Genomic DNA, 226,389 nt, shown 5'->3' with positions numbered 1-226,389 from the left:
GTGTAACTGGGGACCTAGGAGGTAGCAGAAAACCTGGCACCTTTTGTAATTTTCTATCCTTTTCCCTCTGTTATAAGATATTATATACTAATGTTTTCTGGTGATTAATTTTAGATTTTATAATGTTAGAAACTACTTTGATTTTATAAACGATTAGTATAGTACATTTTTAAATAAACATAACTTCTGTATGTTTTCAAGTTCAAAACAGCAGATTGTTTGGAGATAAGAAAAGTAGGCTTTAGAACAGTAGAGGCAGTGCATGCATATCTATCTAATGGATATTCATGCTGGATATCCTGATAATGACTAGCTACATAACTCTAGAGAACTCAGTTGAAAACCACTGCTTTAGAGTTCTGTACAACCCCTCAGATTCTGTATAGAGCGCCTAGAGATCTGCGCCAAAATCAGCGTGAATTCTATAACAATGCACACAACTCAATTGGCTTAATAAGCGTTAAGAACAGCACTTAATGAACACTAATTGGCACTGATTAGAATTTAGGCACACAACTCGCTAAGTATATTCTGTAACGATGTGCACTGAACTTCTAATGTGCGCAGGCAAAAAGGGGAGTGGTTATGAGCCAGGATATGGGCATTTCATGGGTGTTCTGAAATTTACATGCCTACTTATAGTATACTAGTGCAACCAAGCCCATTTTGTCAAAAATGAAACGGGCCCTAGGAAGGCTCTCATCTAAGCGATTTCTCCTCTCTCCCCTGCCCTCCCCTCCATGTCCCACAATTCTTCCCTCCCCTCCCATCCCCTCCGTGTCCCGCGATTCTGACCTCCCCTCCATGTGCAGCAATTCTCCTCTGCCCTGCCGTCCCCTCCATGTGCCACGATTCTCCCCTCGCCTCCCATCCCCTCCATGTCCAGCGATTCTCCTCTGCTCTGCCCTCCCCTCATATCCCAGGATTCTGGCCTCCCCTCCATGTCCAGCAATTGTCCTCTGCCCTGGCCTCCCCTCCATGTCCTGCAATTCTGGCCTCCCCTCCATGTCCAGCGATTCTGACCTCCCCTCCATGTTCAGCGATTCTCCTCTGCCCTGCCATCCCCTCCGTGTCCAGCGATTCTCCTCTGCCCTGCCCTCCCATCCGTGTTCTGCGATTCTCTCCTCCCATCCATATCCATCGATTCTCCTCTGCCCTGCCCTCCCCTCCCCTCTATGTCCCGCAATTCTGTCCTCCCCTCCATGTCCAGCAACTGTCCTGTGCCCTGCCCTCCCCTCCCATCTATTCGTAACATCCTGACATCAGCTCACCTCCAACATTCCCTTCCCTCTCACTGTTCCGCCCTCCTCTGACATCATTTCGTCTTTATGCGAGGGCGGGACAGTGAGAGGGAATGGAACGCTAAAGGCTTGCTGATGTCAGGATATTACGAACCCAGACAGACAGCCAGCCATAGAACATTGACTGTACAAATTATTATATTAGATGGCCCAGTGCACCTAAATCTAGGCACACTGGGCCATATTCTATGCCATGTTTTCATTGGTGTAAATGGATGTGCGTAAATGTAGGTGCTGAAATATCAACTAAGCATATTCTATAATTGGTACCTAAATCTAGGTGCCGATTATAGAATATGCTTAGTCAGTACCAATTTCAGCGCTGATATTTTAGGCACCATATATAGACTCTCCCCCAATATCTGTACCTGAGTATTACAAATAAAAAGATTCTAGGAAACCCTAATAAAGTCGTTCATCTGTTGTGATGTGATTCCTGATTTGAATCTATAAATTGGCCACTGGAACAGGTCCATGGCCATGGTCTAAAGCAACTATTAGTATACTTCACTGTATACAGTAAGGACTAGATTCTATACATGGATGTGAACAAAAACTACACAGCATCAAACATATAAAGGGCAAGTGACCGACTCACCTGCAAATGCGCAGTAGAGTCGGAACGCTGAGAGTGTAGAAGTCCAAGCCCCGCCTCCACCAGCAGTACAGCCCAATAGGGAGGAGGGCTTGGACATGGGCGTGGAAATCAGAGTAGGAGGGATCAGGGAGGTAAGGAAGGGGCGGAACTGAGGGAAACACGCTGGGGGGGTGGGCAGGGGAGAGAGCAGGGCTGGTGGACAGGGGGGGGAGGCCATAGGAAAACAAAAAACTAGCTCGTTGGTACGGGCTTAATGGCTAGTTATTATATAAACCTCATCTAAAGTTAGGTGCAGTTTATAGAATATGCATATTGCCCATTGCTGTCACCAAATTTAGTCGCAGCCATTTATGCCTACTAAAGCCTGATGTAAAAGTGCATGACTAATTTAGGCACAGATCAGGCATATTCTATAACACTACATGTAAATTTTAGGAATGTCAATGACCCACCCATGCCCCTCCCATGACCACGCCCCTTTTGAGATCCACACAGTCTGATTTACATGCATTGCTTTATAGAATACACAGGGCCACGTTTACTAAGCCACGCTACAGGCACGTTATTGCTTTTAGTGCATGCTAACCATTAGCACACCCTAACTGTGTAGGCACCCACAATATTCCTATGGGCGCCTATGCGCTAATTTTGTGCACACGCTAAAAATGCTAGTGCACCTTAGTAAACAGGGCCCTAAGCGAGCTATGCATGTAAATCCTAATTCGTGCCAATTAGTACCAATAGTTGTTAGCATTAAATTATTAGCACTGATTGGCTTGTTACCCAATTCAGTTCTGTGCACAAATCGGTTACACATGATGATTTCCATGTGGAACTCTAGTCGCCATATATAGAATCCAGGGGAAAGAGTCTAAATAATCAAAATTAGAGGTATTGAGAAACAACCACTTCCCTACAGACACAGGGCTTCTCTCAACCCAGCATTCCTCAAAGAAGTTCCAACCCAAGGCACAGGGAAGACCCTTTTGAGCCTAATTCATGAAACCTTTTCTCCAGTTCCATATCTATATGGGAATAATGTTTCAGAAATGATATCCAGTGTTTCTACATATATTCAAGAACTGCAATAGAATCCCCCCAAAAATCTATAAATCGATTATAGTTCCATTAGTTTCTATTTGACGATTCCTCTTTGGCAAAATGTAAATCTGTATCCAGAGTAAAGCCCCTTTGAGAATTTATGCCTTAATATCTAGACAATAATGTAAAAAGAAAATCTGGTTACATTTGTTGGGAAGATAGTTTACAAGCTGTCTACCTACTCTTAAAATCTGAGTTTGGGACTAAGCTTGGACAGGCAACATTCTTTAGCAGGCAGAACTATAGATAGAGGTTCCTTCTAATCCAGTGGACAAGGGGTCATCAGAAGAAGCTAAAGGGGAACAGATCAAAACATATTTCTTCATGGAAAGAGTGATAGACTTCTAGAATAGTTTCCAAGTAAAAACTATTTCAAGAAACTCTGGCGTAGCCATAGAGGATCCTTGGTTATGGATGAGCATAGGTAAACATTAAGTTGCAGCAGGCTCTGCATTGCCAGCTGAGGAGTACAGTACATTATCACCATTCGCAACAGTATGTTTCATAAAAAAATACAGAGAACTGCAAATTCACAAATATCAAAACAATGTCCCTATGGGAAAATAGGGGTTAGGTTCTAGCTATACCTAAGTTTCCAGAAAACTACAGAACAGTGGCGTAGCCAAGGATGAGCTTGGGTGGGCCCAGGCCCACCCACTTTGGGTTCAGGCCCACCCAGTAGCAGCATACCTATGATGTGGCTGGCAGGGATCCCCAAGCCCCACCAGCCGAAAACTCCCAACAAGTGTCCCTCCTGCATACCTTGTAAGTAGCAGATCTTCGCCTGCAGTGAGCAGTGACATACATACTGCTCGCACCGGCCCCACAGGCGGAAACAGGAAGCTGCATCAGAGGGAAGTGTGTGGGGCCAACATGAGCAGTGTGTATTAGTTGCTGCTCGCTGCTGGTGAAAATCTGCTATTTAAAAGGTATACGGGAGAGGGGGGATGTTTGAGAGACCATATGGCATGCAGGCGAGAGAAGGAGAGACCAAATCACCTGTGGGACGGGGCGAGGTTCTTCTGCCCACCCATCTTGGGCCCAGGCCCACCCAAAAAAATTGGGTATCTGGCTACGCCCCTGCTACAGAAAGCAAATAATTATTCCTATGGGAAATTCAGAGTTAGGTTCCTGCATGGGACTCAACTTAACAAAAACATGTTGTTTTTTTTCTCTTAGGATTGGTAGCTTGCAACTCACTGCCTGGAAGCCTGGTGGCCATTCCCAGAAGCAAGCACCAAAAACATGAAAGCAAAAAAAGGCTGTTTTGAAATGAACATGTTCATGAAAATGCAAGCAAAGCAGTGTGAATGGTGAATTGTAGCCTCTACTCACGCGTGAATAACGAGAACACAGACTAGATTTGGCTTGCGGTCTTTACCTGCTGAATATCATGAGAAATAGATCCCTAACATTTACAAGGCTTCTTTCCCAGGATTTCAGATAGACACAGAATTAGATAAAGCCATAAGGATTTCCTATTTTCTCACAGCCCTCTCCTTCAGAAGCATTTAAAGCAGCGGTTCCCACACCTGGTTCTAGAGACACCCCAGCTAGTCAGGTTTTCAAGATATCCACAATGAATATTCATGAGAGAGATTTGCATACAGTGGAGGTAGTGCATACAAATCTCTCTCACGAATATTCGTTGTGGATATCCTGAAAACCTGACTGGCTGGGGTGACTCCAGGACCAGGGTTGGGAACCACTAGTTTAAACTCAACTAGAGTCCTCAAAATATCTTGCCTGTTTGATTGCTCTATTGTTTTCAATATACGTTTTAAGCTAAGGTTATATTTTGCCCAATATATTTTACTTCCCAGACTTTGCACTGAACTCCTTTTCTTACGAATTCTAGGAAGATATATAGCAAGAAGCCATAAGGGAGATGAGTCCTTCATTATTATTACTTAAATAGGCTACCAGGTGTAGGCCGGCTTCACCTCATCTGTCTGTGGTCTGTATAGGGTTAAATGATGGGTAGACAGGAGCTTATTCTTTGGTGTGCTGTAAGAGCCTGGTGTGCTATTTACCACTGCTCAAGTTTACACCGGTAGATTTGGTAACTCCAGAGGTGCAATAATATCAGTCTCATAATTGTGTATTCCTCCTCCCCCTCCTTCTATAATTTAATATCAGTCTGGCACAATTAAGTTCTAACTGTTCTCCACTTCTAATTACAAGTTTGTGGTTAGTAGAGGAGTGTGGTAGCCGTGTTAGCCCACTCTTAAGGTTATCAATAGAAATCAAACAAAATAAAACATGGAAAAGAAATAAGATGATACCTTTTTTATTGGACATAACTTAATACAAGTTTGTGGTTAAAAGCAAGAGCTCCCCAGCAGTGAACCAGTGGGTTAGCAATGGGGGGAGGGGCCTGGGAGGTTTAGGACCCCCATTGTGGGTTTAGGCCCCACCAAAATTGCAGAAAGTGCTGCTATGTCTGATGAGGATCCCCAAGTCCCAGCAGGGGACTAGGTCCTGGCATTTGGCAGCACTTTGACACTGTCTATGGGCCATGATGGCACTGCCTTCCCTCCCCTCATGTATGCTCAGGTTTTACACCTGTGCAAAAACCGAACATGTGTGTGGTTGGGGAAGGCAGCACAGCAGCAGCCCACGGAAAGTATTGCCAACTTCCATGCCACCACTGGAGGACATGTTCTGCTGGCAAGGCTTGGGGATCTGGCCAGCTCAGATATTTGGAGATGGCAAGGGAAGGCATGGAGAACAGGGGGGTGGGGCAAAATTTTTCGCCCCCCCCCCCCCCAAAAAAATGTTTTAAAGTTCTGGCTACCCAACTGCCATGTACTGTTTCAATTCTTAGTATAGACAATAAGATGTAAATTCCTTTTCAATGGAAAATGCACAAGTAAAAAGATCTAAATGGTATAATGAGATTACAATTTATAAAAGATTTATAAAATATAACCAAAAGAGCACAACATTTGGAGCTTTCCTAAGGAAGGTCAGCAACTGTGCCATTTTTTAAATCAATATAGCAAATGGACTAAATAGTCCCTACAAATTGGCAAATTGCTTTACCCATGTGGCTACCTGTCAAATGTGTTTTGGTTAGAGCATGAAAAATTTAGCTCAGCTCCAAAATGTACTGCTGCCGTAAATCAGGGGCCAATCAAATCCAACTGTGTTTTAAAAAGAATTCCTCAGTTTTGAAAGCTTTTATTTCAAAGTTCCCTTTACAAAACCAGCATATCTTCCTCTCTGATGGGGACCATCTATTTTTCCCCCTGTGTTCCTTGCATTTCTTAAAGCTGAACTCTGAGCATTACATAGAAATGCTCATTGTTGCACAGAGTCTTATGTCATGGTCCGATATCTAGGGCTAAAATATTGAGCCGGCCCCAGCAGAATGTTACAAAGTGATATCACTGGATTGCCTTATACCACCCCGAAAAGAGGCACAGGAAGCTTCCCCCCCCCCCCTCCAAAAAAAAAGGATTTGTTGCATAGAAAAATGGAAGAAGGGAACCCATATACTGCAAACTTTCTAGAGCTGGAAATATCTTCTTCCTCGCACCTTTGTACTGAAGTACATTTTAGTTGTATTACACTGTTTACCTTCTTTCTCCCAACATAAACACCAAATCACCAGCATCTATACCATACAGTAGTTGCTAAGTTTAATGCGTCAGCCCACAGACCCACTTAAACTCTTTACTAAACAGTGAGCTTGTTTTATTTTATTTAGTTCTATGTAATAAAATTCCAAGAAGTGAAATTGTTTCAGAGAATTGTCAATAACATTTATTTACCAAGTAAAGGTCAATGGCAGTCAGTTCTGAATTGTATTTTGATTGGTCTGGATATATAAAAATATACATCTATACATCTAAAGGATTCTTCATTTTCTGGGGGTATGTTCAAATCTTTTGAAGATTTGAAAACTGAAATCCAAAGTTCCATTGTGGTTATTTCCCCCTTCATCCAAAAAAAATCAAATATTTCCCTTACAGAGACCGTATTTAATCATATATCTCCACATTATTTTATTTCTAAATGGTTGTATAAGCAAAAGAAACATTTTTTGATTATAAATAATGGCATAAATTCTAATTCATAATAAATAGGAACAGCCAGAAAACTTTTTTAAAATGTATCTATAAGGCTGTACATGCTCTAGAAATGATATAAGGCTAATATTATGGATTAAAAAAAAAGATAAGTAAGGTTTATCTTCAGAAGACATTTTATTTCACAAATTTAGCATCAGAAATGTATTTTTTTATTTTTTTTTGTTGTTTTATAACAACCAACAAATATGTACAACTATAAAATGTGGTATGGAACCACTGGGTGTTTATTATATACACAGTATATCAGTAGGATTGCATGGAATAAGAGCCACACACAATATACTATCCCCACTAACAGATTACTCTTCCATCCAAAAGGATTGTCATATTTGTTTGTAAAAATACTTAAGAGTACTATACCTAGTAAACTAGGCAAAGCCAGTGTGATTAATTCCCTTTTGATACAGCGCATCATACAGTACACATCTGTAACTTTCTCCAAGTTATCCTAACATTACCATCAAAATACATGCTGTAGCTTCTTCAAAAGGTACATATAATACATAAAACTCAAGAGGGAAAGTTTCTAATAAAAAGGAAATCTCAAATACCTAACAGGTGTAGATCAAGGCAAAATCTAAATACAAACTTGAAAAAGACCATTTAAACAATTTAATCCCCAGGATTCTGTATATGCTGCCTTAAATTTCACATGAAAATTGAAGTGTATTCTATAACAATGCACATAACGTAATTGGTTAACTAGCTAATCAGCACTGTTAATTGGATGATGTCAAGCAATTATCAGCACTAATTGGCATTATAGATTTACACGCACAACTCGCTAACCGTATTCTGTAATGTGGTGCACCTAAATTCTAAGTTGCATAGTTAAAAAGGGGGCATGGCCAAGGGCAGGGTGTGGGCATTTCTAAAATCTATGTATGCTGTTATAGAATACACCTGCTTTAGGCATCAGGATTTACGCCAAGTAAAACATGGTGTAAAGGGAGAGGTGCTTGGCATTATTATATATACCGCTGGAAATTTAAGTCTATTCTCTAAAATTTAGGCATACTTTACAGAATACATCTAGGCATATTTTTTTCTGCACGGAATTTTCAGAAGCCATATATAGAATCTAGCCCATAATACATAATAAAAAGGAATTCTCAATACCCAACAGGTGCAGATCAAGGCAAAATCTAAATACATACTTGAAAAGGTCCATTTAAAAGACAATATGACAAAACTTTTGGAACAAAAGAATGCACTTGCTAAGGTGGGCAGTTTAATATAAATTCAATTGAGCAAATTTGTAAATATACAAATATACTACAATCATGAAGTACAATATAAAACCAGAACTTCTGCAAAATAAACATGTGACCATTGGTTGACAAATTATACTACATGTGAGACTAGTTTCTCAGAAGGCTTTGGGCGCCTTTAAAAATGTAGCAGTCTTTTAAGTCTATCTCCAGTTAAAGTGCAAACTCATTATCTGGTGCTGAGCCATCAGGAAGTAGAATTATAATAGCCTTTGTCACCTTCAATGTCCACTTCTTGATCAGAATCAGAGATTTCTGACTCCAGGTCTTCTTGGGATCCTGGAGACGGGGAACATTGGGACCCATCTAGAGAAAGGTTTTTATTCCTTTCACTGGCCATGCAGCTCTCCTGCCTTTGATCGCACCGACCATCTAAATTTTCAAGGTCTTCCTTTTTATTGCTCTGGGGATTTTCCTGGACAAAGAACAAATTTTCCTTAAAACTCGATGCACACATAATCAAAACAATTGAGCATACAAAAAGGCCAAAATCTAGAAAAGTAATGTTTAGGTTTTGCAGTTTTCTTGTTCATGCTCTGTAAATCAGCACCTGAGGTACAGCTTCTAGTTTGTTTGATAAACATAATAATGGCAAATAGGGCTACATCTAACTAGACACTCAAAACTGTCAGAATCATTATCTCACATCAGTCTCACTTATTTTCTTCATCCTCACTGAAAACATGCCAGAATTTAGCTTTCCTTTTATTTAAAAATCTTACACACACAAGACCTAGGATAAGAAAGTTACTACTACTACTTAACATTTCTAGAGCGCTACTAGGGTTACGCAGCGCTGTACAAATTAACAAGGAAGGACGGTCCCTGCTCGAAGGAGCTTACAATCTAAAGGACGAAATGTCAAGTTGGGGCAGTCTAGATTTCCTGAGTAGAGGTGTAGTGGTTAGGTGCCGAAGGCAACATTGAAGAGGTGGGTTTTGAGCAATGATTTGAAGATGGGCAGGGAAGGGGCCTGGCGTATGGGCTCAGGGAGTTTGTTGACCTAACTATATCACTACCTTGAACTCTACAGATTCCTGATCTGCCAAATATTTTGAATTGTCTTTTATGGTTGCTATGTATTTAGGGCGATCACCCATTGCTAGTTCAATTAGCCACTGATGCAAATTGCAATATTTGACCTTGCACTGTCACCAAGCACACTTTTATACTATGGATTAACGAGACCTTAAGCCTATCTTGCTAAGAACTAGCTCCCACGCTAACCTCACCCCTATTTTCCCATTTCTTCCAATATAAAAACTAGTGCAAACCCTCACTGTATTATTTATTTATTAGGATTTATTTACCGCCTTTTTGAAGGAATTCACTCAAGGCGGTATACAGTAAGAATAACTCAAACATGAGCAATAGGCAATTACAACAGTAAAAATATTCAAAGAACAATACAAAGTGTGGCATGGTATATACTACTTACAATGTCAACACAATAGTAATAGAACATTTCAATTGACAGTGTAGGGTATAAGCAAAGATGAAACATATAGATAGGTAAGAGGAGTTTGAAAATAAGCTGACTAATTTAAAGTTGCACATGAGGTCAGAGAGATGGTTAACATAGGTAAGAGTAAGAGGATCTAGAGAAGAGAATAGAATTGTTCGGTGAGAAATGTTGATGTTTTCAATTTTAGAAATGAGGAAAGGTAATCTTCAGATTGTTTAGTATTTGCAACTTCATGAAAGACACAAAAATACAAAATTCTCAATCTCTTTACATATCAGACCAAAGTTTCAGCGTGCTTGTCTGACATTGCTGTCTGGATGTCTCAACGCCACCTGAAATTAAACATGACCAAAACCGAGCTTCTCATTTTTCCCCCCAAACCACCTCCCCACTCCCCCCATTTTCTATTTCTGTTGATGGCTCTCTCATTCTCCCTGTCTCCTCAGCTCGAAACCTTGGGGTCATCTTTGACTCTTCTCTCTCCTTCTCTGCTCATATCCAGCAGATCGCCAAGACCTGTCGTTTCTTTCTTTACAACATCGGTAAAATCCGCCCCTTTCTTTCTGAGCACTCTACCAAAACCCTCGTCCACATGCTTGTCACCTCTCGTTTAGACTACTGCAATCTGCTTCTTGCTGGCCTCCCACTTAGTCACCTCTCCCCTCTCCAATTGGTTCAAAACTCTGCTGCCCGTCTCGTCTTCCACCAGGGTCGCTTTACTCATACTACCCCTCTCCTCAAGTCGCTTCACTGGCTCCCTATCCATTTTTGCATCCTGTTCAAACTTCTTCTACTAACCTATAAATGTACTCACTCTGCTGCTCCCCAGTATCTCTCCACACTCGTCCATCCCTACACCCCTTCCCGTGCACTCCACTCCATGGATAAATCCTTCTTATCTGTTCCCTTCTCCACTACTGCCAACTCCAGACTTCACGCCTTCTGTCTCACTGCACCCTACCCCTGGAATAAACTTCCTGAGCCCCTACGTCTTGCTCCATCCTTGGCCACCTTTAAATCTAGACTGAAAGCCCACCTCTTTAACATTGCTTTTGACTTGTAACCACTTGTAACTACTGCCTCCACCTACCCTCCTCTCCTTCTTCCTGTACACATTAATTGATTTGATTACTTTATTTTTTTTTGTCTATTAGATTGTAAGCTCTTTGAGCAGGGACTGTCTTTCTTCTATGTTTGTGCAGCGTTGTGTACGCCTTGTAGCGCTATAGAAATGCTAAATAGTAGTAGTAGTAGTAATGGCCAACCTGTATTTGTCAGAATATCAACTCCCTCACTGTACAAGAAAGTCGCCCTGAAAACAGCCACAAGAAGTTAATTCCTGCCTCTGGTTAAAGTTTTCAGATTTGGGGACGCTGCCACCATTACAAAACCGAAAAATCTGCTTAAAACTAAAGCTTACGTTTCAGCCTTCTAATGAGCTGTGGAGCCTAATACAATTTGGGTTGATTGACTGTCTGCCCTTCCATTGCTTCACTGGACCTACGCGATACCACACAGAACCAACCCTACGTTTAACCACCACCCACCCTGCGGTCTAGTATACTATTTATTTTATGAAACTCTGGGCTATTTTCCAAAGACTTACTTCCATTTTTTAAATACTGATATCTGTGAAACTGTACAAGATCTAACTGAAAGTGAGGAACTTGGGAGGGGTCGCGGTCCTGGGATGTCATTCGGCGTATTTGGTAGAGCCTGGACTCAGGGAAATCAAATACATTCAAAGCAGTGTATATTTTACCAGCAGAACAGAAATAAAAATCTGCTTAATACAATTAGATCTAATGAAAGCTTTAAAGAGAATTGATCTTGCTTTTTTTTTTTGTTCCAAGTGAACAAAACTACCGTCATTTACAAAATAACTATTTTTTTTCTCTCTATAAAACGCCCTCGTATTTTAAAAGATTAGTGCCGAAGTAAAGAAAGAATAGCCTCTAATATTAAACACGTTTCTATTTCTTGGAAATATTATCAAATCAGCTTATCCTGCCTCTTAGGTGATTTTTTTCTTCCTGTTAGGAATAGGCGTTTTCTCCCCATCAAGAGCGATCCACAGATGTTGGCAGCAAAACAAACAGCGTTTGTTTAACCTGTACTTTTATACTGCCATTGAACCCTCCCCCCCCCAAAAAAAAAAAAAAAAATCTAGCCTGTGTTAAAAGACAGTTTTAATTTCCTCCATGGGGAAGAAAACATAAATTCTGTTTACTTTCCAGCGGCGACAGCGGACCCTGCCAGCTTTATCATAATCGTGCAATTAAAAGAATCAATAAATATTCCTCTAAACACAACTGCCCGAGTTATTTGCAAACAATTACTTTATCTTTGCCGTGTTAATTGAATAAACATCATATGGATTTACAAAACAATTAGGGGTAAAGTTGGAATAGCCAGTGTGTGTGAAAACCCAGGCATAATTGATAGAGGAACCGCATTAGAAGCTTTTAACATTAGTTCTGCCTGAGAGGTTCATCCTGAATTCTTGCAAGACTATTTGACTTTTTAATCAAGGTGAAGAGGTTAAACAGCCTTTCAAAATGCCTTTAGCATGCAGCCAGCAATGGGCCATTACATAAGATAAGTTGATTAAAATACTTATTTCTATAGAAACAGAAATATCTCAGTACCTGCTTCAGACGCCTCCATTTTGCTCTGCGATTCTGAAACCAGGTTTTTACCTGAATACGACAAAAGAGAAATAAAAGGGTGAGACCCGAAGCTGCATTAATGGCTCCTATACTTGTTGCGACTAGAAACTATCCATTTAGATGTGCTTATGAAAAAAACAAATTGAAGAAAATAAATACAGTGTGTTCCTGATATTTAAGATTATTTTTATTTATTTTATTGCATTTGTATCCCACATTTTCCCGCCTATTTGCAGGCTCAATGTGGCTTACAAAAAAACCTGTTATGGCATCGCCATTCCAGGAGACAATACAGTTGGTGTTACAACAAGATCATGGATGATGATAAAACGATCAAAACAAAGTTATAGAAGATGACACCCCCCCCCCCCACCAAAAAACATTTCTATTCGGGTAGACTGGGCACTGATTTATGTCCATGTATTGCAAGCTTTGTTTTGTACCTGTCTTTCGCTCAGCTGCAGCATCTTCGCAAGCCGTTTCCTTTCTGGCGGGGAAAGGTATTTCTGCGTCTCAAATTTCTTTTCTAGTTCAATAGTCTGATCATTTGAGAATCGAACTTGGCCTCCTTTCCTTTTATGCAGTGGTCTCTGGATGAAAGGGCTCCATAACAGTGACTTACCTGCAATGTAAATCGGAATTATATCTAGGTAAATGTCCAAAACATTATACAAAATTAATAGATAAGTGGACTTTTTTTTTTTTTATTTCAAATGGACCTGAATTCTAACACCTGACAGCTATACAGGATAGCTCGAAGAATCTTAATTATTGTACAGTTTCAAACCTTAACAAGAGGAAAAGGTACTATATTATGGATTAAAGTTTTCAGTGCAACAAACCTAAAATAGGTAAACCAAATAGGTGCGATGTTCATAGACTGCGGATAACGCAAAACTACAACAAAATAGTTCGCATATTGGTTTTCTCACTCCTGCGCTAGATCAGAAACTTTTTTTTTTCCTCAAAATGAGCTTCCAGACCATTGTGTTACAGAAAAGACTTTAAATCTTTGCCCGTCCGGTTCCTCACTTCCACTGATTTTTGCATCAGCCCTAATACAGAAGGCCGGTTAAAAGCCACCCGAAGAGATATGGCAACATTTCCGTCAATGTGTTTCCTGTTGGTCTATCTCGAAAAAGAAAAAAAAAAAGCATAGCTTCCTTCTGCTGTTCTACAGAAATAACAGCAGCAAACTGCTTTGCATTCTGAGCAAATGTTTGCTTAAATTATAACTATATCAATAGTTTGCTGATTAGCACCCAGCAGTTCTTGCCGTGGTACCTTGATTTATTTATATATATTTAAATGTTCTGCTAACCTACAGGAGATAATCAAAGGTGATGCGCACACCCAGAGATATTTTGTTTAAAAAGCGTACTAACATTTGATTGAAAGGTCTATTATTGATTATTTTGAATACATTTGATCTTTTATAACCCGATTTAATTTCCCAGCACATGCTTAAATTGAATTACAGCTTCTTTCCCAGTACATAGTTATGGATGTAGGTGTAGGGTTGGATGGGCTTTTTTTTTTTTCAATCTCCTCTAGTGGATGCTTTAGAGAGTTTTCAATAAGAAAATTAAAAACAGGGTTCTCCAAAGGGCCATAACACTTGACATCTCATACAATCACACACTGAACAGGTTTCAGTGCTCCAGTATAAATATTTGTCCGCTTTTTAAAAACAGTCGTTGAGTCAGTGTTTTTCATTGCTGTTCTGTCTGAACCCTTTGAAAGACATCATTGTTTTTCAAGATTTTGCTTGCGTCAGTCTTTCAAAACTGCTGTGAAAAAAAAAAACTGTCTAAAAAATAGGAAGCAAATGTTTTTTTTAAAGCAGCTATAAAGTCACATCCCACACACAGGAAATGAACAATATCAGAAAAACGGATCCCGGCTATCAGAAGCCGAGTGTTTCCTGAATTTGTCTGTATTGAGGATGTCGATAAAATAATCAGCAATGTGCACGACTCCCGGAGACGAGGCAGCCAGGAAAACACTTAACAGCTTCTGAAACCAGATTTACTCCTATCGAGAGCTCAAGATTTCCTGTATGAACGGAAAGGGGTCGGCCTCTCTTTCTCTTGTGCAGCTCTTCACCCAAGGCCGGCCCTACAAGCATGAAGAGCAAAAAGCCTCCGGATCTGCAGGGCATTGACACTGAAAATGAGGCGACCAGGACTACTTGAACCCTCTTAAATAAAAGATCAAGGAGAATGACTCTCAAGGTTTCCCATAAAACCACATGGAGCATGTCCTAGACTGTCACAACAGGTTACCGCCTACTGCTTAAAAAGGGGGTGAGCAAAAGCCAAATAGATAAACGCATAAATAAATAGATCCATAAATGGTTATTTTAAAAGGCCACTAAAGCCAAATGTGACAGGAGCTTGGCGATTGTAACAGCCACTAAAGAGCTGATACAGACATCAAACACATGTCTTTGCTTGGGTGAGCAACCACAATATTAAAGGCAATCTCTATTGCTAGGAAATCATTTTGCAACACCAGTTCGAGACTAACATTTTCAGCCGTGAATAATGTTAGAGTTATTTGGCAGATCATCAAGATAAAAAGTTTTTTTTGAGTCAAATGTACAGCCGCTTGCGGTTACAACCCAGATTATAAAAACTACAGTACTAAATTTACTGTAAATCAGACCAAGAACAGATGGCGGTGAATTAGTTTCCTATTGTCACTCCCTTGCAATACAGCAAAAATAGTAATATCCTGAAGTTAACTCTAGCATAGTTCTTAACCGCACGCACAATAGGACATGCAAGTGCAGAAGTCTAATTCCAGTCTCCCCCTCCCCCTCTCGAGCGGGGGAGTTTCAAGAGAAGAGAATCGTGCCTTTGCCATGCTTACCCAGTGGATCGTGCCTGAGCAGGGCGTGAGTATAGTCGCTCCCTGGCCGGGGGTAGGAGTAGAGGGGACCGTGGAAAGAGCTCACCCCGTAGGTGGCAGCCAGGGCTGCAGGGTGTGTGAATGCGGGATGGATCGGTGTGGGCTCGTAGATCGGAGTCCTGTACGCAGACACCAGGCTGGTGAAGGAGGAATTGGGGGAGGGCAGAGTCGGGGCTGGTAGTGGCGGGGTGCTCCCGCTGGGCGCCGCACCCCTGCCTAGGATGTCCTCGATGTAGAAGGGAGTGGGGTGCGCGGGCTGCAGCGGGGTAGGCGCGTAAACCTGTACACTGACGCCCAGCGCTGCCGACGAGCTCGGGTGCTGATACTGCATGGCTCGGCCCGCTTCCTCGCCCCGCTCTTCCTCGATCGCCGACACCCTGCCAGAGGAGGGCTAAGTCCATAAAAGCTGGAACTGGAACCTGAAAGTGCCCGGGAAAGTTAAAAAGCCCACCGCGCAGCACGCTGACATTTATCTGCACTCCGATTACCCTTCAATGGGTTTCTACTGCCAGGGGGAGGAGCTGGCACGGCCTCGGGACAGCTGAGCAGTTCCAGTCCCGACTGATTAGTGCTCTGATAGGTCCACAGGGGCTGGTTTACACCTCCCCAGCAAACACTCTCCGGCCAACTGCCCAGGGCTCCAATCAACAATCTGTAAGCTATGCAGTGATCTCTTCAAAGGGGGAGGGGGGGGGGGTACTGCAATCAACAATCGGTTCCCTAGGAAGTGCCAAAACTACTGGCTGTAATATTAGATCAGGGCATGACGTGCTCTCTAGCCACCACCAAACTCTGATCTCCTTTCTGCAGGCACTGGACGTGTCCTTCTCTATGATAACATAGTAAATGATGGCAGATAAAGACCCGAACGGTCCATCCAGTCTGCCCAACAAGATAAACTCATTTTACGTGGTACGTATATGTATACCCGAGTTTGATTTGTCCCTGCCTTTCTCAGGGCAGGCAGAGCCCGTAAAATCTGCCCAGCACTGTTCCTGTACTAAAAGTTCAGAAGCTAACGTCGAAACCACTTAAAATTTACGCTCCAGCCCATCCATATCTATTCAACCACGATCAGGCCGCAGACCGTATAAGTCCGCCCAGCGCTGCTTTTACTCTCCACGTGGCCGTCCAATCTCCGCTAAGATTCCATAGATCCGAGCTGCAGGTATAAGAGCGCCCTTATTTTATCTGTGCAGTACGTCTAATTATTTGCTCTGGCTTAAGTGTAGTCTACCGGAGTAGCAGCTCGTCACAGCAAGCAGACAATGCCTGAATTGTGAAGGAAACTGGAGTCGTTAGTACTGCCTTAGTTATTGTGGTCAAAGGTATAGTTTATGCTCTGCAAACAGTCTCTGTAATAAAGCTGTAAAGGAGAATCATTGTTGGAAGACACACATACTTTTCAAGCAAAGTGCAGACTGTCAGTGGCTCCCTTTCAAGTTCAACGGTAAATAGTAGGTTTCCCTCGGGTGAGTTAGTCGTAAAATGCATTTATTACAATAAGAGGCTGTTTATAAGGACAATAACAATGCTGAGTAAAATACAAATTATCATAAGATACCAACGTCATTAGCATTGCTAATCGAGATAATTTCTCTCTCCTTTCCGCTGATTTTTATTGCTAGTTTCTCAAATTAAAGCCGATCTGTCATTTATCCTTAGCTTGTTTTTCTTTCTTTGAATTTGCCTCACGTCTTTTTTCAGTTGTAGCTGAAGACAGTTATATTCTGGTATGGTAGGGCTGTTTTTTTTCATCACATTGGTAAGCTCTGCACATTTTATTTTGGGAATCTTTTTAATATACCAGCAATTTTTTTTATTCACAAAAATCAAATTAGAACGCAAATACGTTATCTGTCTTAGAATTTCGTGTTTGGGGGCTGAGTATGATAAGAATTGTAAGACATGGTAGTTGTTAATTGAATTCAGATTTAGAAGAATTTACCAGTTCCTTCTCCCGGTAAACTAGAGGTGTCCACAGATTTAAATGTTCATTGAATTATTCACAATTACATTGCATTTAAACAAAATTCCCTATGTGACATGTAGAGGATAATAAAGCCCTCCAAAGCTAGTCATAGATATATTAGTCCAAATCACCCACACTTCGTATGTTACCCGTTGTTGTTTTTTTCTAGTAAATACTATTCCAGCAGAACTGGTGTTTATTGAGAGGATGATAAAGGGTTACAAGGCTTATTTTCATTACTGAATAGCAGAAAAAGAACAGCGTTTATCTTTTCTGCAAATTATTTCTTTTATGTAAGTCTCAGAAATAATTAAAACAATTTTAAGAAAGAAATAATATGCATAGGACCTATATCTGTTTCATGTACAGGACAGTTGCAGGGCAAAATGGTGCTTAGGGCAAAGCTTACACAAAGACTGACTCAAAAAGGCAGCATGGTGTCCCCTTACTGGAGCTTAGTACCCAGGGCAGTTGCCTGTCTTGCCTAGGGCTGACAACCATTAGGCACACTATCTGTGGCTATACATATAATTTATATGATTTGCAGCCTCACTCTCAAAATGCTCCAACCCTTCTCTCCCTGCTCTACTATAGGGTATATCTGAAAATATCTAGTTACTACTAACCCAGGTTAACAGTAGCCTATATTTTATTTATTTATTTATTTATTGGGATTTATTAACCTAATTTATGAAATGATTCAGCAGGTACAGTTTAACATAAAGATTACAATTATTTAACTGCATAATAATACAATGAAGTAAACTTTGAAATGGCAAATTGAAACCTAAAGTAATAAAACTAACATGGTACAGTGTCAAAAGTATACTCATTTAACAGCACTGTAGAACCATCATGTAACAGAAATATCATAAAAGTCAGTACAATATAAATTATACCATAATAGACAGCATGGAAGAACATTCATATAATATACAGTGGGGGAAATAAGTATTTGATCCCTTGCTGATTTTGTAAGTTTGCCCACTGACAAAGACATGAGCAGCCCATAATTGAAGGGTAGGTTATTGGTAACAGTGAGAGATAGCACATCACAAATTAAATCCGGAAAATCACATTGTGGAAAGTATATGAATTTATTTGCATTCTGCAGAGGGAAATAAGTATTTGATCCCCCACCAACCAGTAAGAGATCTGGCCCCTACAGACCAGGTAGATGCTCCAAATCAACTCGTTACCTGCATGACAGACAGCTGTCGGCAATGGTCACCTGTATGAAAGACACCTGTCCACAGACTCAGTGAATCAGTCAGACTCTAACCTCTACAAAATGGCCAAGAGCAAGGAGCTGTCTAAGGATGTCAGGGACAAGATCATACACCTGCACAAGGCTGGAATGGGCTACAAAACCATCAGTAAGACGCTGGGCGAGAAGGAGACAACTGTTGGTGCCATAGTAAGAAAATGGAAGAAGTACAAAATGACTGTCAATCGACAAAGATCTGGGGCTCCACGCAAAATCTCACCTCGTGGGGTATCCTTGATCATGAGGAAGGTTAGAAATCAGCCTACAACTACAAGGGGGGAACTTGTCAATGATCTCAAGGCAGCTGGGACCACTGTCACCACGAAAACCATTGGTAACACATTACGACATAACGGATTGCAATCCTGCAGTGCCCGCAAGGTCCCCCTGCTCCGGAAGGCACATGTGACGGCCCGTCTGAAGTTTGCCAGTGAACACCTGGATGATGCCGAGAGTGATTGGGAGAAGGTGCTGTGGTCAGATGAGACAAAAATTGAGCTCTTTGGCATGAACTCAACTCGCCGTGTTTGGAGGAAGAGAAATGCTGCCTATGACCCAAAGAACACCGTCCCCACTGTCAAGCATGGAGGTGGAAATGTTATGTTTTGGGGGTGTTTCTCTGCTAAGGGCACAGGACTACTTCACCGCATCAATGGGAGAATGGATGGGGCCATGTACCGTACAATTCTGAGTGACAACCTCCTTCCCTCCGCCAGGGCCTTAAAAATGGGTCGTGGCTGGGTCTTCCAGCACGACAATGACCCAAAACATACAGCCAAGGCAACAAAGGAGTGGCTCAGGAAGAAGCACATTAGGGTCATGGAGTGGCCTAGCCAGTCACCAGACTTTAATCCCATTGAAAACTTATGGAGGGAGCTGAAGCTGCGAGTTGCCAAGCGACAGCCCAGAACTCTTAATGATTTAGAGATGATCTGCAAAGAGGAGTGGACCAAAATTCCTCCTGACATGTGTGCAAACCTCATCATCAACTACAGAAGACGTCTGACCGCTGTGCTTGCCAACAAGGGTTTTGCCACCAAGTATTAGGTCTTGTTTGCCAGAGGGATCAAATACTTATTTCCCTCTGCAGAATGCAAATAAATTCATATACTTTCCACAATGTGATTTTCCGGATTTAATTTGTGATGTGCTATCTCTCACTGTTACCAATAACCTACCCTTCAATTATGGGCTGCTCATGTCTTTGTCAGTGGGCAAACTTACAAAATCAGCAAGGGATCAAATACTTATTTCCCCCACTGTAGATACCATGCACCACCAACCAACGCACGCAAATGCAAGGAATTCCTCCATTTATGGGACCTTAAATGGCCACACACTCAAGCAACCCATGTCAAAGGACATACGCTGGACCTCATGTCACACAAACTGGCCACAGACCAGAACTTAATATTATCAGACTTCAACTGGACAAGCATACCATGGTCGGATCACTACAAACTAAACCTATCCCTACTCTGGCGGAAAAAGGGCTCATATTGTATACAAGATCACACAACCTACAGCACAAGAGGCCAAATAGACTCGGAAACATTCTGGCAACAAATATACAATAATGAATGTACTGCACAAATGGACTCCACACACTATCTCACGGACTGGGATAAAAGATGTAAAAACATTTTAGACGAAATAGCACCCTTACAAACACAAACCTCACGTAGGCACAACGCGATACCATGGTACAAAGAAGAACTGAAAAAAACTGAAAACACAATCCAGGAGACTCGAACGAGCATTGAAAAAAATGAAAGATGCACAAACACTCACTGTATGGAAACACAATCAAAGAAAATACAAATACGCAATAAGACAAGCCAAAAGGCAATACTACAGAACCAAAATAGGGCCTGACTACAAAGACACGAAAACATTATACCAACTAGTGAGCAAACTACTAGACACCACAGTGGTCACCACAACCAACACAGATATCCCACCTGCAGATAAACTTGCCAAATACTTCAAAGAAAAAATTGTAAACCTACGCAACACGTTACCTCAGAACAGCACCAACATTGGAAAGTTCATCGACTGTATGAACCCAGTCCACGGCGAATATCCAGCGGACAGATTCTGGACAAGCTTCCTTCCACTCACCGCTGAAGCAGTCAACCAAGCGATTAATAAGTTACTACTACTACTACTTAACATTTCTAAAGCGCTACTAGGGTTACGCAGCGCTGTACAATTTAACATGGAAGGACAGTCCCTGCTCAAGGAGCTTACAATCTAAAAGACAGGTGTACAATCTAAAGACAAGTGTACAATCTAAAAGACAGGTGTACAATCTAGAGACAAGTGTACAATCTAAAAGACAAGTGTAGAGTCAATCTGATAGGGCATACTATATTTCTCGAAAGGTTAGGTGCCGAAGGCAGCATTGAAGAGGTGAGTTTTAAGCAGAGATTTGAAGATGGGTGGGGAGGGGGCTTGGCGTAGGGGTTGAGGAAGATTGTTCCAGGCATAGGGTGAGGCAAGGCAGAATGAGCGGAGCCTGGAGTTGGCAGTGGTGGAGAAGGGTACTGAAAGGAGGGATTTGTCCTGTGAGCGGAGGTTACGGGCGGGAACATAGGGGGAGATGAGAGTAGAGAGGTAGTGAGGAGCCGCAGACCGGGTGCATTTGTAGGTAAGGAGTAGAAGCTTGAATTGTATGCGGTATCTGATTGGAAGCCAGTGAAGTGACTTAAGGAGAGGGGTGATATGAGTATATCGGTTCTGGCAAGTTTTCCAAGACTCATTGTAAATTGGACATCTGTCCTAGTCACCTATTAAAATCCACTCCCCACCGCTTCACAACAGACCTCACATCCCACTTAAACTACATGCTTCAACATGGTCTCTTCCCTAAGGAAAACGGCAACATCCTACTCACCCCAATACCAAAAGATACCAAGAAAAAAAACAAATGATATCACCAACTACCGCTCAATAGCATCAATCCCACTAGTAGTCAAACTGACGGAAAGCATGGCAACTAAACAACTAACTGACTACATAAACAAATTCACAATACTCCACGAATCACAATCAGGATTCTGCTCCAACCACAGCACCGAAACAGTTCTAATTACTCTCTTAGCCAAATTCAAACAAGAGATTGCAACAGGCAAAAGCGTACTTCTCCTACAATTCGACATGTCTAGTGCATTTGACGTGGTAAATCACAACATACTACTAAGCATCCTAGAATATTTTGGGATTGGTGGAAGTGTACTTAGCTGGATCAAGGGTTTCCTAACCAATAGAACATATCAAGTGAAATCAAATTTGAACATATCACCACCATGGAAAGCAGACTGTGGAGTACGTCAAGGATCACCACTATCACCACTCCTTTTCAACCTAATGATGACCCCTACTAGCCAAGTCCTTATCCAATCAAGGCCTCAACCCTTTCATATACGCAGACGATGTCACAATTTACATCCCATACAAACATGACCTTACAGAAATCACCAAAGAAATCAATCTCAGCCTAAACATCATGAACTCATGGGCAAATGCATTTCAACTAAAACTTAATGCAGAAAAAACACACAGTCTCATCCTCTCATCCCAATATAATACGAACAAACCCACCAACATAACCACCTCAGACTACACCCTCCCCATCTCAGACAACCTGAAAATTCTCGGAGTCATAATCAACCGAAACCTCACACTAGAGAGTCAAGTGAAAACTACAACGAAGAAAATGTTCCACTCAATGTGGAAGCTCAAACGAGTGAAACCTTTTTTCCCGAGAGTAATATTTCGCAACTTGGTACAATCTATGGTACTAAGCCATCTAGACTACTGTAACGGTATCTATGCAGGATGCAAAGAACAAATCATAAAGAAACTCCAAACTGCTCAAAACACAGCAGCCAGACTTATATTTGGAAAAACGAAATTCGAAAGCGCCAAACCCCTATGAGAAAAACTGCACTGGCTCCTAATCAAAGAACACATTGCGTTCAAAATCTGCACCCTGGTTCACAAAATCATTTATGGAGAAGCCCTAGGATACATGACAGACCTCATAGACCTACCAACCAGAAACACATCAAAATCAACACGAACATACCTAAATCTCCATCACCCAAGCAGCAAAGGACTCAAATACAAATCAACCTATACATCCAGCTTTTCCTATATAAGCACACAACTATGGAACTCATTACCAAAAGCCGTGAAAACAACATATAACCACCTGAAATTCCGTAAAGTACTAAAAACTAACTTGTTCAAAAAGGCATACCCTAAATGCCTTAACCCAGCAACACAACAAAACCAAAGCTCATACTGGACATTACCTAACTCTTCTTCTTACGATTCCCCAATGCGTCTGTCACACATGAACTTTACTTTACCACAACCTCACTTTGTATTTGTTATAACCGGTATTGGTGATCGCCTCTATGGTACTATGTAAGCCACACTGAGCCTGCAAATAGGTGGGAAAATGTGGGATAAAAATGTAACAAATAAATAAACAAATAAATGAATATGATGTCAACATAATATCAATGAACCACCTAATACACACACATTAAAATATTCAAATAACATAGATATGCTATTGCTATTTGTACAGTACAATGAAACAGCTTCTTATATAGCTAAGGGGGCAAGTGCAGCTGAGAGATATAGACAGGGAGAAGATGAATAGTACAAAGTCAATTGGGATAAACAGATGGGTAGTTAAACTGAAGGCAAAATATATGTTGATAACTTTTCCCCTAACATGGGTTAACATGTCAATATTAACATGTATTAGTACCTACTATAATGGCCCATATACTAAAGGATTGTACTGGACATTAACCATGTGGTTTACTGTGGCTAGCAACATATGTGTATTAATGATGGCAATAACCAGCTCTGATGAGCACTACAGCACCAATGAAAACAATGAATGGCCCCCTATACATTTTGTATTGCCCCCAAGTGACAATAGAATGATCTCTATGGCTAACATACACACTTTCACTCACCCCAAGTGGCAATAAAGGATCCTCCATGACCCAAAGATCCCTCTCCTCATCCCACATCCCCATACAATTGTAATACATGGCCCTCTATGGTCTTAAGATCTGCCAGTCCTTCCCTCCTATGTCTGGTGATCCCAGAGCTTCTAAAATGGCTTGAAGTCCAAATTATTAACTTATCTAAGGTTCCATAATGGTAGGTAAGGGCAGGTATAAGCCTATGTAATTTTTGTGAACAGTTGTTGAGGTTGTGGCTAATACTGTTTGTTCTCCTGTCAGTTCCCATCCCTTTGATTGCTTCACCTCTATAGCAATTTTTTGTTGACCTTGATGTTTCCATCCTTTGCTCCTTATGTTACCTTGTCATGTCCCATTTTTGTTTTCTCCTATGTTTTTGGTTTTACATTTTGATTATATATTTTACTTTAGTATGTACACCACTTTAGTGCTTTGTATTGAAAGACAGCATATTAATAAATCTTTTAATAAACTGAACTAAACTTTGCTTTGAAAACCTTTCTGGGCAGGGTCAGAACTCAAGTCCAGATTGGCTGGACTATTGGGAAGGGTCTAGAGAGTCAAGGTGACCATGGGGCTCATTTTTGCAACAGAAAAACGTTTTAAAAGTGTCATAAAACATCATTTGGACGAAAATCTTCACCCAACGCATAATTAAACTGGAATTCGTTGCCAGAGAATGTGGTGAAGGCGGTTAGCTTGGCAGAGTTTAAAAAGGGGTTAGACGGTTTCCTAAAGGACAAGTCCATAAACCACTACTAAATGGACTTGGGAAAAATCCACAATTCCAGGAATAATATGTATAGAATGTTTGTACGTTTGGGAAGCTTGCCAGGTGCCCTTGGCTTCGATTGACCGCTGTCGTGGACAGGATGCTGGGCTTGATGGACCCTTGGTCTTTTCCCAGTGTGGCATTACTTATGTACTTATGTAAAACGTCCAAATCGGTATTTTCAAAACCTGTTTTGCAAATGTCTATCTATGCAATTAATTTGCAGTGCATCCAAATCACAAGGGGGTATGTTGGGGACATTTAAAAGGTGGGATTAGGTGGGCTTAAGGCATGTCTAACACTTGGATGTTTTACAGCCATAATGGAACAAACAAAAATGTCCAAGGCAAAAACCTAAGCGCTTTGGTCTAGACCTGTTTTTAGAATGAATAAGGCATATAAAGATGCCCTAAATGACTAGTTGACCACTGAAGGGAATCAGGGATGACCCCTTTTACTCCTACAGTGGTCATTGACAGCCTCACACACCCCCAAAATATGAATGATAGCCTCAGATGTTATAGCCAGGTCTATTAGAGCAGCATACAGGTCCCTGGAGTAGTGTAGTGGTGGGTGCAGTTCACTATAAACAGGTGGACCCAGACCCCTACCTCCCCCTACCTGTTACACTTGTAATGGAAACTGTGAGCCCTCCAAAACTGACCAGAAACACACTTTCTCCATATATGGGTGCCCCATTCACCCTCAGGATTATTGTAGTGGTGTACAGTTGGGGGTGATGGGTTTTGGAGGGCTCAGCAGACAAGATAAGGAATCAATGGTGAGATATGCACCTGGGAGCATTTATATGAAGTCCACAACAGTGCCCCTAGGGTGCCCCATTGCTCTCCTAGTATGTCTGGGGGACCAGTCTACTAAAAATGTTGGTCTCTCCTACATCCCAGTGGTTTGATTTTCTGCATTTTTCATTTGTGAATTTTTTTTCAGAAATGGCCTGAACAGATAAATGCACAGAGCACAAAAACTTGTTACAAATAATATTTTTGAAAAAAATAGACATTTTGCGGTTTCAAAAATGGTCATATTTTCTATTCGGATTTTGGACATTTAGTTCCAAACATCCAAAGTTCAACTAGGACATCATATCGAAAATGCCTCTTCACGAGACTAAAGAGTAGAAGTTGAGATTTCTGAACATTGTTTTTTGGGGGATATTATCCCACTGTCCCAGGTGGTTCCATGAGAAATGATTCACACGGAGGGGCATAATTGAACGAAAACGCCTATCTCCATGGGCGTTTATCTCCAAGAACGGGTCCGTGAAGGGGCGGACCGAACCGTATTTTGGGAAAAAATAGACGCCCATGTTTTATTCAACAATGTGTGAGCTGGGCGTTTTTGTTTTTCAGCGATAATGGAAAATGAAAGCGCCCAGCTCAAAAACGAATAAATCCAAGGCATTTGTTCGTGGGAGGGGCCAAGATTCGTAGTGCACTGGTCCCCCTCACATGCCAGGACACCAACCGGGCACCCTAGGGGGCACTTTTACAAAAACAAAAAAAACAGGTAAAAGAGCTCCCAGGTGCATAGCACCCTTCCCTTGTGTGTTGAGCCCCCCAAATCCCCCTCAAAACCCACTGCCCACAAGTCTACACCATTACTATAGCCCTAAGGGGTGAAGGGGGGCACCTACATGTGGGTACAGTGGGTTTGGGGGGGTTGGATGACTAATAAGCATTAAGCAGCACAATTGTAACAGGTAGGGGGGATGGGCCTGGGTCCACCTGCCTGAAGTCCACTGCACCCCCTAACAACTGCTCCAGGGACCTGCATACTGCTGCCAGGGAGGTGGGTATGACATTTGAGGGTGAAAATAAAAAGTTGAGAAACTTCATTTTTTGTGCTGGGAGGGGGTTAGTGACCACTGGGGGAGTCAGGGGAGGTCATCCCCGATTCCCTCCAGTGGTCATCTGGTCATTTAGGGCACTTTTTGGGGCCTTATTCGTGAAAAAACAGGGTCCAGGAAAAGTGTCCTAAATTCTAGCTAAAAACGCATACTTTTTTCCCATTATCGGTGAAATGCGCCCATCTCTGTTCGGCAGATAACCACGCCCCAGTTCCGCCTTCGCCACACCTCTGACATGCCCCCATCAACTTTGTCCGCATCCGCGACGGATTGCAGTTGAAAACGTCCAAAAATCGGCTTTCAATTATACCGCTTTATTCGTTTTTGTGAGATAAACGTCCATCTCCCGATTTAGGTCGGAACTTGGGCATTTTTCTCATTCGATTATAAGCAGGACAGTCATCCAAAGAAGATTCGTAATCTGAATAGGAAATATAACTATTTTCAAAACAGCAAAACATCTATTATTTATTTTTCAAAAATGGCCACGTTAGATGGTTTTGTGCTCTGTGCATTTATCTTTTCGGTTCATTTTCAGAAAAATTGTCCAAGTGCAAAACATACAGAGGTCCTTTTACTAAGGTGCGCTGAAAAATGGCTTGCGGTAGCGTAGGCGCGGGTTCTGGGTGTGCACCAATCCATTTTTCAGTGCTCCTGTAAAAAAGGCCTTTTTTTGCCGAAAATGGACGAGTGGCAAAATCAAAATTGTGGCATGCCCATTTTGGGTCTGAGACCTTACTGCCAGCCATTGACCTAGCGGTAAAGACTCACGTGGTAACCAGGCGATAATGACCTATGTGCACCAAATGCCACTTGGTGCGTGCCCGAAAATAAAACATATTTTCCAGACGTGCGTATCGGATGCGTGCCAAAAATGAAATTACTATAAGAGCCACGCGGTACTCGAGCGGTAACTCCATTTTGACGCATGTTGGGCATGCGTAGACGCTTACGCGGCTTAGTAAAAGGGCCCCACAAAATCAAGCCATTGGGATGTAGGAGGAGCCAGCAATCTTAGTAGACTGGCCACACAGACATCCTTCGAAAGCAATGGGGTACCCTAGGGGGAACTGATGTGGACTTCATATAAAAGCTCCCAGGTACACATCTCACAGTTACTCCCTTATCTTGTCTGTTGAGCCCTCCAAAACCCACTGTCCCCAACTGTACACCACTACAATAGCCCTTATAGTTGAAGGGGTCACCCATATGTGGGTACAGTAGGTTTTTGGTCAGTTTTGGAGGGCTCATACTTTCCACCACAAGTATGACATGGGCCTGGGTCCCCTTTTCTACCATTCACTGCACTGACCGCTATACTACTCCAGAGACCTGCTTGCTGCTCTAATGGAACTGGCTATAATATCTTAAGCTGTCATAAAGGCTATTAAGTACTATTTTTATTCACATCTTTGGGGGGGTAGGAGGGGGTCAGTGACCACTGGGGGAGTAAGAGGGGTCATCCTTGATTGTGGTCATCTGGTCATTTAGGGCACCCTTTTCTACCTTATTCAGTCTAAAGACAGGTCTAAATCAAACACTGAAGTTTTAGCCCTAGAGGTTTTCGTTTTGTTCCATTATGGCTATAAAACATCCAATTGCTAGGAATGCCCTAACCCCGCCCTAATCCCTCCCCTGAAACGTCCCCAGCATGCCCCCTTGTGATTTGAATGCACTGCAGACAAATTGCATAGATAAATGTCTGCAAAATAGGTTTCAAAAAAATTGGATGTTTTGAGAAAAAATATGTCAAATGCTGCTTTATGACACTTTTTGGACATTTTTCTCTTACAAAAATGAGCCCCATAGTAACCTATGTTACTTTGTAAGTCTATATGCTTTGAAAATGAGTTTCATAATCTTCTCTATGCAACACAGAGGAAAACTGCCCTGTCACTCCACAGAAGTGAAGCCTCCATAACAGTGGCGTAGCCAAGGATGGGCCCGGGTGGGCCCAGGCCCACCCACTTTGGGCTCAGGCCCACCCAGTAGCAGCACACCTGTGATGTGGCTGGCAGGGATCCCTAAGCCCCACCAGCTGAAAACTCTCAACAACTGTACCTCCTGCATACCTTGTAAATAGCAGATCTTCACCTACAGGGAGCAGCAACTGATGCATACTGTTCGCACCGGCCCCACAGTCTTCCCTCTGATGTATTTCTGCCTATGCGGAAACAAGAAGTTGCATCAGAAGGAAGGCTGTGGGGCCAATATGAGCAGTGTTTATTAGTTGCTGCATGCTGCCAGTGAAAATCGGCTATTTAAAAGGTATGTGGGGGAGGGGGTTGTTAGAGAGTCCATATGGCATGCAGGCGAGAGAGGGAGAGATCAAATCACTTGTGGGACAGGGTAGAATTCTTCTGCCCACCCATCTTGGGCCCAGGCACACCCAAAATTGGGTGTCTGGCTACGCCCCATAAGGTGTTGCCTCTAACTTGTGAAGATTGAGTTTCATTATGTTTATCTCCACTGCAACTCCTTGTGACTCTGGGCAAGTCACTTAACCCTCCATTGCCCTAGGTATAAAATAAGTACCTGTATATAGTATGTAAACTGCTTTGATTGTAACCACAGAAGGGCAGTATATCAAGTCCCATTCCCTTCCCTCCCCCCTTTTCGAATGAGAAAACTCTCAATTCATGCTACCTGTTTCATTCGACTGAAGATTTTATAGACCTCTATCATATCCCCTCTCAGCCATCTCTTCTTCAAACAGAAAAGCCCTAATCTTTCTAACCTTTCTTCATACGAGAGTCAATAGGCCCCTTAATCATTTTGTTCACCCTTCTTTGTACCTTTTCCAGTTCCACTACATCTTTTTTTAGATGTAGCGACCAGAATTGTATACAGTGTTCAAGGTGATACAGAGTGATACAGAGGCATTATAATATTATTTGTTTTATTTTCTATTCCTTTCCTAATAATCCCATTCTGTTTGCTTTTTTCTCATCACTGCACATTGAGCAGAAGATTTCAATGTATTGTCCATGAAGACACATAGATCTTTTTACTGGCTGGTGACTCTTAATGTGGAACCTAGCATCATGTAGTTATAATTTGAGTTATTCTTCCCAGTGTGCATCACTTTGCACTTGAGCACATTAAACTTCATCTGCCATTTGGACGCCTAGCTAGTCTTTCAGTTTCACAAGGTCCTCCTGCAATTTCTCACAGTCTGCATGTAATTTAACAACTTTTTTGAATAGTTTTGTATCATCCACATTTGATCACCTCACTCATTCATCCCATTTCTAGATAAATATGTTAAGTAGAGAGGTGTGGTAGCCGTGTTAGTCCACTCTTAAAGGTTATCAATATAAATTAAACAAAATAAAACATGGAAAAGAAAATAAGATGATACCTTTTTTATTGGACATAACTTAATACATTTTTTGATTAGCTTTCGAAGGTTGCCCTTCTTCATCAGATCGGAAATAAGCAAATGTGGTAGCAGATAGTATATATAAGAGAAACATCAAAGCATTACTTTGACAGTCTGACAGAGTGGGAGGGTGGGGGTATGCATGGGGACATCAAAGCATTTCATTGATATTCTAACAGGATGGATGTTGGTAGATAAATATGTTGGTAGATAAATATGTTAAAAAGCACCAGTCTCAATACAGATCCATGTGGTGACCCACTATTCACCTGGCCATTTAACTGTACTCTCTATCTTTTAATCAGTCCCTAATCCACAAGAGAACATTGCGTCTTATCCCACGGCTTGTTAATTTGATTAGAAGTCTCTCATGAGGGACTTTGCCAAACTTTATGATAATTGAGATATACTACATCAGCTAGTTCACCTTTATCCACATATTTATTCACACCTTCCAAAAATGTAGCAAATTGGTGAAGCAAGACTTCTCTTGGCTAAATGCATATTGCCTTTGCTTCATTAAATCACGTTTGTCTAGGTGTTCAGTAATTTTGTTCTTTATAATAGTTTCTACTGTTTTGCCTTCCACTGATGCCAGCAGTGGCGTAGCTACTATGGGGCCATGGGAGCCTGGGCCCCCATAGATTTGGCCATGGACCCCCCTGCCGACAACCCTCTCAACCTCCCCTCCCGCCGCCAACATCTGCTACCTTTGCTGGCGGGGGACCCCAACCCCCGCCAGCCAAAGTCTTCTTCCTGCGTTTTGTTTCTGAGTCTGACATCCTGCACGTTGTACGTGCAGGACATCAGACTCAGAAACAAAACAAAGGAAGAAGACTTCGGCTGGCGGGGGTTGGGGTTCCCCACCAGCAAAGGTGGCAGACGGCGACGGTGGGTTGACGGCGGGTTGGCGGCAGGAGGGGGGTTGAGAGGGTCATTGGCAGGGGGGGTCAAAGTTGTTGGTGGTGCTGGCAGCAGCGGGGGGTGTCGGCAATGGCGGGGAGGTGTGTTGGCAATGGCGGTGGGGGGGTCAGCGGCGCCGGGGGGGTCTAAAATGTGCCCCCTCACCTCGGGCTCTAGACCCCCCTCCCGCCGAAGTCTGGCTACGCCCCTGGATGCCAGGCTTACCAGTCTCTGTATAAAATTTGGCATTACATTGATACTTTCCAATCTTCAGGTGGATGATTTTAATAACAGGTTACTGATTACTAACAGCAGATCTGCAATGCTTTTAGCACTCTGGGATGTATAACAGATCTGGTCCAGGTAGGTCAGTGTAGAAAGTCCTGAATAAACATAAACATTAACCCGCAAGACACTCTTCAAACATCAAACTCCAAGTTCCTTCACTTCTTACATAAGTACATAGGTATTGCCATACTGGGACAGATCGAAGGTCCATCAAGCCCAGTATCCTGTTTCCAACAGTGGCCAATCCAGGTCAAAGGTACCTGGAAAGATCTCAAAAAAGTACAATACATTTTATGCTACTTATCCTAGAAATAAGCAGTGGATTTTCCCCAAGTCCATTTTAATAATGGTCTATGGACTTTTCCTTTAGGAAGTCAGCCAAACCTTTTTTAAACCACACTAAGCTAACTGCTTTTACTACATTCTCTGGCATCTTCTCCTTCTTTGGGATCTTAGAACCCCATTGCGATTGTGTGGACAATCCCCCCAAATCTGCTTTATACTTAGGCTCACAGAGATGCAAGGGGTAATGGGTCAACTGTTCTCCGCCTCACAAAATATCTCAAAACTTCTAGTATGCTATAGAAATGACCTACTCAGGAAGGTTTTCAGAGCAAAATATACTATTTTTAAGCTCCTTGGACTTCTTTTTCAAGCCATAGCTCCTGGGCACAGGACCTCATACCAGTAAGTCTGATTGCAACTGTGAACTCCAACCCTCACCACCAGGATGAGAAAGAAAGAAAGAAAGAAAACTCATTTCCTCTTTTAATTTGTCTCTTGACTGAGCTGATACTTCACAGAGTCCAGACATTGTTTTTCTTCAGACAGGACTGACAGAAAAATGGGCAAAATAATTTGTCCCACTCATAGGATTATATACTCTTACATGATTATATATATACTAGTAAAACATGCCGTTTCTGGAGCAAATGAAACGGGCGCTAGCAAGGTTTTCCTCCCGAACCCCCCTCCCTACCCACCCCTTCGGTGTTGTGAAGCCACTGACCGCCATTGCTCCACACCTCGTCAACGCACGCCACCTTCATCTACTGATGCCATTGCTCCGCCCTTGATCTTTGACGCCTTTGCTCCGCCCTCAACGTCATCACGTTTGATGCGAGGGCGGGGCCCAGACACAGTGATTTCGGTGGCTTCACCACCATGAACCCTTCGAACCCGAAGGAAGTGCCCGCAGGAAGTGACACTGACGTCAGTGTCCTCAGAACGTTGAGGGTGAGTTTTATTATATAGGATGTATATATATATATATATATAGAGAGAGAGAAAGTACCCCTTTTTTCCAAGGCCAGTAGGAAGAATGAAACCCCACAGCTATCACCATCAGATACTGTTTTAATGTCTGAGGCTGAACACAGTCAAAAGATTAAGAGGCTTCTCTTATTCACCCTTACAATAGTATTATTGTGTCGCAGATCTCAAGGAAACCAAATTGTCAATTACTGCATTGAGGAAAAGCATCTTAAATAGCAAAGATTATAATACCATATTTAGCAAACTATGAGCATAGCACATTTGCTCTAATCCAATATATTAGAAAACCCATCTCCAGCCTCAAGAACTCCTTTATTTCTTTTACTGTGTAAAACAGGTAGAACAATCATAGCATTCAGCTGGGTAAAGGGGAATTTGCAAAACCTGAACATGACAGCATATGACAGATTTAGCACTACAGTTACAATGATGAGTAACATAGGAGTGAGACATCCCATTCAATGAAAAACATGTAATCCAGAGTTTATCCTCCGCCAGCTCAATTTTATCAACTTTGACCTGCTTTACAGCAAATTTTGCTGAAGCCCAAAACTTCTGTACAAGTGTAACATGAACTCAGAGTTCAATTCAGGGTCCAGGGTGCTTTCACTTCCCTTTGGTAGCTACTTGCCATCTTCTCAGGGAACAGCCAGAAAGAGAGTCAGTTTCTTTGACAAAAAAAATATAAGTAGCACTTATAAAGTGTTTTCATTAATAATAATGTAAGTGACATTAATTTTATTTATGTATTAGGATTTATTTACTGCCTTTTTGAAAGAATTCACTCAAGGCAGTGTACAGCAAATTAATGCAATGATCATTTTTCTGCAATTAGATTTCTGACTATGTAACAGAAAAGAACAGAGTTTCACAATTTTCTAGTTCCTTTCTTCTGCGTTCTCTGTGTTCTGAACTTTTGATACTTGTGATTTTCTTCCATGGTAGGGATCCACTTATTTGAAGTAACTTTCTTTCTTATGAAAAAGGAATATTCTTCTGATTCAATCATTTTAGGAGTTCGTTATTCCATCTAAAAAAGAAAATTTCCATAACTTGCCTCCCACAACCCACATATGTTCTCACTGGCTTCTGGTCTATAGTTAAGAATATAAGAACAAAAGCGTTGCTATTCTGTGACAGACCAAAGGTCTATCAAGCCAGTATCTTGTTTCAAACAGTAGCCAATCCAGATTACAAGCATCTGGCAAGATCCCAGAATAGTAAACCAGATTTTATGCTGCTTATCCTAGAAATAAGCAGTGGATTTTCCCATGTCTATCTTAATAATGGCTTATGGATTTTTCTTTTAGGAAACTATCCAAACCTTTTTTAAACCCTGCTAAGCTAACTACTTTTATCGCATTCTCTGACAACGAATCCCCGGGTTTAATTACATGTTGAGTAAATAAATATTTTCTCTGGTTAGTTTTAAATTTACTATTTAGTAGCTTCATTTCATGCCCCCTAGTCCTAGTATTTTTGGAAAGACTAAACAAGTGATTCACATCTACCCTTCCACTCCACTCAGTATTTTATGGACATCTCTTCTCCAAGCTGAAGAGCCCTAGCTGCTTTAGCCTTTCCTCATAGGAAGCTGTCCCATCCCCTGTATCATTTTTGTCACCTTTCTCTGAACCTTTTCTAATTCCTCTATATCTTTTTTGAGATGCAATGACCAGAACTGCACACAGTATTCAAGGTACAGTCTCATTAAGGAGCAATACAAGGGCATTATAACATTCTTATTTTTGTTTTCCATTCCTTTCCTAATAATTCCTAACATTCTATTTGCTTTCTTAGCCACCACTGCACACTGAGCAGAGGGTTTAACACAATGGTTCCCAAACTTGGTCCTGGAGGTACCCAAGCCAGTCAGGTTTTCCAGATATCCACAATGAATATTCATGAGAGAGATTTGCATGCACTGCCTCCACTTCATGCAAATCTCTCTCATGAATATTCAATGTGGATATTCTGAAGTCCTGACTGGCTAGACTGCCTCCAGGACCAGGTTTGGGAACCACTGGTTTAACGTATCATCAACGATGACACCTAGATCCTTTTCCTGGGCAGTGAATCCTAATGTGGAACCTTGCATCATGTAGCTATAGTTTGGATTCCTCTTTCCCACATGCATCACTTTGCACTTGCTCACATTAAACATCATCTGCCATTTGTATGCCCAGACTCCCAGTTCCGTACGGTCCTCTTGCAATTTTTCACAATCCTCTTTCAATTTAACAACTTTGTATAACTTTGTGGCATCAGCAAATTTAATTACCTGACTAGTTATCCCCATCTCTAAATCATTTATAAATATGTTAAAAGCAATGGTCCCAGCACAGACCCTGGGGAACCCCACTATATACCCTTCTCCATTGAGAATTCTGACCATTTAACCCTACTCTGTTTTCTATCTTTTAACCAGTTTTTAACTTCAGAATAGGACATTACCTCCTATCCCACGACTTTCTAATTTCCTCAGGAGTCTTTCATGAGGTACTTTGTCAAACATCTTTTGAAAATCCAGATACACAATATCGACCGGCTCACCTTTATCCACATGTTTATTCACTCCTTCAAAGAAATGTACTAGATTGGTGAGGCAAGATTTCCATTGACTAAATCCATGTTGGCTTTCTCTCATTAATCCACGCTTATGCATATGGTCTGTAATTTTGCCTTTATAATAGTCTCTACCATTTTGCCCAGCACCAATGTGAGGCTCACTAATCTATAATTTCCTGGATCACCTCTGGAACACTTTTTAAATATTGACGTTACATTGGCCACCCACCAATCTTCTGGTACTATGCTTAAATTTAAAGTTAAATTGCATATTACTAACAATAGCTCTACTAGTTCATTTTTTAATTCTATCAGTACTCTGGAATGTATTCCATCTGGTCCAGGTGATTTGCTACTCTTCAATTTGTCAAATTGCTCCATTATATCTTCCAGGTTTACAGAGATTTGTTTCAGTTTCTCTGATTCATCAGCATTGAATACCATTTCTGACACTAGTATCTCACCCATGTCTTCCTCAGTGAAACCCAAAGCAAGGAATTCATTTAATCTCTCCGCTATGGCCTTGTCTTCCCTGAGTGCCCCTTTTACCCCTCAGTCATCTTATGGTCCAACTGATTCCTTTACCAGCATCTTTCTTCTAATATACCGAAAAAAAAGTTTTTAATATGTGTTTTTGACTCCAACACAATCTTCTTTTCAAAGTCTCTCTTTGCCTTCCATCAGACAATACAGGTCTGCCGCCTTCTTCCAGAATCCATGAGAAAAGCCCATCCTCTTGCTGGCTGTATGCAGCAATTGCGTGTGTAATTTCTTCAACTACTGGGCATACATATTGATCTTAAATATAGAGTCTGTAAAACAGCAGCATGCTACTCAGTGTACACTTAACCCTTCTTGTTTAAGCCTTCTTAAAGAGAGCATACACTGTGGAAATACAAAAGCAGGGGTGACCCATGAGGGATGCAAAGGAATGTGGGGCCATGTGTGGAGAATCATTGTGGGGCTTTGTTTGCATAAGTCAGTAGAGTCTGAAAATGGGGCCATGTGTGAAAAACACAGTCACTCAATGGCCCTGTACATAAGTATATGAAAGAGTAACAGTCAAAGCATCTCCAATCCAATTTTATCTGCATCATTAAAAAAAAAATCAACTGTTGGGGGTCATATGATGTGCTTTGCTGACTGGCTGTGTGGAAGAGCTGGTGCTGCCACTATTCAGATTATGTTCGTAATTCATTACATTTCACAATGTATAAACTTTAAATCAACATGCTTAAGGAGATGGTAATGTGATCTCTTTCAACATTATGGGCAGACCATGGGGTAGTACTCCAGCCATTACAAAAGTGACTGACTGGGTGAGGAATTGGTGGAGCGGAAGGTGACAGAGGGTAATAGTCAATGAAGCTCCGTCTGAGGAAAGGGATGTTACCAGTGATTGTTCTTTTACAGTCTCCTGCCCTACCACTTCATCTGAAGCTATTCCTCTCCACTGTGGCATTCCTCAGTGTTCAGCCCTGTCACCACTCTTTTTAAACATTTTTCTTAACCCTTTGGCAATGCTGACCCAGAATTCAAATCTAAACATTTTCATTTACACAGATGATATCCTACTAATTTTTCCTACTTCTCCATTCTCTCCAGATATTGGACCTCTTCAGTCTTGTCTTTTTGTGTTATCTAAACGGTTAGGTAATCACAACCTGGTTTGAACTAGAGGTCTACACGGGAACAGGGTTTGCGGGGATCCCGCGGAGTCCACGGGAATCCCCTCTGGGTCAGTGGGAGTGCCGCGGGGATGGAAATAAACATGCGGGATTCCCGTGGGGATGGAGGATGTTCTGGCGGGATTCCCGTGGGGACGCGTGCACATACCTTTGTTTGAGAGCCCGCTGCTTTTCTGTTGATCTGTGCCCCTATCGCATCAATCATGCTGTTGGTTCGCCAATCCCCCTTCTTCTTTTAGTGGGCGGAGACACCAAACTCTCCTCCAGCGGGAAAAGGACACCCTCAACTTCCCCGTCGCGCCAGGGACGGCCAAATTTAAGGGGGTGTTGGGCAGAGCAAAGGCGTGGATGTGCTCCGAGAAACGTCCATTTTGGGCATCCTTAACTGCTCCATCGCGCCAGGGACGGCCAAATTTCAAGGGGGGTGTTGAAGGCATAGCGAAGGTGGGACTTGAGCTCCTAACACTTAGACGTCCTTAAAAAAAAGGACATCCCTGACGAGCACTTGCACGTTTTCACCCGGGTCTCTCTGTCTCAACTCAAGTTCAACACGTGCAGGAGATTTGCTCAAGTTGTATGTAATGAGTCTTCCAGGCACTGCCAGACCTCGGTATCCACAGAACAGAACTGCACAGAGGTGAGCTCAGCTGACTACTTTTATTTTTTATATGTGTATAGGCAGTTAATTTCTTTCATGGTGGGAACTGGCTGTTTTACTGCAGCTAAAGCATTAGCATACCCACTTGTTTCTTTTGTTGAGGACATTGTGCTGTTTGGGTGACCAATAATTCTCTCTATTTTAGTGTGGAAAAAACTTCAGTTTGTTTTATGTATTTATTGCTCTTTTTCTAAGATTCAGTATATTAATGAGTGAAGAAATATTTTCTCTGATTCGTTTGAAATGTATTACTCTGCATTGTGTGCCCCCTGTCCACTCCACTCAGTACTTTATACTTCCTTTTTTTATGGGGATGGGCGGGGATGGAGGAGATCACTCACAGGGACGGGCAGGGACAGAGGATATTACTCACGGGGACGGGCGGGGATGGGTTAGATTCTGGCGGGGATGAGCGGGGACGGGTTTGATTCCGGCGGGGACGGGCGGGGATGGGTCGCATTTTTGTCCCCGTGCAACTCTCTAGTTTGAACCCATCAGAACAAACGCCTGCTGTTTCACTGGTGCCCTCCCTAAACCTTCTTTCACTCCCCTTCTTTTGAATTTGCATATTCCTACAGTTGATTCGTTTTGGTACCTTGTTGTGATGATTGATAGAAGACTCACTTTTGATAAGCAGATTTCCCAAGTTCTTTAACTGGGCTTTCTTTCTCTTTGACACTTGCAGGCAATCTCTATATACTTAGGCCTCCTTTTATCAAGCTGTGCTAGCAGCTGCCTGTGCGGTAATGCTGACAAAGCCCATTTATTTTGAATGGGCTCCATCGGCATTGCTGTGCGGCAGCCACTAGTGTAGCTTGATAAAAGGGGGCCTTAGATTTCTCTTTGCTTCACACATTGATACACACATTTGTTATTTCACAGTTGGATTGCTGCAATATTGTTTATGCATGTATTACTTCCCATCAGACATTGCATAATGCTGCTGCTCACTTTCTGTGTACAGCTCGAAAGCATGACAGTCTCTCCCATGTTGATCAACTTAAATTGGCTTCCTTTTAGCTATTGTATCTGGTTCAAAACCCTTTGTATTGTTCATAAAACTCTCCATATGGGTTCACCTTCTTATCTCCTTTAATTATTCCTTATACTACTAGTCGTTCACTTCACTTCCTTGATGCCCATCATTAGTGCTCCCTTCCCCCCAAAAAGGCTTGTTATGAGTCTAATGGACTCTCGGCCTTCTTTTTTTCTTGCCCCAAAGCTCTGGAACGATTTACCCCCTTCTGTAAGATCCGAATTGTCATTCCCAAAATTTAAGGGCCAGCTTAATACACATTTGTTAAAGCTGGATTTTGGGGTCACGTTCTGGAAAGATACCTTTGGTGGATTTGGCACTGTGCATAGTTATATGTGATGTGAGCTAGGTCTGTCTGTTTGTTCTTATTGCCCTGTATGAGTGAGTTATTTCCTTCGGAAGTAATACGCTGCCGAAGGGAGCTGTGCGGGTGTTCCATTCGCAGCCTGAGACCCTGAAGAAGCAGCAAAACGCTGGCCATCATCAGCTCAGGGCAGCATATGAAGGACCGCACAGCGGGGAGCAGCATCTGATGAATAATACTGGATAAAGATAAGTGGACCAGTATAAATTGGATAGCTTGTTAGGCTTTAGTAATTCCTAGCAGTGATTGATGCACCTAAAATCAGTCATTTTTTGTTATCACTTTAAAAGAAAAATGTATTAAAAAAATAGTGTTTTTGACCACAGTGAACAGATATTTTTTAGAACTGTGGCACCAGGGTTTTTTGCCTGTGATGAAGAGAGGACTATTGTGTCCGCTTTAGCTCTGTGAGATCTAGTGTTGGTCTCTGAGCTCTTTGAGGCTTTTTCCCTGTGAGTCATTTCGCATTGGGTGGATTTTTTGGTTTTTGTTTGAATTCTAATACACAAAGCAATGTCTTTGTTGGTTTCCAGGTCTTACTCAGATCCTGAGAGGCAGTTGATCATTTTAAACTGTTCTCTCTACTCAGAAGACTTTGTATTAGTCAATGTTTTTGGCCCCAGTACTGGCCAACTTGGAATTTTGTCTGGATTTAATATTTCTAAGCTGGTGATGGGAGGAAACTGGAATGTCAGGTTTTTTTTTTGTAGTGCAATTTTAAACATACAGTTCCCATAAGAGAACAAGAAAAAGAAATTCAAAATATATCCTCTAAGTTACATCAATGAGAGGAGAAGGCACAAAAGAAAAAGGAGTAAAACGAAAACAAAACAGTCAAACATCCACCACATCAATATCTCCCATACATTCACAAGCTAGGTCATATAATAAAGAAAACAAATAAATGCAGTTTTACTGAAAAGAAATGCACCCAGGTTCGATGAAGGTGTACCTATGACCCTGATACCCAACTATGAACTTGCAAGGGACTCTTAAACAAAAAGTTGTCTCGACTTCAGCTTGAGTGGCTTTCACTACATTAAGAAATATGTTCACCTTCTGACCACAAAAGGAAACATTCTTAACCTCAAAATAATTCTTCAACAAACAAGATTTATCCTTTTCCAAACAGAGAGCTGCATAAAAATGGGGATTGTGGGAATCCTGCAGAAACCATGGGATTCCTGCAGGTATGGAAGAAGTTTCCATGGAATTCCCATGGAGATGGAAGAAGTTCCCATGGGACTCCCACAGAAGTGTAATCAAAATCTCTGGTGACTCTAGAATAAAGCTCGGAATGCCCAGAGATGCAGCCAGAACACCAGGCTGAGGTTTGGAACACTCATTGGTTGAATAGTGAATACCATCCACAAAACCACGGGAGGCTGTTGGGGTTGGAAGGAAACAGATGGCTGCAAGCAAGTACATAATATCGTCAACTCCTGTGGGTACAGGTGGGGATGGAGGAGATTAATTGTGGGGATAAGTGGGATGGAATGGATCTTAGCGGATACAGGTGGTTATGGGTTGTATTCCATTGGGGATGGGTGAAATTTCTTCCCTGTGTAACTCTCTATTTCTAAAGTCAAAGACTCCAGTATAGATATTATCATAAGATAATTTCAAAAAGTCTATCTGCGCCAAACTATCCACAGCATGCCTTATCAATGCTTCCATCTGTAGAAAATATCTGTTACAGGTGTGTAACTTTGCTTTTTGTGTTTCAACTTACTTCGCTTCCAAAATTGATGGGATTGATGAAATCTAAAGTCCACCGTAGGCAAGTAAAATTCTCTGCTGAAAACTATTGTTGATTTTGAGGAAAAGACTTCAGACACTCAGTTCCAGCTCGTTCTAATCTCATTAGTACAGCCGACCGTCTTGCTTAGCGTATGCTTTGAAGGTCATACAGTACATATGCTAGCGAGTATCGTCATCAGTCTGAAAAACCTCAAATTCTGTTAACAGACTGATGATGATACCCGCTAGCGTATGTACTGTATGACCGAGTTCAAAGCAATCAACGAAATCTCTGAAGACATACTTCTTTAACAAAGCCTACAGTGAGAACCGATAACAGATAACCTCACCAATATACCTCACCAATCCAATCAGTTATGAAAACCCACCTTCTATAACTACCCTAATCTCTCCCTTCCTTCTTCTATCTTCCCTTTCTTAAACTATGCACAATACTACTGTATTTAAGATCCTGGAATGACAATGTTAACATCACCATGTGAGCCACATTGAGCCTGCAAATAGGTGGGAAAATGTGGGATACAAATGCAATAAATAAATAAAAATAAGTGCCTACCTAGCTGATGCACTGCTCAACGCAGAGTCCATTTCATGAATCCTCCCTCTTTCTGCAAAACAGCTAGAAGTTATAACACTTATTTTCCTTTAAAAACTTTACACTTTTGTAAGTATTCGTATTTTGCCTTGTTTGCCTAGCAATTCAATTTTTAATAATAAAATAATGGGGTGTATAAGATGTGAAATATCTATGGCACTGCTTCACTGGGTTCTAGCTTTTCATATCTGGGTATTGTGCCTAACTTTTTAAAAGTCAATTGTTTTCCTTTTGTTCTATGTCCTGGAAAAATTATTGGCCAAACAACACACTTTTAAGCCGACATTCAAAAGGTTTAACCAAGGAGGAGAGGCTCTTGCATGGATGGTCAGACTAGATCAGCCATATGGTCTTTATCTGCATTCTTTTTTTCTATGTTTCTATATTTTCTATTTAAACCATGCTGAGCTGATTGGGGGGGGGGGGGGGGAGATATTCAACAGCACTTAACTGGGCAGGGCCGCTAAATATCTCCTCAGAATGCTGGGCCAATAGAACCGCTTACATAGCGATCCTATCTTTGCCTGGTTTAGCTATTCGGGTACAGCACTGAATATTCGTCATACTTGCATAACTTACAGGTATCAATGGTCCCCCCCAGATATTCAATTCTGGTGCCCAGACATGTCCCAGCAGTGACTGGGTCTAATTTGACCTGTAGTGGTGAGCATTTTAAATATCAGCCAGTCTCTCTTTTAGTGGAACAACTGTTCTAGATATATATACCTGACAGGGTTTATCACCTCTTTTTGTTTGACAGTCAGTAGGGAGTAATTCTATAAATAATGCACTAACATTTAAGCACCAGATATACATATAAATGATTACTATACTGCCCACTAGGGACAGAAAAAATACCTGCATATAATAAATGTAAACCACTTTGGTTGCACCACGGAATGTATATCAAATCCATGACCCCTCTACATATACATGTATGTTACATATTTGTGTAAATGCCTTTTAAGTACTATTCTATAACTACACACATCTTATATAGCACATATTTTACAGATAAGTGGGTGGAGTCTGGGCAGTTCATGGGCAGCAATACACACTTACGCACGTAACTTATAGAATACTTTAACTTATGTGCATATCTCCAGAGTTTAAGGAAAAGAACACTTAAACCAGCTCTATGGCTGATATAAGTGCTTGTGCCTAAATGCTAGGCATGTATTTCACCTGTTATGCGTGTATTCTATAAAGGAAAGTAGGCATCTACTTTCTTTTATAGAACAGGTGTAATATAAAAGTGAACTTATAGAATTACCTTCCTGGAAGGTTCATTAACTAAATATGACTCCAATTTGAAGACTGAAGAACTGCAAGGAATTTTTGCACAGGTTGGAATTGTCCAGGGTTTTTTTTTTTCATGGATTAGTCTTCATAGGAGAGGACAGAGAAAGTATTTATAGCTGGAGTGAAAGGATCCTCAGAACCTCCTATCCCTTTAACCCCAAGTGATGTCGGATTTAGACAAATTCTTTCACCTTGGCTGGGTGGCGCCATTCATTTCAAGCTTGTTGACTTTATTCTTTAATTGTTGTTTTATCAGCCTCTTCACTATAGGTCTCTCAACCTTACAGGAACCAACCCTCTTGAAAAAGATTACTGGCTGGAGTGATCAAAGATGGGCCACTCTGTCCAGTCTCTAACCTGAAGTGGACTTGCAACCTTAAAGTGGAATCTCAGCAGCAAAGTTATGCATCCCTCACCAGATATATTCTGTTTTAGTATGTTTTTCAGATGTGGATTTTAAAGTACAGTGCATTTGAACACATGTAATTAAAGATATATTATGGAGAACCATACCATTATAGCTGCTGGTTAAAGATGAATTGTATTCTATTAACTGCAATCAGCTCCATAATTAATTGTCAGAGATTTGATTATCATTTCAAGTTGTTTGCACATACCCAAAATGTTTCCTTTCTCACCATGTAAAATATAACATCATTATCAATCCCTGTAACTGACAGATTCTAAGTAGATGCAGTTTGCTCTTGATCATTCTTATTAAAAGCACTAAAATCTACCCAATTCACCTTCTTAAAGGCTGAAAAAGAAAAATAACGACGATAGGGAAGCCACATTCGGCTTAAAAGTCTCTCCTTGCCATCATCTTTCAAGTAATGTCAGATCGCTTCAATTCTTTGTGTGACATATATACACTGATTATATTTCATATCTTGGAGGACCTGGGGGAGGGGGGTGGAGGCAGATAGACAGGGATAGGTGAAGGCCAGACTTTGGCTGTGAGAATGTGGAACTTAGAGCTGTACCTCAGAATCTCAGGGCACAGTCAGATAAAACCGATGGTTGTGTCTCTGGCCTGGCATCTCAGCTTCTACCTAGTTTCAGTTCCGTAGTTATAAGTTGTCACCTTTTGTCTGGCTATTTGGGAATCTTATCTAGGCCTTTGATAGGGGAGTTAATGAAACATTGACTTTTTTCAATATGTTAGATGATCTGATATCTAAAAGAAAAGTGTAAAAAACTAATGGGAATATGTTAACCTGAGACTGGAAGAGTATGACTGTAATATTTACAGATAACATTATTCAGTTAAATGATATGTTTATTTGTAATCGCCTACACAGTCTGTTGCTGCTGTTTAATAATGTAATGTAGTGTTAATGTAATAAAGAATTGATCAGACTCCAGATAGCCTAGGTGGCAGAGCTGGGATCATTTATAAATGAAGCTAATATCGACAGTGCTTCCACCCAGATGACTGCCTAGTATGTCAACTATTCCTAGGCACCACAAATGTGTACAGTAAGGTTTATAAAAGTCTAGTCAGTTTAATTATCTTTATCTCATGACCTTATTAAAACAATTTGATTGTGCCAGAATGAAAATCAATTGTCAACATAAACTGTGGATGGCATCTAATAAAAGTGTCCTCAGCAAATCCATGATTAATAAGATTGGTTTCAGCATTAACTTGCAGGCCTCATAAAACCTCCTTTCTGGCATTCAATCTATATTTTCATGGTTCAAAGCCTTGAATCAGTCTCCTAAAATAAACCTTCACACTGGTTTGGTCCCATGTTATGTCATGGATTTGGTCATTCAACTATGTGTCTGTTTCTAAATGATTGGTTTTGAAATAAAGGCAGTGTGTATGGTTTTTATAATAACATACAAGACACTTTTCTTGATTCTTTAACAATTTTGACATGTGAACTTACACCCATCATACCACGGTTTAAGTGTGACTTGCCAACTTTATCTTTCATATACAAAACATCATGAGATAAGGCTGCAGAAGAATGATCTCATTCTCAAATGTTAGATAAAAACTCACTTTCCTTCTCTCATTTAGACTTCTCTACAAACAGATCATGTGAGACATGATTACTGGGTGCCACCAGAAATTCAATGGGAAAAATGTTCTTTTTTACTCAGAGGAAAAGCATAAAAATATGAGGAATACCACAGATGCTTAAAATGCATTATTAATATTATAATATCAGGGAAATTCTAAAATTATAATGCCCAGAAGATGCCTGCTAGGGCCTATTCTATAAAGGAATGTGGGCACCTACTTTCCTTATAGAATAGTGGGCTATCCAAGTATATAGGCACTTACACCAATCATAGAACTGTTGTAAATTATAGTGTGATATGTAAAGTATAGGATTCTATAATTTACACATGAAAGTTGGCCCTGCCCTTTGCCTAGGTAGGTTAAGGATGTATTTGCAGAATTGCATTTAGGAAAATTGTTAGCATTTGCACGTATGCACATATGCAAATAAATGCCATTATTTTAAACATTCATGCATGTAATCCCCAGATTCTCATATATCGTGCCTAGCATTCCATGCCAAAATCCAAGCATATTCTAAAACAACATACATAACTTAATTGGCTTAACAAGCCAATCAGCGTTTTTAACAGCACTTAACAAGCAATAATGAGCAGTAATTAGCAATAATTAGAATAACTCATGAAGTGTATTCTGCAACGCAGAGCCCCTAAATTCTAATGTGCAGAGCCATAAAGGGGCATGGTTATCGGCGGGGAAGTGAGCGTTTCATGGACATTCCAAAATTTACATGTACTGTTATAGAATATGTCCCTCTGCTCCTAAATCTATGCCACATTTCCATTGGTATAAATGGATATACATACAGTGGTGGAAATAAGTATTTGATCCCTTGCTGATTTTGTAAGTTTGCCCACTGACAAAGACATGAGCAGCCCATAATTGAAGGGTAGGTTATTGGTAACAGTGAGAGATAGCACATCACAAATTAAATCCGGAAAATCACATTGTGGAAAGTATATGAATTTATTTGCATTCTGCAGAGGGAAATAAGTATTTAATCCCTCTGGCAAACAAGACCTAATACTTGGTGGCAAAACCCTTGTTGGCAAGCACAGCGGTCAGACGTCTTCTGTAGTTGATGATAAGGTTTGCACACATGTCAGGAGGAATTTTGGTCCACTCCTCTTTGCAGATCATCTCTAAATCATTAAGAGTTCTGGGCTGTCGCATGGCAACTCGCAGCTTCAGCTCCCTCCATAAGTTTTCAATGGGATTAAGGTCTGGTGACTGGCTAGGCCACTCCATGACCCTAATGTGCTTCTTCCTGAGCCACTCCTTTGTTGCCTTGGCTGTATGTTTTGGGTCATTGTCGTGCTGGAAGACCCAGCCACGACCCATTTTTAAGGCCCTGGCGGAGGGAAGGAGGTTGTCACTCAGAATTGTACGGTACATGGCCCCATCCATTCTCCCATTGATGCGGTGAAGTAGTCCTGTGCCCTTAGCAGAGAAACACCCCCAAAACATAACATTTCCACCTCCATGCTTGACAGTGGGGACGGTGTTCTTTGGGTCATAGGCAGCATTTCTCTTCCTCCAAACACGGCGAGTTGAGTTCATGCCAAAGAGCTCAATTTTTGTCTCATCTGACCACAGCACCTTCTCCCAATCACTCTCGGCATCATCCAGGTGTTCACTGGCAAACTTCAGACGGGCCGTCACATGTGCCTTCCGGAGCAGGGGGACCTTGCGGGCACTGCAGGATTGCAATCCGTTATGTCGTAATGTGTTACCAATGGTTTTCGTGGTGACAGTGGTCCCAGCTGCCTTGAGATCATTGACAAGTTCCCCCCTTGTAGTTGTAGGCTGATTTCTAACCTTCCTCATGATCAAGGATACCCCACGAGGTGAGATTTTGCGTGGAGCCCCAGATCTTTGTCGATTGACAGTCATTTTGTACTTCTTCCATTTTCTTACTATGGCACCAACAGTTGTCTCCTTCTCGCCCAGCGTCTTACTGATGGTTTTGTAGCCCATTCCAGCCTTGTGCAGGTGTATGATCTTGTCCCTGACATCCTTAGACAGCTCCTTGCTCTTGGCCATTTTGTAGAGGTTAGAGTCTGACTGATTCACTGAGTCTGTGGACAGGTGTCTTTCATACAGGTGACCATTGCCGACAGCTGTCTGTCATGCAGGTAACGAGTTGATTTGGAGCATCTACCTGGTCTGTAGGGGCCAGATCTCTTACTGGTTGGTGGGGGATCAAATACTTATTTCCCTCTGCAGAATGCAAATAAATTCATATACTTTCCACAATGTGATTTTCCGGATTTAATTTGTGATGTGCTATCTCTCACTGTTACCAATAACCTACCCTTCAATTATGGGCTGCTCATGTCTTTGTCAGTGGGCAAACTTACAAAATCAGCAAGGGATCAAATACTTATTTCCACCACTGTAGATCTAGGCATTGGGATAACAACCAATCATATTCTATGTACCACGCCTAAATCTACCAGTTATAGAATACACTTAGGCAGAAATGTATTCCGCACCGATTTTTCAGGTGCCAGATATAGAATCTAGCCCCATGTATGTGTAAATGTGTAATGTGTTAAATAGCAGGGCTAGCTGGATCCCTCCCTCGATCAATCTGGATATTTCTTGGTTTCTGGAGAGGAGAGAGGCTGGTGGTTTTGCACATATCGAGGAGTCTCTCTTCACTTTTAGCCTACTTTACTAAGGGAGGGAAGCTAATAAAATTATCCTGTCTATGTGTGCACCTGCCCCACTAATAACTTTTCCATTTAGGGGAGTAGTTTTAAGGTGAATTATATCAATAATATACATCACTTGTCCCTTAACTTGCATTAAAAGGAAATAATGTGCATTAACATAACTTACTACTGAATACATAATAATGAGATGCAAAGTGTACAAGTACATGCAAAACACCTCATTCTTATGAAAATTAATTACCACAACTTTCTTTATTCCTGGAAAAGTAACACCAGCTCATTTTGAACCTGGCATCAGAAGAAGCAGGAGCAATTGGAGATTTCTCCAGCCCTGGACACTTCTAGACACCAGGGATTTCGAGAAGTAGATTGGGGGGGGGGGGGGGAGACTTTGGGAGGGTGGGGGTCTTTGAAGTGTTCTTTGGGGGAAAGAGTTCTTTTAGGGATGGAGGTTGTCTTCAAGAGGTGCTCTTCAAGAGGATAGGTTGTGCTCAGGGAGTGCCTTCGGTGGGGGACGGGGGTGAAGATATGTGCCAGCCCCTTTAAAGTGTTACTCGGGATGGGAGCCTTGGGCTTTGGATTACATGTGCATAGTTACAACATCTAATAAAGTTTGTGTTTTGCAACCAGTCCACAGTGCATTGTTCTGCTCAGTGTGCTGTGGCAGCTAAGAAAGCAAATAGAATGTTAAGGTATTATTAGGAAAGGAATGGAAAACAAAAATGAGGATGTTATAATGCCCTTGTATCACTCCATGGTGGGACCGCACCTCAAACATTGTGTTCAATTCTGGTCACCGCATCTCAAAAAAGATATAGTGGAATTAGAAAAGGTACAGAGAGGGCAACAAAAATGATAAAGGGGATAGGACAACTTCCCCATGAGGAAAGGCTGAAGCAGCTAGGGCTCTTCAGCTTGGAGTAAAGATGGCTAAGGGGAGATATGATAGAGGTCTATAAAATAATGAGTGGAGTGGAATGGATAGATGTGAATCATTTGTTTACTCTTTCAAAAAAATACTAGGACTAGGGGGCATGCGATTAAGCTACAAAGTAGTAAATTTAATACGAATCGGAGAAAATGTTTCTTCACTCAATGTGTACTTAAACTCTGGAATTCGTTGCCAGAGAATGTGGTAAAGGCGGTTAGCTTAGCAGGGTTTTAAAAAGGTCTGGACAGCTTTCTTTCTTTCTTTTTTAATTTCTGTTTATTGTTGTCAGCAAAAGATCTTCATATAGAAATTACGACGGCTTTCTAAAGGAAAAGTCCATAGACCATTATTAAAATGACTTGGGGAAAATCCACTGCTTATTTCTGGGATAAGCATCATAAAATGTATTCAGCTTTTTTGGGACCTTGCCAGGTATTTATGACCTGGATTGGCCACTGTAGGAAACAGGATGCTGGGCTTGATGGACCTTTGGTCTGTCCTAGTGTGGCAGTACTTATGTACAATAATGATTAAGGAGCACTATTTGAGGAATATGCTGATCACATAAATACACATGCAATTACACCACTGAATAACTTTCTGCAAATATGCAACTTGATACTCCAGACTGACATAACATGGTAAGCATGGTAGAGGAGCACCAACATTTAAGGAGCTCCAAAAGCTGCCATGAGAACCACTCTGTTACCTCTGTTGTTCAATCCCTGTTACCAACATGTTCCTTGTTTCCTTTAAGCCACGCAGTGGATGAAAGAACTTCAGTGCAGTCTCGTGAATCTACAGACTACAAGCCTTGCACCAGAGATCCTTCCTGCATTGCGTGAGAGCAGCCTTGGGGGGGGGGGGGGGGGGGGGCAAAGGTGGCACTGATTTTTGGCATGCAGCAGAGCCTTATATACCCTGGCTTTGTCCCTACTAAGAACTTTGAGTTTTTCATCCAATAACCATATTGGTTTTAGATTATCAATGAATATGTATGCACAATTATGTCACCTAACTTTTCATATTTTATTTTATCCACACTAAATCCACCCCCTCTTCTGTGGGAGTAATTTTATAAAGGTTTTTCTGCTTGCAAAGCCTGCTTTGCACATTGTAAAGGCCTTTTATACAATTGCACAATTGCATAAGAATGTAAGAATAAGCGCATGGAAAGAATATGTCTATTTTTAAGTGATATGCGCATGGGTATTCCCAGGGGCATAGTTTGGGAGGAGCTGCAATGTACATATAGTACCAGATTCAGTAAATCATGCCCGAATTTGTGTGTCAAAAAAAAAGAGCGCCAAGTACTGTTCTATAAGAGGCCCTTTTACAAAGTAGAGTAAGCCCACCATGGGGCTTAACATGCGCCACTCTAGAGCTACCGCCAGCCCAATCTATGGCGTTTCTAGTACAAGCAGAAATACTTGAAAAATATTTCTGCAGGCGCTAACCCACCGGTAATCAGGCAGCGCTACATACTATCTAGTTATTGCCAAGTTAGTGCAGGAGCCTTTATTGCCAATTCAATAGGTGGCAGTAAGTGCTCACCCCTCCCCTCCCACTCCGCAAGGTCACATGGTAAGTGAAATCTTACTGCACAACCATTTTGTTTGGTCTTTCTACCCACTGCTGTAAAAAGGGCCAAAACACGCAGCAAAAATGGCCCCTGCTGCTAGTGCAGGGCCCCTTTTACCACAACTGAAATCTGATGTAAATCCTCATGCATAAATTAGGCACCGATTCCCCCAAATTCTATAATACTGCACTCATCTGACCCACCTATGTTCCTCCAATGGCCATTCCCCCTTTTCAGTGATGCACTGGAAGATTTATGCATACATCTTTATAGAACAGCTGTTAGCAAGATACACATGCAAATCCAAATTGTTGCCATTTAGCATCAAAAATTGATTGTTCATATCCAATTATTGGTGCTAATGGACTCATTATTCAATTAAATTACATATGCAAATTGGGCATATGTCCAAATTTGCACATGCAATTTTGAGTGTCATTTATAGAGTCCAGGGAATAGTACCTATTTTATAAAATACACATGAACACTCAGAGTATATGCAGATATTTACACCTGCCTTAGAGTAATGTAAATATATGTGTTGTCATTTGCATGCTACTGAGTCTAAATCTAGTCCATTTTATAAAGGCACATAAATGCCTGTGTTGCCTTTATAAAATACCAAAAATCAAACTCCACAACGTTTAAAGAATTCAATCTGTTGATCTCGGCGGTGACACTTGTGGTGGTTAGAAAAATATAGCACAAGCAAGAATTACACACCCACCTCCTCATTAGCCATAGAGATAATATCCTTTTATAATACCTAAATCCATGTTTAATCTAAATCTACATACTAATAGTGCTTGCAAACATTCACTTATCATTATAATAAAATACTCATCTCAATGATACTTTTAGAATAATGTCAGAATTGTTGGTGTTTTGATAAAACCAGAGTGAGAGGTTTGCTGACTGGGATTGGTTTAGATAGCCTTTATAAAATACACACCTTTTGGGACCTTTCACATAGGTGCCTTGTTATAAAGTCAGGTCCTCAGGGGGTCATTTACTAAAAATTAGCTTGTGTTACCTGCAGCATAGCCTATAGGAATAAAATGGGACCTGTTGCAGATAACTCGAGCTAACCTTTAGTAAAAGACCCTCTTAGTGACCTGGGTTACACACATACTACATAAATGCAAGCACATGGAGTGAGAAGCATCCTACGAGTTGGGGTAGCAAGCTAAGAACCAGGGAGGGTTCAAATCTTGCTTCTCCGATTGAAATTCCTTGTGACCTTGGGCAAATCAGTTTACGCTCCATTGTTTCAGGCAGTCTACTTACGTAGCTACTTGTAACTTGCCTTAAAAAAATCTAAAACTCAAACCAATTCACCTAAAAAGTCTGCCAGTTTTCATCCACACCAAATTGTCAGCAAATATGAGAGGCCGAAGGTTATTATGAAAGTTGTGTTATCCATGCAGTCCATGAAGATGATGCACAACTATGCTAAGGAAAACTTTTTGGTTTTGCATTCTAGCTACATCAAAATTTCAAGATATATTGTAAACTTTACAAAGATCCTAACAGGGGTATTTTTTTTTTTTTAAGAAATCCTTGTTTTTCACAAATGCATGCAATTTTATGCCACCAATAGTGTTTTGGTTTGTATCCCATCCACATTACATTTTCAAGAGATTTCAGGGAGACCAAGAGCAATTGGATAGAGGTATTCTTTTCCCACATGCACGTATTTTGGAAAGTAGGCTCCATTACATGAATACAATGATTTATAAGGATTTTTAAAAAGCATAATGGTTATTAATTCCCTTAATGATGTTGACATCAACATTCTAGCATATAAAATAACAGATTGCTCTTTAATAAGCAATCTTATTTCCGAGCACTCTACCAAAACCCTCATCCACACCCTTGTCACCTCTTGTTTAGACTACTGCAATCTGCTTTTTGCTGGCCTCCCACTTAGTCACCTCTCCCCTCTCCAGTCGGTTCAAAACTCTGCTGCCCGTCTCATCTTCCGCCAGGGTCGCTTTACTCATACTACCCCTCTCCTCAAGACCCTTCACTGGCTCCCTATCCGTTTTCGCATCCTGTTCAAACTTCTTCTACTAACCTATAAATGTACTCACTCTGCTGCTCCCCAGTATCTCTCCACACTCGTCCATCCCTACACCCCTTCCCGTGCACTCCGCTCCATGGATAAATCCTTCTTATCTGTTCCCTTCTCCACTACTGCCAACTCCAGACTTTGCGCCTTCTGTCTTGCTGCACCCTACGCCTGGAATAAACTTCCTGAGCCCCTACGTCTTGTCCCATCCTTGGCCACCTTTAAATCTAGACTGAAAGCCCACCTCTTTGACGTTGCTTTTGACTCGTAACCACTTGTAACCACTCACCTCCACCTACCCTCCTCTCTTCCTTCCCGTTCACATTAATTGATTTGATTTGCTTACTTTATTTATTTTTTGTCTATTAGATTGTAAGCTCTTTGAGCAGGGACTGTCTTTCTTCTATGTTTGTGCAGCACTGCGTATGCCTTGTAGCGCTATAGAAATGCTAAATAGTAGTAGTAATCTGGGCTGTATTTTAGTCTACCGCCCTCCTGCAAGTGGAGTGATATTCAGGAATTATCATATGAATTTATTACAGAATTTGTGTTGTATTTTATTAGGTGATATGAATTTTATTTAGAGAACTTGGCATATCCTAATGTCTTAGATTTCCATTCCTTTTTGAATGCATTAGGTTTTATGTTTCCTGCTTCCCAAAGTACTCATATAAAAGGTCATCAATATGATATGAAAACGTATTTAAGTCTTTCTTCTACTGCTAGTGGTTGAAAATGTCTTTTTGGTCAGACCACTATTGGTAGAGTTTACACTCAGAGAGGTTTTGTACCTCAAATAAGGCTGCCTCAATGTAGCCATCTCTCCACAGGTAAAATAGACATTAGTGGCTTTTGGTCTCTGATTACTTAAAGTTTAGAGTTAACATTATAAATATTGATACATCCATTAGTTATTAGCAACCTCGATTATTGCAATTCCTTGTTATTAGGAGGAGTGGCCTAGTGGTTAGGGTGGTGGACTTTGGTCCTGAGGAACTGAGTTCAATTCCCGACACAGGCAGCTCCTTGTGACTCTGGGCAAGTCACTTAACCCTCCATTGCCTGCCATGAGTGGGAAAGCGCGGGGTACAAATGTAATAAAAATAAATTCAACAAGTAGACATTAGCCATCTGCAAATAGTACAAAACACAGTACTATATGGAGCAAAAAAGGAAGAAAATTATTCACTGCTGCTAAATAAAGAACCTTGGCTTAATTACATTTAAAATTCTTACATTAGGTCATAAGTAAGTCATTCAGGATTCCCATTTTGGGTTTTATTTTTTTTTGGGGGGGTGCTCATATCAGAATATCTATACAACAAAATCTCTCTATGGTTCACTCATTTAGAATAATTCATTCGGAATCAATTTTGTGATTCTCATTTCAGTGTTGTAGGTCTTTCACTTTGCAACCAACTCCCAAATTTTTCACATACAGACATGCCATATTATCATGCAGTTAGGGAAAGTCTTAAAACATACCTTTGTACAGATGCATTTGGTTTGAGCAGAAGTTAAATGATAATACCCTCTATAGAACAGCATATGCAGATGGAGCAATTTGCACAGACCTCGGCATGGGACACATGTTTTAACTATTCTGTATGATTATGTATTTTTTTCAAGCTTTTATTAAGATTGTTTATATACCATTATGACAGTTTGCTATATAGCAGTATATCAAATTTTAAATAAACTGTAAAGTGTCCTGGAGAAAACATTGACATCCTGAAACAAAATGATTGTGGCTATCAAAAATTAAAACACTTAAAAATCAACTCTCTCTCTCAAGGAAAATTTATTACTCAAAGCTAATTGGGAAAAAGTCTCATGAAAATCAAAATGTGCAGTAAATACTAGTGTATAAATGTGGTAAATCTATACTAGTACTCAAAAACACTAGTTGCTGACAAGCTTGTCTAAAAACTAGAGCTTGATTAATTGTTTAAAAAGGAGAAAGATCCCTCAGAAACCACTCAGATTAAAAATCTTAGGTTGAATAGATGAGTAAAGGATCATGTGCTTGAAATAAGTTGATATAATAACAATTTCTGTTAGAATTTATTATGACAAATAGTCATCTTTTCATTTCAAGATTTGTACTTGAAGTTAAAATGTAAATGCAATAAAAATTAAAAAGAAATCCTAGGTTGTAACTGGCATTGATTTAAGCCATTAACTCATTTCTATCAAAGGTATCAAAACTCCTTATTTTATGTATTTTTCTAATGTGCAGTCGTTTACTGTGCATCAAAAATCTCTGTATACAAGCAAACTATAATCATCAAATACACCAACCTAATAAAACAACAGCACTTAGCTTAGTGTTTTTGAGTACTAGTATAAAAATTCTCATGACTCAAAAGACGTTTTTCAAGGTAGTGAATAGCCTTTGTCAGACAAAATATATGACCTCTTCAAATCTATCTTCTTCTTTACCTACTGCCATGAAAGTGTCTACACAACTATTGTCATCCTTGGAGGAGAGGCTTACAACTATCTGGAAATGATAGTATTCCTGCTGATAGGGAAATACAGACCACAGGCTATATTCAACACACAGATGTGCAGCATTTATTGAAAAGATTTGTTACCTCTCACTGTGATTTGGACATAGGCCCCTGCTCTAACAGTTAAGCAAAATAAGCACATGCTTAGGGCATGAAGGGAAGGGGGCACCACAATGTTTTTTGCCCTAGCTATCATGCCCTTAACTCTATCACTGCTGACTGCCACACCCATTATCCAACATACATTTATTTATTTATTTTGACATTTATACCTCACATTATCCCAAACATTCTCAAGTTCAACGTGGCTTACAATAAATAAAAACAACTTGCAAGGTTTACAATACCATAAACAAAATATCAAGTAAGAGTAGCACAAATAAAATACAAATAACAGATCATGTGATGCGTTGAGGGAGATGGCTGTGTCTGTGTCCCTCTCCAAGGTCCCTTGCCTCTTTCGCCTTCAAAATAGCGCACCTTGTCCACTGTGATGGTTGATTTTTGGGGAGATGTACTTACCAGCATAAGGACAAATTTCTCTGCAAGTTGGAGTCCACGATGTCTGGTAAACCCAGCAAAAAAGAACAAATATGCCTGCGGAATGCTGATGACAAAATGGCTGCCAGTGGGCAAGAAGACGTCATGGTCTTTACTGACCAACAACTCGGGCAAATTACTTCAGCAGTATCTGTTGCTTTAGAACCACGGCTTGGAAAGCTTTCTGAACAAATCACTCACCTTGAGCTCTTACTGGCAGACACAAACAAGCGGACACCTGAATTAGAACAGCTGGTGTCAACTCTCCAGGAAGTAGCTTATACTCGGGTGTCTTCACTGAAGGACATGGAACGTCATGTGCGGAAACATGTGGAGCACCTTAAAGACATGGAGAACTGTTCTCGCAGGAGCAATGTCAGAATTGTGGGCCTCCCAGAGTTGGTGCCTGAATGCAATTTGGGCACACTACTAGAAACCTGGCTCAGCAAGGAGTTTGTGATCTTAGTTGGTACCCTTTGTTTGGAGCAAGCTCATAGGTTAGACTGCCTGCAACCAGATTGCCATAAGCCACGTGTGGTCATAGTGAAAGTGCACAACCATGTGTATAAAGGTAAAATTATGTATAATCATACCTGATAATTTTCTTTCCATTAATCATAGCTGATCAATCCATAGACTGGTGGGTTGTGTCCATCTACCAGCAGGTGGAGATAGAGAGCAAACTTTTGCCTCCCTATATGTGGTCATGTGCTGCCGGAAACTCCTCAGTATGTCGATATCAAAGCTCCATCCGCAGGACTCAGCACTTAGAGAATTACACCCACGAAGGGACACTCTGCCCAGCTCACCACCGCCGAAACGGGGGAGGGGAATTAACCCAGCTCATCCCCACACAAGTGGGGGAGGGGAATCCGTCCAGCTCATCCCCGCGGAGCGGGGGAGGGACACCACACCCGCCGATGCGGGGGGATCTGGCTTATCCTGCAACCGCAGCCGCAGGAGGAGCTGACTGACCCTAACACCGCCGAAGCGGGAGGGGTACAAAGCTGCCCTACAGCCGCACGAAGCGGGAGGGAGTGCCGGCAGAATTTATGTCTCAATCCAGCCCCGTAAAACGGAGGGGAGAGGAATGCAGCAGCTCACTGTAACACAAACTCGTCTCAACTCTTGAAGAATCCAAGTGAAAGAACTTGAACACGAAGTCTTTCTGAAATAACTGAAGACTAAACTTGAACCTGAAATGCAACCAGAATAAAAACAGAACAGATATCTGGGAGGGGCTATGGATTGATCAGCTATGATTAATGGAAAGAAAATTATCAGGTATGATTATACATAATTTTACCTTCCATATCATCAAGCTGATCAATCCATAGACTGGTGGGATGTACCGAAGCAGTACTCACCCAGGGCGGGACATTGAAATCCCTGACCTCAACACTGAAGCTCCAAACCGGGCCTCCGCCCGTGCAGCCACAGTCAAACGGTAATGCTTGGAGAATGTATGAGCCGAAGCCCAAGTTGCCGCCTTGCATATCTCTTCCAAGGAGACGGATCCGGCCTCTGCCATCGAGGCCGCCTGAGCTCTCGTGGAGTGAGCCTTCAGCTGGATAGGCGGCACCTTCCCCGCGGCCACATAAGCCGCTGCAATGGCTTCCTTGACCCATCTTGCCACTGTAGGCTTAGCAGCCTGCAGACCCTTACGAGGACCTGCAAACAGGACAAACAGATGATCCGATTTCCGGAAATCATTGGTCACTTCCAAGTATCTGAAGATGACTCGTCTCACATCCAGATATTTAAGAGCAGAGTACTCCTCTGGGTAGTCCTCCCTACGAAAGGAAGGGAGACAGAGCTGCTGATTCACATGGAAGCGAGAAACAATCTTGGGCAGGAAGGAAGGCACTGTGCGAATAGTCACTCCTGCCTCAGTGAACTGCAGAAAAGACTCTCGACATGAGAGCACCTGGAGCTCGGAAACTCTTCTGGCTGAAGTGATAGCCACCAAAAAGACTGCTTTCAACGTCAGGTCTTTCAGAGATGCCCTCGACAAGGGTTCAAAAGGCGGCTTCTGCAATGCTCTTAGCACCAGGTTGAGATTCCACGCAGGCACCACTGAGTGCAGAGGAGGGCGCAGGTGATTAACTCCCTTGAGAAAGCGCACCACATCTGGCTGCGAAGCCAGGGAAGCACCCTTCAGGCGGCCCCTGAAGCAAGCCAGAGCCGCTACCTGGACTTTAAGGGAACTGAGCGACAGGCCTTTCTCCAGACCTTCTTGCAGGAACGCCAACACTGAAGAAATTGGAGCAGTGAAGGGAGAAAGTGAGCCTGCTTCACACCATGCTGCAAAGATACGCCAAACCCTGGCGTAAGCAGTAGAAGTAGAGCGCTTCCTCGCTCTCAGCATAGTGGCGATGACCTTGTCTGAGAAGCCCTTCTTCCTCAGACGCTGCCGCTCAATAGCCAGGCCGTAAGACCAAAGGGAGAGGGATCCTCCATCACCACGGGACCCTGATGTAACAGGCCCTGCTCCACTGACAGCCGCAGAGGATCGTCGACTGAGAGCCTGATCAAGTCCGCATACCAGGGACGTCTGGGCCAATCCGGACCCACCAGGATTACCCTGCCGGGATGCTTTGCCACCCGGTCTAGCACCCTGCCCAACATGGGCCAGGGCGGGAACACATAGAAGAGCTCTTGTGTCGGCCACTGTTGGAGAAGAGCATCTACTCCCAGGGATCGAGGGTCCCGTCCTCTGCTGAAAAAGCGCGGCACTTGGCAATTGGCCGATGACGCCATCAGATCTAGGCTCGGCTGGCCCCAGCGCTTCGTGATGTCCAAGAACGCCTGAGCAGATAGTTGCCACTCTCCGGGCTCCAAGGTATGGCGACTGAGAAAGTCCGCCTTGACATTCATGACTCCGGCAATGTGGGCCGCTGAAAGCTGCTCCAGGTTCGCTTCCGCCCACTGGCAAAGACTCATAGCCTCCTTGGCTAGAGGGGTGCTCTTGGTACCTCCCTGGCGGTTGATATAGGCCACAGCCGTGGCATTGTCCGACAGGACCCGTACAGGCTACAACACCAGTACCGGGATGAACTCCAATAACACCAACCGAATGGCTCTGAGTTCCAGGAGGTTGATAGACCACTTGCCTCTGCAGGAGACTAGAGCCCCTGCGCTGTTCTTCCCAAGCAGTGGGCTCCCCAGCCCATCAAAGAGGCGTCTGTCGTGACGACAATCCACTCCGGGGTCACCAGAGGCAATCCTGCAGACAACTTGTCTGTCTGCGACCACCAGCTCAGCGCCTTGCGCACTGCTGGGTCCACGGGAAGGCGCACAGCATAATCCTCCGACATCGGAGTCCAGCGCAGCAGCAGAGATAGCTGTAGTGGTCTCATATGAGCCCTGGCCCAGGGCACCACTTCCATCGTGGCCGTCATAGAGCCCAACAGCTGCACGTAGTCCCAAGCCCGAATAGGAGAGGCTACTAGGAACTAGTCCACCTGAGCCTGAAGCTTGACAATCCGATTGTCTGGCAGGAACACTCTGCCCACTTGGGTGTCGAATCGAACTCCCAGATACTCCAGGGACTGAGTCGGGCGCAGCTGGCTCTTCTTCCAGTTGATGATCCATCCCAGGGAGCTCACAAGAGCAACTACCCGGTCCATAGCTTTGCCGCACTCTGCATAAGAGGGGGCTCGGATCAACCAGTCGTCCAGATAAGGATGGACTTGTACTCCTTCCTTTAGCAGGAAGGCCGCTATGACCCCCATTACTTTGGAAAAGGTCCGCGGAGCAGTAGCCAACCCGAAAGGGAGGGCTCTGAACTGGAAGTGTCGTCTCAGGACTGTAAAACGCAGAAAGCGTTGGAGAGGAGGCCAGATGGGAATATGCAGGTACGCTTCCTTGATGTCCAAGGAAGCCAAGAACTCTCCTGCCTTCACTGCCGCTATAACAGAGCAGAGAGTCTCCATGCGAAAGTGCCTCACTTTCCAGGCCCGATTGACCCCTTTGAGGTCGAGGATAGGCCGGACAGAACCTCCTTTCTTTGGAACCACAAAGTAAATGGAGTAACGTCCCTTGCCAATCTGATTTTTTGGCACCGGAACGACCGCACCCAGGCGGATCAGGTTGTCCAAGGTCTGCTGCACTGCCACAGCTTGACCGGAGACTTGCAGGGAGAGAGTACAAACCCGTCTCTTAAGGGTTGGCAGAACTCTAGCTTGTAGCCGTCTCTGATGACTTCCAGCACCCACGCGTCTGAAGTTATAGTGGTCCACTCGCCCAGAAACGAGGACAGCCGTCCTCCAATCTGCACTGGGGCGTGGACCAAGGCCCCGTCATTGGGTACGAGACCCTGGGGGAGGACCGGAGGGAGCACCTCCGGGACGGCGGTCTCTGCGAAAGGAATGCTGCTTGGGGGAGAAATTCCTCTTGAAGGAAGAGGGGGCAGAGGAACCCGACTTGCCCGGGCGGTACCGACGGGCTTCCAGCAACCGTCCTCTGGAGGTACCGGGACGAGTACTAGCCCGAGCCCTGACCTCTGGTAATTTCTTGCCCTTAGACGTGCTGAGATCGGTCACGATTTTGTCCAGCTCGACCCCAAAGAGCAGCTTGCCTTTAAAAGGCAATCTAGCCAGGCGGGATTTAGAGGCGTGGTCAGCAGACCAATGTTTCAGCCAAAGCCACCGCCGCGCAGAGACTGTCTGAGCCATGCCTTTAGCTGAGGCTCTCAAGACATCATACAGCAAGTCTGCCAAATAGGCTAAGCCCGATTCCAGGGCCGGCCAATCAGCCCTCAAGGAAAGATCCGAGGGGGAAGCCCGCTGCACCATAGTCAGGCACGCCCTGGCCACATAGGAGCCGCAAACTGAGGCCTGCAAACTTAAAGCAGCTGCCTCAAAGGACGACCTTAAGGCCGCCTCCAATCTTCTGTCTTGGGCGTCCTTTAGGGCCGTGCCACCTTCCACCGGCAACGCCGTTTTCTTAGTCACCGCAGTGATTAAAGAATCCACGGTAGGCCACAGATAGGCCTCACGTTCACTCACAGCCAAAGGATAGAGGCGGGACATAGCCCTAGCCACTTTAAGGCTCGTTTCCGGGACATCCCATTGAGCCGCAATTAAGGTGTGCATGGCATCATGCACGTGGAAGGATCTAGGCGGGCGCTTCGTCCCCAGCATAATGGCAGAGCCAACAGGGGCTGAGGGAGAGACGTCCTCCGGAGAGGAAATCTTCAAAGTGTCCATGGCCTGTAAAAACAGGTTGGGCAAATCCTCTGGGCTAAAAAGCCGCGCTGCAGAGGGGTCATCCGCTCCATCCGAGCGGGGATCTATCTCCTCCAAGGAATCCGCAAAGGACCGTTGGGAGACCTCAGACACGCTGCCCTCATCTACATCGGAGGAGACAAAGTCCTCCAAGGCCTGGAAATCAACCCGAGGGCGTTTACCTCTGGGAACCTCAACCTCTTTATCAGAAGAGGGAGCAGGGGCAGCGTTTTGCATGAGGAAAGCCTGATGCAGCAGCAAAACAAACTCGGGGGAGAAACCCCCCAGACTGTGCACTTCCGCAGCCTGGGCAACAGCCCTAGACGCACTCTCAACCGGCGCTCGCAATAGCGGGGGAGAGACATGCTGCGCATCCAAAATGGTGTCCGGCGCGAAACTCCGCGAAGGAGCCGCGCGGGAAGAACGGCGCTTAACTTTAGCCGCTTGTGCCGTCGCCCAAATTAAGGGCGTTCATGGCATTAATGTCTCCAACCTCAAGGGCGGCCCACGAAGAAGCCGTCCGAGCCGCGTGGCCGGCCAAGATGGCGGAGGCGAGGAGCGGGGGATGGGCGTTTATGGCGGGAAAAAACCGCCACGCCAGAGGAACGACCGGGACATTCATCGGTCACTAAACTGTCACCCATCAAGGGCGAATCAGGTTGTAAAACCCCCGCATCCCCTCTAGAAGCGCTCCAGCGATCCGGGGAGCGACCCTTTGCGCCCTCGCCCTCCGACGCCATATGCCACGAGGAGAAGAATCGGGGAACCCCCTGCCCGCTATAAAAAGGTAAAATTACCTGCTTGCCGCTCCGAGCTGTAACGAACTGGTGTCCCAGTGAGTAGCTGCAATGAACGTTTAAAGAAACGTCGAATTAAACGCCTTTAAAGACGTTTAAAATTTTTTTTTTTTTTTTTTTTTTTTAAACGGAGCCAGCGGGAGGGGGGAGAAAAGGAGGGACCTGGCACCACCAGGTTTGCACTTGCTCAAAAGAGCCCTCAACCCCAGGCCTCAACAAAACCTAAGGATTAGGCTTGGAGGCCTAGCCAGAGCTGCTGCTGTGTGTGACCACCACCTGCTGAGATAGAGAACATACTGGGGAGTTTCCGGCAGCACATGACCACATATAGGGAGGCAAAAGTTTGCTCTCTATCTCCACCTGCTGGTAGATGGACACAACCCACCAGTCTATGGATTGATCAGCTTGATGATATGGAAGGAGAAATTCTATGTGGCTTTCAACAAAAACGGAGCTCATTAAACTTTGAAGAAGCTCAGATTCTTATTTTCCAGGACTACTCCTTAGCACTACAGGAAGGACGGAGAAAATTTACACCTATTTGTGCCCTGTTCAAGGATAAAGGTTTGAGGTTTATGTTGTTATACCCGGAGCTCCTTAAAATTCACATCCAAGAACAATGGAGAGCCTTTGACTTGCCTTTAACAGCACAAGAGTATTAATGATGTCTGAACTTAGGTGCTTTGATATCTAATATCCAAGTGTTAAGTGCTGGTTATAGCATAAATGGTGCTCCTGTATTATTGCCTGTTTTTGTTGTATGTACATGCAGAGTCAGAGTGGAGGGAATATTGATCTTGTTATAATATCGGGGGCGGGAAGGTGAGGGACCCCTTGCATCTATTTTATGGTTTCTCTCTGTCTTGATGTTAGGTGAGACAGATGAAGAGGGTTCAAATGGGGGGTGTGGGGGGGGGGTTGAATGGGGAAATGTTATGGTTTGGGGTTGGTATGGTTATTGGTGGGATTTGTTATTTGTTGGGGAGGGAGAAGGGTCAAATGGGAAAAGAGGAAAATGAAGACTGTTTTATATCAATGAGCCTTCCTGTACACATTAATTGATTTGATTACTTTATTTTTTGTCTATTAGATTGTAAGCTCTTTGAGCAGGGACCGTCTTTCTTCTATGTTTGTGCAGCGCTGCGTACACCTTGTAGCGCTATAGAAATGCTAAATAGTAGTAGTAGTAGTTATGTATTTTACAGTTGCTGTGGACGTTGAGCTAGAGCACATGGAGTCAAACATATATTTCACTCATGCTGTTCCAGTGTTGTTGTTGATTAGCATCTCCTTGCTGTCAGGATACACTTTCATGTGGCTGTTTGATCATTATCATTCTGGTGGGCTGAAGGAAAGATCAAGGCTGGGTACCTGCGTCTGGGCATAACATGGGGACACTTTTACTTTGGCAAATTTTCATGGGCAGGCAAGAGTATTCAATCAGCTAGAATTCTCATATGCAATGTGTGTGTGTAGGAGGGGGATTACATCTCCTCTAAAGCATACAAAAATTTGGGCAGCTTTAAAATGCCATAAAGAAGACAATGCATGTATACAGGAAACATGACTTTCTGATCAGGAACACCTTAAATTGTGCCGCATCTGGGTGGATGAGGTTTTTTTTCATCTTCTTCCCAAGGACGGTGGGGTGGAGTGGTTATATTACTTAGAAAAGGTTTAGCATACAAAGCAGAATTACTTTTATGGTTACATGGTACTGAGTTTCTCCTTTTGGCAGTATATGGCCCCAACAATTATGATCCTGCATTTTTCCCATCACTAACGAGGCTGTGCCATCCCTACCAGTCCCTTAAAATAATAATACTGGGAGATTTTAATTTGGTGGCAGATCCAAATTTGGATTGCTCTAATCCTCAGTTATTCCACCATGGTGGGGCCAGAGCCCATGCCCTCTTCTTTTATGGGTTCACTGAACCTTATTCATACATGGCATTCCTTGCATCCAGGAGACCATGATTTTACACACCTCTCTCGAGCTCATGGGATGTGTTCCTGTTTAGATTATATCCTGGTGGAATCCAGGGTTTTCCCCTTGGTGTGCTCGGTGGTCATTGGCCCCGAGGAGGTATCTGATCACAGTATGATATGGATAGCTGTGGAAGCTTCTGCCTACCACCAGTCCTCTTCAAGCCGGTGCTTTCCCTCATACCTGTACCAGGATCAACATTTCCGTGACTGACTACATGTAAAATGGGCGGTGTGTGTTTATCATAATAAGACACACTTAGAACAACCTTCATTATTCTGGTCTGCTGCTAAAGCCATGCTTAGAGGGGATATAATAGCCTATATCCATCTTTGTAACAATCACATGGCGACAGGAATCCTACACTTAGAATCCCAACTAAAGAAGGCTAAAAGAGCATACATACATCAACCTTGCCAGGCCACACAACATAGCTTACAAGCGGTAAAGGTTTCCTTGAATTCCGTTTTACATGAGCAAGTGTCCCATTCTTGAGTATTTCGTAAATTTATTTCCACTACTTTGGGAATAAGGCAGGGTGATTGCTTGCCAGGATTGTTAAAGCCTGGGGTAGGGCTAGGACTGTTACTTCCCTACAGAATTCCCAAGAGAAGTTGTATAATAAGAGTGAAGAAATAGCGGGTATCTTTACTCAGTGCTTTTCTCAACTTTATAAGGCAGATATCTCCCCAAATATTGCTTCATTGTCTGCCTATCTTGACAAAGTTGGACTTCCTTGTTTAACATCTCATGCGCTCCAATCACTCAATGTACCTATTTCAGCCCAAGAAATACAGGCTGTCATCAAGGGTCTTAAATTTAATTCAGTTCCAGGCCCTGACAGATTTTCAGGGGAATTTTAGACTCTTGCCACATCAAGTCATGGGTCCCTTTGAGGTCTACTTTGAAGATGTTATAGAACGGGGTCATTTTTTCCACTATATGCAAATTCAGCTTTGGTGACCTTGTTCCCCAAACCAGGCAGTCCTGGCAAGCTCTTTTGCAGTTGAGGTGCTTCAGTCGATTCTAGTATGGTTTGGGTTTTCAATAGGCATACACAAGTTCAAATATTTTTTTCGTATTTATCTGTTCATGGTTCACATATGCACTGTAGTATTCCGCTTTCGCCTTCTTTATTTTGTTGTTGTATTTTCTTATGCCTCTCCTCCATATGGTTTTATTTGTTTCTGTTTTGTTTTTGGTTCATTTTCTTTCTAGTTTCATACATAGTTTTTTCATTTGTAATAACTCCGTTAAACTAGGATGGTGGTTGTTTTTCGTTTTCATTTTGACTGGTGATATTTTGTTCAATGTGTTTTTGCTTACTGTGTCCCAATCTCTCATGAAGTGGATGTTGTTGGGTGGTATATTTGTGTTCGTCTAATACTGTTGTCCAGAAGGTTTGATTGTTCACCTTTCCTCTGGTTGTGAAGGTTTGTGGTAAACTAGGTTTTCTTTTTGTTGTTCTTTGCCCATTGTTGTGTAAATGTGAGTTTACTGTGGTCTGACCATATTACTTTTTCCCATTTTTGATTTTCTAGTATGTGGTTATTGTTGCCTGAGAACCTGTGGGCTAGTATGTCTAGTAGGTGCCCTTTGGTGTGTGATGACGTAGCTTGTGTTGTTTTACATTTCCATTGGTTTAGGAAATCCATTAGACTTCTGGTGTTGGTGTTGTGCTGTTTTTCTATGTGTAGATTGATATCTTCTAGTAGTAGGATCTCTGACTGGTTTGCGCAAATGTTTGATATAGGGGCATAGCCAGACCTCGAGGGGAGGGGAGCAGTTTGGCCCACCTCCCTGTTGCCGCCGCCGCCGCCGCTCCCCCCTCCCCGCCACCGCTCGTCGCAGCCGCCACAGGAAGTTGGCTTGATACCCAGGACGACTTCCTGGATTTTATATCAAACCAGTGGCATAGCTACAGGGGGCCACAGGGGCCTGGGCCCCCTCAAAGTGGCTCCGGGGCCCCCAGTTTGGCTGGCAGGGGTCCCCAATTCCCACCAGCTAAACCGTTTGTCCTGCGCTAGTCTTACATTGCTGGCACCCTTTCCTGCTTTCAGCACCATGCACACTTGTTTTAATGAAACTGTGTGCATGGTGCTGAAAAACAGGTCAGGGCACCAGCAATGTAAGACCAGCATGGGACAGATGCCTTAGCTGGCAGAGGTTGGGGACCCCCACCAGCCAAACTGGGGGCCCCAAAGTCACTTTGAGGGGGCCCAGGCCCCCATGGCCTCCCATAGCTATACCACTGGTGGTTTGATATGAAATCCAGGAAGTCCTCCTGGACATCAAGCCAACTTCCTGGGGGGGGGGGGGGGTAGTAGAACAGTATAACGAATAGTTGGCCATTTAGTGGTATCTGCAATTTTGCATGCCAGGATTTCGATTACTGAGGATGTGTGTTTTGCGATGAGTTCAGCTGTGAAGGAGGCTTTGTATATTAGTGTGATTTCTCCTCATTTCTTTTTATTTCTGTAGATGTGTATTATTTTGTATCCTGGTGGCCATATGTCAAGCAGTGCTGGGTTGTCTCTGAGACATAGCCATGTTTCCATTATGAGCGGTAGTCTTAGTTGTTCTGTTTCTTAGCAATTAGCACACACTAAGCTTTAGCAAAAGAGCCTCTTAGTTACTCCTGGTCGTAATAACAAAAACGGTTTCTCCTCTTCTGTTTCTCTCAAGCAACATATGGAAAAACTAAAATTTTCACTCCCAGAAATGTTTTATCCTTGATATTATAATAACATTTCAAAATGAAATCTGTATCACGACTAGTTACAAATGTTACTATCAATGTTCCTCGAGTAATTCCAGAACCTTCTCCAAGTGTATCATGACTTTCCAGAGTCCACAGTATAATCAAAACAATTGTTTGCAGCACGCTTCCATTCTAGTACATACTAAACTCTTAACTATAGATGGAATATCTTCTTGTCAAAGATGACAATGAAGCAACACACAGTCCCTTTGGGATTAGAGTGTTTGATTGGAGCCTGACAAGGGATTTTGAAAACGAGAATGCATGTAGCACTCATGCCAACATTTATTGCGCTACAACATTTTTGGTGTACATTATTATCAGTAGCACTGGACTCCTGATGCAGGCAGAGTGGCCGAACCACAGGCCCGTGTCGAGTCGTGCCTTGTTTTGAATTAAAGTTTTATCAACATCATCACTGACTTTGTTGCTTCATTGTTATCATCGCTGTGTTTGTTTGCATTTATGCTGTTTGTGAAGACCGTTTCTTCTGTTTTGCTGTATATCTTCTTGTGGCACACGTAGTCCCTCCACACAATATTGTTTAAGCATATCACCAGAAGAAATAGTTTGCTCCTGTGAAAAATTCAGACATCATAAATTAACACTCTTCAGTGAATTTTCTATAGACTGTCTATTTATGCTACGGGGTTGGCACCACCACTGAGAAAGCTCTCATCCTAGTAAAACTTTAACCATACTTTCCTGATTGAAGAAAATGCAAACAAAGGCCCCCTGAGATGACTGAAGACTCAAATTCGGTGAATATTGAATTAACTGATAATCCAAATAGAGGATTTGTCCAGTGCTGCTTTAAACACATTAATAGCTTAAACCAGTGGTTCCCAAACCTGGTCTTGGAGGCCCCCCAGCCAGTCAGCTTTTCAGGATATCCACAATGAATATGCATGAGATATATTTACATGCACTGCCTCCATTGTACGCAAATAGATATCATGCATATCCTGTCAACCTGACTGGCTGGGGTGCCTCCAGAACCAGGTCTGGGAACCACTGCCTTAAACCGTGGGTGTTCAATGTCAGCCCTTGAGGTCCATAACCTAGTCAGGTTTTCAGGATTTTCCCCAACAACTACGTATGAGATCTATTTGCACGCACTGCCTCCATTGTAAGCAAATAGATATCATGCATATTTATTGTGGAAATCCTGAAAACCCAATTCTGTGGCAGACCTTGAGGACCAACATTGAGCACCCCTGCCTTAAATCATCCCTTATATTCAGTGGGTATCTACTGTAACTACCAGAGAATGAGAGCAATTGAATCACTTACTAAGGATAGCTTATGAGTTTGGAAACAGCATCTCTTTTAAAGAAAATCAGACTGTTTTGTATATTTAATGGGATCAGAGATGCTGAGGGGGGCAAAATTCCCCTGGCCTGGCCTCCAAGGGGGCTCAACCCTGGGCCCCGTCTCTCTCCTGCTCCTATTGGGAACCGTTCTCGGCCCAGTGAAGCAGGTGAGAGATAGACCATGGTGCTGGGCCCTCCTTAGAGACTGGGGAGGAGCAGACACACTGATGTAGGGGGCAGGGGCATTCACATCAGTGCGTCTACTCCTCCCTGGCCTCCAAAGGGGGGCCCAGCACCAGGGTCTGGTGGCAGTTCAAGAGTGAATGAGGGGCAGTAGCAGTGGTTGTGTTCTGGGTTGGGCCCGGTGACTGAATCCTGAAGGGGGGGGGGGGAGGGGGGGGCTAGTGGCAGCAGCCCTGCCCTGGGCCCAGCTCTGTCTCTTGGCGGCCCTGAATGGGATAAGTCCAGAATGGATCTGTGCTTTGAGCAGCTCCATACCGAGTACTGTGACAGTGGTTCTGCTGCACAGGACACAGATGTGGTGGGCTGCAAAAATTGCTCACAGCCCATAATCTCTTCTTATTGGCAGTGAAGGAAGCAGGGGGAGGGGTACAGTGGGCATGTCACATAAAGCACAAGTATAGTTGAGTACAATCATGGCTTTTGATGTAATTCGATGTATGAAATGCTAGCAGGGACATCACTGAAACTCAATTGACAGTGATGTCAAAGTCAAGTTTCCAAATAATGTACTACTTGAATCAATTACAAGCATCAAATTTATTAAAAAAACAAAACCAAGGAGTATATATGTAAAATCAACCATAGGTACAATATCCTTAAAAAAAAAAAGCCTATGGCGGAATTAATTTCTATAGATTATACTAATAAGACAAATATTTTGACATAAGTAAATATGAATCAGGACGACTATTTTTTTTCCTAATAGAAGCTCTTTCTGAAATAAACTTGTATGGTGAATTATTACAATTTTCATTTAAAGTAACATTCTCTAAAAGAAATTGTATGGAAGCCGTCACCCGAGATTTCAGTCATCCAAAATGGACTTTGTGAAACGGCAGCGTTTTTAATTTGCTGCTCACAAGCCCTGGAAGAGTTTGGGGTAATTGGACTCATCCTATGGACAGCAGTGGAGTGGGCTGACTGCTGGGAAAGGTCATATCTCCTCCTACAGCACTTCATACCAACATCAAAAGAGTCCATCGTTTAGTATAAGCTCCATGGAAAAGTATGGGCTGAGTCCTGGTGGATAGGGTTGCATCAAAGCAGCACTTTGTAAGATAGTGTCCTATGTAAATGTGTTGTCCAACAAACAGCGCTTCGGAGTGGTTAAACATTGAATAAAAAAAAACCCCAGCACATGATCTAAATTGAAATCTGTAGCCTAGAAAGTATGCACAGAGGAAGCTGCACATGGAGTGGCACCACCCGATAACTGCTTAGAAATCGCAAAGCTGAAATTTGATGACTTATTAAGGAACAATGTTGTCTGTTGGGCCCGATTAAATGCTAATTTCCTTTTGTGAAGTGTATCCATATTTTATGTTTGGTACTACAAAACTGAAAATTAGTTCTGTTCTGCAATTTTAACTCAAGAGAATAGCCCAGAGCACACACTCTAGCAGGCAGGTTACTACCAAGTGTGAATGAGTGACGTGATATGATCTGTAGCGGCACCTAGTGGTCAGCTTCTAAACATACAGGGTTTTACTTGTAGCCTGTGCTATTGCGAAAGCCTTCCTAAATCCTGTGCTATTCCTAAAGCCTTCCTAATGTCCTTTAGCCTGAAGTTACATTGTTCCAAAGGCTTAAGTTACAGTATTTCATAATTAACAAATGCCAAGATTTTAAAATAAAAGTTTACATCATTTTTACTTTAAATGGGTACTTTATGCTAGAAGTGTGCTTCTGGAGTCACAAGCTCAGCCACTATACATCTAACCTTGAGAAAGCAGTTCATTATTCCTAACTTTTAGTTTTCAGAAACATTTGGAGATGTACAAACAATTAGCCACACCACAGGAGATAATCTTCACAGAAACATGTTCAATCTTTTTCTGTCCAAAAACCATTTCACAGGTGAACTCTCTCTATTTGGTCATTTATGCACATCAAACACTGCCAAAAACTAAAGCCTAGGGCCAAAATAAAAAGCATGACTTTGGAGTATATTGAAATCTTTTCATTTTATTGTATCTTTAGCACACTGACTTGCAAACATAAAGGGCTCTGTCTGATATCTTGAATCTGAGCAGTGTGTTGTGCAACCACACTTTGCCTTGTCTGTTTCTTCACTGTACACCTTAAAACCACTTACTTTTTTTTTTTGTTACATTTGTACCCCGCGCTTTCCCACTCATGGCAGGCTCAATGCGGCTTACATGGGGCAATGGAGGGTTAAGTGACTTGCCCAGAGTCACAAGGAGCTGCCTGTGCCTGAAGTGGGAATTGTACTCAGTTCCTCAAGACCAAAATCCACCACCCCTAACCACTAGGCCATCAACATAGTTCTGTATCTTAAGGCGTATCACCTTCTTAAAATGTCTTGAATTGAAATTTTTATGGAACAGCTGTAGAGGGCTGTGTGCCTCTAGATAAGTAGTAGTAGCAGCACTTTAATCACAAGTAGTTATCAGTGACAGTAATGTAACACTACTGCTTATTATTCTATAGTGCTACTAGATGTACACACCTAACACACAGTTACATTCTCTGTGCGTAGTGGGATCACAATCTGTTTTGTACCTAGGGCAATGGAGAGTCAGGTGACTTGCCCAAGATCACAAGGCGCTACAGTGGAAAATTAATCTGGGTCTCAGCCCACTACATTACCCATTAGGCTGCTCCTTTATTCTGCTAGGCACTGTGTTATGGGCTAAACATGAGCATGATTTCTTTTGGCCCATGGGGATGCACTGTTATATATTGAAGAGGTTTCAGACTCATCTGTATATACACACACATATTATCTTTTCCCTTTAAACAAAATTGTACATACAAAAAATGTTAGAATGGCAGCAGCAGTAAACAAGGAGTTTATAGAGACAAAGGAAATTATTTTGTACTACAAGAGTATATTGACCCTGGGTGATTAATAAACTGTATGTGAGATAAAGACAAATCATCAAATTAAGAAGGTAATTTTCAAACTATCCACACTGGGACAAAGTTCACATGTCATTTTTGCCCTCATATTTTGCACCAGTTTTTAAAGAGAAAATCCAGCGACACATAAAAATAGTAGAAAATTATTTTTATGAAGTAAAATATGATTTTAAAATATGTAAATATAAATAATGCAAAACTCCCTCCTTCAGCCCCCCAAATTATGCCAAAAAGCATTCATGTTGTTCTATAATGTGTCGTACTTTTAACCATATTTAGAGGATGGTTCTTCAGGGCTTATTTAGGTCCAGGGCCAGTCTTAAGCAGGGGCAGCAACATAAGACCTCACGCTTCCAGGGGCCGCACCTGGAGTCAACATGACAACATGTCTCACCAACCCCCCCCCCCCCTTCCCTCAGTCTGCTTTAGCTTTACCTCTTGCCTGCGCAGCAATCAACCAGTTCTCCCCTGTCTGGCAGCTAAAAGAGGGCTCCTGATTGGCTGAATGCACTTCTGGGGAAGGGGGAGCCTATTCCAAAAGGATGGGCTCCACCTTAGCCAGGGTGGAACCAGGCTGCGGGCCCCAGCGTTAAAAAAAGGAGTTAGAGCAGCTTTTAAATGAAACTGGGGGAAGGACGAGTCGCTCAAAAGTGCATGGTTTGGGATAAGGTATCTTTCAAAGATATCACCAAAACATGAAAGATAGGGTATCCCGATAGTGAGGTTGAAAAAAAAAGACCATAGTAGATCAGGTGTCCTTAAAAATAAAAATCAGACAAAAGATTGCAAATTAATACTGTCAAGTACTGAGCATAATGTAAATAGGAACAACAGTTTGAAATGTCTATATGCAAATGCCAGGCGCCTAAGAAATAAGATGGGATAGTTAGAATATATTGCACTAAATGAAAAATTAGATACAATAGGCATCTCTGAGACCTGGTGGAAGGAGGATAACCAGTGGGACACTGTCATAGTAGGGTAGTGATAGGGTGGATTGAATTGGAGGAGGGGTAGCATTGTATATTAAGGAGAGCCTTGAATCAAATAGATTGAAAATTCTGCAGGAAAACACTTCTTGGAATTACTGTGGATCGAAATCCATGTGTAAAGGGGAAAAGGATAATGATAGGAGTGTACTACCGTCCGCCTTGCCAGGATGAACAGATGGATGCAGAAATGTTAAAGGAAATTAGGGACGCAAACAAACTAGGCAACAAAATAATAATGGGTGATTTCAATTACCCCGATACTGACTGGGTAAATTTAACATCAGGGCATGCTAGGAAGGTAAAATTCCGTGACAAAATCAAGGACTGCTTTATGGAGCAGCTGGTACAGGAGCCGATGAGAGAAGGAAAAATTCTAGACCTAGTCCTTAGTGGAGCGCATGATCTGGTGCGGGAGGTAATGGTGCTGGGGCCGCTTGATAACAGTGATCATAATATGATCGGATTTGATATTACCTTTGAAGTATACAGAGCAAATCAAATACGTTAGCGTTTAACTTTAAAAAGAAGAACGGTGAAAAAAACCTGTGAGGGTCAAAAATTTACATTAGGTGTGGATGCTGTTCAAAAACACCATCCTGGAAGCCCAGGCCAAATGTATTCCACATATTAAAAAAGGAGGACTGAAGACCAAACTACAACCGGCATGGTTAAAAAGTGAGATGAAGGAAGCTATTAGAGCTAGAAGAAAATCCTTCAGAAAATGGAAGAAGGAACTGACTACAAATAATAAGAAACAGCATAAAGAATGTCAATTCAAATGCAAAGCGCTGATAAGGAAGGCAAAGAGGAGCTTTAAAAAAATTGCGTTGAGGCAAAAACACATAGTAAAAATTTTTTTTTAGGTATATTAAAAGCAGGAAGCCGGCAAAAGAATAGGTTGGACCACAAGATGAACGAGGAGTAAAAGAGGCGATCAGGGAAGACAAAGCCATAGCGGAGAGATTAAATGAATTCTTTGCTTCGGTCTTCCACTATTTCTGGGATAAGCAGTATAAAATGTATTGTACTTTTTCGGGATCTTGCCAGGTATTTGTGACTTGGATTGGCCACTGTTGGAAACAGGATGCTGGGCTCGATGGACCTTTGGCCTTTCCCAGTATGGCAATACTTATGTACTTATATGTACTTTATCTTAGATTGCAAACCTCATTAGCTAAATTTAAAAAGGTTCTTAAAATGCTTCTTTTTGAAGATGCTTTTGTATTTGTATAAAATTGCCCCTGGGGTCAGCCTAGGGACTAGTACATCAGTACAGATGTATTGCCCTTCCCTCTGTCACCACCTGTACCCCTCTTTTGTATTATTTTTTTATTATTGTAGTTCCCTTTCTCCTTGCCATTTTCTTCTTTCCACCTCTCTCTCTAGCTAATGTTTTTGAATTGTAAGCTGCATAGATATATTATGACTTACAGGACAACAAGACTGAAATAAACTTGGAATGCGAGCATTGGTCACCCAACTGCTCTCGGGAATCTCGGAGCCAGGCCACTGGCCTGCTGCAGTGGTGAACGTGAATGGGATCGGTATGGCACTGAATGCGAGCTAGTTGGCCCAAGTTGGCTTTTAGGCCAGCTGCTCCATGTTGGGCCATTTGACCTACCCTTCTTCCCCCAAAGGAGTCAGGGAAACAGGAACTAAACTCCTAGAAAACTGGATGGTATGAACTGGTAATTCCTAAGTAAGCAGACAGAGACAGATCCTTTAAGTCTTGGCTCATGTCTTTCATTGCACAGGTTTATTTAAGAACCCAAGAAAACCAGATGCTTTTGTGTAGTAGGGGGCTTTTGAATTCAATGGGGGATATCCTGAAAACCAAACTGGCTAGGTGAGCCACAAAGACTGAACTGAAAACCCAATTCCCAGCTCCTAGACCTAGCCAACCTCGGTCATGATGTGTGTGCTGTATCCTGTATTATATGTGTATTGTATTGGGTTCTTAAATAAACCTGGGGAATGAATGACTTGAGCCAGGGTTATTTTAACATGTTTTATGGAAGGAAGACTACCAGAGATCATAAATAAAATTTAAACAAAAAAAAAAATCTTCTTGTCATCAGGTAACAGGGCTAGGCAAGGGGCAAGGGGGGCTCCACAGAACTGGTCTGCCAAGGACTCCGCAGTTGCTAACTGTCCCTGTTTAGGGCAGCATAGGAAAATGATACACGTAGATTGCATTTTCAACTCTACACATTTTCTGTGGAAAAATACCCACACAAAAAGCAGGTGCAAGGTACACCCAGCCCTTATCTACCTTCCTCTGAATCTTATTCTTTCACCTCTCTAGATTTACCTGTTGCTCAGTGCCTCCTAGTATCCAGCCCATTATCTTTAACTTACCCCTTACCCTGCTTCCCACTCCCCCTCTTTCACTTTCTCCCTTATTCCATTTCCATGCTCTTTCACCCCCTTTCTCACACCTTTCCCTTTCTTTCACTTCTTGTCAAGTCTTTTTACACTGCTTCACAACCCTTTTCCAATCTCTCTCTCTACTAACACACTTTTCTCCCCTTCTCACCCCTACTTCCAAACACTACCTCCCTCTTTCTTCACACAGCTGGGTGAAATGTCCTCACTGCCATGGTTGTCATAAGGAAAGGGGATGGGATTTGATATACTGCCTCTTAAAAATCACAGCCATGGAGAGTTAAAGTAAGGAGCTACAGTGGGAATTGAACCCAGGGCCCCTGTTTCTCAGGCCATCGCACTAGCTATTAGGCTGACCATTCAAAGATAGCTGCATCTGCTGTAGGAATAGATCTTGTTAGGGAGATAGGTATCTCCAAGAATAAGAGGCTTGAGAAGAAACGCAGTGAAGGAGACATACATGGAGAGGGATAGAGAATCACAACAGAAGGGTTCCAACGAAGCATAAGATCATCATTGACAAACACAATTTTGGGATACCAAACTTATCGTATCTTTTGTTTATTAAAATCCAGAGCTCTGATAATAAGGGTAAAAATAAACCCTTACATTGTAAGCATGGCTCTGTTTTGGAAAGGGATACTGTTCAAGGGGACCATAGAGTGAGTTAGATTTTGGAAAATAATTTTGAAGTTAAAGATTATAAAACAAACATTTAAATCAGAATTTAAGGAAACAATTATAAAGTTCAAAAGTAGGTGAGTTTATAGTCTCTACCAAGAGTATTTTTTGAGCTACTTCAAATAGATCAGAACAGGTAAAAATAGCACCGTACATTCCTAATTCTGATTGCTAACATTTAGTAGGTTTTGTCTTGTTGACTAGATAAACTTGCATTTATTTTGTTTTTCTACACAGACTCTTGTCCTACTACATCGTAACCACTTAGCATTAGAGACTATACTCATTACCTGCTGAAGGGGATGGGATTGTGGAAAAGAGTAGGCTTTTTCCCTTTGTGGTTTGTACACACCAGGCGAGGAGGACATCTTTTCTGAAAGCCACCCTGGACATGACGACAGAAGAGATGCTCTGGCTTGCCTGATGGGAATATGTGAATACATTTCTCCAGAATCTTGTTAAAGTGGGTATGAGCAACAACAGAGGGAGTCCAAAGCACACAGCAAAAGACAAATAGCAGAAAGAAGCACCAAGGGCCTCCAAGAGTGGGATTGTAAACCAGTTCATTATTGAAAGATTCAACATAGTCTATGTTTCAGCGTATCTACCTGCGTCAGGGGTCTACATACAAAAAAAAAAAAACTTGCCATGTCACATTTCACAACATTCAAAGAAATACAATAACTAAAATAAAGACCACTGAAATATGAACATGCATGTATATGCAAAATAGTAATCATAGTAAAAGATCCATATTGTGTAGGTGAATATTACATTTATGATGAAGTGCCTAAAGTAAACAGCAATGGTGAACATTTGCTAATTTTTAATTCAGTGTAAGGTGTTCTAAAAGTGGATATGACCTCACACAGTGGATAATGAAGCCAGTTAAACCATAACAACTAATAACAATTTGCAGTTGAAATCACTTTTGTTTTACACATCCAATTAAGGGCCATATAGAGCCTATGCAAAAATTAGAACTGGATTTCTGTCATCTCACAGGCTCCCTTGAAGATCAACAAAAAGCAAGTTCAATATCAAGATCACATTCCCATTTCTGAATTGTTCTCTGAAGTGGATTAGATTTTAGCTCACAACACTCTGATAGAGATACAAGACTATCCTTTCCTCAGATGCTTTGTGCCAAAATATCTGGTCAGATTTCAAAATATGAAACACTATCGATATATGGTGAACATGTAGGTACGCACAGAAGTATTGGGTATACCTTGGATTCTGACAATGCCTTTTTTGCTCTTCCTCTTGTTACTAACATACCTAAAAAAGATTCTCACCCCCCATTTTGCTATACTGGCTATTTTTTTTTTCTTCCATTTGCATCTTTGTTTTCCTGACTACTTTCCCAGCTTTTCTTTGCTTTTCCAGTAGTGTTGTTCATCTTCATCTTTCTGCAACTGCTTGTAGATTATGAATGCTAACCTCTTTTTCCTTAGTCAGCTACGTTCAAAATTCATGCTGGCCAATTTTTCCTCTTATTTACTTTGCAAAAAAAAAAAAAAAAATGGTTTGCTGCCCTTAAAGAATCACTTTTCAGTTTTGCCCACTGCTTTTCTAATTTCCCTCAAGGGCCTTTCTAGATCAGTTACAGCTCATTAAATTTGCTATACCGCTTAGCCCTTTTACAAAAAAAAAAAAAAAAGATCACAGCAGTGTACAATATTAAAATCACATAGAACACCAACAAAGAACTACAATAATCAGACAGGAAAGAAAAAAAATCCCACAATCCACTCAAACAAATAAAAAATACATCAAATCAGTTACCCAGAGCTTAAACTCCATCAACCCCCAGGGAGAGATACACCAAAAGCAAAAATAAAATAATGAGCTTTCAGCAATTGCTTGAAGCATCTTAATGATTGTTCCATGTGGACCTCCAAAGGAAAGGCATTCATAGGAATGGTGCCAAATAAAAATAGGCACTCTTTCTAGTTATCATAAGATGGGTCCAAGTCACCAGGAGAATCACCACCTGGAACGCAAAGACTTAGCTGGAATATAGGATTGAACCAAAGTAGCAAGTGGAAGAGATTTTTCATAGTAGGCCCTATGGGTAAGTACCATCAACTTAAATATACTACTACTACTACTACTATTTAGCATTTCTATAGCGCTACAAGGCATACGCAGCGCTGCACAAACATAGAAGAAAGACAGTCCCTGCTCAAAGAGCTTACAATCTAATAGATATAAAATATACCAGCAGCCAATGATAATGAATATACAAAGGAGTAAGGTGATCAAACTTCTGAGCCCTGCCCAACAAATGTACTACAGTATTCTGCTGGGTCTGCAACTTTCATAAGTTTGATTGTGCAGTTTCAGCCAATACCGCATTTGCATAATCGAACTGAAACAATCAAGGCATGTAATAATATCACAAAAGCCTGTTCATCTATATAATTCCTTATTGCTCTGAATTTGCACAATGTTGTATACCCCCAATGAACTAAAGACCTTACCTCATATATCAAAACAAAAATCAAATTAAAAAAAAACCAAACTGTCCACTACTGGGATCATTTCATCCAATAAAGCTACTGAGAAACAGGAACAATCTCACTTTCCAGTTACCCAATACACCTGTTTTTCCTTTTATTTAAAAGCAGCTGATGATCTCGCAATCATAGAGCCACCACATTTACACAATCCTGTATCCGTACTAAGGCTTTGTCAACATCGGAAACTTATACAGCCAAAAGCAGATCAGCAGCATAAACATAAGGACGATGCAAAATGATTGTACTACAGTAAAGGACTCAAAAGCACATTAAACAAAATCAGCGTTAAAAGCTAAACCTTAAGGAACACCACTTGTAATCCATCTAGCCGCAGATATTTCCTGCCCTTTGTACACTGAAAAAGAACAGCCTGTCAAAAAAACAAAAATCTTAAAACCAAGAAAGTACCGTACCTTGAATTCCAAATCAGTTCTGGAGTACTCCTGTGCCAGTCAGGTTTTTAGGATATCCAGAATGAACAAGCATGAGTTTGAAATTGCATGCACATTTTTTTATGCATTTTCAATGTGGATATCCTGAAAACCTGACTGGCAAGGAGGTACTCTAGGACTGACTTTGGAAACACTGCTGTAGATTATGGAGGGTCTCTGAAAGTACATAGATGCCAAGTTACCCAGATCCAGGTTGGAGACTTGTAGGCTAGTACTGGTTTTGAACATACATCCCAAAGCAGTGTGGGATTTGTAGTGCTTGATCCTGCCCATTAAAATCAGTGCTACAAGTCCCATAAAGCACCAGGACAGGGTGGTAAGAAATCCAGGTCTGGCCCAAAATCTTCAGCCTAGAACCGAGTAACTTGGCAGCTCAAAGTATGTAGTAGAACCTTACCTGCCACAATAAAAAGGAGAAAAATTCTGACTGCTTGTGACTGGTGACTGTATAGTTGGAGAATGAGTACTATATTCCAGATCATCAAATTAAAAGTTACAGTAAAGAATTTTATTGGAACACTAGTAAAAAAGCCCCGTTTCTGATGCAAATGAAACGGGGGCTAGCAAGGTTTTCTTCTGTATGCATGTGGGAGTGTGTGTGTCCCTGTCCTCTGCCCTCTCTCCCTTCCCCTCTGCTCTCTGTCCCCTCCCCCCTGGGAGTCGAGTCCTTCAGTGTTAAGTTTCCTGCTGTGCTTTGTTTGTGTTACAGAGATAGTGAGGGCTTTGCCCTCTCTCCCCTCTGAGTCCTTCACTGTTACAGAGAGAGCGATTTGATTTCATGCTTTGCTGTGTTTTCCTTCACTGTTTGTGTTACAGAGAGAGCGAGGGAGGGGCAGACACTCATGGGGAAACAGGATATCTCTCCCCCTTCACACTTCCGGCTGGAGGCTTCATTTAGAACGTTGGTGGTGCCTTTTATATAGAGAGATCAGCTGGAATAATATTATTTCTTAGTGAGGCCTAGCAGTACATCTATCCTCCCTGCTTGAGATGCACCCACCCTCCCCCCTTCACAGTTAGGGCACAGATTGGAGAGGAGGGTAACACTGCTTGGACAGCTGCTGCTGATGGCTGGGATTTACAGATATACAGCAACAGTAAATGATGGCAGATAAAGACCCGCAGAGTCCATCTAGTCTGCCTAACAAGTAGGCCAAAACTGCACCCACCACTCTGTGCAGATTATAATCATTCATGATTTAACAGTGGCTGTCAGTTTGCTAACATGCCAACTACATATATATAGGTAGTTAAATATGATGTAGTCTTGGAACAACATATGTTTAGCCAAAAGAATTTATAATGGTATTTAACTTGCTAATTTAAACAGTAAGATGTCTTTCCCTTTGCCCTTGAGATGCACAGCACCCTTACTAATAGCACAAATTAATGTGATATACAATAAGTAAACTTAATCTTCATGTCTTTAGCCATTTGTGGGACAGAGAACACAGAAATCTGTCTGGCACAGATCTTAGTTACCAATAGCGTTGCCAAATCTGCATCTTTCTTACGGTATTTGCAAGACAGACCATAGAAGTCTTTCCAGCACTGGCCTTATAGATATTGAAGAACGAATCCAAGTAATCGAAGCAGCACACAAAAATGTATAAACCAAACTTGAAATACAAACCCTGAATGAGATGGGGCTCATCATATCCTGCAGAGTATTGTGACAGTTGAACAAATACAGACAGCCACAAATTTGAGTAATCTGAGGTTAGTAGACATTGGAAAACAGGTGCAACATGCTTGAAAAAGAAACTGCAGCTTCAGGAACAATTAGAGGAAGCGAAAGTAGCAAAAACAGGGCATCAGTTATAAAGTTAACATAAATTATATAAGATCTCATTTTCAAAGCACATAGACTTACAAAGTTACATAGAGGGGCATTTTCGATCTGACATCTAAGTCAACTTTGGACACTTTGCTCAAAATGTCCAAAATACGATTAGCACATATAGCTATTTTCAAAACAGCAAAATGCCATTTTTTTTTTTTTTTACAGTGGCTAGATGTTTTTATGCTCTCTGCATTTATCTTGTAGACTGGCCACACAGCAGAGCAGTGGGACACCCTAGGGGGTATTCCAATGGTATTCACATAAAACATCCCAGGTACACATCTCACCATTGCGCCCTTATATTGTATAGTGAGCCCTCCAAAAACCTACTGAACACCACTACAATAGCCCTTATGGCTGCAGGTGTCACCTATACTTGGGTATAGTAGGTTTTTGGTGGGTTTGAAGGGAGCTGACTTTCCACAAGTGTAACAGAGTGGATTATGGGCCTGGGTCCTTTTCTCCACAGTGCACTGCACCGACCACTAGGCTACTCCAGGCACCTGCTTGCTGCTCTGATAAGACTGACTAACATCTGAGGCTGTCATAGAAGCTCTGGTATGCACAATTTCTTTTACATCTTGGGTGGGGGGTGGAGATCATTCCTTTTTTTTCTTCCAGTAGTCATCTGGTCATTTAGGACATTTTTTTGTCTTAGTTCAGGTCTATAGCTCAAAACATCTGAGTTTTAGTCCTGGATGTTTTTCAGACATAATGGAACAAACCAAAATGTCCAGGTCTTAGGAACGAATCCTGCCCTTAACATGCCCCTTTGACATTTGGACACACTGCAGATGAACTGCATAGAAAAAAAAAAAGTCTGTAAAATGGCTTTTGAAAACATCAGTTTAGACCTTTTGGCAAGAAAAATATCCAAATGCTGCTTTATCCTTTTAGAAATTCTTCTCTGTCGAAAATGAGCTCTATAGTAATCTATCAGGCTTATTTTCGAAAGAGAAGGGCGCCCATCTTTCAACACAAATCGGGAGATGGGCATCCTTCTCCTAGGGTCGCCCAAATCGGCATAATCAAGTCGATTTTGGGCGTCAACTGCTTTCCATCGCGGGGACGACCAAAGTTGACGGGGGCGTGTCGGAAGCATAGCGAAGGCAGGACTGGGGCGTGCTGAACACATGGGCATCCTTGGCCGGTAATGGAAAAAACGAAGGGCATCCCTGATGAACACTTGGCCGACTTTACTTGGTCCTTTTTTTTTTTTTTACAACCAAGCCACAAAAAATGTGCCCTAAACGACCAGATGACCACCAGAGGGAATCGGGGATGACCTCCCCTTACTCCCTCAGTGATCAATAACCCCCCTCCCACCCTCAAAAATAAAACTTAAGGTTGACCTAAACGTTGAGATTTGGCCATCCCCGACTGTATTATCAAAACGAAAGATGGCCGCCCATCTTGTTTCAATAACACAGGTTTCCTCGCCCCTTCGCGAGGACGTCCTCAGGAAAACTTGGGCACCCCGTTCGATTATGCCCCTCCACGTAACTTTAGAGGCTCATTTTCAAAGCACATAGACTTACAAATATACCACAAATAAAAAAAAATTATCTAAGTGGTTTACATAAAGCAACTAATAATAATGAGGGAGCGGAGGGCCACATAAAGAAACTTGGGTTACATCAGGAGATATATAGATAAAAGAGGAGGAAGGAAGGGTACAATTACTTTAAAGCATATAAAATGAGGAGGTTGCATTGGAACAGGACATGGGCACAAATGGATATGCTGCAAGGTGAATTACAACGAACCAAACCAGGGACTTCACATTTTCATTAGCTAAGAGAAATGCTTTAATAAAAAAAGCAAAATTTTGACAACAGCTTTAACTTCTTCAACAACATTTCAGATTGGAGATGACGTTTAATGTGAGCAAGTGCAAAGTGATGCATGTGGGAAAGAGGAACCTGAATTATAGCTACGTCATGCAAGGTTCCACGCTGGGAGTCACAGACCAAGAAAGGGATCTAGGTGTCGTCGTTGATGATACGTTGAAACCTTCTGCTCAGTGTGCTGCTGCGGCTAAGAAAGCAAATAGAATGTTAGGTATTATTAGGAAAGGAATGGAAAACAAAAATGAGGATGTTATAATGCCTTTGTTTCGACTGCACCTCAAATATTGTGTTCAATTCTGGTTGCCGCATCTCAAAAAAAGATATAGTGGAATTAGAAAAAGTGCAGAGAAGGGCGATGAAAATGATACAGGAGATGGAACAACTTCCCTATGAGGAAAGGCTAAAGCGGCTAGGGCTCTTCAGCTTGGAGAAAAGGCGGTGAGGGGAGATATGATAGAGGTCTATAAAATAATGGAGTTGAATGGGTAGATGTGAAGCGTCTGTTTACGCTTTCCAAAAATACTAGGACTAGGGGACATGCGATGAAGTTACAATGTAGTAAATTTTTTATGTAGTAAATTTAAAATGAATCGGAGAAAATGTTTCTTCACTCAACGTGTAATTAAAATCTGGAATTCGTTACCAGAGAATGTGGTAAAGGCGGTTAGCTTAGCAGAGTTTAAAAAAGGTTTGGACAGCTTCCTAAAGGAAAAGTCCAGAGATCATTATTAAATGCACTTGGGGGAAATCCACTATTTCTGGGATAAGCAGTATAAAATGTTTTGTACTTTTTTTGGGATCTTGCCAGGTATTTGTGACCTGGATTGGCCACGGTTGGAAACAGGATGCTGGGCTTGATGGACCTTTGGTCTTTCCCAGTATGGCAATACTTATGAGTTCAAAAGGGAACAGAATTACAAAGAGTGAGATCAACTACAAACATGAGGCCCTAGCTAAAATGTAACTAGATTTGAAGACAAGTAGCAAAAGTTAGGAAAAGCTATTGAAATAGGTGGAGTATGGGGGGGGGGGGGGGGGGGGAAGTATGGAATAAGACCTATACAGAAACAGAGGAAGTTCTGTGTGAGAAATCCAATGAACAAGTCAATATTTCAAAGCTAAAAGCTGTTGGTAGATAGGGAGCCAGTGTTTGCCATATTTTGGACTATTTGAAGTCACCATAGCAGATACAAAGGCAAGCCATTACAATAGACATTACTGGATAGTCAAGGCAGAAATTCAGCTTCATGTAAAATCAAAGCAAAAGAAATGAGTGAAACAAAAATCTCAAGAAAGAGGCAGTCAAATTTACTAATAACAGCCTCCCTTCCCAATGGGACAGTGGAGGTAGGAGATGAGAGATTAGTACAATGTGAGAGGGCATAGAGCCAGTATTACACGGGCTATTCTGAATACACATTAGGAGGTGGAAAACAGAGAACAGCCATAATACAGGTCCACTGTCCAACTGGGAAGTTGGGTGTTTGGGCTGGCACAACTTGTGCAAGAAAGACAGTTTTACTTTATTCAGATTTGCAATACTGCTTTATCCAATAAGCTGCAATTTCCATCTGTGCAATAGGTGACTGATAGGGTTATCATTTTCCCTTTAGAATAATAGGGATGCTCTGCCCTAAGAGATGGCCCAAAAATAGTGGAAGAGATGGCCCAAAAATAGTGGTGGGGGCGGGGGGAAATGGAGTTGATCCACTATTCAGGCAATCAGGGGAGGGAGCAGGAAGGAAGGCACAAAAGCTGAAGCACTGTTGGACACAGGAACGTCAAATAACATTTGGACCTGATGCAGAAAACTTCCTATATGGTTACCATGTGTTTTACCATAGGATAACAATGCAGAAAGGGTTTCAGTGTGAGTGTAAACTCACAAGGAAACCCTGACCACACATTACATTGAAATGAATGCAGATGTGATGTATTTGCTATCCCAAGGTACACCAAAAAAAAAAAAAAAAAAAAAGACCAACCTTTGGCTGCATGACAACTATGAGAAAATTTATGATAGGGTACGGGGCAGCATAGAAGGGTCAGTTGAGAGTAGATACCTACTAGCACCCCTCTCTTGCCCCAACCACCCTACACCTGCTACCTGCATCAGCCCCCTGGTGATCTAGCAGTCCCCTTTCCTGACAACCCAACCTGGACTAATCCACCCACATTAAAGGATTTCCCTGGTAGTCAAGTGGCCCACCCCTCCCCCTCCTCAAATACAAACAAAATGAAATCCTTGGTGTCTAGTGACACCCTCCCACTGAACCTAGCAAGAGAGGCAGGAGCAATGGTCACTTGCTCCTGGCCTCTGGCACTACCATCTTGAAAAATGGTGGCTCCTGGGGATGCATCATGCAGGGCCTTCTGCAATCTAAAGGAAATTACCCTTATGTGGCAGATTGACTCTCCCAGTGCATCTACAGAGCAAGGCACTGCCATTTTTCAAGATGGTGATGCTGGAAGGAGCGAATAGACATTGCTCCTGCCTCTCTTGTTAGGTACAGCAGGTGGACTGGGGGGGGGGGGGGGGGAGAGGGGGTACATGCCACTAGACACCAGGCATTTCTTGTCTTTTGAAATCTTAATTGTGGGTAAGAGGTATGGTCAAGTTGGGGAGGGAGGGGGAACCTTTACGCAAGAGTGTACGTTCAGTTAGGAGGGAAGGCGACAGTGGTATATGTTTTGTTTTTGTATCTGCCTTATTGTCAGTACAGAATGTATTCTTGTGACATTGGAGCCTGGGGGCCACATAAAATTGGAAGGATAGTGGTTGACCTAACAACCAGTCAAGAGAAAATAGAAATAATTCTTGGACGTATGTGTTTTACCAAGCCTTCTTAAAAGATAAGTTTAGGGACTCTTTTCAAGAGTCCTCTGGTTAACACTGAATTTGATAAGTGCTTTGTAGTGGCAAAATAGAAATGACAACTTTCCTGAATAGGCAGCGGTTGTGCACCAAACATGGTGCGTTGAAAGTTTTAGAACCTGCCCAGGAAATGGTCTATCAGTGGGTCTGGGATTATTTTCTGCTTGCAAAAAGCATGCGTCGAGTATGTATGTAAAAATATAGATATTCAAGCCCAGAAATACAAGTATCCAGTGCAAGCAGAAGAAAATACTTGATAGTAATGCAGCAGAGTGGCAGACTTCAAAAAGAATGTTAACAGTGCCCCAAAAAGAATGTTAACAGTGCCCCCTTGTGGCCAGTATTAAAAGCAGTGGACTTCAAAGCTCTGAACAACTTCGCCCTCAAAACTGTACAAAGTTGCAAAATACTAGGAAATAGCAGCAGTTTCAAGGGGGAACAATGTTTTCTGTTGTAGATTGAACAAACAAACTTTTAGCCTACCGTCTGAAAGGAGTAAGGATTACAGTGGCTGTATGTATGCTGTCCTCCTAATATATATTTTTAAATAAACAAAAACAAGGAAATGTCAGTGTACAATTCAATACTTTTGCACAACCTTAACTCACATTAAGTAAAAGCAAAACTGAAATATGAAGGAGAGACTTCAGAGGTGTCAGTCTAAAAAAAACTGTTGAATGCTGTTGATTCACAAGAGGTTTTCTTGTCAATCATAGCTATAAAAAAAAAGCCTTCATAAAGTGGACTCTTGAAAAATTGTCAAAATTTTCTATTTATAAACAATGCCACAAAATGTCAAAAATATAAATGTTTCAAAATGAGACTTAGGATGCTGTCAGGCAGTAGCAAAAATATTAATTCCCATTTAGTCAATCCAGGTTCAATGGTACCAGCATTTCACCTGCACTGTTTTCAGGTACAAACACTCATTTACTAAACTTGCACGCTTGCAAAGCACATTGTTCTGCTACTGCAAGTTTTGTCCCTGGAAGTAGTAAATATGAAAGTTTGTATTTGGAGTTCATACAGTAATTTGCTGAGAGGAGTACAGAGGTTCTCTCCAGAAGCATGTAACTGGTTTCTGTGGCTTATTATATTGGTATTTTCTTTCAGCCACAGAATATGGTGGCACCTTCATTTCACTTCCTCATTCTGTTTTCACATTTTGGATATGCCTCACCTCAGATTACATTTAAGCAAGTTTCAAATGCAGATGGAGGTACAGTACTGACTGGACTATCATGTTTCTCATGTAGCAGCTCTGTCAATGGAAAAGGGCATTTTTCATATTTTTTTAATTTACTTTTTTAGTGGGATTAACCACCTTTATGAAGACATCCACACAAAGCAGGTACAGTTTAAGATAAAGCTTATAATTTTGTTAACAGCAAAAAGGTAAAATTATGTATCATACCTGATAATTTTCTTTCCATTAATCATAGCTGATCAATCCATAGACTGGTGGGTTGTGTCCATCTACCAGCAGGTGGAGATAGAGAGCAAACTTTTGCCTCCCTATATGTGGTCATGTGCTGCCGGAAACTCCTCAGTATGTCGATATCAAAGCTCCATCCGCAGGACTCAGCACTTAGAGAATTACACCCACAAAGGGACACTCTGCCCAGCTCACCACCGCCGAAACGGGGGAGGGGAATTAACCCAGCTCATCCCCACACAAGTGGGGGAGGGGAATCCGTCCAGCTCATCCCCGCGGAGCGGGGGAGGGACACCACCCCGCCGACGCGGGGGGATCTGGCTTATCCTGCAACCGCAAGAAGAGCTGACTGACCCTAACACCGCCGAAGCGGGAGGGGTACAACGCTGCCCTACAGCCGCACGAAGCGGGAGGGAGTGCCGGCAGAATTTAAGTCTTAATCCAGCCCCGTAAAACGGAGGGGAGAGGAATGCAGCAGCTCACTGTAACACAAACTCGTCTCAACTCTTGAAGAATCCAAGTGAAAAAACTTGAACACGAAGTCCTCCTGAACTAACTGAAGACTAAACTTGAACCTAAAATTCAACCAGAATAAAACAGTACAGATATCTGGGAGGGGCTATGGATTGATCAGCTATGATTAATGGAAAGAAAATTATCAGGTATGATACATAATTTTACCTTCCATATCATCAAGCTGATCAATCCATAGACTGGTGGGATGTACCGAAGCAGTACTCACCCAGGGCGGGACATAGAAATCCCTGACCGCAACACTGAAGCTCCAAACCGGGCCTCCGCCCGAGCAGCCACAGTCAAGCGGTAATGCTTGGAGAATGTATGGGCCGATGCCCAAGTTGCCGCCTTGCATATCTCTGCCAAGGAGACGGACCCGGCCTCTGCCATCGAGGCCGCCTGAGCTCTAGTGGAATGAGCCTTCAGCTGGATAGGCGGCACCTTCCCCGCGGCCACATAAGCCGCTGCAATGGCTTCCTTGACCCATCTTGCCACTGTAGGCTTAGCAGCCTGCAGACCCTTACGAGGACCTGCAAACAGGACAAACAGATGATCCGATTTCCGGAAATCATTGGTCACTTCCAAGTATCTGATGATAACTCGTCTCACATCCAGATATTTGAGAGCAGAGTATTCCTCTGGGTAGTCCTCCCTACGAAAGGAAGGGAGACAGAGCTGCTGATTCATATGGAAGCGAGAAACAATCTTGGGCAGGAAGGAAGGCACTGTGCGAATAGTCACTCCTGCCTCAGTGAACTGCAGAAAAGGCTCTCGACATGAGAGTACCTGGAGCTCGGAAACTCTTCTGACTGAAGTGATAGCCACCAAAAAGACTGCTTTCAACGTCAGGTCTTTCAGAGATGCCCTCGACAAGGGTTCAAAAGGCGGCTTCTGCAAGGCTCTTAGCACCAGGTTGAGATTCCACGCAGGCACCACTGAGTGCAGAGGAGGGCGCAGGTGATTAACTCCCTTGAGAAAACGCACCACATCTGGCTGCGAAGCCAGGGAAGCACCCTTCAGGCGGCCCCTGAAGCAAGCCAGAGCCGCTACCTGGACTTTAAGGGAACTGAGCGACAGGCCTTTCTCCAGACCTTCTTGCAGGAACGCCAACACTGAAGAAATTGGAGCAGTGAAGGGAGAAAGTGAGCCTGCTTCACACCACGCTGCAAAGGTACGCCAAACCCTGGCGTAAGCCGTAGAAGTAGAGCGCTTCCTCGCTCTCAGCATAGTGGCGATGACCTTGTCTGAGAAGCCTTTCTTTCTCAGACGCTGCCGCTCAATAGCCAGGCCGTAAGACCAAAGGGGGAGGGATCCTCCATCACCACGGGACCCTGATGTAACAGGCCCTGCTCCACTGGCAGCCGCAGAGGATCGTCGACTGAGAGCCTGATCAAGTCCGCATACCAGGGACGTCTGGGCCAATCCGGACCCACCAGGATTATCCGGCCCGGATGCTTTGCCACCCGGTCTAGCACCCTGCCCAACATGGGCCAGGGCGGGAACATATAGAGAAGCTCTTGTGTCGGCCACTGTTGGAGAAGAGCATCTACTCCCAGGGATCGAGGGTCCCGTCCTCTGCTGAAAAAGCGCGGCACTTGGCAATTGGCCGATGACGCCATCAGATCTAGGCTCGGCTGGCCCCAGCGCTTCGTGATGTCCAAGAACGCCTGAGCAGATAGCTGCCACTCTCCGGGCTCCAAAGTATGGCGACTGAGAAAGTCCACCTTGACATTCATGACTCCGGCAATGTGGGCCGCTGACAGCTGTTCCAGGTTCGCTTCTGCCCACTGGCATAGATTCATGGCCTCCTTGGCTAGAGGGGCGCTCTTGGTACCTCCATGGCGGTTGACATAGGCCACAGCCGTGGCATTGTCAGACAGGACCCGTACAGGCTTCATCGCCAGTACCGGGATGAACTCCAAAAGCGCCAACCGAATGGCTCTGAGTTCCAGGAGGTTGATAGACCACTTTGCCTCTGCAGGAGACCAGAGCCCCTGCGCTGTCCTTCCCAAGCAGTGGGCTCCCCAGCCCGACAAAGAGGCGTCCGTCGTGACGACAATCCACTCCGGGGTCACCAGAGGCATTCCTGCAGACAACTTGTCTGTCTGCGTCCACCAGCTCAGCGCCTTGCGCACTGCTGGGTCCAAGGGAAGGCGCACAGCATAATCCTCCGACATCGGAGTCCAGCGCTGCAGCAGAGAGTGTTGTAGTGGTCTCATATGAGCCCTGGCCCAGGGCACTACTTCCATCGTGGCCGTCATAGAGCCCAACAGCTGCACATAGTCCCAAGCCCGAAGAGGAGAGGCTACTAGGAACTGGTCCACCTGAGCCTGAAGCTTGACAATCCGATTGTCTGGCAGGAAAACTCTGCCCACTTGGGTGTCGAATCGAACTCCCAGATACTCCAGGGACTGAGTTGGGCGCAGCTGGCTTTTCTCCCAGTTGATGATCCACCCCAGGGAGCTCAAAAGAGCAACCACCCGGTTCACAGCTTTGCCGCACTCTGCATAAGAGGGGGCTCGGATCAACCAGTCGTCCAGATAAGGATGGACTTGTACTCCTTCCTTCCTCAGGAAGGCCGCGATGACCACCATTACTTTGGAGAAGGTCCGCGGAGCAGTAGCCAACCCGAACGGGAGGGCTCTGAACTGGAAGTGTCGGCCCAGGACTGCAAAACGCAGAAAGCGTTGATGAGGAGGCCAGATGGGAATATGCAAGTACGCTTCCTTGATGTCCAAGGATGCCAGGTACTCCCCTGCCTTCACTGCCGCTATAACAGAGCGGAGAGTCTCCATACGAAAGTGCCGAACTTTCAAGGCCCGATTGACCCCTTTGAGGTCGAGGATAGGCCGCACAGAACCTCCTTTCTTTGGTACCACAAAGTAAATGGAGTAACGCCCCTTGCCAAGCTGATTTTCTGGCACCGGAACGACCGCACCCAGGCGGATCAGGTTGTCCAAGGTCTGCTGCACTGCCACAGCTTTGACCGGAGACTTGCAGGGAGAGAGTACAAACCCGTCTCTTAAGGGTCGGCAGAACTCTAGCTTGTAGCCGTCTCTGATGACTTCCAGCACCCAAGCGCCTGAAGTTATTGTGGTCCACTCGCCCAGAAACGAGGACAGCCATCCTCCAATCTGCACTGGGGCGTGGACCAAGGCCCCGTCATTGGGTACGAGACCCTGGGGGAGGACCGGAGGGAGCACCTCCGGGACGGCGGTCTCTGCGAAAGGAATGCTGTTTGGGGGAGAAGTTCCTCTTGAAGGAAGAGGGGGCAGAAGAGCCCGACCTGCCCGGGCGGTACCGACGGGCTTCCTGAAACCGTCCTCTGGAGGTACCGGGGCGAGTACTAGCCCGAGCCCTGACCTCTGGTAACTTCTTGCCCTTAGACGTGCCGAGATCGGTCACGATTTTGTCCAGCTCGACCCCAAAGAGCAGCTTGCCTTTAAAAGGCAATCTAGCCAGGCGGGATTTAGAGGCGTGGTCAGCAGACCAATGCTTCAGTCAAAGCCACCGCCGCGCAGAGATTGTCTGAGCCATGCCCTTAGCTGAGGCCCTCAAGACATCATACAGCAAGTCTGCCAAATAGGCTAAGCCCGATTCCAGGGCCGGCCAATCAGCCCTCAAGGAATGATCCGAGGGGGAAGCCCGCTGCACCATAGTCAGGCACGCCCTGGCCACATAGGAGCCGCAAACTTAAAGCAGCCGCCTCAAAGGACGACCTTAAGGCCGCCTCCAATCTTCTGTCTTGGGCGTCCTTTAGGGCCGTGCCACCTTCCACCGGCAATGCCGTTTTCTTAGTCACCGCAGTGATTAAAGAATCCACTGTAGGCCACAGATAGGCCTCACGTTCACTTTCAGGCAAAGGATAGAGGCGGGACATAGCCCTAGCCACTTTAAGGCTCGCTTCCGGGACATCCCATTGAGCCGAAATTAAGGTGTGCATGGCGTCATGCACGTGGAAGGTTCTAGGCGGGCGCTTCGTCCCCAGCATAATGGCAAAGCCAACAGGGGCTGAGGGAGAGACGTCCTCCGGAGAGGAAATCTTCAAAATGCCCATGGCCTGCACTAACAGGTTGGGCAAATCCTCTGAGCTAAAGAGCCGCGCTGCAGAGGGGTCATCCGCTCCATCCGAGCGGGGATCCGTCTCCTCCAAGGAATCCGCAAAGGACCGTTGGGAGAACTCAGATACGCTGCCCTCATCTACATCGGAGGAGACAAAGTCCTCCAAGGCCTGGGAATCAACCCGAGGGCGTTTACCTCCGGGGGCCTCAACCTCTTTACCAGACGAGGGAGCAGGGGCAGCGTTTTGCATAAGGAAGGCCAGATGCAGCAGCAAAACAAACTCGGGGGACAAACCCCCCAGACTGTGCACTTCCGCAGCCTGGGCTACAGCCCTAGACGCACCCTCAACCGGCGCTCGCAAGAGTGGGGGAGATACATGCTGCGCATCCAAGATGGCGTCCGGCGCGACACTCCGCGAAGGAGCCGCGCGGGAAGAACGGCGCTTAACTTTAGCCGCTTTTGTGCCGTCGCCCAAATTAAGGGCGTTCATGGCATTAATGTCTCCTACCTCAAGGGCGGCCCAAGAAGAAGCCGTCCGAGCCGCGTGGCCGGCCAAGATGGCGGAGGCGAGCAGCGGGGGATGGGCGTTTATGGCGGGAAAAACCGCCACACCTGAGGAAGGACCGGGACACTCATCGGTCACGAAACTGTCACCCAACAAGGGCGAATCAGACTTCAAGACCCCCGCATCCCCTCTAGAAGCGCTCAAGCGATCCGGGGAGCGACTCTTTGCGCCCTCGCCCTCCGACGCCATAGGCCACGTGGAGATCAATCGGGGAACCCCCTGCCCGCTATAAAAAGGTAAAAATTACCTGCTTTCCGCTCCGAGCTGTAACGACCTAGTGTCCCAGTGAGTAGCTGCAATAAACGTTTAAATAAACGTCGAAATAAACGCCTTTAAGGACGTTCAAAATTTTTTTTTTTTTTTCCCCAAACGGAGCCAGCGGGAGGGGGGAGAAAAGGAGGGACCTGGCGCCACCAGGTTTGCACTTGCTCAAGAAGAGCCCTCAACCCCAGGCACTCAACAAAACCTAAAAATTAGGCTTGGAGGCCTAGCCAGAGCTGCTGCTGTGTGTGACCACCACCTGCTGAGATAGAGAACATACAGAGGAGTTTCCGGCAGCACATGACCATATAGGGAGGCAAAAGTTTGCTCTCTATCTCCACCTGCTGGTAGATGGACACAACCCACCAGTCTATGGATTGATCAGCTTGATGATATGGAATGGCCAAATATAAACATGAATACAATAAATGAGGTAAACGTGAAAATAGCAAATGAAAACCTAATTGTGACTTACCCTCGCAGGAAACCCCCTCAATGCCCTTGATTTGTGTCTAATAGAGGTGACAGAGAAAAATCTAAGGCAGGGACTTAAAAGAGGAAACGTAAGGTCTCCTTGTTCAACTCCCGAGTCCAATTTTCTGCTCACTGATGGGCCCATTGCCTAAGCTGTGGGGAAGGGCCCTGCGGCAGCAGTAGGGTCTATTTTCCCCCACCACCAGGGCCCTTTTTACTGCAGTGGGTACCCCCCCCCCCCCAAAAAAAAAAAAAACCCAGCCATGTGGCTGGGAGCATTTACTGCCATCCATTGAGGTGGTGGTAAGGGCTCCCGTGGTAAACCAGGCAGCACGCAGCAATGCCTGATTACCACCGGGTTAGCTCCACGCTATACATTTTTTTCCCCAGCATGCCAGAAATGGCACATACTCAAGCCAGGGCTGCTGCAGGCAGTAGGGCTGAGTTAGCGTGGGCTTACTGAAGCCCGCATTGGGCTTACTGAAGCTTTGTAAGAGGGCCCCCTCCATTAGAAGGAATTGAGGTGCTGCAAAGGCAATGTTGAAAAGCCTACTCCATTATCTAGGGAGACAAGAGATGGTGATTGCTTAAGACTGTGTAATCTAGGGTCAAGTAAAGGGGTGAGCAAACTTAGTGCTTGGGGACCGCCATTCTATGCAAATAGATTTCATACATATTCAGTGCCCACCCCTCTAAATGCTACAAAATAGACCTGTAGAGTAGTGCTTCTTGGCCTAGTCCCTGAGACACACCTACTCCCCCCATCAGGTATTCAGGACATCCACAATGAATATGCACGAGATAGATTTACATACCACAGAGGCAGTCATGCAAATCTCTCATGCATATTATAGTTATTTAAAAACCTGACTGGATTAGATGTGACTCAAGAACTGGGTTGAGAAGCACCCAAAACTCAAAAATGGAAAAATATAGACATTGGAAAATACCCAATTTTTCAGTTAGAAAAAAACCCAATAAAATTATGTATCTTTCACATGACATCTCCAATCAGAACTTCTGTATTTTGATGTAAGAAAGGACATGCTCTGATAGAGACACCGGTAGTATAAATTTAATATCTCACAACAGCCAAAGCAAGCATGTGCAAGGAAATTCTATAACTATACTTACATGCTGGTCCAGTGGTTCCCAAACCTGGTCCTGGAAGTATCCCAATCAGGTTTTTAGAATATCCACAATGAATACTTGTGAGAGAGATTTACATGCACTGCCTTAACTGCATGCAAATCTCACATGAATATTCATTGTAGATATCCTGAAAACCTGACTGGCTGAGGTGCCTCCAGGATCAGATTTGGGAACCACTGCACTATTCTACAAAATAGTGCACAAGGGAGTGCACACATGGGCGTGAATCCAAATCTATGTCAGATTATATGCTACATGCAGATTATGAAACACTTAGGCACAGATATCTGGGAGGGACTATGGATTGATCTGCTATGATTAATGGAAAGAAAATGATCAAGTATGATACATAATTTTACCTTCCATATCATCAAGCAGATCAATCCATAGACTGGTGGGATGTACCCAAGCAGTACTCACCCAGGGCGGGTCATGGAAATCCCAGAATGCAACACTGAAGCTCCAAACTGGGCCTCGGCCAAGTCCAAGCGATAATGCCATAAGAAGGTATGAGCCAACGCCCAAGTCGCTGATCTGCAAATCTCCTCTAAGGAAACTCTGCCATCAAAGCCACCTGTGCTCTAGTAGAATGAGCCTTCAGCTGGATAGGCGGCACCTTCCCTGCGGCCACATAAGCCGCCGCAATCGTTTCCTTGACCCAACGTGCCACGGTAGGTTTAGATGCCTGCAGACCCCTACGGGGGCCCGCGAACAGCACGAACAGGTGATCCGAATTCTGGAAATAGTTGGTCACTTCCAAGTGTCTGATAACTCATCTAACATCCAGGCATCTGAGAGCACGATACTCCTCTGGATAATCCTCCCTACGGAAGGAAAGTAGACAAAGCTGCTGATTTACATGGAAGTGAGAAAATCTTGGACAGGAAGGAAGGCACTGGGCGAATAGACACTCCTGCCTCCGTGAACCGCAGGAACGGCTCTCTACACGAGAGCACCTGGGGCTCGGAAACCCTCCTAGCTGAAGCGATTGCCACCAAAAAGACCGCTTTCAACGTCAGGTCCTTCAGAGACAGCCGCGATAATGGCTCAAAGGGTGGCTTCTGCAAGGCCCGCAGCACCAGATTGAGATTCCACGTAGGCACTATCGGAGTGCAGAGGAGGGCGTAGGTGATTAACCCCTTTGAGAAAACGCACCACATCTGGCTGAGAAGCCAGGGAAGCACGCTTCAGGCGACTCCTGAAGCAAGCTAGAGCCGCTACCTGGACCTTAAGAGAGCTGAGCGACAGGCCTTTCTCCAGACCTTCTTGCAGGAACGCCAACACTGAAGCAATTGGCGCCGTGAAGGGCGGCAGGGATCCTGCCTTGCACCATGATACAAAGGTACACCATACCCTGGCGCACGTACTACTACTACTTAACATTTCTAGTGCGCTACTAGAGTTACGCAGCGCTGTACAAACTAAACAAAGAAGGACGGCCCCTGCTCAAAGGAGCTTACAATCTAAAGAACGAAATGTCAAGTTGAGCAGACTAGATTTCCTGGGTAGAGGTGTAGAGGTTAGGTGCCGAAGGCGACGTTGAAGAGGTGGGTTTTAAGCAGAGATTTGAAGATGGGCAGGGAGGGGGCCTGGCGTATGGGCTCGGGGAGTTTGTTCCACGCGTGGGGTGAGGCGAGGCAGAAAGGGTGGAGCCTGGAGTTAGCGGTGGTGGAGAAGGGTACTGAAAGGAGGGAAGTAGAAGTAGAGCGCTTCCTTGCTCTCAGCATAGTGGCGATGACCTTGTCTGAGAAGCCCTTCTTCTTCAGCCGCTTCTGCTCAAGAGCCAGGCCGTAAGACCAAAGGGGGAGGGATCCTCCATCACCACGGGACCCTGATGTAAGAGGCCCCGCTCCGCTGGAAGCCACAGAGGACTGTCTATGGAAAGCCAGATCAGGTCCACATACCAAGGGCGTCTGAGCTAGTCTGGACCCACCAGGACCACCCAGCCGAGAATTCTACCCAGCATAGGCCAAGGCAGGAACACGTAGAGAAGCTCCTGTACCGGCCACTGCTGGAGAACAGCATCGACCCCCAGAGATCGAGGGTCCTGTCCTCTGCTGAAGAACTGCGGCACTTGGCCGAGGTCGCCATGCCCCATCGCTTCGTGATCTCCAAGAACACCCGAGCAGACAGTTGCCACTCTCCGGGATCCAAGGTATGGCGACTGAGAAAGTCCGCCTCGACATTCAGGACTCCCGCAATGTGAGCCGCCGACAGCTGGTCCAGATTTGCCTCTGCCCACTGGCATAACTTCATGGCCTCCCTGGCTAGGGGGCGCTCCTGGTACCTCCCTGGCGATTGACATAGGCCATGGCATTGTCTGACAGGATTCGAACTGGCCTCAGTATCAGTACATGAAGAAACGCTTGAAGCGCCAACCGAATGGCCCGAAGTTCCAAGAGGTTGATGGACCACTTCGCCTCCGCCGGCGACCATATCCCCTGCGCTGTCCTTCCCAGGCAGTGGGCTCCCCAGCCCGTCAAGCAGGCGTCCGTCGTAACGGCAATCCACTCCGGGGACGTGAGAGGCATACCGGCTGACAACTTGTCTGACATCAGCCACCAACTTAGCGCCCTTCTCACCGCCGGGTCCAAGGGAAGGCGAACTGCATAATCCTCCGAAACCGGAGTCCAGCGCAGCAGAAGAGCGTGCTGTAGTGGCCTCATATGGGCCCTGGCCCATGGCAGTACCTCCATCGTGGCCGTCATGGAGCCCAACAGTTGCACATAATCCCAAGCCCGAGGAGCTGAGGAGGCTAGGAACCGGCCCACCTGGGCCTGAAGCTTGAGGCTCCGGTTGGCCGGCAGGAACACTCTGCCCACTTGGGTGTCGAACCGAACACCCAGATACTCCAGGGACTGAGTCGGGCGCAGCTGACTTCTGCCGGTTGATGATCCATCCCAGGGAGCTCAGAAGAGCAATGACCCTGTCTGTCGCTCTCCCACACTCCGCAAAGGAGGGAGCTCGAATCAGCCAGTCGTCCAGGTAGGGATGGACTTGCACTCCTTCCTTGCGGAGATAAGCCGCAATGACCACCATCACTTTGGAGAAGGTCCGCGGAGCTGTAGCCAACCCGAATGGGAGGGCTCTGAACTGGAAGTGCCGGCCCAGCACTGCAAAGCACAGGAAGCACTGATGAGGCGGCCAGATGGGAATGTGCAGATAAGCTTCCTTGATGTCCAAGGTTGCCAGGAATTCTCCTTCTTGTACAGCAGCAATCACAGAGCGGAGAGTCTCCATACGGAAATGCCGTATTCGCAAGGCCCGATTGACTCCCTTGAGGTCGAGAATAGGCCGAGAAGAGCCTCCTTTCTTTGGCACCACAAAGTAAATGGAGTAACGTCCTGTGCCACGCTGCTCTACGGGCACTGGGACCACCGCCCCAAGGCGGAGCAAGTTGTCCAGAGTCTGCTGAACTGCTGCCAGTTTGAGGGGAGACTTGCAGGGAGAGTTCACGAACCCATCTCTCAGGGGCCGGCAGAACTCCAACTTGTAGCAGTCTCTGATGACTTCTAGAACCCAAGCGTTTGAAGTTACCCTGGTCCACTCGCCCAGAAAAGAGGACAGCCTTCCTCCTATCTGCTCTGGGCCATGGACCAGGGCCCCATCATTGGGTACAAGACCCTGGGGGAGGACCGGAGGATGAACCTCCTGAGTGGCAGTCTCTGCGAAAGGAATGCTGCTTCGGGGAGAACCTGTGCTTGAAGGAGGAGGAGGAGCCCGACTTGCCCGGGCGATACCGACGGGCTTCTTTAAAACAGTCCTTAGAGGAACCAGGGCGAGCACTGCTGGCCCTTGCCTTGGACCTCCGGAAACCTCTTGCCTTTAGAGCTGCCGAGATCCGTCACGATCTTGTCCAGCTCATCCCCGAAGAGCAGCTTGCCCTTAAAAGGCAACTTGGCTAAGCGGGATTTGGAGGCATGACCAGCTGACCAATACTTAAGCCATAGCCATTGACGGGCAGAGACTGAGACATACCTTTAGCCGAGGCTCTCAAAACATCATACAGCAAGTCTGCCAAGTAAGCCAAGCCCGACTCCAGGACCGGCCAATCCGCCCTCAAGGAAGGATCCGAGGGGGAGGCCCTCCCAGTGAGCAGCTACAAGTAAAAGCTTTTTTTTTTTTTACGGCGCCAGCGGGAGGGGGGGAGAAAAGGAGGGACCTGGCACCACCAGGTTTGCACTTGCTCACGAAGAGCCCTCAACCCCAGGTACTCAACAAAGCCTAAGTAAATAGGCGTAGAGACCAAGCCAGAGCTGCTACGTGTGACCACACACCTGCTAGATAGACAGAATACGGAGGATTTCCTGGTAGCACATGACCACATATAGAGAGGCAAAAGATTGCTCTCTACCTCCACCTGCTGGTAGATGGACACAACCCACCAGTCTATGGATTGATCTGCTTTATGATATGGAATAAGGCATTACAGTTCCTTATTTATACATACTATATCCCTTTTCCAAATGAGGTATAATTATAAGAACAATTTAGAGATATTTACCTCGCTTAAAAAAAAAAAAAAAAAGGTCTCCTTAAGTGTAATATAATTTCACATTTAAAGAAAAACATGAGAATGACCATACCAAGACCGAAAAGTATATCAAGCCCAGTATCCTGTTTCCAGAAGTGGCCAATCTAGATTACAAGTAACTGGCTATATCCCCAAAGTATCAAGGACCCATGCTGCTTACCACCAGAGAAAATAGTGGCTTTCCGTGTATGGACTTTTCCTCCATAGACTCAAACATTTATTAAACCAAACCATGCTAACTGCTTTTACCTCACCCTCTAGCAACAAACTCCAAAGCTCAAATATGTATGTACTTAAGATATTGCTTTATTGAAGTAGCAGTTTTCATCCTCACCATTTGTGTGACTATATTCCGATGCAATAGTTCTTATGAATGAGAAGAGTGTGTTCTTCATAAAGTGATTTTATGTTGTATCTTTCCTCAATGAAATAATGATTTTTGGAATAAGGTTATCCTTAAACTGTAATTAATAGGATATGTAAATTTGCCCTTTATCCCACCAGGGAATGGCTGAATTCTATAGGCTCAAATAATATTGGCACTGTATGTGTGCTTATACTAAGAACATTCTTGCTATCAAACAATTAAAAAGCACTGCCACATTTTAGGAATGCACTTCATTTTCTAACACCACAGTATGTACCGCAGAGGACAGATCCTGAAAGTAATTTACCAAAATCTTATTTCATTTTTCAGAATATTACAGCAAGGGGTCACAGAAAATGTAGCCATTGTGCTTACTGTGATCATGTGTGGGAGTCTATCATCCCAGACTGGGTAAATATCATGTTTATTACAGTAGTCATCACTGATTTTAAACCCGATATAGGACGGATAGCTCCTCCCAAAATTAGTATGTCAAGCTACCAAAACAGCCCATTACAGTGCCGAGCTCCTGCAAGGTGGCCAGAGTGGAAAGATCTGCCAAGCACTTGGAAGGCTCCTTGCATAGGGGATTCCAAGAAAAAAAAAAAAATCACGGACAGGAGCAGAGAACTCTAATTTGTACCCCCTCTCTGGTAATGTCAAGAACCCACTGATCCAACTTAATTCTGGCCCACTGTTCGAAAAACAGTGTCAACTGACCCCCCACTATTTGCTGCACAGAGTAACAGGTCAACCAGGGCTGGTCTTAGGGTGAGGCAACCACATAGGGGCTTGCGCAGCGCGCCTGAACTCCGCCCCAACCGCCCGAGTTCCAGTCCCCATCCCTCTGAATTTTAAAAGTCGTCAGGGTTACGGCGGCAGCAGTAAAAAGCGTGCGAGCTGCTCGGCGCTTCAGGAGCCTTCCCTTCCCTCTCTCAGCTCTGGTCCCGCCCTTGCGGAAACAGGAAATGAGGGCGGGAGTCAGGACTAGAGCTGAGAAAGGAAGGCTCCTGAAACGCCGAGCTCGCACGCTTTTCACTGCTGCTGCCTGCAGCTGTAATCCAACGAGGTAAGATGATTCTTAAAATTCGGTGGGAGGGCGGGAGGCACCTGGAGCTCAGAGGGAGGGGGCCCTGGAGCTCGGAGGGGTGGAGCCTCATCAAATTGGTCTGCACAGGGCCCCGCACTTGCTAAGACCGGCCCCGAGGTCAACACCCTATCATTGGGGACTTCTCCTAGGGGGCAGAGGCAGGATATGGTCCCCAGGTATCACTTGTCACTTCGAAAGAAAGACCACTGCTGAAAACAGACTACCACGGTGGAACTTTGCCCTGGACGATACTTCTGTGCCTCCTTAAAACGGGGAAGCATGCGCCTAAGCTGAATGGAAGATTCCTCTGATCCTCAGGCAAACACTGTCTTGGAATCTCCCGTCCATGACTAAACTTCTCCAGGTTCTCCACGAACAGCAGTCATCTCTGGAAGGGGAGCTTGGCAAGGCACTGCTTAGAGGCAGCGTCCACTGTCCAATGGCAAAGTCACAAGAGCCGCCGAGCCATCACAGCCAATGCCATCTGCTTTCGAGATGCCTGCATGAGGTCATACAACGCATCCGCTAAATAAGCCAAGCTAGATTCCAGTGAGGCAAAATCTGTCACTGGCTGATCCTCCCCTGCAGCTGTTCCATATGGCACCACGACTTAATTTACAATTTGTCCATTCATTCCAATTTTTAGAGGACCTCAGCAGTGACTAGTTTCATATCAGCATATAACTTGCAGATCACCAACCTCTTCACCGGGACAAATTTTTTTTTAATAGAAAATAATTTTATATAAATGGCTCAGAATAAAAATTCTATGATTCAACACTTTTAAAGTGTTTGGATTTAATGTGTCCCCGCTATTAAATTCAGACGGTTTAATTGATTTATCAACTGTCACAAAAACAAATCATTTAAGTCATCTGAGCACTAGGAAAAGCTTTCAAAAAAATAAAAAATATGCATCTTCAAAAGCTTTTTAAACTGTAAAAACTCACACACAAGATATAAATACCCAGGTTACTTGTCCCACAAAAGAGTGGACCAGCCACTGAAAAAAGTAGCTTAGTCTCTACATAATGCACACTGCTCAACACCAAAATAATCGCTTTACACTTTCTCATCTTCACTGACACACTGCATTCATTCTGGCATGTCACCGATACAATTGTAGCACCTGAGAAATATCAGGGAACAGGTGCATATATATTACCTTGTGAATAAGTGTAAATACCTCATATTGAGCTCTACATTCCACTGGCAACCAGTGCAGCCTGAATTCTGTGGGAGGTGATATGGCAAATATACACAGAGCAGGCTGAGATCCAGTTAATCCAGCAATCAGATCACATCCATCCTCTCACTCTTCCTTGTGACCGTTGACAAGTTGCATCTAACATGGTTTTAGGTAGAAGCTTAGATAAGCCTCCTGGGGCACAAACTAACTGGTATACCAGCTTGTACATGCCTTGGAGTTTAGGTCTGGAAAGACGAGCAATTGGATTTTAGATTTAAACATTGCTAAAGAAACTAAAACCAACCACAATCTTTGTATTAAGCCTTATATCAGGATAGAATTTGTATTGCTCAGTACAATCCAAATGTGAAACAGGTGGGTGGTAGGCCATGTTTACACACAAAAGATCAGTGATGATCATGGAAAGGACAAAAAAAAAAAAAACCCAACCCAAAATCCACTGTGGTTGCCAAGCTATATTCTGGCGTCCAGAAGGAAAAAATCACATTAACCCAACATGGTTGAGCTTTGGTGTTATATGCCTGCGTCAAGGGTCTAAAGTGGTTTAACATACATATGATTATGTATACATGAAAAAACAAAAAAAAGTACATATAGACAATGAAAACAAAAATACAAAATCATATATAAAAGCATTCAAAATTTTTATTGTGTACGGAACAAGGGACAACTTCTCCTCCCCCCCCCCCTTTTTTTTTTTTTTTACAAAGCCACACTAGCGGCCTCCGGTGCGGTAATGCCAACATAGCCCATTCAAAAGTGAATGGACGGTGTCAGCATTTGCTCCATGGCTTTGTAAACAGGGGGGGGGGGGGGGGGGGGGGGGAGATTCTTAATCAGACCTTGTTTGCCAAATTCTTTGATGTCTCTCCTTATAAACATCTGGAAATGATCAATAGATTAGAAACTTACTATGCTCTCTTCTTCATCTTCACCATTCCTTTGTATGTGCATTAAAAGAGGACTGGTTCCCGCAGATAAATCAGGCTACATGGCTCAACACAAATCCGACATGAAGGAAGGCTCTGCTGAAGTTTACTGCTTTTAGCCACCAGACATTTTGTTCACCAAGAATCCAATCTCTTGTGTAGTTCAGTTTCCCAATTCCAACTTATCTATAGATATTGAACCAGCAGCCTGGAAGCCTGAACTTTAATACAAATTTTTAATTATGTTTTAAATACATTGCTACCAAAACCTACTTTTTATGTGAAATACATTGAAAAGACAAATTGTTCCTTATATACATTTGTTTCTTATATACAAAGATATAAAACACAGCTTGTGATATACAAATCTAATATTCTAACAGGCAAGCTAATTAGAATCTACAGTAAAAATGAAATGAGAGAATCAACATTTTAGAATAAAAATACAACTATAGATGTCCAGCCATCACGTTAAAAACACCATCCTTGCATGAAATTTGTCTTAGTTTTGTGATCGCAGAGGCAACTTAGATCGAGGAAATAGTATCTCTGAACTGTCTTCCATTACTTTGAACTTCTCCAAAAGGACTGTGTTAGTCCTGTTTTCTTTCTCCTTCTTCTGGCTCTTTTTGTGCTGAGGATATAAAGCACAAAATTAAATGGACCTTTGTGATGAACATTAAAAACAAAAGGGAGGGTCCAAGAAAGCACAAAGGCGGACGGTCTGCAAACTCCAAGATGGAAAATGTACGAAGCAGATCGTTAAAAGACAAAAAAGATAGTTTATTGATAAAAACCAATTAAATTATATACACACAAACAGCCCGACACGTGTTTCGCCCAGGGCTGCTTCAGGGGCTACAAAAGAGATATGGTAAAAATATATATATTGTGTTGATCACATACATATAAAATGATATCTAAAATCACATAAGTATGTGTGCATATCATATAATAAAATCTACATTACTATAGAATATAAAATATGAAATAAAAAATATGAAATTTAGCATAAAGAAATAGATAAAACATATATATATGAAATATATGACACCAATATCCCATACTAAGAAAAATCACATAGATTAAATCAAATGCACAATCAAATAAAGAGCTACATGTTCTATGCATATTAACTATGAATTAACATAGTATAAATAATACAATAATATTAAAATAGAAATTCTATATGGAAAAGCGTAACGGATTTGTTAACAATAAAAACTGTTGGCATACCAAAGTTGGGAAATAAGGGGTGGGAGGGAGGGAGTAGAATAGGTGGGGGGAAGTAAATGGAAAATGTTGATGATATGTTTCTTGGTTGTATTGCTCTAGTGTTCTCAAGAGTCCGATTTTTTGAAATGAGTATTTAAGTATAGAGTTAAAAAAACTTGTATAAAAGAAAAATATAATTAAAAAAATGTGGCATCATGGTGAGCCAATGAAGAGTTGTGTGCAAGTTCTATTGCCATAAAGTTGAGTTGGCAATATGCACAGCTGAGGTTCCTAAGCTACTATAAGAAAACCCTAATGATTGGATGAATGTATGCGGTTGATAGATGAACAGAGGAGAGGGAATCATTGACAATATAGAAGGATACAATTTCCGGACTCCCAAGAGTGGTTAAATTAATAATTAGCCGAGGAGTCTGAATATAACTCTCTCATATATCAGTGAAAATATATTTATATTTAGGTCAGTATTTTTTGGCATCTCTGGGCTGCTTTTCAACATAAAATCAAGGTGATCTTCTGTACATGTGAGTTCTCATACCTATATATTTTTTTATATACAAGAATTATTTTTTGTCTTACTTCCCTATTTTTTTTATTTCTTCTGATATTTTTCTATTTTTTCTGTTTTGTAGCATATTTCAGCACATATCCAATATATATCCATTATACTTGATAGTAAAGAATTGTTGTGTAGGTGGGTGTCTTGATTTATATTTGATTATGCTAATGGTTTTTTAGTAATGGATATTAATTAATATGCTCTGATAGCAGTCCAGGATAGATGTTTTTTTTAGTAACTGACTATTTTAATATTATTTTATTATTTATACTATATTAATTCATAGTTAATATGCATAGAACATGTAGCTCTTTATTTGATTGCGCATTTGATTTAATCTATGTGATTTTTCTTAGCATGGGATATTGGTGTCATAGATAAAACATATATATGAAATATATTATTTCTTTATGCTAAATTTCATATTTTTATGTCATATTTCATATTCTATAGTAATGTAAGATATATGATATGCACACATATTTATATGTGATTTTAGATAATATAATTTTATATGTATGTGATCAACACAATATATATGTTTTTCATCATATTTTTTGTAGCCCCTGAAGCAGCCCTGTTGGGCGAAACACGGCCTGTGTCGGGCCATTAAAGACAAAAGGACAGGACTTGTACTTCACTGCAATCCAAGGCTTAAAATTATTCTGAACAGCAACTCCTTCTACAGCTTGCATGCAAACATTTTGAATGTTAGTTTTAACTCAACCTATTCCCTGGGATAGGAAGGACTGTTCAACAGATGTGAAAAACTGCTTAGTGGACAGCTGAGTAGCATCAACTCAAAAGGACCAGTAACGCTTACTTCATTTGGGAAAGAGGGATTCAGGACAACTATGGTGTTGGGGGCTCAGGAACTCAAAAATGCCTGACTGCTCCAAAGATTTTGCCTGGCACTTTGGTGACTTTCCTCATGATAAGAAAACAGAAAGGAAAAACCAGGGCTCTTACCTCCTCTAGCCCTGGTAATCTTTCCTTGCGCCAAGCAACTCTGGAGAGATTTGAAGTTGAAACGCTGGAAGAGCCAGCATCCGCTTCAGTTGGATCTGCGATTTTCTCGTAGGATCGCAGCATCGAGGGAGTGTCACTTAGTCCTCCCTCTAGCACACCCCCTCTGAAACCCAGAAGTAGTTCGGCACCAGATATGATGCTTGGTAGTGAGACACCCAAAGTAGAGTGCTTCTTCCCGGCTGCAAGGGGACGTTCTGTCACTGCCTCTTCCCCGTGTGTTGAAACATCTGAGGGAGTGGCAAGCTGCTTTGCCTGCTCTCCCTCTGAATCTGGGAGCTGCTTTCACTGCAACTGGAGGTTTAATAAGACCGGCTGTGGTGACCATGAAGTGGGATGCCATTCAAGGTTTGAATTCTTCCCTTCTTCAAATTACTAGCTCTGACAGGGGCGAAGTTTCTGACTTACAACATTCTTATCAGACTATCTGGAAACTCAGAGCTTCAATCTATTCAAATTGAGTCATTAGATGTTGAAGTTAAACAGTTGCAGGGCTTTGCATCAGTGACTACCAGTGAGAGAGATTCTGGTTCAGAAACTTGAATATTTAGATCATCATGTAAGAAGGAGTAATTTGAGATTCCTAAATTTTCCTAAAATCACCATTAATTCCAGCATTAGATATGCTGAAGAAATATTTTCTCACAGCCCAATATTTATTGGTATATCGAGAACCTCTTCTGTGAATCCTCAACCAGTTAAATCTCACTGAACTTTTGAAGAGCTCTTTGGAGGTTATAAAAAAGAACTGCTCTCCTAGCGACTTCTGCTCTGGAACCAGATAGAAATGATATATTTCTTTTGTATTTTCATTACATGAATGCATCTTTTTTGGGGTTTAAAGTGCAAGTTTTTCCAGATTTAGCTAGAGACGCACAGAAAAGACGATAAGAATTCCTGGTTTTAAAACCTAGAGTTCTGCCTTTGGGTGGGTCTTTTGTATTAAAATTTGCCTGTAGATGTTTGGTGTCTCTAAATTATGTTTTCGTTGACCCAAAGAAATTGCAGGAATTTATATGGAGGGTGAAAGAAATGCTTCCCTGAAAGAGTCCACTTGTTAATAATTTGTTGTTTAAACTGGCTGAGAATGCTTGGCTTTTTCCTGCTGTGGATTTAGATTAATCAAAGTATTTTTGTTATCTCCTTGTATCTTGGTTTAGTTTTCTGTGGACTAAGTTTGAAAGAATTATTTCCTTAATTTTTGAGTTCAATGAATATTGTTCTTGCTGATTTTGCTAATGCATTTATAAGTTTGTTCTTTGAATGTAATATTATCAAACCTATAAAAAAGTAAAGGAAAGAAGCAGTCATAGAAGAAAGTGATGTCATGCCAGCATAAAGAAAAAGAAGCAGCTCCGTCGGGGCTGTGCTGTTAATGTAGATACCCTCACCTGTAAGAAGCTATGTCCATATGCAAAATGCTTGAAAAATTCTAGTTTGCAGTGGAGTGTGGAGATTGCCAGGGAGCTGACTTGAAGAGCCAGGGCAATAAAGTGAACATGGCAGCCGAGCTGTCAGTCAGATGAGCACATACAGCAAGGAGCAGAATCCCAGGACCATCAAAACAGAAGGTAGTGAGCTGGTTAAGGACTGAAAGACTGAGATGGCTGGTGTGCACTAAGATGTAAAGGCAGCTCTAGCAGACATGAAATCAGAGGGGGATGAACTCAGTACAAGCACAGATAAGACCAAAAAAAATCAGGTGAGCTCATTATCAGCTGAGTTTCAGACCATTCAAGCAGGTGTACTTCAGGATTTGCGGGACCATGTTGAAGACCCTGAAAATAGGTTCCGTAGATATAATTTAAGATTTAAGAGTATTCCTGAATCAGATGTCTACAGAGACCACAGGACAGTAGTCAAAAGACATCTGCACTACTCTTCAGGATGACCTCGCGTTTGCACACCGTGACTAACATTTTACGAGCTTATCGAGGCCTGGGTCCACCATGAGAGGGAACCCCTCATAATATCATGGCCTGTTTTGTGGATTATATTGCAAAAGAAAGTGCTGGATGAAGCACAAAAGTTAAAGGAAATTATATGGAAAGATTTAAAGGCGACCCCAGAGGCAGCGGCTGCGTCCACCGACAGCCAGCGAGGTTAAAAAGTGAGGTAAAGGAAGCTATTAGAGCTAAAAGAGAATCCTTCAGAAAATGGAAGAAGGAACCGACTGCAAATAATAAGAAACAGCATAAAAAATGTCAAGTCAAATGCAAAGCGCTGATAAGGAAGGCTAAGAGGGACTACGAAAAAAAAAAAAAAAAAAAAGATTGCGTTGGAGGCAAAAAACACATAGTAAAAACTTTTGGGGGGGTATATTAAAAGCAGGAAGCCAGCAAAAGAATCGGTTGGACCGCTAGATGACTGAGGAGTAAAAGGGGCTATCAGGGAAGACAAAGCTGTAGCAGAGATAAAATGAATTCTTTGCTTCGGTCTTCACCGAGGAACATTTGGGTGAGATACCGGTGCCAGAAATGGTATTCAAAGCTGACGAGTCAGAGAAACTTAATGAATTCTCTGTAAACCTGGAGGATGTAATGGGGCAGTTCTACAAACTGAAGAGTAGCAAATCTCCTGGACTGGATGGTAGTCATCCCAGAGTACTGATAGAACTGAAAAATGAGCTTGCGGAGTTATTCTTAGTAATATGTAATCGATCCTTAAAATCAAGAGTGGTACAGGAAGATTGGAGGGTGGCCAATGTAACGCCGATTTTTAAAAAAAGTTCCAGAGGAGATCAGGAAAATTATAGACCGGTGAGTCTGACGTTCTTTGCCGGGCAAAATGGTAGAGTATTATTAAGAACAAAATTACAGAGCACATTCAAAAGCATGGATTAATGAGACAAAGTCAACATGGATTTAGTGAAGGGAAATCTTGCCTCATCAATCTACATTTCTTGGAAGGGGTGAACAAATATGTGGATATAGGTGAGCCGGTTGATATTCTGTATCTGGATTTTCAGAAGGCGCTTGATAAAGTACCTCATGAAAGACTCCAGAGGAAATTGGAGAGTCATGGGATAGGAGGTAGTGTTCTATTGTGGATTAAAAACTGGTTAAAAGATAGAAAACAGACAGTAGGGTTAAATGGTCAGTATTCTCAATGGAGAAGGGTAGTTAGTGGGGTTCCTCAGAGGTCCGTGCTGGGACCGCTGCTTTTTAACATATTTATAAATGACCTAGAAGTGAGGTAATTAAATTTGCTGATGACACAAAGTTATTCAAAGTTATTAAATTGCGGGAGGATTGTGAAAAATTACAAGAGGACCTTACGAGACTGGCAGAAGACGTTTAATGTGAGCAAGTGCAAAGTGATGCACGTGGAAAAGAGGAACCCGAATTATAGCTACGTCATGCAAGGTTCCATGTTAGGAGTCACGGACCAAGAAAGGGATCTAGGTGTCGTCGTTGATGATACGTTGAAACCTTCTGCTCAGTGTGCTGCTGCGGCTAAGAAAGCAAATAGAATGTTAGGTATTAGGAAAGGAATGGAAAACAAAAATGAGGATGTTGTAATGCCTTTGTATCGTTCCATTGTGTGACTGCACCTTGAAAATTGTGTTCAATTCTGGTCACTGCATCTCAAAAAAGATACAGTGGAATTAGAAAAGGTGCAGAGAAGGGTGATGAAAATGATAAAGGGGATGGGACGACTTCCCTATGAGGAAAAGCTAAAGCAGCTAGGGCTCTTCCGCTTGGAGAAAAGGTGGCTAAGGGGAGATACGATAGAGGTCTATAAAATTGATTGATTGCACATTTTTTGTCCTTTAGATTGTAAGCTCCTTTGAGCAGGGACTGTCCTTTGTGAAATTGTACAGCGCTGCATAACCCTAGTAGCGCTTTAGAAATGTTAAGTAGTAGTAGAATGGGTAGATGTGAAGCGTTTGTTCACGCTTTCCAAAAATACTAGGACTAGGGGGCATGTGATGAAGCTACAATGTAGTAAATTTAAAATGAATCTGAGAAACTTTTTCTTCACTCAATGTGTAATTAAACTCTGAAATTCATTGCCAGAGAATGTGGTAAAGGCGGTTAGCTTAGCGGAGTTGCTGGGCTTGATGGACCTTTGGTCTTTCCCAGTATGGCAATACTTATGTACTTATATATGTAAAAAGAGTATGGTTAAATGGTCAGTATTCTTAATGGAAAAGGGTTCATAGTGGGCTTCCTCTGTGCTGGGACTGCTGCTTTTTAACATATTTATAAATAATCTACATATGGGAATAACCAGTGAGGTAATTAAATTTGCTGATGGCACAAAAGTTATTCAAATTTGTTAAAACGCAAGAAGATTGTGACCTTAAGAGGAATTGCAAGAGAACCTTAAGAGACTGGAAAACTAGGCATCCAAATGGCAGATGACGTTTAATGTTAGCAAGTGCAAAGTGATGCATGTGGGAAAGAGGAACCTGAACAATAGCTATGTAAAGTGAATGATACATACCTGTAAGCAGGTGTTCTCCGAGGACAGCAGGCTGATTGTTCTCACGACTGGGTTGACGTCCACGGCAGCCCCCACCAACTGGAACAAAACTTCGCGGGCGGTCCCGCACGCAGGGCACGCCCACCGCGCATGCGCGGCCGTCTTCCCGCCCGTGCGTGACCGTTCCCGCTCAGTTGGATGACAAGCAAAAATGATCAAAAACGCAACTCCAAAGGGGAGGAGGGAGGGTAGGTGAGAACAATCAGCCTGCTGTCCTCGGAGAACACCTGCTACAGGTATGTATCATTCACTTTCTCCGAGGACAAGCAGGCTGCTTGTTCTCACGACTGGGGTATCCCTAGCTCTCAGGCTCACTCAAAACAAGAACCCAGGTCAATTGAACCTCGCAACGGCGAGGGTACAACAGAAAATTGACCTACGAAGAACAACTAACTGAGAGTGCAGCCTGACCAGAATAAATTCGGGTGCTGGAGGGTGGAGTTGGATTTACACCCCAAACAGATTCTGCAGCACCGACTGCCCGAACCGACTGTCGCGTCGGGTATCCTGCTGGAGGCAGTAATGTGATGTGAATGTGTGGACAGATGACCACGTCGCAGCCTTGCAAATCTCTTCAATAGTGGCTGACTTCAAGTGAGCCACCGACGCTGCCATGGCTCTGACACTATGAGCCGTGACATGGCCCTCTAGAGTCAGCCCAGCCTGGGCATAAGTGAAGGAAATGCAATCTGCTAGCCAATTGGAGATGGTGCGTTTCCCGACAGCGACCCCTATCCTGTTAGGGTCGAAAGAAACAAACAATTGGGCGGACTGTCTGTGGGGCTGTGTCCGCTCCAAATAGAAGGCCAATGCTCTCTTGCAGTCCAATGTGTGCAACTGACGTTCAGCAGGGCGGGTATGCGGTCTGGGAAAGAATGTTGGCAGGACAATGGACTGGTTAAGATGGAACTCCGACACCACCTTCGGCAGGAACTTAGGGTGAGTGCGGAGCACTACTCTGTTATGATGAAACTTAGTATACGGAGCATGAGCTACCAGGGCTTGAAGCTCGCTGACCCTACGAGCTGAAGTAACTGCCACCAAGAAAATGACCTTCCAGGTCAAGTACTTCAGATGGCAGGAATTCAGTGGCTCAAAAGGAGGTTTCATCAGCTGGGTGAGGACGACGTTGAGATCCCATGACACTGTAGGAGGCTTGACAGGGGGCTTTGACAAAAGCAAGCCTCTCATGAATCGAACGACTAAAGGCTCTCCAGAGATGGCTTTACCCTCTACACGATAATGGTAAGCACTAATCGCACTAAGGTGATTCCTTACTGAGTTGGTCTTGAGGCCAGACTCCGATAAGTGCAGAAGGTATTCAAGCAGGTTCTGTGCAGGACAAGAACGAGGTTCTAGGGCCTTGCTCTCACACCAAACGACAAACCTCCTCCACTTGAAAAAGTAACTCTTTTTAGTGGAATCCTTCCTAGAGGCAAGCAAGACACGGGAGACACCCTCAGACAAACCCAACGAAGCGAAATCTACGCCCTCAACATCCAGGCCGTGAGAGCCAGAGACTGGAGGTTGGGGTGCAGAAGCGCTCCGTCGTTCTGTGAAATGAGGGTCGGAAAACACTCCAATCTCCACGGTTCTTCGGAGGACAACTCCAGAAGTAGAGGGAACCAGATCTGACGGGGCCAAAAGGGCGCTATCAGAATCATGGTGCCGTGGTCTTGCTTGAGCTTCAGTAAGGTCTTCCCCACCAAAGGTATGGGAGGATAAGCATACAGGAGGCCGGTCCCCCAATGGAGGAGAAAGGCATCCGACGCTAGTCTGCCGTGTGCCTGTAGTCTGGAACAGAACAGAGGCAGCTTGTGGTTGGCCTGAGAGGCGAAAAGGTCCACCGAGGGAGTGCCCCACTCTCGGAAGATCTTGCGTACCACTCTGGAATGGAGCGACCACTCGTGCGGTTGCATGACTCTGCTCAGTCTGTCGGCCAGACTGTTGTTTACGCCTGCCAGGTATGTGGCTTGGAGAAGCATGCCGAACTGGCAGGTCCAACGCCACATCCCGACGGCGAGATCCGGTGCCCCCCTGCTTGTTGATGTAATACATTGCAACCTGATTGTCTGTCCGAATTTGGATAATTTGACAGGACAGCTGATCTCTGAAAGCCTTCAGTGCGTTCCAGACCGCTCGGAGCTCCAGGAGGTTGATCTGAAGATCCTTTTCCTGGAGGGACCACAGTCCTTGGGTGTGGAGCCCATCGACATGAGCCCCCCAGCCCAGGAGAGACGCATCCGTTGTTAGCACTTTCGTGGGCTGTGGAATTTGGAATGGGCGCTCCAAGGTCAAATTAGTCCGAATGGTCCACCAGTGCAGTGAATTGCGGCAGCTGGTGGAGAGGCGGATGACATCTTCTAGATTCCCGGTGGCTTGAAACCACTGGGAAGCTAGGGTCCATTGAGCAGATCTCATGTGAAGACGAGCCATGGGAGTCACATGAACTGTGGAGGCCATATGACCCAGAAGTCTCAACATCTGCCGAGCTGTGATCTGCTGAGACGCTCTGGTCTGGTAAGCCAGGGACAGGAGGTTGTTGGCCCTCGCTTCTGGAAGGAAGGCCTGAGCCGTCTGAGTATTCAGCAGAGCTCCTATGAATTCCAGAGATTGGGCAGGTTGGAGATGGGACTTTGGGTAGTTTACCACAAACCCCAGCAGCTCCAGGAGGTGAATAGTGCACTGCATGGACCGGAGAGCTCCCGCCTCCGAGGTGTTCTTGACCAGCCAATCGTCGAGATATGGGAACACATGCATTCCCAGCTTGCGTAGATACGCCGCTACCACCACTAGGCACTTTGTAAACACCCGTGGGGCAGAGGCGAGCCCAAAGGGCAGCACACAATACTGAAAGTGCCGTGCGCCCAGGCGGAATCTGAGATACTGTCTGTGAGCTGGCAGTATCGGGATGTGAGTGTATGCGTCCTTTAAATCCAGGGAACATATCCAATCGTTTTTCTGAATCATTGGCAGAAGGGTGCCCAAGGAAAGCATCCTGAACTTTTCTTTGACCAGGAATTTGTTCAGGCCTCTCAGGTATAGGATGGGGCGCATCCCCCCTGTTTTCTTTTCCACAAGGAAGTACCTGGAATAGAATCCCTGCCCTTCCTGCCCGGGTGGTACGGGCTCGACCGCATTGGCACTGAGAAGGGCGGAGAGTTCCTCTGCAAGTACCTGCTTGTGATGGGAGCTGAAGGATTGAGCTCCCGGAGGACAATTTGGTGGAAGGGAGGCCAAATTTAGGGCGTATCCGCACCGCACTATTTGGAGAACCCACTGGTCGGAGGTTATGAGAGGCCACCTTTGGTGAAAAAATTTTAACCTCCCCCCGACTGGCAGATCGTCCGGTGCGGACACTTTGAGGGCGGCTATGTTCCCATGGATCCAGTCAAAAGCCCGTCCCCGGCTTTTGCTGTGGAGGTGCAGGGGGCTGCTTAGGTGCACGCTGTTGATGGGAACGAGCGCGCTGGGACTGTCCCTGTGCCTGACGAGGCCTTCGGGCCGGCTGGGTGTACCTACGCTTGCTATAGGCGTAGGGCGCAGCCTGCCTGGCCCGGGAAAAACGTCCACCTGCTGAGGTGGATGCTGAAGGCGCCTGGTGGGAGAGCTTGTCGAGGGCGGTTTCCCGCTGATGCAGTTGGTCCACCAGCTGCTCGACCTTCTCACCAAAATTATTATCCCCCCGACAAGGGACTTCAGCCAGTCTCTGCTGGGTGCGGTTGTCCAGGTCAGAGGCACGCAGCCATGAGAGCCTGCGCATCACTATCCCTTGGGCCGCAGCACGAGATGCCACGTCACAGGTGTCATATATACCCCTGGACAGGAACTTTCTGCACGCCTTCAGCTGCCTGACCACCTCCTGAAAAGGCCTGGACTGCTCCGGCGGGAGCTTATCGACCAGGTCCGCAAGTTGCTTCACATTGTTCTGCATGTGGATGCTCGTATAGAGCTGGTAAGACTGGATGCGGGTCACGAGCATGAAAGATTGGTAGGCCTTCTTCCCAAACGAGTCCAAACGAGTGCGAGACTCCCGCCCCGGGGGCGCCGAAGCGGTATCCCTCGAACTCCGTGCTCTCTTGAGAGCAGAGTCCACGACCGCCGAGTCATGAGGCAGTTGGGGCCGCATTAACTCTGGGTCCGAGTGGATTCTGTATTGGGACTCTGCTTTCTTGGGGATGGTGGGATTAGATAATGGTCTCAACCAGTTCCGAAGCAGTGTCTCTTTGAGGACATTATGCAACGGCACCGTGGAGGACTCTCTAGGTGGTGATGGATAATCGAGGACCTCGAGCATCTCAGCCCTCGGCTCATCCACAGAGACCACGGGGAAGGGAATGCATATAGACATATCCCTGACGAAGGAGGCAAAGGAGAGGCTCTCAGGTGGCGAGAGCTCTCTCTGGTGAAGGCGTGGGGTCGGAGGGAAGGCCCACAGACTCCTCTGAGGAGAAATATCTGGGGTCCTCCTCCTCCCTCCACGAGGCCTCTTCCTCGGTGTCAGACATGATATCTTGCAGCTCAGTCCTCAACCGGGCCCGGCTCAACGTCGAGGCACCGAGGCCTCGGTGGCGTCGTCGAGCGGTGGACTCCCGCGCCGGCGGGGATGAAGCTCTCTCCATCGACGTCGACTCCACCTGCGTGGCGGTCGAGACGGGCGCCGCAAGCGGCGTCAAAGGCCTCGGCACCGGGCTACAGCGCGCCGGCGCGCCGGCACAGTCTGGCGCATCAGCCCTTCCAGGATCCCCGGAAGGATGGCTCGGAGGCACTCGTCCAGGCCCGCTGTCGGTAAAGGCGAGGGGGCCGGTAGAGGTGTCGGTGCCGGAAGCTGGTCGGGTCCATAAGACTGCACCGAAGTGCCGGCACCCTGCCGTGGCAGTACCTCTACTACAGAGGGGGACCTCTCCTCTCGACGCTTCCTCGGCGTCGACTCCTCTCTGGCGCCGGGAGCGTCGTAGGCGACCGATGACGGTGCTTCTTTTCCTTTTTGCGGTGCCCGTCATCGGCGCTCGGTGGGACTGACGAGGAAGAAGTAGATCCCCCTCTGCCTCGAGGAATCGGGTCCGACAGGGTTCGGTCCCGAGGGCCCTGGGTAGAGGGAGTGACCGGGGCCGATTGCCCGCGCGGCCTCTCACCCCTCCCGTCTCCGGAGGACCGGCGGGCCGACGGGAGCTGTTCTCCTGGGGTCGATGCTGTCGGTGCCGATTTCGCGGACATCGGTCCCGGTACCGAAGATCCGGCCGTCGATACCGATGCCGTCGAAGTTGACGTCGAGGGGCCGGCGCAAGTTCCAAAAAGACGGTCCCGAAGAACTTGCCTGGCTACTTGTGTCTGTTTCCGGAGACAGAGACACAAGGTACACGACTTGGTATCGTGCTCCGGCCCGAGGCACTGGAGGCACCAAGCGTGAGTGTTGGTCTGCGAGATATGCCGGCTGTACCGACCACACTTTTTAAATCCACTCGGGACCTTCGAGGACATCGACGGAAAATCGCGTCGGCGAAGTCAAAGTCGTCGATGGTGGCGGTAAAAATCTCACCTCGAAAATAAATCGACCGCGCGGCCACAAGGCCGCAACGCGACACCCCCGCTAAAAGACGAGGGAAACAAAGTTCAGCGCGTTTTTATTTTTAAAGAAAAGAGAAAAACGCGAACCAAGAACGAAAAGAAGAAAAAATTTGCGCGAAAACGCGATCCGGTTTCCGGGGCTGACAGTGAGAGAGACGAACGCGGCTCTCTCCAGCGCGGAAAAGGTCACGCACGGGCGGGAAGACGGCCGCGCATGCGCGGTGGACGTGCCCTGCGTGCGGGACCGCCCGCGAAGTTTTGTTCCGGTTGGTGGGGGCTGCCGTGGACGTCAACCCAGTCGTGAGAACAAGCAGCCTGCTTGTCCTCGGAGAATGCAAGGATCCACATTAGGAGTCACCGACCAGCAAAAGGATCTAGGTGTTATTGTTGACGATACACTGAAACCCTCTGCTCAGTGTGTTGCAGAAGCAGTGAAGAAAGCAAACAGAATGTTAATAGAATTATTAGGAAAGGAATGGAAAACAAGAATGAGGACATTATAATGCCTTTGTATCACTCCATGGTGTGACAGCACTTCAAATACTGTGTGCAATTCTGGTTAGCGCATCTGAAAAAAGATATAATGGAGTTAGAAAGGGTATAGAGAAGGGTGACAAAAGTGATAAATGGGATGGGATGACTTCCCTATGAGGAAAGGCTGAAGCGGCTAGTGCTCTTCAGCTTGGAGAAAAGATGGCTGAGAGGAGATATGATAGAGGCTCGAACCTGCTAGACGTTAGGTTAAAATGGGGATTGAATCTACTCCGAGGGAATGGAACATTATTTTTTTTAGAAGTTTGAAATGTACCTTTTCATGTATTACTTCAAGAGAGTGCTTATAAGGTTATTACACTTCTGTACATTTAAAGGCTAGGTTTCTATCAGTTTCAGACCAATGTTGTTGATATGGGAAGGAAGGGGAGACATTTTTCATGTATGGTGGTCATGTAGGAGTCTACAGAACTATTGGAAGGGAATATGCATGAAGCTATGAAAAGTCTCCTCAAAGCTACTTGTTAGGCTTGAACAGTGTTTTTTTTTTTCACTGCCATCCAGGTATAGCAGCAGCGAGGTGCATCATTACATCCCAGTGTAGCAGCAGCGAGGTGCATCATTACATCCCAGTGGAATCAACATATGGAGCTTTCTATACATTATAAAATGTGAGTGAAGTTATTAGCAGAAATGGAATGGCTTACAAGCTCAAGAAAATGTTAATATACAAAAATTCCAATGGACTGGGAAAAGGATTATGAAGTGGGCAGACTGGGGGGGGGGGGGGGGGGGGGGGAGGGATGAAGGCGAGAATGATATCATTTGCTGAAGAAACCACTGGGCAAGACATGACAGTGGTTGAGTATATGAGTGGGACAGGAGCGTTTGGAGGATTCTGGAGTAGAATTGTAAAGTGGAGAGCACATTGGGCACTGTTTTGAATTTTGCAAAGTTGTCCCATTTTGTTTTGGCATTGAAGGAAATTATATACAGTCAGTCATTGTTACATTTGATTACTCAATCAAGAAATTTAAAGTGAAACAAAAAATAAAAAAAGAAAAGAGGGATTCAAAGAACAGACCAAAAGGCTAAGCGTGATCAGAATGGTGTTGGGATTCACTACCACATGATAAAGCATTATTAGGCTTTACAGAAAAAGGTAGTGCAATATGGCACTTGAGATTGGGGTGATTCTAGAGTAAATTAATTCTGAGAGGAAACACACACAAAACTGTACACATCTAACTTGTCTCAATATAAAACTGAGAACTTTGCTTTATCAATAGTTTCAAAACAATCACCTCCATATCCATTATCCCAGGGTTTCTCTGCCTGTCCTGGTGATGAAATTAACAGTTTATTTTCCAGGATATTCAAACAAATTTGTATATGTCGGATGCCAAACAGATGCAGCTCTAAGGCATATTCATTATACACGGTGTCCGGAAAAAACAGGACCTCAACATAGTTTCAAAATACTTTGCAATTTTTTAAACAATATAACCTTTGAAAATACATTAGTCCAACCTTTATTAGGAAACTCCCTTAAGGCATATGGCGGGAAGCGTTTGCTATATTACATCTTCATTAAATGCCATTTTGCTAAAATAGATCTTAATGGTCACTTCCTGAATGAAGTCATTTTGAAAACAGGGACCATCCAAGTTTTTACAGCATCTTGAAGTAATATCTGCCAATAGCAGCAATTTTATTTTTAATAAACTAATAGCACATTTGTTTTTGGTTCATTTGGAAAAATGTTGGGGGGGGGGGGGGGGGGGGTTCTGTCCCCCCCCCCCCCCACAGACACCATGCAAAATGTCCTAAATCCAACTGGTAACTGCATCACAAGGATAACGACCATTAGCACGCACTGTCATATAGCCCATAAGTATAAAATGGGATATGCAGCATTTAGCAAACACTAAACTTCAGTAAAAGGGCCACTAACTAACAAGTAGTTAAAGCCTTCAATATGAACACCTATACAGCCACTAAAAATCAACTACAGAGCATTACCTGGAAGAAAGGAACACCTCCATTTTCTTGGCAAGTGATATCTAAATCTACACAGACTTTTTCATCCAAGGGATTGTCTTCATACAATTCAGGCTCAACTTCTGGGGAGTCCTAGCGGATAATTTTGCAGACAAAAAAAAAATGGAGTTTCTCAGTACATCCTTAAATACAGAAGCTTTACCTCTTATTAATGATATATCCAACTTTGTATTAACAGACATTAAACCAGGGGTGTAGCTACGGGTGGGCCTGGGTGGGTCCAACCCTCCAATCGGTGCTGGTCAGGCTGCAGATGCCTCTAGTCCAGTAACAGTAAACAACTGCCACTCATGAGAGCTCTCCTAGGAACCGACCCGGTGTCTGCTTCTTTCTCCCTCCCTCTCCTTTAATCTACCCGCCGTGCAGCATGATCCCTCCTGTTGTACCTTGCTGGGTCCATGCTAATAAACAACCAAAGTAGAGGTGCGGGACCGCGGCTCTCTGCCTGCTGCTACTGTTTCCTGTGCCAGTTCTGGCTATTCTGTTCTGAGGTAAACTTCCGCGCCTCTGCCTTGGTTGTTTTAGTGCGGACCCGGCAAGGTGCAACGGGAGGGATATCATGCTGCAAGGTGGGTGAATGAAAGGGGCGAGAGAAACAGGGCAGTGGGTCCAGGGAAGGATGCTATTGGGACTGGGGAGGCTTTTATTCGGGGCCGGACTCTTGATGGACTCAGCTAATCTGGGAATGGGCCCTGCCTCACCACTGATCAGCCTTCAGCTCAAAGCCTCTCAGCAGGTAAAACAAATGTGTCATTGTGGTCATTTGGGTCAGGGTAGGCTCCTGGGCAGGGATGGGCTCAGTGCGCAGATTAAAATAGTAATTTTTTTAAAAAAAGGTGTTTTATGTTGGTTTTTGGGTGGGGGTCGTCTCTGCAGTGCTCAAGTATGAAAAATTAAAAATGTTTTATATTTAATGCTGATTGCTGATGTGCTTAAGGATGGAGGGAGGGGGAGATTGGGAAGAGTAGGGGAGATGCCAGACTATGGGGCGGAAGGTAGACGGGTAGGACAGGGCTGATGCTAGGTTACAGGGAGGGGTGGGGGGAGCTAGAGTAGAGCTGATGCCTAGCTGCAGGATAGATGATGGGGAAGGGATGGACAAGGGAAAAAAAAAAAAAAAGAAGGGTAGGGCAGGGAAGGGCTGATGTCGGCTACAGGACAATTTGTAATTTTTGTTCCTCATTTCTGTAATTCATGAGGGTTGGTATGTGTTCTGCATGTGACCAAGGTGAGAGATTCAGCTGGCATGTGGTTTGTGTGGTGGTATGAGTGACTTCTCTTAATTTTCCAATGGAATGCGTATTCCTGCTATGTATATTCACCGTTGTCTTTATAAAAGTACTGGTGTTGGTATTTGTGTTCAGAATTAGTGTTAAGAAGCTTCTTTGCAGGCTTTAGTGTCAGTGCCATAGCGAGGGCTAATGACACCCAGGGCGGGTCGCCGCTGCGCACCCCCCCAGGTGCAGCACGGCGCGACCCCCCCCCCCCTAGCGCATTCTTACCTGCGGGAGGGCCGATCCGCCCCGAGTGCACGTCGCTCGGAGCTGCGTCGGCCCCGCTGGTTCCCTGCTCTCTCTGCCCCTGCTCTCTCTGTTCCGGGGTCGAGGGAGCAGGGAACCAGCGGGGCCGGCACCCCCGAGCGGACCGCCCCTCCCTTCCTACGCCACTGTTTAGTGTTACTTTACAAAGCACCTGGCAGTGAAGGAATTTTGTATTGCTATTATTGAGGTGCCACCAGAATTTGAATATATTTTTCCTATGTAATTATATTGCAGGATCCTGCCATGTGTGTTGAGAGGTTTGCTGTTGTAGTAGACATAAGTATGGTCAATTTTAAGATATGGGATAATGCAATTATATTTAAAAATATCAATTTTTCCATTAAGTATATATTCCATTAAGTATGTATGTGGTTATATTGATGCAGGGCAGCTGTTAGGCAGACTACTTAGAAATCCATCATCAAGTGCATTCTAAGGCATTATTTTGTAGGATCCCAAGAGACACTACTTATACCTATATACACAGTGCCCACCCATAATCTCAGGTCTGGCTACGCCACTGCATTAAACACACACATTAGTCAATATCTATTAGACTTGTATGCGGCCTTTGTGGAAGGGACTCGAAGTCAGAAAACATGGCGAGAAAAAAAAAAGGCAATCTACCCCATACTAAGTTTGATCTGACAACACGAACAATTATTAGTACATGCCAAGGGTATTGATCATGCCATGTCTGACTACAGAAGAACAGCAAAACCCTGAGGGAACGGTACATTTTAGGGAGTGAAGAACTTTTCTGCATGAAAGGAGTGGGACTAGGTTGTGATCTTCTTAAAGTGGCCAAACAGGTAAAAAAGGTGACAGTGAAAACTATAAGGATACTTTGATGCATAGCGAGAGGAACGACCACTAGGAAAAAGGAGGTGGTGTAGCCTCTGTATAAAAGACTCTGGCAAAACCTCATTTACATTATTGTGTACATTTCTGGAGACTGCACCTTCAAAGTAGCAGCCCTATGGACCGAATCTATCCTACTTTATTGTTTTGATCAGTGGTCGAGTATGGGGACAAAAATCTAATGAAGAAAGGCAGAAGAGGAGAGGTATGATAGACATTAAATACCTCTGTGGCATAAATGCACAGGAGGAATCTCTCTCAATTGAAAGGAAGCTCTGGAATGAAGAGGGGGAGGCCATAAGATGAAGATTACAGGGGACAGATTCAGAAGCAACCTGAGGAAATACTTCACAGAAAGGGTGGTGAATTTGTGCAATGACCTCCTGTGGAAACAAACTATCTGAATTCAACAAAACTTAGGGCAACTACATAGGATCTCTAATGGAGAGGAAGGGTTAGTAGATGATATGAATGGGCAGAACCAGGGGCACAGTAGTGAGTGGCAATTCATACCCACTGCTCACACAAACACCAAAGCCTTCCCTCTGACCTGGTACCGACTATACAGAATCAAGAAGTTAGTCATTGGGAAAGCTTTGGGCTGGCACAAGCAGTGGGTACGAGTTGCTGTTTGGTGAAAGCAAAGAAATAAAAGCTTTAAAAGATCGGGGGGGGGGGGGGGGGGGGCAGAGTTCAGAAGTGCCTGAACATCTGCGGGGAAGGAAAGATGCAGCTGGCGGGGTTTGGGAAGCCCTGCCAGCCCCATCAGAGATGTCCTACTGGGCAGACTGAGATGAAAACGGTAACGGAATTCAAACATGCGTGGGATAAACATAAAGGAATCCTGTTCAGAAGGAATGGATCCTCAGGAGCTTAACCGAGATTGGCTAGCAGAGCCGGTAGTGGGAGGCGGGGCTGGAGGTTGGGAGGCGGGGATAGTGCTGGGCAGACTTGTACGGTCTGCGCCAGAGCTGGTGAATAGGCCATATGGTCTTTATCTCCATTTTTCTGTTTTCCATGCTACTGTACCCTATCCATAAAATGTCAGATACTGTTCCAGAGTATACTTTCTGTAAAACAAACATGCTCTTTTTCTGCAGCCTCAAGAGCCAAAAAAGGGGGAGAGAAAAAAAAAATGACTTTTCCTACAAAGTAACAGATTTTCTGGGAATCCACAGAATTCCCCAGTCATGGCCATATGGGGTGGGGGTGGAGGCGGAGGCTCCCTCAGTCTTATATAAAAACTTTTAATAGTTCAACTCTGAAAAAAGTGTGTTAAGCCTGTAAAATGTATTGGACATTTTCCTGCCTAAATTAATTCTGAAGAGTTATTCTCTAATTTGGCCAGCAGATGGTGCATGTTTATGTTTAAAGCTGTTACAGAGGACCAACTTCTCTCTTTTATTTGGCACACAGATAATAGAAAGTGCCTGTAGTGATGTAACCAGTTTTTATTTGAAACTGACTGTTCTGGGCTCTGATTGGCCTGGAGTTTGAAATTACCCAGCAGATGCTGGCTGTTGCTTCAGTCTCAGCCCGGAAGGAAAAAAGATAGACAGATCTTTTCTGAGGCTCTGTGAAAAGTTATACATCCTGACCTTCTCAGGTACTGTTTAGACAGTATATACATGTTTAGTTAGTTTTCCAATCCCGGAACCTCCCCTGTCAAGGATTTATTAAAGAAATCTTTAAAAGGACCCACCAGAACCTCTCTCAACTCCTTCAATATCCTTGTTTTCCCTGTGTTGTTAAGTCCAGCATTTTTGTGGAGTGTCTGTTACGGCCTTGATCAGCCTCTCCATTTTTGGTATTTTTGGCTCATTTTTCACACATGATTGAGAGCCAGCAGCTTCAAAAGAGCCATCTGGTTCCATGGCTTTGTTCACCTTTCAATTTTCATTCATAAAAACTCTCCCCCATCAACGATGCTATATCCACTCCATTCGCATATGTACTTCCGCCAGTCAATCGTGGTCCTTCTCCAGGATTTTCTTCCGTGAAAACAGAACTATTTGTTAAGCACATATGCTTTTTCTTCATCATTTTCCACAAGGCGATTCGCAGCATCTTTCAGTCTCACAATGACTCTCCAATTTCCTCTGGAGTCTTCATGAAGTACTTTGTCAAATGCCTTTTGAAAATCCAGATGCACAATATCAACCGGCTCACCTTTAGCCACGTTTGTTCAACCCTTCAAAGAAATGTACTAGATTGGTGAGGCAAGATTTCCCTTCACTAAATCCATATTGGCTTTGTCTCATTAATCCATGCTTTTGAATATGCTCTGTAATTTTGTTCTTTATAATTGTCTCTACCATTTTGACCAACACCGACGTCAGGCTCACTGGTCTATAATTTCCCGGATCACCTCTGGAACCTTTTTTTTTTTTTTTTTTTTTTAATTGGATTTACATTGGCCACCCTCCAATCTTCTGGTACCATACTTGATTTTAAAGATAAATTACATATTACTAACAATAGTTCCGCCAGTTCATTTTTCAATTCTATCAGTACTCTGGGGTGACTACCATCCAGTCTAGGGGATTTGCTGCTCTTCAATTTGTCAAATTGCCCCATTACATCCTCTAGGTTTACAGAGATTTCATTCAGTTTCTCCGACTCGTCAGTTGAAAGGAAGTTCTGTAACAAGGGGACAGACTCAGGAGTCAACTAAAGGGGACAGTCTTAGAGTTCAAGAAAGCATGGGACAAGTATAAAGTATCTCCAAAGGAGAGGAAGGAATTTAGTTTTATAGTTGGTATGGATGAGCAGACTGAATAGGCCAAACGGTCTTTATTTGTTCTCATCTATGTTCTCGTTACTTTGATGAAAATACACATCACCTGCCCTGTGATAGAAATGGAGATTTAACAGACCAGAACTGTCAAACCTGTTCCAACACTTCCTGGAGATGCAGCATCTTGGCACACCAACACCACTGCTCTCAGTGCTGGGTCCATGAAGATCTGGTAGATGCAATCTTCAGCAGCATAATGGCCCTAAGCAACATCCTTGAGTTAATCTAAGACAACATGTTTAACGGCAAAGCACAGGTAATCAACCTGATCATCTAAGGTGAAATTAGATCTTACCTGCTAATTTTCTTTCCTCTAGACCCTCCAGACCGGTCAAGACGCATGGGTTATGTCCTCCTACCAGCAGAGGGAGACTGAGAAACACTGAGCTTTTGAATACTGTATATATAACCTGTGCAGTACATCCACTAGCCAGTATAACCCTGACAAAGCAGAGAAAACCAAAACACCAACTAGAACTAACAACCCCGTACGCGGTCACTGTCAACTGGACACTTTCTTCATATCTTTCATTGTGCCCTTTGAATTGTGTGTGCTTCCACAGGTGGACTAACAAACACGGTCACACCTGACCAGACTTATACAAACAAAGTCTGAAACCATAGAAACCACACTCAACAGCTGCCAAGATAGAACAACAGACAAACCGACCTCCTGGCCTACAGTACAGACAGGGCGGGCCTTGACCGGTCTGGAGGGTCTAGAGGAAAGAAAATTAGCAGGTAAGATCTAATTTCACCTTCCTCCACGACCCTCCAGACCGGTCAAGACGCATGGGACGTACCCAAGCAGTAAGATCCTAAGGGCGGGATCCGCGTAGGCCAGAGGTCAACACTGCAGCTCCAAAACCTGCCTCATCCTTGGCATGCACATCAATCCTGTAATGTTTAACAAAGGAATGCAATGACGACCAAACCGCCGCTCGACAAATATCTAACGGAGGAATCATACTACTCTCCGCCCAGGAGGTTGCCATTCCCCTGGTAGAATGAGCCGAAAATTCCTTAGGGACCACGCGGCCCTTCAGCAAATACGCCGAAGCAATGGACTCCTTCAACCATCTAGCTATCGTAGCTTTGGAAGCTGCCGCGCCCTTTCTTGCACCACCATGGAGAACGAACAAACGATCAGAAAGCCTATAGTGTTGAGTTCTGGAGACGTAACAGCGCAAGACTCTACGCACATCCAACTTGGCCAGTCGACGCTGCTCCGCATCCCCCGCCAAGTCACCCAACACTGGCAAAGAAATCACTTGATTCACATGAAACTCTGAAACCACCTTGGGCACAAAGGACGGCACCGGGCGCAACGAAACCTTCTCCTTCGAAAAAACCAAAAAGGGCTCTCTACACGACAAAGCCTGAAGTTCTGACACTCGACGAGCTGAAGTAATAGCCACCAAGAACACCGTCTTTAGGGACAGATCCTTATCTGAAACAGAAACCAAGGGCTCAAACGGTGGCCTCACCAAAGCCTCCAAAACGAGATTCAAATCCCACGGAGGCACCATCCGCCGCCGGGGCGGGCGCAGTAACTTAACACCCTTCAAAAATCGAACCACATCAGGACTAGAAGCTAACGACTTTCCCTGGAGCTTCCCACGGAAACACGACAAAGCCGCTACCTGCACCTTCAAAGAAGACAAGGCCAAACCCCTGTCCATACCATCCTGTAAAAACTCCAAGACATCTGTCACCGACGCCCGAAAGGGAAGAACCTGCCTACCTGTACACCAATGCTCAAAGACTCTCCAGACCCGGATATACGCCAGTGAAGTGGACTGCCTACGCGAACTCAACATTGTATCAATCACTCTGTACGAAAAACCTTTCTTCCTTAACCTGTGCCTCTCAAGAGCCAGGCCGTAAGCGAGAACCGATCCGGATCTGGCATAACTATCGGTCCCTGACACAACACCCCTGAATCTGACAACGGCAGAGGATCCGCTATCGCCAACCGCACCAGATCTCCGTACCACGGCCGACGTGGCCAATTCGGGGCTAACAAGATCACTTGTCCGGGGTGCCGAGCGATGCGCTGAATCACCCGACCGACCAACGGCCACGGGGGAAACACATACAGTAACTCCTGCGGCCACGGAATTAGAAGCGCATCTATGCCTTCCGCTCGAGGATCCCTCCGACGACTGAAAAACCTCTGAACCTGAGTATTGCGGGCCGTTGCCATCAGATCCATCACGGGAAGTCCCCAGACCGCTACAATGCGACTGAACACCGACCGATGAAGCGACCACTCTCCGGGGTCTAGAGCATGCCTGCTTAGGTAATCTGCCTCCACGTTGTCTACTCCAGCCACATGCGCCGCGGAGAGCGCCAGCAGATGGACCTCCGCCCATTGACACAACAGCGCCGCCTCCTCCGCGACCGCCTGACTCTTTGTGCCCCCCTGACGGTTGACATAAGCCACGGCGGTGGCGTTGTCGCAAAACACCCTGACTGCTTTCTGCATCAGCACACTCTGAAACGCCTGAAGCGCTAGTCGAATGGCCCGGGTTTCCAGACGATTGATGGACCACTGAGCTTCTACCTGAGACCAGCGTCCTTGAGCTACCTGACCGAGACAATGAGCTCCCCAGCCCTGAAGACTGGCGTCTGTGACAAGAACCAACCACTGCGGAGCCTCCAACGGCATTCCCTTTTCCAGATTGCCTGGATCTAGCCACCACTTGAGACTGAGGCGTGGGGCTACCGGCAGCTGAAGGCGGACATCCAACTCCTGCGACAGGGGCGCCCATCGACGAAGAAGAGCTGACTGCAACTGCCGCATATGCGCCCGAGCCCACGGAACTACCTCTATGGTGGCCGCCATCAACCCCAGGACTTGCAGATACTCCCGGGCCGTCGGAGCCGCCTCCGACAGAAATAGACGAATCTGACCCTGCAACTTGCGAATCCGGGGGCCTGGCAGGAAGACCCGACCGTTCCTGGTATCGAATAGAACCCCCAGGTACTCCAGCGATTGCGACGGCACCAGGTGACTCTTGCCAAAGTTCACTACCCAGCCCAGAGACTGAAGAAACTGCACCACTCGAGCCGTAGACACCTCGCTCTCCGACTGGGACTTGGCCCGAATCAACCAATCGTCCAGGTACGGGTGCACCAGAATCCCCTGCTTCCGCAAGGCTGCCGCCACTACCACCATGATCTTGGAAAAGGTTCGAGGAGCCGTTGCTAACCCGAAAGGCAGAGCACAAAACTGAAAATGCTTTCCCAACACCGCAAAGCGCAGAAATCGCTGATGAGCGGCCCGAATGGGGATGTGTAGATAAGCCTCCGTCAGATCCAAGGACGTGAGAAACTCCCCCTCCTGCACCGCGACAATGACCGACCTCAATGTCTCCATGCGAAAAGAGGGGACTCTGAGAGCCGCATTGACTGCCTTCAGATCTAAGATAGGCCGAAAGGCGTCCTCCTTCTTTGGGACTACAAAATAAATTGAATAGCAGCCCAAGCGGCGTTGAGCGGCGGGAACAGGTACCACCGCCCCCAGACTGATCAGACGAGCCAGAGTGTCTCGCACTGCTGCCCGCTTGAGCCTTGAATGACAAGGGGACTCCAGAAACCTTTCGGGAGGCGAGCCGTCGAACTCCAGAGCGTACCCGTCTCGCACCACTTCGAGGACCCACTGATCCGATGTGATTTGGGCCCAGTCCTGGTAAAACAGACTCAGCCGAGCCCCTACCCGAACCAGAGCCTGGGCCCGCACACCTTCATTGCGAATTACGCCCCGAAACCTGTCCTCCCGCGGAAAAATCGCGCCCTCCGCGCCGATTCCCCCGAAAGGACTGAGTTCGCTGGAAGAACCGACCTCTAAAGGGCCCACTAGTCCTCCCGGGCCTATACCGGCGAGCCTCCTTAAACCTGCCTCGGGAGGAAGTACCCCTGGACGCCCCTTTTGGACGAAAATCCGGAAGCCGAGGGGCCTTGGCATCGCTGAGTCCACGCACCAACTTATCCAAATCCTCCCCAAAAAGCATGGACCCCTTAAAAGGAAGCGAACAAAGCTTAGCTTTGGAGGCCGCGTCAGCGACCCAACCTCGCAACCACAGTGCCCTACGTGCCCCCACCAGCATAGCCATATTCTTGGCCGAAGCACGGAGCAAATCATAAAGCGCATCAGACAAAAAGGACGATCCCATTTCCAATTTGGCTAATTCCTGTACCCCGGAGGTCCCAACCTCCACCGAATCATCCAGCAGTTTCTCGGCCCATCGGAAACACGCCCGCGCAACTAGCCCCCCACAAATCGAGGCTTGCAGGGCCAGGGCCGACAGATCAAAACTCCGCTTGAGGAAGGACTCAAGCCTCCTATCCTGGGGATCCCGGAGAGCAGTCCCCCCGTCCACCGGAATAGCCGTGGCTTTTGTAACTGCTGTCACCACTGCATCCACTGTGGGAGCCTTAAAGGCATCTCTATCTTCCTGTGGGAGCGGGTACAGTCTCGACATAGCTTTAGACACTTTACAGGGAGAATCCGGCGAATGCCACTCTTGAAACACCATATCCCGGATGTCCTTATTCATGGGAAAGGACCTAGCCTGCCGCTGAATCCCCTTAACCAAGGGATCCACCTGTTTAGCCTCCCCCAAAACCGCCTCTGGCTGATCAAACTTGAGGGTGGAAGAAATCTGCTCAATGAGCTCCGCAAGCTCCTCCCTGTGAAAAATCCGCACTACAGAGGGATCCTCCCCCGGGACCACCAATTCCGGATCCTGAGGCCCCTCAAGCCCCTCAGGGTCCCCAATATCACTGAAAACACCTTCGGATCCTACAGGGGAGAACCCCTCCTCGTCATCCCACTCAAACCGAGGCCTCTTCGCCAGCGCCGCACTAGCCCCCTCCCCTAAAGATGGGGGACCAGCCTTCCAGGCTTGAAAAAGGGTCCAAACAAAATCCGGAGGAAAACCAACGCCTCCTGTACCCTCAGGCACCCCCTTCGGCGCCGACCCGGGAGCAGCAGGGCCAAAAACAGCTGATTCCGCGGGACGCGCGGAATCCAAAATGGCGGCCGTTCCCGCCAAAACTAAATTTGTTGAAACCGTCCCTGCCGGTGCTCCTGCTGTCCCCGATGCCCCCGAACTAGCTGGGGCCTCCGCCACCAACACCGGGGGTGCCGCCATCGGCGAGGCCTGCTTTGGTTCGCCGCACAAACGGCACTGGCCTCCCGGCGCTTCTATGCCTCGGCGCGAGCACGCGCGACAGCGGAGAAGTTTGCCTGCCATGCCCTCGAAGCACACCACCCGCTGTGCTGAGCGGCGCACACGCTGTCTCTCACAGCTTCCCCCCAACAAAGAATCGCTCTGCTCTCTTTCGCTAGCGATAGGAAACGAACCTGCCGTCCGTTCCTATCTACATAAAGCCTCAGACGGCTCTTAAAGAGATATCACCCAATTTCTTTTTCTTTCTTTCTTTCTGTCTGGCAGCTGAAAAGTGGGGGGCTCTCAAGGCTACAATCATAGAAAGCAGCCGAGGCACAACGCTGCCAGCATCTCCAAGGAGAGCAGCACAGGGGGAGGGACCTGAACACAGGTGTAACACCCCAGGGGGAAAAACTGGGCCCCACCGGACCCAGGGCCCCGAAGCACTTTTTTTTTTTTTTTTTTTTTTAACCACGTACAGGGAGTAGTCCAAACTAATAACTTAGGCAATAAGAGAGGAAACTCCTCAACTGAATAATCAAACTACCTCACCAGACTATTGAAGACTGCACAGGCTGTCCATCTACCTCTGCTGAGACTGAGAAAATACTGGCTAGTGGATGTACTGCACAGGTTATATATACAGTATTCAAAAGCTCAGTGTTTCTCAGTCTCCCTCTGCTGGTAGGAGGACATAACCCATGCGTCTTGACCGGTCTGGAGGGTCGTGGAGGAAGTGGACATTTTACAACTGATCATCTCTTGAAGCTGCTGGCTCTCAATCATGTGTGAAAAATGAGCCAAAAATGGAGAGGCTGATCAAGGCCGTAATAGACACTCCACAAAAAAGCTGGGCTTAACAACACAGGGAAAACACGGCCCAACAGACCCTCCCCTTAAGTACCAATCAAGACTGAACATCTATTAAAGAAGGAAAAAAAAAGTGTGACCAAAGTGTGTCATCTAGACCACAAAAAAAAAAACAAACAAAAAAAACCCCCACCACCCTCCAATATATAGGGGAATCTGTGCATAGTAGTAGTTGCATGGGATTTCCCACTCATGCCTAGAAAAACTTTTAAGCTTTCACAACTTTCTAGGAACTCTACAGTTTGTGCTTTCAAGATATTTATTACAACATGGTAGGCTGTTTTATTCTACTTGTAATAGCCTAGGACAATCTGATTGTGTATGGCTGACCGTTCCAGTGTTTCTCCAAAGATAAAATTCAATGACAACTTTAAATTTTTAGGGAATAAAGTTCCACACTTGCGATCTCCAAACATTTAGGATTCTGTACGAACACTAGTTTACCTGATCAGACTCTTCTGTTGCCACCATTGTGCTGCTTAATATCTGTAGGTCTAGCTGCTGCCTTTGGAACTCCTCAAGTAGTTGATTGCGTGGCTTTGTTTTTACAAGCATATCTGGATATGAATACTGCTTCCTCTGTGGAGTCACACCTTTAAACATGATTTAAAAAATTAAATCCAAGTTTTACTAAAAGGCACAGAAGAGGCTAAGTTTCTGAACACAGGAAACAAATGCTCACTCAAACTGTTTGTAAAGCTAGCTAACAGCATTATTCAGACTTTTTTTTTTTTTTTTACACTGAATGCTCCTAAAAGGTTCTATAATACAGAAGAAGTTTTATAGAAGTACTGAGGTCCAAAGCAGTATTCCTTGGCATCAATATCACCCACACAAACTCTTCAGCTTATAAGGTCTACTTGAGAAAGTTAAACAGAACCTTTTGAATCTGTTATAAAACATACCGCGTACTATTTAGCTAACACACAACTCTGTTAAAATTTACTTTTCCTCTAACATACCAGTTTGAATGTCTGTTATAAGCTCATCTTGCAGAAATAAAAGCACTTTATTCCTTCCTAGTTGCGCTTGTGCATAGAGGTCCTGTCTCTGCTCTGCCACCACGTTCTTGTCTATCATCATCTGGTCTTTGAGGGTCGTCACGGCAGTATGTCCAGCATCTCGCTGCTTGTGTATATGCTCTGTGAGTTCTGCAACCGATGAGCTACATTTTTCATATACGTCCTGATCACACAGAAAAAAAAAAAAAAAAAAAAAAAAACATCAATTCTAGCTGCCCTTTTGACAAAGAATCAGTTATCCGTGATACAATAGTTCAATGATCCTTTTCTGTACCTGTTGCAAACATTGGAGCTGCAACTTTCTAGCATCTAAATAGGATTTCTGCTGTTCTGTAAGACAGGCCACTTTGGTGTCTGCAACTTCCCACCACTGTTCTGTCTCCTGATATTCTCTTGTTATACTGCTGCTGAGCTCCCCACATTGCTTGTTGGATTCCTCCAGCGTGTGGGAGTTTAGACTTGTTAGCTGCCTCATTTCTTGCTGCAAATTATCAGACACAGTGACAAACTTCTCTTGCTGGGAAGCAGTACTGCTAATTGCATCTGTAGATAGACTGTATGAAAAAAAACAAAACATTAGCAAAAACAGAGTTCATGCCAAACTCAAAGGGTAAACATGTATACAACATTTGCAGATTTGTTCTGAAAACACACACACATTCTATACAACAAATTTCCTATTTGTTTTATATGTACCCCTTCATGATAAAAAAAAAATCCCTAAAGCTAGAACATAAATACCCCTAAATAATCCCAAAAGTGTAAAATGTCAAAACTTATTTCCTTATCTGTCTTCTAAAGCCTTTTCCTTATTCTATTTCACTTTTCCTTATTACTTTAACTATCAACTTCTTGTCAATATTTTTTTTTATTGAACTCTATTTTGCTACGAGTTACCTCCATTTGCTTCTCTCTCTCCATCTTATTCTCAGACTAATTTCACCTCTCCCTCCACATGTTCTCTTGCCACCTTCCTCAGTCTCACCTCCCCTACCAGGATGTGGCTGATATTCATAGCTACTGTTCATGTGGTAGTCCTGCTACATCATCTACTTATAAAACCTGTGCACATTTTTAAGAGGCTAGTGCTGCAAGTAGAGGGAGTAGGTTTAAATTGCTGTGGGTGCAATAAGTGCACCTGCTCTTCCAGCCTTTCTATACTAATAGATATAAGATATACCCTTCATTGGGGAGCATTACAAACTGGGCACAGAGTAGTATTACTACTGTTGCCATTGTAGTGGGCAGTGGGACCTGGACCATCTATTATGAAAAAGGGTGTGGCTATACTAGTTTTGGGAAAGGGAAGGGAAGCTAGATGGCCAACTTGTATGTACCCTATAGATCTTTTCCATTACCCCAATAAATACATGCTTGTTCAGTTCGGGGGAGGGAGAAAAAAAATCAACCACACAAACCCAGAGATTTACCCAGTTTGGGGTTAAGAAAAACATTGGCAGCTATAGTTTGTTCTAAATATATATATATTTTTTTAACACCCAACAGAAAGGACTTAACAAGGATCTGGGGTTCCTAGCCCATTATAAACCATAAAACTGTATGTCTCTGTTGATCACCCCAACCCTCACCTATCCTGTTAGAATATCAATGATATGCTTTGATGTCCCCATGCATACCTCCGACCCACCCCCATCTTCCCACCCTGTCAGACTGTCATAGTAATGCTTGAATGTTTTCACTTATATACACTGTCAGCTAGCACATTTGCTTATTTCCAATCTGACGAAGAAGGGCAACCTTTGAAAGCTAATCAAGAAATGTATTAAGTTATGTCCAATAAAAAAGGTATTTTATTTTGTTTGATTTCTATTGATTCTAAATATATAGAAATTCTTACATTTGAACTTCTTCCTGTAAAGCTCTAAACGATTCTTGCAGCTTCTCGCCCTTCATCAGGATGCTACTGAAGTTTTCTTCAGTCTTCGAAGTCAACTTGTTCAATTGATTTTGTAGAGAAGCGATGACTTTTGCCACATCCTAAAAAGGATTAAAAAAACAAAACATGTCACTCTACCTAAATGGACTCCATAAACCAAACTTGAAATATTTGCTGAAAGTTTGGGTTGCCATAGCATTGGCAATAAAGCACAGTTCAAATCACACAAAACTCTAAATTTTTAGTTCAATGTTTAAAAGGTACTTCTCATTTGCACTTAAAAAGGCAATAGGTAAAAAGTTCTGAGATTATATAGCGGAAGTACAGAAACACTTTGAATCTAAGCTCTACAGAATTAGAGAAGTACTTGTCTTTGTTTCAAACATCCTATCATCCTCTAATTCCAATTAAGTTGCTGGTATCATATCTGAATAAAAGCAGAGCTGCTTACCTGTAATGGAAGTTCTCCATAGGCACACTATGTGGTATTGTCATTCCAATAGCTACTTGTGTGAAAGATCTCCTGTAGCTCAGTTAAACGTTTGCAAGCTTGCTGAACAAGTGTGGGCATTCCTACACTGAAGCTGGTCCTCCCTTCTCAGCTGGCTTCTCCCCATGAGGAAGGGGGGGGGGGGGGGGGAGTGTGGCTGTATTGCCCTGTTCGAGAACCCCTATTACAGGTAAGCAACTCTGCCTTATCCACAGACAAGCAAAGTAATACAAGCATAGCGTATGGTGATTTGCAAAATTGAGGGTTGCTCCATGGTAAGCCTATGGCAGGCAACCTAGGGAAGTTACACAGGTGGATGGTGAAGAGACTAGCTGTACCGAATAGCATATTTTATTATTTGGCCAAATACGAATAACGGGCATTGAGCTTTAAGATAACAAAAAAAAGAAGCAACGTGAAATCAGAAATCAAATGCTTATTTCAGTAGGATTTAGCACAGTAAAGCAACAGATTATTTGTATTCAAATTTAATTAACTATTTGGCCGAATACAAATAATGTATTTGGGGCACTATTCAGGGCCGAATCAAATATAAATATTTGGTACAGCCCTACAAGAACCACCTAATGGGCCTACAAGTTACACAGAATGCTATCCAGAACACTCACACTGAGAACAAGTCCAAGCAGTAATGCTTTGCTAAGGTTGTGGAAGGATAAATTGCTGCTTTGCAAAGGTCTAGAAAGGAAGTTGAATATAGGTGAGCAAGAGGACACTTTTGTGCTCAGAGGGGGAGAATATACTACACCCAGCAGTAGAGAGCTGGCTTTATCATAACAGAAGTTGCTACAACTTGAGATTCACTTGGAGGAGAAGATGTATCTGGTTACCCTGACACCTGGGTAGTTAGCGACAAATAACTGAGGTTTTACAGATACCCTTCATTCCCTGAATATAGAAAAAAGCTTGCCTGCAGTCAAAACTGTGAAGTACCTGCTATGCATTGTCCAAGTGCAACTCTATAAAGAAAATGGGGAGAAATATAGCTCAATTGAGATGAAAGTTGGAGACTACCTTCAGGAAGTTGTGGAGCACTATTCTGTTGGGGGAACTGTGTCTAGGGCAAGTACTGTACTAGATCCTGAAACCTGATACTCTGCACTGAAGCAATAGTGTCCAGGGCAAGTACTGTACTAGATCCTGAAACCTGATACTCTGCACTGAAGCAATAGTGTCCAGGAAAGTGGTTTTCCAAATGAGGTTTCTGAATCTTTAGGTCAAGTAACTCTAAACGGAAGGTCCATGAGTTTGAGGCGCCATGCCTAGGTTGATTCTTAGAGGCAGCTTAATATTCATTAATCTGTACATGAAGCTGGACATAAGGGAGTGCACCGACAAAAGTCATTGATAAGGTTGCGATATGCTGCTATGTCCGAAAGATGTGGTAGTAAAAGGGGGTGGGGGAGATAATGGCAGCATCTGCTTATCTTGGTGTGGCCTCTCTTGAGACTTTAGTCACCTGCAAGGGAAACTAAGTTAGTTTTGTGTCTTGCTCCTATCTATTGCTTGTCAGCAGAGAAGTTGCAGTGTTGGTGCAGTACTCTATCCTAGCTGAGTGAGCATTAATTTTTGGAGGCTTGCTTCTGTAGTAGCTTTTGCTGAAGTACCATGGTCTGCTTGGGACTCGGCAGAATGACATACTTGCTAAGGAGAGTTGCCTTTCCCTGGAGGGGGCAGGGCCTCTGACTTGGAGTTGTTCCTTGCTTATCTACAGCCTTGTCACAGCATAATTTCTTTTCCATAATTCCTACAGAGGGGTGAAAGGCACAGTTTCTGTATTGCACAAGGTAGGGCTGGAAGAGCACTCCCAAGACAGTGGGCATATGCTCTGAAAGCTTCAGATCCCACAGGTATAGAGTTAGCAAACCGCTGGAACTGGCTCTTTTCTGTGTAGTAAACTCTCCCATGGGTGCCTGTTCTGGGCCTATAAAGAGGGATGTGGTGCAGAAGGCTCCTGTGGGCAATTGTGATCCTAGGTGGAGGGCGTGGGAGGATTGTGAAACTGTGACTATTCTTCAGTTCTTTCCTATTCCACTGCTCATTTTCTTCTCTGGTGTTGCTGCTAGTTTATCATTGAGGAGGAAGTGAGCTGAAAAACAAAATGTGTGCCGTTGCGTAATTTATAATAAACTGCACCTTGGGTGTTGGGGGGGAAGTCTCAATGTCACGATGCCTGTGTCCTGTATTCCCACTCATCAACCGGGCATGTTTTTCATTGGTGTGCGTGACTAATATAATCACCGACAACCCCCCCCCTCCTATTTTAACATACAGGTGCAGTATTCAAATCGTGTACTTAATGCATCAAAAAATTTTTTTAACTATTTTTGTTTTTACATTTTTACTTCATGTTACTTCAAACAACTGTAATGTTGCATAAAAAGCTGTGCTCTGATATGGCGTCCATAAAAAGACAATCACTTATCTGCTTTGCTCAAACATTCTCTGGACCCTGACAAGTTCCTGTTTTACCTGTATGTGCATGCTTGTGGATGATGGCTGATGTAGTTTTGTATTTAACCAGATCTGCAACAATCTAGATCCCTCAATAAAGCCCAGGCGAAACAGGAACCTGTCGGGGTCCAGAGAATGTTTGAACAAAGCAGATAAGTGATTGTCCTTTCATGAATGCCGTATCAGAGCACAGCTTTTTATGCAACATTAGTTGTTTGAATTATTGTGAAGTAAAAAAGTAAAAACAAAAATAGTTAATTTTTCGATGCATTAAGTACACGATTTGAATACTGCACCTGTATGTTAAAATAGGAGGTCGGGGATTTTTGTCAGTGATTATACTAGTCACGCACGCCAATGAAAAACATGCCCGGTTGATGAGTGGGAATACAGGACACAGGCATCGTGACATTATGAGGACTCCCCCCCCCCCCCCCCCCCAACACCCAAAGTGCAGTTTATTATAAATTACGCAACAGCACACATATTTGTTTTGTGAAGTTGATCACTTATTTGAAAATTTAAGCCATCTTTTCTTTTGAAGTAATAAACATTGTCCAGTTCAGAACACTATTAGCCACCAAATCCACACAAAGTTAATTATGTTAAAATTAAAAATAAATCTGTGGCTCAGGCTGCTTGCTATGTGAATATTCCAATCACCGTTTTATTATTGATACCAAGCATTCCTTGTCACAAACAGCAGATGAATTCAGGAACTGGTGGGTTATGTCCATCTACCAGCAGGTGGAGGTAGAGATAACAGAACTCTTGGGAGTAAAGCAGACGGCCAGCCCCTCTATCAGTATATCTTCATCTCCAGCTCCTGGATTCAAGGCCACAGAGAGTGCTCCTGGGCCGCTGGCCAGTTGAGCTGGGAAGGGGTGTCTGAGGATGTCAGCTTTGGAGGCATACCTTACTGCAAGGTCCCTGCCTCATCCTGTATTCTCTGCTGACAGGCTTCCATTCTCTCTTGTTTTACTCTCTCTTTCCCTCCTCACTAAAAAAAAAAAAAAAAGCTGAGGAGAATTGCTTCTGTCTGCCTGACTTCTGCTGCGGTTAGAGCCAGAGCGGTTTCTCTTGGCTCCTGCTGCCCGATTCAACGCTGCGGGGGGGAGGGAAATCAGCTGGTAAGTACCGGCTTCGGGATGTTTTCCTCGTGGCGGGGCAGCATGAGGGCGGAAAAGGTAAAACGCTGTTCCCGCTGCGGGAAGCGGCGTTCAGCGGCGGGAATTTGCAGCGCCGAGTGCGCTGAGGTACCTGGGGCAGAGGGCTCTTCCTCCATCAAGGAGACAGCGTTTTCTCGTGCTGAGGTGCATGGTTTGCGCACCATTTTGCCTAGTGCTACTGAAGCAGTTCCAGTAGCGCTTCCTGCTCTCCCACCTTCTCCTTCAATTGGGGCATTATCGGGGGGAGGGGGGGGGGGGGGTTTGGAATGCAGACAGGTTCCAGGCCTGCGGCTCCCGTTGCCCCGGGAGAATTTTTTTCTCCAGAATTTGTTTTATTGATGCATCAGGCATTTGTGATGAAGTGGGCCCTTCCCCTTTCTTCCTCAGGTCTCTCCTCTGAACCCTTGCCAGTTCTTGGAACCCAGAACAATATCTTGGGGCCCCTGACGGATGATGGGGCGGCTCTTAAGAGGAGAAGGATCTTTCATGGTACTCAGGAGGGGTCCTTGGCCCTAGGATCGGCGGCTCCCTCTGAGGGTTCCTGGAGACAGGTGGTGGGGGAGGACATTGAGGAGCTTGACCTTCCTCAGGATCAGGCGGATGATTCATCTTTGGTGCATCTTTTCCACCAAGATGAATTATCATCCTTAATTTCGCAAGCTTTAGAAGCTTTAATTATTGAAGACCCAGATGTTGCGGCTGCACAGTCTGTGAATCCTAAGAAGGCCAGCACTAGGCGTCGAGCTAGGGCTTTTCCAGTGCATGAGGCCATTGATGAGTTGATTTCTGCTCAGTGGGCGGATCCAGATAGCGCTCTGAGGGTTTCCAAGGCCATGTCTCGTCTTTATCCGGTCGCGTCGGAGCAGTTTGCCCTACCGAAAGTGGATGCCCTTGTGACTGCGGTCACTAAAAAGACTACTCTGCCAGTTGAGGGTGGAGTAGAGCTCAAGGACATGCAAGATAGACGTCTGGAAGCATCTTTGAAGCGTTCTTTTGAGGTAGCTTTGTTGACGCTGCAGGCTTCCATTTGTAGTTCCTATGCGGCTAGAGCTTGTCTGAGTTGGCTCCACTCCGGACAGGAGTCTCTTCAGGAACCAGAGAGTTCTGGGGCTCCGGCCTTTGCTCAAATGGAGGTAGGGCTGACTTATTTAGCGGACAACCTTTATGACTTGGTTCGCTCTTCGGCCAAGCTTATGGCTTTGGATGTCTCCTCTTGGAGGATGTTATGGCTCCGTCATTGGTCGGCTGACATGGCTTCCAAACAATGACTTATTTGTCTGCCTTTTCGAGGTAAACTGTTGTTTGGAGAAGGAGAAAATTAAGGATTTTTTTTTTTTTTTGGGGGGGGGGGGGGGGGGGGGGGGTCCAAATCCCAGCGTCTCCCTGAAGATAAGCCTAGGCCGGCTTCCAGACAGGGACCTGCTACATCCCGTTTTCGGGATGCGCGCTATCATCACCCAGGTCGAACTTCTGGCTCCTTTCAGCATCCCCATTTCCGCAAAGATCTTCCTTTCGCAATGAAAAGTGAGCTGCAGGAGCCCCCGGTCGACAGGGAGCCGCTCCTCGCACCTCACAATGATGGGGCGCTGGCCCAGTCTGGGGCACAGCAGATAGGGGGGGCGCCTTTCTCTGTTTCTCCCAGAGTGGGTCAAGATGACTTCAGACCAATGGGTACTAGACGTGGTGAATGATGGATACAAACTGGAATTCAGTGCACCCGTCACAGAATTTTTTCTGGAGTCTCGATGCGGACCTCAGTCAAAACGGGCAGCAGTTCTAGCCATATTGCGAGAACTTCTAAGGCTGGGAGCCATAGTACCCGTCTCTCCTCCCGAATTGCGCAAAGGCCGCTATTCCATTTACTTTGTAGTTCCAAAGAAAGGCGAAACCTTTCACCCGGTTCTCGATTTAAGGGTCGTGAACAAATTTTTGCGAATTCGTCATTTTCGCATGGAGACATTACGAGCCATTACTGCGGCGGTTCAGCCGGGGAAGTTCTTGACAGCGCTAGACCTCAAAGAAGCTTACCTGCACATTCCAATTTGGCAACCGCATCAGAGGTTCCTCAGGTTTGCGATTTTAGATCGTCACTTCCAGTTTCGCGCTCTTCCCTTTGGCCTGGCCACGGCACCACGCACCTTTTCAAGGGTCATGGTGGTGGTGGCGGTCTTCTTGCGGAAGGAGGGAATTTGGGTTCATCCTTATCTCGACAACTAGTTGATTCGGGCCTCCTCTCCACAGGAGAGTCGGACTGCCACCTCCAGGGTGATCTCTCTTCTTCAGTCGTTGGAATGGGTTATCAAAGTGGATAAGAGTCAATTGTGTCCAACTCGGAATACCTGGGGTACGTTTTGACACAAAGGTAGGGAAGGTCTTCCTGCCCAATGGCCGGAGAGTAAAACTGGTGGCACAGGTGCACACCTTGCTACAGATGCCTCACCCTCGGGTTTGGGACTATGTCCAAGTCCTGGGGTCTATGGCGGCTACTCTAGAAGTGGTGCCATGCGCGAGGGCTCACATGCGGCCTCTGCAGTTGTTTCTTCTGAGCAGATGGTCTCCAACGTCTCTGGACTATCAACGCCATCTGACTTGGACGGATGCAGCATGTCTTGGTGGATCTGCCCGACCACGTTGCGGAAGGGCATGCCATTAGCCTCCCTGAATTGGGTGGTGGTTGTGACGGATGCCAGTCTGGCCGGTTGGGGAGCTCATTGTCTACACAGAATGACTCGGGGGGACTTGGACCCCTCTCGAGGCGACGTGGTCCATAAATTGTTTGGAGTTGAGAGTGGTGGTGAATGCCTTGGCCGATTTTCAGGATCTCCTGCAAGGGAGATCTGTTCGGGTGTTGTCGGAAAACTCGACGGTAGCTTACATCAATCGGCAAGGAGGGACTCGCAGCGTGTCTCTAGCGGTGGAGGCATCTCATCTCATGGAGTGGGCAGAGACTCATGTTCTTTGCCTATCAGCAGCTCACATTGCGGGGCCAGTCCAATTATCAAGGCGAATTTCCTCAGTCGAACTCTGTTGGATGCAGCGGAGTGGACGCTTTCGGCAGCGGCATTCAGATTTCTCATCATTGGGGAACTCCGGTGATGGACCTCAAGGCCACGGTTCAGAATGCCAAGGTGCCCAGATTCTTTTCCCGGAAAAAGCAGCCCGAGTCTGCAGGATTTGATGCCCTACTGCAGCCGTGGAAAAAAAAAAGGGACTACTCTGTGCGTTTCCTCCTTGGCCTCTGATAGAAAGAGTTCTTCACTGCATCAGTCATCATCGTGGGCTCGTGGTCCTGGTGGCTCCAGACTGGGCCCGAAGACCGTGGTACGCAGACCTTGTTCGATTACTGCATGACACTCCCCTGCGACTTCCAGTAACTCCGGATCTCCTGTGCCAGGGCCCTGCTCAGATGGAAAATCCCTCCCACTTTGGTCTTACGGCCTGGCTGTTGAAAGGAACCGATTGAGAAATAAAGGGTTTTCGGAACCTGTGATTACCACGCTTCTACAAGCATGGAAACGGTCCATTTCGTTCGCTTATGCCCAGGTATGGAAAATCTTTTCTTTGTGGTGTGAGCTCAAGATGGGTTCTCCCTTTCTGGCTTCGATTTCAGTCACATTGGATTTCCTCCAGGAAGGCCTTTCTAAGGGTCTCGCATATAACTCTCTGCGAGTGCAAATAGCAGCTCTAGCTTGCTTTCGAGGTCAAGTAGCCGGATTCTCCTTAGCAGCTCATCCGGTTGTGGCTCGTTTTTTACATCCGCCTCTTCGGCAGCCTTGTCCTTCTTGGCGGCTAAACCTGGTGCTCAGTGCATTGCAGGCGCCTCCCTTTGAGCCTTCACAAAGGGGAACGGATAAGGACCTTACGCGTAAGGCTGTCTTTTTGGTGGCAATTTCCTCAGCTCGGTGCATTTCCGAACTGCAGGCCTTGTCTTGTAGAGATCCCTTTTTGCAGTTTTCATATTCGGGGGTCTCTATTCGGATGGTTCCTTCCTATCTTTCAAAGGTAGTTTCAAAATTCCATCTCAATCAGACTCTCTTTCTCCCATCGTTTAGGAAAGAGGATTTTCCAGGGGAGTTTGCATCCCTTTGGCTATTGGATGTCCGAAGGGTGCTTTTGCGTTACCTTCAGGTCACCAATGAATTTCGGATCACCTCTTAATACTTTCGGGGCCGTGGAAAGGTGAGGCGGCCTTCAAAACCTCTATAAAGCGCATTGGATTAAGGAGGCCATTTCGTCAGCGTATCTGTCACAAGGTGAGAGCCACCTTTGGCTCTACGAGCTCATTCTACTCGAGTACAGGCGACGTCCTGGGCGGAGACCTCTACTCTTCATGTGGATGAAATTTGTCGAGCAGCTACTTGGGCGTCTCGGCATACTCTGTTAAACACTATTGCTTGGATGTCGCCTCCACGGAAGATGCGCGTTTCGGGGCTCAGGTCTTGGCGCGGGGGATGTCAGTTTCCCGCCCTTCTTAGGGTAGGCTTTGGTACATCCCACCAGTTCCTGGATTTAACTGCTGTTTGTGACAAGGAAGGTAAAATTAGGTCTTACCTGATAAATTTTCTTTCCTTTAGGAACAGCAGATAAATCCAGGATCCCTCCCATTAGCCGACTATTTTTTCCGCTGCTCTATTCTTTTTTTCTCTAATGCAGATTCAGATAGATATTTATTACATTTGTACCACACATTTTCCCACCTATTTGCAAGCTCAATGACATTGTTGCAGCTTCGGTTCCATAGTTAGTTTTCTAGTTGGTTCTCTTTTATTATAGTGAGGATGGGTTTTACGTTCAAGTTATTGAGTTGATTGGCCTAATTCTACTGCTTTCGAAAGACATATACTAACTGATAGAGGGGCTGGCCGTCTGCTTTACTCCGAAGAGTTCTGTTATCTCTATCTCCACCTGCAGGTAGATGGACACAACCCACCAGTTCATGGATTCATCTGCTGTTGCTAAAGGAAAGAAAATGATCACGTAAGACCTAATTTTAACTTACATATTAAGGGATTTGTGTTAACTTTGTTTTAACTAGTTTATCCAGTCCTTACATGCACATAGTTTTGCTTTTTAAACTAAAGGTGAATCCTAAGGGTGTTTGAACAATTAGGTATAAACTGTGTTGTTTGTTTTACTTTACTTATTTTGGACTGCTTTGGGTCCTGCTGATCTGTACATCTGCTACCTGTAATTTTGGAAGATGGAAATGAGAAAATAAAATTTAAATTTTGGATGTACTTTGTAGAAGTTGTTGTTTACTTTTGCAATGCCTCCATTCAGGGGCGTAGCCAGACTTCGGCGGGAGGGGGGCCAGAGCCCGAGGTGAGGGGGCACGTTAGCTCCCCTGCCATTACCGACCCTCCCCGCTACTGACGACTCCTGCCGACGACCCGCTTGACCCCCCCACCACCAACCCTCCCCCGCCGTGGGCTACCTTTGCTGGCGGGGGACCCTAATCCCCGCCAGCCGAGGTCCTCTTCTTCCTCCGAAGGCTTCGTTCTGTTTCTGACGTCCTGCATGCTGTATGTGCAAGCCGTCAGACTCACAGAAACAGAACGAAGTCTGGTGGGGGCGGGGGAAGGGAGGTCGAGCGGGTCGTCGGTAGGGGGGTCCAGGGCCAAATCTACAGGGGCCCAGGCCCCCCTGGCCCCACGTAGCTACGCCACTGCCTCTATTATATGCAAATCTTTCATGCATATTCACTGTGGAAACACTGTCCTAAGAAAGTCAATATGAGATCTTAGATGTTCGCTTTTACCATCTCAGCTGAAAGATGGGAGTACTATTAATTGATTAAAATTGCTCTTTTCACTACTTTGGGTGGTTATATAGGGGACTTAAGATGTAAGTATAACATACGTAAGGGTAGTAATGTTTATCTTATAGTACTTAAGTGTTCATATTATTTCCCAGTTATGGACTCTTGCAGAATTGCATAAAGCTAATACTTATTTTCCAAATTTATCTTTATTTCTTCTAAATTTGCTTCTGTAGTAATCCTTGTAAACAAAAATTTAAAAAAAAAGAGAAAAAAGATAGCATTCATGTTTGAATAATGGGTTGTCCATTAATATATCTGTGTACCTCAGAATGAGTTCTCTCAGCTTCCTTCAGCTCCTCCCTTATACCATCATACTCTGACTGAAGTGCAGACAGTTGACAGGCAGACGTTTTCCATAGCCGATTCAGATGTACAGAATGATTTGTGAAAAATGCACTCATTTCCTTCTTATGATCTTCTATCTTTGGAAGAAACAGGTACACAATAGCTTATGTTAGTAATAAATATATACATGTTCTATTATATGGAGATGAAAAAAAGATTGCTGTTCATATTACCTTATCTGCCAAGGCAAAAAAGCTCTGCATATTCTGCTTCAGGTGCACATTCAAGTCTAGAATACTTGCCACAATAGGCAGGAACCTGCTTCTGAATGCTTTCTCCAGCCCAGATCTATGCTGCTCCTAAGCAGGACAAAGTGAAAAATGTCCATGATTAACATGACTCCAGCCCACAAAGTGCCCGTGTCAAACAAGGGCAGTTGCTGAAAGATATGACAAACTCCTCTAAAACCAAACTCTTGCTACACAATAGACTGAGCAACTGCATAGCCAATGTGTATTTGATACCGGCCTTTATACATTCAAATTAAGACCGCTTTCAGATGTTTTGTCGAATAATCATAACTTTTGAGAATGGAGATTAAAAAATTGGAAGATATTTGGACACATGCTGTGAAGAAAGGGTCTTTATGCCTGTTGACTCCTTTGCTTATTCTAGGACCGCTGTTTCCTAGCAAGAATTTCCTCCCCTGAAACAATTGTATAAGTGATATCAGAAGCATTCTGTCTTGGAAGCTATGAAGCTTAAACTGGATTTTAACTCAAAATGAAAGCATTTCCTATATTTCCTTTTGCAATAACATGCTGCTGTTTAAGTGTAGTAAGGTTGCTAATGTACTGGACAGCAGTCAGCATACCAGGTTACAAATGGTTCTGTAACAGCAGCTCCAGAAAGAGCTAAGCAGAGTTTACCAAAAATCTTAGGTCTTGATTAAGGAGTACAAGCAAACCAGATGTGTGTGAAGATCCTGTCTCACTTCTGAGAAACATCCTGTGATTAGTCAACGTTTCCCTGGAGACTAACTAAAGTAAATCTTAGTGTATTGCATAATCCCCATTTTTTTCCCTACAAAAAATACAGTGCACAAAATGTTAACTCATGTCTGTCTGATCAGTGATTCCAGCAATTTTAGTATTTTTACCTGTAGGTGCATTTCTGGGAAACATACAACTCCTGGGTTTGTGGGCTCGCAGTCTCTCTAGAAACCAAGGGCTAGTTGTAGAATAGGGTCCCTTGCCCACAGGTAAGAAGGAACCCAATTTGCCGGAAGGATGTGAAATGTGCACAGCTGCAGGTAAAACCCTCCAGGTATCCAAGAGTTAACCATGAGTGCATATTAGGGATGGCACTAAGTTGTTGTTATGTGACAGATAAGCATTAAAGTATTCTTTATAAATAAGGAGCCATTCTAAGTTGTAAAATAATTTAACAAACCATCAATTTCTGCAGGTTCTGCCTAGTCTCAGTAGAAAAAGATTCCTGTTTTTGAATTTCATCCAGGCCCTGGGATACTTCAGAGCATACTGTTCCTTTAATGGAGGCAAAAAGTGCAACAGCAGCTGAAGCAGTGACAGCACTTGCTGAAGAATTAGCAGAAAGAAGGTCACCTGCAAAGCAAGCAGTAAACAGGATTTCAGACCTTACTTACCAAGTTGCGTGACATGTCAAAGATTCATCACTAAGCATTATATGCATAAGTTAACATTTATGGAGGTCCTTCTCCCTTGGAGTTCATCACCTGCTGTGTAGGCCAATTCTGCAGTCCATATTCAATGTTTTCAAAACTTCAAGGCCCTGACAGGAAATGGCCCAGAGTATCTGGAAGAATAGGATGATCCTCCACACACTGCCAAGGACACTAAGGTCCTCCCAAGGACTTTCACTAACTATACCCTCTCCAAGGGACATTACACAATGTGATACCCACAAGCGAGCCTTCTCTGGAGCAGCCCCCACACTCTGGAATGCAGTGCTTGAAAGGCTCCGCTTAACATAAGACTATCTTTACTTCAGGAAGCAGGTGAAAGCTTGGCTCTTCAATCAAGCTTTTAATGGAAGACGTAACTAACTTGTTAGTCTCACCCACACAAACAAGGACTGACTCGGGCTGCACATACTGCAGCGGGTCATGTTTATCCACTCCTAGCCTAACTGAGATATTTAACCATCTCTCTGTCCTCATGTGCAACTTTCTTCAAATCGTCATCTTACTTTCAAATTCTTCCTACTTTCTTACTCATCTATATGTTACAACTTTGCCTTACCATTCACTACCAATTATAATGTTCTATTACGTATTGTGTTGTCATTGCAAGTAGTATACCGTGTCATATTTTGTATTATTACTTGAATATTTTTACTGCTCTAATTGCCTATTGCTCATGTTTGATCTATTCTTACTGTACACCGCCATGAGTGAATTCCTTCAAAAAGGCGGTAAATAAATCCTAATAAAAAATATTTAAAAGCATGCTTGCCAAATCAGATTAAGTACTTATAAACTCATTCCATCCTAAAATCCCATCTTTGTTTTACCATCTACAGTGACATTATTCACTGGTGAATTTTCATACAGTAACAGCAAGTCCTTACCAACTGAAGCAGTGTAGTAATCTAGCATTCCTTGCTGTTTCGTATAATACTCATCAATCGTGTCTTGTATTTTGCTGAACATTTTTTCCATCTGTTCTGCAAACACTCCCTGAGCATCAGCATTGTGTTTCTCAACTGCATTTTTTCTGTCCAGTTTGGCATGAAGACCAGACACATCTCTAGTAGTTTCTACCACTGTTCCAAGCAGCTGAAATGAGAATTGGATTTACATGAAGCAGAAAAGCCTATGAAAACAATATCTGATTTTTGACAGCTCTGAATGGGTATTCTGTTTATATTGTTTTAAGAGCTAACCTGTAAAAGTGTGGGACTTGATCAAAAATCTTTGCAAAATGTGATGTTATTAAAACTTTACACAATAGTTTTAAAACTCATGCATTGCCTAAAGTTTTAAAGTTGACCACTTTTTGCAAATTACAAAAATGGTTTATCCACAATGTATGAACTGTACAAAACCATATAATTTTCAAGTACATTCTTTAACTCCCCCTCACCTCCAAAAAAACAAAAAAAAAAACTAAGAGGTTGAGGGCTTCTTTTACAAAGTTGGGCTAGCAATTCTGGTGCGGCAAATGTGACAAAACCCATTCAATTCCTATGGGCTTCCTATGGGCTTTGTTGCATTTGCCGCACCAGAATCACTACAGCAGCTTTATAAAAGGAGCCCTTAGTGTTGTGTTTGCTTCTCACAAAAGCATTGGTTATTTGAAAGTACCTTGAGGCATGGGCATTAAGGGGTAAAGTGGAGATTTTGTAGTTATATTTTATGGGAGAAATTTGAGACAATTAAGGTGAAAATTGTTCAGCAGAACGTTCTTGGCTTAAATCCCATACCCTTGCCGACTTCATTCATTTCAAATTCATGCTGAACTCCTTCCAGTCTGCCCTTTCACTTGCCAAACAGGATTACTTCACCCATTTGACTAATTCCCTCGGTTCTAACCCTCGACTTCTCTTCGCCACACTGAACTCTCTTCTCAAAATACCATCGTCTCCTATTCCCCCTTCTCTTTCTCCACAGACTCTAGCTGATTACTTCCATGATAAAATCCGTAAGATTAACCTTGAATTTTCATTCAAACCCTCCCCACCTCTCTCTCCCTGTCTACATCCCCCACTCTCCTTCTTTCTCCTCCTTCTCAGAAGTTTCTACTGAAGAAACTGCTCCTTTCCTCCTCTAAATGTACTACTTGTTCCTCTGATCCCATCCCCACTTACCTACTTAACACTCTCTCCTACTATCATCCCTGTCATCTGTCACATCCTTAATCTTTCTCTCTCCACTTCAACTGTTTCTATGTCCTTCAAACATGCTATTGTCACTCCACTCCTTAAAAAAAAACCCTCACTTGACCCTGCCTCGACTTTCTCTCTTCTCAACCTATTCTTGACCCACTTCAATCCGGATTTCGCCCTCTTCACTCTATTAAAACTGCACTTTACTAAAGTCTCTAATGATCTGCTTCTGGCTAAATCCAAAGGTCTCTATACCATCCTCATCCTTCTTGACCTATCTGCTGCTTTCGACACTGTTGACCACACCCTACTCCTTGATACGCTGTCCTCGCTTGGATTCCAGGGCCCTGTTCTTTCCTGGTTTTCTTCCTTTCATTACTATATCTATATATAGATATAGTAATGAGCAACTTTTGATCCCCTGGGGACCCCAAACACTAGTCCATTTAATGAGTAACATACTATGTTTTTATCTTTAACAAAACCTTTGGAGGGGGATTCATACTAATCTAAAATTGCCCTAACATGTGCTGCTCTAATACTTCAAAGTTAGGGTCTCCCATTCCACCCTGGGCCTTCTGCAAAATATTCCTAGATAGCCAAGTCAGCTTTCCCCCTCCCAGATATAGGAAAAGACTTTCTGTAGCTTATATAAATTCGCCTTTGGAACTATAATAGGAAGAGTTTGACATAAAGTACAAAAAACGGTAATGTTTTACAGATTGCAGTACAACCCAACCAATTAAGTTGAAGTCTAGGCCAGTAGTCCATCATTTGAGACTGGCAAACTTACCAAACCTAAATTCAGTTTATAGAAGAACCTTACATTTGCTGAAATCTTCACTCCTAAGTAATGAATGGCCTTTAGCCCACCCAAAAGAAAATTCGCTCTGAAGGTCCTCAACCATTGTTTGGGGTAGGCTAATATTAAGGCGTTCAAATTTGATGCATTCATCTTAAATCCTGAAAAAAAGTCTACCATAATCCCACAATTCTTCAAATATATGCAGTAGGGATTTGCAGGGGTCCCTAACAGCATGCTTTTTGATGAGATCATAGTGTTTCTCCACCTTGTCAGCAAAAAAATGGTTATCACCCTTGGCCTCCTTTTATTCCTTTATAATCACTGTCAATTGCTTATTATTATTTATGGTACATCTAATAAAGCTGCAGATATTTCACATTTCCTTCTCCTCTCCCATAGTACCTGAAATGAGCAACAAGTCACTATATAAAATATAAACAACAAGGATTAAGGGAGGAAGCGACATCTGCACCCAAGATGGAAGGAGCTGGACAAAAAAGCAATTCCTCCACTTTCTGGACCGCTAGACAATACTTTGGCCAACAAGATACCTTGGAAAGGGATGGCTTCCAGGAAACAGGTGGACACAGGCAATGGTCTCCCACTCATGACCGCTCATCTGTAGCAGATTATCCTACACAGGCTGAAGGAGTAAGTGTGGTACAAGTACAAAGGCAAAATAACTGCTTGATGGACTGGGAGAGTATGGGGAGAAGAGAACAGGGGAACAGAAAGGTTCCTTACTAGCCATAAAACATTTGCAAACTTATGATTTAATGAGCCATTTTTGAATCTTCCCATTAGACTACTCAACTCTAAACAAAAGAGTCCAGTAGCCAAAACAAGGCCGGAAGATGTGCGATTTATAGAGCTACTCTTAACATGAAGACAATGTTTCAGCAGGATCACTGCGACCTAACTATTGGGATTACCTTGTTAGCTGTAGTATGTAGTTTCTTCTCATTTGTTTCTAAGGCGGATACCATGTATTCTTCCTGTGCAAGCTGGAGCCTGGAGTCCTGCAAATCTACCTGAGTCCTCTCAAGCTCCCTCTCACTATTCTGCAGCATCACAGAGCAGTCATCAAGCTCCTTTTTACTTTCTGTGAACAACTCTGTGACCTTTAGAGAGAAAATAAAAATTAGCTCTTATGACAGAATACTGCCCCAAAGAGTACAGTTTCTCAACAGACATTTGTCTGGATAATAGTAACCCTAGTAAATCCCCGTGGCTGAAGACTGCCCTCCCAATGAGCACATGTGCCACTAGCTTTCACAAGGGAGACAGATTTACAGAAAGGGGAGATGATGAGGAAGAGAAAGTACAAACAGAGCACTTTGAGTGAGAACTTCACAACACACAATTTATACATTTGTACTCATGGTCCTTGGCAGCCCAAGATTTAAAAAAGCCCTCCATGGAGGTCTACAAACTACTTGCAAGGATTAAAAAAAAAAAAAAAAAAAAAAAGTGCTCCCTACAAAGGGCATATGGTCTACTTTTAAAAGTAAAGTCTAGCTATACAAATCAATTTTAAAGGTAGTTTGATATTCAACTCAACACTCAAACCCAGCAGTGTCAGGCTCTGCCTTTCCACATATTGGAGACAGAAAAAATATATATATATTTTAGTGAGTCATTATCACCACTAGCTTCATGTCTGCTTCTGGGAGACTGCCTTTGCCAAGCACATATTTGGATCTGATTCATTGACTGGGCATCAGATGACCACAGCAGAAACTTAAGTTTCAATGAAAAGGACTATTGCTTGAGCTAGTGATAGGACTCCAATATTGAAAGTGATGCAGATAAGATAACCATGCCACATATACAGAAACTAAATTTAGGGGCAAGAAGATGGATGACAGATCCTACTCTTAACAATTAAATACTTGTCAAATTCTTGATCCTCAAAGTGTAAATCAATGATATATTTAAAAAAATAAATATATATATATTTTTTTATATCATTGATTTCCACTTTGAGGATCAAGAATTTGAGATATATCTATATAGATATAGATCTATATATAAATCTATATAGATCTATATCTATAAAATTCAGTGTACCACTGGGTACACAGCTTTATTCTGTATCCCAACTTACTCTTTTTAGCTCTTCCTCCATGGCAGCAATCCTCTCTGTATACTCTGCGATTTGTTCCTCCTGAGCAGCCAGTTGTCCATGCATTGCTCTAAACAAAACCCCAGATGAACAGTAAAGTACAGAACTCTGTTCAAGAATATGAATACATCAGATATCCAAGATCAGTTTCTCTGATGCAGATATTAACTAGATTCTACAGTAATGAACATTTGTGCAATAAAGTTGCAATTATAACATTTTATTTTTCTGTAGAAACCCCTACTCATACTATGCAAGGCAGGTTCATGAACTGCCCGGAACATGTACTAAGATGTAAAAATCAATTTCAAAATTAGTCAAAGTATTAATACATTTAAAACATTTGGAAGTAGACAAAGAAAATATTAAAATCAGCATCACTTGTACTTATCCGTGAATCTAACACCAAATTTAAAGTGCACAAACTAAAGAACTAATATCTGAACAGTGGAGGCTTATTAAAGTTGTCAAAGTATTTAAACCTTGGAGTTGTATCTCCTGCCACTGTTGGACTTACAAATTGTCATTCATCTGAAATATTTTTTAAAGCGTAAGGATGTATAACACAAAAGATTCTGCTAGACCCCAGACCTGGAGTACAATTGCTCCTGGGAGTAATGCCAAAGACAGGTGGTCCAGCCATCTCCCCTAGCATGGCTACTGAAGTTTATTTTAACTCAGAAAGTGAATAATGATCAATTTTAAATTGTCAATCCTGAATATAGATAGGTTGTATTCTCTCTCTAGTAAAAATAGATAAAAGTGCTTAAATATTTGGAGAGAGTAAGGGCAGATACTGCTTTTCTTCACGAAAACTTAGATAAGTACATAAGTACTGCCATACTGGGATAGACCGGAGCTCCAGCAACTCCAGCATCCTGTTTCCAACAGTGGCCAATCCAGGTCACAAGTACCTGGCAAAATCCCAAAATAGAAATACATTTTATGCTGCTTATTCTAGAAATAAGCAGTGGACTTTTCCTTTAGGAAGCCATCCAAACCTTTTTAAAATCCTGCTTACTGCTTTTACTACATTCTCTGGCAACAAATTCCAGAGTTTAATTACATGTTGAGTGAAGAAATATTTTCTCAGATTCGTTTCAAATTTACTACTTTATAGCTTCATCGCATGCCCCCTAGTCCTAGAATTTTTGGAAAGCGTAAACAAGCAATTCACGTCTACCTGTTCCACTCCACACATTATTTTATATATCGTATCTCCCCTCAGTCGTCTTTTCTCCAAGTTGAAGAGCCCTAGATGTTTTACACTTTCCTCATAGGGAAGTCATCCCATCCCCTTTATCATTTTCATTGCCTTTCTCTGTACCTTTTCTAATTCCACTATATCTTTTTTGAGATGCGGTGACCATAATTGAACGCAATATTCAAGGTGCAGTCACACCATGGAGCGCTACAAAGGAAGTTTGTAGGGTTCTCTTGCATTGATTGTGACAACCACCTAAAGGAAATACAATGTCTGTTTTATTTTTATGGGCTGCACAAAGGGGAGCCGCCTCCAAGTCTTCCTTGACACACTGGATTAAAGAAAAATACAAGCAAGCTATATTTTTAACCAAGTTGTACTCTAATACCTCCCAGTTTATTTGACCAGGTCTCAAAGCAACCTCCTGGACTTTGGCCTGGGCAGAGACCTGGTCATCACTGTTTCTTTGTGAGACTACAAAATTGATGTTTGGGCTAAGGGCGATAGTGTCTTCAGGTTGGAGAATGGCAAGGTTCTCTTCCTGATGCTGCTCTGCAGACTGATCTAGCAAAATTAGAAAAAAAAAAAACAAAACCCAAGTGGTATTTGGTCCTACCTGAAAATTCCCTCTCCGATTCTTGCTAGACCAGTCCAAGTCCCACCCAAGACGACAATGGGGTTTGGGAATTGGTTTGCCCAACAGTTGCCTGCGTTTGTACTGGTGTATTCAGTGCCTATTTAACATACTTTGCAAAGGATTCATTTAAGGGATCTTGTTCAGCAGTTATACATAGTTTAAAGTTTTTGCTTTGTCAGTATACCAATGCCAAACTCTAGGCTGCACCATTATTTATACCAGTGATATCACTGGAAGAGTTCAGCTTCTCTGCCTACCATTTGAAGGTAAGGGGATAAAACCTTTGCTTCGGTCTTCACCGAGGAAGATTTGGGTGGGATACCGGTGTCGGAAATGGTATTTCAAGCGGACGAGTCAGAGAAACTTACTGACTTCACGGTAAATCTGGAGGATGTAATGGGGCAGTTCAGCAAACTGAAGAGTAGCAAATCTCCTGGACCATATGGTATTCATCCTAGAGTACTAATAGAACTGAAAAATGAGCTTGCAGAGCTACTGTTAGTAATATGCAATTTATCCTTAAAATCGAGCGTGGTACCAGAAGATTGGACGATGGCCAATGTTAACGCCGATTTTTAAAAAAGGTTCCAGGGGAGATCTGGGAAATTATAGACCGATGAGTCTGACGTCGGTGCCGGGGAAAATGGTAAAGACTATTATAAAAAACAAAATTACAGAGCACATCCAAGGACGTGGATTACTGAGACCAAGTCAGCACGGCTTTTGTGTGGGGAAATCTTGCCTGACCAATTTACTTCAATTCTTTGAAGGACTAAAGAAACATGTGGACAAAGGGGAGCCGGTTGATATTGTATATCTGGATTTTCAAAAGGCGTTTGACAAGGTACCTCATGAAAGGCTACAGAGGAAATTGGAAGGTCATGGGATAGGAGGATTAAAAACTGGTTGAAGGATAGGAAACAGAGAGTAGGGTTAAATGGGCAGTATTCACAATGGAGAAGGGTAGTTAGTGGGGTTCCTCAGGGGTCTGTGCTAGGACCGCTGCTTTTTAATATATTTATAAATGATTTAGAGATGGGAGTAACTAGCGAGGTAATTAAATTTGCTGATATGACAAAGTTATTCAAAGTCATTAACTCGTGACAGGATTGCGAAAAATTACAGAAGGACCTTACGAGACTGGGAGGCTAAATGGCCGATGACATTTAATGTGAACAAGTGCAAGGTGATGCATGTGGGAAAAAAGAACCCGAATTATAGCTACGTCATGCAAGGTTCCACGTTAGGAGTTACGGACCAAGAAAGGGATCTGGGTGTCGTCGTCGATAATACACCGAAACCTTCTGCTCAGTGTGCTGCTGCGGCAAGGAAAGCAAACAATGTTGGGTATTATTAGGAAAGGTATGGAAAACAGGTGTGAGGATGTTATAATGCCGTTGTATCGCTCCATGGTGCGACTGCAGCTTGAGTATTGTGTTCAATTCTGGTCGCCGCATCTCAAGAAAGATATAGTAGGATTGGAAAAGGTGCAGCGAAGGGCAACTAAAATGATAGCGGGGATGGGACGACTTCCCTATGAAGAAAGACTAAGGAGGCTAGGGCTTTTCAGCTTGGAGAAGACACGGCTGAGGGGAGACATGATAGAGGTATATAAAATGAGTGGAGTGGAACAGGTGGATGTGAAGCGTCTGTACACGTTTTCCAAAAATACTAGGACCAGGGGGCATGCGATGAAACTACAGTTTAGTAAATTTAAAACAAATCCGAGAAAAGTTTTCTTCACCCAACACCTAATTAAACTCTGGAATTCGTTGCCGGAGAACGTGGTGAAGGCGGTTAGTTTAGCAGAGTTTAAAAAGGGGTTAGACGGTTTCCTAAAGGACAAGTCCATAAACCACTACTAAATGGACTTGGGAAAAATCCACAACATGTATAGAATGTTTGTACGTATTGGGAAGCTTGCAAGGTGCCCTTGGCCTGGATTGGCCGCTGTCGTGGACAGGATGCTGGGCTCGATGGACCCTTGGTCTTTTCCCAGTGTGGCATTACTTATGTACCTATTGGTCTGGACTGGTCTAGGGGGAAATTGGAAAGGAAATTAACAGCAAGACCAAAATTTCACCATGAGGAATGTGAAATGAGTCATTCATTCAATTTAAGTTCAGGACTGGGCAAAACCATACCAATTTTTTTTGGACATCATGAGGTAGACCAAATATCTTTCCCTAACCCCACAATGGAAGAAAAGGCAAAATTTGCACAAAGTGCCCCATTAGTATGCAAATGTACGTTCATTGAGGATATCAAAAAAACCTGAGACAAGAAATGCCTGAGAAAATATTTAGGAGTCTGTACATTAAAAGCACTCTATGGTTCTGATGAAGAGAGATCTAGGGGCATCTAACTGACCCATGAGTACAAATATATGTCTACAGAATTCTTGATTGAACACATGAGTACTGAGACCAGGTGAAACTAGATACTTTCAGCAAATGAGTAGTTCATATATGCCAAATGTTATGTTAAAAGCAAGAACTGTCAAGTTTTCTAAGTAACCAAAATATATATTACTAGATCAAGAAGCAACCAAATACGCCAGGCATGTTTGTGAATATCTTAAAACTAGACTTGATTAGGCAATGCTGAGCGAGACATGCAAAACCTTGGATCATCAGCAGTTTGTGAAGCACAAAAAGGTCAAGACTGCCTTTGTTTAATGGATGGTAAATCACACACACGCATCCCAACTGAACTTCAAATTCTGGATTTATTGCCCTATTTCAAGGGAGGTGGGGAAAAATAGCAGGGGGTGTGTGTAGGAAAGCAAACATACATACAACACTGAGGAAGGGAAAGAAGCCAAACTAGTTCCATGTCCCGGAGTACGGGTTTTCAACCCAGACTAGTTTTAAAAATATCCACAATCAATATACCCAAGAGGTTTGCATGCATTGCCTCCATTGTTTGCAAATCTCTCTTAAAACATATTTAATGTGGGTATTCTGACTTGCAAAATAGAGGAAGTGCGTACAAAATTTCTCAGGTATATTTGTTGTGGATATCCTAAATACCCGACTGGCTGAGTGTGTCCCAAGGACTGAGTTGAGAACCTTGTCTTAGAAACTGAAGTATGAAAGTAGAATTTGCATAGCACTTCCAAAATTCACACTTAAAACCTAAACACACACTAGAAAGAACCATCTCTTGGTTTCAAGCCCTCTGCTGCATGCAGAACCCTGTTCCTGCTGCCACACCATTAAGTAGAAGATGCACTTTTCAAATTCAAATCCTGTGGAAAAAAAACTCACTCATAGTTATCAGGAGAAATAAATACGCCATTTTTTTCTCTGGAAGCAGCAAGGTCACGCTTTAGACGTTCAATCTCTTCAGTATATTCCTATAAAATGAAAAAATAAACAAACAGACCGCTGAAATAGCTTGCTCCTCATTTCAATGAAACAGTTTCTAATGGTAACTTAAATGTAAACATATACAAAAGTGTGTGTACTTAACACTACTAGTTTGCAATAAAAGCAGATTGTGATCAACCCTGTCCTGGAAACCTACAGCTTGGCTCTGCTTTGCATAGGAAGTGTGCGCGCGAAAGTTACACTGTCTGAAAAAGGCTCTCTAGCATCTCAAAATAAACCTGTGGCAGCAACTTGAGAAGCATCTGAGCGAGGTATGCAGGAATTTCTAAAGAATGCCACAGTAAAGTTAGATATACTGACTACAAGAATGCTATCTTTAGAACTAGACCAATCGCAGATCAAGATGTTAACATAATTGACAGGTCACCACTGCTGAGGCAGAGGATAAATGAGGCGATTGGGAGAGAAAGAGACTGGAAGTCGGAGAAATCACAGAAATCACTCAGGGATTATGAACAACTGCTAACCTGAACACCAAGAACATCGCTACTTTCCAAGGACCACATAATTACTTTGTTAAAAGACTGAGAACCACAGGGTTGCAGGAAATTTGTTTTATAGGGAATGTGTGATCCAACAGAGATTATGTTTACTGTCATCTATTGTGTATAGCAGAAAAGAAACTTTCCATTCATAATCTTTTCTTGTTATATGTCGTTATATATTTGCCTTTGTAAATAAACCCTTCTCTTTTTTCATTATGATGTGAATAGTGTTTATCAGTATAGCAGGAGGTTGAGCTCAGATCAGCTAGAGAAGGCACATTATTAACATCCAGAACATACCGTATATACTCATCTATAAAAAAGTCAAGGGTAGTTTTAGAACTAAAAAAATGGCCAAAAATGCTGTGACCTTTGTACAAGTTGAGGTGGAGTCCCACATTGCTCTCTCTCCTTCACCTCGGGGTCCAACATTACTTCTTCTCTCTCACCCAACCCCCCCCCCCCCCCCCCCCAAGCACTGTAGTAGATATACTACTGGCCTCACTGTCAAAGAGTCTCCTTATTTATGGCAATCAAAAAATACTTTGCTTGCAAGACTTTTGAGTGTAAGCTGCACAGAAAAAGGTTTTGCGCCAATAAGTTCAGCTCTACATAAATGGCAAACTCAGTTTTCACTACTGTACCCTGCTTGACTGAGGGTACATCATGCAGGCAAAACCCATTACTTGGACAACATGGCCTCGGCACAATAGTTTTTTCATCAAATCATATTAACAGCTTCAGATGCTTGAAGGATGCCTGACACTAGGTATTCCTGAATCTTACAGCTTTGGCCCAGACGCGAGGAAATGTGTCAACTTATTGGCACTGGAGGAATGCTTTTGTTATCTTGACATTGGAGGCTAGCGATACATGTCAAGTGGAAAAATGTCTTTTGGACTATATGGAAGAGGTTTATCCAATTTTTACCCGATAAGGTGAGAAGTAGGGTTTTTAATGAGTTTCACCTTTAATCCCAAGCTTATAGCCACCTGGCCCCCTGTAAGCTGGGGAGGGTAGAGTAGAGAGATGTTAGTATAGTAGGAGGTTATAAGAACAAAAGACCTCACTGACTGTTTAATACATCTGGAGAGTAGGGTGAGCACCCTTGGGACCCTTGTCAGCTGGCCTCACAAGCTAAGTCCATGGCCTGAAACTTGGGGCCCCATAGGCACAAACACCTCCAAGCTTAACCAGAGGAAGGTTCTTGGATCAGTCCTTGGGAATGACACCTAAGTCAAGGTTCAACCTCAAGGGCTGCAGGACATGGACTACATTCTGGGGAGACAAGCCTAGGCTGAAGAAATATCCTGCTGCACCAATCCAACCTGAACCATCAGATGGAGGCAGAGAAATATTGAGATGTCCTAGTCTACATCATTCCCTTTAAACAATGTTGCTGAACAGTTCGGATTCTCTGCCTCCCATTTGCTGGTAGGTTTATAGACCAGTCCAAACTGGCAGGTTATAACAGGATAAGAAATGGGAGTTTATTTAATTGGTTATAAACCTAGGCAATTGCCACATGATAATCAACAGCCCCTACACATCAATTTCCATGCTTTAACTATGCTTTCCTCAAAGAATATGGGTAGGACTAATTTAATTAGAAACATGCGTTAAAAAGAACAATGTTGCCAACCCTTTGCTAAGCTGGCATAGCTGGGGGCACACGACATTCAAGAGGGCTGAGAAATGCATTATGTGCTTCCCTCTCCATCTCAAGAATCTGCTCTCAGAAGCATTGAGGAAGAGAATGTAAACAAAACCCAAAAGGAATCTCTACAACTCCTGCGCTTCCAAAACACCATGACCAAATATTGCAGTAACAGCATTGGAGTAATGATTTGGAGGCAGGGAATGTTCTTGAGTTCATAATCCCTCATGTGTGTGTGGGTGGTGGGTGGTGGGGGGGGGGGGGGGGAGAGAGAACACTGTAAAATTGTTTTCATACACAGATTACACACACACAAAAAGTACCTTGATAAGAGCCCTTTTGGTAAGTTTCTGGTTAACCTCAGGCTTATTCATTATATTCTTTGCTCTATGAGCATACTCCAGAGTACTGAGAGTTTCCTGTAATTAAAAAAAAAAAAGTTATGTTACATCACCACTGGCATAAGTGCCCATGTAGTCAAATTTACAAAATCAAGATAAGTTATTTGCTAAAAGAGCGGAGAACACTCCATTTTCTAGAGAATGAAAAGAAAAAAAAAATCAAAATCACAACCTAACTTTACCTCCATGTTTATAGATGCAGGGGAAACAGTGGCTATTATAGAGGTCTTTGTACGACCTCCAAGAGAGTCCTGAAGGATTCGAGTGAGTTTGGACTCTCTGTATGGAATGTGAGGGGCTCTTTCCACAAGTGCTGTGATGACTCTTCCCAAAGTCAACAGAGACTGGTTTATATTTCCAGCTTCACGAGCTCTTTTATCAACTGCTCCAGAACGACCTATGTTCTCACTTCCTGCTAGATCAACCTGGAAAAGAAAAGAAAAAAAAAGTCATCCTTGAGCATTAGATGACAGATGATTTCAACATTGGCCTCATTTTATAGGAATCTGTGCCCATTATAACAATTTCTAAACATAGTACTGCAGTACATACAAATCACTGTGGGCTTGTCTTCTGGTTTTGTCAAAGTGTGCAAAAACAGTAATCATAGGAACTAGTAGCAAGTAAGATTTAACTATGTCAATTCAATAGAGGAAAAAAACCCCATGGCAAGCTTACCAAATTGAGTTTTCCAATCTTAACGAGTTCCTCTCCATCAATCGTAGTTTCTTTCATGTGGATAGTAACAGAAAACACAGAATGGGAACGACTGAAAAAGTAAAATGTGTGTCTCATAAGCAGACTATAAAACTGAACATAAATGCAAAAAAAAAAAAAAAAATAGATGCATAACCACATATTGGCATATATTAAACTGCAATGCAATGAAGGTTTCTCCTCAAATTGGAACAGAACTTAGATTCCAGATAACAGAAGGTAGGGAAAAACTGTTGGCTGAGAAATTTCATTCAGTGCTTTTAATTCAAACCAGAACCAACATTTGGGTTGCAGTAGTCTTCCATCTACCCAAGCCTCTGTCATTTTTAAACCGCATCTCTGTCTAGTCCAGGGGTAGGCAACTCCGGTCCTCGAGAGCCACAGGCAGGTCAGGTTTTCAGGATATCCACAATGAATATGCAGGAGAGAGATTTGCAAGCACTGCCTCCATGGTATGCAAATCTCTCTCCTGCATATTCATTGTGGATATCCTGAAAACCTGACCTGCGGCTCTCGAGGACCGGAGTTGCCTACCCATGGTCTAGTCTAACGGACTCAGCTGGTGACGAGGAAGAATGAAGAACACAAACTAGGCTGGTCCCAGTTTAAACTTTAGAAAGCTAGAAATTAAAACGTTTTTTTTTTTTTTTTTTAAGTATGTGCTTAATTGTCAGGTTTTAGCTTAGAGTAACTTTTCAAATCTATTACAAACTGATTTATGTAATTAGGCTCTTTTAAACTGGGTCTTAGCATTTTCTTTAAGTCCTACCAAACATATTGTTTGTGTCCCCCTGAGCTACACATGCAGAGAGATCCTTCTAGAGTCTGCCATGAAAGCCAACCCGAGAGAGAGAGATTTTTTTTATTTTTTTTTTAGGAAAGATCTAATTTCTCTTTTCTTAGTGTTTTCTGCAGACCATTCCCAACGAGTGGGAAGTACCAGAGGAGTACCTAACGAGGGCGGGAAACATAGTAACATAGTAAATGACGGCAGAAAAAGACCTGCATGGTCCATCCAGTCTGACCAACAAGACAAACTCATATGTGCTACTTTTTGTGTATACCCTACTTTGATTTGTACCTGTCCTCTTCAGGGCACAGACCGTATAAGTCTGCCCAGCACTATCCCCGCCTCCCAACCACCAGCCCCGCCTCCCACCACTGGCTCTGGCACAGACCGTATAAGTCTGCCCAGCACTATCTTCGCCTCTCACCACCGGCTGGCTCTGCCACCCAATCTCGGTTAAGCTCCTTAGGATCCATTCCTTCTGAACAGGATTCCTTTATGTTTATCCCACGCTTGTTTGAATTCTGTTACCGTTTTCATTTCCACCACCTCCCGCGGGAGGGCATTCCAAGCATCCACTACTCTCTCTGTGAAAAAATACTTCCTGACATTTTTCTTGAGTCTGTCCCCCCTCAGTCTCATTTCATGTCCTCTCATTCTACCGCCTTTGCACCTCCGGAAAAGGATCGTTTGCGGATTAATACTTTTCAAATATTTGAACGTCTGTATCATATCGCCCCTGTTTCTCCTTTCTTCCAGAGTGTGCATATGTTCAGGTCATCAAGTCTCTCCTCATACGTCTTGTAACGCAAATCCCTTACCATTCTCGTAGCTTGGTAAGAGAACCTCAAGCCAACAAAAGCCCCAGTCTCTCTCTCTTCTTGCCTGCACATCCAAACAGTAATGCTTCACAAAAGAAAGTGTGAACAACCACATGGCCACCCGACAAATATCCAGAATCAGAAACAAGGAGTGTTCCGCCCAAGAAGCAAACTTGTGTCAGAGGCGGGGCACAGCAGAGGAAAGGATCCAGCGTCAGCTCAGGCAGCCTATCATCACTGCACAGGTCACTAATGATGGACTGAGAGGAGGGGGAGGGAGAAGAGAAAGCAGTGCTAGACTCGGGGGGGTGGGGGGTGGAGAAGAGTCAATCATACCGCAAAGTACCACAAAATTTGCTTGAGCCTCTGCGCTCTGGTAGGACTCAAGAAAATTTGACTGGTCTCATAAGGAAAAATGAGAATAAAAACATAAGCATTGCCATACTGGGACAGGCCAAAGGTCCATTAAGTTCAGCATCCTGTTTCCAACAGTGGCCAATCCAGGTTACAAGTACCTGGCAAAATCCCAAAACAGTACAATACATTTTATGCTGCTTATCCTAGAAATAAACAGTGAATTTCCCCCAGTTCATCTTAACGTAAATTAGTTCTTACCTGATAGTTCCAACAGATCAATCCAAAGACTTGTGGGTTATGTCCCTCTGCCAAGCAGGTGGAGATAGAACGAACTTCTGAGGTTCCAAAGCAGTGTGAACAAGCAAACCATTAACATACCAAAAACTCTCCTGCCTCCAAACAAGTCAAGTCCTTCAACCGCTACCGCGGGAGGAAATACATGCAGCTCATTGCAAAAAAAAAAAAATGAGATCCTTCCATGTGGCTCTGGCAATGTAACAGTAACTGAAAGCTGCAAACGCATAAACTGCAATAGATAAAAAAAAAAAAAAAAAAAAAAAACACGCTGAGAAATAAATACACAGGGGGGCCTCTGGATTGATCTGTTGGGACTAATGTATCAGGAAAAAATTTTATCTTCCATAGCATCCCACAGATCAATCCAGAGACTTGTGGGATGTACTCAAGCAGTCCTCAAGTAGGGTGGGATACTGACACCCCAGCTGCCAGGACAGTAGCTCCAAATGAGGTCTCCTCCCGTGCCGCCACATCCAGTCGATAATGCTTCGAAAAGTATGTACTGACAACCAAGTCGCCAACCGACAAATCTCCTTGTTAAGGAGACCAAGCGGGACTTGGCTGCCAAAGTTGGTGGAATGCACCCGCACTTTCCACGGTGGAGCTTTCCCCAATGAGATGTATGCCGAAGAAATGGACTTCCGCAGCCAGCGGGCCACCGTGGCCTTGGAGGCCAGATACCCTCTCTTGGGTCCAGCGAAGAGGACAAAAAGATGATCTGAATGGTGAAAGTAGTTAGTGACCTCCAGGTAGCAGAGAACACGCCGCACATCTAGACACCACAATGCTTGATATTCAGCCAGATAATCCTCCCTACAAAATGCCAGGAGGAATAGTTACCGATTCAGACGAAAACGCCAAGACCACCTTAGGCAAGAAGGAGGGGACCATTTGAATAGAAACCCCCGCTTCGGTGAAGCGGAGAAAGAGATCTCTGCAGGACAGGCTTGCAGCTCAGAGACCCTCTTCGCCGATGCGATAGCCACCAAAAACACTGCCTTCAGTGTAAGATCTTTCAAGGACAAATGATCCAAAGGCTCAGAAGGGAGGACGCTGGAACGTGCGCAGGACAAGATTAAGATTCCACGCAGGGAGCACTGGAAGGCACGGTGGATACAGGTAGTTCACTCTCTGTAAAAAGCAAACAGATGGGATGCCAGCGAGGATCTTTAAAGGTGCCCTCTAAAACAGGCCAAAGCCGCTACCTGAACCTTCAAAGAGCTCAAACGACTATCCAGCCCATCCTGCAAAAAAAAAAAGCGAGAATGGCTTACACCGATGCCAACAAAGCTGATAGGTCTGTTGCCTCTCACCGGACCGCCATACATGCGCATAGGCTACTGAAACAGAACGCTTCCACGCCTGCAGCATAGTGGTAATCACTCTGTCTGGGTAACCTTTCTTCCTTAACCATACCCTTTCAAGAGCCAAGCCACAAGACCAAAGGGGGAGGGATCCTCCATGACGATCAGACCCTGCCACAGTAATCTGTTGTGGGCTGGAAGCGGATCATGTCCATGTACCAGGGGTGCCAGGGCCACCAGAAATCGCCCATCCCGGATGCAGTGCAATGAGTCCCACTACTCTGCCCACTATGGGTCACAGCAGGAACACGTAGAAAAGCAGAGACTGAGGCCAGGCCTGCGGAAGCACATCGATACCCTATGACCTGGGATTCTTGCCCTGCTGATCCCCCAAGTCATGAGATTGATCGCTCTGGTTCACCAGCGCTCCGTGATCTGAGCAAACGCCAGACTTGACAGCTCCCACTCTCCCAGATCCAATGAATGGCAACTGAGAAAATCTGCCTTGACGTTCAAGGATCTCGCAATGTGTGCCGCTGAGAGGAGGGGTAGACACTGCTGTGTCCAAAGGCAAAGCAGAGACGCATCCTTGGCAAGTGGAGCATTCTTGGTACCACCTGTCTGTTGACACATGCAACCATCATAGCATTGTCTGAAAGAATTCGTACTGGCCGTCCCAAATAGACAAAATTTCCGAAGCGCCAGTTGCATAGCTCTTAGCTCCAACTAGTTGATTGACCAAGAGGCCTCCACCTGTGACCAAGTCCCCTGTGCCATATGGCCCAGGCAATGTGCCCCCCCAGCCCAGCAGGCTGGCATCCATAGAAACTACCACCCAGTCCTGGATAGCCAGGGGCATTCCCAAGCAAAGATTTTTCCAGGTGCTGCCACCAACACATTGCCAACTGAGTGTACAGCAACCAGGAGCATAGCGAGTAGTCCTAGGTCAGGGACAACCACCAGCTGAAAAACGACTGCCGGAGAGGCCACACATGATTCCTGGCCATGGATCCCAAGATCTGCACATAGTTCCATGCTCTGGGGGCAGGTATTTGCAGCAGGCTCTGCACTTGGGCCTGATCTTCAGCAGTTGAGCCTCTGGGAGGGACACTTTTCCCCACTCGTGTATCGATGAGCACCCCCAGGTATTCCAGAGACTGAGAGGGACATGTGGCTCTTGGGCAGATCGACTATCCACCCCAAAGATTGTAGGAGCCCAACCACCTGCTCAATCACCCACACCCTCTCCTTGTAAGACACTGCCTGAATCAAACATGCAGGTAGGGGTGCACCTGCACTCCCTCCTTCCGGAAATTGACTATCCACCCCAAAGATTGCAGGAGCCCAACCACCTGCTTCATCGCCCACACCCTCTGCTCGTAAGACGCCACCGTCTCCAGGCAGAGGAGCATGACCCAAAACTGAAAATGCTCACCCAGCACCACGATGCAGAGAAAGCGCTGGTGAGGAGGCCAAATAGGAATATGCAAATAGACCTCCTTGAAGTCAAGAGGTCAGGAACTCCCCCGGTTGCACTGCTGCAATGACCAACCTCAGAGTCTCCATCTGAAAACGTTGCAGTGCCTGTTTACACCCTTTAAATAGGAGTACATGGCGAGAGGATCCGCCCTTTTTGGGTATCATGAAATAAATGGAGTAGCGGCTGGAACGGGTGAGACTGCACAGAGGTCGATCAAGGTCACGAGTCTCTCAGACTGCTGAAATTTTGGCTTGCAAGGTGATTCTATGAAAAACTCCACTAGCAGTCTGAAGAATGTGTTTGTATCCATCTCAGATAAACTCCAAGACCCATTCCACCAGAAAGTGGGACAGCTGCCCCTTATCACCAGCAGCAGATGGACCAGGGCCCCATCAATGGGATCATGTGGCCGCAGCTGGTCGAGTGGAAGCGCTGCCAGAGTGACACCTTTCTCCCCCCCCCCCCCAAAAGGGCTGTTTTGGCAGGAAAAGAGGCTTAGAAAAAGTGGCAGCACGTCCAGGGAGATAACGCCTTGCTTCCCTGGACCCTGCGCGAAAGCGGGAACTTAGGCTTATCCTCGGTCAAATGCCAACAATAACACCCCCCAGGACTTTCACGATCTTCTCCAAGTTGTCCCCAAAACACAGCTCACCACTAAATGGTAAACGCACCAGGTAAGACTTGGACGCCGTGTCAGCCACCCAATGACACAGCCAAAGGTGAGCCGTAACCGCCAGCAAAATCTCCTTAGCCGAAGCCTGAAGGAGGTCATACAGAAGATCCGCAAAATACGCAAGCCCAGCCTCTAAAGAGGGTAAAGAGCTGACCAGATCCTCTGCTGAGGCTGCCTTCTGAACCCAAGAAAGGTACGCCCGAGATGTATACGACCTGCATTATGGATGCCTGCAGGCACAGAGTCACCACCTCAAAGGACATTTTAAGGGCAGTCTCTAGTTTCTGGTCCTGGGGGATCCTTCAGGGCCGTGCCGCCCTCCACCGGCAAGGTGGTCTTCTTAGTAACCCTAAGGACTCCAATTCCCCCGCTGGTAGTGGATAAAGGCGAGAGATAGCCCTCACCACACATAACCCAGAATCCGGTGTATCCCATTGCGCCACAATTAAGTGGGTGGTTGCTTGGTCCCCAACATAATAGACGAAGCTGCAGAGGCCACAGCCGAAGAATCCGGAGGGGAGATGTCCAAGACTTCCAGCGCCCAAATGAGAGCAGGGGAGCTACTCCTTGCGAAACAGCCATGTGGCTGCGGGATCACCACCCCCATCCGGCGGCAACTCTCCCTCTTCTAGAGTATGACAAGGCCAGTCAGGACCCACAAGAAAACTGGTCCTCATCCACATCAGAGACCACGCAAGCCTCCTCCAGGTGCTGTGGAACTTCCACCCATGGCAGTTGGGCAACAGTTGTGGTGGGAGGGCCAGGGCTCTCTGATGATCCAGAGCCGTAGTAGGAGTTTGGAGCCTTCCCAGCAGCTTCAACAAAAATGCTTTATGCATTAACAAACAAAAAAAAAAAACAAACAAAAAAAACTTACATGAGAAGGGAGTAACCCCCATGCCCTAATCCCTGTCAGCATCCTGGAGAGAACGGAGGTCAAACAGATCTGCAAGCGGGAACTGTCCCAGCCTGTGTGCCCTCTGCCTGTGCTGTTGCAAGCACCGCCGTGCGTTGGGGGGGGGGGGGGGGGGAGGGGGGAGACATGGCACCCGACAAAGGGCGTGAAACAGTAAGGCCAGTGGCTGCCACCAGAACCAGCTGAGTAAGATTCCCCTCCCTCGGTGCTTCAGTTCCCACTGACAAATGCGGGGAATCTAAAAAAAAAAAAAGGCGCCCGCTGAAGGGCATGAAGATAAAAGGCTACAGGCGCCCGTTGATACCAGCTCCGATGATAGCGCACACTCTCCCGCTTCCTGACCGACAGCAGAAAGGTCTTTATGGGAGCATATGCAGCACAAGACCCAGATGCTGCTCTCTGGCACCCATACTGGAAGCAGCACTTCAGTTTCTGAAGGTGCCGCCATGACATGACATGTGACACCCAGGTCACACTGAAGTCCCCCCTCACCCGAGCTTGCAGCCACTCCCCACACTTCAAAATGGAGGGATTTATTTTTAAAATCATTGGTTGTAGGCAGGAAACAACAGCAGAGCCCTCAGCAATACCTCAGGCAAGCAACGAGGGGGAATGGGTGGGGGGATGGATAGCCTGGTACCACCCAGGTGTACCCTTATCATGCATGGAGACCTCAACCCCAATAAATGCTCAACTTAGACTCCTGGCCTGTTCCCTGGTCCATCAATGCAAAGTTGCAGGATATGACCCTCCACCTGCTAGATAGAAAGAATACTGAGATTGAGGTGGCTGCACATGACCACCTATAGGGAACCTCAGTTCTCTATCCCCACCTGCTGGCAGAGGGACATAATCCACAAGTCTCTGGATTGATCTGTGGCATGCTATGGAATAAATGGCTTATGGACTTTTCTTTTAAGAAGTTATCAAAACCTTTTTTAAACCCTGCTAAGATAACTGCTTTTACCCCATTCTCTGGCAACAAATTCCAGAGCAGATAAGATACAAGTAATATGTACCCAAGCTAATTATTCAACCAGATGAGATCAAGAGCATCTCATCTGGAAGGGGCATGCTGGGAAGGTTCAAGTGTCTGAGGGGTTTAGTAGGTTAATCCATTATACTGAACTGGTCTGGTCATGACTAGCAGGAGGTTGAAGGGTGGGGGTTGGGAGACAGCATTATTGGTACAATAGAAACATCCAGAGGCCATTCTTGTAGTTGAAATGTTCTGATATGGTTTAAAACATCTGAATGATAAATGTCATCCTAATATAACATCACGTTGAATGTATTTTTCAGGATCACACTGATGTTAGAATGAACATTTTTATGAGTCTTTTCCTTCTAAGCAGCCTTATGTGGGGAAAACAAACTATGTCAGAGTTGTCTGTGGATGAACAGCCCCTTTTTTGAGCTGGCAGCATGATGATGAACAATATATATTCAGTACAATATGTAGTAAAGATGTGTACAAATTACAAGGGACTGAGGTTTTCATGTATACAGTGAACCTTTATGGGACAGAAGAGCATTCAGACCCAATTTGTTCTCCTTTGTATATGAGCACACCTTTTTTCTTTCTGGATGAGCTCAAAATGAGCAATTAGTCTTATAATAACGTCTTATGATTTTGAATCATCATTTATGCTAGCAGCTTCTTGATTTCAGTCTGTTATTTTCGATATAAGTAAATGCCAATTTTACTGGTCAAGTCAGACATGTGTTTATCTTGTTGGGCAGACTAGATGGACCGTACAGGTCTCTCTCTGTCGTCATCTACTATGTTACTATGTAAATGGAAAAAAGGAAAAAAAAAAAGAATCTGAGAAAATATTATATACCTGGAATAAGCATTCATCAACGTGGATGCAGTTGTTCTCTTTGCTGCACCCCTCTCTAGAATATGATAAACTTCGTCCTTGTTGTGCACTGCGATCTCTTCTAACCCTTTGATAATCACACCCCTCTGCCATCCAAGGGGGGGGGGGGAAGGGAGGAAGAACATACACCAAATAATAGGTTAGAAGAACGTTATTTTCATACTGATCTCATAAAAACGGATATCAACTAAACCTTTCAAAAGATGGAAGCTGACCTTGTTACGAGGATCATCAAACATCTGGAGTCTCTCATTGACATCAGGAGAGGGACTCAGAAGGTCAAAAAGCTCCTCATTGTAGATTTCCAACAAAGAAACTTTAACTGAAAATTCAGTTCCATTTTCTGAAAGCTTTTCAAATATTTGATGCAATGTCCGTGGAATTATGCCAGCCAAAGGATCCTGAAAACAAACCACAAAATATTTGAACTTAAGCAAATGAAGTTTAAAAGTTGTCCTACCAGACGACAGAAGTGTGCTAAAGATATTCTGGAAAAAAAAAAAAAACATCAGAACTGGCATACTGTGAACTACAGATGTTTGGCAGGAAGAGGGAAGGGAAGATGTTGCTTCTTGAACCAGAAATTTCCCCAATGCCTCTGTACTTAATTGGGTTTTTAAGTTTCTTCACATCAGACTCACTAACTATGCCTCCTCATTTTCCTTTTCTCAAAGATCCCTTGGGAGAACCCAGAAGGGGAGCACTTCTGATCAGAACAATCCTGCCCTGACCAACCAGATCAGAGGGATTAAGGGGGGAGGGGCAGGGAAGGGGAAACCTCAGAAGAGATGATTGCATCCCTTCCACACAAAAGTTTACCAACCTCAAAAATGTGCTGCTCAAGCTTCCATTGTATGTTACTGTTTAAAGGTTTACCGGAACAAAATGTGTTCTTATAGAGACATAGGAAAATGTAGGCACATAAAAGACCATATGGCCTACCCAGTCTACCCATCCATGCCATATACTCTCCCTATCACTCCCTTAGAGATCCTATGTACTTGTTCAAGCTCTCTTAATGTTTTCGTCTCCACCAGTTCCACGAATTTCCTCGTTACTTCCGAGTCTATCCCCTTTCACCTTCATCCTATGCCCTCTCATTCCAGAGGTTCCTTGCAACAGACTCACCTAAGGTAAAATTATGTATAATCATACCTGATAATTTTCTTTCCATTAATCATAGCTGATCAATCCATAGACTGGTGGGTTGTGTCCATCTACCAGCAGGTGGAGATAGAGAGCAAACTTTTGCCTCCCTATATGTGGTCATGTGCTGCCGGAAACTCCTCAGTATGTCGATATCAAAGCTCCATCCGCAGGACTCAGCACTTAGAGAATTACACCCACGAAGGGACACTCTGCCCAGCTCACCACCGCCGAAACGGGGGAGGGGAATTAACCCAGCTCATCCCCACACAAGTGGGGGAGGGGAATCCGTCCAGCTCATCCCCGCGGAGCGGGGGAGGGACACCACACCCGCCGATGCGGGGGGGATCTGGCTTATCCTGCAACCGCAACCGCGGGAGGAGCTGACTGACCCTAACACCGCCGAAGCGGGAGGGGTACAAAGCTGCCCTACAGCCGCACGAAGCGGGAGGGAGTGCCGGCAGAATTTATGTCTCAATCCAGCCCCGTAAAACGGAGGGGAGAGGAATGCAGCAGCTCACTGTAACACAAAGTCGTCTCAACTCTTGAAGAATCCAAGTGAAAGAAGAACTTGAACACGAAGTCCTCCTGAAGTAACTGAAGGCTAAACTTGAACCTAAAATTCAACCAGAATATAAACAGTACAGATATCTGGGAGGGGCTATGGATTGATCAGCTATGATTAATGGAAAGAAAATTATCAGGTATGATTATACATAATTTTACCTTCCATATCATCAAGCTGATCAATCCATAGACTGGTGGGATGTACCGAAGCAGTACTCACCCAGGGCGGGACATAGAAATCCCTGACCTCAACACTGAAGCTCCAAACCGGGCCTCCGCCCGTGCAGCCACAGTCAAACGGTAATGCTTGGAGAATGTATGAGCCGAAGCCCACGTTGCCGCCTTGCATATCTCTTCCAAGGAGACGGATCCGGCCTCTGCCATCGAGGCCGCCTGAGCTCTCGTGGAGTGAGCCTTCAGCTGGATAGGCGGCACCTTCCCCGCGGCCACATAAGCCGCTGCAATGGCTTCCTGGACCCATCTTGCCACTGTAGGCTTAGCAGCCTGCAGACCCTTACGAGGACCTGCAAACAGGACAAACAGATGATCCGATTTCCGGAAATCATTGGTCACTTCCAAGTATCTGATGATGACTCGTCTCACATCCAGATATTCAAGAGCGGAGTACTCCTCTGGGTAGTCCTCCCTACGAAAGGAAGGGAGACAGAGCTGCTGATTCACATGGAAGCGAGAACCAATCTTGGGCAGGAAGGAAGGCACTGTGCGAATAGTCACTCCTGCCTCAGTGCACTGCAGAAAAGGCTCTCGACATGAGAGCGCCTGGAGCTCGGAAACTCTTCTGTCTGAAGTGATAGCCACCAAAAAGACTGCTTTCAACGTCAGGTCTTTCAGAGATGCCCTCGACAAGGGTTCCAAAGGCGGCTTCTGCAATGCTCTTAGCACCAGGTTGAGATTCCACGCAGGCACCACTGAGTGCAGAGGAGGGCGCAGGTGATTAACTCCCTTGAGAAAGTGCACCACATCTGGCTGCGAAGCCAGGGAAGCACCCTTCAGGCGGCCCCTGAAGCAAGCCAGAGCCGCTACCTGGACTTTAAGGGAACTGAGCGACAGGCCTTTCTCCAGACCTTCTTGCAGGAACGCCAACACTGAAGAAATTGGAGCAGTGAAGGGAGAAAGTGAGCCTGCTTCACACCATGCTGCAAAGATACGCCAAACCCTGGCGTAAGCAGTAGAAGTAGAGCGCTTCCTCGCTCTCAGCATAGTGGCGATGACCTTGTCTGAGAAGCCCTTCTTCCTCAGACGCTGCCGCTCAATAGCCAGGCCGTAAGACCAAAGGGGGAGGGATCCTCCATCACCACGGGACCCTGATGTAACAGGCCCTGCTCCACTGACAGCCGCAGAGGATCGTCGACTGAGAGCCTGAACAAGTCCGCATACCAGGGACGTCTGGGCCAATCCGGACCCACCAGGATTACCCTGCCGGGATGCTTTGCCACCCGGTCTAGCACCCTGCCCAACATGGGCCAGGGCGGGAACACATAGAGGAGCTCTTGTGTCGGCCACTGTTGGAGAAGAGCATCTACTCCCAGGGATCGAGGGTCCCGTCCTCTGCTGAAAAAGCGCGGCACTTGGCCATTGGCCGATGACGCCATCAGATCTAGGCTCGGCTGGCCCCAGCGCTTCGTGATGTCCAAGAACGCCTGAGCAGATAGTTGCCACTCTCCGGGCTCCAAGGTATGGCGACTGAGAAAGTCCGCCTTGACATTCATGACTCCGGCAATGTGGGCCGCTGAAAGCTGCTCCAGGTTCGCTTCCGCCCACTGGCAAAGACTCATAGCCTCCTTGGCTAGAGGGGCGCTCTGGTACCTCCCTGGCGGTTGATATAGGCCACAGCCGTGGCATTGTCCGACAGGACCCGTACAGGCTTCAACACGAGTACCGGGATGAACTCCAGTAACACCAAGCGAATGGCTCTGAGTTCCAGGAGGTTGATAGACCACTTGCCTCTGCAGGAGACTAGAGCCCCTGCGCTGTCCTTCCCAAGCAGTGGGCTCCCCAGCCCATCAAAGAGGCGTCTGTCGTGACGACAATCCACTCCGGGGTCACCAGAGGCAATCCTGCAGACAACTTGTCTGTCTGCGTCCACCAGCTCAGCGCCTTGCGCACTTCTGGGTCCACGGGAAGGCGCACAGCATAATCCTCCGACATCGGAGTCCAGCGCAGCAGCAGAGATAGCTGTAGTGGTCTCATATGAGCCCTGGCCCAGGGCACTACTTCCATCGTGGCCGTCATAGAGCCCAACCGCTGCACGTAGTCCCAAGCCCGAATAGGAGAGGCTACTAGGAACTAGTCCACCTGAGCCTGAAGCTTGACAATCCGATTGTCTGGCAGGAACACTCTGCCCACTTGGGTGTCGAATCGAACTCCCAGATACACCAGGGACTGAGTCGGGCGCAGCTGGCTCTTCTTCCAGTTGATGATCCATCCCAGGGAGCTCAAAAGAGCAACTACCCGGTCCATAGCTTTGCCGCACTCTGCATAAGAGGGGGCTCGGATCAACCAGTCGTCCAGATAAGGATGGACTTGTACTCCTTCCTTTAGCAGGAAGGCCGCTATGACCCCCATTACTTTGGAAAAGGTCCGCGGAGCAGTAGCCAACCCGAAAGGGAGGGCTCTGAACTGGAAGTGTCGTCTCAGGACTGTAAAACGCAGAAAGCGTTGGAGAGGAGGCCAGATGGGAATATGCAGGTACGCTTCCTTGATGTCCAAGGAAGCCAAGAACTCTCCTGCCTTCACTGCCGCTATAACAGAGCGGAGAGTCTCCATGCGAAAGTGCCTCACTTTCCAGGCCCGATTGACCCCTTTGAGGTCGAGGATAGGCCGGACAGAACCTCCTTTCTTTGGAACCACAAAGTAAATGGAGTAACGTCCCTTGCCAATCTGATTTTTTGGCACCGGAACGACCGCACCCAGGCGGATCAGGTTGTCCAAGGTCTGCTGCACTACCACAGCTTGACCGGAGACTTGCAGGGAGAGAGTACAACCCCGTCTCTTAAGGGTTGGCAGAACTCTAGCTTGTAGCCGTCTCTGATGACTTCCAGCACCCACGCGTCTGAAGTTATAGTGGTCCACTCGCCCAGAAACGAGGACAGCCGTCCTCCAATCTGCACTGGGGCATGGACCAAGGCCCCGTCATTGGGTACGAGACCCTGGGGGAGGACCGGAGGGAGCACCTCCGGGACGGCGGTCTCTGCGAAAGGAATGCTGCTTGGGGGAGAAATTCCTCTTGAAGGAAGAGGGGGCAGAGGAACCCGACTTGCCCGGGCGGTATGGAGGTATCGGGACGAGTACTAACCCGAGCCCTGACCTCTGGTAATTTCTTGCCCTTAGACGTGCCGAGATCGGTCACGATTTTGTCCAGCTCGACCCCAAAGAGCAGCTTGCCTTTAAAAGGCAATCTAGCCAGGCGGGATTTAGAGGCGTGGTCAGCAGACCAATGTTTCAGCCAAAGCCACCGCCGCGCAGAGACTGTCTGAGCCATGCCTTTAGCTGAGGCTCTCCAGACATCATACAGCAAGTCTGCCAAATAGGCTAAGCCCGATTCCAGGGCCGGCCAATCAGCCCTCAAGGAATGATCCGAGGGGGAAGCCCGCTGCACCATAGTCCGGCACGCCCTGGCCACATAGGAGCCGCAAACTGAGGCCTGCAAACTTAAAGCAGCTGCCTCCAAGGACGACCTTAAGGCCGCCTCCAATCTTCTGTCTCGGGCGTCCTTTAGGGCCGTGCCACCTTCCACCGGCAACGCCGTTTTCTTAGTCACCGCAGTGATTAAAGAATCCACGGTAGGCCACAGATAGGCCTCACGTTCACTCACAGCCAAAGGATAGAGGCGGGACATAGCCCTAGCCACTTTAAGGCTCGTTTCCGGGACATCCCATTGAGCCGCAATTAAGGTGTGCATGGCATCATGCACGTGGAAGGTTCTAGGCGGGCGCTTCGTCCCCAGCATAATGGCAGAGCCAACAGGGGCTGAGGGAGAGACGTCCTCCGGAGAGGAAATCTTCAAAGTGTCCATGGCCTGTAACAACAGGTTGGGCAAATCCTCTGGGCTAAAAAGCCGCGCTGCAGAGGGGTCATCCGCTCCATCCGAGCAGGGATCTATCTCCTCCAAGGAATCCGCAAAGGATCGTTGGGAGACCTCAGACACGCTGCCCTCATCTACATCGGAGGAGACAAAAGTCCTCCAAGGCCTGGAAATCAACCCGAGGGCGTTTACCTCTGGGAACCTCAACCTCTTTATCAGAAGAGGGAGCAGGGGCAGCGTTTTGCATGAGGAAAGCCTGATGCAGCAGCAAAACAAACTCGGGGGAGAAACCCCCCAGACTGTGCACTTCCGCAGCCTGGGCAACAGCCCTAGACGCACTCTCAACCGGCGCTCGCAATAGCGGGGGAGAGACATGCTGCGCATCCAAAATGGCGTCCGGCGCGAAACTCCGCGAAGGAGCCGCGCGGGAAGAACGGCGCTTAACTTTAGCCGCTTTTGTGCCGTCGTCCAAATTAAGGGCGTTCATGGCATTAATGTCTCCAACCTCAAGGGCGGCCCCGAAGAAGCCATCCGAGCCGCGTGGCCGGCCAAGATGGCGGAGGCGAGGAGCGGGGGATGGGCGTTTATGGCGGGAAAAAACCGCCACGCCGGAGGAACGACCGGGACATTCATCGGTCACTAAACTATCACCCATCAAGGGCGAATCAGGTTGTAAAACCCCCGCATCCCCTCTAGAAGCGCTCCAGCGATCCGGGGAGCGACCCTTTGCGCCCTCGCCCTCCGACGCCATTGCCACGAGGAGAAGAATCGGGGAACCCCCTGCCCGCTATAAAAAGGTAAAATTACCTGCTTGCCGCTCCGAGCTGTAACGAACTGGTGTCCCAGTGAGTAGCTGCAATGAACGTTTAAAGAAACATCGAATTAAACGCCTTTAAAGACGTTTAAAAAATTTTTTTTTTTTTTTTTTTTTTAAACGGAGCCAGCGGGAGGGGGGAGAAAAGGAGGGACCTGGCACCACCAGGTTTGCACTTGCTCAAAAGAGCCCTCAACCAAACCTAAAAATTAGGCTTGGAGGCCTAGCCAGAGCTGCTGCTGTGTGTGACCACCACCTGCTGAGATAGAGAACATACTGAGGAGTTTCCGGCAGCACATGACCACATATAGGGAGGCAAAAGTTTGCTCTCTATCTCCACCTGCTGGTAGATGGACACAACCCACCAGTCTATGGATTGATCAGCTTGATGATATGGAATGTGCATTTAAAAACCTCTATAATATCTCCCCTGTCCCGCATTTCTTACGAAGTATACATACCGAGATCTTTAAGTCTGTCCACAAAGGCTTTATGATGAAGACCATTAACCATTTTAGTAGCAGCCTTCTGAACATATTCCATCATGTTTATATAATTTTGAAGGTGCAGACTCCAGAATTGTACATAATATTCTAAATGAGGTCTCACCGCAGTCTTATACAGGAGCATCATTACCTCCTTTTTCCTACCTGCCATTCCTCTCCCTAAAGCACCCAAGCATCCTTCTAGCTTTCTACTTTGTCTTATCTATCTGTTTGGTCAACTTAAGGTCAGCACATACGATCACACCCCAAGTCCTGCTCCTCTTTCGTGCGTAAAAGTTCTTCACCCCATAAACTGTACAGTTGCCTTAGGTTTTTGCAGCCCATGCATGACCATGCATTTTTAGCATTAAATCACAGATGTGAAATTCTGGACCATTATTCAAGCTTTGCTAGGTCATTCCTCATATTGTCCTCACCATGAGGGCTGTCTACGCCACTGTAGATTTTGGCATCATCCGCAGTTTATTTAGATGTCGTCTATATGGAATCATGTCAATGGCTTTGCTAAAATCTAAATACACCACATCTAGTACTCTTCCTCAATCCAACTCTGGTCACCCAAAGAAATCAGATTTGTCTGATTAGACCTGCCTCTAATGAAACCATGTTTCCTCAGTTCCTATAATCCATGGGATTCCAAGAACTTTACAGTTCCCATCTGTGTTTGTCTTCTGCAGTCCTGCTCATGGCCCTTCAGCTGTGAACACAGAACAGAAATATTTGTTAAGCAATTCCGGCTTATCTTTACGAGCTTCTAAATATTCTTCCCCTTCAAGTCTTACAATGCCAATTTTAATTTCCTATCAGTAACATATCTTATAATAATATTTTTTGTCTTGTCCCCCCCCCCCCCCCCCATTTTACTGTATTGGCTATTTCTTCCGTTGCATCTTTGCTTTCCTGACTACTCTACCAGCTTCTCTTAGCTTTTCCAGATATTAATTGTCACCTGTCTTCCTCTTTCTGTGATCTCATGTAATTTCTAAAGGCTAACCTCTTTTTATGCACCTTTTCAAATACTATTTTTGAGAACCAGGTGGCCTCCTTTTCCTCTTATTTCTATTTACTTTCCTTACAAAAAGGTTTGTTGCCCTTACAATAGCCCTTTTTAAGCTTTACACACTGCTTTCCTATTTCTTCCAGATGTTTCCCTCCAGACAATTCTTTGAGGTAATCCCCCATCTGAATAAAGTTAGTTTTATTGAAGACTGAAACCTTCACTTTTGAATGAACCCTGTCCACACCTAATATTAAACCACACCATCCGGTGATCACTGGATGCCAGATGGATTACCTAGAACATCAGAAACACTCTTCATTAGTAAGCACCAAATCCAGTATAACCCCATCCCACGTGGGTTCCATTACCAACTGTTGGAATACCTCCTCCTATAGAGAATCCATGATCTACCTGCTTCTAGAAGAGCCAGCAATAGGAATTCCTCAATAAACATCTGGCATATTAAAAACCACCTATTAGTACTTCCCCTTTCACAGCTATATTTTGAATGTTTTCAAGTAAATATCTGTCCATTTCTTCAGTCTGTGAATGCCTGTATATCACACCAGTGTAAATACATTTGCCATTCCCTCTTTCCAGATTGATAAACAGTGCCTCTTCCTTACCTTGTAGGTCCCGCAATTGTGTAGCTTTAATATTTAACATATAATGCCACCCCTCCCTTTCTTCCTACCTTGTCTTTCCTGAAGAAATTATAGCCCAGTATAACTATATCCCAGTTACGGTTCTCTATGAACTGTGCCTTGGGTTAGTGGTGATGAGAATCAGCCTCTTCCATCACAGCATATAAAAAATTTATTTCCCATAATTTGGGAATTAGAATATACTGCTTTCCAGATGCTGCCCCTTTTCCACCTCCCCATTTGTGTAGAAGTATTTAATGCTTCACTTACCCGAATGACTGATCACCCTACCCCAACAACTGTATTTTAAAGCCCTCTTCTGTAGGTTAGCCAGGCTGCTACTGAAAGCACTTCTTCCTTCCATCTCTGCTCAGCAGCCCTTGGAAAAGCATCCCATGATCCAGGAAGCCAAAATGTTCTTGACACTATCTGTACAACCATACAATTAATCTCCAGGATGTAAGCTTCTCTGCCTTGGCCTTTACCCTCAACAAGGAGGATCAACGAGACCATCATCTATGCACCCATCTGCTTCACCCTCTCCAGAACCATGAAGTCACTCTTGATGTGGTCAGAGGGATATCTAGAGTATCATGTGCGCCAACATGAATAAGCAGCATTGGTTAATAGTCATTAGGCTTGATAAGTCTCAGCAAGCTTTGAGCACCTGGCAAGACTGCAGATGGATGCTTCTGTACCCCTCAGAAAAGACTCCAGTCACCACTACCTTTCACCTCTTGGTGGTGACTGATCAGCAACTTTGGGGATTTTGAGCTCTGATTCCTGCTCTCTCTGGGACACTCGCATCTCCTCCACTTCCAGGGTTGTATATTGGTTCTTCAATTCAAACGAAGCTGGAGTCGGGTATCAATCCTGCAGCGTCTTGTGATCAGACTCCAGTTTTCCTTTCAGCACAGCTTCTTCCCCACTGCTGGAATCTTGAAATGCTTCATGAAACATCAATGTATTTCTCATTTTTGCAGAGGCTTCTCAACCTTGCCACCTCCTCTCTCAGTTTTCACTTCTGTCATTAGGGATTCAAGCTGAATCCACCTTGACAATGGAACCAGTCCCTCTCCTGGGATCACATTCACATTTTCTGCCTGCACAGAGGCAAACGCTGTAACTGGAGAAACAACTTTGATGACACAATGTTTCCCAGCCATTCTGCAGTTGCACCTATAGAAAGAAAAAAGAAAAATCCCTACCAAAGTACCTAACTTTTCCTCAGCAGTCCTGTAGGCTAAAAGTAGCAGCTATTTTGTGTAAGGTCTAACCCTCAGAAGTGTGGAGACTTCAAAAGAGATTTAAGTCACATATTATTTTGAAAAAGAAAGAAATCCTGGAGCAAGCAAGCAAGCAAGCAAGCAAGCAAAGAAGCTCTTTAAAGAGGAAAATTAAGTCCTCTCTACCAAGATCAGCAAGAAAAACAAACAAAAAAAAAAACATGTTTTCCTGGCAATATAGAATTAGACTTTAAATAAACCCAGCACAGCACTTGCCGCCCACAAAACTATATATATATATATATATATAACTATATATATATCCTTCTTCAATCTACAATGTTTACCTTTTTAATTGGCTGGCGATCCTATAAATCAAACATCAGACTTAGGATGGGTGAGAGATTTGGGATCTTCTGCATTAAGATATACTCACTTCTTCCCATGTAAACTCTGCATCGGGTGACCTCTCTCCTTCCATTGTAAAGGTCTTACCAGTACCAGTTTGACCATATCTGTACAAGTAAAAAGTATTTACTATATATACATGAAACATCAAACACTAGGTAAAAAAAACAAAAAAAACAAAAAACAAATGCCCTACTTACGCAAATACTGTACAATTGTATCCCATAATAACTTCATCCAAAATGGGGCACACAACACTTCTGTACACATCTATTTGCTTCGCTTGAGGGCCAAAAACCTATTAAGGAAGAAAAGATCAATATCACCTAATAAAGACATCATAATTAGACCATTAATATAAAATTTGACCGATTATCCTAGAACCAGAAGCAATTTCAAAGCCAGTGCCTTACCTGTTTATCAAGGGATGTGTGGTGGAAAAACACACACACAAACATAAGTTATTTGCCTTATTAAAAGCATAAGACCATGCATCAGATTATTCATGCTACATTATACAACAGCAGGATTCAAAACTTCCTCCAAAAATTAAGAAATTGACTCCGCATGTTACACTCCAGTTCCTCCTCCGTTTTCACTCTTATTCTGCAGACCCCTTGTTATAGTACCTCCTCTTGTGCAATCCCCCAGTGATGACGACCCCCTTTCAATTCTGTGTGCCAACAAAGTCATCTGGCTAGCCATTTTCAAAACCTTGTGTACTTAAGTGGACATCATCCCGTCTTAGAACAGTAACATCCAGTTAAGAGCTCAGCACCCAAATAAATAAATACATTTTAGATTGTCCTTAGCTTGCTCTTTTTTAAAAATTCCAACTGGCACACATTCATTTTGCTAGCAATGCTGCTTCATAAAGTAAATAAAATGGTTCCAAAATCAACAGCACAAAAAAAACCTGACTAAACAAGTCCACAAACATCAGCACAAGTTGTATGCTTTGGCACTTAGACTACCGAACATTGTACACTGCAATGAACACTAGGTCTGACATTACAACACAGCTACAAGCAGATCAACCGGGACTTTGGGTCTAGCCTCCATGCTGGGTGGACATGAGTAAAGTCGCTCTGCAATTCCCGTTCTCTTCTCTCTGTCTGAGGTGCTGCAGTAGAGTAAAGGTCACGGACAGAAACCCGAGAGTGCAGGTGGGAGACCAGTACAGTGCAATGCCATGCGGACATTAGTGCGGCAGAGGGGGAGTTGGAGGTCTCCGTGGGCTCAGATGCCCTATCTCAGAGTGAGGGTTGCCAAGGAGGTGGCAGGCGGTGTGCTTCCCAAACATGCAGAACGACAATGGATGTGCAGGAACCCTCCATGGAGTAATTACAGCTCGAGTGGACATAGAGGCCAGTTTGCAGGAGTTTTAGGTTCGGAGGGAGTTTTGCTTTTTGGATTTAGTTTCAGGTGGGCTTGAAGAGGGATTTTGGGCTCTGTAGTTTCAGGTGGGCTTGAGGAGGGATTGTGGAATCTGTAGTTCTCAAAGGGGTAGGTTTGGTTTAGTAAGACTGTGGCAGCTTATTAATATGGTGTGTAGTGTTGGTGAGTATGTGAGGTGGAGTGGGAGGATCTGGGTAGGTTACAAAGTGTGCAGATGGCCCAGTCCTGGAGTCACTTCATATAGCTGCCTAGAACGACAGAGATTAAACAAGCTTTTTTTGTTTGTGTGTGTTTTTCATGCATCTCAAACAATCTTGCCTTAAAGGCACTCTGGGTAGCTTCATGTGTGTAGCACAGCTCTTAGGGTTGTTCCCAGTATTGCCTCCCTAGCTGGGGGGCAGTGAGCCAGGGAACACTCTAACATTCAAGTGACATCACTTGCTAAAATATTAACTTAGGCCTGAAGGGGTGCAGGCTCTGCTACGCCTGAGGGTTGACACGTAGCTTTCATTATTTCCAGAGTATGAGGGAGAGATAATGGACCCAGCATTACTTATATCTTTTAAAATGTAAAGCTAATAATAGTCAAAGCAATAGCTCCCTTAATGCAACGGTGCTAAGTCCTAAGTCTTACTCCAAGTACTGCCCCTGCCAGGCTTCAGCTCAATCTAGGGAATTGTCCCGCTTTGTTTTTGGCCAGATGCTTAAGCTCTGTCCCCGTTTGCCGGAAGAGAAAAAAACCCAGTGGGGGGGGGGGGGGGGGGGGGGGGGGGGAGAAGCAGAATACATTAACCCCCTCCACCAACACCTGCATCCAGAAAGTGCATCCTGAAAATTACCTTGTGGGTGAGCCAAGCTGACAGGAAAGAAAGATTGATGCTTCGGCTTAATGACTCTGGACAAATACTGCAGAGTTCTTGTTATCTTGAAGTGAGGAAATGATTTTCCATCCACTTACTGAAACCTTTCAGAGGAAGGAGGCAAACTGCAGTGAAGTGATGAACCATAGAGGAAAACGGAGGGGGAAAAATTATTCAGACTCAGTATTATCCCTGCTCCAGGTCCAATTCAATTGCTTTATGCCTTGGCCTACTGGAATATCCAGCCAAATGGCCAGCACACACAAGCTTGCCCTAAGTGGTATGCAACTCACCAGGTTTCTGCCTTCCACCACTCTCTGCCTGGCTCTCAGGTATGGAGCACGTCTTTTCCTCCACACACACCCCCCCTTAAAACAAGCAATAGATTTAATGCCATGAATAGAGCTAACCCAGCAAAAAATCACCCCTCTCCCCTGAGCAGCCCAGAGTTGTAGGGAGCAAGAAAACAGATAGGGGGATTAAGAGCCACTTTTCCTGCATCAAGAGCCCGTGGGGACCGAGCAGAGAGCCTCATCAAGTTAACACCTAGAGGTGATGATTTGGAGATGCAGAACCACACTCTGTGCTCAACAGGTCCAGTCCGTGAACCTAGGAGCAATGCCATTAGGCTCAACCATGCAGTACGGGCTTAGCCTGCTCAGCTGGGAGTTAGAATATGGACCAGATGCACCAGCCTGCTCAACCTACCATCGGCTGAAGGTACAGAAAATACTGAATTTTTCCAGGGAGCACCAGCCCTTATACTGGTGGCATCACTGGAAAGAGTCAGTTTCTCTGCTTCTATGTACTATAGGCAGGGAACACAACCTATTAGTCAGGATGACGCATGGAAGAGTTCTTCCCCACTGGAAGCAGAGCTTAGCTATGGCTCTGTCTACCTGACCACCCTAATGGGTGGCATATACTTGACCATGATCATATTCCTAATGGGTTTTTTGTTTTGTGAGCAGGGGGGAGGGGGGGGGGGAGAGATAGAGAGCTTTCAAATCTCCTCTAACAGGATCCCTTTCTTGTTTGTCTTCTACTGTCTCCCCTTAAGTCTTCTGGCTCGCTAACTCCTAGTATATCGAGGAAGACAATTCATACTTCCTGAAAAGTCAGATTTTCCTCTGAATATGATTTGCTAGTGATCACATTCTCCTTCCTCAAAACAGAGCTGTTACCAACTCTGCCCCTGCTCCCTGGTCCACTTAGGCCTTTAAGAGTAGAAGGAACCCACTCCCACCCAATATAACAAGTAGATGGCAGATATCTGGCATTTTTGCTGCTTCTCGGAAATAACAGAACAACAGAAGAAGGAAAAAAAAAACAAAAACAAGAAACATTCATCTGAAGCTGCAGTTGGCCAAAAACAAAACAAAAAAAAACCACCACACAAACACAAAGGCCTTTCTCAGGATTTTTTGAAAATGAATATCAGGGATCTTGCAGAAAATGATGGTAAAATGTCTTACCTGATAATTTTCTTTCCTTTAACGCAGCAGATGAATCCAGGAACTAGTGGGTTAAATCCAGCCAGCTCCTTCCTCAGTTAGTATGTCATTCGTAAGCATTTGCCAAGGCCAAAAATATGAAACCAATAACCAGAAACCATCCTCACTATGAACAACAGAGAACCAAATAAGAACTTCGAAAAAACTGCAACTTGATCCAGAAATTGGAATCCTTTCCATGTTCCCATATCTGTCTGAACTCTGCAAAAGAGAACCCATAAGGAAAAAATAGGCACACTGCGCGGAAAATGAAAAAAACGTCAGCTGAACTAAGGAGGGATCCTGGATTCATCTGCTGCATTAAAGGAAAGAAAATTAATGGTAAGACATAATTTTACCTTCATTGTCACTTGCAGCAGATGAATCCAGGAACTAGTGGGATGTACCAAAGCATTCCTTAAGAAGGGTGGGAAGCCGACACTACCGCCCCAAAATTCGCATCCTCCCGAGCAGACGCGTCTAGCCTGTAATGCTTCGCAAAAGTATGACGGGACGTTCAAGTAGCGCCCAACAAATCTCTTCCAGAGGTAAGGTCGACGCCTCTGCCCAAGAAGCTGCCTGTGCCCAAGTAGAATGTGCCTTCAGGGCCACTGGAGATGCCCGCCCTTGTAGCACAAACGCCGCTCCAATGGCTTCCCTAATCCAGCGAGCAATGGAAGCCTTAGAAGCCGCCTCACCTCTTTTCGATCCAGACGAGCACAAAAATGATCCGAGCGTCAAAGCTCGTTAGACATCTGCAAGTACCGAAACAAGGCTCTCCTAACGTCCAGGAAACGTAGCGAGGCAAACTCCCCCGGATAATCCTCTCTTCGAAAAGACGGAAGATAAACTGCCTGACATAGCAAGCCAAAACCACTTTAGGTAGAAACGACAGCACCATCAGGATCGACACCCCTGCTTCAGAAAATTGCAAAAAAGGATCTCTGCAAGACAAAGCCTGAATTTCAGAAATCCTCCTAGCCAAAGCAATGGCCACCAAAAACATTGTTTTAAGTGTTAGATCCTTCTCAGAAACCTTATTCAACGGCTCAAACGGTGGGGCCTGGAGGGCTCGCAGTACCACACTCAAATGCCACGCCAAGCACGGCTGCCACAGAGGAGGCTGAAGCCAAAGAGCCCCATGTAGGAAACGGACCACGTCAGCGTGAGCTGCTAAAAAGGAACCATCCAGTTTGCCCCTAAAACAAGCTAGCGCAGCCACCTGCACTTGAAGGGAATTATATGTCAATCCCTTTTGAAGACCATCCTGAAGGACCTCCAGAATAACTGGAATGTCCGCCTGAATAGACGATTAAGCACACCACGCCGAGAAAGCTTTCCACACTCGCGCATGCGCTGCTGAAGTACATAAGTAATGCCACACTGGGAAAAGACCAAAGGGTCCATCGAGCCCAGCATCCTGTCCATGACAGCGGCCAATCCAGGCCAAGGGCACCTGGCGAGCTTCCCAAACGTACAACATTCTATACATGTTATTCCTGGAATTGTGGATTTTTCCCAAGTCCATTTAGTAGTGGTTTATGGACTTGTCCTTTAGGAAACAGTCTAACCCCTTTTTAAACTCTGCCAAGCTAACCACCTTCACCACGTTCTCCGGCAACGAATTCCAGAGTTTAATTACACGTTGGGTGAAGAAATCTTTTCTCCGATTTGTTTTAAATTTACTACACTGCAGTTTCATCGCATGCCCCCTAGTCCTAGTATTTTTGGAACGACGCTTCACATCCACCTGTTCCACTCCACTCATTTTATATACCTCTATCATGTCTCCCCTCAGCCGTCCCTTCTCCATGCTGAAAAGCCCTAGTCTCCTTAGTCTTTCTTCATAGGGAAGTCGTCCCATCCCCGCTATCATTTTAGTCGCCCTTCGCTGTACCTTTTCCAATTCTACTATATCTTTCTTGAGATGCGGCGACCAGAATGGAACACAATACTCAAGGTGTGGTCGCACCATGGAGCAATACAACGGCATTATAACATCCTCACACCTGTTTTCCATACCTTTCCTAATAGCAGCCAACATTCTATTTGCTTTCCAAGCCGCAGCAGCACACTAAGCAGAAGGTTTCAGTGTATTATCGACACCCAGATCCCGTTCTTGGTCCGTAACTCCTAACGTGGAACCTTTCATGACGTAGCTATAATTCGGGTTCTTTTTTCCCCACATGCATCACCTTGCATTTGCTCACATTAAACGTCATCTGTCATCTAGCCGCCCAGTCTCCCAGTCTCGTAAGGTCCTTCTGTAATTTTTCACAATCCTGTCGCGAGTTAAACGACTTTGAATAATTGTGTCATCAGTAAATTTAAATTACCTCTCTAGTTACTCCCATCTCTAAATCATTTATAAATATGTTATAAAGCAGCGGTCCTAGCACAGACCCCTGAGGAACCCCACTAACTACCCTTCTCCATTGTGAATACTGCCCATTTAACCCTACTCTCTGTTTCCTATCCTTCAACCAGTTTTTAATCCACAATAGGACATTTCCTCCTATCCCATGACCCTCCAATTTCCTCTGTAGCCTTTCATGCGGTACCTTGTCAAACGCCTTTTGAAAATCCAGATACACAATATCAACCGGCTCCCCTTTGTCCACATGTTTGTTTACTCCTTCAAAGAATTGAAGTACATTGGTTAGGCAAGATTTCCCCCCACAAAAGCCGTGCTGACTCAGTCTCAGTAATCCATGTCTTTGGATGTGCTCTGTAATTTTGTTTTTAATAATAGCCTCTACCATTTTCCCCGGCACCGACGTCAGACTCACCGGTCTATAATTTCCCGGATCTCCCATGGAACCTTTTTTAAAAATGGGCGCTACATTGGCCACCCTCCAATCTTCCGGTACCAAGCTCGATCTTAAGGATAAATTGCATATCACTAGCAGTAGCTCCGCAAGCTCGTTTTTCAGTTCTATCAGTACTCTAGGATGAATACCATCCGGTCCAGGAGATTTGCTACTCTTCAGTTTGCCGAACTGCTTCCGTGCCCCCAAAGGAGTGGCAATGACTGGTCCTGAAAATCCCTTCTTCCTCAACTGTCGCCTCTCAATAGCCAGGCCATAAGACCAAGGCGGGAGGGATTTTTCCATCTGAACTGGCCCTTGGTGCAGCAGATCAGGAGTCACTGGAAGTCGCAATGGTGGTTCAGAGTGCTCTAACGAGATCCGCATACCACGGCTGTCGGGGCCAGTCTGGGGCCACTAGAACTCTCCCTATCAGAGGCCACGGAGGAAAAACATACAGTAGCTGTTGTTCCGGCCATGGCTGGAGAAGAGCGTCCCATCCTGCGGATCCTGGCTGCCGTTTGTGGCTGAAGAACTGGGGAACTTTGGCATTGCAAGCCATGGCCATGAGATCCATTACTGGTCTTCCCCAACGTTGACAGATCAGCCGAAAAGCAGAGTCCGACAGCGTCCATTCCGCTGCGTCCAAGAGTCCGGCTGAGAAAATCCGCTTGAACATTGTCTTGACCCACAATGTGCGCTGCCGAGACTCTGAACATGCGCTTCTGCCCATACTAGAGGACGAGACACTTCCACTGCCAAGGGAAGACTGCAAGTGACCCCCCTGCCGATTGATGTAGGCCACTGTCGTGGTGTTGTCAGAGAATACACGAACCACCTGCCCCTGCAGAAAGTCCTGAAAACTCCGCAGCGCATTCACAACTGCTCGCAACTCCAGACGATTTATCGGCCAAGTCGCTTCAAGAAAGGTCTACGATCCCTGGGCTACTCGAAGACAATGGGCTCCCCCGCCCACAAGGCTGGCATCTGTCACGACTACCACCCAACTGGGAGACGCCAGAGAAACACCCTTCTGCAAATTGGCTGACCGGAGTCACCATGCGAGACTGTCCCTGGCCCGGCTCGACCAAGGAAGGTGTCGTTGATAATCCAGCAACGTCGGCGACCATCTGCTCAAAAGGAAATTCTGAAGAAGCCGCATGTGAGCCCTTGCCCATGGAATGGACCTCCAAGGTTACCGTCATGGAACCAAGGAGCTGAACATAGTCCCACACTTGGGGAGCGCGACGACTCAATAAGGTCCGTACCTGAGAAAGCAATTTGATTCTTCGCCCATCGGAGAGAAACACCTTCCCCCACTTCGTATCCAATTGCACTCCAAGATACTCCTGACTTAAGTAGGAACCAGACAACTCTTGTCCATATTGACCACCCAACCTAAGGATTGCAACACCGCAATCAATCGGTCGGTGACCACTCGACTCTCCTCTGCTGTAGTCGCCCGAATCAGCCAGTCGTCGAGATATGGATGCACTCGAATCCCCTCCTTTCGCAGGAATGCCGCCAAAAGTGCATGGGGCAATGGCCATTCTGAAAGGAAGGGCACGAAACTGGAAGTGCTGACCCAGCACCCCAAATCTGAGAAATCTCTGATGGGGCTGCCAAATGGGAATGTGCAAGTAAGCTTCCTTTAAATCGAGAGCCGTCAAAAACTCGCCTGGTTGAACAGCAGCAATAGCTGCCCTTAATGTCTCCATGCGGAAGTGACGAACGCGGAAAAACTGGTTTACTTTTCTGAGATCGAGAACAGGCCAAAAAGCCCCTCCCTTCTTTGGAACCACAAAGAAGATGTACCGACCTGTGCGCCTTTCGAGAGGAAGAACAGGCACGATAGCCCCTATCCTTAGCAGGTCTCGCAAACACTGCAGAACCACTGTTCTCTTGGCCCGCAATACTCAGTGGGACTCCAGGAAAAAAAAAAAAAGTCTGTGACGGGAGAGAAGAATTCTAGCTTGTAACCTTCTCGCACCACATCGAGGAACCACTGGTCCGAAGAAATTCTGGCCCACTTTGGAAGAAACAGAGCAAGCCGACCACCAATCTGCTCTCCTCCCGAGTGGACCTGCGCCCCATCATTGGGAGGCCCGAGGAGCCCCCTGACGAGAGGGGGGTCCAGCCGGACGCGTCTCATTGAGAAAAGAAGAACACTGCCCAAAACGAGGATGCTGAAAGGCTGCATTGGACCGCCCCGGGCGATACCGTCGTGTGTCTCTGAAATGTGACCTCGACGCTCCCTGCCTGGAAGTAGACTTGGGTCTACCCTCCGGAAAACACTGAAATTTGGAATCCCCCAAATCTTTAACAATCTTTTATAGGTCTTCCCCTTGGAAAAGCAATTTAATGAGCCGTTGCTTAGAGGCCATATCTGCGGCCAAATGACGGAGCCACAGAAGACGCTGAGAGAAAACGATCAAGACCATGAGTTTGGCCGAAGCACAGACCAAATCATACAAGGCATACCCAATATCCATCAGCGACACCTGAGGAGTTCCCGGCATATCAGACTCCGAAATCGAATCCATGACAGAATGTAGCCAACTGAGACAAGCTCCAGTCGCATAAGAACTACAAACAGAAACTTGAAGTGTCAAAGCGGCCACCTCAAAGGCACGTTTTAGAGGCCTCAGCCGTCTTGTCTTGCATATCCTTAAGTGCCACACCACCTTCCACTGGAAGAGTAGTCTTCTTACTGACCGCCGTCAACAGGGCATCCACCCTAGGCAGAGCAAACTGCTCTAAACGGTCCGCTGAAACCGGATACAGCTGGGCCATAGCCCTGGCTACTTTCAGTCCCCCATCCAGATACGCCTACTGGGCCGAAATCAACTTCAATAGCTTCATGTACCAGAAAGGCCTTAGAAGGTCGCCTGGTACTAGCCATCTTGGGGTTCACCGCCTGAGAAGCTGCAACCTCAGGGTTCCCTATATTCAGGGCTTCCAGCGCCTGAGAGATAAAGGAGGATAACTTTATGGAAAATCCTCACAGCAGAAGAGTCCTCCGGTTGGTCAGTGAGGACACCGTCCTCCACCCCCGTCTGCTCCAAGAGAGCCACCACGGAGGGAGCTGCAGGCGACTGTATGCAGGACCCCTCCTCAGAACCCCCCAAAAAAGCCTAGGCTTTTTAAGGGAGGAGAAATGCTCTGGGGAAAACCCCAAAATTTGTTGGTTACCCCCAGACCCCCTGAGAGGATCAAAGGCCGAAGCTGTCGCAGCCGCGCGAGGGGGGGGGGGGGGGCAAGGCCCTTTTAAACAAAATGCCCGATGGGAGTAGCAAAATAAACTGGCGAAAACCCCTCCCCCACAACGGAGGAGGTCGCAGCCATGGCACCTGCACCACCGTCCACAGTGCATGACGCCCCCCCCCCCCCCCCGACTACCCTACCAGCGGAGAAGCTTTGCTCAAAACCGCTACCAGAGCCGGCTCAGTGACCTATCGCAAATGGTGCGAGAATCGCCAGGCTCCAGGCGGGAAAGCCTGCTCTGGGGGGGGGGAGGCACCGCTCTGTTGAGTTCCGCCAAATCAGCGCACCCCGCGCTGCAAAGGCCCATTGCCAAACGCCGTTTCCCCATGTTGGAAACAGCATTTTATTGCCTCCACTGCCATCGCCCGCCACCGAACCCAGCAGGACTTACCCCGGACCGGGGAAGGAGCTGGCCATCTGGCATCACTGCCTTTAGTTTCTCTCTATCTCCACCTGCTGGTAGGCGGACTTAACCCACTAGTTCCTGGATTCATCTGCTGCAAGTGACAAGGAAGTATAGCTATTAGCGGTAAAAGAAAATCCTTCAGAAAATGGAAGGAACTGACTGAAAATAAAAAGAAACAGCATAAGGAATGGTCAAGTCAAATGCAAAGCGCTGATAAGGAAGGCTAAGAGGGACTTAAAAAAAAAAAAAAAAAAAAAAAAGATTGCGTTGGAGGCACACACACATAGTAAAAATTTTTTTTTAGGTATATTAAAAGAAGCCGGTAAAAGAATCAGTTGGACCGCTAAATGACCAAGGGGTAAAAGGGGCAATCAGGGAAGACAAAGCCGTAGCGGAGAGATTAAATGAATTTTTTCCTTCGGTCTTCACCGAGGAACATTTGGGTGGGATACCAGTGCCAGAAATGGTATTCAAAGCTGACGAGTCGGAGAAACTGAATGAACTCTATAAACCTGGGGCATTCTACAAATTGAAGAATAGCAAATCTCCTGGACTGGATGGTATTCTTCCCAGAGTACTGAAAAATGAACCTGCGGAGCTATTATTAGTAACTAGTAAAACAGGCCCGTTTCTGACACAAATGAAATGGGCGCTAGCAAGGTTTTCCTCAGAGTGTGTATGTTTGAGAGAGCGAGTGTGTGTGAGAGATGGAGTGTGTGTGAGAGAGAGAGAGAGACAGAGTGTGTGTTTGTGTCAGAGAGAGAGAAAGTGTGTGAGAGAAAGATAGAGAGTGTGTGTGTGGGGCTCCGAGTTCCATGACCCCCTCCTTCCCTCCCTCCCTCTCCTCCCCTCCGAGTTCCATGCCCACTTCCCTCTCCTCCCCAGCGTATTCCATGTCCCCCTTTCCTCGGAGTGTGTATGTTTGAGAGAGAGTGTGTGGGTGAGAGATGGAATGTGTATGTGAGAGAGAATGAGTGAGAGAGAGAGAGAGAGAGAGACAGAGTGTGTGTTTGTGTCAGAGAGAGAGAGAGAGTGTGTGTGTGAGAGAGAGAGAGAGTGAGAAAGTGAAGTCTTCAAACCTTGAAGCATTCGTGCGCTCTGTAAGGCTCCATCTCCTCAATTGTCGACACGTAGTTCCAGAACGTTGCAGGAATGCTTCAAGGCTTGAAGGCTTCACTTTCTCGGCTTCAGAATGTTGGAGGTGCATTTTATTATATAGGATATGTAATTTATCCTTAAAATCGAGCGTGGTACCGTAAGATTGGAGGGTGGCCAATGTAACACCGATTTTTAAAAAAAAGTTTCCAGAGGAGATCCGAGAAATTATAGACCGGTGAGCCTGACATCGGTGCTGGGCAAAATGGTAGAGACTATTATAAATAACAAAATTACAGAGCATATTCAAAAGCACGGATTAATGAGACAAAGCCAACATGGATTTAGTGAAGGGAAATCTTGCCCCAATCTATTACATTTCTTTGAATGGGTGAACAAACATGTGGATAAAGGTGAGCCGGTTGATGTTGTGTATCTGGATTTTCAGAAGGCGTTTGCCAAAGTACCTCATGAAAGACTCCAGAGGAAATTGGAGAGTCATGGGATATAAGGTAGTGTTCTATTGTGGATTAAAAACTGGTTAAAAGATAGAAAACTACAGTAGGGTTAAATGGTCAGTATTCTCAATGGAGAAGGGTAGTTAATGGGGTTCCCCAGGGGTCTATGCTGGGACATTTATAAATGACCTAGAGATGGGAGTAACTAGTGAGGTAATTAAATTTGCTGACACAAAGTTATTCAAAGTCATTAAATCGCAAGAGGATTGTGAAAAATTACAAGAGGACCTTACGAGACTGAGTCTAAATGGCAGATGACGTTTAATCTGAGCAAGTACAAAGTAATGCATGTAGGAAAGAGGAACCTGAATTATAGCTCCGTAATGCTAGGTTCCACGTTAGGAGTCACCAACCAAGAAAGAGATTAGGTGTCGTTGTTGATGATACGTTGAAACCTTCTGCGGCTAAGAAAGCAAATAGAATGCTAGGTATTATTAGGAAAGGAATGGCAAAACAAAAATGAGGACGTTATAATACATTTGTATCACTCTATGGGACAATCGCACCTCGAATATTGTGTTCAATTCTGGTCGCCGCATCTCAAAAAAAGATATAGTGGAATTAGAAAAGGTACAAAGAAGGGCAACGAAAATGATAAAGAGGATGGGATGACTTTACTATGAGGAAAGGCTAAAGCGGCTAGGGCTCTTCAGTTTGGAGAAAAGATGGCTGAGGGAAGATATGATAGAGGTCTATAAAATAATGAGTGGAGTGGAACAGGTAGGACTAGGGGGCATGCGATAAAGCGACAAAATAGTAAATTTAAAACGAATCAGAAAGTATTTCTTCACTCAACATTTATTTATTGCATTTGTATCCCACATTTTCCCACCTTTTTGCGGGCTCAAAGTAATTATACTCTGGAATTCGTTGCCAGAGAATGTGATAAAGGCGGTTGGCTTAGCAGAGTTTAAAAAAAAGGTTTGGACGGCTTCCTAAAGGAAAAGTCCATAGACCATTATTAAATTGGACTTGGGGAAAATCCACTATTTCTGGGATAAGCAGCATAAAATGTTTTGTACCTTTTTGGGATCTTGCTAGGTATTTGTGACCTGGATTGGCCACTATTGGAAACAGGATGCTGGGTTTGAGGGACCTTTGGTAGTACTTATGAGTTTTTATTCAATATTATTCAAGGAGTTCTTGTGACCAAAGATTATATGTTATAACCTAATAGGTTATGTAAAATCAACAAAAACTACATAAGTTCTGATTTCTTTTATCCTAAGGGGCCTGTTTATTGAGCTACAATAAGCACTAATGTATGCGAGGCATGAAGAGGCATTCCCATGATACTCTGACATGTGTGCGCTGTACCAGTATACTAAAAAATAAAATTTGATTTCTGCACTGACAGGGCATGACAGGAACAGAGTGGATATGTCTGTACTAATCAGCACAGCCAGATAGTGAATGATACATACCTGTAGCAGGTGTTCTCCGAGGACAACAGGCTGATTGTTCTCACGACTGGGTGACGTCCGCGGCAGCCCCCACCAACCGGAAAAAGCTTCGCGGGACGGTCGGCACGCAGGGCACGCCCACCGCGCATGCGCGGCCGTCTTCCCGCCCATGCGCGACCGCTCCCGCCAGTTGAATGACTAGCAAAAAGATGAAACACACAACTCCAAAGGGGAGGAGGGAGGGTAGGTGAGAACAATCAGCCTGCTGTCCTCGGAGAACACCTGCTACAGGTATGTATCATTCACTTTCTCCGAGGACAAGCAGGCTGCTTGTTCTCACGACTGGGGTATCCCTAGCTCTCAGGCTCACTCAAAACAAGAACCCAGGTCAATTGAACCTCGCAACGGCGAGGGTATAACAGAAATTGACCTACGAAGAACAACTAACTGAGAGTGCAGCCTGACCAGAATAAATTCGGGTCCTGGAGGGTGGAGTTGGATTTACACCCCAAACAGATTCTGCAGCACCGACTGCCCGAACCGACTGTCGCGTCGGGTATCCTGCTGGAGGCAGTAATGTGATGTGAATGTGTGGACAGATGACCACGTCGCAGCCTTGCAAATCTCTTCAATAGTGGCTGACTTCAAGTGGGCCACTGACGCTGCCATGGCTCTAACACTATGAGCCGTGACATGACCCTCAAGAGCCAGCCCAGCCTGGGCGTAAGTGAAGGAAATGCAATCTGCTAGCCAATTGGCGATGGTACGTTTCCCGACAGCGACCCCTAGCCTGTTAGGGTCGAAAGAAACAAACAATTGGGCGGACTGTCTGTGGGGCTGTGTCCGCTCCAAGTAGAAGGCCAATGCTCTCTTGCAGTCCAATGTGTGCAACTGACGTTCAGCAGGGCGGGTATGCGGCCTGGGAAAGAATGTTGGCAAGACAATTGACTGGTTAAGATGGAACTCCGACACCACCTTCGGCAGGAACTTTGGGTGGGTGCGGAGCACTACTCTGTTGTGATGAAATTTGGTATATGGAGCATGAGCTACTAGGGCTTGAAGCTCACTGACCCTACGAGCTGAAGTAACTGCCACCAAGAAAATGACCTTCCAGGTCAAATACTTCAGATGGCAGGTATTCAGTGGCTCAAAAGGAGGTTTCATCAGCTGGGTGAGGACGACGTTGAGATCCCATGACACTGTAGGAGGCTTGATAGGGGGCTTTGACAAAAGCAAACCTCTCATGAATCGAACGACTAAAGGCTCTCCAGAGATGGCTTTACCTTCCACACGATAATGGTAAGCACTAATCGCACTAAGGTGATTCCTTACTGAGTTGGTCTTGAGGCCAGACTCCGATAAGTGCAGAAGGTATTCAAGCAGGTTCTGTGCAGGACAAGAACGAGGTTCTAGGGCCTTGCTCTCACACCAAACGACAAACCTCCTCCACTTGAAAAAGTAACTCTTTTTAGTGGAATCCTTCCTAGAGGCAAGCAAGACACGGGAGACACCCTCAGATAGACCCAACGCAGCGAAATCTACGCCCTCAACCTCCAGGCCGTGAGAGCCAGGGATTGAAGGTTGGGGTGCAGCAACGCTCCGTCGTTCTGCGAGATGAGAGTCGGAAAACACTCCAATCTCCACGGTTCTTCGGAGGACAACTCCAGAAGAAGAGGAAACCAGATCTGACGGGGCCAAAAGGGCGCGATCAGAATCATGGTGCCGCGGTCTTGCTTGAGCTTCAGTAAGGTCTTCCCCACCAAAGGTATGGGAGGATAAGCATACAGGAGGCCGGTCCCCCAATGAAGGAGAAAGGCATCTGACGCTAGCCTGCCGTGTGCCTGAAGTCTGGAACAGAACAGAGGCAGCTTGTGGTTGGTCCGAGAGGCGAAAAGATCCACCGAGGGGTGCCCCACTCCCGGAAGATCTTGCGTACCACTCTGGAATGGAGCGACCACTCGTGCGGTTGCATGACTCTGCTCAGTCTGTCGGCCAGACTGTTGTTTACGCCTGCCAGGTACGTGGCTTGGAGAAGCATGCCGAACCGGCACGCCCAACGCCACATCCCGACGGCTTCCTGACACAGGGGGCGAGATCCGGTGCCCCCCTGCTTGTTGACGTAATACATTGCAACCTGATTGTCTGTCCGAATTTGGATAATTGGGTAGGACAGCCGATCTCTGAAAGCCTTCAGTGCGTTCCAGATCGCTCGGAGCTCCAGGAGGTTGATCTGCAGATCCTTTTCCTGGAGGGACCACAGACCCTGGGTGTGAAGCCCATCGACATGAGCTCCCCACCCCAGGCGAGATGCATCCGTCGTCAGCACTTTCGTGGGCTGCGGAATTTGGAATGGACGTCCCAGGGTCAAATTGGTCCGGATGGTCCACCAGAGCAGTGAAGTGCGGCAACTGGTGGAGAGGCGGATGACATCTTCTAGATTCCCGGTGGCCTGAAACCACTGGGAAGCTAGGGTCCATTGAGCAGATCTCATGTGAAGACGAGCCATGGGAGTCACATGAACTGTGGAGGCCATATGACCCAGAAGTCTCAACATCTGCCGAGCTGTGACCTGCTGAGACGCTCCGGTCTGCGAAGCCAGGGACAGGAGGTTGTTGGCCCTCGCTTCGGGAAGGAAGGCCTGAGCCGTCTGGGTATTCAGCAGAGCTCCTATGAATTCCAGAGACTGAGTTGGCTGGAGATGGGACTTTGGGTAATTTATCACAAACCCCAGCAGCTCCAGGAGTTGAGTAGTGCACTGCATGGACCGGAGGGCTCCTGCCTCCGAGGTGTTCTTGACCAGCCAATCGTCGAGATATGGGAACACGTGCACTCCCAGCTTGTGAAGGTATGCCGCTACCACCACGAGGCACTTTGTAAACACCCGTGGGGCAGAGGCGAGCCCAAAGGGCAGCACACAATACTGAAAGTGCCGTGCGCCCAGGCGGAATCTGAGATACTGTCTGTGAGCTGGCAGTATCGGGATGTGAGTGTATGCGTCCTTTAAATCCAGGGAACATAGCCAATCGTTTTTCTGAATCAGTGGCAGAAGGGTGCCCAAGGAAAGCATCCTGAACTTTTCTTTGACCAGGAATTTGTTCAGGCCTCTCAGGTCTAGGATGGGATGCATCCCCCCTGTTTTCTTTTCCACAAGGAAGTACCTGGAATAGAATCCCTGCCCTTCCTGCCCGGGTGGTACGGGCTCGACCGCATTGGCGCTGAGAAGGGCGGAGAGTTCCTCTGCAAGTACCTGCTTGTGATGGGAGCTGAAAGATTGAGCTCCCGGAGGACAATTTGGTGGCAGGGAGGCCAAATTCAGGGCGTTTCCGCACCGCACTATTTGGAGAACCCACTGGTCAGAGGTTATGAGAGGCCACCTTTGGTGAAAAAATGTTAACCTCCCCCCGACCGGCAGATCGTCCGGTACGGACACTTTGAGGGCGGCTATGTTCCCGTGGATCCAGTCAAAAGCCCGTCCCCGGCTTTTGCTGTGGAGGCGCAGGGGGCTGCTTAGGCGCACGCTGTTGACGAGAACGAGCGCGCTGGGGCTGTCCCTGTGCCTGACGAGGCCTTCGGGCCGGCTGGTTGTACCTACGCTTTGCAAAAGAATAGGGTGCAGCCTGCCGGGCCCGGGAAAAACGTCCACCTGCTGAGGTGGATGCTGAAGGCGCCCGGTGGGAGAGCTTGTCGAGGGCGGTTTCCCGCTGATGCAGTTGGTCCACCATCTGCTCGACCTTCTCACCAAAAATGTTATCCCCCCGGCAAGGGACGTCGGCCAGTCTCTGCTGGGTGCGGTTGTCCAGGTCAGAGGCACGCAGCCATGAGAGCCTGCGCATCACTATACCTTGGGCCGCAGCACGAGATGCCACGTCACAGGTGTCAGATACCCCTGGACAGGAACTTTCTGCACGCCTTCAGCTGCCTGACCACCTCCTGATAAGGCCTGGACTGCTCCGGCGGGAGCTTATCGACCAGGTCCGCCAGTTGTTGCACATTGGTCCGCATGTGGATGCTCATATAGAGCAGGTATGACTGGATGCGGGTCACGAGCATGGAGGATTGGTAGGCCTTCCTCCCAAACGAGTCCAGAGTGCGAGACTCCCGCCCCGGGGGCGCCGAGGCGGTATCCCTCGAACTCCGTGCCCTCTTCAGAGCAGAATCCACGACCGCAGAGTCATGGGGCAGTTGGGGCCGCATTAACTCTGGGTCGGAGTGGATCCTGTACTGGGACTCTGCTTTCTTGGGAATGGTGGGGTTAGTTAACGGTCGCACCCAGTTCCGAAGCAGTGTCTCCTTGAGGACATTGTGCAGCGGTACCGTGGAGGACTCTCTAGGTGGTGATGGATAGTCGAGGACCTCGAGCATCTCGGCCCTCGGCTCTTCCACAGAGACCACGGGGAAGGGAATGCTAATAGACATATCCCGCACAAAGGAGGCAAAAGAGAGACTCTCAGGAGGTGAGAGCTTCCTCTCCGGTGAAGGCGTGGGGTCCGAGGGAAGGCCCGTAGACTCCTCTGAGGAGAAATATCTAGGGTCCTCCTCTTCCCCCCACGAGGCCTCATCCTCGGTATCGGACATAAGCTCATGTAGCTGAGTCCTGAACCGGGCCCGGCTCGACGTCGAGGCACCGAGGTCTCGGTGTCGTCGAGTGGTGGACTCCCGCGCCGGCGGGGACGGAGCTCCCTCCATCGACGTCGACTCCACCTGCGTGGCGGTCGAGACCGGCGCCGCAAGCGGCGGCGGTGTCGACGGCCTCTGCGCCGGGCTAGAGCTCGCCGGCGCCACAGACATCGGCGCCGAGGGCGCAAGCACCCCCGGCGCCGGCACAGTCTGGCGCATCAGCCTTTCCAGGATCCCCGGAAGGATGGCTCTGAGTCACTCGTCCAGGCCCGCTGCCGGGAAAGGCGGTGGGGCCGGTAGGGATGTCAGCGCCAGAAGCTGATGGGGGCCAGGAGACGGCACCGAGGTGCCGGAACCCTGACGCGTCGGTACCTCCACAACCGACGGGGACCTCTCCTCTCGACGTGGACGCTTCGGCGTCGCCTCCTCTCCGATGTCCAGATGCACCGAGGGCGACCGGTGACGACGCTTCTTATCCTTCTTGCGATGCCCGTCACCGGCGCCGGGAGGTATGGAGGATGAGGAGGTCGATCCCCCTTGGTCTCGAGGGACCGGGTCAGACAGGGTTCGGTCCCGTGGGCCACGAGCTGAGGGAGTGACCGGGGCCGACTGCCCACGCGGCCTCTCACCTCTACTCTCACCGGAGGACCGGCGGGCCGACGGGACCTGTTCTCCTGGGGTCGATGCCATCGGTGCCGATGTCTCGGGCATCGATACTGGTACCGAAGGACCGGGCGTCGATACCGATGCCGTCGAGGTCGACGTCGAGGGGCCGGCGCAAGTTCCAAAAAGACGGTCCCGTAGAACTTGCCTCGCAACCTGAGTCCGTTTCCGGAGACCGAGACACAGGGGACACGACTTGAGATTGTGCTCCGGCCCGAGGCACTGGAGGCACCAAGCGTGGGTGTCGGTCTGCGAGATCGGCCGGCCGCACCGACCACACTTTTTAAATCCACTCGGGACCTTCGAGGACATCGACGGAAAAATCGCGTCGGCGAAGTCAAAGTCGTCGATGGTGGCGGAAATCACACCTCGAAAAGGGGAAAAACGACCGTGCGGCCACTAGGCCGCAAAGCGGCGCCCCCGCTAGAAACGAGGGAAAAGTGGGAGCGCGTGCTCCACACGCTCCGTGTGTTTTTTTTTTTTTAAATACAACCGGGCGGTGTACTAAACGAAAAATAAAGAGAAAAAAGAAAAGAGAAGCGATTCGCGTAAACGCGAACGACTTTCCGGCGGCTGAGAAAAAGAGAGAGCGGCAAAGCACGACTCTCTCCAGACGTGGAAAAAAAGGAACTGGCGGGAGCGGTCGCGCACGGGCGGGAAGACTCATCCTCCTATTTATAGAACTGGAGGGGAACACACGCGCCTCCTGGAGGGAATCACACATCCTCCCAACACACTGGAGGGAATGAACACATCCTCCTAAATTTAAACTGAACATGAATCCTGAAGATTGTTTTCCAACTTTCTCCCAAGGAAGGAACTTCAGGAAATTAGAACAGAACCTGAAACAGATTCACAGCATACAGACAATCATACAGGGAGGGCTCATGGCTTCATCTGCTATGACTAAAGGAAAGAAAATTACCAAGGTAAGAACCTAATTTTCCCTTCCTTGTCATCAAGCAGATGAAGCCATTACGTATGGGATGTAATAAAGCAATCCCTAGATAGGGTGGGAACAAGCCACACCACGCGCTAGCACTTGTGCACCAAAACGCGCATCCCTCCTGGCAGCCACATCCAGCCTGTAATGTCGGGCAAAGGAGAGCTTAGAAGCCCATGTTGCTGCACTGCATATCTCTTGAAGAGAGAGTGCTCCAGTTTCAGCCCAAGAGGAAGAAATCGCTCTAGTAGAATGTGCCTTAAAGGCTACAGGCGGAACCTTGCCGGCCAGCAGATAAGCTGAAAAGATAGTTTCTTTGAGCCAGCGGGCAATAGTGGCTTTAGACTCTGGAGACCCTCTGCGAGAATCGGATAGCAAAACAAACAGATGATCAGAAGTCCTGAAAGAGTTAGTAACTCGCAGATACTGCAGCAGAGTCCTGCGCACATCCAAAAGGTGCAGCTGCCCAAAAGATTCTGGAAACTCTTCCTCTGAAAAAGAGGGCAAGAAAATAGGCTGGTTTAAGTGAAAGGCTGAAACCACCTTAGGCATAAAGGAAGGCACGGTCCGAACTGTGACTCCGGACTCTGAAAATTACAGAAATGGGTCTCTACAGGACAGTGCCTGGAGCTCCGACACCCGTCTCGCCGAGGTAATGGCCACCAGAAAAACGGCCTTCAGTGTCAAGTCTTTCTCCGATGCTCGCCGAAGTGGCTCAAAAGGAGATGCCTGCAGGGTTTTCAAAACTAGCCCCAGGTTCCAAGCTGGACAGGGTGCTCGCACTGGAGGTCGGAGCCGAAGCACCCCTCTAAGAAACCGTGCCACATCTGGGTGAGCAGCCAAAGACACACCTTCCACCTTACCACGAAGGGAGGCCAACGCTGCCACCTGCACCCGCAGGGAATTGTAGGCCAAGCCTTTTTGTACACCTTCCTGCAAAAAGTCCAGAATCGGCAAGACATGAGCCCGCATTGGAACAATGGCTCTGGAAGCACCAAGACTCAAACAGGCACCAAATCCTGGCATAAGCCACGGAAGTGGACCGCTTGCGGGCTTGCAGGAGAGTGGAAATAACTTTATTGGAATAACCTTTATCCCTCAATTGCGCCCTCTCAATAGCCATGCCGTAAGACCAAAGCGGCCGGCGTCCTCCATGGCTACCAGTCCCTGAGTCAAGAGGTTCGGTACCAGAGGTAACGGCAGAGGAGCCTCCAGGAGCATCTGTCGGAGGTCTGCATACCAAGGTCTCCTTGGCCAATCCGGGGCGATGAGGACCACTTCTCCTGGGTGCAGCCGAATCCGCAAGAGCAGGCGCCCTATCAAGGGCCATGGGGGAAACACATAAAGTAGACCCGGAGGCCAGGGTTGAGCCAAGGCATCCAACCCTGCCGAGCGAGGATCTCTCCGTCTGCTGAAGAAGCACGGGACTTTGGTATTGGCACTTGTCGCCATTAGATCCATCACGGGCTTGCCCCATTTGGCACAGATCTGCAGGAATACTTCGTCTGCCAGATTCCATTCTGCTGGATCGATCTGATGCCTGCTCAGATAATTGGCCTGCACATTGCTCTGACCTGCAATATGAGCTGCCGACAGACACTGAAGATGCAGCTCGGCCCAGTGGCAAATCAGTTCGGCCTGCGCGGCTAGTGCTCTGCACCTTGTTCCGTCTTGTCGATTTATATAGGCCACCGTTGTCGTGTTGTCCGACATCACTCTGACAGCCAATCCTTCCAGGGTCACTTGAAAGGCCAGAAGCGCCTGAAACATCGCTTTCAACTCTAGGCGGTTGATGGACCACTCCGACTCCTCGGGTGTCCATAGACCCTGGGCATGCTTCCCCTTGCAGTGTGCGCCCCAGCCCTTCAGGCTGGCATCTGTTACCACTAGACACCAAACGGGGAGCGTCAGCGGCATTCCTCGCCGCAGCATGCTGTCCGAGAGCCACCATTCCATGCTGAGACGGGCCGCAGGGAGCCAAGTAAGTCTGCATTGGTAATCCTGAGAAATAGACCATCTCCGGAGTAGGGAATACTGTAGAGGTCTCAGGTGCGCTCTCGCCCAGGGCACCACTTCCATCGTGGCTGTCATCGATCCCAGCAGCTGGACAATGTCCCAAGCTCGCGGGCGGGGCATCCTCAGGAGTAGACGGACCTGATTCTGAAGCTTGCACCGCCTTAGCTTGGGTAGGAACACATAGCCCGACACTGTGCCGAACCTGGCCCCCAAAAACTCTAGAGATTGTGAAGGGGACAGGTGACTTTTGGCCATATTGACGACCCAGCCTAGAGATTGCAGTACTGAGACCACTCTGGCTGTAGCTTGTAAGCTCTCTGTTGCAGAGTCTGCTCTGATGAGCCAGTCGTCTAGGTACGGGTGAACCCTGATACCTTCTCGCCTGAGAAAAGCAGCTACTACCACCATTACCTTCAAAAAGGTTCGGGGAGCTGTGGCGAGGCCAAAAGGCAAGGCCCTGAACTAGAAATGTTTTCCCAACACCGCAAACCTCAGAAACTTCTGGTGCGGGGGCCAAATCGGAATGTGCAAGTAAGCTTCTTTCAGGTCTAGAGACGTGAGAAACTCTCCTGGCTGAACCGCCGCAATGACGGAGCGCAGGGATTCCATGTGGAAATGCCGCACTCTCAAGGACTTGTTCACTTCTTTTAAGTCCAGAATAGGGCGAAAGGACCCACCTTTTCGCGGGCACCACAAAGTAGATGGAGTATCGGCCGCAGCCTTGCTCGGCGGGAGGCACCGGGGTCACTGCCCCTAACTGAATCAGACCTTGTAAAGTCTCCTCCACCGCCGCCCGTTTGACGGCAGAACCGCATCGGGACTCCACAAACACGTCTCTTACTGGGGCGTTGAATTCTATTCTGTATCCATCTCTGATCAGGTCCAGAACCCACTGATCTGAGGAAATCTTGGCCCACTCCTCGACAAAGAGGGAAAGCCGTCCTCCGATGACAGGCATCGAGGAGAGGGCCGGCGCACCATCATTGAGAGGGTCGCCCCTGAACTCCTGGTCTTGAGCCACCAGCTGCGGAACGGTTGTCCGAGCGAAAGGAGTTCCTCTGCTGACCACGGGCACGAGAAGTGAACCCAGCAGAACGCCCCGGGCGGTACCTTCTAGCTTCACGGAAGCGAGGTCTGTACGAGGAGTGGACCGCCTGGCCCTTAGAGGAAGGCCTCTGCCTATCTTCGGGCAAGCGCTGGGGTTTTGGATCACCCAGGCCTTTCACAATTTTCTCTAACTCCTCACCAAATAGGAGAAGTCCTTGAAAAGGCAACTTCACCAACCTTTGCTTAGAGACCATGTCCGCTGCCCAGTGTCGTAGCCACAGACGACGGCGAGCCGCCACTGCTACTGCCATTTGTTTACCTGAAGCTCTGACAAGGTCATAAAGGGCATCAGCCAGAAAGGACAAGGCCACCTCCATCCGCGGAGCCACATCCAAGAAGGGCTCCGCTCCATCTCCGGGCTGAGCCACTGCCTGTTGCAGCCAAGCTAGGCAGGCTCTCACAGCATAACAGCTGCATGCAGACGCTCCCGAACAGTGAGACCTGCAATTTCAAAGGACCGTTTCAACGCTGTTTCCAGCCTACGGTCTTGAACATCCTTCAGGGCAACACCTCCTTCAACAGGGAGGGTAGTTCTCTTTGTCACCGCAGTGACTAGGGCATCCACTGTAGGCATTTGAAAACGAGCCATATGTCCCTCACGCAGAGGGTATAACTGCCCCATAGCCCTGGAAACTCTCAAAGGTCCCTCGGGGTCAGCCCACTGAGCCGAAACAAGCTCTAGGATGGAGTCATGCAAAGGGAAGGCCCGAGCAGCTTTCTTGGTACTAGCTATCCTGGGATTACCCGAGGAGGCCATGCCACTGTCAGGATCTTCAATCGAGAGGGCCTGCAGGATATATGAAATAAGCGCTGGCAGCTCATCACGGTGGAAAATCCTCACCGCGGAGGGATCATCCAGATCCTGTGGTAAATCCGCACCTGACTCTGGTTCCTCAGACCAAGAACGTCTGTCAGAGTTCTCCGAATCCTCACACCCCGACCACGGGGGGGGGGGAAAGGTGCACCACAATCTGAAGGGGAATTAACCCTTCTGCGCTTATCTTTAGGCCAAGCATCCGGGAAAAAAGCCTCACTGGGCAGTCTCAGGCCAGAATCCATCGGGGGGGGGGGGGGCAATCAGAGGAGCCTCAGGCGACCCTTGAGGAAGGGCTCTTTTCATCATGTATGCTTTATGCAGCAAAAGCACAAAATCCGGGGAGAAAATCTCACCCTGGGCACCCAAATCCTGTCCGGTGCTAGCCACTCCTGAAATAACCTCATCTCGAGGTGCCCCACCCGGCTCAGGTCTCTCCGTGTCCACGGAGGCCGCGCCATGCGGTGTAAGCAAAATGGCGCCCGCTGCCAGCTCAGAGCGGGAAGAAACATTGCTTGCCATGCTCGGGCCGGCTCCTACGCCAATACAGCACAATTTACAGAGCCCTGCTGCTGATTTGCACTTGCCACAAGTGGAACAGCGCTTTACATTGTCCGCAGCCAGCGCCGAAAAACGGCGGTAAAATCCAAAATGGCGGTTTCGCGCCAAAATCGCCCCGATCGCGGGCCCACCCCGGAGGAGTTGGAAAACACTCTTACCTCAAAGGATCTAGTGTACAACTACGATCCTACTGAAAATCAGGTCAAAAACCTCTGTTGCAGCGTCTCTGCGTTAAAAACGTGACGTGACTTTTTTTTTTTTTTTTTAAGCTGTGACTCCGGAGGCTCAGATGAGTGGGAAAGGCAGGGAAAACAAGGCAATATGTCCACATCCACAGAGGTATGGGTAAGGCAGGGAAAGGGCTAACCTATGTGCCTTTAAAGTGAAGCTGCTATAGCCTCCAACACCCCGGTTAACAACTGGCAAGCCAGGAACCACCTCCCGGCAGATTTTTCTGGAGCTCGAACAAGCTGCAGCCACCCTGCTAGGGGAGATAGAGAATACTGAAGAGGCAGTGGAGCTAGCTGGCCAAGAGGACACTGTGAAAGTTTGAGTGCTCTCTATCTCCCCTGCTGGTTGATGGACATAACCCATACTTAATGGCTTCATCTGCTTGATGACAAGGAATAGCAGAACTTAATGTTCCAATCAGGACAACAAAGGCATACACAAAATGGTATTAAAACTAGGATGACGTCTGTATTTCTAACGAAAACATATCCAGATGGGCAACTACACTGTAGCACCGGCATGAGGTGAAGAAAGTTCAATAAGAGCAACAACCGACTATAATTTAATGATGCAAATCTATTTTTAGAAGTATACTTAATTTTTTACTAGATTCATCAAGATGGGCAAGTCACTTAACCCTTTAAAAAAATACTTGGGGCAAACTTAGGTTGTGAGCTCACTAGGGACAGATAAAGTACCTGCACATAATAAAAAGGCGGTATATCAAATCCATGACCCCAAACTATAAAGCATTTTAAGAGGGTGCCATTACCATATCAAACGTATAAGTCTTCTTTCCTAGTTTTTCATTAATTCCTCCAGTTCGAACAGCAACTTCTTTCCTGACAGAATCACATTCCAGCACAGAATAGGAATTCACTTTGCGCTCTGCCAAGTTGAAAGGCCTAAGAAAGAGAAGCAAGCACATCAAGTATTAAAACAGCAGTCAGAAGAGTGATAAATATACACCTCAATATAGAATCTTTAGGCCAGGGGTTCTCAACCCAGTCCTCAGAACACACATAGAAACATAGAAAAACGTAGGCAGATAAAGACCACGTCTGTCTGTCCGTCCATCAATGCCATCTACTCTTCCTATTACACCTAACCTGTCAGGTTTTCTGAATACCCACAATGAATAACGCATGAGCTAGATTTACATATAATCAAAAGCAGCACATGCAAATTCCTTGGGGATATCCTGAAAATCTGACTGGCTAGTTACATCCTTAAGACTAGGTGGAGAACCTCTGCTTTAGAACCCAGTGCAATCCCTATTGCAAACCACTCATGTCCCACATTATGTTTCAACATTTTTATTGATGACAAAGAACTTAAACACCACCACCAATGGTACTATTAAAAAAATGGAGCAGAAAATGAACACACACACAACACCCTCCCCCAAAAGCCTAAATCCAGAGATCCAAGAGGCCTTTAATCTTATAGCCCCCTGAATATACAGAAGAATATCCCCTGACCCCCCCCTCGTTCCACATTAATGAGTTTGCTCAACTGAAAGAGCAGAGCCAGCCTGGTGACTCAAATGGCAAGTGCCTACTCCAGAGAAGGTCCCCATGTCTTCTGCTCTATGGCTCAGCACGGGATGCCGTGACAGTGCTCATAGCCTGCAGGGTAGATGAGTGGAGGATGAGCAAGCTGTGGTCAATGTCACCATTGGCCAATTAGCGATCCAACTCTTAGCCTAAGGATTACACTGGGTAATTGCAAATGAAAGCGCAAGGCACCACATCCAGCTCTGGTTCTAACAGCTGAAAATACAAGGACTAGCAGGAAACTAGTTTAGGGGAGGAGAATTCCAGAGCAGACGGCCAGTTCACATAGAAACAGAGGAAAATAAAGAGAGACATTTTGGCCCAGCCAGTCCGTCTATACCTGCCTGTTTTATCATACTTAATTTTTTCTACCACTAAGGTACCTTTTATCTATCCCATGTATACTTAGACTCTACCAATATTATGAGCTTATAACCTCAGTGAGGGTAGTACTCCCCTCCCACTTTTTGTTGTATATTTACCACCCAAGTTTCATGTCTACCCTTGTTCTTGAAGTTTCCTTTCCATAGGAAAAGCTATTACCTTATGGTGCTTCATTGAAGTCTGCCAGATCTTTGAAGGTTGTATCATCTCTTTCCCTGCTCAAGTCCAATTCCCTTGGTCTCTGTAAACCTTGTTGAGCAGTCTATATACCATTTTGGTGCCTCCCTTCAAACTGTCTTCCATAGACATGTCTTTCAACTATATATTATAGTCTCTATAGCTGAGCACAATGCTCAAGGTAGGACCTCACCAGAACTCTGACTAGAAGCAATTTATTCCCTCTTTATCTTAGGGCTCTAAGCGCATACAAGCAATTTTATTACTCATCTCAACTGCTTTGAAACCAGACTGCCTATCTTCATGTCAGGAAGACCCTAGGTATTTTTCCTGTTTGGTAACTGCCATCCCCCCCCCCCAATCTGCAAAAAGTACCTGGATTCTGAATTTCTACATCCAAAAATGTAAATAATTTACTTGGCTTAAAAGCAAAATTGTTACGTCTACCATATTTCACATTTTGTGTTTTAGTTTTACCCTCTGTAACATGTCTACTTTGTTGGCAAATTTCATCTCTGCTAACAGGCAAACTTTTCTCCTGTTAAAAACCATGCTGTCTGAACAACTTCACAGAAGTACTAGAGAAAATCTTAGTGCAATAGATTTTTTTGGAGTAAGCCCAGCCCTTACACTATTTGCAAATCGGGCTTGTAAAAATCACAGCATGGAGTCAGTGTCAGCAGAGCAATGCATTGGTACTCTGTGGATCTAGTTATATCTTTGTGACCTTTGACACTGTTCCTTACAACCAGCTGACCCATTTCCTTTTTTTTTTAATTGAAATTTCAAAATACAAACCAAGGATCAAAACACTTGTAAGACATGTACAGTAAAACTTGTTACATACTAAGATTAAATGAATCCTCGTCAGCATACAATGCATAATGGAAATAGGAAGTAGTCCAGAAAAAATGGTAACGTTGGGCCTCTAAGGAATAAGCCAAGGGGACAATTTTTGAAAGGAAAATGCAGGGAAGCCGAGAAGACCCCTTGAAGAACCCCCCCCCCCCCCACACGTCTGTTGTATATGCCAGGTATGAGGCAAAAGCCCAAAATGTACAAGTATAGCGGAATGCTACCAAGCGGTATTTCCAAGGGCCAGGAAACCTAAAGTTCCAAAAAATTGGTCTAATATGCATAACAAATGATAGACAGCCAAGAACTGGGGGGGGGGGGGGGGGGCATGCATAGAGCACCCTAGTTTAACCTAAAACAGGGAATTACAGAAACGGAGCCACTGTATTCCACCAAAGTCTATGTAAGCCTTTTGAGCAGAGATGGAATCAATCATAATTGTCCCAGATGAGAGGCGCGCAACTTGCCAGGATGCAGCTACTGAAAGCATGAAGACAGAGAAACATTTGTCTCCAAAATGAATCTAGTGCATTAAACTGAAAATGGAATAGGGTCCTGTGGGAAGGCAAAACTGTGGCTGAGCACAGAAGAAAAGTGCATGCTACACTCAGAGCCAACAGCTCCCTATAGAGGGAGGTATGCAGTGCAAAGCCAGGTAGCCCCACTCTCCACAGCAAGGCAGATTTGTGCTCTATTAAAAATAAAATTAAAAAAAAAAATCACAGGGGAGACACTCAGTCAAAAGGAGGAGATCCAACAAAAGCAAAGGATACTGATACCAAGGATGAGCTGAGCTTGAGAACCAGAAAGATTCCACAACTAGAGATGAAAGCAGAGCTGTGGAATCCGAGTCGGCAGCAATTTTGGGTACACTGAGTCGGAGTTGGCAAAAATGTACCGACTCCTCATACATTTGAATAAAGTACTTCTCTGCTGTGAATAAAGCTTAGTACCTAGTTGTTTCACTAGTGTGAAGTCCAGCTGAACTATTTTGCTGGAGAGCTTCCCTCTGCTCAGTCTCCCTTTGCATTTACTGACCTGCTGTAGAGCACCTCCTCTCTGACCCCACAGTGAACTTAAGCTCCAAGAGAAGATCATTCAGCACACACAGATAAGGCAGCAGAGAGACTCCACCCAACTTCCTCTCTCTCTGCAAGAAGAGCTTTATATTTTAGTGGAAGTGGCACACCATTCACAATGGCAAAAAGAATGTCAGGAAACATGACAAAGTCTGCTGTTTATGAACACTTTACAATATCAACAGATGGGAAACATTATGTATGTCAATGTATTATAGAAGATGATGATGGTGAAAAAGCATGTGATGCAAAAATTAGCAGTTTCAGTGGTTATGAAAAAAATGCACCTACAAGAGCATCAAATTTAAAAAGACACTTGCAGCGTTTCCATCCTAAAGTGTTAGAAGCTGTGAATGAGAAAGATAGCAATGAAAGCATTCCATCTACTTCAGGGTCAATAAAAGATCAGAAATCTACTGGAGGCCAGACACAACTATCAAGATTTTTTACAGCTGACAAAGTTACTATAACAATGACACCAGAAAAATTCAAAAACCACATCATTGAAATGGCAGTAAAGAATAGTATACCACTATCTTTTTTGTCATAACCAGCCTTTTTAGGCTTAAATGGAGAAATGGCTAAAAAGCTTGGAGTTTCTCTGGAACGAGAAAGTATCAGGAAACATACTTGAAGAGGCCAAATGTAAGAAGGAAGAACTAAGAAAAAGTCTGAAGGGACGTTTTGTCTTTATTAAAATGGATGCATGCACACGTCACAGAGTCAATTATTTTGAATTAATGTTAGATTTGCTGATGAAAACAAAAAAACAATAACCCGGACATTAGGAGTAAAGGACACTCAGGCACATCATACCAGTGAGTATCTGCAGAAGTTAGTGGAAGGTGTTTTAGAAGATTTTGAAATTAAAAAGGAACACATTCTATGTATTGTAACTGATAATGCTTCAAATATGTTAAGCACAATTGAAAAAATGAAGGAAGTTGATGAAGAAAGCAGCATACAAATATCAGAAGATGACAGTTCTGCAATTCAAGAAAGCTATGAAAGTTTGGATGATATTGCTGAAGAAGCATCTAAGCTTATTACCATTCAACATATGCGTTGTGCTGTTCATACTCTGCAACTAGCAATAAGAGATGGATTGAAGGATCGTCATGCGGCTACACTAATTAGCAAGTTGAGGCAAGTAGCTGTTGCAGCCAGGATCCCTAAAACAGATGCTATTCTGAAGAGACGTGCTGGAAAAGGAGCCATTTTGGATCAAGCAACGCGCTGGGGAAGCACTTACTTGATGATAAAGCGTTTGCTTGAACTAAAAGACTTTCTTGAAGAACTGGACAATGTAAATGTTTCATTAAAAGAAAACCAGTGGGCTCAAGTTACAGAATTAGAAAGGCTACTTTCTTACCCTTTTGCTGTTACCAAGAAGCTGCAATATGAAGATTTAACACCAGGTAAATTCTTCTTGGAATGGAAGGGCTTGATATATAACCTTTACAAAAGTGGGGTTTAATTGCTGATGGCATTGTATCTTCAATGAGGAAAAGAGAGGAGCTCTTGCTGGATAATCAAATTCTCTTAGCTGCTAGTTATGTTGATCCAATGAGCCGAATTCTGTTGAGCAGTGACCAAATTGCTACAGGAAAACAGGCACTCTAGGACATAGCAGTTTGCATGAAAGGGTTGCTACCTGAAACTCAAACCACTGGATGAAGCTAAAGCTATAAATACTGGTGGTAATGGTAACTCAGGTTCATCCTCTTCAAATGAAGAAGAGAATTTTCAAGCCTATTTGGACAAAATGGAAGCTTCAAAAGCAAAGCGATGTCGGTTAAGCTTGGAAAAGCAACCTGTAAATGTCCATATAAAGAAATTCATGCAAGAGCTTAGCTTTGTTTCTCAATATTGACCATAGCTCCTCTTCTAGATACTTTAGCTCCTATCTCTGGATGTTGAGCATATGTAACATAGCTCCATGTCTGCATGTACAGCATTACTCCATCTCAGCTTATTCAACATGCCTCCATCTCTGCAGATGGAGCACAGCTCCATCAGTCTATAGTCTTAGAGCAGGAGTACACTTCTCTCTCTCTTGACATGGAGACTTTCATCCAGGGCTGTGGAGTCGGTTCAAAAATCCTTCGACTCTGACTCAGACTCCTCAGTTTTTAGTATGTATTTTTTTTGCATGTTGACTGAAAGAGTGCAGCATGCACGGCTGCATGTTAATGTTTGGGTTTAAAATCTATGTCATTGTGACTTTTATTTATTAAAGAAACTATAAATATTCATTAATCCTAAAGTTTAAACAAAAAAACACGGTTATGTTTTTTTTTTGTTTTTTTATCAAGTATAAAGTCATCACAGCATTAGCAAGTATAAAAATCTGGAACAACCACATCCTTTGGAAATTCTAGAACAACATCCTTTGGAAATTAGAACAAAATCAAAGTTAACCTACATAAACCAAAAACATTTGGAAAACCTAAAACAACTTATATATTATTTAAACTTGGCATATATAGCTGTTAAACATAATCCAAAATTAACTAATATATTGTTCTTAGAAACAGAATTGCTTCTGCCAGATCCTCCTTCATAGAAGCCCTTAAATCTGATTTGATTATTTTCAGTGCTGAAAACAGTCTTTCAACACTGACTTGGGTGGGTGGCATTGCTGTTACGGTTCTAGCAGCATCACTGACAATCTCTGGATAAACAATGATGGCTTTTTCTATAGTCAGTTTTGATGAGCGGTCAAACTTTTCCACTTCTTTTCTTTAAGAAGTGGAAAAGTTTGACCGCTCATCAAAACTGACTATAGAAAAAGCCATCATTGTTTATCCAGAGATTGTCAGTGATGCTGCTAGAACCGTAACAGCAATGCCACCCACCCAAGTCAGTGTTGAAAGACTTGTTTTCAGCACTGAAAATAATCAAATCAGATTTAAGGGCTTCTATGAAGGAGGATCTGGCAGAAGCAATTCTGTTTCTAAGAACAATATATTAGTTAATTTTGGATTATGTTTAACAGCTATATATGCCAAGTTTAAATAATATATAAGTTGTTTTAGGTTTTCCAAATGTTTTTGGTTTATGTAGGTTAACTTTGATTTTGTTCTAATTTCCAAAGGATGTTGTTCTAGAATTTCCAAAGGATGTGGTTGTTCCAGATTTTTATACTTGCTAATGCTGTGATGACTTTATACTTGATAAAAAAAACAAAAAAAAAACATAACCGTGTTTTTTTGTTTAAACTTTAGGATTAATGAATATTTATAGTTTCTTTAATAAATAAAAGTCACGACATAGATTTTAAACCCAAACATTAACATGCAGCCTTGCATGCTGCACTCTTTCAGTCAACATGCAAAAAAAATACATACTAAAAACTGAGGAGTCAGAGTCGAAGGATTTTTGAACCAACTCCACAGCCCTGGATGAAAGTCTCCATGTCAAGAGAGAGAGAAGTGTACTCCTGCTCTAAGACTATAGACTGATGGAGCTGTGCTCCATCTGCAGAGATGGAGGCATGTTGAATAAGCTGAGATGGAGTAATGCTGTACATGCAGACATGGAGCTATGTTACATATGCTCAACATCCAGAGATAGGAGCTAAAGTATCTAGAAGAGGAGCTATGGTCAATATTGAGAAACAAAGCTAAGCTCAGCATTGAAAAATGGAGCTGTATCCCTGTATGCTCAACATGCGGGTATAGAGTCATACCCTTTGTGCAGAGATGGAGCCATGCTCAATACTTCCTATGCCCTTGTGCCAAAATAGAGAAGGAAGCGGAGCTCCCCATCTAGATAACCAAATGTGCTCCACTTTGGAAGTGAGCTTGAGAACTATAGATGGAGGAGAGCTCCGTAGACAAGGATGGAGCTGGGTTAACATGAAGTGCTCAATATTCTGAAAGAGAGCTGCTCCCTGCCACAGAAATGGAGCTAAGCTCCAGATTATAAGAGCTGAACCCAAAACTCTGAGAAGCAACCAAGGACCACAGCCAGGAAATCAGATGCAGGACAACTGTACAGATAGTGTAAAACAGGACCCCAAGAATGGAGCAGATAAACTACTTCTAGAATCAGCTGTGTGCCACATGGAAAGAACTGCACCTAGGAGCTATGGGCATAACTACACATATAGTCAGCAAAAATCTACTCACCCCAGAATAGAAACCAAAATACTAGAGGAATGAAGCTGTGTCCAGAAGAAATGACACAGAAAGGCAATAATGCCAGCCAGGCAACCAACACATGAAAAGCAAGTGTGGCAATTGGGGCAAGGGGGGAGGGGTCTTTGATATGCTCTAAAAATTTGTGAAATTTATACATTCCTTGGAATTTTTTCCATTGACTTTGTATTATGCTGTATGATGTGATGTACTATTTGGCCTCGTTGGCTTGTTATTCCTCTTTACTGTATTTTAATCAATTTTCTTTTTCAAAACAAATGCACACCAGTAGTGAAAAATGCCCAAGAATCCAATTAAGGCTACAGTAAACTGCCTGCTCGCAACCGACCAAGACTGCGGTAATTCCTGTGGGAAGCCAAAAATGGACAAGCTGACTAATGCTGCCACACCTCCCACCTCCAAATCCGACCACTGCCTGTTAGGAGAATGGCCTTGGTATGACCAAAGCAGAAGAGGTAGAAAACCACACCACCAACAGGTGTCAACAGAGCCAAGGGCATAAAAATATGGCCCCACAGAGGCCACTGTTGGTCTTTTAGGCAGTAGTTACCATAAGACTGAAAAGCAGCAGCACTGTCCAACTCAAGAAAATATTCAGCCAACTCCGTCCAAGTGAGGTTGGCCCTATACAACACCTGGGCAAGCCAACCCCAAATAACAAAGTGTCCAAAATCACACAGGAGCCCTAAATGGCTGTCGGCACCTCTGAGCATCAAATAGAGCTGCTGAAATCCAGTATTAGAGACATAACCAATCGCACAAGGATCTATAGACACTGCAGCCACAAGATGCTGTAGGGGTATTTACCTTGGATCTCATCTGAGCTAGTCTTGGTTCATACTAGCCTAATACATCCTGTTACAACAAGATGGATTCTACAACCTCTGACCTGAGCACATCTGTGTCAGCAAGATCCAGCTTTTCAGCTTCTGGAAAATCACTGGCAGGCATACCGCATCCAAGTACATTCTGTGTTACAACCACCCTGTTATCACCCTGAGAAGCTGAAAGTGGAGTGAGACCCATGGCTCCAGAAAGCATGGTTGAAGACAGATATGCAGATCATAAGGTAACACCTTCAGGATCACAAACAAAGGACTCTTCATGCTCATGGAGTTAGCTGGACAGGATCATGATTGGTCCTGTAGTATCATCTGACCAAGAGGTACTAAGAAAGCGGGAACGGGAAAGAGAGAGTTAAGTTGGGACTGGCAAGAGGAGGGAAGAGACCTGAGAAGAAAGGTTAGGAGGCTCAGAGTGAGCAAGAGACTGTTTTTCTAACCTTGTGAACTACATATATGGTGAAAATACCTTTGGGTTCAGCAACATCTGCTCTGAGACGCGGCACTGAATGACTGTGACACCTGCTTTCAGAAGACAGACCTGATCTGAATCCGAGACAGACTTGCTGTGGATACAGCTGGAGTCTAAGGAGAAATCTGTGCCAACCTCATTGGGAGACTGCCTCAGAGACAGCATGGTGAGAACAGATTTACTGCCTATAGTCGGGGATTAGTGATTGGTGTTTGTCTGTGAAAAGATTGGTTAGGTCATCACTCATAGTCAGGGAATAAGCTCCTAACAGTTGTATTTGGCATAAGAAGTGTAGTATAAATTTTCACAATTACAAAATCAGGTTTGTGTAATCACCTAGTATTCCAGTAAGAATCATTTTACATAGTCTTTATTTTGGTAGCAATCTGTTTTTATTATCATCAGCAAGTTATATATTGTATTTTGCTAAGCCTTGCTGCTGATCTATTCTATATATATTTTTATCTATGAATAAATAATATATTCCATCAGTTGCTTTGGTTGCGTTCTCTCTAGCTCAGCTAATTTTGGTTAGGTGCCAAAAGGGAGGTCCTATATCCCCTAGTACGAGTAGAGAATATTTGTTTCTGCAGAGTTCTGTGAACTAGGACCTTGGCATAAATAAATCTGTTAGGAGCTGTTTTCCTATAAGACTTATTTAGACTACCTACAAGGCCAGTGGCGACCTGTTGAGCTAGGCAAGAGCAAGGTGAGGAGGGCCTCTCCTTAAGATACAATAGAAAAGGCCATAAAAAGCACTCAAATGGACCACTCAGCGCCTTCTAGCATGCAAGAGAGAGACAGTACAGAATCCAATACTAATCCCATGACTGTACCAACGGCCATAACGTCTAAAATAGCTACCCTGTTTGAAATAATTAAGAAAAAAATAAAAATTCACAGACACCCCCCCAGAAGCCACCAACAAGTTAAGACCAAAATAGAGGAAAAAGTCGACTAGTCGAGGAATCCTACTAAAATACAGGCGTTAAAAATGCTTGAACTAGAGAAGGCTACCCATGGGATAAGAAGCAAAAGAAAAAACACTGAAGAAAAGTGCTCAAAATAAACTGCCCACAACCCAACGGTGACTGGGCAGTAAATTGGCAGAAATGTCCCCAAAAGTAGCAGCCCACTAGCTTTAAAGAGTGCTTACCTCAGGAAAGTCCTCACTCCATAATTCTGTTTAAGGAAAAATTAGTCCGCACCTGATAATTTTCTTTTCTTAGTCCCAACAGATCAATCCAAAGACTTGTGGGTTATGTCCCTCTACCAGCAGGTGGCAAGAGAGAGAACTTCAGAAGTTTGCTATATGTGCAGCCATCTCAACCTCAGTATGATCGATACCAAAGCAGTGGAAGAAAAGGCAATTCCTCAGAAATAATACTCTCCTGGCTCTAGGAAACCGTGTGGCATCTCAACCACCATAGCGAAAGTAACAGCAATGAAGCCACTTTCATTATCTTCTTATTGTGTGTTTTTAAACCAAAGGGAGGTACCTTTGCCATACAGAGAACTGCCATATAATTGGAACTCTACAAACAGCTGAAGTACTAAAGGGCGGGCCTCTGGATTGATCTGTTGGGACTAATGGAAAGTTATCATCAGGTGAGAACTATTTTTTTCTTTCCATACAGTCCCACAAATTAATCCAGGGACTTGTGGGATGTACCAAAGCAGTCCTCAAGCAGGTCAGGACAACCCCAACCCCGCTGTGAGAACTGACACGCCGAACATCGAATCCTGCCGAGCCTCTACATCCACTCCATGCTTCGCAAAGGTATGGACCGACTCCCACACGGCGGCCCTGCAAATGTCTTCCAATGACACCACGCACGATTCAGCATGCGAGGATGCATGCGCTCTTGTAGAATGGGCCCATACCTGTAAGGAAGGAGACCTTCCCATAGATACATACGCCAAAACTATGGCCTCCTCAGGCCACCGTGGCTTTTCTACTAGGCTGCGCTTTTGGTTCGCTATTTTCTAAACAACTTACAAAATATTATAGAAAACTTGTACAGGAATCAGAGAATTAAAAGTCTATTACTCACAGCATCAGACATCGGTGATAAGTTATAGCAAAAATTAAAAATCTAACATCAGTACCTTTGGTAATTATAAGTAATTAGACTAATTATATAAAGAAGAGAAAAAGAAGGAAGGAAAGATTGTTCCTCATACAAAGGTCACAGAACAGAAAGAAAGAGTTTCTACAGGGGGGGAGGGGGAAAGAGTACCCCCCCCCCCAGAAATAGGCTGTGACAAGGATATGAAACTCTTCTGCCATCTGGATTATTTCAGAGTTTCTTCATCTGCAGTGTAGTTTTAAAGGCTGTGGTGAGCATCCACCTCTCCTCTACCCTGGACCAATCATAGGTGCTGCATATGTGCTGGAGACTTGTAATTAGGTCTTTCATATGTGCTGGAGGCTTGAAATTGGTGTCCTTGTCATACCTCTTCTCAGCAAATTACATTTATAACAAGATATACCAATTAGCTGAGTTGCTTCAGCAACACGAGGCCCCATCAGTTTGTGACCAGCCAGAAATTCCTTCATGTGGCTGATAGGAAAAAGAGAGATGGGGGATGGGAAATTTATTGCACTTGTATCCCACATTTTCCCACCTATTTGCAGGCTCAATGTGGCTTACAAAGACCTGTTATCGCCATACCAGGAGGCAGATACAATTGTAACAACAAGATACTAAAAGGCAGCGAACTGAGCGAAGTGATAGAAAGGTGAATCAGGATAGGGTGAGGCGATGAAGTGTTATGATGAGTTATGGATTCTCGTTGTAGGCCTTGGTGAAGAGGTAAGTTTTCAGTGATTTACGAAAGCTAGTTATTTCGTTGATCTCTTTCAAGTCCATAGTTGCGTGCTCATGTAGGAGAAGCTGGTTGCATGTGTTAGTTTGTATTTTAATCCTTTGCAGTTAGGGAAGTGTAGATTAAGGAATTTGCGGGCTGATCTTTTTGCATTTCTGGGAGGCAGGTCCACAAGGTCCATCATGTAGCTCGGGGCATCTCCATGGATAATTTTGTGAACAATTGTGCAGATCTTGAACGCGGTACGATCTTTAAGTGGGAGCCAGTGAAGACTTTCTTAGGGGTTTCGCGCTTTCATATTTTGTTTTGCCAAATATGTGTCTGGCCGCTGTATTCTGGGCTGTTTGAAATTTCTTGATAGTCTGTTCTTTGCATACCACATAAAGTGCATTGCAGTAGTCCAGGTGACTTAGCACCATTGACTGAACCAGGTTACGGAAGATTGATCTTGGGAAGAAAGAAAGGTTTTCCTCGTTTGAGCTTCCAGATGGAATGGAACATTTTTGTTGTTGTGTCCTTCACGTGGGTTTCGAGTGTGAGATTACGATCAATGGTAATTCCCAGTATTTTCAGGCTATTTGAGATTGGAAGAGAGAGGTTTGGTGTGGTTATGGTGGTGAATTTGTTTGTGTTATATTGTGAGGTAAGTATGAGGCACTGTGTTTTTTCTGCATTGAGTTTTAGTCGGAATGCATCAGCCCAGGACTGCATAATTTGAAGGCTTTGATTGATTTCGTTGGTGATTTCTTTTACATCGTGTTTGAACGGGATATATATCGTAACATCGTCTGCATATATGTAGGGGTTGAGGTTGGCTAGCATCTTGGCTAAGGGTATCATCATTAGAGTGAAGAGGGGGGATCCCTGTGGGACTCCGCATTCAGGTGTCCATGGGGCTGAAATATCCTATTACTTGGTATGATCTTGTGGTCAGGAATCCTCTAAACCAGTTGAGAACGTGACCTCCAATTCCAAAGTATTAAAGGAAATTTAGCAGTATTCCGTGGTCGACCATGTCGAATTGTAGGAGGAGTATGTTGTTGACAGTTGCGATTGTCTGTTTAAATGAATTAATTAAAGTCACTAGTACAGTTTCGGTGCTGTAGTTTGAGCAGAAACCTGATTGAGAATCATGTAGAAATAGTGCAGCATACCTGAAATAGATACTTTCGAGGCCATATCTCCTTTCTTGAAACCTGTAAATAGCACAAAAATATGATCCAAACGCTGGAATTCATGCGTAACTTCCAGAGAAATGTGTGTGAGGTTCAGACAACGAAGCGCCCTATAACTCTCAGGGTAGTCCTCCTGGCAAAATCAGCGACTGACCGAGATGAAAATGCAAAATTTTGGGCAAAACGAAGGAACTGACCAAATGGATACTCCTGCTTCTGTGAGATGGAGAAATGGGTCTCTGCAAGACGGCACCTGCAACTCCATAATATCCTCTGAGCTCAGGCAGTAACTACCAGGAATACTTCCTTCAAGGTGAGATCCTTTAAAAGAAAAGTTTCCAAAGGCTCAAAAGGTAGGCCTTTGCATAGCTTTGAGAACAAGCTTCAGGTTCCAGCATGGAATCACTGGCAAACGAGGCGGCCATAGGTGGTTCGCCCCCTCTCAGGAAACGAACCACATCCGGATGAGCTGTGATGGAAACATCCTGAAGATGGCCCCTGAAACAAGCTAAAGCTGCCACCTGAACCTTCAACGAGATCAAAGAGATTTCTCCAGCCACTCTTGCAGAAAAGCGAGGATAACAGATACTGAGGCAGACACCCCTGAAACCCCTCAACCCAGAGCACCAAGACTCGAAGGTGCGCCACACTCTAGCATCTGATGCAAAGGTTGAGCACTTCCTTGCCTGGAGCATGGTGGTAATGGCTGGGTCTGGGTACCCTTTTCTCCTCAACTGTGCCCTTTCAAGGGCCAGGATGTAAGACCAAAGAAAGAGGAATCCTTCATACAACTGGACCCTGAATCAGGCGGCCATCCGCAGCGCTCAAAGGAAGCAAACGAACAAAAGAAGATGAAATCCACAAACCAAGGACGCCATGGCCAATCCGGGGCAATCAGAATCACCCAGCCAGAATGGTTGACTAGGTGGTCTATCACTCTTCCAACCATGCGCCATGATGGGAAGACATAGAGAAGACCCAGTGGCCAAAGTTGGAGAAGGGCACTGATCCCTTCCGAGCCAAACTCCCTGCCCCTGATGAAAAGGCAGGGACCTTTTGCATTGTTCCTGGTTGCCATAAGATCCATTATAGGAAGTTCCCAACGAGACATTATCTGCTCGAAGGCCAGGTGAGAGAGTTCCCATTCCCCCGGATCCAGCTTGTAGCAGCTGAGAAAATCCACCTGGATGTTCTGTGAACCCACAGTGTGGGACGCTGAAAGGAGGGACAGATGTGTCTCCGCCCAGAGACAGAGCAGAGATGCCTCTCGTGCCAGAGGCACACTCCTGGTGCCCTCTTGTATGTTCACATAAACCACTACTGTTGCATTGTCTGAGAGAACACATACCGGACAGGCCCGTAAAAGAACAGGAAACTCCCGTAGAGTCAAGTGAATCACTCTCAGCTCCAGACAGTTGATGGACCAGGACGCTTCCACTGAGGACCAGGTCCCTTGGGCTGTCCGACTGAAACAGTGAGCCAACCCTCCAACCTGTCAGGAACGCATCCGTGTCACAATCACCAATCTGGAGCCGCCAGAGGGACACCCTTATGAAAGTTCTTCTGGACTAGCCACCAACTCAAACCGCTGCTTTGAGACGGGAGGACCAAGGCACCCGGATCGTGTAGTCCTCCGAGAGGGGGGACAACCACTAAGGTGCAGGTGACACTTGGGAAAATTGATCACCCACCCTAGCGACTGCAGGAGGCTGATCACTCAGTCCATTGCTTGCAAGCTCTCCTTGTAAAACAATGCTCAAAATGAGCCAATTGTCTAAGTAGGGTGCACTTGAAGCCTTTCTTTCCGTAGGAAAGCCACTACAACTATCAAAACCTTGGAGAAAGTCCGAGATACAGTAGCAAGACCAAATGGCATGGCCTGGAAATGGAAATGTCGATCAAGCACTGCAAATAAAAAAAACAAACAAAAAAAAAAACAACACACTGATGAGGAGGCCAAAAAATGACACATTGGGACACCTTATGGGTGATTCTCTCCAGTATATTTCAGTTATCTAAGAGGCTGGAAAGTGTTTACTCATAGGTTACTGATCAAGCTCAAATCCAAGTTCGACTGTTAGATTAGACACCTTGGAGTTGGTACGATTCAGAAGGTAAAATTATGTATAATCATACCTGATAATTTTCTTTCCATTAATCATAGCTGATCAATCCATAGACTGGTGGGTTGTGTCCATCTACCAGCAGGTGGAGATAGAGAGCAAACTTTTGCCTCCCTATATGTGGTCATGTGCTGCCGGAAACTCCTCAGTATGTCGATATCAAAGCTCCATCCGCAGGACTCAGCACTTAGAGAATTACACCCACGAAGGGACACTCTGCCCAGCTCACCACCGCCGAAACGGGGGAGGGGAATTAACCCAGCTCATCCCCACACAAGTGGGGGAGGGGAATCCGTCCAGCTCATCCCCGCGGAGCGGGGAAGGGACACCACACCCGCCGATGCGGGGGGATCTGGCTTATCCTGCAACCGCAACCGCGGGAGGAGCTGACTGACCCTAACACCGCCGAAGCGGGAGGGGTACAAAGCTGCCCTACAGCTGCACGAAGCGGGAGGGAGTGCCGGCAGAATTTTAAGTCTCAATCCAGCCCCGTAAAACGGAGGGGAGAGGAATGCAGCAGCTCACTGTAACACAAACTCGTCTTAACTCTTGAAGAATCCAAGTGAAAAAACTTGAACACGAAGTCTTTCTGAAGTAACTGAAGACTAAACTTGAACCTGAAATGCAACCAGAATAAAAACAGTACAGATATCTGGGAGGGGCTATGGATTGATCAGCTATGATTAATGGAAAGAAAATTATCAGGTATGATTATACATAATTTTACCTTCCATATCATCAAGCTGATCAATCCATAGACTGGTGGGATGTACCGAAGCAGTACTCACCCAGGGCGGGACATTGAAATCCCTGACCTCAACACTGAAGCTCCAAACCGGGCCTCCGCCCGTGCAGCCACAGTCAAACGGTAATGCTTGGAGAATGTATGAGCCGAAGCCCAAGTTGCCGCCTTGCATATCTCTTCCAAGGAGACGGATCCGGCCTCTGCCATCGAGGCCGCCTGAGCTCTCGTGGAGTGAGCCTTCAGCTGGATAGGCGGCACCTTCCCCGCGGCCACATAAGCCGCTGCAATGGCTTCCTTGACCCATCTTGCCACTGTAGGCTTAGCAGCCTGCAGACCCTTACGAGGACCTGCAAACAGGACAAACAGATGATCCGATTTCCGGAAATCATTGGTCACTTCCAAGTATCTGATGATGACTCGTCTCACATCCAGATATTTAAGAGCAGAGTACTCCTCTGGGTAGTCCTCCCTACGAAAGGAAGGGAGACAGAGCTGCTGATTCACATGGAAGCGAGAAACAATCTTGGGCAGGAAGGAAGGCACTGTGCGAATAGTCACTCCTGCCTCAGTGAACTGCAGAAAAGGCTCTCGACATGAGAGCGCCTGGAGCTCGGAAACTCTTCTGGCTGAAGTGATAGCCACCAAAAAGACTGCTTTCAACGTCAGGTCTTTCAGAGATGCCCTCGACAAGGGTTCAAAAGGCGGCTTCTGCAATGCTCTTAGTACCAGGTTGAGATTCCACGCAGGCACCACTGAGTGCAGAGGAGGGCGCAGGTGATTATCTCCCTTGAGAAAGCGCACCACATCTGGCTGCGAAGCCAGGGAAGCACCCTTCAGGCGGCCCCTGAAGCAAGCCAGAGCCGCTACCTGGACTTTAAGGGAACTGAGCGACAGGCCTTTCTCCAGACCTTCTTGCAGGAACGCCAACACTGAAGAAATTGGAGCAGTGAAGGGAGAAAGTGAGCCTGCTTCACACCACGCTGCAAAGATACGCCAAACCCTGGCGTAAGCAGTAGAAGTAGAGCGCTTCCTCGCTCTCAGCATAGTGGCGATGACCTTGTCTGAGAAGCCCTTCTTCCTCAGACGCTGCCGCTCAATAGCCAGGCCGTAAGACCAAAGGGGGAGGGATCCTCCATCACCACGGGACCCTGATGTAACAGGCCCTGCTCCACTGGCAGCCGCAGAGGATCGTCAACTGAGAGCCTGATCAAGTCCGCATACCAGGGACGCCTGGGCCAATCCGGACCCACCAGGATTACCCTGCCGGGATGCTTTGCCACCCGGTCTAGCACCCTGCCCAACATGGGCCAGGGCGGGAACACATAGAGAAGCTCTTGTGTCGGCCACTGTTGGAGAAGAGCATCTACTCCCAGGGATCGAGGGTCCCGTCCTCTGCTGAAAAAGCGCGGCACTTGGCAATTGGCCGATGACGCCATCAGATCTAGGCTCGGCTGGCCCCAGCGCTTCGTGATGTCCAAGAACGCCTGAGCAGATAGCTGCCACTCTCCGGGCTCCAAGGTATGGCGACTGAGAAAGTCCGCCTTGACATTCATGACTCCGGCAATGTGGGCCGCTGAAAGCTGCTCCAGGTTCGCTTCCGCCCACTGGCAAAGATTCATAGCCTCTTTGGCTAGAGGGGCGCTCTTGGTACCTCCCTGGCGGTTGACATAGGCCACAGCCGTGGCATTATCCGACAGGACCCGTACAGGCTTCAACACCAGTACCGGGATGAACTCCAAAAGCGCCAACCGAATGGCTCTGAGTTCCAGGAGGTTGATAGACCACTTTGCCTCTGCAGGAGACCAGAGCCCCTGCGCTGTCCTTCCCAAGCAGTGGGCTCCTCAGCCCGACAACGAGGCGTCCGTCGTGACGACAATCCACTCTGGGGTCACCAGAGGCATTCCCGCAGACAACTTGTCTGTCTGCATCCACCAGCTCAGCGCCTTGCGCACTGCTGGGTCCAAGGGAAGGCGCACAGCATAATCCTCCGACATCGGAGTCCAGCGCTGCAGCAAAGAGTGTTGAAGTGGTCTCATATGAGCCCTGGCCCAGGGCACAACTTCCATCGTGGCCGTCATAGAGCCCAACAGCTGCACATAGTCCCAAGCCCGAAGGGGAGAGGCTACTAGGAACTGGTCCACCTGAGCCTGAAGTTTGACAATCCGATTGTCTGGCAGGAACACTCTGCCCACTTGGGTGTCGAATCGAACTCCCAGGTACTCCAGGGACTGAGTCGGGCGCAGCTGGCTTTTCTCCCAGTTGATGATCCATCCCAGGGAGCTCAAAAGAGCAACTACCCGGTCCACAGCTTTGCCGCACTCTGCATAAGAGGGGGCTCGGATCAACCAGTCGTCCAGATAAGGATGGACTTGTACCTCTTCCTTTCGAAGGAAGGCCGCGATGACCACCATTACTTTGGAAAAGGTCCGCGGAGCAGTAGCCAACCCGAAAGGGAGGGCTCTGAACTGGAAGTGTCGTCCCAGGACTGCAAAACGCAGAAAGCGTTGATGAGGAGGCCAGATGGGAATATGCAGATACGCTTCCTTGATGTCCAAGGATGCCAGGAACTCTCCTGCCTTCACTGCCGCTATAACAGAGCGGAGAGTCTCCATGCGAAAGTGCCGCACTTTCAAGGCCCGATTGACCCCTTTGAGATCGAGGATAGGCCGGACAGAACCTCCTTTCTTTGGTACCACAAAGTAAATGGAGTAACGTCCCTTGCCAAGCTGACTTTCTGGCACCGGAACGACCGCGCCCAGGCGGATCAGATTGTCCAAGGTCTGCTGCACTGCCACAGCTTTGACCGGAGACTTGCAGGGAGAGAGTACAAACCCGTCTTTTAAGGGTCGGCAGAACTCTAGTTTGTAGCCGTCTCTGATGACTTCCAGCACCCACGCGTCTGAAGTTATTGTGGTCCACTCGCCCAGAAACGAGGACAGCCGTCCTCCAATCTGCACTGGGGCGTGGACCAAGACCCCGTCATTGGGTACGAGACCCTGGGGGAGGACCGGAGGGAGCACCTCCGGGACGGCGGTCTCTGCGAAAGGAATGCTGCTTGGGGGAGAAATTCCTCTTAAAGGAAGAGGGGGCAGAGGAACCCGACTTGCCCGGGCGGTACCGACGGGCTTCCTGCAACCGTCCTCTGGAGGTACCGGGACGAGTACTAGCCCGAGCCCTGACCTCTGGTAATTTCTTGCCCTTAGACGTGCCGAGATCGGTCACGATTTTGTCCAGCTCGACCCCAAAGAGCAGCTTGCCTTTAAAAGGCAACCTAGCCAGGCGGGATTTAGAGGCGTGGTCAGCAGACCAATGTTTCAGCCAAAGCCACCGCCGCGCAGAGATTGTCTGAGCCATGCCTTTCGCTGAGGCCCTCAAGACATCATACAGCAAGTCTGCCAAATAGGCTAAGCCCGATTCCAGGGCCGGCCAATCAGCCCTCAAGGAATGATCCGAGGGGGAAGCCCGCTGCACCATAGTCAAGCACGCCCTGGCCACATAGGAGCCGCAAACTGAGGCCTGCAAACTTAAAGCAGCCGCCTCAAAGGACGACCTTAAGGCCGCCTCCAATCTTCTGTCTTGGGCGTCCTTTAGGGCCGTGCCACCTTCCACCGGCAACGCCGTTTTCTTAGTCACCGCAGTGATTAAAGAATCCACGGTAGGCCACAGATAGGCCTCACGTTCACTCACAGCCAAAGGATAGAGGCGGGACATAGCCCTAGCCACTTTAAGGCTCGCTTCTGGGACATCCCATTGAGCCGAAATTAAGGTGTGCATGGCATCATGCACGTGGAAGGTTCTAGGCGGGCGCTTCGTCCCCAGCATAATGGCAGAGCCAACAGGGGCTGAGGGAGAGACGTCCTCCGGAGAGGAAATCTTCAAAGTGTCCATGGCCTGTAACAACAGGTTGGGCAAATCCTCTGGGCTAAAAAGCCGCGCTGCAGAGGGGTCATCCGCTCCATCCGAGCGGGGATCCGTCTCCTCCAAGGAATCCGCAAAGGACCGTTGGGAGACCTCAGACACGCTGCCCTCATCTACATCGGAGGAGACAAATTCCTCCAAGGCCTGGGAATCAACCCGAGGACGTTTACCTCTGGGAACCTCAACCTCTTTACCAGACGAGGGAGCAGGGGCAGCGTTGTGCATGAGGAAGGCCTGATGCAGCAGCAAAACAAACTCGGGGGAGAAACCCCCCAGACTGTGCACTTCCGCAGCCTGGGCAACAGCCCTAGACGCACCCTCAACCGGCGCTCGCAATAGCGGGGGAGAGACATGCTGCGCATCCAAAATGGCGTCCGGCGCGAAACTCCGCGAAGGAGCCGCGCGGGAAGAACGGCTCTTAACTTTAGCCGCTTCTGTGCCGTTGCCCAAATTAAGGGCGTTCATGGCATTAATGTCTCCAACCTCAAGGGCAGCCCAAGAAGAAGCCGTCCGAGCCGCGTGGCCGGCCAAGATGGCGGAGGCGAGGAGCGGGGGATGGGCGTTTATGGCGGGAAAAACCGCCACGCCGGAGGAAGGACCGGGACATTCATCGGTCACGAAACTGTCACCCAACAAGGGCGAATCAGGCTTTAAGACCCCCGCATCCCCTCTAGAAGCGCTCAAGCGACCCAGGGAGCGACCCTTTGCGCCCTCGCCCTCCGACGCCATATGCCACGAGGAGAAGAATCGGGGAACCCCCTGCCCGCTATAAAAAGGTAAAAATTACCTGCTGTCCGCTCCGAGTTGTAACGACCTGGTGTCCCAGTGAGTAGCTGCAATAGACGCTTAAATAAACGTCGAAATAAACGCCTTTAAGGACGTTCAAAATTTTCTTTTTTTTTTTTTTTTTTTTTTAACGGAGCCAGCGGGAGGGGGGAGAAAAGGAGGGACCTGGCACCACCAGGTTTGCACTTGCTCAAAAGAGCCCTCAACCCCAGGCACTCAACAAAACCTAAGAATTAGGCTTGGAGGCCTAGCCAGAGCTGCTGCTGTGTGTGACCACCACCTGCTGAGATAGAGAACATACTGAGGAGTTTCCGGCAGCACATGACCACATATAGGGAGGCAAAAGTTTGCTCTCTATCTCCACCTGCTGGTAGATGGACACAACCCACCAGTCTATGGATTGATCAGCTTGATGATATGGAAATTTAAATCTGCCCAGATGCTTTGCAGAAAATATTAAAATTATTTGAAAAAAAAAAATCAATATAGAAATACTAATCTGTGTTTTTGAACTTTCAGTAAATTCCTGGATTACAGCGATAAATGTTTAAAAACTTTTCAAGGACTTTCTTGGTATGCCTGAATCCAACTTGACCCCTATAGTTAGGGCAGGTTGGATTCTGCACCCTTAGGTTAACTATTGATCAAGTGGTGTGTTAGAAGAACTTTTTTAAAATGTGACCAAATTTCTCGAAACATCTATGGAAGTTATAAAAGCTAAGATTATGCTTATATTTGCATTTTTAACAAGATCATAACACTGTTCTACAACTTTAGAGCTATTTCTGAACAGTTTATGGGATCAACTATTAGAATTTTTCTTAACTTGTCTAGAATGATAAACCAAACGCAAGGAGTTCTTGTGCTTAAAACCAAGAGGCCTAGCTCTGAGGGCTACATTCTTAAGTTTCCTTGTAGATTTATTATCAATCGGCAGAATTTTTTTTTTCTACATTTTGACCTGAAACAGTTAATGCTTTTCTTGAAGGAAAAGGATCTCCACACATTAATTTCATGGGTTTATTAACCAGCAGCCAATGTATCTTTGCACCCCCTCTTTTGTTATATTCCCCATTTTATATATAGTCTTGAGTTGGTCTCCAACATTAAACATTGCTGTTTAAGAATAGAAGTGGCTTTATTTCTTAGATATGTTTGTATTTCTTCTCATTCATGATATATACTCAAAAGTAAAAATTTTCAAATTCATAAAGAAAAAAAAAAAAAAAAGAAAAATTCCCAAGGCACAGCTCTGAGGTACACCAACTGATAGTGGGATAGCAGTGCAAGAAGATCCACCAGAGCATGCACTAAAAGTGTGATTGAAGCGATAAGAAAATTAAGGCAGAACAACCAGTCAAGGAGTAGGTGGTGGATCAACTGTAGCAGACAGAGGAAGAGGATTTTGTCGAGGACCTTGGATCTGGCTAGGAACATGCGACTGGAGACTTTAGCAAGGGCGGTTTGTTTAACATAGGAGGGCAAAAGCTGGATTATAGTGGATAAAGAATAAGAATAGCTTGAAATGAAAAAAAAGACAACGGCTGTTAACAGCACCTTGGATAACAGGGAGAAGGTAGATGGGACAATGGTTGGAAGTGCCCGGTGAGGGTTTTTTTTTGAGGAGTGGTGTAAACCACAGCATATTTGAAGGCATTAGAACAGTTGAAGTGAAAAGTGAAAGATATGTGATATGACAGAAGGGAGGAGGACTGTAGGAGAAATAGTACTGATTAGATGGGTTGGGTTGGACTGGGATCAGAGGAACAAGTAGTGAGTTTGGAGGAGGAAACAAGACATGAGGTTTCCTCTTCTAGAAAAGGTGGCAGAGGTTGAAGGAAAGTTTACAGAAGTGTGTGTGTGTGGGAGGGGGGGGGGGGGGGGGGGAGAGAGAATAAGAGAGGGGAAGTGACTTGGTGTACAGAACTATAGGTTGTCATATATGCACAATGGTCTGGTCTCCTGGATAGTCACTATGGACATCAAGTCTGCATGTATCTGGTTGGAGGAATCAGTTAATTTACATAAGGTGCATGAAAACTATATTTTTTCCTGCTTTAGCTAGCTCCCTTATAAATTACTGTTGTGGTTTAACACTGCAAATTCATTCTGCATTATCTTTCATGTCATAAAAGTCCTACAATTTACATAGAAAGGTGACAAAATACATACCTGCATCTGACAACCACCTGAATATTTTTACCTTTCTCCTCTTTTTTAGTTCCCACCACATTTTGGGAAGTCATTGTCACTAAACATAAAACAAGGAAAACAAATCTTTAGTCACTGGTGCACACTATTAATACTTTTAAATCTATTTCACAGGCATATCCTACAGTCACTCACTTATCAGCAGGAATGTAGAAAGGCAAAGCACTCTGTCATATGACAGAAATTTGCATATGCCAGGCTAAGCTGTTGTGTAGCCTAGGGCAGTTCCCTGTAAGCACACACAAAAAAAACCCCCATATCATAGCCAGGAAGATAATTCCATAAAAAGGTGCTGCAACAGTAAATGAACGAGTCCAAGTTTTTACATAATGATATACCATAGCACATAGACTACATAATTGCTTAGTAGATACCAACCTCAAAGGACGTGATAGTTTGAAAATGTTTACTCTTGTCATTTAACTAGGTACTTCTGCATATATTCATTGATAAATCAAAAAGAATATCTTATAATACAGGGCCTGCGTTCGGGCAGATAAAATCCCCAAATATGAGGAATTACAATAATCAAGCCTAGTAAGAACCAGGATCTGCATAATTGTCCCAAGGTTGGCTGCAAGGACCTTTCCCCCCCCCCCCCCCCCCCCCCCAACACATTTCTTCCAATTCCAAAATTAGAAACAGCTTGTAATAATATATGGTCAATCATATCAAAAGCAGAGATAACATCTAATATAATCATACATATTCTGATCCATAAGTCTTAACTCGTTAACTACAGATAGTAGGAGCAACTGAACTTTACGAAAAGCATACCAAAATGTATCTAATAAATCGTTGTCTTGCACATTCTGATTTAATACCACTTTTTCTGTAACTTTAGTAACAAAAGGAAGTACTGAAATTGGTCTGTAGCAACCAGGCACTATTGAATCCCTAGAGTTGTTTTTTTTTTTTTTTTTTCATAAAATCAGTTAACCTCCCCTCTTGAAGATATTTATTAACAATCATAGTCATGGTAACTTCACTAATTCAAGAAATGAACGAAAAAAATTGAGGAGCATGGATCAACTCAAAAGCTCTAGTCAGCGATAATGGTTTTCACTATCTAAACAATACTCTCAACAGTAGCTACTTCAAACTCACGCCAAACACCAGAAGATATTTCTACACTTCATTACAATTATTCCATCATCAATTTGAGTCAAATTGGTACTTGCCATACTACTTTATTTTCTCATACAGCCATTTCACTATATCTAATCAGGAGTTATTTTAGAATCAACATCCTCGCTTGCACAATTGGAAACAACTCTAGGACTGTTCATTACATTCTTAATTTTCTCATGAAAATAAGCAATCTTATCATCACATAATGACCTATATTTCTGTAGCTTCCGTTAGAAAGCATCATACTCCACATTCTAGATTTTTTCCCCATTTATATTCCATCAGTCTTAGGTCTCTCCTCAATTTTTGCAGTTACAGAATACCATGGACGTATCACATTATTTTGCTTAACCACCAGTTTGCACTGGGGAGACTATATCAAGTGATTCAGTCAAAAGTATTAGTCCACTGATCAACAAACCTTTCAAATCCAAGATTATTAGAAGATGTTCATTTTGGTCTCCAAATTTTTCTTAACGTTCCTATTTCAAACTTCGGCCTAATCATCAAAATAGAGGATGTATTAGCTGTAAATGTATAGTTTGTTGGATAATATGTATTTTATGATCCCTCTCAACTTTTCTTTTTGGAGGGGAAGGGGGCTGGTGCTGCTGGATCACTAAAGTCTTAGTTATAATTATACTGAGCTTAATAGTGGCTTTCAGCACAGACTGCTAGTATATAGTATTTTGAGTTTTGATCTTTTGGGTTTTAAAAAAAAAAATTATTTTTTTTAAGATCAACTTCCTTTGGTATATTACTCTTGCTCCCCTCCCCCCATTGTAGTCTAGTAGTAAGATTATTATTGTTAATCAAGTAATATTGTTCCTTGGATTTTTACTTATTGTATTTTGCTTGCTTTTCTTCATACAACTTGTTTATATATTTTAAAAGCAATTTATACAACTTGTTTATATAATACGTCGAAAGCAATTAAAAGGATACCCAAGTACTCCAAGGTCTGAGAGGGAGATGGGCAACTCTTTGCATGACTCACCACATAACAGACACTCCAAGAGAAGGATGACCCAAGAAGTGGCCTCCATGGCACACAAACTCCCACCCTGTATGGACCAAAGGCCTCAGAAAAAGGTCTTCTGCCAGAACACCTCATGGCACCACTTGAATGAGAAACCAGAATACAAAAAGAAGCAATCTGTCGGGACTAATGGAAAGAAAAATCATTAGGTAAGGCCTAATTTAACCTTACATAGCATCCAACAGATCAGTCCAGAGATTTGTGGGATGTACAAAGCCATCCTCAAGTAGGGCAGGCCCGACGACACCCGGCCACCAACACCGAAGCCCCAAAGGCTGCAAAAGATCGAGCCAGTACATCCAGTCAGCAACACCTCATAAAGGTGTGCATCAAGGCCCACATAGCCGTTCTGCAAATGTCTGCCACCAAGACCGCTTGGAGCTCTGCCCAGGTTGCTTGAGCCCTAGTAGAATGGGCCTTAATCGTCAAAAGGCGGAGCTTTACCAACCAACAGATATGCAGACAATCGCTTCCCGCAACCACAGGACAATTGTTGCTTCGACGCTGGGAGCCCCTTGTGAGAGCCGCCAAACAGCATAAACAGATGATCCGATCGATGGAAGTTGTTACCTCCAGATACCGCATCAAGGCATGCCACACATCCAAATAGCGGAGAGCACGGAAGTCCTCTGGGTAATCCTTCCACCAAAAAGCCAGAAGAGAGATAGGAAAGTAGATGCCATTTTGGGTAAAAAAGAAGGACAATCTGGATCTGAACTCTAGCCTCGGTGAATGACAAATGGGTCTCTGCACAACAGCATCCGTAATTCCAAGACGTGAAGCACAGAAGCCATCACAACCAAAAACACAGTCTTCAAAGTCAAATCCTTTACGGATAGTCGATCCAGAGGCTCAAAGGGCACCCGCTGAAGTTTTCGCAGAATTACATTAAGCTGCCATTTCAGAGAGAGGAGCCACAGAGGCGGACGCAAACAATTAATGCTTCGCAAGAATCACTACATCCGGATGGGCAGCCAGGAAGCATACTCTAATCCGGACACAAAAGCAGGCCAAAGCTGCCACCTGCACCTTCAGAGAATTCAAAGCCAAACCTTTCACCAGACCCTCCTGAAGAAAAGCAAGCAGGTCCGCCACCAAAGATGCGGCTGCCACCAGTGTTCTAGAAGACCACCAGGGACTAAGATGGCCCATGTACTTTCAGATTTGTATCAGTTTCAGTGCTCATGTGTCAAAGTAGTTTATATCCACTGCACTTCAACTCACCACATGAAGTTTATTTTATTTCTCCTTTAAGCAAAAAAAAACCTGTCAAGGAGCTACATTTACCTTAAAACAAGTTTATGATAGGTTTTAATCAACAGAAGAAAAGTTTCAGAGAAGACAAAATGTGTAAGTTGGCTGTTTTTAGCAATAATAAACAAGTGTCTCTTTGAGGAAGCGATGAAAACTGAATATTCTATCTTTTTCCCAACAGCTCTAATTGGTAATAGGCTCCTGACAAGTAGTTTATCATCAAAAGGCAGTAAAGAGACACAAACACCCCACTATTATTGACAGCTTGTTTAACAGATCTGTAAGTGAAGTGGAGTAGTGGAGGAGTAGCCTAGTGGTTAGTGCAGCAGACCTTGATCCTGGGGAACTAAGTTCGATTCCCACTGCAGCTCCTTGTGACTCTGGGCAAGTACAAAATAAGTACCAGAATATATGTAAATCGCTTTGAATGTAGTTGCAAAAAACCTCAGAAAGGCAGTATATCAAGTCCCATTTCCCTTTCCCTAAAGTGATCACTTTCAAGGCACACAGAAATATAATTCAGTCACTTTATACATATTACATTATTTGTAAAGTGCATATATGTAAACCACTTTGGCTATACCACAAAACAACGGTATATCAAATCGATGACCCCTTTTAATGGGGGTACGTTTAAACTTAAATCATGTATGGAAAGCCAAATTAAACCGGCCATATAACTCACTCAGAATTAAACGTAAAAGAGGAACTATATAAGACGGGTATCGCTCTGCGTTAATAAAAGAATTAAATGTTTTTATATAAACACTAAGCACTTACTAAAAGACTACTATTATTTTACAACAGCTTCATTTTATACAGCAGAGGGCGAAATCCAAGAACATATTCAGTCCTTCCCTTCCTATATCCATACTGCAAAAGAGGTTATTTCTCTAAATGCTCACTTATATGGTTTTTTTTACACTTACCTTAGTTTCCGCGTTGCACTCCCCTACCTTCCCACTTTATCTTTTAATAAGAAACAATAAACCAATAACTCTTGAAAGTTCAATAACTAAATACTACCGCCATACGTTAACAAAATTCTCATCTATATCGCTTGTCTTAGTCTTTCCGGCACACTTTAAAAGTTGCGCGTTCGCCACTAGCACCCAATGAGAAGCGACCATAATGACAAACACAGCTACGATTGGTTATTATGACTAACATGGCAACCAACCACCCTGCTTAGGAGCAATTTTTTTTAAATCCACTGACACTGTAGATATGTTATAAGAAATTGACTCCATTTTTTTCTTTAGAAAATAAAATAAAAATACGCTTTGATTTCAGTCGTAAGTGGCAGCAGATAAACAGCCCCTGAAAGAAGGGCGCTTGCAAGTCGTCACGTGACAGGCAGCTCCCCATGCACGAAAAATTGTACTGGAGAGCGAGCCACCGGTTAAGCATACCATTAAAACAGGTTTGTTATTAACACCAGGAACTGTTGGCGTCTGCTATTCCTCGTGGGTCCAAAATTTGTCCCTTGTAGAATTATGTGATTCTCCCATGGGCTCGCGGGAGGCTGAGAATTGGAGAGGGTGTGGGGTGGCCGTGTAGTGTAAGTCTG

At 45.0% G+C, this 226,389-nt stretch overlaps 2 protein-coding genes across 3 annotated transcripts; both read right to left on the bottom strand.

Annotated features, from left to right (window-relative positions):
* Nucleotides 1–7,968: 7,968 nt before the first annotated feature.
* Nucleotides 7,969–15,915, bottom strand: HHEX (hematopoietically expressed homeobox). Its single transcript, XM_030203009.1, has 4 exons — nucleotides 15,377–15,915; nucleotides 12,946–13,124; nucleotides 12,482–12,532; nucleotides 7,969–8,783 (listed from the first exon to the last, which is right to left on the bottom strand). The coding sequence occupies exons 1-4, from the start codon at nucleotides 15,744–15,746 to the stop codon at nucleotides 8,556–8,558; spliced, it is 828 nt and encodes a 275-aa protein (XP_030058869.1). The 5' UTR covers nucleotides 15,747–15,915; the 3' UTR covers nucleotides 7,969–8,555.
* An 83,989-nt stretch (nucleotides 15,916–99,904) lies between these two features.
* Nucleotides 99,905–225,879, bottom strand: KIF11 (kinesin family member 11). Of its 2 annotated transcripts, none has more exons than XM_030203008.1 (23): nucleotides 225,749–225,879; nucleotides 221,357–221,435; nucleotides 198,853–198,985; nucleotides 174,085–174,182; nucleotides 173,913–173,991; nucleotides 163,744–163,929; nucleotides 163,490–163,614; nucleotides 154,972–155,062; nucleotides 154,476–154,718; nucleotides 154,216–154,311; nucleotides 151,628–151,716; nucleotides 146,500–146,587; nucleotides 145,325–145,513; nucleotides 142,331–142,538; nucleotides 141,173–141,345; nucleotides 139,954–140,079; nucleotides 139,699–139,857; nucleotides 129,442–129,581; nucleotides 127,858–128,137; nucleotides 127,524–127,746; nucleotides 127,006–127,154; nucleotides 115,277–115,387; nucleotides 99,905–100,519 (listed from the first exon to the last, which is right to left on the bottom strand). In XM_030203008.1, exons 2-23 carry the CDS (start codon nucleotides 221,428–221,430, stop codon nucleotides 100,388–100,390), a joined length of 3,192 nt encoding a protein of 1,063 aa, XP_030058868.1. In that variant the 5' UTR covers nucleotides 221,431–221,435; nucleotides 225,749–225,879; the 3' UTR covers nucleotides 99,905–100,387. The 2 variants fall into 2 exon arrangements, with proteins under 2 accessions (XP_030058868.1, XP_030058867.1); XM_030203007.1 differs by lacking the exon at nucleotides 225,749–225,879 and adding an exon at nucleotides 225,600–225,623.
* Between the last annotated feature and the right edge of the window lie 510 nt (nucleotides 225,880–226,389).

The sequence above is a fragment of the Microcaecilia unicolor genome, chromosome 5 (genome assembly GCF_901765095.1).
Source record: "Microcaecilia unicolor chromosome 5, aMicUni1.1, whole genome shotgun sequence".
Lineage (NCBI taxonomy): Eukaryota > Metazoa > Chordata > Amphibia > Gymnophiona > Siphonopidae > Microcaecilia > Microcaecilia unicolor.
This window is presented reverse-complemented; position numbering and strand designations above follow the sequence as displayed.

Excerpts from the sequence above, each read along its gene's own strand:
- HHEX (XM_030203009.1), bottom strand. The coding sequence starts at position 15,746 with ATGCAGTATCAGCACCCGAGCTCGTCGGCAGCGCTGGGCGTCAGTGTA. Across the intron at positions 13,125-15,376 it reads GCTCAGGCACGATCCACTGG|GTAAGTCACTGTTATGGAGC; the intron begins GTAAGCATGGCA and ends TTTACATTGCAG. Across the intron at positions 12,533-12,945 it reads TGCAGCTGAGCGAAAGACAG|GTAAAAACCTGGTTTCAGAA; the intron begins GTACAAAACAAA and ends TGTCGTATTCAG.
- KIF11 (XM_030203007.1), bottom strand. Across the intron at positions 198,986-221,356 it reads CAGGTGGTTGTCAGATGCAG|GCCTTTCAACTTGGCAGAGC; the intron begins GTATGTATTTTG and ends TCTCTTTCTTAG. Across the intron at positions 146,588-151,627 it reads ATTTCTCCTGATAACTATGA|AGCAATGCATGGACAACTGG; the intron begins GTGAGTTTTTTT and ends GGTTTTGTTTAG.